At 35.9% G+C, this 288358-nt stretch overlaps 9 protein-coding genes and 1 long non-coding RNA gene across 20 annotated transcripts in view; 5 read left to right on the top strand and 5 right to left on the bottom strand.

Moving 5' to 3' along the window:
• Positions 1–58771, bottom strand: part of LOC112047553 (adenosine receptor A3) — a 73208-nt gene extending 14437 nt beyond the window's left edge. Inside the window, exon 1 of the mRNA XM_052881510.1 lies at positions 57832–58771. Coding sequence (XP_052737470.1) covers positions 57832–58261 — 430 coding nt within the window. The 5' untranslated portion in view covers positions 58262–58771. The remainder of the gene's footprint in view (positions 1–57831) is intronic.
• Positions 58772–59136: 365 nt separating this feature from the next.
• LOC112046973 (kelch domain-containing protein 10 homolog) lies at positions 59137–68025 on the bottom strand. Its single transcript, XM_024083852.2, has 3 exons — positions 67531–68025; positions 66576–66787; positions 59137–64736 (listed from the first exon to the last, which is right to left on the bottom strand). The coding sequence occupies exons 1-3, from the start codon at positions 67855–67857 to the stop codon at positions 64088–64090; spliced, it is 1188 nt and encodes a 395-aa protein (XP_023939620.2). The 5' UTR covers positions 67858–68025; the 3' UTR covers positions 59137–64087.
• Positions 68026–68993: 968 nt separating this feature from the next.
• On the bottom strand, positions 68994–82205 carry LOC112046980 (RING finger protein 10). The gene is made up of 11 exons (XM_024083864.2): positions 81828–82205; positions 79780–79957; positions 78882–79073; positions 78113–78203; positions 75178–75399; positions 74089–74247; positions 73027–73489; positions 72479–72615; positions 71728–71842; positions 70883–71163; positions 68994–70396 (listed from the first exon to the last, which is right to left on the bottom strand). Exons 1-11 carry the CDS (start codon positions 81916–81918, stop codon positions 70172–70174), a joined length of 2154 nt encoding a protein of 717 aa, XP_023939632.2. The 5' UTR covers positions 81919–82205; the 3' UTR covers positions 68994–70171.
• Positions 82206–82601: 396 nt separating this feature from the next.
• On the top strand, positions 82602–87405 carry LOC112046989 (zinc finger CW-type PWWP domain protein 1-like). The gene is made up of 5 exons (XM_024083891.2): positions 82602–82849; positions 82986–83038; positions 83943–84130; positions 85116–85312; positions 86360–87405. Exons 1-5 carry the CDS (start codon positions 82784–82786, stop codon positions 86705–86707), a joined length of 852 nt encoding a protein of 283 aa, XP_023939659.2. The 5' UTR covers positions 82602–82783; the 3' UTR covers positions 86708–87405.
• Positions 87406–88866: 1461 nt separating this feature from the next.
• Positions 88867–97143, top strand: LOC112047008 (elongation factor Tu). The gene is made up of 8 exons (XM_024083903.2): positions 88867–89085; positions 89964–90164; positions 91067–91233; positions 92567–92810; positions 93817–94008; positions 94975–95171; positions 95637–95806; positions 96880–97143. The coding sequence occupies exons 1-8, from the start codon at positions 89046–89048 to the stop codon at positions 97061–97063; spliced, it is 1395 nt and encodes a 464-aa protein (XP_023939671.2). The 5' UTR covers positions 88867–89045; the 3' UTR covers positions 97064–97143.
• A 2900-nt stretch (positions 97144–100043) lies between these two features.
• LOC112047046 (GTP-binding nuclear protein Ran) lies at positions 100044–102889 on the bottom strand. Of its 2 annotated transcripts, none has more exons than XM_024083959.2 (3): positions 102736–102889; positions 101914–102368; positions 100044–100978 (listed from the first exon to the last, which is right to left on the bottom strand). In XM_024083959.2, exons 2-3 carry the CDS (start codon positions 102337–102339, stop codon positions 100763–100765), a joined length of 642 nt encoding a protein of 213 aa, XP_023939727.1. In that variant the 5' UTR covers positions 102340–102368; positions 102736–102889; the 3' UTR covers positions 100044–100762. The 2 variants fall into 2 exon arrangements, with proteins under 2 accessions (XP_023939727.1, XP_052737473.1); XM_052881513.1 differs by lacking the exon at positions 102736–102889 and adding an exon at positions 102646–102667.
• A 271-nt stretch (positions 102890–103160) lies between these two features.
• Positions 103161–109523, top strand: LOC128198091 (uncharacterized). Its single transcript, XR_008250831.1, has 3 exons — positions 103161–103796; positions 105364–105503; positions 108713–109523. It is a non-coding gene; the product is annotated as an uncharacterized LOC128198091 (long non-coding RNA).
• Positions 109524–117316: 7793 nt separating this feature from the next.
• On the top strand, positions 117317–227084 carry LOC112047017 (syntaxin-1A). Of its 6 annotated transcripts, none has more exons than XM_024083933.2 (9): positions 117317–117514; positions 156044–156127; positions 176084–176183; positions 204752–204826; positions 205680–205936; positions 207457–207594; positions 208709–208819; positions 217184–217300; positions 221124–221261. In XM_024083933.2, the coding sequence occupies exons 1-8, from the start codon at positions 117482–117484 to the stop codon at positions 217259–217261; spliced, it is 876 nt and encodes a 291-aa protein (XP_023939701.1). In that variant the 5' UTR covers positions 117317–117481; the 3' UTR covers positions 217262–217300; positions 221124–221261. The 6 variants fall into 6 exon arrangements, with proteins under 6 accessions (XP_023939701.1, XP_023939684.1, XP_052737472.1 ...); XM_024083916.2 differs by lacking the exon at positions 217184–217300 and adding an exon at positions 217407–217502 and having other exon boundaries at positions 221124–221254; XM_052881512.1 differs by lacking the exon at positions 217184–217300 and having other exon boundaries at positions 221124–227084.
• A 1984-nt stretch (positions 227085–229068) lies between these two features.
• On the top strand, positions 229069–231534 carry LOC112047065 (DNA-directed RNA polymerase II subunit RPB11). Its single transcript, XM_024083982.2, has 4 exons — positions 229069–229256; positions 229329–229418; positions 230721–230895; positions 231405–231534. Exons 1-4 carry the CDS (start codon positions 229204–229206, stop codon positions 231438–231440), a joined length of 354 nt encoding a protein of 117 aa, XP_023939750.1. The 5' UTR covers positions 229069–229203; the 3' UTR covers positions 231441–231534.
• Positions 231535–231615: 81 nt separating this feature from the next.
• On the bottom strand, positions 231616–280676 carry LOC112047055 (CAP-Gly domain-containing linker protein 1). Of its 5 annotated transcripts, none has more exons than XM_052881504.1 (19): positions 280416–280675; positions 260970–261032; positions 260667–260741; positions 259427–259516; positions 258445–258597; positions 258094–258330; positions 257832–258021; positions 257536–257755; positions 254756–254809; positions 241109–241249; positions 240622–240753; positions 239775–239795; positions 238153–238324; positions 237248–237604; positions 234351–237169; positions 234125–234267; positions 233579–233719; positions 232655–232818; positions 231616–232037 (listed from the first exon to the last, which is right to left on the bottom strand). In XM_052881504.1, the coding sequence occupies exons 1-19, from the start codon at positions 280444–280446 to the stop codon at positions 231991–231993; spliced, it is 5250 nt and encodes a 1749-aa protein (XP_052737464.1). In that variant the 5' UTR covers positions 280447–280675; the 3' UTR covers positions 231616–231990. The 5 variants fall into 5 exon arrangements, with proteins under 5 accessions (XP_052737464.1, XP_052737467.1, XP_052737465.1 ...); XM_052881507.1 differs by lacking the exon at positions 280416–280675 and adding an exon at positions 261495–261640; XM_052881505.1 differs by lacking the exon at positions 260667–260741 and having other exon boundaries at positions 280416–280676.
• Positions 280677–288358: the final 7682 nt, after the last annotated feature.

Below are 288358 nucleotides of genomic sequence, written 5' to 3'. Positions count from 1 at the left end.
GATTGTAGAATTTTAGACGGTTGCTGTGTATCATTTCATAAAATTGGTTCTGTGTAGAGTGATTGTTCTTGAACGTCGTTTATTGTGGACGAGGTCATGGAAAATTTGACATTAGCTGGCTCCAGGAGTATTTTATCATTTGACATAAACGGGATTTTATAAGGGATTGTGTTTCGCGACATGTTTTGTGTACTATTTGTTGTAGATGCTTCCACTAGTAGCTCACTTAGTATAGATGGACTTACAGCATAGTGAATATCAGGGTTTTTTTTTGACATCTGCAAAAACATATTATAATGTATATGGGGCAATTGGAGCTACTAAGGGTAATCAGAGCCTAATAAGCTCTGATTACCCGACTACCACCATTTCGAAATAAAATAAAATAATTTATTGGATCTAGCTTGTAATTAAATTATACGCGCAGATATTCAAAATTAATATCATTAGCTATAAAATAAAATAGATTTGATTGTAACAAGTGCATAACTTCACACTTACCTGGCCGATGAAATTTCGTATTTTTTATAAGCGCGGAGCAAAAAATCGACAAGCGGCCGTGGTCACACAACGCGTGGCACTGGCGAGTCTATAACAGTAGAGAAACGCGAACGCAGCATGCCGAAGGTGCCCGAGTGACAACCGAGTGAATACGAGGCCTAGTTTTGTCTCTAGTCGCACCGCTCCAATTACCCTCTGGCTCTCATTACCCTCTGTTCCCCTACTATAGATTATAAGGGGACGAGAATATTGGTTATTAAGTTCATATAAATATAAGATATGGCAATAATATATTATTTTTCTTTACAATAACACCGATAAGCATTATATTTTTTTTATTCTTATGACTTGCTTAGGTACTTATTATTATCAGAAAGTAACAAAACACTAAAAGAATAATCAGAACTCCAAATAATTTAAACTTAAATGGCAGAAGTTTCGATAAACAAAAACTCGGAAATTATTTTTATTTCACATTCCTGAGTTTTTCAAGATTTATTTTTTTTGAGTCCATGAATAGGAAGTCCTCCTTGTATTATTGTGTCTTCTTCTATACCTTACAACTAGATGTAAGGTATAAGAAGAAGACTCCCTATTTATGCAGAGTGGTACCTAGACCACCTACCATTTATCCTGTAGAAATTATTTCTAAAGTATTAAACATATATATAATTCTATAATATGAGTTTGTTATTATAATCTCAAAAGATTTGTAAGAGGTTTTGTGATTCTTCAAGTTGTTGCGCCTGCTACATTCTCAATACAATTTCTTTGGTATTGATAGGTTGCTATTATTATTCATGCAGGCGTTTCATATAGAAACCGAAACTTTTTAACCGACGTCTAGCAAAAAGGAGGTTCAATGTACGGTTGTACATTTTCCTAGCACAAATTTAAGCCTAAAACACTTTCTTTTTCACCTGACCTCCACAGATATCTACCGACGTCGAACCGGGACACTAGTCCCGGTACTCGTTTGGCGTAGGTGTAGAGAGGGTGGTAACTAGCCACGGTAGTAACCAGTTGCCAGACTAGACTAGACTACAAAGAGCCATGATAACCCAGTGGATATCTGCCTTCGATTCGGAGGGTGTAGGTTCGAATCTAATCGAGGCATGCACTTTTTAGTTATGTGTTTTTTAAGAAATTAAAGAGAGAGAAACGTGATCTCAAACGACGAAGGAAAAACATCGTGGAGATTCCTTTTTCTTTACAAGTTAGCCCTTGACTACAATCTCACCTGATGGTAAGTGACGATGCAATCTAAGATGGAAGCGGGCTAACTTGTTAAGAGGAGGATGAAAATCCACACCCCTTTCGGTTTCTACACGACATTGTACTGGAACGCGAAATCGCTTGGCGGTACGTCTTTGTCGGTAGGGTGGTAACTAGCCACGGCCGAAGCCTCCCACCAGCCAGATCTGTAATAAGCAATGTAAGCATTGTATTTTTATCAGGTAAGCCATTTGCACCATCAATTATGAAGCTAAAATACAACCGTGGTAACCTACTTACATCACCTGTTGTATTTTGCTGTTCGTAAAATTTTGATAGATCCTAAATTACAAGACGGATTTTAACTACACTGTCCTTGTTTTATCGATATCTATTAATTTGTAGAATTGATTAGTATACCAGTGACTGTGCAAAAAACCACAGCCTAATTACTTCCAGGTTAGAAGTACTTGAACAAAGTACGCATTATAAGCGTTTGCGACAGCAATTTTATAGTCTCGAGGTCTGCGAGACAATTGAGTCAAAATTCGAGTACGCAATTAGGCAGCAATTAAACCGATAATCGAAAATAAATACTGTAACAATGTGTCGTAAATCGGAAGCCATAATCTCACCATCCGAGCAATCATTCACTGTAAAGGCAATTCATTCTGTATTACTTTTTTGTAGTTTCACAAAGGCATAACAATCAGTTACAATCATGACGTCGGACCAGCTGCACATTTAAAATGTTATTCATACTTCTATTCACTATACCGTGTGTTGTCGGTGTTCAAAATGAGGAAACTAACGTTCTCAAGCCGTATGTAGTCTTACCAGTGCCTTTGGAACTGCCGAATCGGAACGATCGCTCGGAGCAATGCTGGCTGAGGATCGAGGACATCGAACTGACTGAGACTGTCTCAGTGTACTGTCATATAGCCCGATCATTCCTTCATTACTACATCCACGAATACAACACTCGGAAGATGATGGAAGATAACGTTGATGTCAGTCTATGGAATGAGGAGCCAAGACCGATAGGAGATTATAACTTCCCTGCGGACGATTCATCAGTAAAGAAGAAGGATCACAGCAGTACTTTAATAGATTGGAAGCAGACTACGATAGAAGACCCGACTATGAGTAGACGGTTGTATGTCACCAAGAATGCTGACTGCAGACTCATCATGTACAGTCGGGAGGGAGTGAGTAATTACAAAGTGGAGTGTAGCAAAATATTGTATTTCATCAATGTGCGTTTGAACAGCTGTGCATTGTGCAAAGGTGACGTTAAAATATTCTTGATAGCGACGTTTATTCTACTCTTCAATAGGTTGTAGAAAGCCATATTTCTTTTTATTTAGTTCAGCGACATTTGCTGGTGATAATATTATAAATATGTACATATTATATTATACAGTAGTGAAGTGTTAGAGTTGTTAATCTAGTACTTAATATTTATTGATTTTACACTTTGTTATAGGTAGGTTTGTGTAAAAAATTAAATTAATATTTACGAGTACTTTCAATATATGATTCTACTAATAAATATTATCAATGTGAAAGTTTGTATGTTTGACTGTTAGTTATGTAAAAAGCCTGAAATACAAGCCATGAGGGTATACGATCCACGATTTACTCTGACCGTTCTTCACCTAAGTGGATTTTTAATTTTAACATATTAAGTATAGCGATGTAATGCCGGTTTTTAATACATACGATCTTAAATAGTCTAGGATCGATCATAGGAAAATACAAAGGTAATTTGAAAAATAACGAATTATCTTTGGTAATAAATCAAAAATTTATTGCAATGCTACTTACTTACCATAAAATTATCCGAAGAGGATTTTATTGGGTTTATACACCTTATGTGTCTTATTACTACAGAATAAGTAATAGTACAAGTTAGAGAACCTACTGTTACCTTATATTTTGTAACGGTGGAATCCATTTTTAAGGTAATAGTTTACTAGAGCCACCCGGTTTTAAGCCAGCACCGCCTAATGCTAACCACAAACGGTCAATTATTCTCTAACACCCATGACTATAATTGATCGTGTGTTGGTCACTGCGTTCATGAATTGTATAGTATGCCGCGTGGGTACTGCCGTTTGCTTTTCAGAAACGTGAGAATAGTTGACCGTCAATGGCGACCTTAATCTCATACGGTGACGAATTCTCATAGGACGCCACGAGACGAGGCGGTGCGGTAGGTACATGTGCCGGGTGGCTCTGATGAGCTATGACCTTTAAGCCTTTTCTTTTAAAACTTACCATAATTATTCTTTCGGACAATATATGCTTATTTACAGAAAATACTAGAAATTTAATATTAACTTATATTTTGTCCAGAATCATTTGTTTGTGTTTTGTGTCACATAATGCAAGCCATTGACGATAAATTATTCTCACGTTTCTGCAGCTGCACCCACGACTATAACTGATCGTGTATTGGTCACTGCGTGCATGACGGCTCGACTTATGAAACGTCTTGCGCTGCAGAAACGTGAGAATAATTGACCGTCAATGGCTGACTTAATTGAGTGATATAAAGTAATAATCAGTTCAATTCATTTACCACTATTACGAAAGCTAAAAGCAGTAACTGGTAATTAGACAGTAGTTAAAAATTCAAATTTACCTGTTGTAATATTATAATTATGGTTTTTTAGCTCAATTTTAAGCATATTCCATAATTATTGTAACCACTGTCTGTTAGATAACGTTCACGAATGACTTTCGCTACTTACTTTGGCGGTCTAATACAGGGTTTCTCAAACTTTCGGCTCCACGAACCCCTGGTAAAATTTTCAAGTGACAGCGTACCCCTTACTAACTAATGAACCCTTAGCTGAGCTGAGTGGAGACCCTTTTAGGATCACATCATGCAATTTATTGTTTTATGCATTTAATTTTTTGTTTTTTTTTTCTCTCTTTTCTTTGTATGATGTGTATTCTGAATAAACTTTTCTTTCTAAACCCCCCCAAATAGAAAAAATAAATTTGACTGTTGAACAAAATAAGGTTTTTATTTGAATAAATAGCACTTAAAATACTAAAACAAATGTCTTTGTAATATTAATTTAATGGTTGTGCTTGTTTCTTGTCGCAAATGGATTCAATGTTATTAGTAATTTTGGACGCTTTTAACCTTAATTCTGACTTGGTATCAGTTACGTTAATCTTGTCACGAACCCCCTGCCGTCAAAAAGCGAACCCTTAGGGGTTTGCGTACCCTACTTTGAGAAACCTTGGTCTAATACATTCAGTGTATGGAAGAGGGCGTTGAGTTGTCTCTACGATGAAATACGTCAAACTCTTGAATATTTACTCGTATTAAAGACACACCATAGGTAATACAAATTAGATGGTGTTACAACTGTAGTCAAAGTTTATTTTAATTAATACCTATTACCCAGCGGCCGATGGAGCGAGCTATGCTTGGAGTTTCTCTGCGTGATCGAATCAGAAATGAGGAGATCCGCAGACGAACCAAAGTCACTAACATAGCTCAGCGAGTCGCGAAGCTGAAGTGGCAATGGGCAGACCACATTGTTCGTAAAGCCGATGGACGTTGGGGTCCAAAGGTGCTGGAATGGCGACGCCGCACCGGAAAGCGCAGTGTTAGTCGACCCCCCACAAGGTGGACACAACCGAAGGCCGCTGTCCGCGTCCATGTCCAGTAGTGGACGTCCATCGGCTGATAATGATGATGATGATGAAATATTTGATTAGGTAGGTACATTTATATGTTTATTATCAAAATAAACAGTTTTAGTCATCGACATGAAGCGTGTAGCAACACATTTTTATATTTTATCAAGATATTGGTTACAAAACTGTAACACTTATTTTGTGTCTCCCAAAACATTTTAGTTTCGGACTTCGGTCTTTTCTTATAATAATATCAATATTGGTCTCAGTTCACGCTTATTATGTCTTACGTTACTCATTTGTATGAGAGACAGAGACACATATATGTACACAGACATAACACCTATATTTGAAACGTAACAATATCAAAATGTGCTTTAAAAAAGGTACTCGTAGCAAATTTTATTACAACCTTCTGTACCATTAAATAATTAGGTATATTTACTTTCGAATTTTAATCCTATATTATAAACTTTCTTCTAGTAAATATGATCCAGTGTATAATGAAAAAAATATATCAATGTGATCAGCGTGTGGGTTGTAAAACCTACCTACTTCATTTAAATTTAATTTTTAAATGAAGGTGCTCAATGATCCAAAGGGTAGGTACGCACAGAACACCCTTCCAGAATGGCCCTCAAAGCCGAGTTTCGTGTCTCAGTGGAAACGCTTATATAGAGTCGATCACTATAATTTTTTTTTTAATAATGAGCTTCACGGCTCTGGGTTCTAGCCCTTTTGAGCCCGCTCATCACTATCACCAAAAATATATCTATAGTCAAGTTCAGTGGTGGAGCCTCGAGGGCAGCGCCTTCGCGTGAATGATCTCATGAGGTCCAATATGTTTGAAATGTTCGAATCGTACATTTATTACAAAGACAGAAATGTTGCTAAAACATTTTTTCCTCGATAGCTACAATGACTAATTTCTCAAAAAAGAAATTAGTCATACTATTTAAATAATAGATAAATTACAATAATATATATATTATGTAATATAAACATAATTAATATATTATTCTTAATATAATTAATATATTATACTTTATTATTTTAATAATATTAATAAATTATTAAAATAAAAAAGTATTATTTTATTAATTATTGTCTAAGTAAGCTGTGAGTTTAAATATTATTTATATGTATATTATGTTTATATATTTTTTTAATTACTGTATTTATTCATTTAGTACTAGGATGTGTCCCCATAAAGGTAGTATATCTATATATATTTGTTTGAGTTCAAATTTGTTGCACCAATCCTCTTAAGTACTTAGCATTTCCTCTCACTAAAGATTGTCTAGGAGAGATTCCATCAATCCATTAAAAAAAAAACAAACGTCACGCGTCTCTTTGACAACCGCTTATACGAACTTTTTTCATAATTTGTTTTTCAAAATTTAACACTAACAACAATTACGTAAATTAATATAATAATATCTTATTTCTTTAGTTTTTGTGAGCAGTTTTCAAAATATTAAAAAAAAAATCTTGAATAATATTGAAAATTACTGATGTGACGGTTCGTACTGACTCGAGAATGTATTCGTTTTTGAATTTTGTATTTGTGACGGGTACGACACCGTCGTGTTCAGCTCCATCTATATATTATTGATTAATCTGTATTCTAAAACTATCGTTTCTTGAAAAGTACAGTAGCTATAATTATTTGATTTGCTGTAAACAGAATGTAGGAGCGAATGAATGGGAACTAATTCTATTGTTTTCACGGCCTTCATGTTTTTTCTTTTTATATTCTTTACAAGTTAGCCCTTGACTACAATCTCACCTGATGGTAAGCGATGATGCAGTCTAAGATGGAAGCGGGCTAACTTGTTAGGAGGTGGATGAAAATCCTCACCCCTTTCGGTTTCTACACGGCATCGTACCGGAACGCTAAATCGCTTGGCGGTACGTCTTTGCCGGTAGGGTGGTAACTAGCCACGGCCGAAGCCTCCCACCAGCCAGACCTGGACAAATTAAGAAAATCTTAATCTGCCCAGCCGGGGATCGAACCCAGGACCTCCGTCTTGTAAATCCACCGCGCATACCACTGCGCCACGGAGGCCGTCTTCATGTTACATGTAACATTTAACTGTAACTCTATCAATTAAAGTTTCAGTCTAAAGACTATACGTAAATGTATTACTTAGATTATGAGAGTTGGAGTCATATTTTTCTAATTTCCCGTTATAAGAAAACTATATAAACATAGAATATTCTGTTATTTTGTACCTATTCTATTTTATTAGTATTATACAGGATGCTCGGGAGTATTTCCCATGAGTCTTATAATGTTTACCAAAAAATAATTAAAAAAGTTCAAGGAACATGACAAAATTAATATTTTTGGGGTAAATAATATTTCTTTTGCAAATAGATCTTAAAATGTGTCCTTATAATTATGACGTAGCCAAGTATAACGTATTTTAAAATGCAAGGATAGATAAAGGCGTGTGTTACATGGATAGTCGGAATTATTTGAATTACTTTGTATGAAAACATAAAAAGTTTTATTTTTTGTTAGTAAAATATTAGTTATGCAGTTCGGCTCCTATAAGTGGACTCGTCAACACCTTGAAGTTATGGGAAATACTCCCGAGCACCCTGTATAGTGTGTTTTGTATTGTATGCTCTTTTCTACTAAATGCGATTTTATATTGCGTAATTATGCATTTGATTGATAATAGCTCTTTGTGACAGAGCTCGTTCAAGGCAATACAGACAAACGAGTCTTCAGTTTTCACACCTTTTCATATTTTTATTTTGCTTAGCATCGTGTGAGCCATGTGCTTGTTACTGAGGCTATTTGTATAAAAGTACGTTACTTTCGCCCTATAATTACAATTACCACCATTATATTATCGGACTCTAAAGGTGATTACAAATATAAGAAAACTAATGTCGAACAAAGGTTATGATTCACAACACTTGTCAGGACAACTTAATTAACAAATCACACTGTAACCAAAATAAGACCCTAGAATGGCAGAGAATGACCTTGAGTGGAGTCACGCACTTGTGAACGATGTATGTAGGGTTAAAGGATCCTTTGACTGATATCAAACACTCCCCCTTTCCACTCATGTCACTCTCCCCGACTATCCCAAGTAACCCATAAAGAATTACACAACAAGAGATGTGGACGGCTCGAACGCCACGAGCACACTGAAGCCAACACGAGATCGAGCGACGTCATATCCGTCACAGACTACTATTGCCGACACTAAACGGCGATAACAATTACCATTTCGAAAATATAATCTGTGTTTACTTAAATAATTTTATGTAATGATTATGAGCTTTAAACAAATATATAGATGTCTATGTAGGTATGTAAATTGTTATCCATATATTTTTTTAAAACAACTGATTTCAAAATCATAAACGTACCCACGAAACTAAAAAGCGAAAAATTTCAGTATAATATTTTCCACTTACTGATCAATTTAAAGACGAATCCTACTTCAAAGTGATCAGTGGGAAGAAAATAATGATGAAGGTAGGTTTATGTTTTTGAAGTCCGTTGTATTATTTTATTTTTTGTGTAAACAATAAGTGTAACAAATTAAATTCATATCTTATCTTCATACCTTATATGAACACACACGCACACATCACCATCTAATTACGAAGCTTTGAAAATCTGATTATGTATAGGTACTAAAGTTATGCGTGGTTTTTCGTTACAATAGCCTAATAATTAGTAAATAATCAATCACCCCCTGTTTTCGTACACTTAGGGTTGAGCTTTTTTTCAAATTAATATGGGACCAACATTGAAATAGATATATTCCTTTCTAAAAAAAAAATAGTTATCAAAATTGGACCAGTCAGTAAAAAGTTATGCGTATAAACATGCAAAAATATACGCGTCGAATTGATAGCCTTAATTTATGTTTTGTCGTCAGTTGAAAATATGCATATTTTTTTAAAGAATATTTGCCATATTTTTTATAATATGACCAATATTCCCATTTCCCTCCAACTAGTCGGGAAAGACTGTGCTAGGAGTGGGTACGACAATAGACCAACGGGGCGGGGATCGAACCACCACCCCTCTGTGATGAGTCCGACCGCTCTTACCGTTGAGCTATTGAGGCTATATAATTACTATGTTATTAAATTACAGATGAATAGGTAGAACCATATTCTTTCCTTTTCAAAAATTATAAAATATATTTTAGACGATCAAAGACCACAACTTGACAGTTTATGTACATGAACAATTGCATAATCAAATACATAAATTATTCTGATTCATTCTTTAAGGATAAAAATTAATTAAATCACTATGTTTTTTATAATTCGTTGTGACTTATTTTGACACTTTCATGAATATTTTACGCATATTTCATTAATATATTGCCCTAAATCCGGTCTCTGTAATAATTACAATAGTAAAAGCAAACGCTCGTGGCAGTTTAGTGGCCATGAAAGGTGCATGACATCGATATTAGTCATGTGATACAATATAATAAATATATTATACTAATACAAAAAGTTATTTTTGTAGTTTTAAGAATATAATCACTTAATGACAACAGAGATAACAAATATCACTTGTAATTGTTATACCTTTTGCCTTTGGATTTCATAGCTCTCAGCTGGCTTAAATCAATAGCGACCACACACTGTTTATAAAATAACAAGGGTTCAGGAAATAATATGCAAACAATGACAATGGCTTACATGTAAATATACGACATAAACTTTATAAATACGTTTATTTTTTTAAATAAACAGCTACTGCAGTTTTAGTGCAGTCCGTCTGTCGATTTTTCAGACTAATGAAGCAGTTTTTCAAACGATTTTGCATTTTGCATCGCAGGAAATTAAAAAAATGTGATCGTGAATGTCATATCAGGCGGTGTTGAACTGTCAATAACAAATAATTTGTGTAAAAGATCTCAATCTCTTATTTTTATATATTAAACTATCATTGATGTGAAGTTCTGTCTAATTCTAACGAATATTTGATTTCTAACTGCCAGAAGCGTTTGCCTTTACTATACATAATATAACGATGACTGTATTATATTTTACGAATGCTATGATAAATTAAAACTTATAAGATTTTGGTTACGCAAACAAGTACGATTTAACAAACTTAAGTAAACGTGATTTTGCATAAAATATGGTTGTCCCCATATGCAAATCCAAAAGGATAGCAAAGATAGGTTTTACATTTATTTAATACGAATAAGGAAATAAGCATGGAGTGGAAGTACTGGTAAAGGTAAACCTCTCTAACAATGAGCTCTTCAATTCAAAAATATTACCTATAAATTATTAAGTATACTCGTTCGTATTTATGTTTATTAGTAGATTGTTCAGAAGATTAGCACCAATGGCCACTTTCTATACAAAGAATAATTACGATCGTCCGATACGTACGATGCGGATATGTGGACGCCTATCATTATAAGGGTGACAATATTTGACTCAATAAAGAGTCTCTTCAAATGTTAATGGCCGAGAACGACGGCTATTAAACGGATTTTTAATTTTACGGTAAATTCGTGCAATCCGTACCTACGATGCGGATCAGTGGACGCACTTGTATGACTTATTATACAAAGGAAAGAATGTACTAGAAATGAATGTAAAAGAATGTAGATCCATTTGATGCGATGCGTCCGATACGTACGGTGCAGATATGTGGACGCCTACCATTAGGGTGATAATATTTGACTCTACAAGTATATGTATAAAGATCCTTATCAGATGTTAATGGCCGGGAACGACGACTTATGGCAGGTGTCCACATACCCCCATTTTTTTACTGGTTGTGGTTTATTATTTCAAGTAGGCTTAGTTTACAAGCACTTTCGAAACGACAGGTCTATCCATTTGTACTGACACCATCACTAGTTCGGAAGGCAAGATTTTATGTAAAAATGTAGCCCCTGCTACATTGTCCACCGGAACCAGCCTTTTGAAAGTGGTCTATGAGAATAAAGTTTGGGAACCTCTGTCTAAACCAGGACCTCGTGTTCTAAAGCCGCATAGACTAAACTATTGGACAAACGAGGCAGTTAATTGAAGTAATTACAGCCACAAAGTAATTACATAAAACTATTACAATTAACTAGCTAATTCACAAAGGTTCTATTAATTAATTGTCCCAGTACAAGTAACTTACGTAGCTATCACTTTGAAATTGTCTACATCTAATCGCCATAGGTAATTCTATGTATCGGTTTACTTGCGAAGGCTTCGTATAATTAATTAACTACCAACATTTGCTGTTTGTACCATAATCGTGTACAACATGGAAACGATTTTAAATTAAATTGAAACCGACGACAGTCATGAATTTATAGTCCAGCAAGTTCGTTGATGACACTCCCATGATATGCGGGCGACGGGGGAAAGACTGCGTGGGTGTGAAATCCTGCGTGCGGGGAAGTGAGGTGCATCAGTCGTGGGTTTTTCATTCATCGCTACACACTTAATACAATTACATGAGAATTTATATAACTATACATACTACAGGTAAGAGCCGTGATAGCCCCGTGGATCTATCACGTTCATCTGCCTCCGATTCCGGAGGGTGTGGGTTCGAATCCTGAAGGCTTGCACCTCTAACTTTTCAGTTGTGTGTATTTTAAGAATTTAAATATCATGTGTCTCAAACGGTGAAGGTAAAACATCGTAAGGAAACCTGCATACCAGAGAATTTTCTTAAGTCTCTGCGTGTGTGAAGTCTGCCAATCCGCATCGGGCCAGCGTGGTGGATGGTCTAACCCCTCTCATACAGAGAGGAGACTCGAGCTCAGCAGTGAGCCGAATATGGGTTGATAACGAAGATGTTTTGCTTAAAAATTACGTTGAACATAATAATTAAGGAAGACGATAATGAAATCTTTCCAACATAAGTACCATTGCATTCTTTCAATATACAGAAATCCCTAGATCATAACAATTTTTTGTATAAAAAGAAAATATTTTACAAAATAATGCGGTTCGTGGCGTGTGAGATTTTACGCCCTCTTCAAGTTTATATTCTTAACCCTGTTTCCACAAAAAAGCTCCTTCGTGATAATGATAATGCATATAACATGTTATCTACTGTTTCCATTTATAAGTATATATCTAGATACTTGTTACATATATGTCGGCGCGAGTAAGTCATTTGATCGGTCTATTCATGTCGTCATGATCCGAGATAGGGCAAAGTGTTCCGTGAGATACGTGGGGAGTAGTGGGGGACCGAGTCCGAGTGCTGGAGATATAGGAGGCCGCTCGGGCGGCTTAGTTCATTCTTGTCGTGGCGTTCGATCCGTCCACAACTTTGTTGGATAATAATCCTTTATGGGTTGTTATGGGATAGGAAGAGTTGAATGGAAAATTGTGTAAGCGATTGGTGAGGTTATGCGAAGTGAACCTAGTGCAAATGGTAGTGCCGATGACCAATGTAAGGACCAATGTAACCCGTAGTTATTTTAATGAGGATACGGCTTCTCCGTTGGATATATAAAATACAGCAATCTTATCAAACTGAACAACCTACATGGTTGTTTAGTTTGATAAGAAGATAATGGCAACAAAAAACCAATCTATATGTAACTAGTTAATGTTATTATTTACGCACCTACATTTATTTATCAACGTGTTTTTTTTCTTTTTTTTATGCAATATAGGCTTTTGCTTGACTACAATTAAGCCTGATGGTAAACATTAATGCAGTCTAAGTTGGAGCGCACTTACCTAGAAGATGCCTATAACGTGTTATGGTATATAACTATTTCTAGCCTATTAAAATAAACATCAAATCAACTGAAAAATGCTATCCACCTATTGTATATATCCACGAAGTGTTGTCAGTACATAATACACAGAATCTCAATTTTGTATATGTCAACTAACAAACGTTAAAGTTAGTGATTAAGCCTGCTGATCTTAAGTGATGATACAGTTTAGGATGGAAGCAGTCTTAATTAAGAAGAGGTCCTACCTACAAGTTTATTGCAGCATCGTACCGGAACGCTAAATCACTTGGCGGTACGTCTTTGCCGGTAGGGTGGTAACTAGCCACGGCCAAAACCTACCGTCCTGAGACTATTTATATAAAATCCTGACTGAACTGACTGACCGGGAATCTAATCTAGGACCTCTCTGGTAAGAACCACAGCACAACCAACAGCGGCAGAGAAGTCGACATTATTAAATTGTCAACAAACGAGCGTAACTTAATATCATTGATGATTAATCATAAGTATCTCCCACTACATACCTACTCGTTATTGTAATTCCGTTCCGTCGTTTATAGTATATTTCTCTATAGAAAAATATGTTTAACAAGGTCAAAAAGGTTAAGGCTCTGAAAGGCCATAATCTGAGAAAAGGGCATGGTGTTATCTTACATGCCCCTTTATTAAAGACTTTATTGGAGTCCTTATTATGTGGCAAACTTTCTCCGTACGTAAGTGTATTGAACGTACGTTAGATATATTTTGACTAAAATATAATAAGTTGATTTTGTTTATCGACATATTTAAATATATTTGTAAACTAGCAGACTGGTCGCATTTTATTTCGCGTAGTCCCCGTTCCTATATACTATCGATTCCGAAAGTGGTCCAGGTGGACCCCCAGGGGTATGCGGAAGACTTGACGGGGTTTCTACGTTGACGTGACATAAAAATGGGGGCTCATGAATCGTAAGAGATCCACGAACATTTATCTGGTTTCATACCAAATAGGAAGTTTTCTACATAAAATATTTGTGAATAATTAATTGATTGCTTCCTTGTGCTGCAAGTCAAATTAAAGGTGGCTGAAATAACTTTTTGCCTAGACAATTTTACTTTTTGTAATCCACTCACAGCATAATCAATTAATTAATTAACTAAGTAATCACTGATCAATTATCACTATTTTTTTTAAAACTGTTATGTCGGGGTCAGCTGCAACGAAATTTCCATATATATGTAAATCTAATCACTTTTATTGTCAACTTTTGGATAGAAATTTTGCAGGGGGACCACCGGAACCAGTTAAATTATAAAGTGATCTATGAGAAAAAAAAGTTTGGGAACATCTGTTATAGACTATGACATTTACAAATAACGTGGCTTTTTAATAGTAATGAAATTTTCTCGAAATCTCAAAATCGATTCAGTAGATCCAGAGATCACCTTACAATACCACAAACTATACCTCTTTATCTATTAGTACATACAGTGATTATTTTATACTAAAATCATTGAGCTTAGATAGATAATTTACCAACTCCGTATAATAAATGTCATCTGTGTCTAACCTAACATCTTGTCATCATATTACAGTCAGATATTTTTCGATCTCATTTATGACAAAGGACGACCCTCGAGGGAAGATAAGTAAGATAGATACCGTTAAATTACTTATACTTACATCACTATTCTTGGTTACAATATTCTACAGTAGCTTTTTATAATTTTCATAAAAAATAATATAAGAAAACTGAAATTATAAATTCATCATTATCCACCCATAGTCGCCTCTCAGAATGAGAGGGGTTAGGCCAATAGTCCACCACGCTGGCCCAATGCGGGTTGGCAGACTTCACACACGCAGAGAAATGCTTGCATAAAGCAAGCATTTTTGTTTCGTTTGTGTGAAATCATTTCCCTTCATTTGGGTCCCCCAACTAATGTTGATACTTATAATTATTTCAATATTTATAATTATTGATTATTTTTGATCTAAGACACGCTATGCCACTGGTATCTAGATAGTTTTTTCAATTCACAGCCAGGCAATCGTCAGAGCTAATAGGATTGTTCGCTTCTTTTCAGTTCAATCGTTCACGGAGTTTTCTCTCTGAGCTCCTACGTAAATAAGAATTTACAATACTGAAGCCGTTTATTTACGTCAAGCTAAGGCAGAAACTGTTCATATGTAAGCATATAAAAAAAACAAATGGGTTTACTTACTATCAGTATCCGATGATATGGGAATTTAGATACTCGTAGATAGAGGGAAATTACATTACACCTACGTGTCAGGTTATCGAATGCAAGGCCATCAGAAACTTTAAGTTATATTTCGAGTTTTTTTTTGTAGACTATCATCAACGGTCTCGAGCCGACAGCGTCCAGCGGCTTCTTGCAACCCGTTTAATGTCCTCGATCCATCTAGTGGGGGATTGACCAACATTGCTATTTCCGGTGCAGGGTCGCCATTCAAGCACCCTGGAAACCTATCGTCCATAGGCTTTTCAAACTATGTACCCTGCCAATTGCCACGACGATAGTTTTCCACAAAAAAGGACATAATTGTCGACCAATAGCGGCGGAATTGAAAACATTTTCAATTTCTTTTAGTGGTAATGTCTTTTTCTTTATCTATACTTATAATAAATCTGTAGAGAGGTCAATTCTGTACATTAAATATATTTCCAAAATAATTATCAGGGGGTGATTAGTGGTCCCAAATACAATCGATACTGATGCCAAAAATACAATCAGTAAAATTTTTGTCTGTCTGTCTGTCTGTCTGTCTGTCTGTCTGTCTGTCTGTATGTTCTTTATAGAAACAAAAACTACTCGACGGATTTTAACGAAACTTGGCACAATTATTCTTCATACTCCTGGGCAGGTTAAAGTATACTATTTATCACGCTATGACCAATAGGAGCAGAGCAGTGAAGGGAAATGTTGAGAAAACGGGAGACGTTACTAAATTTTTTAAGCTTCCGTTGCGTGGTATGTTCGTTGTAGAAACAAAAACTACCCGACGGATTTTAACAAAACTTAGTACAATTATTTTTCATACTTCTGGGCAGGTTATAGTATACTTTTCATCACGCTACGATTAATAGGAGCAGAGCAGTGAAGGGAAATGTTGAGAAAACGGGAGAAGTTACTCCATTTTTTAAGCTTCCGTCGCCATCGCGTGGTAGGGTAGGGGTAGGGTAGGGTTAGGGTAGGGGAAGAGTAGTGGTAGGGTAAGGATAGGGTAGGGGTAGGTTAGGAGTAGGGCAGGGGTATGATAGGGTTAACGTAGGGGTAGGGTAGGGGTAGGGGCAGTAGTAGGGTTTCACGCGGACGAAGTCGTGGGCGTCCGCTAGTCTATACTAATATTATAAAGATGAAGAGCTTGTTTGATTTTTTTGTTGAACGCGCTAATCTCAGGAACTACTGGTCCGATTTGAAAAATTCTTTCAGTGCTAGATAGCCCATTTATCAAGGAAGGCGTCAGCTAGTACGAGATATCTCGTATCGCACACAGACCTACTGACCTTCAGTTCAATGATAATATTCTTGACGTTCCCAATTCTGAAGTGATTTGAAGATTCCCTGACCTGATTCCTAATAAATAGATAGATACTATTTGTTTCTTTCTTGTATCCATTGATATTTTCATACGTCCTCATACTCCCAACTACACATTAAAAAAAATACTCCCAATGTTCTACATTTTCCGGTTAACAAATGTATTCATCTCAGTCTGTAGTTCGGTTTGACCAACGATTTTTTACAATTAGATATGTTACGTGCCTACAAAATCACCGCAAAAAGTGATCCGAATTTAGCTACTTCAATGAGCGCACACATGCAATATTTTATATTTCCTTACATTATATTACCTATTTATGTATATTTTAATCTTAACACTTCAAGAACACACAACTCGACATTGTAGACAATATTTAGATATTATTTCTTTAAATAACTTTTGTTGTTTACTATGCGATTAAATGAAATGAGGACAATTAGCCACCTTTGTTCGCCTCAGTTTCGACGTGCTAGTGATATATCATCATCGTCATCATATCAGCCGTCCACTGCAGGATATAGGCCTTTTGTAAGGACTTCCAAACATGACGATACTGAGCCACCTGCATCCAACGAATCCCTGCGACTCGCTTGATGTAGTCTGTCCACCTGGTGGGAGGTCGACCAACACTGCGCTTTCTAATGCAGGGTCGCCATTCCAGCACTTTAGGACCCCAACGTCCATCGGCTCTTCGAACTATGTGCCCCATTGCCACTTCAGCTTCGCAACTCGTTGAGCTATGTCGGTGACTTTAGTTCTTCTGCGGATCTCCACATTTCTGATTCGATCGCGCATAGATACTCCTAACATAGCTCGTGACATGTCTAATAGTATGAAATCTTTGGGTTTGACGACAAATAATGTCGAGCTCGTCCGCTAGAGCGTTTATACATCAACAACGTTTGATCTCAACGTGTTAGTTTTGTCATTCACAAATTATATTCAGAGAAATAAAAGCTGCAATAAATTTGTTCACGCTTCCGTTGTGTTTAGTTGGGATTTTTTGTGTGGAAATAGATTTATATGCGAACTTTAATGGTGACAGAAGTAAATAAATTAAATTTTATAAAACTGACGATACTTACTTACACTATAAAGTCGTGAAGAGCTGTGATAGCTTAGTGGATATGACCTCTACCTTCCATTCTGAAAACGTAGGTAAGTAGGTTCGAATCCAGTCAGCGACATGCTCATTGTATGCGACATTGTATGGGCGGTCAAACAAAATTACTAATATCTTTGTTATTTGTGCGTTTATGTTTATAAAAATGTCACATTTAATGTAACGAAGCTAAAACTGTATTAATTTTCATCTAATTACGATAAAAGATTTTTAATAAATTTGGAAATTTTATAATCTTATTTATTTTGCAAATATCTAGTCAATATTTGCTTTTAATGTATAAATTAGTTAACATTAACAACCTTATTTACCCGAATATATCATAAAAATCAATATATTCCAACCTAGTCATCATCCCTATAAATTTGGCAAGTAACAAGTACCTACAAGGAAAAATAAAAAAAAAACATTTGTAATAAAAAAACAGAGGGTCTGTACTTGAAATTGAAGCAACTATTGTAGATAATGGTACGGAACCTTTCGTGCGCGAGTCCGAGTCGCACTTCGATTTTTTTTTTAATATTGAACAGCGTTATCTAAGATAGTAGTTGATTTTACATAATATAACGAAACTCCCTACTGTCCTTGGCTTCAGCAAAGTAATAAAAGACCAGGCGGCGCTTTGGCGAACATACAAAAACTTATATCATAACTATTTACCTAACTTTATATACGATAGAAGTTTTTGTGATTCGGCTCCTGACCTACAATATCCCAATAACTGGGAAGTATGACTAAAGTGGGTTTTCATCCTCCTCCTGGCAAGTTAGCCTGCTTCCATCTTAGATTGCATCATCACTTACTATCAGGTGAGATTGTAATCAAGGGCTAACTTATGATTTTAAACTTATTTCGTGGTTGTTCATTATGAATGTTATTTAAACGGGTACATACCACGATAAAACGACGAGATTTTTATTGTCGATGGTATAGTTTGAAGATGGTTTCAAACTAGCCAGCGAGTGGAACCCGGTGGTAGAATTGTGCAAACCAAGAGGGCGCCGCGATACGCATAATAACAAAAGCGATGTCGTGAGTGTGGTTTGCCTAAACAGCCAAAAACGCAAGGTCGTTGAAAAAAGAAAAAGAATAAGAGGGAGGGTAGATCGATTTTGCCCCTAACAGCTGACTTCACTTCTCATCTCGCAACTTCAGTCCCGTCGTGACCACGATCTATGCAACTGGGTCGAAATATCGACAATAAAAATCTCGTCGTTTTATCGTGGTATGTACCCGTTTAAATAACATTCATAAGGGCTAACTTGTAAAGAATAAAAAAAAGGATTCGAACTCCTTGGGTTCCGTCACTAAGAACGCCTTCACGACGGGAGCAATTACACACTGTTACATCACACTAGTTAATAATGTACCATTAACGACCACCAATGACGAATTGATACACTTTCTCACTTGTATGGCTCGGTGATGGATGATCGCTAATTGATGGATGATAATCCATCTGTCCGTCGCACACATAACACACAGCATGATGTAAACAAATCCCTAGCAAGTGACTGATTGGGGAATGAGCACTATATTACGTAATATCGGTTGAATAACCATGATACTTGATAGACATTAGACACTCGCAAAAACCACTGCCACTTGATTATTTTTTACACACTTTATATTTGCTTCACTTGTAACTATGTATGTAAGAAAATCTTGGAATCCTAACTGGGCTCACTTCCCGGTTTTCGATTAGGAGGAATTTTTGCACACGGTCTGAGTTCAGATGATAATACATTTCGATTAGGATGAAATTTTGCACACGCTCTGAGTTCTGATACATGGCTAGGTAAGAAACATCATTACATACCAATTGGCGGCCTCTCTAATCACTTGTAACTATATAGGTAAGCAAATCTTAGAATCTTATTTTGACCCACTTGCCGGTTTTCGATTAGGATGAAATTTTGCACACGCTCTGAGTTCTGATACATGGCTAGGTAAGAAACATCATTACATACCAATTGGCGGCCTCTCTAATCACTTGTAACTATATAGGTAAGCAAATCTTAGAATCTTATTTTGACCCACTTCCCGGTTTTCGATTAGGATGAAATTTTGCACACGCTCTGAGTTCAACAATTCATAACAATTCATGACTAGCTAATAATCTTCATTACAAACCCAGTATGGCGGCCTCTCCAAAATTGTAACTAAGTATGTATATTAGAAAATCTTGAAATCTTAATTTGACCCACTTCCCGGTCTTCGTGTAGGATGAAATTTTGCACACGCTCTGAGTTCTGATCACTAGATAAGAAGCTTCATTACAAATCCAATATGGCAGCCTCCCCAAGATGGTGGACTGGCTGTTGCTGAAATCCACCCCCATGATGTATCAAATGAAAGGGTTTGCTGTCAGATATACGAAAAAAATTGTCACGTGACTTAAATCCAATATTTGTAATTTTCTGTGCGTGCTAAAGGCGTGCTTTTTAGTTTTTTAAACTATTTAAAGTTATTCATTTTATGACAATATAGCCCTTGACTGCGATCTCACCTGCTGGCCTTTTCACTAATTTAGTCTTTATTAACACCCTACAAAATTCTCAGTTGATGATAACCACTAAGAGCTGTCAGCAACTTGATGATTGCAAAAAGAAAATGCGCTAAAAACGTTAATTATCGACTCGTATCGTACACCTAGACATATAATCGACATTCTGATGTAAACAAACAACGTAATAATACGAAACAAAATGTAACATTTCTTGCTTAGAAATAGCATCTACGGTTGTTAAAGCTGCGACATAAAACATGAAGGTAACGGCGTAACAGGATCGTGACACAAGTACTAAGGCCGCAAGGACAGGGAAGAGAAATTCCCGACCAAGTTCATGTTACAGATAACAACTTTGAATTGACCTTTGAAATTCAAGGCATTCCACCAAAAACCATGGATTTGCATTTAATAGCTATCCTGAATAAGATAAAGAATAAGATGATAAGTTCTCTTATATATTTTCAGATTTAAACAATGATAATTTTTAAAGCTTCACTGTATTTGTTTTTGAAATCCCGACGCATGGAGTGGCGAGTAGATAGGTAGTGAGTAGGTAGGTAATTTGACGTGTGTAGCTAGGTCGATTTGACTTTTTATTAGAAACATGATTTTCCATATTTACCATATAATCCAACGTGTCGGTGGGATCTGAGATTCCTCTCTTTTTAAGAAGGAAATGCTTTCAAACACAACCGCTGCACTCATACTATCCAAGGCAGATAAGACAATTAAAAAAATCTATAGTGATTGGTTTTAAAGATATTTTTTTTTTTTACAATTTAGCCCTTGACTACAATCTTACCTGATGGTAAGTGATAATGCAGTCTAAGATGGAAGCGAGCTAACTTGTTAGGAGGAGGATGAAAATCCACACTCCTTTCGGTTTCTACACGACATCGTACCGGAACGCTAAATCGCTTGGCGGTACGTCTTTGTCGGTAGGGTGGTAACTAGCCATCGCCGAAGCCTCCCACCAGCCAGACCTGGACCGATTAGGAAAACCTCAATCAGCCCAGCCGGGGATCGAACCCAGGACCTCCGTCTTGTAAATCCACCGCGCATACCACTGCTGCACGGAGGCAATCATGTAAGTCAGTAAGTACATATTTAATTAGAGGTACTATAGCAATTAGTGTGGTCACATTTGAACGGATGATATCTAATTTAAAAGTTTCATATGACGTTAGCCTTTTACTCCTGGGAGAGCAGAAAATTTTATGAGTGAAAAATATCTTTAAGCAAGCAATAAATCAAAAGAGCACGATTCCTACAAATGAGGGTACGTCAACAGACTTCCTCTTACCATACTGGCTTTTATTTTAGACCCTTAGAAACGTGATTTCTTTTTAAAGTGGGTACTACCACAGAATACATAATAGTAAAAATGTACATCTTGTAACTGTAACTGCTTGTATTATTATGTATTCTGTGCTTTAGATACCTTCTACCGATTTTTTTAAGCACATCTTTCACTCTACCATAAAAAATTTACAGCCAATTTTCTAAATTTTTCCTGTATAATCTTTATCTCTTACAAAATCTCTTTTCCATTACTACTATCAGTTCAAGATCTCATTGAATATAAGTAGGTATAAGTAGAAAAAAGTATATAATTAATGAAAACGGTAAAACGGGTTTTTCTAGAATGTTTAATATATCCATATTGATTATACAATATACATACAGACATAGAGTATAGTAATACATGGGTATACATAATCATCATCATCATTAACAACCCACATATTCAGCTCACTGTTGAGCACGAGTCTCCTCTCAGAATGAGGGGGGTTAATAGTCTACCACTGGGTAATGTAGATTGTCAGAATTCACACACGTAGAGAATTAAGGTGTGCAGGTTTCTTCGAGATGTTGTTCCTTCACCATGTTAGAGACACATGATATTTCATTTCTTAAAATGCACATAACTGAAATGTTGAGGTGCATGCCCTGGTCCGGATTCAAACTAAGGTACGCCCTCCGGGTCGAAGGCAGAGGTAAGTACTTGGCAATAATAATAATAAAAACATTTATTCAGCCATAAAAACATAACATAAATAAGAAAAAAGAACATGAGAATTAATACTAACTTAATACTAAGGCTTCGGCTGAATGGAGCGCTGCCTCAGCTCTATGCTACAGCTAAGTAACTGTAGCGACTGTGTATTATATATATTATATCCACTGGGCTAGGTACCCACTACTATAATACCAACATCTTTGCATAACTATATCTACTCCTATCTCCTAAAATCTAAATAAACCAATTCTATTCAACTGTTTTGTATCTTCAAAAACTTCAAGAATTTAAATTTGTAAATGAATATTGCGGAGAAATTCAATCTGAAAGTTTAAATTAGATCGATAAAGTAGACAGGACACTCAGCCTGACTCGATTTAGCCGAAACTGTTAATTAATTGAGGGCATGTTTTGTCAATCGGAAAATAAACAGTAAATAGTTAACTTAATAATAAATAACTTTCAATTTCAGCGCAATTTTAAGGTAATGTCTTTCTTCTTAGTATGTAATATGCGTACATTGTGTTTTTTTTTTATAATTTAGCTACTTAGTTATTGATAATAAATTTTAGGATACAAAAAAATTTGACATTCGCCAGTATTATTAGTTAACGGTGTTTTATGAAGGTTTGCTTCGAAACTAAAAGTGCAGTGATTTTTCATATTACCTCATCGCGACGGACTCATGAAATCTCCCAAAACCACCATGTTTAAACTCTATGATCGCTTCCGTGCTTATTCTTATGTCTTAAATTGATCTGTATTAATAATGGGTTCGATTCCCGGCTGGGCCGATTGAGGTTTTCTTTATTGGTTGAGGTATGTCTGGTGGGAGGCTTCGGCCGTGGCTAGTTACCACCCTACCGCCAAGCGATTTAGAGTTCCGTTACGATTTCGTGTTGAAACCGTACAGGGTATGAATTTTCATCCTAAGTACTCCTAACAAGTTAGCCCGCTTCCATCTTAGATTGCATAATCACTTACCATCAGGTGAGATTTGTAGTCAAGGGCTAACTTGTAAACAATAAAATATAATAAAAAAATGCGTAGTTCCTGTTCCCGTGGGATAACAGGGATAATGTGGAATTCTAATTGTGAAATAATAATTATTCATTATTGGTCCAGTAGTCCCATAGTTTATTCTATGCAAACAATCAAATCTTACTTCTTTATAATACCTATTAGTATAGATAAATGTTTATACAAAAAAAAATATGTTTGCTAAAGCATCCATATTATTTACATTAAACCAGACAGTTATGCAGACGATGAACAAAAACAAACAACACATGGACGGAATTTAATTTCAAACTAGGCCAATTTGTATTAGATAATTGGCTACTGATTTATTTTCATAGTTTAACCTTGTAAAGCTTTGATTATATTTGTACTGCGTACAAAATACAAATATATAATAAGAGTATAAATCTATTAAGATATCTACGAGTATGCTCAAAATCATACACAAATCAACAAATCATACAGTCCTCAACCTATCACTCTAATATTTCATAATAAAGGCGAAAGTATGTGTGTGTGTAAGCAATTTGGCTGAAATTTGGAATGGAAATAGATTTTACTCTGAATTAACACATAGACTACTCTTCATCCAGGAAAAAGACATAGTTCCCGCGGGATTTGTAAAAAACTGAATTCCACATGGACGAAGTCGCTGGCGTCGTATTTTTTTTTAAATGAGTACTGATACATAATAATCTATAATACATTTATTAATGAAGGTACCTACTCACTTTCTTCTATAGAAGTAAGACTTTAGTCTACTTTACAATAAACTTTAGGAACAACCCATTCTCTACATTTCTCTACATAAAAAATACCATCTATACTAATATTATAAAGCTGGAGAGTTTGTTTGTTTGTTTGATTGAACGCGCTAATCTGAGGAACTACTGGTCCGATTTGAAATTTTTTTTAAGTGTTATATAGCCCAGTTATCGAGGAAGGCTATAGGCTATATATTATCCCCGTATTCCTACGGGAACGGAAACCACGCGGGTGAAACCGCGCGGCTTCAGCTAGTTCTTTATAAAACAGGAAAAATTCCTTCAAGTTCAAGTTGATTAGCTGTAGATCGGCACCTGACTAAAAGACCCTAATTGTTATTAACTAATTATAATATTTTTTGGGGCCTACTTTGTGTCACGAATTGCAAATAATATGTTAAATTTTGGTCTAAAATTAGTCGCAGACAGGAAGTTTTACATCAATAGTTACATTTCACAATCGCGACGCCTTGGCTACATTGAGTGGCTTTTAAAATGCTTCCAGCGAGTCGAATCGTGGCAACAATGTCGTAAACCGAAAATAAAACAAAGAGCAATACCATGTTCCGATCATAATAAGAGTATATTAGCTATTTGAAATACATTCAGAGGTTTTGGACTGCCTGCGTTAGCCAGACAAACCTCATTGTATGAAGACTGAAGATTGAAAGTCTGCCCATGCTTCAAAAACAGTAAGTACGGTAGTCAATGATATTATCATTGACGGTAGCCAATTGTGGAGTTTTGGTCGCCACGTAGCATGTGCTACGCTAGTGGTGGATCCACCAGAGCAGCTGGTCTTCCGTAGAGTCTTAAGAATTTGGATTTGATTGATCGATTGTTATTGTCTTTAGCTACAGGTTACCATGAAGCTAAGGGAAGACATGATTGCTAATGATATCCCGTAAAAAATATTTAAAAAAAAATCGGTTGTCTTAAAGTCGGTTTACTGACGATAGTTGAACGTGACAACGTCATAAGAAAATACTGATGGAATGGTTGCATTTTTCAAAAGAAAATGTTCGTTTTTTTAAACACAATACCTTTTTATTCTATTTCATATCTTTTCATTTTAGTTACTTTATTTCAATTACCTACTATAGTAGTATAGTATATAGTAGTATAGTATTTTAGTGTCTTTTCTGTATTGTGTGTGTGTGTGTCAAATAAACAAAGTTATGTATTTTTCTTTCTTTCTTTAAATGAGGTATGTCTAGCTATCGCAGGTTCTCGTTCTATTTACAGGTTACCCGCATAAAATATTAAAGTTTCTAACACAACACTGCATTAAAGTAGCAAAATAACAAAACCATTAACTTTAGCAGTTCTTTGACTTCTTTGTAACTGAGACTGTCCAGGGAATTACTTTTTACTGAGACCAATCAGATTTGTCGTGTTACCTCTTTCCCTCTGGGCACTCTGTGCCGAGGGCTTCGGTCAATGGAGCCTCCTATTTAATGTCAGATCACCAACCGATAAGCGATATTCATTAACGACATAGAGTAAACAAAATAGTCCTTTGTCAAAGTCATAAACCCATTACACTAATGTGCGGGGCCTCCAATGGCCTTGCATGATCACAGAATAAAGAATGATACAGAATGAGTTTATACAAGCAGCGCGATGTGGCCGGTAGAACCCATAAAATAAACACGCGTCTCCTTGGGACCCGCATATACAATCTTTTTTCATAATTTGAAGATTTAACACTAACAACAATTACGTAAATTGATATCATAATAGACAAATAATGATTATTTACCTGTGAAAAATACTCTTATGTTGTTTTTTAAAATATTTAAGAACCTAAGACGCTTTTTTTCTTAAATAATATTGAAAATTACTATAGCGACGCTCCGTGTCGTACTGACTGTAACTACTGATGTATTCGTCTTTGAATTTGTATTTGGAATGCTGCACCCTTGCCGTGTTCCGTGCTCTATCTGCCTATTATTCTTTAATCTGTGGTTCTTATATAATGTTTGATGGTGAATTAACAGCCGTACGAGGCTTTATGAGGCCTATGCCTAAAGTTGGAGGGCACAGGTCACCGTATTTTAGGCCGTAAATTTAGAAGCCATGATAGACAAGCGAGCGTAGACACCGTTATAGACAATAATATCGTTATTAACAATAAAACGATTTTAAACTGTCTATATATTATATACACAGTATAAAATCCATTAAGAAAGCCATTATTAACAACCCTTATTCGGCTCCTACCCACCTACCAACATTAGGTTTAATTTCAACTAAAACTTTTGTAACGCTAAGGAATAAGGATTAATAAATGGCTTTATTATTATTTATTATTATTATTATTATTATATATTCGGCTCACTGTTAAGCCCGAGTCTCCTCGCAGAATGAGGGGTTGGCTAATAGTCCCTGGTCCAATGCGGCTTGGCAGACTTTACACACGTAGAAAATTTTAAAAAATCACAAACATCCTCACAATGTTTTTTCTTAACCGTTTGACGTGATATTCATTTATTAAACGCAAAATTATGCTGTATATACTTAAAAACCCCAAATTCAAATAATATATATCTACATAAGTAGTAGAAATACGTATTAAGTAAGGATAAAAATAATGCTCTTATCAAAAAATTCATTTTGCACGTCATGTTTTGTGCACTGTCTAAATATTGAATCTTTTTACATTCGTAAGTTCGTTTACCTCTACCAAATCTGAATTTTTTTGAACTTATATGACTTTGTAAAGCAAATATACTGCAGCAACAGTTGTTGTGGCCTTTGAAAATACATTTGTTAAGTGTCTGACGTTAATTATGTTTCCGCCGTCGTTGTATGCGACCACTATACTAAAATATCTCCGCTATTTACGCATGTCAACTAATGTCGGGACGATTTCGGGATATTTATTTAAATCCCTCATCGCTTTTTTACGATGTAAAATTTTTGGTCTGCAGGCGTAATTTTAAATCTGGAACTATTTTATTACGGATGTATCGTCTATTAATAAAAAGTTTTTGCTTGGCTGATCGATCAAGGGCACAGAATACATAATCAAGGGATACAGAATACAGTAATCCTAGAGACAGCGCGTATTTTGAAAAAAAAAATCTCGCACTGGAGCATTGACACTTGGTAAGTTTTGCAATCTATTCTTTTTTTAATATTTTAATAAACATTGTTTAAAATTATTATTTAAAAAGACGTGATAGTCCTGTAGATATGACCTCTGAATTCGAGTGCATTTTAAGAAATTAAATAGGTATCACATGTCTTCAACGATGAAGGAAAAACATCGTGAGCAAACCTGCATACCTGAGAATTTTCTTAGTTCTCTGCGTGTGTGGAGTCTGCCAATCCGCATTGGACCAGCGTGGTGGACTAAGGCCTATCCTTTCTCATTCTGAGAGGAGACTCGTGCTCTTTTTCTGGAATTAGGTATATCGTATAATAGCACATATAGGCTACATTTTATAGCGCGATAACCCAATTTAAGTACCTATCTACACCAAACAACTGCGGGGTTGACAAATCAATAAAAGTCCATCAAAAGCTCAGCAATTAACATTCAGTTCACGCCTTCCATGGCTTCCAGGCTAATTGTTATTATTAAAAGCCTATGGTTAACAGGGGACAAGAAATCTTACTAACTTTGTTTTGTTGTTGCGTAAAACGCTAAAAGTTCAAAACATAAGATCGTAAACAACGAGAAAAACAATTTTGTCGGATACGTTTTACAGACAGACAGTTCAATTTATTCTTTTCATGTATAATTATGACATGTATTCAACATTTCAAAATTATACATGAAAAGATCTTATTATGGAATCGGCCTATTTAAAAAAATATAATATTACTAGCTGACGCCCGCGACTTTGTCCGCGTGAATCTCGATGTAAACTTTCAACTACCTCTACCCTACCCCTACCCTACCCCTACCCAACGTTGAAATTTTTTCTGAATTTTCTTTGCTATAAACCTCACAGAGCCCGAGACCTTTCCAACGAATGCAAAACCGTGGAAATCGGTGCGTGCGTTCTGGAGTTATAGCGTCAGGAAGGAAAACCAGACTTATTTTTATATAGTAGATGAGAGGAATATTTTATGCCTTTTATATCTGAAGTTGGAAAATGGATGATAAGAAACCTTTGGCGTCTACAGATCATTTAATGTCATTATCAATAATATTTATCAGTGAATGTTAACGCCTTACTTATTTCCACTAGCCCACATTGGAGTAACGTATTGGGTCTAAACTACATTCATCTATATTAATATTATAAAGCTGAAGAGTTTGTTTGTTTGCGTGAACGCGCTAATCTCAGGAACTACTGGTTCGATTTGAAAAATTCTTACAGTGTTAGATAGCCCATTTATCGACGAAGGCTATAGGTTATATATTATCCCCGTATTCCAACAGGAACGAGAACCACGCAGGTGAAACCGCGCGGCGTCAGCTAGTTTCCTATAAAGGATACTCTGCAGTGGAGTATTAATCACGTCAAAAGACGCTGAAATTATTATTAATCATTAAAAATATAGTGTAGATATATCTCGCATCCCACAAAATATCTTAAACATGCAATAAATAATGTCGAACATTATTATATCGCTGTAAATAATTTATAGGAATAGCGGCTTAAATATATTTTATTTCACTCTGTATCTATAAATTACAATAATTATAGGCTCACGGATAAGCGCCATAGCTATCGTGGGAGGTAAATACGAGTGTGCAAAGAATCATATTGTAATCTGCAAGGGATTTCAATGGACTATAAATTTTATCGCTCTATCCGGCGCCAAGTTTGTTGGCTTGGACTCATTAAAATAGTTGTAAAATTTAATTACTGAATGCGGTTTCTATTGTGCTTATTGAACCATGGATCATTTGGTTGAATACTCGACAGAGTTTCTTAAGGAGTTTAAGTCTAGACCACGCTTAGTTAACTAGCCGTCGGCCCGAAAAGTTCGCGTTCCCGTGAGATTACATGGATAAAATATAGCCTTTGACACTCACAAATAACGTGGCTTTCTATTAATAAAAGAATTTTCTAGGTCGGTTCTATAGATGCAGTAATAATTCCCATTCAATACTACAAACTATACCGCTTTATAATATTACTAGCGGACGCCCGCGACTTCGTTCGTCTGCGTGGAAATCAATGTAAACTATTAACTCCTATTTTACTACTTTAGGGGTAGAATTTAAAAAATGAACAAATGAACAAATGATTAAAACTGAACAAATGAACAAATTTTTAAAACTGTAACTCTAAAAATGAAGAATTCAACCGCTATTTTACTCCCTTTGTATTTTATTTTCGCAATAAAAAGTATCCTATAACCTTCTCCGTATTATAATCCTAAACCGTGCCAAGTTTCATTTGAATTCATTCAGTAGTTTTAGCGTAATGCCCGGTCAACAAAAAATACGGACAGACAGACATGACAAGAAATAAAAAAAAAATATTTTTGGCTTCAGTATTGATTGTATAATGCCCTCCAATGAAAATTTTCAAAATATCTTCAATGTACAGAATTTAACCTTTTACAGTTTTATAAGTATAGTATAGATAGATAGTATAGTATAGATTTTCCAACTAGCACTAGTACACGTTTGATGCCTACTTCAGGGAAAGTAAAAAGGTGCTCCAGCAATTTTGGGAAGCTGCGATAATTTACTCCTGTATGAAGGAAAGATTAATAGTTCTTGTCAACACCAATACATTGTTTTTGCTCGCCTGAAATAGCCCATCCCTCCGTTGAGCAAAAAATACGGCAGCGGCAGCCGTAACTCCTTTTTATCGCATTATCGACAAAGTTGTGCGAGATAAGTGAGCATTGCCACACAAGTGTGAAAGATGTACATTTTCGTCACACTGTATGTGCGTAAGCGCTAAACAATAGGTTGTAGGTAAACGTTATGTGTGTAAAATGATCTTTTAATCTTCAAGAGAGAGATTCTTCTTCACGGCATTCGTGGCGCAGTGGTATGCGCGGTGGATTTACAAGATGGAAGTCTTGGGTTCGATCGTCGGCTGGGCCGATTCAAGTTTTCTTAATTGGTCCTGTTCTGGCTGGTGGGAGGTTTCAGTTGTGACTAGTTACCACCCTACCGAGAAAGACGTACCGCCAAGCGATTTAGCGCTCCGGTACGATGTCGTGTAGAAACCGAAAGTAGTGTGGATTTCATCATCCTCCTATCAAGTTAGCTCGCTTCCATCTTAGACTGCATCATCACTTACCATCAGGTGAGACTGTAGTCAAGGGCTAACTTGTAAAAAATAAAAAAAAAAATGAAAAAAAAGATTACATGTGTATATATATATATATATGTGTATATATATATATATATATATATATATATATATATTCATTCATTCATATATATATTCATGATAAAATTAACCTTATTACATTGCTAGTATTTTATTTTTTTTTCCTATTATAAAGCCTCCATTGTAAATATTAACCAATTGCATTACCTATTTATTGTACCTACATATATTGGCACATTTCGATTTTATAGTACGGGTATTATTTTCTTACAAATATTTTTAAAAAAAATCTTTTCTCTTACTATTTTAATACACAATAAAACATAGAGATCTAACGTCATCGTCACGCAAAGTTGGCTTTAGCTACCTTTAAATAAAGTTAAAGGTAGGATTAAAAAAAATTAAAAGCAGTTTTTTGATAATTTTACAATGTTACTAAAAGAAAAGGATCTCTTTGATACGACTTCGCACACGTCTACTTACAGTACCCACTAAGGAGTCTATGGCACTTTCACAATCAGAAAAAATTAAAAAAATATGTCTACAATCCATGGTACGCCACTTTGTTACAAGTAGACGCACAAAAATGTTTATGCGCGTCCATTTTTGAGGTTTAGTGTGATCCATTTTTATTACACTAGAAAGCAAAAAGTCGAACTTTTAGTATATTTTTCAAATTCTTTGCAAAAATTTAATTTGAGGCTTCATCGCTCACTCAATTTCGTCATGACTATTATCGTCGCAAAAATGTTATTACTCCCTACAATACCACAAACTTTATCTCTTTATAGCATTAGTTTAAATATAGGTTAGTTGCTATCACAGGCAGAGTTGCTATACAGTTGGTACATCGCAGTAATATGTCAGTCAGCGATTACATAAAAGTCTCACCGAAGCACCTGTTCAATTAACAATTTTATATATTCCGACAGCCGCTTAAAAATTTCATAAAGTTGAATTTCTGCCAATTTACTAATCGCAGCTTTGTATTTTACTCCTTGCCATAAAGATTGTCCTTCTTTTCTTCTTTTAATTTAATCTACATTTTTGTGATATGCCTATAATTATTTCAGTATATAACTATGGAAGTAGAATGGTAACCAAATTATTCCTCTTCAAACTTCATTATTTAATGGTTAAGTTATTATAGTATAAGTATTCAAGTTAAAAGAAAATAAATAATTCAGAAATTGAGAATTATCTTTGATATTTCCGAAATGTCTAAAGTAAAAATTAAATAAGCAAAAATGGTATAAACTTATTACCAAAATAAGTGTTAAATTAGTAAAATAAATACTGAAAAAATATTAAAAAAAATAAAAACACTTGCATTTATTACCTTATTTTTTTTTTCAATAGCATTATTATTATTGGATTTGCAAGTGTCAAAGGAATGCAATACGGTTTTTATGATTTTTCTCGTGTTATTTTAAAAATCGAAATCAAAGTAAATTGTAATTAGTTACGTCTGGCTTTTCTTGCAGAGTTATGATAATAATTAAACAGAGTTTCTAATTAAGAATATCTAAGAGCGCACTGCTATATTTGAGCTCGTGTACCTACATTATCTAATGAAAATTGTCACTTGGCTAGTAGTTTCAGCTATTCGCTAATTCGATGTCTTTGTAGAAACTTCACTAGCTGGATGGTTAAAAGACGACTCAACACCGAGTTCATGGGTTCGATCCGCCGACTATTGTTGTGCCCTCTCCTAACAAAGTCTAACTAATTGGAAGATAAAGGGAATATTTGGCATCCATACTAATATTATAAATGCGAAACTAAGTTTGTCTGTGTGTCTATTTGATCTTTTCATGGTTAAACCGCTGAACTGATGAATTTCGCTATAGAGATTTTGAACTTAGAGCAGAAAATACTTTTTATCTGAAAAACAGAAATTCACGCAAACGGAGTTACTTGCATTCGCTAGTGTTTTAAATACGGCAAATACTTAGGTATGGTATTTATCAAAAATCTTTTGAAAAATAAGCTAAAGCAAAAATTGTTGTGAGATCCCGATCATTAATTACTTTTTTTTTACTTATAAAATTAACATCTCTGTAAAAGTTGTAAAAGCCTAGAGCAATGTCACAGAACAATACTTTCACATAATCCAAGGCAATTTGATCAGTGGTGTAACTATAAGGACCCATCGTAACCTTTCACTTTGGCTCACACTTTCCAGGGCAGGATCCAGGCAACTCGTATTAAACGATTTGCAATTGCATCCACATTTTTAATTCGCACAGCAAATGTTTGAAATTCCGTTCTTGAAATGTTTCCTGCCATGCCACCTACAATTTAAACACCTTCAAGGATTAATAGCCGCATCTTCAAAGCAAGCGCTCCCCGCATTACTTTTTCTTTACCACCAGGCGTAATTGTAGTCAAGCGCAAGCTTCTATTTAAAAAAAAATCGTGATAGCCCAGTAGATATGACCTCTGCCTCCGATTCCGGAGGGTGTGGGTTCGAATCCGGTTCGGGGCACCTCCAACTTTTCAGTTGTGTGCATTTTAAGAATTAAATATCACGTGTCTCAAACGGTGAAGGAAAACATCGTGAGGAAACCTGCATACTAGAGAATTTTCTTAATTCTCGGCGTGTGTGAAGTCTGCCAATCCGCATTGGGCCAGCGTGGTGGACTATTTGCCTAACCCTCTCATTATGAGAGGAGACTCGAGCTCAGCAGTGAGCCGAATATGGGTTGATAACGACGTTTTATTTTATCGAAATTTGTTAACTTGATCTTGACCCGGCTTGGGTGTTAGGTTTATTTTCGCTACGGAATTTCTTGAATCGGTCGCCGCGCTCAAACTAATATATAAAAAAATACAATGTGACGAATTGGGTCTGGGGCTCAAGTGGTACAGTTACGCCACTAGATAATATGACAGTTATTGTTGCTAAGAATTTTCTTTATAAAATCCCTTCAAGAACACCAAGCTCAGGTGTCATGAAATATTACGAGTAGTTACCTCAGCAGTGTCACAATGCCCTTCGTATTTCTTAATTAACAGTACCAATTAACATAACTGTAATTATCAAGTAAAACACAATGGCGGTTGCACTCAGACTGATTTATTAACATAAGTTGATGACATAAGTTTTGTGCTTACCCTCATAATATTTCATATACATTACACGCCCTCTCTCAGAGAAAATATTTAATATAAATCAAAAGGAGGGGTAATACAACTCAAAAAAAAAATATAATATTTGATATATATAGACACGTAGGTAAACCTACAATATAGAAGGTGACCAACGATATTAACTACTATAGACATGTCACGCGCCCACCAAAATTACGGCAGCAAGTGATCCGAATTTAGCTACTTTATTGAGCGCATGCACAATTTTGTGTTTACTTACATTATATATTTACGTATACACAGTTTTTACACTTCCTGAACACACAACTTGACATTGTAGACAATATTTAGGTTGTATTTGTATAAATAATTTTCGTTGTCAACTATGTGACTAAATGAAATTAAGACAATTAGCCGCCTCAGTTTCGAAGCGTCATTGACATGTCTAATTGTATAAAATCTTTGATGATGACAATATATGGGTATCTTATAAAACAAGAAACAATCCCGCTGGGCCAAGATATACTATACTATTTGTTATCAATTGTTTTGAGTCATTAACCTAAAATAATTTGGAGTTGTCGTGGACGTTTTCGTACATGGGCGGAGTCTGTGATCTTGTACCTACATACTCGTAGTTGGTGATTGGTGCTATTCGTACTGCTGCGCTTTTAATCTAACCTTTTTTATTGTTTTAACAACTTCACCTTCATAAATAAATAATGTTTTCCTTTAAAATACAGAAATTCACATGCCATCTTACCCACAGCTCTTACGGCCACCGTAGTGCACCGGCGCCTCCCTGCCCGCGGCGCACGAGTGCACGCGCACTGCAGGTCCGAGTCTAGCTGCAGCCACCACATTATTTGTTTACTTTGTACGATCCCTACGTGACCTTCATGAATATCTATGATGCGTTCACCCCATTGCCCAAGAAATCATCACACCACGATAATCCCAGACGATAGACCTTTCAGCTGGCCACCCACTAAATATAATATATAAATAAATTTTACTGAGGAGCACATCCTTCCTAGTTCTCCTCACTACGTCCTTGTGATTCAGAGGAACCTTGTCCTCTACATAATGCAAATGAGCCGCCTTTTCCCCGGTATCTGAAACTTTACCTTTCGAGATGACAGCTAGAAGCAGGCGGGACAATCCATCGGCGTTCTTGTCCGTCGATACAAACTGTATGTCGACGACTCTGCAGACGACTCGCATCCGTCTATAGAATGCCGTGTTTGGGACCAAAATTGTACGTTAGCGCTTTATGATCACTTCCTAGTGAACTTACGACCGAATGAGTACCTACTGGTGATGCCTCGCGACTCCGTAAACCTACTGCAGCCAAAGCTTCCTTATCAATTTGACTGTAACGGTGCTCATCGTCGTGGAGTGTGCACACGATGCGCTCGCTACCGTCCCGGTACAGCTATACCTGCAATGCTACCTGTCCGTACTCGCTGCTGTCTACAGCGAGCGCGAGCGGGAGGTCCACTTACCAGTTACTCCTTTATTTTATCAAAGGCTTTGTAGCATACATCCATCCACCGCCAACGTACGTCCTTCGCCAACAACGAATAAAGTGGGTGCAATATCATTCTAATATTCTCTAAAATTCGCGAATAATAGTTCATTAACTCCGAGTGCCGCCGGCAATTTCGACAAGTTTTGAAGCACAGGCAAGCTTACGATTGCCGCCACTTTATCCTTGTCGGTGTATAAACCCTGTCGGTTTATTCTGTATCCCAAATAGCATCGTCCTTCCTCTTTATAACATATCACATTTCTCCATTTTAATGCGTAAACCAGCTGCCTGTAATCTACGCAACACTTCTTTCCACTTTTTTTTTAATTTAAGGCGTAAACCAGCTGCCTGTAATCTACGCCATACTACTTTCAATTTTTTCAAATATACTTTCATATTAGATCTCGTTAGTCAAATATAATTTATCAAACTAACCACACTATCTATAACTATACCACACAATGTATCATTATCTAACTTGTATTGCTCAGCGCTGCGAATAATAATAATAATTGTTCGATACGCGGCGAAGAATCATGAAAATACTTTTGTTTATTTATTTCTTTGTAACCGTCGCTTATGCGTCTCGACTCATCTCACTTTATAATCAGTAATCGGTATCATACGCGTACCGTACCAACCTTTTCACTTTAGCACTGATATTATTCGTTTAATAAACGTTGTAATGTAAACTTGTAACTCGCGTTAGACCATATTCGCAACGCTGACATTTGAAAAGCTTTGCAAAATATCGGCTCAGTATCTTTTAATTGTAATTTAACCTCGCTTTAAAACGTACTAAACGTACCAATCCCGTCTTGAAAAACATCTGGAAACTCATTATTTTATGGTTAAGATGGTATTAACATCGTTAGTGGTCATGTTAGATATATTGACTGATTAGTGATTGATAGATTTTAATTACAATTTTCGCGACCAGAGACGACCAATCAATGGCGGCCCGTGCGTTGTGAATGATAAACAATGGTAAGACAGCGCTCTCGCTCTCACACGTTAGGTGTACATTGATGCGACCGAGAGGCACGATCGCATATCCCGAACACGAACGAAACTTCATGCCGTCTTTTACAATGGGCAAATGCAATAAATAATTATCCCAACACGACTTCGATACTGCCGATATTCTACTGTGCGTTTAAACTTCGAACTTAAAATACTTATTTTTTTTTTACTTTTAAATTTAGCTGATATGAACAGTCCATACGTTCCACCTGCAGCGCCTGCGTATTTAATTACAATAATCCGTCACTGGCATCGCTTTCTGTATCACTACTTTGAATTATGTAATTTTGTGATTTAAATTGACCTTTCTTTTCACTTTTTCCACTAGTACACTGCTGGGCCAGGTGCCCCCTTAAGTTACACGTATAACAAACATGAGATTTGAACTTGCACTGATGCGGCGCGTGGTTACTCCGTCCGCAGCGCCAGCAGCCCGGGCTCTGAGCCCGCTGAGGCCGCGCGCCGCGCGCGTACTCCGGCGCCGCCGCCACTCGGTGAACACCTTCCCCGCTATGAGTGAGTCCTGAGCTCCCTGAGCCCGGCGCTCCATCGACGGCGAGCCCGCGCGAAGCCGCCACCTCCGCGTGCTTCTCGGCCGCCTCCAGTGCGAGCGCCAGCTCCACCGCCTTCTTGTAGTGTAACGTAGGTTCCGCGAACAAACGCGAACGCATTTCTTCGCTTCGTAAACCAGACACGAATTGATCCCAGCCGGGCTAGCATGGGCAAGGGATAAAATTTTTATCCACCCATTATATCCACTGACTAAGGATATAAATCCACCCGTCATAGCATGGCCACAAGGGAAAGACAAATTAATCCCCGATTGACATTACGCGTGGAGATCTTTTCCTCGACTATGGCATATGGAGTGGATAAAATGATATACTTTGGGACTTTTGACATTTAAACGCGATAAATTTATCCCTGTGAAGTTGATGTGGGGATAAAACTTTACTTAAAAAAACAATTATGTCTCGCATGTTTTGGTCTTTAACAATTGCTTCGCAATATGGGGTGGGGTAGGGGTAGGGTAGGGGTAGGGTAGGGGTAGGGTAGGGTGGGGTAGGGGGGGAGGGGGGAGGGGGGAGGGGTGGGGTAGGTTAGGGGTAGGGTAGAGGTAGGGTAGGGGTGGGGTAGGGGTGGGGTAGGGTAGGGGTAGGGTAGGGGTGGGGTAGGAGTGGGGTAGTGGTGAGGTAGGGTAGGGGTAGGGTAAGGGTAGGGTAGGGCAGGGGTAGGGCAGGGGTAGGGCAGGGGTAGGGCAGGGGAAGGGTAGGGGTAGAGGTAAAGACGGGTAGAGTAGGGATAGAGAATAAGTGCACTTATGTCACAACGAAGCTTGACCGGGTCCGCTAGTATGATAGATACTATAGATACCTACTACAAACCACCGCAAAAAACAATCACCAAACAAAACAATGCCAACAGAAAACAGATAAATAATATGCACAAAATAACCAAATATTATCAAATTTACGTTTATTTCGGACTATTAATATACCTAATGCCAATTTATAAGATATATACAAATGGGTTGACAAGTCTTTCCCTCCGTTTATCCACCGGGGATATTATATCCACCGGCGTGCCCATGCGCGGTGAGTGGATAAAACGAGTGTGGGGGATAAACGTTTTATCCTCTCCCCGTGGATAAATTTCTCCCTTGCCCGTGCTAGCCCTGCTGATGTTCTCCTCGAGCGACGCACCAAAGTTACAATACGCCGCGAGGTGTTTAAGACTCTGTAGAAACGCCCCCACGTTTTCAGCTTCGGCCTGCCGCCGCTGTCTGAATATATGCCGCTCGGCGATTTCAGATCTCTTCGGTTCTAAATGCTCCCGGACTAGCGTCACTAACTCCTCGAAATCTTTGTCTTCCGGGTGCTCCGGCGAAGTCAGGTCGCACATAAGCTCGTAGGTGGCGCGGCCGACATGCGTGACCAACGTGGCCACACGTAACTCGCTATCGATCGCATTTAGTAGGATGAACTGTTCCACTAGCCTCACGTAGGAATCCCATTTCGCCCCACCGTGAATATCAAATTCGTGTAACTTCCCGTACGGCATAATCACGTTTTACTACGTAAAATTCCTACCGACTGCGCCACTTGTAATTATCAAGTAAAACACAATGGCGGTTGCACTCAGACTGATTTATTAACATAAGTTGATGACATAAGTTTTGTGCTTACCCTCATAATATTTCATATACATTACAATAACTTTGCAACAGAGACAGCAAGATGACAATTTATATCTACGGGCTACCTACGTTGATATTAAAATACAGCTACTAACTCGACCGTAGTGGTATTTTCTTTTTTATAATGGATACTCATTTTTAGTCGACTTCAAAAAAGGAGGAGTTTCTCAATTCGACGCGTATGTTTTTTTCTTAATGTCTCATAGTTCGTATAAACCTCATGACTTCGTCATTTATTAACCAGTCCAGATCGGTCCCATTTAATTTTCATGAAAATCGGTAATTTTGTGTTAAAATTAAAATAATAAAATTGCCCGTACTGTGGCGCTTTCGTTCACTATGCCAGGACACACTAAAAACAGAAAATAAAATCTTTTTGACAAAAAAATTCAACCGACTTCAAAGTCACAAAAATAAACTAAAAAGCGAAAAACAACATCGCATGTGCTACCTTTTGATCACTTTGATGGCGGTGCCAACACAGTGATGCATCAACTCAAATTATTTACTCGTAAATCATAGTTTTAGGATTTAAAGATAGTTCTTTCCCATGGTTCTTTCAGAAACGGCTTTAATTAATACGCCACTGGCTTGGCTTCAAAGTGAACAGAAGGTAGCTCATACGATATTATTTTTCGCTTTTTAGTTTATTAACCGACTTCAAAAAAAGGTGGAGGTTTTCAATGAGACGAGTATGTTTACGTCATAACTTCGTCATTTAATAACCAATTTTGAAAATTCTTGTTATGTTTGAAAGAGATTCTTCTATATGAGCATTTTTATGAAAATCGGTTTAATAGCTTTAAGACTGAAATACGTCTTTAATGTTGGTTCCATTTTATGTTAAAAAGATTAATTTTGTGATTTTGAAGTCGGTTGATTTTTTTTTGTCAAAAAGAAATTATTTAAATATACATATTTGTCCTTTTTTTAATTTTAACAATGTTTATAAAATACAAAATATAATACAAAACAGATTTTACAGTTGTTTATTTATATGTATTACCAATTGAAATGGTATAGAAATACTTAGTATGTAGTTTTGCAACGTTTCCTGTTAATAGCAAATGGCTTACACTAATAAATTAGTAAAACTATTAAGACAAAGCCTTACGAACATGATTGATGACTCTAAATTACTGAAGCCAACATATCTATTATAAGTCTGAAATTACCAATACTTTCCGAGTAGCTATGACGTACACGACTAGCCTCTTACATGAAACGATAATTGAAAAAAATTACTTACCTCGTAAGTACAATAACTGCACTATATTAATATATATTTATAGCTAAAATACAGGTGCAAATAATAGAAAAAATATGAATTTTTCATTTTTATTCGTACAAAATCTTTTACAGAAGCGTTTAACAATCAATACATTTTCGCGCACCGTTTTATCAGCCATATTTTATTTTTTATGAAGGTATATGATCATATATGTAACTACATACTTACTTACTTATATATTATGTAAATAGGTAGATATCTTTCACTATTATCATCATACGAGTGCTAGATTTTTATAGCCTAGAAACCACACGTTGCAAGCTATTACAATGTTATTGCACACACGTGTGTTTTCACACTGCTCTAGAAAAACTACTTACCTAGGTACGTATAAAACTATGTTCATGAATATTATCAGAAGAATAAAGTTTTCATTTTATAAGCAAAAGTTTTGTTTACGTTACTATTTAGCATCTACTAACAAAACTTCTTATTACTTCTATAATAACTTTTGTAAAATAATAGCACTCAAACGAATGTCTTTAGCTAAACAATGCAGTCACACAAAAACATATAATCCACAGATTGCTACATGGCAGATTAATACAATATAATACTCGATTACACAAAACACACTTACTACGTACAACACAAAAAAAAACACGACATTGGACGAATACTTCACATCACTCAAGGATTAGTAATTAGTGCAGTAATCACGAGGTATGATCAGCCCAGTGTTGATTGGCACTGCTTCCTTCTTAACCCTCCTCTTGCAACAACAGTGGCAAAACATGTAGATCGTGATCACCAAGGCCAACGTCGCAGGGAGCCAGACGTAAACAGGTATCCCAGACGGCTTCATTGTGTCCGAATACAACATTAAAAGCGTGCAAGGTACGGTGTATCTATGTTTGTTCATTGTGTCGTTATGCCACAACACGCAATCCTGGTCTCTAGTCACTTTTAACGACGACGAATCGTGCGGTAGAAACGGACGGATATCGATTTGGGGCGACGATATGTCCAAAGCGGCTGGATCGGGGAGGAAACTCTCAGGCGAACGTTCCACAAATGTCGAGAGTATAAAGCAAGGCACCTTGACTTCTTCGAAGTGTTTGCGATCCACTACTTGCATGCAGCACTTCTCGTCTGGCCGCATCGGGTAGTAATGCGAGTACTCCCAGTGGTCCGCTGAAGCTCTTCCCAGGTTGTACAGAGCGAGTCCTGTTAGCAGCTCACTGAATCTTCCACCGAATTCGCGATACTTGTACACGTAAGTAGGGGGCAGTCCATGGAACACTGGGTAAGGGACGAAGTTGGAGCAATGCCGGCAGAGGTAATAGATTCGCGACGGCGGATGGTAGGAGTAGTGAGCGTGACGAGCGCTGACATGGTGGTTGGTGGAGTTTAAATGTTTGTCGAACCTTCCTCTTGGGCCTCCGCTGATTTTTGCATCGGCGAATGCGAGTAACACGAAAATGGAAGCGATATAGGGAATGTTCATTGTGCTGCTAGGGCGCGTCCCGGCACGCTACTGCGGGCTTTCAGGACAAGGCGGCGCCGGGGTGCTGGCGCCAGCACGGCGCGCCAGTCCCGGGCAATGAATGGGAGGATAAACCGCATGAACTCGAATATTTGTATAATATAAACTCGTACGTGAAATTCTACGCTTTATTATCCACGAGTAAATACGTCATGCATCGTCATTTTTAATTTTAATTTTTTATTTGTAGAGAAAGAACGATTCCACTTAGTAGCGATCTACGTTCAAATAAATATTTAAATCTATAGTAATATATAAAACTGAAAAGTTTGTTTGTTTGTTTGGTTGAACGCGCTAATCTCAGAAACTACTGGTCCGATTTGAAGAATTCTTTCAGTGCTATATAGCCCATTTATCGAGGAAGGCTATAATTCTATTATCCCCGTATTCTTACGGAAAACGGAATCACGCGGGTGAAACCGCGCGGTGCCAGCTAGTAGTTAAATAAAACACACGGGCAAACGAGACAACTATTCTATTTGGCTGAGTCTAGAAAACACTTTTTTTCTTGTTAATAAAGTTTCTTGTTAAATTTCTGTGTGCTTGCAAATTAGGATTATGCATAGTCTACTTAAATTTTTCATACACCAAATCATTATGGTAGAAAGTATCAGGGTCTAATTATATTTAAGCTATCTTTGTAAACCTGCTTTCTGATGAATAAATAAATTATTATTACAATAAATCATTTATCTTTTTTGAATTGTATACCTATAAAGAACTAGAAAAATCTATCCATCCAGAGCCACTCAACTAAATCATGTTTTTCATAAACATACCGTAAAGCTGGAGGTTTGTGAAAATTCCACCTCCAATAATATACCCTCATAACTTATAACAACATTTTAAAGTGCGCTACTTTATTATCGCAGGAGATATTAAAACTTTAGAACATTGTTACTCACGACATAGCACATTTTATATGACGAACTTTTTTTACGATGTCAGGTTGATGACAGATAGTTTAAGGTGGAAACGGACTTACCACAAATATAAAAAAATGGATGTATAAAAACCACACTTTTATAGATATCTATGAGTAGTTTCGGACTACAACATTTTGCTGATAAATTTATTTTACATAACCAGTCAGATCAACCCTCGAATCTAACTAGAGATTTTGGATTCATGACTATGTTGGTACTGGTGGGTCATCGTTATCAACCCATATTCGGCTCACTGCTGAGCTCGAGTCTCCTTCCTGAATGAGAGGGGTTAGACCAATAAATAGTCCACCACGCTGGCCCAATGCGGATTGGCAGACTTCACACACGCAGAGAATTAAGAAAATTCTCTGGTATGCAGATTTCCTCACGATGTTTTCCTTCACTGTTTGAGGCACGTGATATTTAATTTCTTAAAAAGCACACAACTGAAAAGTGACTCTGAATCTTAGCGACCATATATCGGGACTATATGGTTTCTTAACCACACCGTGTGGAAATCTTTAGTATCCGAAATACAGTCCATTATTAGTACCTAGTAGTACAAAAAGGCATTGTGAAAAATTCGACAGGAAAATAAATAGAGTCACAAGTATTGCGGGTGGCGTTGTAACAATCTGAGTCATTCTCTAGATTGCGTTCGTAAATGGTTAATTCCGTTCCCGGCATTTAAAAGGGGATCCGACCCTGCATTCCAAACTTGGGCAGGTACATACAAGCCGGTATGAGTCACTTTGTATGTATATTCATTTATCTACCCATATTCGACTCACTGCTGAGCTCGAGTCTCCTCTCAGAATGAGAGGGGTTAGGCCAATAGTCCACCACGCTGGTTCGGTGCGGATTGGCAGACTTCACACACGCAGAGAATTAGGAAAATTTTCTGGTATGCAGGTTTCCTCACGATGTTTTTCCTTCACCGTTTGAGACACGTGATATTTAATTTCTTAAAAAGCACACAACTGAAAAGTTGGAGGTGCATGCCGCGGACCGGATTCGGACCCACACTCTCCAGAATCGGAGGCAGAGGTCATATCCACTGGGCTATCACGGCTCGTATGTATGTATATTCGTATGTATGTATATTAGTCCAGTAATATTAGGTTTTATCTGAGAAAATTTTTCTACTGAGCTGAATTTTTTTATACACCTTTATTACGGTGTTATGAAGAACATGTGAAAAATCGACATCGATGTCGTGCCGACTAAAAAAGTTACAAAGGTCAAAAGGTCACGAAAATTATATTTTGCAAATATTTCGCGACCTGTTGCTCGGAGGTCAATAGAAGTCATTATAAAAATTGTTCCTCATAAAATTGTCTACAAAAATATCTATTTTATTTTCATTTTTTATTTTATTCTTTACAAGTTAGCCCTTGACTACAATCTCATCTAATGGTAAGTGATTATGCAATCTAAGATGGAAGCGGGCTAACGTGTTAGGAGGAGGATGTAAATCCACATCCCTTTCGGTTTCTACACGACATCGTACCGGAACGCTAAATAGCTTGGCGGTACGTCTTTGTCGATAGCAACGGCCGAAGCCTCCCACCAGCTAGACCTGGACCAATTAAGAAAACCTCAATCGGTCCAGCCGGGGATCGAACCCAGGACCTCCGTCATAAAATCCACCGCGCATACCACTGCGCCACGGAGGCCGTCGTTTTCAGCTTTTCTGTAAAATTAACGGTTTTCGGATTAAAGCGCTGAGAATGCGACTAGAATGCACTCACATATGGTAGGTAAGCTCATTGTGGGTTTTTTATTAAATCCGGACAAAATTAGTTGTTACTGGAAGGTAGAAGTTCCTTGGTAGAAGGAGGTCGCAGCCCGATGCGTTGGTCGAACCAGGTCCGCCCCACACTCGAGTCAACTATCTACGATGCTCTCAAAACAGCCGAAAGCAGAAAAAGATGACAGGAACAAGATCAGAGATAGAGTTGGCCACAACCCTTCTATGACTCACGGAGGAGAGGACAGAAGAATCTCAGTAAATAAGCCAGTGGAGTGCACTTCATACATGCAGAAATCGATGACCTGCGTGGCGCAGTGTGACAAGAAGGTGTGGATTTTCATCCTCCTCCTAACAAGTTAACCCGCTTCCATCTTAGATTGCATCATCACTTACCATCAGTTGAGATTGTAGTCAAGGCTAAGTTGTACAGAATCAAAAAAAGAACGAAAAATGCACTGCCTACCCTGATGAATTGTATTGGAGAACTAATTTTTAATTTTGTACGTAAAGTGCCTACCCTTTAAGAACCTTGTGCACGCCACTGATTAGCAGCCTGGTGTTGGTTTCGAAATCCGGCGGTGTTGATTCACCCCTGTGCCTGAGGAAAACCGTCAGTCGATATAAATCATCATCATCATCAGGCGATGGACGTCAACTGCTGGCCTCTCGCATGGACTTCCAAACCAAACGGTCTCGGGCCGCCAGCATCCAGCGGCTCCCTGCAACCCGTTTGATGTTTTCGGGCCACCTAGTGGGGGGTCGAGCAACACTGCGCTTTCCGTTGCGGGGTCGCCATTCCAGCACCTTAAGACCCCAACGTCCATCGGCTCTTCGAACTATGTGGCCTGCCCATTGCCAGTTCAGCTTCGCGACTCGCTGAGCTATGTCAGTGACTTTGGTTCGTCTGCGAATCTCCTCATTTCTGATTTGATCACGCAGAGAAACTCCAAGCATAGATCGCTCCATCGCCAGCTGCGTGACGATATAAATAAATAGATATAAAGTTCAAATAAACAAAGTCAGTGAGCCGTAATTGTTTAGAACTAGTAGACCTACTGTTCAATGAAGTGACAATTAAGTAAATTGCTGTTACGACTAAATTCCACCAATCCTCTTAACAACCTCCATCGAATGGGTGCGGTGAAAGGTAATAAGGAAATAGGCGAACTATACAAGCAAGCTTATTAATGTAATGTGCTTACATACAAGCTAATAGTCTTGTATTTCAATTAAATATAAAACTATATCAGGTTTTTATCGAAAGTGTATAGGGAATAACTCAAATACCCTTATAGACTAGGCGTTTTTAGCCTGATTCTCCACTTTCTGATAAGTATTAGTACCACTTATCAGAAGGTAAAGTTAGGCGAGGAAGGAAGTAGAAAGTAAGCCTTTAGACTTACTTTTACGATCGTCGTTATAGACCCTCACTGCTGAGCTCGAGCCTCCTCTCAGAATGAGAGGGGTTAGGCCAATAGTCCACCAGGCTGGCCCAATGCGATTTGGCAGACTTCACACACGTAGAGAATTAAGAAAATTCTCAGGTATGCAGGTTTCCTCACAATGTTTTTCCTTCACTGTTTGAGACTCGTGATATTTAATTTCATAAAAAACACACAACTGAAAAGTGCATGTGCATGCCCCGGACCGGATTCGAACCCACCTCCTCCCAACCTCTCCCTCCGGAATCGGAGGCAGAGGTCATATCCACTGGGCTATCACGGCTCTCAACTCACAACTTTTACGATACCACCATAATAATATGTTCTATGAAACTAGTCCTTCTAGCTTTTCAAAAATCAATCAGTCAAGTAGTGTCCTTCAACCTACCTATCCAAAAAAGATTAATAGACATAGAAAAAACCAAAAACTTGTAAGTATTTGATTTGAAAATGGTAAATATAAAATATACTTAGGTCACAGAAAACATATGTACAAGCATAACTACCAGTTGATTGCAAAAATTATTTTGGTAAGTAAGCACCATCATAATATCGTCTTGAGGCGATATAGTAATATACTTTAAAGTAGAGAAAATCCAAAATCATACAGACGATGTTACGAACGTCTACTAGCTATTTTTATAAAGGCTGCATCTGTAAAAGTTCGTTAAAATCTAGCGATGAATGCATCGTGTGATAACCGATGGTTATATTTGGACAGCCTGTCATTTCACACTGCACGCCTACGCTGGAAAATGATACCTACTCGTTAGGGTATTGCGTTGTTGAAATATTGAGCGCGGTCAATGATTTTGTACTTGAATTTTTCAAATTGTGATAATTTTTAACTTATTTCGGTGTTGTTCTGCATAATTATTTATTTGATCAGGATATTATTTGTTGAGGACCTACCACGATAAACGTGACGAGTTCTTTTTCGTGCCCGGTCCATCGACCTTATTAACGGCCGCGGTTAAAATCGATGACGAAAAATCTCGTAGTATTATTGCGGCAATGAATGGCTACTTCAAAACTATAAGTTGGTACATATATACATATATATGTAAAGGAAAATAACAGTCACCCGCGAAATTACTTATTATTAAAAAAAACGTCAATTTTTTGCAAATGAAAAATCAATACAACCAATTTCTACTTTAGGTACTTGTGTCTTCTAAAACGGAACGAAATCGGACATGAAAATGCAATAGGTGCTTTAAGAAATTTGTCAATAGTGTTTTGTTTTAAATAAACATTGTACAAAAATTAAAAAAATCTAAATAACTAAGTGTCTTTTCTCTCTTGTATATTTTTAAGTAGATAAATTAGAGATGAAATATAGATAATGTTATTTACAAGCCAAGACATGTTAGCCACTACTGGAAATCAGTACTGTCGAAATAATTATAGTCCAATATTCAAACTTTATGGGACAACGGTAGCAATTTCCAATTATCGTATTCGTATATGAGACTTAACTAAGCAAACAGCGACCGAATATAGTTTTATTTGCCTCCGTCCTTTGTAAATATTACCACAATAACGAAATATAAGTGGCAGAACGTGACAATTTCATACCGAACGGGATTAATTGTATTTCTATGCGAAGAAATAATTAATAAACTGTTTACATACGTAATAATAATAATATGCTCCCGACAGACTTTCTTTTCGGCGGCGACGGCGTCCAATCTCATTTTGAGAATAACCATGTACGCAAGATATGATATATTATAGTGCACATGTGAGTGCGCAAGCACAGGTGCACTCTCTTTTCCCTCTCTCTCATAGTCCGATGGGACGGCAGACCGACACGACCGGTAAGAGATCAGGCGCAGGACCGACGGCTTTACGTGCTCTCCGAGACGAAGGAGGTGAAGGTACACCGCCGAATTCCAAACTCCAGGCTGCTATTAAGATTTCTTTTAAGAAAAATCCCAATAACGTACTTTTTTGTTGGCCCGAGATTTGAACCCTGGAACTGGAAGGACGAATGACCACTCCATACTTACTAACTGCCTCGTTGGTTTTTGTAAAGACAAACACCTTTTAAAACGTCAAATTATGGCATGATTTAATGGTAATATTTAAAGTCGAAAACTTAAAATGAAAGTTCGCCTTGGTCCGAGAAGAGCTCACAACAAATTTAGCCAAGGCTTATTTTACTTGTTTATCATAACATTTTACAAACTTATCTAGAACTAGATATACAATCGTATAGTCCAGTTCAACACCAAGCTAACGTTTATATGTATGTGTAATCTTAACACTATAATCATCACCCGTCTATCAAAAAAATATTTTAATTCTTGCGTAAGCCGTAATCCGTAGGCCGTAGGCCGTAGGCCGTAGCCCATAGGCTACGCTTAAGGCTCTCTCTGCATTGTCGACATTTATGCCGAATACGAAGTGTAGCTATCCTAAAGTTTTGCGCCAATTATTTAGTAACTACTTACCACTATAATACACATATATAATTCCCTTAAAAAACAAATTAAAGCCGTTTCTCACAAAAATGTTTTACATAACAGTATTTCAATTATCTTAGAGATAAGTTGGCTGCGCTTTTTTTTTTAATGATACTTTATTTTTTTCTAGATATACTAACTTTTATTAATTAGCACTTTTTAAACCTATGAATGTATAGGATCAACAATCAACATATAGTAAGATATAGTAAGAGTTTTTTTATTTCATAACTAACGAACCCGGTCAAGCTTCGATTTGACTTATGTACACTTCTTTCCTATTCCTATCCCTACTCTACACTACCCTAACCCTACCCTACTCCATCCCTACCCCTACTCTACCCCCACCTACTCTACCTTGGAATTCATTTTTCATTGTTTTCGGAGTTGAGACAAATCCAACGAATCAAAAACCATGAATGTCCAGCAGATCTCGAGTTATAAGTGTTAAAACAAACCCGTCTTTGTTTTATATTTATAGATTCTTTAGGAGACATGTCTGTCTAATTGAATATCAAACTTGACCGGATTTACTAAATGTTCTCTACGCAATAAAGATTTGCAGTAAAAATAAATTATTGTCTATACTTGACTGCTACGCCATGTCGAGTACGTATACATACGTAGAGCCTTTTTCACTCTCGCCAAATATTTCGGAAAGATTTCCTGGAATGTAATTTTGTTACAATGCGTAACAAAATTACATTCATACGGGACGATGTAGTATCTACTCATAGCCCAAGGATCGTTCGTGTACGCAGTCAGATACACACAATGGTCAGGAAATGGTTCATCTTGATATCTCGCAAGTCGCAGGAAGTTTGCTGTTGCGGAGGCGCGTATTGTCACAGCTAACGATACCTACAATATAATACATTTTTACTAACGTAGATAGATGGTAAGCAAATCATGGCAACAATATGTGTTAATGAGAGAAGGTTGAGAGCCGTGATAGCCCAGTGGATATGACCTCTGCCTCCGATTCCGGAGGGTGTGGGTTCGAATCCGGTCCGGGGCATGCACCTCCAACTTTTCAGTTGTGTGCATTTTAAGAAATTAAATATCACGTGTCTCAATCGGTGAAGGAAAACATCGTGAGAAAACCTGCATACCAGAGAATTATCTTAATTCTCTGCGTGTGTGAAGTCTGCCAATCCGCTTTGGGCCCGCGTGGTGGACTATTGGCCTAACCCCTCTCATTCTGAGAGGAGACTCGAGCTCATCAGTGAGCCGAATGTGGGTTGATGACGAGAGAAGGTTTGCGTAACGCTGACGTTTCTTAAGCGACTTCAAAAGGTTAAGGTTCTCAATTTGACGCATATCTATGTTTTTTTATCTTTGCCTCATAAATTCGTCATTTAATAAGCAATTTTGAAAATTATATTTTCTCTGAAAAAGTGTACTTCCAGATTGGTCCCATTAAATTTTCACGAAAATATAGGTTAAGTAATTTTATGTTAAAATCAAAATAAATAAATTAAGTGAATGAACCCAAGACCTCCGTTTTGTACATACCACTGGGCCACGGAGGCCGTCAATATGATGGAAAAGCAAGAATGCAAAAGCAGTTTTCCTTGTAAAACCCACTAGCCTAAGACGACCATTCACTCTTAAAATCTATGTGGCAAATTCATTAGGTACCTTGATGGAGCCCCAGAAAAGTGTATTTTTTATGCTAGATTACTTCAGAGCTCACGGCCTTAAGGACTTCGTCAAGCTTCGTCATAACGAAAAAAAAAGAGTCGTTGCATTTTTCGTCTGCTACTCTACAGTTACAGTACAGTACAGCCGTGATAGCCCAGTGGATATGACTTCTGCCTCCGATTGGAAGGTGTGGGTTCGACTCCGGTTGGGGGCATGAACCTCCAACTTTTCAGTTGTGTGCATTTTAATAAATTAAATATCACGTGTCTCAAACGGTGAAGGAAAATATCGTGAGGAAACCTGCAACTAGAGAATTTCTTAATTCTCTGCGAGTGTGAAGTCTGCCAATCCGCATTGGGCCAGCGTGGTGGACTATTGGCCTAACCCTAATTCTGAGAGGAAACTCGAGCTCAGCAGTGAGCCGTATATGGGTTGATTCCACTCTACAGTTACACCACTGACTACAGCTTATCAACATCTGCACGAAAACACTTTTGGATAAATAAATCCCTTGAACAACACGAAAAATAAATCAGAGATATATTTCAGGGGTTTATTAAAAGCGTCTTAAATAACGCCATATTATGTGTAGACACCTTGGTAGATACTACCACCACCACACTAGTGCGTTGCGTGGAAGAAAGTGATGATGGAAATAATACTTGTAACTTGTACCTTTATCTTATCTGTACGTAGCGTCTGTACGTACCTACTAACAGATATTTTACTCGTTTAAGCTGTTAAAAAAGTTGTAAATTATCAACAAGGGCTGAGATATGCAAATTACAGCCAACAAATAACCTTAGGTTAACCTAGACAAACAATGAATATGGATCTTAACTTTTACGAGTTAGAAAGGTAGTTAGAACTTAGAAGGGGAGTTCAAGGTTATGAAAACAATTAGTTTAACCAATTTACAAGGGGGAAAATTGCTATGAGCTCCACGTACAACGTTACTTTTAATGATAACCATTATTTTCTGTCTAATAATAGCGGGATTACCTACCACTTGGGAATGGTATAATGATAGGATGTAGGTAGGTACATAGAGTCAGGAAATCGTAAGTTATTAATTACTATCTATATACCACCTGATAGATTTAAGATCTACATCTTAACACGTTCCGTGTCTTAGAACAAAAGTTAAAAATTTATTCGTACGTCAATATTTCGTGATTTATCATTATCAACCCATATTCGTATATTATTAACCCCTCTCATTCTGAGTCTCCTCTCAGAATGAGAGGAGTTAGGCCAAATATTCCATCACGCTGGCCAAATGCATATTGGCAGACTATTTCGTGATTACTCGACAATAATCATTTATGAGTTTACATTTATGCTTATTTAAATTTAAATTTTTCGTAGCCTTGTTATTTAACCAGTAGGTACGTCCATGACAATTTGTCTACTAATATTCATACGAGTACGTTCAATGAAGTGAAAAACATCAAATTTACTTTTGGACTATGACTCCATGACTCTGGTTGGAGTCATAGTCCAAAAGTAAATTGCAAGCTGATGACCTTGGTACAAACGTGAATCCTTTTGGAGTCATTGGGCAGAGAACTTGTAAAACTGTTGTATCAAGTACTATATAGCAGGCGTCAACGGTTTTACCCGCAAAGTTTCGGTGCGCGTAGAAATACAGGGATAAAATATAGCCTATGTTACTCGGCGAAGATCCGAATTCTTGAAATCGATCGAGTACTTTTTTAAAATTAAATCAGATCAAACAAACAAAACTTACGACTATATATTATAGATATACCTAATTAAAACTAAACTTTACACTGCGAAAGCCTTTATTCAGTTTATTGGATGCCAGTATAGGTACAATATTTTTATTCCATTTCTCAGTTCCATTTCCACTTAAGTTTCGTTATCCTTGATCCTCTATTTTGTACGTTTTCTTATAATCATATTGTTTATTAATTTTGCTCTCAGACAGAGCAGTGTTCTTTAGAACCCAACAAATATCTTCAACTTTCTTTTAATTCTATGCCACGGTATCGTTCAGAGATGTTGACTCGATAATATCGAATTTCTTCAAAGCATTCACTTGGGTATTTGAGAATACTGAATTATTCAATAAAATATCTGTCTATTATTTACTGTACAACTTTACGGAGAAATATTGAATACTAGCGGACGCCCGCGACTTCGTCTGCGTGGAATTTAAATGTGTTAATCCAGGCTATAATATATCTCAATACCAAATTCCAGCTAATTTGGATCAGTAGACGAAGTGTGAAACAAACATTCATATCATCAAAATCATCAGTTTACGCAAATCTCGGGAAACCATGGGGTTATCAGGATAAAAAGTAGCCTATGTGTTAATCCAGAGTAAAATCTATTTCCATTCCAAATTTCAGCCAAATCGTTTCTGTAGTAACGGTGTTAAAGAGTAGCAAACATCCAAACATCCATACAAACTTTCGCGTTTATAATATTAGTAAGATCAACCACAGTAGTGTCTCGATCACGCTTACAGATTTAAAACCTAAATTACAAGGCACCTACCATTAATTATCTACCTATAACCCTCTCTCCCTCCTCATAGGGGAGTCGTGAGTATTCTATCGATTGTTATCGTGTTCGTCAGTTCAAATTAAAAAGCTCCGTAAAAATACCTTTTTGTGTAAGACACTTGTATATACCTACCTCGGCTCACTACTGAGCTCGAGTCTGTATTCAGAATGAAAGGAGTTAGGCCAAATAGTCCACCACGCGAGCCCAATGCGGATTGGCAGACTTCACACACGCAGAGAATTAAGAAAATTCTCTAGTATGCAGGTTTTCACACGATGTTTTTCCTTCACAGGTAGTTTCAACTTGTAGTAGAAAAATTACATCGAGTTTCACGCGGGCGAAGTCGCGGGCGTCCCTAGTAAATAATATAAATATGACAGTGACTTGACCTATGTAGGATGTTTCCGATTTTAGACTGCACGCTTAACCCGGGAAAAAACATTGCTTTTTTTTAATTTTGTCATTTTAAAAGTGAAACTCTACAGACAATTTTTATATGATTTTTTTCCGGGAAGCACCAGATGAAGTGACATTGTGGATTACATTTTACCAATTTTTGCTTTCACACGTAAGGGGCTTAGTCCGCGGGGCCCGTATCATACTAATATTATAAAGCTGAAGAGTTTGTTTGTTTGTTTGTTTGTTTGATTGAACGCGCTAATCTCAGGAACTACTGATCTGATTTGAAAAATTCTTTCAGTGTTAGATAGCCCTTTTATCAAGGAAGGCTATAGGCTATATATTATCCCCGTATTCCTACAGGAACGGGAACCACGCGGGTGTAACCGCGCGGCGTCAGCTAGTCATTGATACGGCGATAGATACGCCCCTGCTAAAGTCACATACCGCCAAGGATCACATAATTATGATGTCGTGTAGAAACCGAAAAGGAATGTGGATTTTCTTCCTACTCCTAACAAGTTAGCCCGCTTCCATCTTAGATTGCATCATCACTTACCATCAGGTGAAATTGTAGACAAGGGCTAACTTGTTAATAATAATAATAATACGCTATACACTGGACAAACAGGCAGTATCCTGTTACCTACTATTTGCTAAAAGAAACGTGATTCTTCCTTTAAATATAATCATGTTTATTTTGCTGACAAACTTTCTGTATAAGTTTTCGACATTCGAAGATAGCTTTTGATCGATGTTCCTAATTTAGGTGGCCTTAATGAAAAGAAAATTTAAATATACAGAAACTGAAAATATAGGTTTTTGCTTGGGAAAGAAAATCTAGACTTATAATAAAACTGTATCTAACAGTAGCCAAAAATATTTTTGTTCTTTTTTTGTCTGTCTGTCCTTATTTTTATTGACCGGGCATTACGTTGAAACTACTGAATGAATTCAAATGAAAATGGTTCGAATACGAAGGTGGTTAAAGGATACTATTTGTTGCGATTGCAAAATTAAATCAGAAGGAGGTGAAACAGGGGTAGTAAGGTACTACCAGTAAAATACTAAAAATACATATTTCAATTCAGATCAAGATATTTTAAAATTCTACCCCTAAAGGGTTAAAAAGGGGTTGAAGTTTTTTTAATATAAACCGTCCATGTTTTGAGTTATAGTTTTGTAAAATGATTAGTGCCCATGGTACGAAAAAGGTGATATTATAATTTTAGTCGCAAAAATTAAATCAAGTTAGAACAGAGTTTGTAAGTTTGTGTGGAAAGTCCTTCAAATTACATTAATTTGCACATGTATGTTCAGTTATGTACTAGCGGACGCCCTTGACTTCGTCCGCATGTAATTCCATTTTTAGTATTTCTTACAAAGTATTTGCTTCTTGCGCCTTTGAATCCCTCACAAGGATCAGGATTCTAACTTAGAATCACTGGCTACGCTCGCGCTACAATTATACAATCCTTCGCTTGCTCAGGATTCAAACTCAGCACTCGCAGCGAAAACGAACTTGTTGAACTCTTTATGAACAATAGTAGATTGTTATACAAGGGGCTAAAAAGACCCATTATATACGAGGTATTTTTAGGGCCCGAGACGAAGGCGAGGGCCGCCTAGATAGAAACCGAGTTTATAATGGGTTTAGCCCCACGTGTTACACTCTGCTTTTCACTACGATTGCGAGAAAATAAAATAGTTTAGTACAATATTCAATGATTTATTTTAATTGAAAATTAAATGTACAAAGTCTACAATTTTGGATATTAAGGGAGATGCTTTTACCCAGTAACATAATTTCCGACTACTGTGAAAATGAATAATAAGTAAATAAGATAAACGTGGGAGATAATAGTTTAAAAAACTCCTTTCGTAAGTGAATCCATTCGTTGTTGTTTTCTCCACTTTTTTCGGTAAGTACCTATTTAAGTAAATGCGTCTCGACTTTGATGGTAACAGATTGAAAATTTCATCCATCTCCAAATTAGGATCACCATTCTCACTAGATGAAGACAATAATAACAATTATTGTTGAAAAATATGTAAGTTACGGTCACAAATTGACAATGAATTTCTGAAAAAATAAAAAAATCAAGTGTGTATTATTCACGCCAATTGTTTTTTAAATTCGCGCTTTTTAATTTTATTTTTTTCACATGAGAAAGAGGCAAAGGTAATTACACCGTAAAGGATGTCCCATGACTTCAAATCTCGTTCTGTTCGCAACTCAATAAAAAAATAAACGCATTCCACAGACAAGAACACTGCATTTCATTCCAATTTAAAGTTTTTTATTTATTTTTCAAAACAATCAGTGCCTTACCTATAATGATTCTATTTTCGAATAAAACCTCCTCCGTTTTATAGTAGGTTAGTACTTAGCTAGTACTCGTAACAGACAAGAATTAAAAAAAACAAGATTACTTTAGCTCCTAGAGGCTAATATGCTTGTTTAGCCCCGCTGTGGATTGGTAATATGACAGTGTTTTTGAGCAAGAGTAGTGAAAATATTTTTTAATTGCCCAATGAGTAAATTTTAATAAAAAAATTAATCATAAACTATCCGGCAGTATTTTTACTAGGCAACCTACTTGCAATGTGTAAATGTGTCCATCATTTAGGTATTTCTTATCCCAAATACATAAATAACAGATGATGGTAAGTAAGTCTTTATTTATTATGCCGTACAAGCACGCCGTTTAAAAAAAATACTTTTCCAAAACGCAAAATCAAAACATTTGAAATCCACGATTCGTAATACGAGGTGTGATTTACGTGGGCTTTACAAACACTTCACGATTTCAATAAAGATATTTTCATATTAAAATAAACCAGCCAGCGATTTGAATATAATTACAATTTAAATATGTATGTTGGTGGGCTGAGTAGGTGCGTACTAGGGCTGTCAATATAACATATAATATAATATATTATTATGTCTTAAATATACATAAAAAACGCAAAGGTGACTGACTGACATAGTGATCTATCAACACACAGCCCAAACCACTGAACCAATTGGGCTAAAATTTGGAATGCAGGTAGATGTTACGACGTATGCATCCGCTAATAAAGGATCTTGATCAATTCCACCCCCAAGGGAATAAAATAAGGGATGAAAGTTTGTATAAAACTTTGTCAATTTGGCTGAAATTTGAAATAAAAATAGATTTTACTCTGGACTAACACACAGGCTTTTCATCCCGGATAAATTTATGGTTCCCGCGGGATTTGTGAAAAACTGAATTCCACGCGGACGAAGTCGTGACGCCCGCTAGTTATACATATACTCGTACCTACGTATGATATATTATAGAAATGTTAATATATTTCGGGTCTGGGTACCACATTTTCAACATCGAAATCTAAGAAACAATCACCTATTATTTTTATAGCTTAATTTGAATAAGACATCATCATCATCATCAACGCATATTCGGCACACTGCTGAGCTCGAGAATGAGAGGGGTTAGGCCAATAGTCCACCACGCTGGCCCAACGCGGATTGACAGACTTCACACACGCAGAGAATTAAGAAAATTCTCTGGTATGCAGGTTTCCTCACGATGTTTTTCCTTCACCGTTTGAGACATGATATTTAATTTCTTAAAATGCACACAACTTAAAAGTTGGAGGTGCATGCCCCGGACCGGATTCGAACCCACACCCTCCGGAATCGGAGGCAGAGGTCATATCCTCAGGGCTCTCACGGTTTTGAATAAGACAATATACTTATATTTCGCCGAAGAAATGTTGGCAACCCTACTACGTACCTACCACAAATCATCCTGAACGGTTATTATAGCGATCGTTCATCATATACAGAGTTGGTGTCTATTGTGCTCAAATAATGATAGCAATAAACGGTAAGTGCTACCTATAGGTAGGAGTTAGGTATCTATACCTACTTCCTATACCGTATCTATACCTCTTGGTATCAACTGGTGATAAAAGAACAACGTATTCTTAGGTAACTCTTAAAGAAATTGTCTAACTACAACTGTGTGTTTAATTATGGAGGTGTTTTTTTATATTCTGTACAAGTTAGCCCTTGATTACAATCTCACCTGATGGTAAGTGATGATGCAATCTAAGATGGAAGCGGAAAACTTGTTAGGAGGAGGATGAAAATCCACACCCCTTTCGGTTTCTACACGGCATCGTACCGGAACGCTAAATCTCTTGGCGGTACGTCTTTGTCGGTAGGGTGGTAATTAGCCACGGCCAAAGCCTCCCACCAGCCAAAGGTATAGGTTCCGGCAAGTAAGTAGCTTGGTAAACGCATGTTCCGTGGTTGTGCAGAAAATAATACAAGTCATAAAGCTATTTTTCAAATACCAATAATCTTCTATATTATAACTAGTTGACGCCGCGCGGATTCACCCGCGTGGTTTCCGTTCCCGTACAAATACGGAGATATATATATAGCCTATAGCCTTCCTCGATAAATAGGCTATCTAACAGTGAAATAATTTTTAAAATCGGACCAGTAGTTCCCGAGATTAGCGTATACAAACAAACAAACAAACTCTTCAACTTTGTAATATTAGTATAGATAAAAATCTATAGGTACTAATATTAAAAAGAGAAAAGATTTGATTTTTTGTTTGTTTGTTTGTATGTAATGAATAGGCTCCGAAACAACTGAACCGATTTGAAAGATTCTTTCACTGTTGGGAAGCAGAGTAATGGTTGCTGGTTGTTAGATTTTCTTGAAATTAAAATTGAATAAAATTTAGAGAAACAGGTAAGCAATGGCGTAGCTACCCTGGTGCAAGGCGATGCACTGCACCGGGGCCCTGAAGCTCATGGGGCCTTCAAATCCTTACCAGAAAATCGCGATCGAACTTAACTTGTAGAACTTGAGAGCTGATGATAAAGTACCTTAGCATTTTTATGTATTTGATCTTTAATATTTTTACTTGATAAAATCTAACCAGTTTAGATAGTGGGGCCCCATTTTTTTATTTGCACCAGGGCCCTTGGTTAGATACGCCACTGGAAATAACAAATAAGACTGGCAAGTGGCATCTTGACAGTCCCATCTTGACTGATAGTTACGCCTCTGGTTAACCGACAGTCCCTACAGGCTACAATTATACTAATTGAGACTGTAATGCGCGCGTGGCATTGACATTGTGTATATCAGCGTTAGCTTCTATGTTCATAAGTGTATACTTACTTGTACTTTTAGTGTACTTTTACGTATTTACGTGGAAAACACGATCGTGTTTGCGACACATAAAAAACTTTGTACAAATCTACTTGTTGACGTGAGTTGAAAAATTTACATTAAGTATTTCCCGTAGGTACTCCGCGAATCAAATCTGGAATAGTTACTTGAAAAAGTGGGAAAAGCCAATAGTTGAGAAGGCGGTAGCCCTTATTAAATATAGGTATAGGCAACGACATACATTTTATTGGGTATAGGTAGGTTTAGTAAGTACTTACCTAAATAATTTAAGTGTCAAGTCTCTTGGTTGATACTTACTGATGTGTTTTTATTGAAGCCCAGGAAACTGTTGAGTATCCATCGAGTGTTTTTCGACGGTCCAAATGCAAACAGACTTATTACACTCGTAAAAGGATACGGAACCGACGCATTATTCCAAATGCGATTCATAAAGTACGACATTAGTCAACGCATATCAATTGATACATTCGCAATGGCTTTATATAACTTGTAATACTTACGAATCGCTGTCTTCGTGCGCACGTTCCTCGAATAGCACATCGGATGGAGGATGGCCCAGTAGCGGTCTACGGAAACTGCCACCAAACAGAAGATGCTTATTGTACATAGCATCACCAGAAGCGACGTGGTGAACAAACAAGCGTAGAGGTTTCTCGGCAGTCCCACTGACGCCAATATCGCGAACGGTATACCCAGCATACCGACTAACAAATCCGCGATAGCCAACGACACTATGTAGTAATTAGTTCGCCGACGCAATCGCCTGTCGCGACGGAACACATGGATCACCATGGCATTTCCAATGACCGCCACCAATGCGACGAGCAGTTCCAGAGACGTGTAAGTTGCGTGCAACTCCGGTGTGGGAGACCGATGGGGCGCCGCACCTGTGGGATCTGTCCCCGTCTCCGTTACGTTTTCCTCACTCATATTGGAAACAATCTCCTAATAACTATACATGTTTGTACACCATTTTATTTCATTTAAACATCATCAAGTATTGCGTATAAATCACTGATTAATATGGTTATCGATTTCGTCGGAATGTGATGCATTATTAGGGCTACTTTGTAAGTTTAAAATCGCGTATTGCGTAGCTACTGCGATCGCGGATAGTCCGCCGTCCGCTAGAGCGACCCGTGTCCCGCTCGCGCGAAGTTTTTCCCACCACTGCGGGCGAATTGGCGCGAAACGTCGCCGACGGCTGGGACACGCGCCCTAGACCGACGCACACTTGTTGCGGTAACGTTTATCGTTTACCCTTGAGAACGAATGAAGAGATCGTCTCGCGGATGTGAATCGTTTACACCAAAAATTGATGTGCATTTAGATACGACACGTGGGTTGCCCAATAATGATAAGATGCCTAAATAGAGGACAACGAGCTCTTAAAACAATTTTTAATCATCAGTTTGTTTTTTTTTTTTTGATCAATGCCATTGCCAGATGTTAATTGGAACCAACGAGATAGGTTCTCTGGCTCTCCAATCCACGTGGTTTGCTCCGGGCTGCTACTTTTTACCTATTGTGCATTTGTTGATAAAGAGATGCTTTTTCAATTTCATCTTCGTACGTCGAGCAGTTTCGATATTTCGTCATGAGACCTTTCGCTTTTATGTTTTAAAGAAATATTATCAGCAAAAACCGACAAAGTTAACGTATTTAAAACTACGTCAACCAGATCTGACAAAATCTTCACACGTTTACCCCGAAACCAGAGACCGGAGTATCTCCATAATTATGTAGACTATACAACGTTCCGATGAGAAGGTGGAATGCGTAAATAAATGTTAATAAAATAATAATTAATTTTACACTGCAATCTATTGTTTAATGTAATAAGATTTGTAAATAAAAAATAATGTATAAAATTATATTACACAACAGTCAATAAATAACTAATTATTATGCATAAAAATTGTACAATAAACAAATTGTTGAAATAACATAAGTAAATTTGAACAATTATCGATATTTGATTAAAATATTTTTCCCAACTAGTTTGAATATTATGCATGTTTGTGTTAGTCGGATGAATTCTTTATGACGTCTCCGAAATAAGATGCGGGTGACCCTTCGCGGAGGCCATACAAAAATCAAGACACGTGAGACGATGTCCCGCCGCCCCTACTTTACCGAGGTCACCTAAAATCTTATATACAGTGCAACTTAACACACGATGTTCAGAAGCATCAAATGGATTGCATCCGACTATAAATGCACACACAAATATAAAATTTCATCAAGCACAATTACTTGTAATATTTAGAAATATATTTTTTTTATTTACACTGCTTCATGTATGTTTTTTTAGATTTTAGTATACTAGAATCAAAAAAAAAAATATTCCGGAAAGTTAGTTTGTTTGGATGTATCATGTAGTGGTAAGATGGCAACCTTTCGCTGGACCCCCTTCATGTTTGACCTTTAACTGTGGACGCGCGGTCTCGCAGACCTCACACCGTTTGCGATGTAAGTGTCTAACTCACAGAAAATTAAGACTGCAAATTGCCTTTAGTGTTTAATATCCTTAATTATGTAATGACTAATTAAAGATTCAATTACATGTTTATTTTTTTAGATTCATACCCTCTGAGTGTTACAATAAAAGTAATAGGTAACTTTTTAGTTATTCCATTTCCTAATGGCTTTCACCTTGAACTATAGCGGTCCATGAGACCGCGCGTCCACAAGATTCATACCCTCTGAGTGTTATAATAAAAGTAATAGGTAACTTTTTAGTTATTCCATTTCCTAATGGCTTTCACCTTGAACTATAGCGGTCCATGAGACCGCGCGTCCACAAGATTCATACCCTCTGAGTGTTATAATAAAAGTAATAGGTAACTTTTTAGTTATTTCATTTCCTAATGGCTTTCACCTTGAACATCCATTAATTACGGGTCACCCTGAATATATTTCTAACTCCGGATCTTAAGCCATATAACACCTTACCACTAAACCCAAAGTCAAACGGACTTCCAAAAGTAGACCAACTTATAATTTAATTTTACAGTGGAAACTTCTTTATTTTTCACAATTTTCTAAAATTTATTCAGAACACAATACTAACTCAGCCATATTTCGTCCGTAGGTATTTGTTTCAATTGGTTGAACAACTAAACAACATAGATTTATTGATAACAAATATATACTAAATAGCACACTTTCACATTTAATACAAGCTTTTATATAACTTGCTGTTAGTATGCATGTGTCAAATCTCAGAAGCTAAATGAGGAACACTCCCTGACGTGTACCAGTGGACTAGAATTTGGTACACGCGTATCTTCGTAGATTTTCGAGCTATAGCGCTATTTTGTATCGACCTCTATATGTATACGTCAGTTAAATACTATTCTATATTAATTATCGTCGCATGCGCTACAAAATATCAAATTCTTTTACACTTACGATAAAGATTTTACTGTCGGATGCACAAAAAAAAAATAATAAAAAAAAATCAGCCGACTTCAAAAACATAAAACATACTGACTAAACTAAAAAGCAAAAAATAATATCATTCTAAGTTCTATATATCATATTATGTACTAACTGATGATCAGTTTGAAGGCGGTGCTAGCCCGATGATGTATTTATTCAAGCCATGTAAGAATATCATAAAGATTTAGGTTTTTCAGCCAGTGTTCTTTCATGTAGTTCTTTCAGAAACGGCTTAAACCTGAGAACCTCCTAGTGTATATCCATTAACTATATTTTGACAGTCGTATGTTGATTTGTGTACCCCGCGGTGCTGCCGGATTTTAAATACCTTTAGTGGAAAAAGGCTCATTCGTCTTTATAAATTTTTGTCACAATACTACAGACAGAGATGAATTCCAAACTCCCGCTGTCAAGTTATAATAGCAAGTAGCAACGTTACAAAATAGCGCTACTGGTATTGGGTGGAGTCAGAAACTGGCCATACGAACTAAACTAAACGAAATAAGCCATAAGTTATAGGCTTATTGGTCTTGGCTAACACTCTGGCTACAAGTTCAGCATTTATATAAAAGCTTGTTTTTTCATTATTAATTTATATTTATATAATATATCAGCATGGATTGAAAAGTCTCAAAGTTAGACACTGCTTTGGTCACTACCATTTAAATTAATCAATATGTACTCATTTCATTAACATATTAAATACATTTTTTACACATAACTATCATTTTTTACTGGGAGCTCATATTATGTAGAAGCCATATAAGTACTCGTAACTTATATGGTAAAAATTGGAAATCAGTAGATCTATCGAAGAACACCAGATCCATTATCAAAAGTTGCCAAGTTAAGATAGTTTTGGACTATTGTCCGTCTTCGTAAAGGGGTAAATCTAACCTCCAATAAAAAGTTAATACTTTCTGATTTGACAACATAAAGCATCTGTTGGATAAAGAATGCTTAAAGATAAATATTATCTTCAAAACTTTCTATACTATATAAACCACAGAACTCAGTCCTCGCGGGTGGTAAAGTGCGAGGTTTTTTTAACCCCCGGCGCAACAAAAGGTGTGTTAAAGTTTGACCTGTCTGTCTTTGGCTCATAGCTGCCAAACGAAAACGTATTCAATTTAGTTTTTTTTTTCACATTAAAAGTGACTTATGTGCGAGTGTTCTTGCTTCTGATACATGTTTGATGAAAATCGGTTGAGCTTTTTAAAAGTTGTGTGTATAACCGAATGTCTGTGCAAATATACTCGTGTGGGGTCTCAAATGAAAGCGCACTGAACGAGAACATTGATAACTTGATCAAGAGTGTTCTTAGATAAGTTTGATGAGATAATTGGTTAAAAATAGAGATGGGCCGAGTACTCGGTTGATACTCGGTACTCGGCGTACTCGGCGGATTTTTTGATACTCGTACTCGGCCGAATAACTCGGTCGTTGAATGCCGAGTATACATTGTATTCGAAAAGCATTATTTAGGTACATATAATTAAATCAACAGTGTTAATCAAAAAGTATTTATTTGTCATTTAGGAAATCTTTGAAAATCTCAATTAAATTTGAATAAAATTAAAATAAAATATTTAAAAGAGCAACTGTTAAGTTTCCCGTCGTTCTTCTCAACAGGAGACTGCGCCTTCTGAGCTGGTGGTAGAGTCACTACAAATAGTCAAACTTGACGTTTCAAAAGTGCTTGTAAACTAAGCCTCCTTGAAAAAAACAATTTTGAATTGAATTGAATTGAATTAATACTTGTTCACGCGCGCGAAATGGGAATTTGATTGAACCGAGTTACTCGGCCGAGTACTCGGTTGAAAAAAAATTGAACCGAGTAAAACTCGGTACTCGTTATTCGGCAAAAGTGTTACTCGGCGCATCTCTAGTTAAAAAATTAGGACATGGAAATCCAATTGTTCATATTGAAATAAAAATAAACAATTTTCTTTGATCCGGCTCACATATTATGATGATAGAAAGAATGTCTGTCAAAAAATTCATTATTCTATTCGGGGGATTTTCAAAGTTTTTAATTTTATGTTATTTACTAAATGACAATTATTAGCCCTTGACTACAGTCTCGCCTGATGTTAAGTGACAACGCAGTGTAAGATGGAAGCGGGTTTACTTGGAAGAGATACAAGTCGTAACGTATCGTACGTCGTATGGATTTTTAAAAGGTAACCCGCGAAGAATCGGCCTGTATGGACTCTTCGCCGCTGCTATCTATAAATGTGAACGCTTTTCTATCTCTATATTATTTTATTATACAGAGAGAGATAGAGACGAATTCGAAACTCACACTATCGAATTATAAGAATTTCGTTATTGAATAGCGCTACTTTATGTCGCGAACGAAGACTTAGTTATGTAGTTAGTCTATGAAAAATGAGCAATAAAGTTTTGTTTTTCAATATAAATTGACTATATGTTGGCTAAGCAACAATATATTATCATGTACAAGAAATATTATAAAATGTTTAATAGTCATCCAAGAGCCTTTGACTTTTGTTAATTTATAAATGCTTGAAGTAAGTTTGTCAGCCCATGCTACAACCATAGTAGTAGGAACTATGGAAAGTTTGTTTAGACCATTCCAATATGCTGAGAAAATGAAACTTACAATGGGATTCATAGACGTTGTAGGGCCACCCCCAGGGGATCATTTCATATTTCGACACTCAGTGGCGGAATGGTCTACAACGTCTATGAATTCCACCTAATAGAATAGGAAATTGGTTACTTTTTAGAGTTAAGGAACTCTTAAAGTTTCGCCATGTCTCTGTCCGCGATTTAGCTCAAAGACTATTTCTACTAGATAGAAGTCGAAAAATAAAACCTTTAAAAATATATTTTACATGTAAATTGGGGATGATTTATTTTTTATTTAAATAGAGGTTAATTTTAATTATTGAAGTGTTTTATGCTATATTTTATGATTTTTTGAAGCTATTTATTATGTAGGAGACATACAAAGGTTCTGGAGACTTTGTAACCTGGTATCTCCTAACATCACCATGGCTTAGTTAGCCAACCATACTTGGTATAGTAGGAGCATGGGATGTCAAACTTTTATTTAATAATACCTACAGGCTTTCGGTTTAAAAGCCTTATTCTGATGTAGCAGCTTTTCTATAGCAACATTACTACTATTTAGTTTAAGTATTGTGAGGTTCAATCACCAAGATCCTGAGGTGACACTACCTCTTGAAACAGGAGGGGTCGAACCTCAACTTAAAACTTTATTCAGTAGATCTTTGTAAGCCCTCTCATCATAAAAAATTTATATAACTTGATAATGTGATTAATTCACTGTAGTCTTTCTACAAAATGCCTTGGTATACCAACATCTAATAGTGAAGATTTATCAACCTGATCCATATTTGGATGAAAACTTAACAAAGCCTCCCAACATATCTCGCTCAGCTTTGGTATACATAGCCACACTTTGTACATTACATTATTCCGTCTTGTCTCTTGGAGATTTGGTTCAATCCCGCCAAATACATACATACAACCATTGGAAGATACAGTAGAAGAATGAAAATATAGAGGTTGAGGGAGCACTGTCTTTTGCATTAAATGCCACCGCATATCAGAGAGATTCAATCTCCAGATATCGTCGAAAACGCCATGTCCGTCCGTACCACCAGCCACAAACACTTGAGCACCATTGGGTGTATCTATCTGCACTGCACTATGACACTTTCTAGGTAACGGTTGCACAGTATCTTTCATTGAATCATCTGCCTTTGGTGTTAATATAGTCCATGTTCTGGTTTCAAGGTCAAACATAGGTATTTCCATTAACTCAAACGCCCAGTCCCCTGTACCGCCTCCAATTATATACAGTTTATTTCCCACTCTAGCTACTTCATGTCGGTACCTACCCAGTGGCTCATCCTCTTGTCCAGTCCCAACAAAAATTGGCTCCCAAACCATTGTTCGTAGATCTAACCTGCAAATAATTGCATAAATATATACACTCTCAATACACAATAACTCAACTCATAAAAGTACTCTACTCTCTTAAAACTATAGTTACTACAATACTCATTTAAATTTCAGTAAATAAAGTCGAGTATTAGTATGTATATACATTTAGTTCGAAGAGCCGATGGAAGTTGGGGTCCCAAGGTGCTGGAATGGCGAACCAGCATTAGAGGGGGCAGTGTTGGTCGACTTCCCACCAGGTGTACTGTCAACATCGAGTGAGTCGCAGGGATTCGCTGGACGCAGGCGGCTCAGCATCGTGGTGTTTGGAAATCCCTACAAAAGGCCTATGTCCTGCAGTGGACATCCATAGGCTGATATGATGAGTACGCTTTAAATGATTTTCCTAGTAGTACCACTGTTGACATTAACATAATTCACTCGCATCATTTTCTTCATTCCGTTTATTTTTTCAATCAATGAAAAATTTCAGTATTTGTGCAACATAGTAGTCCGAACATACTCTGACCATTACAATGCAATACATAGTGTGAAGCAAGGTTGTTTCCCTTGTTTCCCTGTTTATTTGTATGCTTAAATCTTTTATTATTTTTACATGCGACTTACCTGTCTCGTCGAACGTCACTGTTGCAACATTTGCAGACGATGCTGCTTTCCTTTCTTGCAGTGATGATGCGATTATAGCAAGTAGCCAGCTTCAGAAACAGCTAGACGTAACTAATGATTGGCTTAAAAAGTGGCGAATTAAGCCTAGCGCGCCTAAATCGCAACATATTACCTTCACACTGAGATCAGGAGATTGTCCAGCAGTTAAACTAGATAAAGAACTATTACCACGACGAACATGCGTGAAGTATCTAGGATTTTACTTAGACCGACGCCTCACATGGAAGGATCATATTAAAAACAAGCGCGACGACCTTAACAATCGCTTTAGAAACTTGCTCTGGCTTCTAGGTAGGCAGTCTGCATTGTCACTCAACAATAAACTATTGGTGTATTGCGCAATTCTCAAACCTATCTGGCTATATGGAATTCAGATATGGGGTACCGCTAGCACATCCAACACACTAGCAATCCAAAGAGTCCAAAATAGAATATTTAGAACAATTGCTAATGCGCCCTGGTATACACGCAATACTGAAATACACCAATATTTGGAAATGCCAACAGTTCAGGACGAGATAAAGAAGTACAAAACGCAACATCGGGAACGCTTGCAGAAACATCCAAACCCACTGGCTTGTGGGCTACTGACTGCTGATAGAGTCAAAAGGTTAAAACGGGCAGATGTGCTCGACTCTATGCAGATTTGAGGACAGTGGTCCCCAGGTCTGCCAACGCCACTTTATGCCGACCACTAATCTGATTATAGTCTGTCGACTGATTGCAGATAAAACCAAGGAAAAAAAAAAAAAAAAAAACTTTTAAACTATGTAATAGATTTTAGCTAAGTAAACATTTATAGATAGTGATTCAATAAAGTTTAGTTATGTGTATTGTCATATTTCAGGATTTCCACCCAGCCTAACACATGTGTCTACTAGTTAAGTGTAAGTGAACCACATTTTTAGATTCAAAATCCAAGTAATTTTACCAATCTTTGTAGTTGTCAACACAAGGAGTTGTCAACATTGTTAAAATAATTGTAGTGTTATAGCTTGGCAACTTTGTTCACAACACTCACAATGTTGCACGTGGGGTGGAGGACGTGTAGCGATGAATGAGAACAGCTGCACGTCACTTCCCCGCACGCACGAATTCACACCGCATATTATGGGGGAGTGCTATCAACGAACTTGTCAGACTATAGTAAAAAAAAAAAAAAAATTTGTATACCAACCTATAAATATCACAGTTATATGCAAATCCATTTGTGCCTCCAACAGTATAGAAGGCACCATCATGGCACAGTATAGACTGGCCATACTGTCCTGGTGGCCTGGCGCCTGTGACCTCTAGCACCTGGAGTTTTGCATCATTTTCATGTGTCCGCCAAGTGATCACATCATTGCTACACTTATTACCAAATGGAGCACCTGTCCCACCATATATCTACAAGCAAAGAATAAATACATATAAAAAAATAATTTTGTGTCTGTCTGCAACAATTTTAGACTTTTAGATAGTATGTTACATGCCTACAAAATTACTGCAAAATGTGATCTGAATTTAGCTACTCCACTGAATGCACACATGCACAATTTTGTGTTTACTTACATTATATATTTATAAATATGTAGTTTTTACACTTCCTAAACATACAACTCTACATTGTAGATATTTATGTATTAATTGTTTTAAAAACTTTTGTTATTACCTATGGGACTAAATGAAATTAAACCTTTGTTAGCCTCAATTTCGACCCACTTAAAATAACATATCTAATAGTATGAAATCTTTGTATGTCTGTGATTTCAGAACAACTGTGTTTTCTCAAGTGCTTGTTTACACAATAATAAAACAAACAAACTTTTTTAGATTTTTTCTGTATGTATGTCTGTCAGTGTATTGCAAGAAATATATTATAGGCAATTTTTTTAATGTAGAAAAGTGAATTTCAAATGTATGCCTTACAAATTAGCAAGAATTAGCTGCATAGTGCTATTGATTGCTACAGGTTATATGAAAAGGAGGGGCCCATTAAGATAGAAGTCAGAAGGCTCAGCAGAGCAATAATGAGACCTGTGAGGCCTTTATCTGCAATGGACTACTGTAGAAACTAAAGAGTTGTACTTTTTTAATGTGTACTTTAACAGATTGAGAAAATAAAGGTTAATTATAATAGTATAACATACCATTAAATACCTTCCATTCATACACATAGCATTGGATGCCAGCTCTTCTGGCATATTCTCATCAACTCTGTGCTGGGTCCATTTCCTAGATGCTATACAAAAACTCCATAGTTCCTTGAAAAGTGGCATGGTAGGTGTCCAAGTTGGGTTATTTCTTTGTATGGCATTCATCGGTAAATAAGGGTTATAACCTCCAAAACAGTATATTCTAACATCGTCGCACGCTATCCTATGTCCACTTCTAGGCCGCGGTCTTGCATTTCCCCGATACTTAACTACAGTAATTTTAAATGGCTCGAACTTATAATCTCTACGCGATGAAGTCATAGCGTCAATGACTTCAATAATTAAAGAAGAATACTAGAAGTGCACCCGAACTTCGATAATATTATTGAATTTTAAAATATTAATATTGTCCAACTAAATAAATATAAATTTTGACATTTTATTTCTTTTTTTTTTAAGCTCGTTTTAACGGCTCTGACTTCTGAGTTCTAGCCAGCGTTGCCAATGCCTATTATCCTAATTCCCTACAGAGCTAGGCTAAATTACCCAAATGGAGAATAATTTCCATATTCCCTACAAATAATGCAGATTTTACTAGTATGTTTAAAGCTTTTGTCCTAATTGCTTTGGGCTTTTAACTTAACACTTATTAAGTCTCCATGCCAGTAAGTGGCGTGTCGACGATGTATCCAGTCCCAACTTAGAGAACATATTTTATAGAAACAATCCCCACATATTGGGAATGGTCCAAAATTTCAATTCGGTGACTAAAATTGACATTTGACATAAAAAACGATTTTTGGATTACCGTTATTTACGTAGTAAAAAAACGGCCAAGTGTGAGTCAGACTCGCGCACCGTGGGTTCCGTACAGTATTAGTATAATAATCTATGGTTCCGAACAAAACTGGGTGACTATTCCTTATCGATGTTTTGCACAACTTGCAAAAAAAAATACGCATAGAATAGAGAACCTCCTTTTTTTGAAGATTTACGAGTCGGTACAAGTACGTTTTGATTGTGTTGGCTTAGAACTTTGGTTTTTTTTACAGCTGTAAGTGGCAGTACACCTGAGTATTTGATATTAATTTCACCTCGATACCTCCACGTGTTTCTGAAGAAAAGGTTCTTTATAGACAGACAGACAGACGGACAACGAAATGATCCTTTAAGGGTTGGTATTTTTTTTCTTTCGGTTCTCTTTTGAAGTTTGGAAACCTAAAAATTGATTATACCTATGGTCGCTTCGATGCGGGACAAAATCGTTACAGACATTGATCGAGGAATGGCGCGAAGTGTACACTGTAGAGCTCACTCTACACTTGCGCTGTTAGGTTTAGCGTTTCCTGTTCCGTGGTGTACACATTGAATTGAACTTTGCAGAGGAAAAGCCGTTTTGGCTACTGCAAAATACATAAATTACCTATTTATAAAGCAAGTGAAAATAAAAGACCACATAATTCACATAGAAGTTTATTAATAACCCATTAAATAATTTTTGGGCGCAAACAAAACTACTATTATAATCAACCGTCTTTTCAACAAGCAAAATATTTTTAATATTTCGATACATTTATTTTTTACTTTTATAGACATAGTAGTTTCTACAGTTTTTTGTAGAGCAAAAAAATAACATTAAAAAAATAACTAAGAACCACAAGAACCATGATAAGCTATAACCTAAACACAGCAAAAATTACATTTACAATTTGAAATGTTGTTCGCTTTTTACCATATTGCAGTGAAATGAACAGTTAAAGTACAGAGGGCACTTTGTTCATATTTTTTTTAATAAAATATAATATATTATAGCATACATAACACAATCTCTGAATAAATAGAAAATCATTATACTTAAAAAACGCAGCATTAATAGTTTTACATCCGATGGGTAGACTCGTAGAGACAAAACAACATACATACCACCAGTCGGTTAAAAAGCATAAACAAACAATTACTATAGCTTGTCAACTTCGTTTATAACTCTCGATATTCCGCGCGGGACGGGGGGGCGTGTAGCGATGAATGAAAAACCCACGACTGATACACGTCACTTCCCACAAGCACGATTCACACCCGCGCAGTCTTCCCCCTGTCGCCCGCATATCATGGGAGTGTTATTAACGAACTTGCCAGACTAAAAGTAACGCCTACTTTGTTATCCACATACACTGCATTTTACATTATTCATGTACTAAGACAATCAGCTTTATTGGATTTGCTGATGTACTGTGTAACTTTTCGGACAGGTAAGTTGTTTCAATACACCATTTGACTGTCTAATATCACTTTACATTCCAACTTGTTGGCAGTAGTGCTAAGAATGTATTGCGTGTCCAACAGACACCAAGCTGCAGACAAATAAATTATTATCTTCAGCTTTAAAATAACTGTATCAAGTTGGCTTTCAACAAGTGGGAACAGTAAGTAAGTTTATACAAGACCAAGAGGAAACCATCAGGTCATAATGCAATATTTGACAAGTTAGCAACTATCAGAAAACACTTGATTGACAAAATAACAATTCTCGCACACGAAAATGCACCCATCATTATATATAACTTTATATAACACAATATAAATAAATCTTGATTATATTTGTCTGTGGATGGTAACAGTGAGTTTGTTGAATATTTTATGAGGCACGGTGCATCCCCGTTGCAAATAGGACTTTTTGTTTGGATTTTTTGTTCTTTTTGCCGGAGCCTTTGGCTGTGGGGCTGCTAGCTAATAATGCAGCCTCTATAGCGTCGCTCAATAGTGCAGCCCTCGGTTCTGAGCCCTCGTCCTCATCGGGTGGAGGTGGTGGCGGAGGCGCCGTTGATTTGCGCACACGCCACATGCCGCTTGCGCCCGCCATCTATAAATATTAATTGATTATGAAACACGGCTAAAACTCACGTGATATTAGGTCGGAGTATGCCCGACTAGTTTCGAAACCATACGGGGCCTTTAGTCATAAGCTGGTTGTTGCATCGCGGCACGATCCAAACGCGATGCATTTCCTTACGAGTATGTACAAGTTGTCCAACTAAATTGAAAATGTTTACAATTTAGTTGTTCGATAGTCGGCCGACTGAAAATTGTAAGCTAGCGGGTAGTTGTAGAAGAAGATTTATGTATGTTACCATAGAGTACGTAGACTCCGGTGCCCTGATTGCGCATATGCTGTTCAGCGAAGGCGAGTGGCAGAAATACGCAAAAATGCTCCGCAAAATAACGATAAGAAGGGAAGAAAGAGAACAGGAAGGGAAAAAGAAAGAATCTAGAGGCAGTTAGGCACGATGTAATGCCATGCAGTTCCGTGCTAACTCTGAAGATTTAAAAAAAAAAAGAAGAATGTTACCTTAGCAAAGGATAATCCAGTGGGCGAAATCACACTCGTCGATGGACTAGCAGGTTGCTGCGACGACGAACTCGAGCTAGTAGACGGTGTTAGCTCACACGCAGGTATGGACACTTCGGTGAGCGGGGGACTACCGTAAGTAGGTGGAGCGGGGGGAAACAGCAGTTGGGAGGAAAAGTCCGGTTTGGGGGGACCCTCCATAGCGCGGCGGTACGCTCGCTCGCGACGGCGCTCGTCGCGCTCCTGTTTGGCGCGCATGCGTGCGCGGCGCTCTAGTTCCGCTGTGAATTGATAAATATGCTTTTATTAAAACTAGTGGACACTCAGTGTAAACTTTAAACCCATATAACCTAATACATTTCTCCGTATTATGGTGACAGAGGGGACAGACAAAAAATTAAAAACATATATATTTATCCATATATATATTATACAGGGTGCTCGGGAGTATTTACCATAACTTCAAGGTCTTAACGAGACCACCTACAAGGACCAAACTGCATAACTAATATTTTTTTTAACTACAAAAACAAATAAAAATATGTTTTCATACAAAGTAATTTAAATATCCATGTAACACACGCCTTTAGGTAACAAAGAGACAATATTGCATTTTAAAATATAAATACGTCATTATTATAAGGATACATAATATAAGGGACACATTTTAAGACCTATTTACAAAAGAAATATTATTTACTCTGAAAATATTCATTTTAGAACATGTGTTCCTTCAACAGTTTGAATTAATTTTTGTTAAAGAATATAACCCTAGAGTTATTAACACTTAACATCACGTGAGATTGTAGTCAAGGGCTAACTTGTAGAGTATAAAAAAAACATACCCGCAAAGTTTCCAAGTGCTGCATCAGTTACAAATGGTGTCTTTAAATCAAGCTCCACAATGTCAAAGGAGCAGTGAAGGGGAAGGTGAGCAGTAAATGGCATGTGCTTTCTTGTCTGGAACAGAAAATAAATGCATAAATCAATACTTACAAATAAAATTGAAGTGGTTGTTAGTAATTTCAAAGTAACTGTTATATCAAGTGCTTTTTTATCCCAAAAATATGCTTATGCGTTATTGTATGCTGATTGTGGATCCACTTTTAGGAGGAGATAATAGAATAGGAGATAGATGCGTCTATACCATAGTGTGAGGTATCGTAATCGTTTTTTTTTCTACATTCATTAAAGGTGTAAAGTGCTAATTTAATCTTTTTTTTTATTCTTTTACAAGTTAGCCCTTGACTACAATCTCACCTTATGGTAAGTGATGATGCAATCTAAGATGGAATCGGGCTAACTTGTTAGGAGGACGAAGAAATCCACACCCCTTTCGTTTTCTACACGACGTCGTTCCGGAATGCTAAATCGCTTGGCGGTACGTCTTTGTCGGTAGGGTGGTAACTAGCCACGGTCAAAGCCTCCCACCAGCCAGACCTGGACCAATTAAGAAAACCGCAATTGGTCTTGTAAGTCCTCCGTCTTGTAAGTCCACTGCCCTTACCATTGCTCCATGGAGGCTATCAAAAATCTACGGAACCCTACACTGCGCGTGGTCCGACACACACTTGGACAGTTTTCCACAGCTATTACCTGCTCAGTAAGTGAGAATGTCTCGCGGTGCAGAACACGACCGCGGATGACCTCCGGAGCCGAAGCCAAAGCGCCCCACGAAGCGTTGAGGACGCGCACGTTCAGGCTGTTGAGGAAAACTTGCTGGCCGTCTTCAGCTGCAAAGAGGGTTATAGATTAAAAAAAAAAAAGAATATTTGCCGCATCTTTTAAATCTATACTAATACTAGCGGACGCCCGCAACTTCGTCCGCTTGAAACTCGATGTAAACTTTCAACCACCTCTACCTTAGGAGTATAAGCACAAAAAATTTCATCAAAATCGGTCAAGCCGTTTCGGAGGAGTATGACAACGAAAACTGTGACACGAGAATTTTATATATTTATATATTAGATTATAAAGCTGAAGAGTTTGTTTGTTTGATTGAATGCGCTAATCTAAGGAACTACAGGTATGATTTGAAAAATTCTTTCATCCTCCTCTCACAAAGGACATGTTCACCAGGAGGACCAGATTAAGGAGGTCTAAGTTCAGGCATTGCCTTCCTCCACTCTAAATTATATCAGTACCTTGGTAGAAGTAAAAGTATTTCGCCTGGTTCTGTTTGTCAATATCTGCATAAACAGCTTCTTCAGCTATCTCATCATCATCTTCAAGAGGAAACTCTTCGGGACGATTCAAATTGTCATTAATGTCATATTCAAACTCTTGCGCATTGGGATTCAAATGTGATTGTATTTCCAACGTTGTCATCTTATCTGCTACTTCCAAACAAGTGGCTCCCTCCTCTGTGACGTCAAACCAATCAAGTTTTACATCACTGGTGACATTTTGCTTTTCAAAAACTGTGGGTGCCTCATCAACTATGTCTGTATTCATATTAGTTGGTTCTTCATTTTGAATATTCATGTTGTTTTCTTTCACTTTTAGCATTTCCAATGCTTGTTCCAAATACACCAGTTCAGTGGTGTCAATCTCTGCCAATATTTGTGTTTCAATTTGTTTCCTGTCTCTCTCTAAGATGTCCATCACCTACAAAAATACAAAAACAAATTAAAACTTCAAAATTTATGCTATGCTAAAATTATCTTCCCAGCGAGAAAAGACGATGTTTTTGATTCCGCCGCTATTGGTTGACGTTTTTCTCTTTTTACAGGTGTAAAGCTGTCAACCAAGAAACAAATAAAACGTTTCATAATCGGTTCAGTAGAACCTGAGATTACTCCCTACATGGACTTGGTGGGGGTCTACGTTGACACAACATAAAAATGGGGTTCACAATTCGTAAGCAGGGGTCCACAAAAATTTATCAAGTTTCATACCAAATACCGTGTTTTGTAAATAAAATAATTTGTAAATTGATTGCTTTCTTGTGCTGTGAGTACTAGTAGCTATCAAAAGTTAAAATTGGCTGAAATAACTTTACTTTTTGTCGTCTACTCACTATTTTATCTTTTGAAAACTGTTACTTTGTGGTGGCCGCAACAATAGTTTCTTTATTTCGGTGAAAATAATTACATTTTTTGTAGAGTTTTGAATAGAAATATTGCAGAGGGTCCACCGGAACCAGTTAAAGTCTATGACAAAAAAAGTTTGGAAACCTCTGGATGAAAGGTTACTTTATAGCTGACCTGTTGCTTAGTAGCTGAGAACAGTTTAGCGAAAGGTGCCCCCTGCAGGTGGTCCAGGGGCAGGATGTGACTCTGCTCTGTGTCCGTCAGCTGCCCGCGAGGAGGCGCCACCTCCACTATGGTTGATCCGCGCAAACGTCGCACTAGCCGCATTGTCACCTATAGCAAAAACGTCCGTGTCGCATAGCTTTTTTTTTTGTTCTGTTTATCTCATGCAATCAGTCGGCAGACTATGAGCAAAGCTGTTGTAGAAAAATTTTTCAATAATAAAAAGAGTCGCATAGCTTAATAATAATAATTATCAGAAACATAGAAACATCATACAAACAGTATAAATATGCAATAGGCTCTTGATCAGAATTTTTTTTTTAAATTCTTTACAAGTTGTGATGATGCAGTCTAAGATGGAAGCGAGCTAACTTGTTAGGAGGAGGATGAAAATCCACACCCCTTTCGGTTTCTACACGGCATCGTACCGGAACGCTAAATCGCTTGGCGGTACGTCTTTGCCGGTAGGGTGGTAACTAGCCACGGACGAAGCCTCCCACCAGCCAGACCTAGACCAATTAAGAAAATCTCAATCTGCCCAGCTGGGGTTCGAACCCAGGACCGCCGTTTTGGAAATCCACCGCGCATCCTTCAAAGGCCGTTATAATATGTGCTCCAAGGTGGAATGTATTGAATGCTTGCGCAGTAGTCCTAAGATGCACAAAACGATTCATCTCAGTTCATTCGATTGGGTTTTTTTTTTAATTGGTCGAAGTCTGGCTGGCAGGCATCGACCGTCGCTAGTTACCACCCTACCGGCAAAAACACACCGCCAAGAGATTTAGCGTTCCAGTACGATGTCACGTATAAACCGAAAGTGATGTGGATTTTCATCTAGCTCCCAACAAGTTAGCCCGCTTCCTTCTTAGAATGCATCACCACTTACCATCAGGTGAGATTGTAGACAAAGGCTAACTTTTAAAAGAATAAAAAAAAAGCCACAAAAAAATCATACTTTTTTGAGATTGTGGTTTTTTATTATGCTTTTTTAAACCTGGGAGTAAATTTAATAATAATTTCCTCTTTTCAGATAATAATCACCTCATCAGGAGGCGATTCCCACTGCACCATTCGAGTAGGCTTCATATCGGCCACATGCAAGGACGTAGCACAAACTGGGCACGGAGGAGGTTGCTTCTCATGAGCCGCTGTGTAGTGCAGGATGCAGGCCCAGCAATACACGTGGCCGCACACACCCACGCGACCCGCTACCGGAGCACCCAGGCAGATGGGGCATTCCGAACGTCCCGTACTTCTCACCACCTGAAATATTAGTATCCCACTAATAAATAGAAGACGAAGATATATATGCCGGATCTCATACCATTATTAGGTATACAAATTAAAAATGAGGGTATAAATTGCTAATAGGTATCATCGATGGGCCTCAAAGCATTGCGGAATTATCATTGGTTTCGCACATTGAGTACGTCATGACTCGTAACACTGTGGCTAACGCGTAACAATGGCTGTATAACCGACAGTCCTCTGTGCAGAGCATGCATGGAGGAAGAGGAAACCCCGATACATATTATGCTTAGATGCAGAGGTGTATCTGAACAACGCGCAGCACACATTGGATCCCCAGCAACACTCCATGAGGCGTTCGGCGACCTGGGCGGCCTGCTAAGCTTCTGGAGCGAGCTCGGCTGGCTGGAGTAACTCCGGCGGGGACCAGCACCAAAGGGACCAACGTACAACGGCCAACCACAAATGGCCAAGTGCGGAAAAGGCCCAGGAAAGAAGGAGAAGAAGGAGAAGAAGAAGAAGAAGACTCGTAACACATTTCTCTTTATTAAGTTTGTGGCTTGTGCTTCTGCACTTCCAAAATGAACACAAAGGCATAATTATTAAAGGGATTAAAATTTAAAAAAAAAACAGTAAATATTTTTTTAAGTCCACTCACAGCATGCGCTACTAAGATAAGATGTGCGTGCAAGTATTTGGGTAATGACATAAAATTGTGCGTTCTTTAGTATGGAGGGGCCCATCTAGCGATTTATATTGATGGTAGGTATACAATTACTAGCAATTTATACCCTCTTTTTTAATTTGTTTGTTGATAAACTTTGCAAAGCGAGTTTGGCTTTAGTATAGTTTAGTTTAGTATAGGCTTTAGTATAGTATATACATGTTGAAATAGCCATATTTTCTGGAATTGCATAACAGACAGCCGTCCTGGTTTTGATCCTTGGCTGGCCTGATTGAGGTTTTCTTAATTGATCCAGGTCTGGCTAGTGGTGGTAGATTACACCATCACTTACCATTAGGTGAGATTGTAGTCAAAGGCTAACTTGTAAAATTTTTAAAGCAAAGCAATAGGTTTTTTGATAAATAATAAACTACTTGAATACTAAATAATATAACTTTAACCAAATAAATTTCATTAAAACAGTAAAGAAAGAGTGTGTCTACCACACTTATATTTGTTTAGATGTTACTTGTTGATCAAACAATATAAAATACAAGTAGAGTGTGTCATGTAAACAATATGCTAACAAGCTTTTATTCAATACAGATGAATAAAATTAGTTATTTTTGTTTATATTATTGAAGAACTTGAAGTACATGAACACAAAAACTCATAGAATTTTGGTACCTACTACCTACCCTTTACGTTATGCGGCGCGGTATTGTCAAAAGGCTTTCTATTTTGCCGACTTTTGTGCCACAGGTGTGTAGGTAATAATCTAGATTACGTACCATAATTGATAGTACAGTGTTGTCACTTTTTAAATTTTCCAAGTTTTGGGACAATTTATGTTTAAAATTAGAAACTTTATTATTACGATAAAAATGCTTAATTATTGAATAATATTTTTTTAAATATTTTTTCTGTTTATAATATTATAATGCTTACACGCACATTTTGGATCGGACGGTATTTTTAAAACACACTGTATTATTGACATTTAAGATAACAATTTCTTAAAATTAAAGTATTGATAAGACAATTATTTTTAACTTGTTTATCATTATTGGTTTCTACTTATAGTTGCACATGTAATACAAGAAACTTTTCATGGATATAAATCAGACATTTGCTAGTAATTCAGTGGATTCTAGATAATCCAACAAACAGCAGCTATTTTGCAGGGCAGTGTCAGACTTTCAAATTTTTTGGATTATAGATAACTTACTGTATTGAAGAATGTCAAGATTTTTTTGAATAAGACTACCTTGTATCTGACAAATTAGAGATCAAAATAATAAGATTTTATTTAAACTGAGCTATCAGAATCAGTGATGTAGTGTGCCTTTGTATCAAAATTAGTTCAGTGGCCTAACCAGACCTTGACCAGAGGCAAATTCCGAAAAATCTCTTTAGTTTTCGATTTACTAATTCTTTCACCTTAAAGTATGGCTGTAACTGTAAGTATGGGGGCCCCGTATCATTGATATGGCTGGTACGGCAGTAATGGTGTGTATAAGCTGCAAACAGTTTAATCATACGTCATCAACCCATATTCGGCTCACTGCTGAGCTCGAGTCTCCTCTCAGAATGAGAGGGGTTAGGCCAATAGTCCACCACGCTGGCCCAATGCGGATTGGCAGACTTCACACACGCAGAGAATTAAGATAATTCTCTGGTATGCAGGTTTCCTCATGATGTTTTCCTTCACCGATTGAGACACGTGATATTTAATTTATTAAAATGCACACAACTGAAAAGTTGGAGGTGCATGCCCCGACCGGATTCGAACCCACACCCTCCGGAATCAGAGGCAGAGGTCATATCCACTGGGCTATGGCTCAGTTCAATCATGCTTTATCTATATTACTGAAAATTTTGTGTAATCACATTCAACAGTGATTGGCATGACAGATTACTTAGAGTGTTTTAGACAGGGGCCTAAGTACTGTACAGAAGATTAAATGAATTACATGAAACCAAAACAATGTTTATTAATTTAGCTATAGATAAAGGTGAATATAAAACTACTTAAGTATCTAGTTACTATCAGGTAAAACTTACAATTTCCTCAATTTGCTCCCACTTTAGAGGCAAATCAGGATCCATCAAGTTCACCTTGTATTCTCCATCTTCCTTGACCACAAACTGACAGCTGGAATATAAAGTAAACCATACTTAATATTATAATTCTGTTGTCTGTTACCTTTTCAAAGCTAAACAGCTGAGCCAATTGATGAATTTTAGTATAAAGATATATTGGGTATTAGACCAGAACATGGCTACTTTTTATCTTGAAAAATCCATGGTTTCTGTTGGATTTATAAGATTATTTCATGAGAACAACAACAGTACGAGCTTAATCTCTGTAAAATTATGAAAGATGGTGAGATAGCAGACAAATTGGAAACACACTGTTGAGTTAATTCAAACATAATTTCTTATAAAATAGTACTACAAAAGTAGATGATATTGATCAAAACTAACTTCCCAAGTTTAGGTAACTACTGTACTGGTGTACTGGACTCATGTCTAAGACCATATAGATTAGCTGCATAGCCCACTGGCAGTGGGCTATGCAGTGTGTTTTTTTTTTCATGAATAGTGCCTACCCTGGTCAAAACCTTATGCACACCATTGCCTACTGGATAAGAGTTACAATGTTTAAACAACAACATAAAATATTCTACAAAATTTTTGCACTATATTGAAATGTTTTTTTTCCCTGTATATCAATCTGCAATCCAAATAGTCCAAAGAGTATAAACAAATGTGTTGCGAGTGCATATTTTGAATTTGGAATAAAGTTTTATTATCTTCCTAAGCAACTTACTAGGCGCGAAGGTAAAGATCATGTTCATGTCTGTAAGAGACCCTCTGCTGGCCTTGTCGCCGTGGCACAGGACCCCTCCAGTCTGGCCCCCCACGTGAGGGGTACATGAAGTTCAGCAAATGATTCAAGTTCTGCTTTTTGCTGCCAGGCATAAACACTGAGCCTATTTCAGGCTCTTCATCCTCTTCTATCCTGTAGGTTAAATGGCAAAATACATATGTCTATCTCTTAGATAGAAAATAGTCCTTGGACTTAGGAACAAAATATTTATTCATGACCATATAGTTCAAACAGTCTGTGGTATTCAGGGTGTGTTGAGCAAAGTTTTATTACATAGTGAACCATGGTGGGTTTCCTTCCATGACTTGAATTATTTTCAATTTATAAAAGTTGTTTATCTTACATATTATGTAGTTACAGTTTCTATGGGGATACACAGACTAAATTCAGCATTTGTTACTGAGTGAAGATGTAGTATTCTATTGGTAAAAGAATTTTCAAAATAGGGTTAGTAGATCAGATATTACTCCTACAAATTTACCCTTTATTATTAATTACAATCATGAATCAATAATGCAGCATCTATTAAGTTAAGTCTAATATCACATTTCAAATTGGGTGTGCTATTAGTAAAATCACACTAATGTTATAAAGGCAAAAGTTTGTGTATAAGTATGTTTTATGTGTGTGTAAGTGTATATGTTTGTTCCTCCTTTGCGCTGCGGCTACTGAAGCAATTTGGCAGAAATTTGGAATGAAAGTAGATTTTACTCTGGATTAACACATAGGCTACTATTCATCCCACTAAAATCCACAGTTCCTGCAGTAGTTGTGAAAAATTTAATTCCACACAGATGAAGTCACAGGCATCTGCTAGTTTTATATAAAATACACTTACCCGGTGTTCTGCGTTCCACCCACTGAGAAATTGGTGGTACCACGGGGCTGCGGGCGCTTATCCATTTGACCTCTGCCTCTCTGTGATGGGACATTCTTCCGTGATAGATCATTTTTTGATACATTAGCTGTTCCTTCACGTTTCTTACTATTTCGTGGCCAAGGTTTATAAGATGATTCTGGTAATAAAATAAAATATAAAATTATGATTAACCCAGTGTTCCTTGCTAGGCAAATATAAACAAACAGACGCAACCAAGTAAAAATTACCACATATTTATAGATGACTAGCGGACGCCCGCGACTTCGTCCGCGTAAATTTCTATGTCAACTTTACTACTACCCCTACCCTACCCCTACCCCTACCCTACCCAACCCTTACCTCTAACTTACCCCTACCCTACACCTACCTTACCTACACCCTACCCCCATACTCAGTCCTTCGAGAGTGGTGGTATGACCAAGGGAAATAGAGACTTCTATGCTAATAATAATATAAAGAGGTAAAGTTCGTGTGGTTGTAGGAATCTCTGGATCTACTGGACCGATTTGGAAAATTGTTTTACCAATAGAAAGCTACGTTATTTGCGAGTGTCATAGGCTATGTTTGATCCCCATATTCACACAGGAACGGGAACTACGTAAATGAAAGCGCCGGGCGTCATATAGCGGAATTTCTGCGTCTTTTAGAAATTTTGTATTATCTCCGAAACTATTTAAGTAATTAACATACTGTAAAAGGCAAATCTTATCTCCATAATATCCTTGTGATTATTAAATAATTTATTTTAATAAGGATTAAAGTTTAGTAGTATAAATAATGAAGTAAACCTAAGTATATAAAATTAATAATTTTTAAATCACAAAAGGTACTATATCTGCTAATATATAGAAGATAGATATATGGTGTCGTGGACTTTTTTGTAGAACTTTTAAAGATACATAAAGTCTCCATACATTAATTTCAATTTTACACAATAGTTAAGGCAGCGCATGCGAATAAGTCTGTTTTTAGAGGATTTTCAGTCCGACCTGTATGACAAAAACTGTGATAACTTGGCTAATATATATGATACCAATATAAAATAGCCTATAGCACTCCCCGATAATGTAGCATTCTACTGGTAAAAGAATTTTTAAAATCGGACCAGTAGTTCCGAAGATTACCCCATTTAAAAAATGTTACAAACTTACAAACTTTACCTCTTTATAATATTAGTATAGATGATTTCAATGAATACCGTAAATTACACTTAAAAATCACAACTTGAAAAAAATGTGTCAACTAAATTTTTATTAATTTATTTCACATTTCGGACAGAAATATGTATCATATATCACTATTGCATATTCTTTTGTCTATTTCACAAGACACTGTTATATGACTTTCATTTTTATGACCTTGTAACATACAATCTGCAAATGTTCAAGAGGAATCACAAAACTTTGTCCAAATCTTTTTAATTTGTTTTTCCTAGGCTAATTAGAGCTTCTAAATATTCTTTATTGGCTTTGACAATAACATACATACGTTTTGTTTTTTACTGATACCTACCACTTTCAGAAGTTCAATAAAAATATAAATTACTGAAGGCCATTAAAATACACCAAAAAATTACACAAAAGGCTACACAGTCAGAGTGTGTGGTGCTAACTGGCAGACACATGGGTAATCTTTATTGTTTCTATGCAGAAAGGTATTTAAAATAGGATTTCACAAGTCACAAGATTACATAGAAAAAAAGTGCAATTTCTTTTATTACCTCCGTGGTATTTTTTACTCGGTTGCAACAAACGCTGGGTTAAATACTTCTCCTGTATTTTAGTTTAATAGGTACAGTTAGATGTTGGTAGGTTACCAGTAGGTACTGTAAAATCTGCTGTTTATTTGACAGTTTCGTATGACTTTATGTTTTAGGTTAATGAAATTAATGTTTTACATAATTAGTTACACAATATTTATTTACGTATTAGAATAAAAGTTGGTCTCGTAGGTCGTAATACTAATGGAAAAGGAATGACTAATGATGTTGACCTTTTAGGACTCACCTGTGCCTTTTTTAGAGTCGATGGCAACGGGTCTCGACTGTTGTAAAGAGCGATTTATAGATTTCTTGTCCATTCTGGATTCTTCCAACATCCACAAAAACAAACGAGCGGGAAACTCCGCAAGGAGACGAGTAAATTACGTTCAGGGCCGACATTTTAAAAAGCCATGTTTTTAATACAAAACAAAGAAAAATTTAAACTTCTCAATAATTATTATAGCTAGCCTAACGGTAATAACACTGATAATAGCTTTAGACACAAAAAGGGAGTATAATATACTCCCTTTCGTCGCTCCCGACGATTATCACAAACGAAAACAAATTATTTTATTCGCCACCAATATGGCGACCAGCTTACCAGCCGGCAGCCGATATAAAACAAGATGCGCACTTCCGCTTTCGTCTAGCAAAATCTTTTAATTTTTTTTCGGAAGAGTCATTCAAGTATTTTAAAAATAAAGTGTTATAAAATATTTCTAGATAAAAACTAAAAATTTCTGCTTGTAATATTGTGACAATATATATTTTTTTATAATTAAAAGTACCATTTTGACTTTGATATGTAAAATCAAATACAAAGTATGAAGGTCATTTATATGCCACGATTGCCTTTATTATTTATTGAGTATTAATTAAAGTGAATAGGAAACCCTATAACTGTTATATTGAAAAAAAAACACTTCAATTATAGTACAAAGTTGATGTTACTTCAATAATGTATAATTTCATCTTGTATTGATTATAAATTAATTCATATGCCTTTGTTTTTAGGTGTCTATGGTCCTTACGCCTTAAAATACCTTATATATAGGCGGTAAATAGAACAATTCAAGTATTCAAATTACATTTGGCGGGACGCGGGAGAAAAAATATCAAATTAAATTAGAAACACGAAGTGCATTTAATTATCTACTGTCTAAAACGATACTAATTTGAGTTTTTGCCTACTTGATTAAAATGGATGAAGCTATTTTACCTGTTGAAAATGCTCACGAGCCCTTTGAAGAAGCTCATCAACCATCGGTAAATAATTATATTTTATCTAATGTATAGCATTAATAAAAACTGTAGGTTGTCGGTACAAATAAAATGTAACAATTTCTAAAAGAGGGTTTTTAGAAAACTAATTTGAGATATGACGTTTTGATTGTTGTTTTAGCTAGTCGACGCGATGCAGACCGAAAACATGGTTACATCAAGTCAAAGTTCCAGGTGGGTGGTACTAATTACAATTTTACACTTAGGTATTTACTTATATCACGGTGAAAATGAATTTCCAATCAAAACATTTTAGAGGTGTAAAAAGATATAAGTAGACTAGGTGACACCCGGGATTTCGTCCACGTGGATGTAGTTTTCTATCATCTTGCAAGCGGACATTTATACAGGTATACGTCCCTGCCAAATTTCATCTTTTATTTTTCGAAATTTTTTGGTTTTTGATATTTCCAGCAGTGGGGTAGCTTGCCTTGGAGGGGCCCCATATCAAAGTTAGTTGGGGGGGCTCAATAGACGAGCGGCAAATCCCGAAAATTTCTTATTTAAGTATGATTTACACTTAAGGGGCCCCTGTAGCCCGGGGGCCTCGTATTATTTATACGGCTGATACGGCGGTAGCTACGCTCCTGATTTCCAGTGATCTTTTTTTCATACTGAAACTACTGAGACGTGGTCCCCAGTCACCCAGAGATTCTTAGCACCCCCTGCTCAACTAACCCTTTGACTAACCGTAGTCAGGAGAAGTGGAGCCGCCGGGAACTAGGGGCCTTCTTTTTGGTGTGCCAAAAGTTTTTATGCCCCTTATTTTATGTTTTTATGCCCCCTATTTTATGTTTTTATCGCCACGCAAGCAACACGAAATACCACGGGCAGGTGAGGATGACTGTTAGAGTGCTAAGGTGGAAGCGTGCAAATTGCGGTACCAGGAAGGAAAGGAGGAGATAAGAAGAACCCTCCCCCATAAGGGGCGACCCTTTATTATAACATATTAGGGGTCTAGTGGTCGTTATTGAATTTATCACCCTAAGTCCGCCAACAATTAGAATAGCCTGATGATGATTATGATGATTAAGCCTTATTCTGTCCTTTTATGACGGTGTCAATTATCATTTTTCAGCAAATATAAGGACATCTTGAGTCAGCCGGCGGCTGGTGTCTCCCACCGGCAGCGACTGCTGTGGCTGCAGAAGCGACGCTCGCCGGGTCTATGGGCCCAGTGCGATGAGTGCAGCCGCTGGCGCTATTTGCCGCATGTGTTGGATCGACATGAGCTACCTGTGAAATGGTATTGCAGGATGAATCCGGGTAAGAACTTTGTCATATACTACACCGGCAACGACTGCTGTGGCTGCAGAAGCGACGCGCGCCGGGTCTATGGGCCCAGTGCGATGAGTGCAGCCGCTGGCGCTATTTGCCGCATGTGTTGGATCGACATGAGCTACCTGTGAAATGGTATTGCAGGATGAATCCGGGTAAGAACTTTGTCATATACTACACCGGCAACGACTGCTGTGGCTGCAGAAGCGACGCGCGCCGGGTACGTGGGCCTAGTGCATTGACTTTTTTTAATAAAAGGACCCACAACCATGCAGAAAATTTCACTTAAAAACTGACCAATTTTGCTTTGACAGTTTTAGAATTATTGATAAAGAAAATGATGCCTAAAGGCCTTTAAATATAGTCCAATATTCAATAAAATCTCAAATTCAGAGCAAATTCAACCTTAAGGATCGAGTTTAAGGTTGAATTTGTAAATGTGACTACTTCAATTTAGTGCCAAAAAGTTGTGTTTGGCACTCATTGAGTGGGGATGTTTTTTAGCCGCTGATTATGCATCCACTTTTTAATAGGAGATCGATGGCATTGTGAAAAAGATGCCGAACAATAGCGGCGGAATCGAAAATATCGTTCTCTCTTCGTCTATCGGATGAGAGAGATGAGATATTTCAATTTCGCCGCCATTACTCGATAATTATGACTGTATCTTTCTCATTACGAGATATTATGTCGTTAACGCACGGTACTCGTAGGTCGTTATTAATCATTCATCAACAACTGATCGTGGTCATCGATCGAAGAAGAAAAAGAACACCCAAAGCCTCAGACCAATTACCATTGGACCAGCCTCGCTAGACATCACCCCTCTGTCAAACGTATATGATCACGATCTAAATATCCATTTCATATTAGATACTTAAACTCCAAATTTTTAAGTCAGTTCCATTTTTATGTTAAAAGTTAAATTTACCCACAGCTTAAATCTAGTTAGCTATATTGTTTAAATCCACAGACTCGACCTTCGCGTCATGCTCCGCCCCTGAGTATCCCATACGAATGCGTGATGAAGAGGACCTCATTCACAGCGAGTACAATGCAGGGTCCCTGGTGATGGGGCGCGTTGAGGGCTGGCCCTGGTGGCCTGGCATGGTCGACGATTGTCCAGACACCGAACAGTATTACTGGTTGGACGGGTTCTCTGATATACCTGTAAGTTTGATTTTGGGGCCGGTTTCACCACCTTCTGATGAGTGTCGAATAGTCTAATAGTAGGTAAATTTTATCACCTTCTTACTTTCGTTCGTTCACTCTTGGCAGAGTGGTCGTGGTAGCAGCGATGAGCAAAGCTTACTATGCAATGTTTTTCCACTTTTGGCGATTGGCTACATTATGGGAACACTCCACCATGAATGATTGTGTTGCAGCCTTGACTAAATCCCTCCAGCGGGTTGGAGAACGGCCTCTGGATCTTTTGCCTTCGACTTGGCCCTGCACTATCAGCCGCTCAATTGAATCCTGATTTCTAGGATTGTGGCCAGAGAACTTTAAAATCCGTAATAGCACAGTCGACGAAAGTCTTTTTTTATCTTTAACTTTAATTCCTTGAGAATGGAAGCTATATAAGTTATTAGACCGGCTATAAACCGGCTTCAGAACATTCTTCATTCTAGATTAATATTAACTGACCCAGCATGCGTCTTTTTTATGATGGCTATATTTTAATTATTCTAACAATAAACCCTATTTCTAAAAGCGATATTTTAGAAATAGGGTTTATTGTTAGAAGGATCAAAATGTAGGTCTCTACTAAGTAGGCCCAGTAGATATGACCTCTATCTCTGATTCTGGAGGGCGTAGGTTCGAATCCAGTCCAGGGCATGCACTTCCATCTTTGCAGTTAAGTGCATTTTAAGAAATTAAATATCAAATGTCTGAAATGGTGAAGGAAAAACATCATGAGGAAACCTGCATACCTGAGCTGATTTTCTTAATTCTCTACGTGTGTGATGTCTGCCAATTCACATTGGGCCAGCGTGGTGGACTATTGGCTAAACCCCTCTCATTCTGAGAGAAGACTCGTGGCTCAGCAGTGAGCCGAATATTCCTATGATAATTCTACCCTACCCATATACTGCCACATAGCTACCCTGTATTACTGACGTTCCTACGGTTACTTACACTATCGCGCTTATCCAACGCCTACAGTCAAAATAAAACGATCATCATGAAATATTATCGTCACTTTCTTGTTTTCAGACGCATTATAACGTAGTCTTCTTCGACGCAGAAGACGTTACTAGAGCGTGGCTGGCGCCATCAGATATCAAGCCTTTTAAAGATAGGAAAAAAGTCAATATTGATTTTAAAAAAAATAACAGAGAACGTATTAAAGTGGCTTTAAAACAAGCAAAAGAGGCTGAAAAAATGACTCTGACTGAACGTTTAGCCAAGTTTAGTTTTGTGGGGAGATATAAAGGAGACATTAATTCTCCTAAAAAAGTAAATAAGAAGGAGATTGGAAAGTATAAGGAACTGTTCGAGAGAAAGTTTTCCGTCGCCATGCCGGACGATGAAATCTCCGACTCTGAATCAGTGCCAGAATAAGCTTACTTGATGCCCCAAGGAATCTTCCCCTGAGGGCCCCCTATTCTTAAGTGAACAACAAAAAGAATAATAAAATTGTTAAAGAATCCCGTCCCGTAGAATATGAACCTATCTAAAACAAATCAATTTAAAACGTCCGAATTTTGAAATTGCTTTAACTGTAAATAATTTTATTCTTATGCTATTGTTATTATTTATCAATAAAATACCATAACCTACTGGAATTTATTCTGAAACGTTGTTTTGAGCAATTTGCAAGTTTTCCAATTCACTTGATTTTTTTCTATATATTCCGCCCAGATTCGCACTTGGCCAGTTTTTAATTTGCTTTAGGTATTCGTTACTATTGTTTTGTTGCACAATTATTTTTCAGATAGGTACATTAAAATACGAAAATTACTTTTTTATTAATTATATTTTTTCTTTTTCACACACGCACACGCACTTATTACTAATGTGTTAATTGAGTTCCTTACGAGTATTTCTGGTAATAGGTAAATAAAAGTATGTTATGTTTTTTGATTTACTTTATGTATTCGTTACTATAGGTGTTGCTTGCAAATTTATTTATTAGATATAGATACATTATAATACGTGTTTATATTTTTCTTTTTTCTTTACACACACGCGTATGTGTTAATTTGGAGTTATATAAGTATTTCTGTTTGGTAATATTTAAATAAAACAGAATTCATCTATATTGCTGTTTTTGCTGTTTATTATTATCGTACTTGCTTGCTCGATGACCGCAGAGTTTCTCAACATGTACATACTAGGTCAAAAGTTCTCATCAATACAAATTAGTCAAGCCCAAACACAAGGCAATTCCTGTAAATCGTTGAGGAGTTTCCTTGGCTGTAGTTTTGGCTCCATCATCAGACAGATTCCAAGCTCTCCTTATATGGTAGTGCTTGAAAATATTTCAACACAGTGTGTTGAACACATTAGTCACCTATATAATTTTTTAAATTTCAAATTTCAAATTTCAAAATTTCAAAATTCATTTATTTCAAGTAGGCTCAGTTTACAAGCACTTTTGACACGTCAGTTTATAGTTTATAGTTTATAGTTCCTCTCGATTTCTCCAGAATTCCATCATCAGATCCTGACATGATGACTATGGGATTACATGGAGAAGTATACCCTATAAAACAAAAAAAAAAAATTTCAAATCGGTTCCGGCGTCTGCGAGTAATCGGTATACATACCTACATGAAAAGACAACCTCGAACAACTTGAGGACCTCCACCTTTTATAAGTTGGTTAAAAATGAACATGAGTAAGCCAAAGATTATATTGTGTAATGCTATAGGTAGCATTCCGATCTTGGTGACCGCGACAGGGTCGCACGACCCATTGCTTGGTATGAATTTTTATGGAGCACTAAACAAAAGTGGTCGCGCGACGCGGTCTCGGGCTTTGTTTAGTGCTCCATATAAATTCATACTAAGCAGTGGGTCGCGCGGTCGCCAAGAACGGAAGGCTACCTTTAGGTAACGGCTCTACAGTATTTTAGTCGAGTACAAACAATTTTTGGATTTACTGTCCAAAAATCCTTCGTACTCGACTAATATACTAAAGTAGTCCGAGCTAGGCTTTAGAACCAGCGTGAACCGAGAAGTGTAAATCACACTTTATTGTTTATGGTTTATTTAATTTTTTATCTATGATATAACCTCTAGCACAGGGTTCCCAACTTAGGGGTTTTCCCCCCAGATTTAGGAGGTAAATAAGTGAGATGGGATTTTTTTAGAGGTATGAAATTTTCAGGGGTATTTTCAAATATTTTTAAATTGATGATAATTTTAATATTTCTAGCTTGATCTAGCGACTTATAACGACATATAATACGTTATTCTACAACCACTCTGTGATAACTGGCGGTAATTTTCATCCAATAAAAAAAATTGTTAAATTTATTTAATGTCAACATGTATGATTTCAAAATACTGAATCTTTAAATGAAGACGTAGTATTTGATCTGTATTAAATATAGACTTATGAAACATATTACAGCTTATTATTTCTAAATCATTATGAATTTATATTTTTTAGGGGGACATCTCAATAAATATGGCGATTTTAGGGGTTTTTGACACAAACTTTAGGGATAAATATTTTCGAGAGTTGGTAACACTGCTCTAGCAAGTCTTTAGTCTATTTCTGGTCTATTGTCTATGGATTGAAATTTTATTGATAATTTTGTAATTTCGGTGTGGTAATTACTTTAACAATTTTGTAATTATTGTATCGAAGCAATTACATTTCAGTTGTATCGTAAGAATAATCAAAATCAATATTTAATTCATACCGGCACTAGCTGTGGTTGCTCGGTAAAATGGCGACTATATCATTTGCTAAAAGTTTGGTTAACCCAGGTATAATAAATTTATTTCATTTGCTTATTATTTACACCTATTGATCAATGGTCTTAATTAATTAATGACTTAAATAATAAACGTTAACCGTTTTTTTTATTCATTCTTATAAAATAAATTGACGACATTTGTATTTGAAATTTTCCTATGGATAACCTTTTTCTATTATGTAAAGAGTTAGCGTTCTAACAAGTTAACAACTAAGATTTGACTAAGATAATGGCACAATATTGCTACCTAATTAACAATTTTGAAAAAAAGACATTACCTCCACCTTTAATATGGACCCAATGTGCATCTCTCTGTGTATCAGAGACAGAGTGTATGAAGAAGGGATATGGGAGTCCTACCACATTCATAAAAGTACCAAAATCTAATAGGGCATTCCAGATCATTGCAGTGTAATAAACTAGACTAGAATGTAACAAACTTTAAGCTAACTTTATAAACAAGGTGAATAACTTGCAGCACATAAAAACATATCACAGCTCAGTTATAAGTGCACAGTTTTGTTTCAACTCAACGGCCTCCAAGGCTCAGTGGCATGCACTGTGGATTTAAAAGACAGAGGTCCTGGATTTAATTACAGGCTGAGCCGATTGAGGTTTTCTTAATTGGTCCAGGTCTGGCTGGATGCAGGCTTTGGCCGTAGCTAGTTACCACCCTACCGGCAGACATACTGCAAATCAATACAGCTTTCTGGTATGTTGTCATGTAGAAATTCAAAGAGTTGTGGATTTTTATCAAGTTAGCACACTTCCATCTTAGACTGCATCATCACTTACTATCAGGAGAGATTGTAGTCAACATGTAAAGATTAAAAAAAATATCATGAGAGTGGAGTAGTTAACCAACGTAATATTTTGTGTGTGTTACAGCTCTGAAGTTAGTACTAAAGCAAAGCCAGTGTTCTCACATCAGATGCACCAGTCTGCCAACACTGACACCATTAAGTATCATTTTGAGGCGGAATTATGCTGAAAAGCAGATCTTTGAGAGAAACAAACCACATTGCAATGTTGGCACCATTGGTCATGTTGATCATGGGAAAACAACTTTAACTGCTGCTATTACCAAAGGTAACTTTAGCTCCACCCTTAAAAGATACTTACTCGTAGTTAAGGTCTTGGCTTAATTACTTTTTTTTGGCCTAACAAAGTTACGAGCTTGTTTTTCAGTTAAGTAACAAGCTATGAAACATGAAACAGTATCCTACTAATATCCTACTTCAATCTAGATTGGGCCAGCGTGGACTATTGGCCTAAACCCTCTCATTCTGAGAGGAGACTCGAGCTTGGCAGTGAGCCAAATATGGGTTGATAATGATAATGATTATCCTACTAATATTATAAACGCGAAAGTTTATATGGGTGTTTGTTATTCTTTAACGCCGCAACTACTGAACCAATTGGCTGAAATTTGGAATGGAAATAGATTTTACTCTGGATTAACACATATAGTAAAAAAAATCCATGGTTGCCGAGGGATTTGTAAAAAATTAAATTACACGCGGGCGAAGTCGCAGGCGTCCGCTAGTTATATATATTTCTTGGCTTCTTTATTTGAAAAAAAGTAAAAACGTCTTGCATCCCAAAATCTGTTATTTTTTTTAAAACTATGGCATCAACTTTATAATAGTATCTCTAATCAGAAGATTATGTGGATTTGTTCAAAACACCACAAATTTCTAGTGTATCAAAAATTTTTTTTTTTTGAAATATCTCACTGTGGCTAACTTGCCTCAACAGAAGGGCTGTTTAATTTTTGGTGCATGCCAAGTAATATTTGTATTGGTAATAGGATAAGTTAGCTTAAGTTTCTTATTGTATTCTTAACAAAGAAATAAAAAAGAAACATAACAATGATTGGCTCACAAAAGGTGGCAGAAATGTCAAAAATTACAACACTAGTGTTACATTTTTTTTTAAATAGTGCCTCAGTTAAAGTTGTTATATGAATAACTTCAATCTCTTCCTTACAGTATTATCTGATCTCAACTTGGCCCAAAAGAAAGGTTATGCAGATATTGACAATGCACCAGAAGAGAAGGCCCGTGGTATCACAATCAATGTTGCTCATGTTGAATATCAGACAGACAAAAGGCATTATGGGCACACAGACTGCCCTGGACATGCAGATTACATCAAGGTAAAAATACACAACAAATATATTTCTAGAGGGGATATCTGATGGTGTAAAAGCGGTGATGCCCTGGACATGCAGATTACATCAAGGTAAAAATACACAACAAATATATGTGGTAAGATGGGGTAAAAGCGGTAATAAGTCATTCGTAGGAACTATTCTACCCAGTTCCTCCCATGCTGTAACGGTTTATTGGTGTCCTAACAGTTTTTCCACTTCAAACCGTGAACCTGACAATATCCCCTGTGATGAGGTTTGTCAGGTCTGCTCACTGTCACTTTACTTCACTTTCTTAGTCTTTATTTATAGTGAAACTTTAACAGGTCAAATTCTGTACATAGAAGATATTTAGAAAATCATTTTTTGTCTTGTCTGTCTGTCTGAGCATATTTTTGTTGACTGGGCATCATGCTGAAATTATTGAATGAATTCATATGAAACTTGTTTAATAATATGAATTGATACCAATTTTAATTTTTAAAATTAATGTGGTGTGATAGTCTTCACATCTAGCAGTCTTGATGACTTCAGCTTATTTATACCAACACTGATACCTCATCTTCCCCGCCTGACATGTTCTCCATGTCCACATTAAATAATTTATGATAAACAATAATTACAACACCAAACATTATTACACAAAATCACCAACGCGACTGGCAGCGTGACAGTATCTATGCTGCCAAACAAACAACTGAGCTCAAGTCATCTAATACAAACTTATTTATACCAAACTGATACCTCCCCTCCACAATAAATAAATAAATAGTAAATAAATAAATATACTTAAACAATACATACTACATATTTTTTTTTTTTTTTATTACTTACAAGTTAGCCCTTGACTACAATCTCACCTGATGGTAAGTGATGATGCAGTCTAAGGTGGAAGCGGACTAACTTGTTAGGAGGAGGATGAAAATCCACACCCCTTTCGGTTTCTACACGACATCGTACCGGAACGCTAAATCGCTTGGCGGTACGTCTTTGCCGGTAGGGTGGTAACTAGCCACGGCCGAAGCCTCCCACCAGCCAGACCTGGACAAATTAAGAAAATCTCAATCTGCCCAGCCGGGGATCGAACCCAGGACCTCCGTCTTGTAAATTCACCGCGCATACCACTGCGCCGCGGAGGCCGTCGCAACTACTACTATACTATACATACTACATATAAAAACTTATATAATTTATAAATACACACAGACACTGGAAAAACCCATGCTCATCACACAAATATTTTCCAGTTGTGGGAATCAAACCGAATCGAACAATAACATAAATGTTAATACCACCAGTAATCGAGGAACTTTTAACACTTGTATGCTTTATATTTTAGAACATGATCACAGGCACAGCACAGATGGACGGTGCAATTCTAGTAGTAGCAGCCACAGATGGTGTTATGCCACAGACGAGAGAACACTTGATTCTGGCCAAACAGATTGGTATTGAGCACATTGTTGTGTTCATCAACAAAGTTGATGCGGCCGACCAGGAGATGGTTGAGCTTGTGGAGATGGAGATACGAGAGTTGATGTCGGAAATGGGCTACGATGGTGATAAGATACCTGTTATCAAAGGTACTTGCTTATTAGTTATCTGATTGCTTTTGGATTTGCCCCAATCTGGGTCATACTATATTTTATGTTTTATTAACAGTGATGTCAATTCCCAATACATTGGATATATGTATTTAATACTAGCAGAACAATATCACCCGCATAGTTTCCATTCCTGTGGGAATATGGGGATGGGGTCGTTTCAGAGCCTATTCAATGTAAAGAAACATTTAAATCTTTCCTCTTTCTAATATTAGTATAGAAATGTTGTAAGGTAATTACAAAATTAATTTTTTCAACACGCATATATTAGCTTTCAAAATATTTTTCCGTGGTAGATAGAGTTCTGACGTTGTATGTTGCAATTTTTAAATTATTATTATTTTTATTTATTGGTGTTGGACTAATTGGAGGGTTTAACGTGAGCTTTAACGTGGGCAGACCACATAAGCGATGGTCAGATGACATAATCTCGATAGCAGGGAAAAACTGGATTAAAATAGCGCAGGAAAGAGATGAATGGAAGAAATTGGAGGAGGCCTATACCCTATCAAAGGGATTCCTATAATAATAAAAAAATTAAAATTAACACAATAATTAATGAACATTATTTAGTATTTCTAACATAGGTTAAGTAAAAACTAGAGAATATATTGTAATTAGGTTTAAGGTTTATGGGAAATAAAGAGGCTTTATTATTATTATTATTATTATTATATATTAGCTTTACTTGTAACTATGTATGTAAGACAAATCTTGGAATCTTAATTTTACTCACTTCCCAGTCTTCGATTAGAATGAAATTTTGTACACGCTCTGAGTTCTGACGACACGTCATTACAAATCCAATATGGCGGCTTCCTCAAGATGGCGGACTGGCTGTTTGAAATCCACCCCCATGATATGGATATCAAATGATAGTGTCACGTGACTTAAATCCAATATTTGTAATTTTTATTGCATGCTAAAAGCGTGTTTTTATAGATTCCTTATAAAAGAAATTTAACCACTTTATTTCTAATTACAGGTTCAGCATTGTGTGCGTTAGAAGGAAAGAGTCCAGAGATCGGCGCAGAGGCAATAAATAAGCTACTCGAGGAAGTGGACAACTTCATTCCAACCCCAGTGCGCGAGCTAGATAAGCCGTTCCTGTTGCCAGTGGAGTCAGTGCATTCGATTCCCGGACGTGGTACTGTGGTCACTGGCCGCTTATATCGAGGTATAATATGCAATTGTATTTATTTTTTGTAAAATAATTTTATTTTTGTAGAATTAAATATTATGTATTAATTCAACATTGAACCACAAGATATTCTAATTTCAAATGTACTCGTATGAAGACACTGTATAATCAATTGAAATATATATAACTTGGTAAGGTGACTGACTGACTGACAGACTGACTGACATAGTGACGTATCAACACACAGCCCAAACCACTGAACCTGTAAAATAGGGGGTAAAATTTTGTATAAAACTTTGTCAATATTACACCGATTGGGCTGAGACTTTGCATGCATAAAACTACTATGACGTAGGCATCCCCTAAGAAAGGATTTTAATAAATTCCACACTTATGGGGATAAAATAGGGGTAGAAAGTTTGTATGGAAAATCCTTCAGTTTTCAAGGTAAATGTAAAATGATTAAGGGACTATTTATTATACTTTAAAAAACTTGCAAAAATATAAACAGAAGGGTGTGAAATAGGGGTTGAAAGCATACATCGATTTCCACGCGGACAAAGTCGCGGACGTCCGCTAGTTATACATATAATGGTAGTTTTGAGTTTTGTTTTAAACTATTCATATTGGGAAAAAAATATTAGATTTGGTTGCACTAGTTTTACTAGTGCAACCAAATCTACAGTACAGTAAAAATTAAGGTGCAGTTAAAATCAATACATATAAATATCTGTCCATCAGCTTGTAAATATCTAAAGGAGGCAAGCTTTTTAAAAAAATGTTTTTCCTTTGTCGTTGTGGGCTATTCTGTGAAAGGGCTGAACCGATTTTAATGGGACTTTTACTGTAAGATAAGAGGTTATTGAGTGGCATTACCAGCTACTTATAAATTACTGAAAATTCCTGGTTTCCACAAGATCTGCAAAAAAAAATTATATCATGCTGACAAAGTTGTACTATTAAAAAAATAATAATGTAAACATATATTTTTAATAATTCTAGGTGTTTTGAAAAAGGGTACAGAATGTGAAATCGTTGGTCACGGCAAGGTCATGAAAACAACTGTGACCGGGGTGGAGATGTTCCACAAGACCTTGGAAGAGGCTCAAGCAGGTGACCAGTTGGGAGCCCTAGTTCGCTCCATCAAGAGAGAACAGATTAGACGAGGCATGGTCATGGCCAAACCTGGCACTGTGAAGGTTAGTTTAAGTGCTGTTTTTTTTTATTCTTTACAAGTTTACTACAATCTCATTTGATGGTAAGTGATGATGCAATCTAAGATGGAAGCAGGCTAACTTGTTAGGGGGAGGATGAAAATCCACACCACGGTTTCTTCATGACATTCATACCAGAATGCTAAAGAAAATTATACCTTAAGTCCAATATCCATTAAAATCCCAAATTCAGAGCAAATTCAACTTTAAGGATTGAGTTTAAGGTTGAATTTGCAAATGCTACTACTTGAATTGAGTGCCAAGAAGTTGTGTTTGACATTCATTGAGTGGGGACGTTTTTTTGTTGCTGATTGTGCAGTGCATCCACTTTTTAATAGGAGATCGATGGCTTTAGTATAATAGTATTACCTGACATTTCAAAAGTGTAAACTAAGCCTAATTTAAATAAACTTTTAAATAATTAAATTTTTGATTTTCATTTGTTTTAAGGCCCACGATAGCTTCGACGCGGCCGTGTATATCCTGAGCAAGGAGGAGGGCGGTCGCGCCAAGCCGTTCACCTCGTTCATCCAGCTGCAAATGTTCTCCATGACCTGGGACTGCGCCACGCAGGTCACCATCCCAGATAAGGAGATGGTCATGCCCGGTGAAGATTCCACGTTAGTATATATTTATTTAAATACTAGCGGACGCCCGCGACTTTGTTCGTATGAAACTCTACCTCATCCTACCCTACCTTACACCTAGCCTACCCCTACCGTACACTACCCTAGCCCTTCACTTACTCTACTCTACCCCTTCACTTACTCTACCGTACCCTGCTCCTACCCCTAAATATCCTATGTTCCTCCTAGTTCTACCTCTCCACTAATTTACAACTGAATAGGGCCAGCCATTCTTGAGTTATAAATAGTGTGACTAACACGACTTTCTTTTATATAATATGTTACCGTTAAATTGTAAAATGCATTAGTTTATAATCTCACTTGTGATATTATACTCTGCCGTCATATTGTGAACTGAAAATACTGATTAAAATTTAACGTGTGATTTTTCGGTCTATCTATCGGAAGTGAAACCGTTCAATTGCAATCTTAAAATGTCAACTGTCCGAACTTGCCCCTGATTGCTCGGCCTTACAGCAGTCCGTTCTGTGTCCATAGAGTTAGGAATGAAAAACATATGTCAGTCAAAATAAAAACTTCAAGAATTGTGACATCACATATTTTAATGTTCCTAACCTAACCTAACTTTAGATTTGACTAAATTATACATACTTATAATTAACAATAACATTTTACTAATGGAAGAACACTGTTTAAAATTATGTGTTTAAAAAAAATTAAGAAACCCACTGGCCACCACTCCAATTTTTTTTTATCGTTTTCTTTGATTTGTCCATTGTAATTTTTTACTATTTTTATTATGCCCGCTGTAAAATTTTTGTAACTCTAGATAAAATCCTGATTGATAATGAATAATATATAATTGATAAAATCGGATTCACTTCCGATAAATTATAATATACCGAAAAATCACACGTTAAATTGTAATCAGTATTTTCAGTTCACAATATGACGGCAGATTATAATATCACGAGTGAGATTATAAACTAACGTATTTTACAATCTAACGGTGACATATATATAGACTAGCGGACGCTCTCGACTTCGTCCGCGTGAAATGTCTGTTATTCCAAGATTGTATTTTATATTTTTTTCTTGTCTGTTAGTTTGCAGTTGAGACTCCTGAAACCTATGGTTTGCGAAACTGGACAGCGATTCACCCTTCGACTTGGAGACCTGACCCTGGGAACTGGTGTCATCACTAAAATCAACAAGGACCTCTCAGAAGACGAGAGATTGAAGCTTCTAGAAGGAAAGAAGGCAAGGGAGAAGGCTGCTGCCAAGAAGTAGACTGGCTTTTATTATTTAAGAATAGAATTGTAGCTAACTGTACGCATTTAATTATTAGAAAAATAAACTTTTAAAAATCATATTTTGTTTTATTCTGAACTATACTAATATTATAACGAGGAAAGGTTTGATTTTGTTAGTTATAATTCAATGCAAATATGCTCAAAAACTACTGAATCTTTTTTTTTTTTTTTTGTTCTGTTTATCTCATGCAATCAGTCGGCAGACTATGAGCAGAGCTGTTGTAGAAAAATTTGGCGATTAGAAGCAACATTCCCCAGCGGGAGTAGCTCCATGTAAGTGTCATATATGGCTTTTAATCAAGTATTTGCCGTCTTTTCAACCGCCGTATCGCCTGTGGTATTATTAATTGAACAGCCAGGTGGTTCGGATGGTTTCTGAGTCTAGCTTTGTAGTTGTTGTTACTAGATTTTATTTCTTCTTTCACTGTTGGCATTTGTAGATACTCGTGAATTTCTGGTATTTTCAGAAACCAAGGCGCGTTTGACACTTGCTTCAATACATAATTCTGAGCTCTTTGAATAATGGTAATGTTGGACTCGCATGCAGATCCCCACAGCTGGATTCCATACATCCATATTGGTTTAACTATTGTCTTATAGACAAGAAGCTTGTTTTCCAAGGACAGCCTGGAGTTCCGAGCGAGCATCCAATACAATCGTCTATATCGGTAGTAGATCTCATCCCTCTTGGTTTGAATGTGTTTTTTCCAAGTTAGCCTTCTATCCAGGTGCATGCCTAGGTATTTGACGTTGTCGCTTTGTGGGAGCTGATTGTTGCGTAGAAACACTGGAGGGCAGTTTCCTCTACGAAGTGTGAATGTCACATGAACCGATTTATTGGCGCTTGCTTTTATTTTCCATTTAGTCAGCCATTTTTCGATTTCATGTAAGCTACGTTGCAGGATTTCTGACGCTTTTTCAGGACATTTGTTACGAGCTAGCACAGCAGTGTCATCTGCAAAGGTTGCTACGATAACGTCATTACCTTGGGGTAGATCGCTTGTGAAAATCGTGTACAGTATTGGACCCAACACAGAGCCTTGCGGGACACCAGCTCTGATTGGATAGAACTTGGAGGTAAATTCATCTTCTTTTACTTGGAATATTCTATCGCTGAGATTCGACTCAATAAGTCCATAAAAAGTATGAGGTAACAGTGTTTTGATTTTGAATAACAGCCCTGTGTGCCATACCCTGTCGAAGGCTTGCTGTACATCTAGAAATGCGGAGGAGCAATATTCTTTATGTTCAAAAGTATCTCTAATAGTTCTGCATACTCTATGAATCTGCTCTACAGTACCGTGTTGCTGTCGAAAGCCAAACTGATGGTCTGGAATAACGCATCTTTCTCGGAGTTCCTTCATAAGTCTACGTATCAAAACCTTTTCGCAGACTTTCGATGTCACAGGTAATAAACTAATCGGTCGGTATGATGTTATTTCATGAACTGGTTTTCCAGGCTTTCCAATCATTACAATTTGTGAAACTTTCCACAGTGCTGGGAAATATCCTATTCTCATTATAGCATTACATAGAATGGTAAGGAACACTATGCCTTTTCTGGGTAATTCTGTCAGGACCTTTTTATCGATTAAGTCAAACCCTGGTGCCTTTTTATCTGCCATATGTTTAATTAGATTGGTGATTTCTTTTGGACTGGTAGGTTCCATAGGCAGATTTAACTGAAAAGGCTGACTTAATACCTCTGCTATTTCGGTGTCATTAGTGTTACAGTTAGATTCATGTGGTGTGAATATTTTCGAGAGGTGATTTCCGAAAGCATCTGCTTTCTGTTGCTGGCTTCGTGCCCATAAGTTTCCATCCAATTTGAGTGGTGGTTTGGGTTTAACAGGCTTGTTACAACTTCTGCAAGCCCTATACAGTGAGTAGTCAGTCGCACTTGTGGCTGACAGGGATTCCAAATAGGATTGCGTTGTGTCATCATTTACTACTGCTAGGATACTCTGAAAACTACTGAATCTAATTGAAAAATTTATTCATTGTTTGGAAGCTACACTATCCTAACGTCCTATAGGTATTTATCCCCGTATTCCTACGGGAAAGAGAACTACGTACCTATGTGAAACCGCGTGGAGACTGCTAGTTATTAAATAATTTTGCTCTTCGTGCAAGGTCTCAAAGTATAGTAATTAGAAAAAGGGGCCGCACTCATCCCAGAGGTCAGGGTTCGATTCCAGGGCGCTGGGCTATTGTCAACTGTCATACCCACTCAAATCAGTGTTTTTTCGAGTAGTTTGACGGAAATGGGAATATTGGTAGCATTCTCTGTATATAATACATATTGGTAGCAGTAAGCATACTCTGCTGACGTAGGTAACGTGGATATTCCATACTTCATAACGTAGGTAACGTGGATATTCCATACTTCGTAAGGCTAATAAAATTTGGCGCGCGATTTCAGTCTCAACTTTCATTAGCCAAACTATACCTATTATAGGTAGTTTATTTATATAATTTTTCATTGCTTTGGCTTCAAATTCCAGTTCAATTATTCAGAAAAAAAACCTGTTAAGTATATAATCCAAAAAATCCAGCTATTCTATTTAAAAGCTTATTCCTTGGTCTGTAAAACATCTCTGGAAGATAGAGGATGTTATACTATAGGGTATTTTTAATCACAAAAAAAATAAAGATTCCAGTTTGTCTTAACTGAATTTCAGTGTGGGTGTCCAGTATAAAATATTAACCATTTCTACTTGGCCTTAACAATACAGACCACTTTATACTTGGCCTGAATAATAAGAATAAAAAGAAAAGAATAGCTAAAGAACAAAGTTTTATATTTTCTTCAAGGCAATAAGAAATCAAGCTTTGGTTGCAATAGACATTTTATGGCTCCAACGCTGCCACATTTATAATTTATAATGACATTACTTGTAGAACTTAGTGAGTTCTATTTATTAGAAATAAATACTGATATAAAATAAAACAAAATGTTTGCATTTATCTTTATTCAAAAAGTATCACCACAATTTTTAGAGTGAAATATTGTCAGTCCTCAACATTTATTAAATAAATCAGATAAGTTACAATATTCAGTGGACAAACATTACTAAAAGTAAAAAAAAATGTTGTATTTTCAAGTGAATGTCACAAAAAAGCTATATGTATATTGATCACTTAAACACATTTTCTTATTTTTAATCTCAATGAAGTGACAATCAAAACAAAAGAAATGATTCTTGCAAATGTATTTTACAACTCCTGACAAAAATGATAATGTTATCTTATAAATAAACAAATGTATCAAATTATTAGCTAAATACAACAAATTGCTATTTGCACAATGACTCAATGTGGATGATTTTATAAAAACAATGATACAAGCCAATTGAAATCTAATGGAATGAAAATATATTGAAAAAATAATTTCAATGAAAATTTATAGCTTGCCACCTTTCTTTGATCACCTTTCCAAATAATACAATCACATGGTTGTGATGAATGCACTGGGAGTTTCGGTTGCCAAATATCCTTATTCTCAGAGAAACAATCTTCAATGTTGACAATAAGCAAAGTTCATTTTTTTATTTTTAATACTTTCGTGTATTTTATTTGTAAAACTGTGAATAAGGAAATGACAATTTTTTTTTGTATAGTATAAAAATCCCAGTGCAAACCCTGAAGACCTTTAATGCTATACATAATAGTATGTTTACAAGTCTTCATCTTCTTCGGGGAGAGCAGTGTCCTGGGCTTCTTTGAGATCCTTTTCAATTTGGTTCTGCCATTGTGGGTCCATGGTGACTTCGGGTGGTACAAGAGCGGGCATAGCAACAAACTCTAGGTTACCATCACCAATCAGTTTTCTCGCCAACCAGAGGAAGGGTTTTTCAAAGTTGTAATTTGATTTGGCTGAGATGTCGTAGTACTGAAAATTGAAAAACATTGTTCATTAAATAATACTGTGATCAACATTACATAACATTCTGCATAGTACCAGAAGTGTGTATTACATAATGTGTTGCATTTGACTAAGGGTTCATTTACACGAGCAGCAAGAGTATTTTTAATGTTACCATACTTAATTTTACAAACTGAAAATTTCATCTCAAAAAACAGAATTTTGCATGTACTGAGTTATCTACTAGTAAATTATATCTTATATTATTTATTATATCAGATAATGCTAACTCGGTGATCTTAATGTCAATGAGAATATCAACTTCTATTAACTAATTATATCAAATGACATTAACTTGAGCGATGTTATGCTTTGATTGTTATAAAGAGTAATCTCTGTAGATATTATATCTTACTAATATTATAAACGTAAAAGTTTGTATAGATGTCTGTTTGGATGTTTGTTACTCTTGAACGCTGCAACTACAGAACCGATTTGGCTGAAATTTGGAATGGATTTTACTCTGGACACGTGGGCTACTTTTTACCCTGAAAAAATCCATGGTTCCAAGGGGATTTGTGAAAAACTTGAATTCACACGGACGAAGTCGCGGGCGTCCGCTAGTTAAAACAATCAATAGTGAGCCATTGATTTAAATGCAAAGTCGCCTAAAAAGTACTGTTATTTATAGCATAATTTAACTTGTCAAATCCTAACAGCCCAGAGCCACGCTCATGTATTGTTTCAGCAAGGTCAAGGGTAGAAGAGTTATGGAGTCTTACTTGGTTTGTTTTACCTTAAAATGCAATTAATATGATAGGCTAGAAAGAGCCAGGTATTGAGGAATATCATAGATATTATTAGCTATCTTTTAAACTCATGTAATTTACTGAGATTCACGAAAACCCAGTTTGTAAATCCTAACTAATGGTGAGATTGTAATGATAATATTATTTAGTTACCTGAAGGTTCTTTTTCCTGTGAAAAACGATTGTTTTCGCTTTGACTTTCCTGTCCTTGATGTCGACTTTGTTACCACACAACACGATGGGGATGCCTTCACACACTCGCACCAGGTCTCTGTGCCAGTTGGGTACGTTCTTGTACGTGACGCGCGAGGTTACGTCAAACATGATGATAGCGCACTGGCCCTGGATGTAGTAGCCGTCTCGCAACCCTCCGAACTTCTCCTGGCCCGCTGTGTCCCACACGTTAAATCTGATCGGCCCGCGGTTGGTGTGGAACACTAAAGGATGCACTTCGACGCCGAGAGTCGCTACGTATCGTTTCTCGAACTCTCCAGTCAAATGCCGTTTGACGAATGTGGTTTTGCCAGTGCCGCCGTCGCCTACCAGCACGCATTTAAATGTGGGCATATCATCAGCCATTTTTTGAGTTTGTTTTTGTTTCTCCTTACCTGAAAACAAACGTTGAAACTTTTAAAATTTAATTTCTTTTGTCATGAAGTCATGACGCACCATTTGAGTACACAGCAAATTTCGTAGTTTTTCTAATAAACAATTTCACTATGTTTTAGGTTTGTGCGATGCGTATGTTTTAAATAATTAAACGTTTTCTATGATAACCTTCCACTGACTACTTGAATATTTGTTTTAAGTTTAGCCCGAATGGCGCTCAACTATCCTCACAGGAATTTAGCTCAGTGGTACGGAATTTTAACGGTTATTACTCACGATCTACACATATGTTGCATAAAATATAATGCTATTTAGAAAGTACGTAACGAATAGAATAAATTCACTGTATATAAAAACACAATTTACCAAGATTATTTAAGTAATTAGAGATTAAACTCTGTGCTCTGAAAAGTCGTTACGGCTCACAATGGCGTCACTTGACTAAACGGAAGAAATCCTTGACATCGACAGGCGCAGTGACTGCAGTAGTCATGCCAGCAACTAAATTTCCAGTTGAAATAATGTTTTCAGGGTAGATTTAACAAATGCTTATGACTATAAAGAATAAAATTAATTATGTTTACTTTAACTTACTTTTGTTTTACTGTATATTACTGTAGAATTAATCTGAAAAGAAATAAGTTTGAATACTATATCCGTTAAAACTGCTTTACCGACTGTGTAGTTCTGACGTCATATTTTTAAGCTCTGTCGCGCCATCTACAACTTCATTACATTTTGTCTTTACTGACTGACCAGGCCCGGTCAACTCTCGAACAAGGTTTGGTTATACCTACGGGGGCTAGACCTGTGGTGTCATCATCCATACGGTTCTACCGTCTGGTAGTTGTAGCAATATTATTATCGTTAGTAGCACACGCCTGACATAATATTTTGATAAATCTAATACATTTTTAGATTTAAATATGACTTTAATAACTGAATAAATACTTTTCTTCTACAAAAATATAGAGAGACACTCTCGTTGAATATTGTTTTAGTAACGTATGGGTAAGATTTTCTAAACGAAGTGTGGCAACCCCAATTACTTAATAAAAAATAAATATGTTATAAAATGAAAATGGCGTCATTTCACCAAATAAAACACGAATTCACGAATAATAAAATAAATGTTTGCCACGGCCTGTTAATATTTATGAAGACCTCTTCATGGATTGGATTTAAGCAACCTGCTGTGTAATATCCTCGCCATTCTTGATGTTGAGAAGATCTATAAGTCTTTTGCGTTTCATCTGAGTGTTGTGGTTTTTCATTATGTTAAAAATAAGACTTTGTTAGTTCAAGTGTCTCTATAACTATGAAGAAGAACAAAAGAAAATGCTTTGAGTGTGGTTCTTCGCCTGCCGATGATCCAGAGAAGACCCTACAGAGATTACAGAAATTTGATTCTACAAATTTAGTCTCCGGTATGTACCTACTTTAAGTTTTAGCTAATAATAAAATACTTTAATAATAGCTATTGATCAGATAATGATTACATTAGTTAGTTAATTAGGTTTCTTAGTAGTCTTCTCAAGATATGGGAATTATTAAAATCCTACTAATTCTTATGAAACTCGTGCTCAATTATACAACTATGCTGGGTTTACACATTATGGTGATGTTTGTAGATGCAATGCACCCCAAATAACTGTCTGACCTGCAGCTGTCTGAATGTTTACTTCTCTGGATCTACTGAACAGATTTTCTTTTGGTTATCACAGGTAGCTTAATCTGGGGCAACATAAGGTTAATTATGAAATGGTAATGAAAATAAACATCTGAGAAAAGCAAATTCCATGAACTAATTTGAAAGTATCTGTTACCAGTTCAATATTAAACCACAGGTATATGTACTAAAAGCAGGTAGAGTAAAATTTGAGTTTTTTTTTTTTGAATCTATAATAAGTAGTTTATAATTATGTAATGATGAACCAGAACAATTTGTTAATTTGAAACTACAATTACAAGTTTTTATAAATATGTTAGGCACTAGGCAGACTAATGAAGAGTATGTTAGTTTACTTTGTACAAAAATCTGTTCTTTGACATAATTATAGAATAAGATGATAAGTGATGATGCAATCTAAGATGGAAGCGAGATAACTAGTTAGGCAAAGGATGAAAATCCACACACATTTCTGTTTCTACATAATATCTCACCGGAACACTAAATCACTTGCCAGTAGGGTATTAACTAGCCAGCCAGACATAGACCAGAAAGAAAACTTCAATTGGCCCAGCCGGGGATAGAACCCAGGACTTTTGCGTAGTTAATCCACTGTGCTACGGAGGCCATTTCGGCAATATTTTTCTTGCCTTGATCTATAAAAGCTTTTGCCAATAATAAGATACATTTTTCATTGAAGGTTGTTTGAAAGAAATAGCTTTTAGCTATAAGACCTAAGCTTTGCACATTTTATTTTTTTTTTTCTTTTTGACAATGTAGCTTCTGTGAACAGTTGAGGAATTCCCTCATCTATGTTTCTGTTCTATCATCAGATTGCCTCCGGACATTTTAGTTATATTTCTCACCTGGTTCTTGTCAAGGTTTTGTAATAAATAATAATAACAAATGAACTAAGTAAAAATGGCTATGTGGTTAGTCTGTCTGCCGTAGAAGTAGCTGCGAGAGGATTGCCAACAAAATCTTTCTATAACTTGTTTAAAGACCTTGGCATCTTTAGGACTGCAGCAACTTCTATGTAGAAGAAAGAGAGAAAGAAGAATAAGTATCCAAAGCTGCTCTTAGTAGGATCTTACCAAATTTGGCTAAGCAGTGAGAAAAACACAAGTAGGGGAGTTTAATCAATTGTCAAGGAATTCCTTAACCCTACATCCTGTAGTCACAACTCCAGGACTCTGCTCGGAGTATTTCTCTCTACCAGGCAATGGACCTGGCACCTGCACGGAATGTTAAGATATTCATCTGTCTCTTCATGCGTAGTATGTTTATGTATTTTTAATTAAATTTACTCACTCTCTTAATTTCAGTAATGTCCAGATAATCAATGATTAGACTATTGGACTTTTAGAATAAATTTTACATTGAACTATGAATGGTTTGTCATCTACATTTTTAAAAAAGACGAGATGTTTTGCCTGTAAGAACAAGAGAGAGAGAGAATAAGAAGGTAAGTTAAACACCTACTGTAAAATGCACACTGCTCCAATGTGGGTTGATAGGCTTGGGGTAATAAAGTTAAATTATAAAAGGATCACTATCAGGTGTTAATGATAATGACTGGGATATATAGCATATCATACTCTCTGAGATATAAGGATATAACACCAGCAACAGCTCTCCAGTGATGCAGTAGATAGCATCATTGCTCTTTGCATCTACACGCCACAGCCAGTTGTGGCAATTGAACTCATCATATTATTTTGTGATGAGCATGGATGTCTATCAGTGTCTATGTGGTTGTGAGTGTACGCCCATGTTAAATAACAAGTAATGGCCAAAATATTAAGTAGATGTTGATCAATAATCTTCTCTATCTTCCAGTAAAAGTCCCATTAAAATGACCCTGCTGTTCCAGAGATTAGCTCAAACAAACAAACAGATGAACATTTTAAAGAAGTATGACTGTATGTCAGTATTGTATATAGGCACTTGAGAAAACACAGTTATTTTGAAATCACAGACATAAACTTAAATTTTATTTATATGTATTGGTGCTGTTCATAAATATAGCATCAGCTGAAACAAACTAGGCATAGTTAAGTTACATTTTATACAGGGTGCTCGGGACTATTTCTCATAAATTTAAGGTGTTGACAAGTCCACTTATAGGAGCTACCTTAGCTACTAGTTTATATTGAGGAGAACTTTCCACCTAGATGGGTTGTGACTGTATTAGGGGTCTGGTGATGAAGACGAAGGACAGTTAAGAGAACTCCTCAACGGTTCACAGTAGCTACCATGTGTTGATAAATTTGTATTTATGAGAACTTTCCACCTAGATGGGTTGTGACTGTATTAGGGGTCTGGTAATGAAGACGAAGGACGGTTAAGGGAACTCCTCGATTGTTCACAGTAGTAATTAGTTTGATTCTAAGTCAGAGGCAATCAAATACAATGTTTTATCACGACTCATAGCGACATACCTTTGGCGCTAGATCAATATCTAGGATGATTTCACTAAAAATGGAAAAATAAAAAATTTTAATTAAAGAAATTCAACCAACTTCAAAAACATAAAACATACTGGCTAAACTAAAAAACGAAAAATAATATTATACTAAGTTCATATCATATTATGTTCTAACTGATGATCAGTTTGAAGGCTGTGCTAAACCGGTGTTGTTTTAATTTAAGCTGTTACTGAAAGAACTACATGAAAGAACACTGTCTGAAAAACCTAAATATTTATGATATTCTTACATGGCTTGAATTAATACATCATTGGGCTAGCACCACCTTCAAACTGATCATCAGTAAGAACATAATATGATATATAGAACTTAGTATAATGTTATTTTTCGTTTTTTAGTTTAGTAAGTATGTTTTTGAAGTCGGTTGACTTGTTTTTATTAAAGTTTTTTAATACACATGTTCCTTAGACATTTTAAATTAATTTTCCTTTTAGAACTTTTAGCTACCCTAGAGTTATGGGAAATACTCCTGAGCACCCTGTAGATGCTACTTAATCCTACTAATCCTTCATTTATCAGTATCGGTTGCTGGGCTTGGAGTTTATAAAGAATATTAAGTATATATAATTTATTTATGAACATTCCTCATTCAGTTGAGCTTTTACTAACTACTTAATATTAACCAACTTTCTGCAGTTTGAGAATACGCGGATAAAATATAGCCTATGATACTCAGAAATAACGTGGCTTTCTAGTGGTAAAAGAATTTTCAAAATTGGTTCAGTAGATCCAGAGTTTACCTGCTAGAACACCACCAACTTTACCTCTTTATAATACATACTAGCGGACGCTCGCGACTTCGCGTAAAAATCGATGTCAACTTTCAACCCCTATTTCACATTCTATTTTGCAAGTTTTATAACTTATACCTTGTAACTAAAAAAATTAAGGACTTTCCGTACAAACTTTCTACCCCTACTTCACCCAATTCTGATTTTGTTTTCACGACAAAAAGTATCCTATTATCCTTCTACGTATTATGGTCTCAAATCGTCGTGATGCCCGGTCAAAAAAAAGGCAAACAGACAGACAAAAAATAGAAAATATGAGCGTGGTGCGATGACAAAGGAAAGTAGAAACTTCTATGCTAAAATTATAATCTTTGGATCTACTGGACCGATTTGAAAGATTGTTTTATCAATAGAAAGCTACGTTATTTGCGAGTGTCATAGGCTATGTTTGATTCCCATATTCACACAGGAGCGGGAACTACGTAATGGAAAGCGCGGGGCGTCATGTAGCGGACTTTCTGCGTCTTTGAGAAATTTTGTATTATCTCCAAAACTAATTAACATACTATAAAGGGCAAATCTTATCTCCATAATATCCTTGTGATTATTAAATAATTTATTTTGATAAGGATTTAAGTTAAGTAGCATAGATAATGACGCAAACCTAAGTATATAAAATTTATAATTTTAAAAACACAAAAGGTACTATATCTGCTAATATATAGAAGATAGATATATGGTGTCGCGGACTTTTTTTGTAGAACTTTTAAAGATACATAAAGCCTCCATACATTAATTTCAATTTTACACAATGGTTAAGGCAGCGCATGCGAATAAGTCTGCTTAAGAGGATTTTCGGTCCGACCTGTATGACAAAAACTGTGTTAACTCGGCGAATATATATCATGCTAATATAAAATATAGTCTATAGCACTCCCCGATAATGTAGCATTCTACTGGTGAAAGAATTTTTGAAATCGGACCAGTAGTTCCGAAAATTACCCCATTTAAAAAATGTGACTAACTTACAAACTTTACCTCTTTATAATATTAGTATAGATTAACAACCCATTTACGGCTCATTGTTGAGCACGAGTCACTTCTCAGGACGAGAGGGGTTAGGCCTTAGTCCTCCATGCTGGCCCAATGCGGATTGGCAGACTTCACACACCTAGACAATTAAGAAAATTCTCAGTTATGCAGGTTTCTTCACAATGTTATGCTTCACCATTTAAGACATTTAATTTAAAAATGGGTTGAATACATATCAGTATAGATTTTTATTGTGAGTTTCTTGAAAGAAGGAAATGCTCAATATTTCATAGACCAACCCAGGACTCAAACTCAGAATTTCATGATAGTTACACTGAACCAATAAAGCAGTTAGAGAGAGAGAGATAAATAAAAAGAGTTTATTATGTATTCAAATTAAAATATATACCTAATGCTTTCAGCAATCCTGCTTCTTCACATGAATTTTACCCGCATGACGACGGTTTTTAATATAAAAAATATTTACACAATGTCTCAAAAAGCAATCAAAGCTTTCAAAAATAAACAATGTTCGCAGAAGTTCAGTACCAACAAACTCACAAAAAATGAGTTCAAAATTTAGCATTACTTGCAAGCCAGACTAAGAAATTTCAAGAAGATAATTTAAAAGAAGACAATAGAATAAAATAATATTAACACACAATGCTTAGCAAATATAGCATTAACAGATGAAAACCAGGCAATAGGTATGTTAAAATAGGTTATGTTTCATAGAAGCTATTTTAATCCTACACATCCATCATTTATCATTGTCTCCATATAGTAGAGGAGGTATGGAGCTGAGACCCAACACACTGCTCCAATGCTGTTGGTGGGCTTAGGGTGATAATGTTCAATTAATTAATTACCACTATCTGATGCTAATGTTAATAATCGGGATTAAAGGTTTCCCAACTTCAGGATGAGAATTTAACTGATTTTTTTTACAATTTTCATAATCTATTCTTCACATTTTTCACTTAATAAAATTCTTTTAGTTTTTGTTTGTTTTTAACCTGGTGAAAATATGTGAAATTTTGCTATCGGCTTCCCAACTCCAAGATGAGAATTTGACTGAATTTTTTTTTACATTTTTAACCGATTTTAAAAAAAGAAGGAGGTTCTCAATTCGAGTCTATGTTTTTTTTTCATAATCTATTCTTCACATTTTTCACTTAATAAAATTCTTTTAGTTTTTATTTGTTTTTTAACTGGTGAAAATACATAAAATTTATTCTTTATGTTTAAATTTTCAGGTGTAGCAAAATAGAAGATGAAGGTCTAGCTGTGCCAGTCAGTGCTGAGCCATACAGTTGCTGCTGGCATGTTTGCAAAATATCACAAGGTAACCTACTTCGTCGTTATTATCAACCTATTTTAACAGCATTACAGGGCCAGGCCTTATAGAAAAGTGATTATGGAGCTGAGACCCACCACACTGCTCCAATGCTGTTGGTGGGCTTAGGGTGATAATGTTCAATTAATTAATAACCACTATCTGATGCTAATGATTATAATCGGGATTGAAGGCTTCCAAACTCCAAGATGAGAATTTAACTGAATTATTTTTAACCGACTTCTATGTTTTTATTTTAGTTTTCATTTGTTTTTTAACTGGTGAAAATACATAAAATTTATTCTTTATGTTTAATTTTTCAGGTGTAGCAAAATAGAAGATGAAGGTCTAGCTGTGCCAGTCAGTGCTGAGCCACACAGTTGCTGCTGGCATGTTTGCAAAATAGCACAAGGTAACCTGCTTCATCGTTATTATCAACCTATTTTAACGGCATTACAGGGCCAGGCCTTATAGAAAAGTGATTATGGAGCTGAGACCCACCACACTGCTCCAATGCTGTTGGAGGGCTTAGGGTGATAATGTTCAATTAATTAATAACCACTATCTGATGCTAATGATAATAATCGGGATTAAAGGTTTCCCAACTCCAAGATGAGAATTTAACTGAATTTTTTTTCACATTTTTAACCTACTTCAAAAAAAGAAGGAGGTTCTCAATTCGAGTCTATGTTTTTTTTTCATAATCTATTCTTCACATTTTTCACTTAATAAAATTATTTTAGTTTTCATTTGTTTTTAACTGGTGAAAATACATAAAATTTATTCTTTATGTTGAATTTTTCAGGTGTAGCAAAATAGAAGATGAAGGTCTAGCTGTGCCAGTCAGTGCTGAGCCACACAGTACAGTTGCTGCTGGCATGTTTGCAAAATAGCACAAGGTAACCTGCTTCATCGTTATTATCAACCTATTTTAACGGCATTACAGGGCCAGGCCTTATAGAAAAGTGATTATGGAGTTGAGACCCACCACACTGCTCCAATGCTGTTGGAGGGCTTAGGGTGATAATGTTCAATTAATTAATAACCACTATCTGATGCTAATAGGTTTGACGACTTCCAGCCTCCCGAACAAGCCGGTTTCCGAAAAGGCTTTAGTACCATAGACCACATCCATACGCTGCGGCAGGTTATACAGAAGACTCACGAGTATAACCAGCCACTTTGCTTAGCGTTTGTGGACTATGAGAAAGCCTTCGATTCGGTGGAAACCTGGGCTGTGCTAAGGTCATTGCAGAGATGCCGAATTGATTACAGGTATATCCAAGCGTTGAAGTGCTTGTACGAAAACGCCACTATGTCAGTCCGTATTCAGGATCAGACTACGAGGCCAATCCAGTTGCAGCGAGGAGTGCGTCAGGGAGATGTGATCTCTCCGAAGCTATTTACCGCCGCATTGGAAGACGTCTTTAAGCTTCTGGACTGGGGCGGACTTGGCATCAACATCAATGGCGAGTACATCACTCAACTGCGGTTCGCGGATGATGTAGTCATCATGGCACAGACTCTGGATGACCTTAGTACCATGCTCAATGACCTCAGCAGCGTTTCTCAACAGGTGGGCCTGAAAATGAACATGGGCAAACAAAAATAATAAGTAATGCTCATGTATCGCTCCACCCAGTTATAGTTGAGAACGCTGCACTCGAAATTGTAGACGAATACATATACCTAGGACATATGATCCAGTTAGGTAGGTCCAATTTCGAGAAAGAGGTGAACCGTCGAATCCAACTCGGCTGGGCTGCATTCGGGAAACTTCGCGACATCTTTTCGTCCGAAATTCCTCAGTGCCTGAAGACAAAAGTCTTCGAACAGTGCGTGTTGCCAGTGATGACCTATGGTTCCGAGACTTGGTCGCTAACTATGGGCCTCATAAGAAGGCTCAGAGTCACACAGCGGGCGATGGAACGAGCTATGTTAGGAGTATCTCTGCGTGATCGAATCAGAAATGAGGAGATCCGCAGAAGAACCAAAGTCACCGACATAGCTCAACGAGTTGCGAAGCTGAAGTGGCAATGGGCGGGGCACATAGTGCGAAGAGCCGATGGACGTTGGGGTCCCAAAGTGCTGGAATGGCGACCCCGCACTAGTAAGCGCAGTGTTGGCCGACCCCCTACCAGGTGGACTGACGACATCAAGCGAGTCGCAGGGATTCGCTGGATGCAGTTGGCTCAGTATCGTGATGTTTGGAAGTCCCTACAAAAGGCCTATGTCCTGCAGTGGACGTCCATCGGCTGATATGATGATGATGATGATGATCTGATGCTAATGATAATAATCGGGATTAAAGGCTTCCCAACTCCAAGATGAGAATTTAACTGAATTTTTTTCACATTTTTAACCTACTTCAAAAAAAGAAGGAGGTTCTCAATTCGAGTCTATGTTTTTTTTTCATAATCTATTCTTCACATTATTCACTTAATAAAATTATTTTAGTTTTCATTTGTTTTTAACTGGTGAAAATACATAAAATTTATTCTTTATGTTGAATTTTTCAGGTGTAGCAAAATAGAAGATGAAGGTCTAGCTGTGCCAGTCAGTGCTGAGCCACACAGTTGCTGCTGGCATGTTTGCAAAATAGCACAAGGTAACCTGCTTCATCGTTATTATCAGCCTATTTTAACGACACTACAGAGCCAGACCTTATAGAAAAGGGGTTAGGGAGCTTAGACCCACCACACTGCTACAATAAAGGTTGGTGAGCTAAGGGAGATAAAGTGAAATTCATTGTGGATCACTATCAGATGTTAATGATAATGACCTGGACGAGGCGCGGGAGTGTAATACAAACAACTTACCAACTCCAGGCTGAGAACTGTAAATTTCTTGGAAGAAAGAAAAACTCAGTATCTGATAGCCTGACCCAGGATTCGAAGCCACGACCTCGTTATCCAAAACCACATTGGCTAACCAATATTATAATACTAGCGGACGCCCGCGATTTCAACCGTGTGATGTTCAGTTTTTGAACATCCAGCGGGAACCATGTTTCTGGGATAAAAAGTGCCTAAATATTGCTCAATAACTTCCTCTATCTTCCAATGAAAGTCCAATTAAAATCGGTTCAGCCGTTCCAAAGATTATCCCAGAGAAACAGAAACACAGACAGACGAAAAATTTAAAAGACCTTGTTTGCATTTTAGTATTGTGTATATAATTATAATCACTTGAAAAAACTATTGATAAATTTCACTAAAATTAACTTTTATTCCTGAAAAAATCAAGGGAGATTTGTGAAAAACTGTATTTCACGCGGTCATTGTCCTACTCAACTAAATTATTTTAGTGTACAACATGATTTTTTTGAGACGAATATCTTACCAATTCATGGATTCACCATGTGGGTGTCCATCACGTGGCAGAGAGAAAAACGCTGAGCAGAGCTTGGACTTGTGATCAATGGACGTAAGGTTAAAGAATTCCTTGACAATTGATTAACACTCCCCTTCTCTGCTCGTGTTGTTCTCCCTGCGTAGTAAGGTCTGCCAAATTTGGTAACCCAAATCTGCACTTCTAGAGAGACCAAGGTCTCTAAGCAAATTATAGAGAGATTTTGCTGGTAATCCTCTCGCACCTCTCTACGGCGTACAGACTAACCATATAGCCATTTTAGTTAGTTCATTTGTTAGGTCATAACATTTATTCAGTTTTATACTGTGGTCCTTTGGAATGTTAGTCTCCCACGGGACAGTAAGCTCTACAAGTACTATGCTAAAGGAAAATGTCTGGTTTAGATCACGAAATAGCAACATCCTCTGGGATTATCCTCTTAACTGGTAACAATAATAATTATGTAAAATGTATACCTTATCAGCCGATAGACGTCCACTGCTGGACATAGGCCTCTTGCATGGATCTTGTTGTGTTGTACTATACATTGCAAGGTAATGCCCATAAATGACCACGCTGGGCAATGCGGGTTGGTCATTCGCAGGCCTAGACTTCTCGCACCGGTATCGCTGCTGCCTGACACCGGTCTGTGGTACTTGTGAAGTCTAGCTGAATCAGAATGGTTAAACCGCCATTAGTCGGTCGCCAGAGCCTCGTCGGTCAATCTGCATGGTGTACCACGTGCAGGTGATGTTGGCAGTTGGAGAGGCTGACTGGTACAAGCCTCCCCCTTACACCCCATAAATGTATACTTCTTATTTATTTTTGCAGGTGTAGTGCATGCAATAATAGTTATGTAAAATGTATAACTTCTGATTTATTTTTGCAGGTGCTGTAAAATGAAGATATATTGTTAAATATCATGAGATAGAAATAAAAGATGAAGATCTAGCTGTACCCGTCCCGAGCCACACTACTGCAGCCACGTTGCTGCTGGCATTTTTGCAAAATAGCACAAGGTAACTTGCTTTATTCATTCGGCTTAGGTTGATATTATTAGATTGATTAATGATCACTATCAGAAATGTTAATGATAATGACCGGGTTCGACGGCTTAACATGCTCTCTGAGGCACGGGGGTGTGACACCACCAACTTCCCAACTCCAAACTAAGAATTTGTTAGCAGAAGCAAAAACTCAGTATCTCTTAAAGACAGAACCAGGATCTCGTGATCATCAAAACACATGGGCTAGCTACTGAACCAACAAGGTAGTTTTGACCTGCTTAATAACAATGAACTACATGTTTCCTAGATACACTTACAGTTTTGTTTTTAAAAACTGAAATAAACACATTATAATTTCTCTTTAAGTTTGTGTGCAAGTTTGTGAAAAACTGAATTCCACATAGACGAAGTAGCGGGCGTCCGCTTGTAAATAATGTAACAAAATATCCATATTTCTATACTTTTCAAGGTTACAGCTGAGCTTCCTAAAATGATTTTTTGTAAATGGAGCAGAAAATAGACTAAAAATTTGTTTGATGTCCCTGAAGAGAAAAGGAATTCTTATTATATATAATTATGTAAATATTTATTTTCAGTGCATTTTAAAAAGTCATGTTAAATGAAATTTTCTATTACAGGTCACAACAATTGATGTAACAATTATAATCAATGGACCAGGCACCTGCACCATGATTCTTTGGAATACTAAAATTCGTCTCTTTATGTCTGTACTTCTCATAATGAAAAATGTCACATTTTTATGAAAGAAATAATGGAATCAAATAATAAATAAAACAAGCATATGCTGGAAGTCCTCAGAAACAGCTCCGACTTTGATGATTTTTTTTTTAAGTCTATTTAAAAAAAGAAAATTTTAATTAGTTTTTATGTTATTTAAAATCAGAAATGTTTTGGTGGACGAAATTATTTAAATTGTTAAAAAATATCTATGCTATTTATACATATTTTTTTTTAAATACAACCGACTTCAAAAATACAAACTTATACAGAAAACTAATAAACGAAAGAAAATATTATAATATTTTCTATCTATTGATCACTTTGAAGGCGGTGCCAATGGTCCAATTAATGGGCCGACAATTAGTTATCTAATGTTTTCCTAGCTATAGGGTTCAAATTGCTTTTTCATATCTTTAAAAGACTATCTTCGGAATGAACCCTTTATAATAAAAAAGTATTATCAAAATCGGACCACTCAATAAAAAGTTATACTTGGTTGTATACTAAAATTAATGGTTAAACAATCAATCATCCCCTGTTTTTGTAATGTAAAACCAAGCATAACTGTTAACATGAGTAGTCCGATTTTGATAATTCTTTTGATTGATCATTCTTGATTGTTTTAGTTTAAAACTAAGCATGTCTTCGAATTCCGATTTGAATAACTTTGTTTTAAATAGAAAGGGTATATTCCGACAATGGTCCCAAATCATTATAAATTTTAATTATTCCCATTAATTGTATTGTAAAAATATGCGTAACTTATTACGAAGTGGTCCGATTTCGTAAATTCTTTATAGATTGTAAAGGTATTTTGATTGTAAAGCTCCCATATAAATTTTAAAAAACAATTCCAATCCTAAATGTGCGATTGATTGTTTTCTCATTAATTTTAATATAAAACCAAGCATAACTTTTTATTGGGTGGTTCGATTTTGATTATTCTTTTTTTGATAGAAAGGGTATATTCCTAAAAGTCTCATAAAATGTTGGAAAACAATTTCAAACCTAATAGAAGAAAATAGAAGATGATTAATTGTTTTCCCATTTATTGTAATGTAACTATGCGTAACTTTTTACTGAGTGGACCGATTTTGAAAATTCTTTACTTTTTGTAAAGGGTTTATTTCGAAGTAGGTCCCATATAAATTTCGGAAAACAATTCGAATCCTTAAGGTGGAAAAAAACGGTACGATTGATTGCCTACCCATTAATTGTACAATTGGCACCGGCTTCAGTAATCAGTAGATAGAAAATATTATAATGTTTTCTTCAGCTTATTAGTTTACTGCATAACTTTGTGTTTTTGAAGTCGGTAGTGTTTGTTTTTTTAATAATTTATTATATAAATAGCATAATGTATGACGATTTATACTATTGTTAAATAGTATAAATCGTTCCATCATCACTCCAAAATTTTCTGATTTCTGATGATATGAAGAAACAAACTGAACAAAAATAATCATCAAAATCAGAGCTGTTTCTGAGGAGGTAGAGGGTAAATGCTCAAAATCATATAAACAAAGTAAAAAAACATGCGTTTTCATAATTTACTTAAATTAGTTTTTATTTGTGAATACATTATTACCTATACTATAAGTGTTAAACTCAGTTATTCAAATATTTGCACTATAATTTTGAGAATTTACTCCGATTTTTTAAAATTTGGCGGGTGATTTCAGTTTCTACTTTCATTAGCCAAATTCTAATAATTTTATTGTTTATGAAATTTATACTAATTAGAAAGAGGAAGAATTTGATTATTTGTTTGTTTGCATTGAATAGGCTCTGAAACTACTTTGCTGATTTAAAAAATTCTTACAGCATTATAATCATGGATTAGGCCATAATTGTTATCTCTGTATTCCCACGGGAACGAGAACTACGCTGGTGAAACTGCGTGACGTTTGCATAGTTTATCATATGTACAAATATCCCGACAATCTATATTTTTATGTATGAATTGGTTAAGTTATAATTGACTTGATTTTCCCAAATATATCAGTGAAGTCACCCAATTGATGCATAGATATATTTTTATTTTGGTTTTCATTTTACTTTAAAGATAAAATTTAGTTTTAGAAGCAAAATGAATATATTTAGATTACATTTTAGGTGCTGATGTTTACTTAGTTATTGTTTAAGTGCATAAGATTTTTTATTTGATAATAAAGACATTTCAACTTGAAACTGTTATTCTTTCTATTGTTTAATTTATTATATACAATTACTTGTTACTAAAATATTGTGCTATTATATTGTTTTTAATATTTTCACAGTTCAGCTTTTGGGGACGGAGTGGTTTTAAAATAAATATTTTTAAAAATCTGTTTAAATTAATTAATTAATCGACAGAGTTTATAAATATCTGTTTAAATTAATTAATTAATCGAAATGGTTTTTAAAAATATTTATTTTAAAGCTATTCCGTCTACAAAAGCTGAACAGTGAAAATTTAAAAACAATATATTAGCTTTGAATTTCCCGCGTTGGCAAATTGTTTCAATGGGGGCATTCCACAGATGGCGGTAATTTTAGTGCCACTTTTTTTGTATGAGGTTGGTATTCTTCTCCTGAGTAAATATGTTCCTTGTGACTGACGGATGGAAGTTTCGTTCGTTCGTTGTATCGATTTTTTGAGTGAAGTGAACTAGTGTTCGTGTCCTTTATTATAGTGACGTTTGTTAAAAAAATATCTGTGAATGGGATTGTGTAACGAGAAAAAACGGTATTTGGTGTGTGATTTTCTATAAAGGATGACGAAGGACAGGTTAGCGGCGCTCCAAGCGGTAAGCCTCCCCTTTACTCTTCATCTCTTAATATAACCAATGGTTTTCCGATGACCTCGAATTCACAAAGAGGTGGCTGTGTAACTAGGTATATCTTATGTCTATGTGTCTCTCTACTAGTGTATTCAGAGGCCCAGAGGCGTAAGAAGTAAGGTAGTTCATGAGATTTCATTTTCTGATCGCCCCACCCGCGACTTCTGCTAAATGGAAGTGGTCGCTCTGTCATGAAACTGAAGCGCGACGATTTGCTACAATCCGCAGTCTTAAAACCTCCTGCAATGTTTCAGTATAACTCCTCGCGAATGTGAGATCCTGGTACTTTGATTAGAACCATATACTGAGAAAGTCTTGATATTATTTTGAAATATTATCTAATCTGAAATAGATATTGATGTTCCACTTATTTCTTATTTCTTATTTTGCACATCAGAAGTAAATCCAATTAGAATTATCTTATCATTAGTCATCAGTTGTGTAGGTGTTAAGAGTGATTTCCATTTTAAGCATTCTTATTGGCTAGTAAGCAGTTATCTACAAAAACTATGTAAGAATTTATTTTCTTATGACATTGTCTTATAGTAGATTTAGACAAAATCTCTAACAGAGGTTATTTAACTTGATAAATATTATAAGTTTACTTCATGACTTAGATTATGTAAATCTTGTATATTTTATAAGGTATTGTTACCTCGTCATGCTTGGTCAATTAAAATTGTGATTTAGGTGCTACTTTATTGGTTCAGTATATAGAGACTCGGGTTTTAAATCAGATTACTTTCATTTTGAGCTTACTACTTTTATGCTATACCAGAATGTGTATTTCAAAATTTATAAAAATTTTGTAAATATAATAAATTAAAGTTAAAATTTAATTTGTGCCTTTTTTTACAAACACATTTTTTACTTAAAACTCATAATAAGGTTTATTTAGAAAGTAATATTATGATATTCCTATATGTATTACTGTCTTCTTCATTTTCTTCAGTCTTAAACATTAATTACCTCACTATTGTCCATTTCTGAGGTTTTCCAGACTCTCATTGTTAGTCTCTTGAATACAATATTATTTTGAATTGTACTATATTTGGTACAGTATCATGGTCTGAGATGAAACATCATGAATGTGGGAAACTTGATTATAAATTATTAAAAAGACAAAATATTATTACATAATTTTCTGCTATAATAAATTCACTGTATATGAATGAATAAATATGAGTATATGAATGTACTTAACATTCAATGGGAATGGAAACATCCTACTATTAAGTAAATGGAAACAATAATGTCATTGAGGGCCAACTATGGTGAAAAATGCTTATAAAGTGTTTCCTTAAAAAGTGCCTATTCAATTATTATGATGCTAAGTATAAACCAGTTGTATGGGTTTAACTTAACAGGCATTTACCGCTGCCTAGTTGAAATAAATAATAAACATAAAATGAGACTGGAATCCAATCATGGATTTACTCATTGTTGAATAAAAAAAAAGTATTAACAGTTTTTTGTTGTTTTGGACATTCTATTCTATTGAATGATTGTCATCCTAGTGTGAAAAGTTAATGATTGTAATTATTGCAGGATCTACGATAAAGTCTGCTTTGCTTTACTACAGCACATATAGATACTATGGATGTATTATAAAAATACCTGTATAAATTATATAAATGAGAGTAGTGACTAGTGACACCATTCTTGGTGATTCATGAATTCTTGCAGTTATTCTCTCTTATGCCTATTTTGGACTACTTTAGTATTTTAGTTGAGTACAAACAATTTTTGGATTTACCGCCCAAAAATAGTTCATACTCGACTAAAATACTAAAGTAGTCCAAACTAGGCATTAGATTCAACTGATGGACTTGATTGACAGTGTAACGACAGGTACTAAGGCTTAACACCCATGGACAAGGCGGTACATTGTTGTTGCCTATAAACAGGGCAACACTTTAGGCATGCACTAAAGTGTTGCCCTGTTTATAGGCGATGATTACCCATTTACCATCTGGCATTTGCTAGGTCTGTCTATAATTTAAAAAAAAATCCCTTCAAGTTCCCGCTAATTTTGAGTACAAAGCATTCCAAAAATCGATTGTGTGTGGGCCGTTTATGCACTTGGCCATGTGATTGGCCGTTGTACGTGGGTTGCCCCCATTTGCATTAGCGTTTTTTTTAACGGGCGTTCTAAAAAAGCGTTCAAATATAGTATGAAGTTAGAATGAATCTATTGCAACACGACTCGAAAAAAACTCGCGTCGCGTTTTTAAAATGCTGACGTGTGAACATAATATACTTCTACTATATTGGAACGCTTAACATCCGTTAAAAAAGCGCTCGTGCGAATGGGGGCTTATAGTGATATGACACCACACATGAGCGAACGTGCCTGCGTGTTTGTGATTACACACAAGCACGCATGGGTTAGTGTTTAGAAGAAGTTAAAAATCAACTAGTTAGTAATTATTGCTTGTAGGGTTAATCAATTCCCGCAGCGCGGTACGACACGATATTTCACGACAGTTAGGCTTTGCACGCCGGTTAGCTGGTTACTTATCAGCTGACGGTATCGCTATCCGGTGCCGCGGCCTTCGCAACCTGACTCACAAACATCCGTCATACTTGCATCATCGATCTCGCTTTTAATCACCGTTCGTTTAATTCAGTGATTCCCAAAGTGGTCTATATCGAACCTTAGGGGTCTATGTCAGCGAAAAAAAAATTGGGGGCCTATAAAATGAGTGTCCACGATAGTGGATCTCAACACATACTATCTTATAATATCAAAACATGTACATTATTTTAAAGGTACCAATGAAGACAAAAATTTATTATATATGTTTATAAAACTGTGTAAGTTGTAGGATACAGAAAATCAATATCAGGTAAATAGGGGGTCTACCCAACACGGTAAAACATGGCAAGGGGTCTACGACTCGAAAAAGTTTGGGGAACTCTGGTTTAACTATACAAATTACGGATCCGATTGAACGTAAATTGATTTCATTTTCTCATTCCACTTTGCTCGGAAATAGTCTTTTACAATAAAACTACAATCTACTCCTTGCCAACTATTTTAGACTATTACTTAGCTACTCCACTGAACGCACACATGCACAATTTTGTTTTTTTTTTTATTATTCTTTACAAGTTAGCCCTTGACTACAATCTGACCTGATGGTAAGTGATGAAGCAGTCTAAGATGAAAGCGGGCTAACTTGTTAGGAGGAGGAGGAAAATCCACACTCTTTTCGGTTTCTACACGGCATCGTAAATCGCTTGGCGGTACGTCTTTGCCGGTAGGGTGGTAACTAGCCACGGTCTAAGCCTCCCACCAGTCAGACCTGGACCAAATAAGAAAACCTCAATCGGCCCAGCCGGGAATCGAACCCAGGACCTCCGTCTTGTAAATCTATCGCGCATGCCACTACGCCACGGAGGCCGTCAGTAGTTTGCTTAGATTATATATTTATTTATATATAGTTTTAACACTTCCTAAACACAACTCGACATTGCAGACTATATACTCGTATAAGTGTTATTTGTGTAAATAACTTTCATTGTTTTCTTTGCGACTAAATGAAATGAGGACAATTAGCCAACTTTTTTTTTTACCCAATTTGTTCGCCTCAGTTTCGACGCGCTAGTAACATATCTAATAGTATAAAATCTTTGCTCCTTGATGTTAAAATATTAGTAGGTAATGTCCGTAAGCAATATAAATGTTTTGACGGCTCAAGTAAACTCAAAAGTTTGGAATAGTCGTATATTGCCGAAGTTTATTATAATTAGTGACTAATTGATTTATTTTGCTAAAATCCGACGAATCCAATTGACAACGTGACCCAGATTCGGCAGAAAATCCTCTCATAGAGCGCAGCATCCAACGTTGTAGAATCGTTATAGGTCAAAAATATATAATTCGCATCGGAACAGAGTAAATACAGTCTATTTAAAAATATTTCAACGCACATATATTATATAAGAAATCTCTCGCTACCAGCGGCGCTAACATGCGACCACCGAGATAATCTGGTGAAGAGAAATTGACACAATTAAACCAATGGGGATGCAGCAGGAAATACCGCTATCTCTTTATTTCCGTTGGTACGAAAGAGATAGGACTGGGACAACTCTGACGCCATTGGACGAAATTAAGTCTATATTTCTCTTCACTGGTTGCATGTTAGCTCCATATACCTTCGAAATAGTGTTAGATAACCTTGTGAAAAATAATAGTCAAAATTCAACCAATGGCGGCGCTTCAGGAAATACCGCTATCTCTTTATTTCCGTTGGTACGAAAGAGATAGGACTGGAACATTGGACGCCATTGGATGAATTTTTGTCTATATTATATACCGAATGGGGTATGGATTTTCATCCTTCTCCTAACAAATTAGCTCGCTTCCATCTTATATTGCATCATCACTTACCATCAACCCCGAGTAGCCAAATGGCACGTTGATTCTCTTTCTACGATCGCAAACGCTTCGAAAACTAGAAAAATGTATAGGAATGACAGATCTTGATCACGTGACCTGTCGATAGCAAATGTCATTCCTATACATTTTTCTAGTTATCGAAGCGTTTGCGATCGTAAAAATAGAATCGGCGTACCATTCGGTTATAGAGGTAGGTGAGATCTAAGTCAAGGGCTAACTTGTAGAGAATTGAAAAAAAAATCTCTTTACTGGACGCATATACCTACTGTTTTAAATGTAGCAGCTCGCATTTTATAGAGACAAGGACTTGTTTTTGTGTGCGCTTACTTTTCTTCCGGTGTTGACGTTAGCTTTGTTCTAGACAATACAAACTGTTGTAAGGCTGTTCCGGTACGAGCTATTTTCATGCCGTTACTAATTTCAAAAGCAATTGCATTGTAAAACTTCAGTTGCACTCTAAGGGACTGCTTCGCTACCTTTTAATAACTGTCAGATAGTTTAGACATGTCAATGTAGCAGACGCCCCGTGGTTTTACCCGCGTAATTCACGGGTATGCGATGATAAATATAACCTATGACACTCATAAATAAGGTGGCTTTCTATTGCGGACGGAATTTTTGTGATACTTGGTCAATTGATCTGGCGATTTTTTGACAAAGTACTTAGATGTGCTAGTAAATCTATGCATAATAGCCAGATTTAAGTGCAGATAACTGGGGAACAGTAAAAACAAAAAAGAAGAAGAAATACTATACAATACACAAAAATACAAAAAAAAAATAAAAATTTAAACTTAGCACGCACAGGCGGCCTTATTGCTATAAGCTATTTCTACTAGGCAACCCCTGACGGGAGGACTTGCAAAGATAGAGCGAGAACTATGATTTTAATAGTCACATAATAGCCATGTGTTACAGTTAACATTCATTATTTATGTCATTGTAGAGGGGAATTATCAGTGTTGGTATAAATAAGAGGGTATTTGACGACTTCAGCTCAGTTGTTTGTTAGGCAGCGTAGACACCGTTAGGCTGCCAGTCGTTCGTGCAATAATGTTTTGTGTTGTAATTATTGTTCATCATAAATTGTTTAGTGTGGGTATGGAGAACAAGGTGTTGTTAATGCATTATAAAAGGTACCCTTAATTCTAGAACCCTATTCTCAAGATCACAAGTCCTGGGACCTGCTCGAGATGTTTCCTCTACCACAAAATAATGGTACGATCACTGTCGCTATTACCCGTCACATTACGCGTCTTTTTTGCAAACTACTCATGAAGGTATTTCAAAATTGGACTGATGTCTTCAAAGTACGTAAAGAAAAGATTTATATTCGATTTTTGGATGAGAAATAACAACTCCTATTGTGTCCTGTATTAATACGTTGCCATGTTCATTTATCAACACCGTAATCATTTATCAAAATGCGCACTATACCGCCTACTCACATGTAGGCGGTATAGCGTTTTCCCCCATTGTAAAGCCTCGACGTCATGCACTTGACATCAGCTGATTCACGTCTTGCGTCGAGTCTATATTTAGATGTTGTCTTGTCTCGAGTACTCGGTAACTGCTTTTACCCGGTGTTTCCGCTTTCTGTAAATTTCCCATAGACAACCAATAAACATGATAGACTTTAATGTGTTTTAGACATTATTTAGTGTCATTTTTTTTATTAAAAAAATCCATTTGTTTTTTACTAATACCAACTGAATTGTCTCGTTGGTCCCATGGTATTTTTTTTATTTATTACATGTTAGCCCTTGACTACAATCTCACCTGATGGTAAGTGATGATGCAATCTAAGATGGAAGCGGGCTAACTTGTTAAAAGGAGGTTGAAAATCCACACCCTCTTCGATTTCTACGTGACATCGTACCGGAACGCTAAATCGCTTGGCGAAACGTCTTTGTCGGTAGAGTGGTAACTAGCCACGGCCGATGCCTCCCACCAGCCAAACCTGGATCAATTAAGAAAACCTCAATCGGCCCAGCCGGGGATCAAACCCAGGACCTCCGTCTTGTACCACCGCGCACACCACTGCACAAAGGAGGCCGTCAATTATGTTAACCTGTCGGTCATGAGATCTTGGGTTAGAGTCCTGAGTCAGGTTATGGAGATTTTGTAGCTTTCTTCTTCCTCAGAATCAGTCTTAAGTTACGATAAAGATCGGATAAACCAATTCGAAGATATGTTTCCATTACGATAGAGAGTGACTGACATAAAAGTCATGTAAATATTCATTGATTTTGTTTTATTACAATTTTTTGGATGTATTCCTAATGAAAACCAAAAAAATAAAAATTTGTAACTAGGTACTTCTATACCAATATTTTTGTATGTAACGAATGAACTGAAAACCAATGGACCGATTTGACAAATTCTTTCACCAATAGAAAGCTACATTATCAGGGAGTAACATGGGCCATGTTTCATCCCCGTATTCCCACGGGGATGGGGACTACGCGGGTGAAACCGCATGGTTCTGCTAGTAGCACTATAGATACCAACTCTAGGAAGTTAACTATCAGTTACTTGTTTTAAAGATATACAGAGATAAATTAACTTCTCTAACTCTTAAATCTGTTTAACTGTTTTATGCACGAAAGTGAGGAATTTAATTAGTTCGTCTTAATCTTGTGCTAAAGTTCCAGTTTATTGTTCAGATTTTGTTAGCAAAATGTTTGAGAATATTAATTTTATAAAGGTATTTTACTCATCTAGTTTGTATGCAACGAAATACCTACCTTATTGTATAAGTTTTCTAGTTGTGGTTTTTCCAAGAATTTGTTTATACGAATAATTATTTTATGATATCGATAGATAGAAAGAAGCCCTAAGTTTCCTTATGATATGGAAGAGCGCTTATAAATATAATAAAACTAGCGGACCCGCTCAAGCTTCGCTTTGACGTAAAGAGATGGGACTGAGAAAACATCCCCGCCATTGGACTATATTTTTTCTATATCTTTTCATTTGTTGGAATATCACGTCGGTCCCATGTTAAGCGTACAGTAGTGCTAACATACGACTCACGGGGTATTAGTGAAGAGAAAATATACAAACGACAGCCAACAAGCAGCGCAATCGGAAATATATCTTTTACTGCGTTGGGACATAAAGAGATGGGGCTAAGACAACTCCGACAATTAGTAGACTATTTCTCTACGTCTATTTATCTTCAAGAGATATTTCGTAGGTCGCATGCTAGGCCCATAGCAGTGCTACTCTCTAACATTGTATTATATAACTCTCAAATGAGAGTTTCGAATTCATCTATTTTTCTCATTATATAGTATCGTGTTAGAAAGAGAGAGAGATAGAGGTGAATTCGAAATTCTAGTTATAAAAACATCATTACAGAATAGCCCTACTGGTGGACATTTTCTTGGTCCGTCAATTATAACTATAAAAAAATCGCATTTCTCAATACAGTAGTACGTATAGCTAATTGCTGACCAAGAGGTATTATAGTAATTACAAGCAATTCAATCCACCTGTATTGTATTGTATTGTTTAGTAAGTCAAGGACGTTTTGGTTATTACCTCCACAGGCTGAGAAATACGCCGCCGAATGTAACTGTTACGTATTTACAAAGGATTTTTTTTTTATTTTTCAAATCTTCGTTTATTGTTATTATTATTATTACTACTGAGCTAGGAGCGTATAGTGTGTTTATTATATTAGTTTATTATACTTTGTTTACATTAAAAAATGGGCATCATACAAGCGTGCGGTGAGAATGAAAAATTCAACGTTTTTATGTAGGCATCCGCATGGATCGGACGCATTGCATCAAACGGATTTTAGTATACTTTGTATAGAACACAAGTGCGTCCACTGACACCCGCATTGTAGGGATCGCATTGAACGGATTTTATGTACTGTGAAATTAAAAATCCGTTTGATGCGATACGTCCGATACGTACGATGCGGATCTGTGGACGATTGGAGATTCCTGAGCAGATGTCGATGCTACCAAGATAGATCAGATAGTATTGGGTAATGTATGTGTAATGGTTTATTTTGTGTTGTCTAGTATTAGTTTAGAAGTTCCCAATTCCTATGGCCACCATCTCTCCTTCGTTAAAAATTCTTGAATCTCATTATATTTCGCATTTTTTTAATGATATATGAGCACATTTTTAAAACTGTGATTTAAAAAAATTAAGGTCTTTTCATACAAACTTTCAACCCCTATTTGACCCTTCTATATTTATTTTAGGGTCAAAAAGTACCCTATATTTTGCATACTCAAAAGCTCTATAGTATAGTATATTCGTTATTAGCTCTATGGTATATCAGTACAGAATGCAATTCTAATTTAGCTTGCAAGACCCGCACCTAACAATGCGAGTTAATTTAATACTAAAATGAAATAAAAGCTTGTAAAAAAGGTGATCACGAAAAAGCTTGCTTTAAATAATATTGTTTCATCGCTGGTTCTTCAACATGGATCGTACATTTGGCCGCCGGTGCCAACGCCGTCAATACCTGTAATCTACCGGGAATTTAAATTCATTAAATTGGGACGCGCTTTTGCCGATTGACTGAATTGCGTTTCGTGATTAATTTAATTTTTATTGGTTTTTTACTCGTATTTCCATGTCAAAGACTTTTATGATCAAATGAAATGATCATCAGCTTTACAGTCAGCAAATTGTAGTAAAAATTTAATTTAGATTGAGAAAAGCTATATTGTAGAGGCTCGTGATAAATAACATCTAAGGGTTAGTGGTAAATGTACTTACGAGTATATTAAAATAAAGCGAGTTAGTTACACTAAATGGACCAACTGTTATAGAACAACGTTTGATTTGTCTTGCCCCAAATTCAGGATAATCATCGGGAAATTCGAGAATTTTCCATACTATCAAAGCTCCGTGCAGGATGACGGGTCTGCTAATGACAATAATAAAAAGATAACGATACAAAGTGGACGAATCCAAAAATAAAAAAATCTGCCACGTATTTTAACTCTTCAAAGCGGTAGCAATCAAAACTCTTTGCAGCGACATTTTGGGGGTCCATGAAAAGAGCGATGCAATCGTGCTCATTCACGTTCACTCACGTGCACAAGCGTATCCGGGATTGCTGCATTGTGGGGAGCCTGCGATTATCACAAGAGTGGGTAGCATCTCCCGCCAACAAATTACCCAGATATCGCTTTGCAAACTTTGCACGATTAAACTTCTGTGCTAACTCTTCTGTGCTAATTGCTAACGCGATTTAGCGATTGAAGTTATCACGTTTTGTGAATCAGTAAATCTGTATTACCGTGCATTTCTTAAAATACGTGTCGCCTTAATTTTGCCGACAAAAAGCTGTGAAAACTAGAAATACGCTAAGTTTCATGTTTTTTACGTAAATTCTTAACAACAGGTTTTCAAATTTACTTATATTTCTTTTTTAACGGCTTGAACGTCTTTTATGTTTTATTTCACTTTTGATGCGAGGCTTAATAAAGTGGGTAGAATCTCCACCCACAAATTACCCAGATATCGCTTTGCAAAGTTTGCACGGTTAAATTTCTGTGCTAATTGCTAACGCGATTGAAGTTATCACATTTTGCGTCAATTGTGAGCCAATAAATCGATATCGCTGCGAATTTCATAAAATACGTATCTCCTTAATTTTGTCGAAGTTTAGGTTGGCTTTGCGAATATGCTAGGATCAAGGTTTTCGTCATAAACCTTCGCAGTTAAGTAAACTTATCAGTTTGAATGAAGCCTTTTCTTTTTTTCAATTTTTGATAGGCTTGTTCTTACCTGCAATCATTCCTGATGCGAGTAATGATGTAAAAAGCGCTCTGAGAGTTTGCTTGAAGGAATTTATAGTATCAGCAGATCATAGAGGAATTTTTCTTTATAAAACTTCGTTTATTCTCATGTTCTAACATTAATTACAACGACTGCGTTTCCATATTCGATGATTACTTTTCTAATGCGAAAAAATGTTACAGTTATTTCTGAATTACAGCTAAATCTTGCGCTAACAAATTCCATGATGTAACTAACTAAAGTTACGACTGTAAATTTATGACCGTCGTAGCCTAAATTTCACAGGCCATGTTGGTTTCGCATCGGAATTGCAGTATTTCCTTGGCTGTGAGTTGTTTGATCTCCTTTGGGCGTTGTACGACTATTCCCCGGTGGGGTAGTTACTACGTTTATGCATTAGGATGGGATTACGCAACTGTCGCTTCGGACTTGGACAAGATAGGCGTCCACATAATTATTATCCGGACGGATTATACGGATTTTTAATTTTACGGTAGAATTTAATGGTAGATTCGGCGTTTCTTACGATTCGGGTACATACAACTTACTTACATACATACAACATACTTTTCATACAAATAATACTACGATCCGTTTGATGCCATGTGTCCAATATTGCCTCAAAAACTACTAGCTAAGCTATCATTAATGATAGTTAATAATCGTTTATAATAATTTGGCTAGGGAACTTAGGAAATCTATTCACAATATATTTTTAACGTACTTAATTTGATACACTTTTCATCCAATAAACAGATGGGTGAAGGTCATTTCTAATACGAATCTTCTATTATAGTTAATTGAAAGTATGCTATAACCTGTTAAATGGAAACTCCAGTAACAAGCAGGTTATATCGTCATAACGATGGCTAGAAAACTAGCGCATTTAAACCCTACTGGCGCCGCCTGGCGGATCCAAGTAGACATTAGCGGCACACCCTTGTGCATTGTCCAAGTTACCCACAATATTTGTGTTAATGCTCCTGGCAGTTGGCCAACTCGAGCCTCCACTCGACGGGTTTCCCCGAGGTCATCTGCTTAGTTGCCAGTAGCCAAATAAACTCATTGATTTACCGGTATTTTATTAATAACCTGCTAGACCTTATTCGTTATACATAATTATTATGTAAATTGGCAAGATACCCGCAAACGCCTACATAAACCCACGTGTCAAGTAAGCAAAAGGAAAACTAATCAAAAATGTTAGGTATTAGAGCAATATCCACCCAGTTATAGTTGAGAACGTTACACTCGAAAGTGTAGGTAGACGAATAGATACATATACCTAGGACTTATGGTCCAGTTAGGTTAGGTTAGGTTCGCTCCAATTTCGAAAAAGAGGTGAACCGACGAATTCAACTCGGCTGGACAGCATTTGGGATATTTCGCGATATATTTTCGTCCTGAATTCTTCAGTGTCTGAAGACAAAAGTCTTCGAACAGTGCGTGTTGTCAGTAATAATCTATAGTTCCGAGACTTGGTCGCTAACTATGGGCCTCATAAGAAGGCTCAGAGTCACACTGCGGGATAAGCTATGTTCAGAGTGTCTGCATGATCGAATCAAAAATGAGGAGATCCGCGGAAGAACCAAATTCACCGACATAGCTCAGAATTGTTATTAGAGCAATATCTTTTTTAAAGCGTATTTACTGCTTCAATAAATATCGCAGCCTTGCCCCGCTTCTGTTACAATGTGGAATGTAAATTCCCTTTTATACCCCTTAAGGTCTGTTGTCTTTGAGCAAGTCCCTTTCGCGACCTTATCCATTATGAACAATGTGTAAAAGGTCTTCATAAAATATTCCTTTCCACACATTGTTTACACAGTCGTCACTATTATACGCAGCTATAAATTTGAGCACGCTAAGCCGTTTTTGGGAGACATTGGAGTGGCGCAATTTGTGAAACAGAATTATTCATGGCGTTCATTTTATACTACACGTATTGTATCAAAATTTAATTTCGTTACACATATTGTGGATAGCCGTGGGCTTTGTTTGGTGTTAATACTGAATGTTGTTTTGCATTGTGATTAGACTAGCCCACGCCCAGCGGTTTCAATCGCGTAGTTCTCGTTCCTGTGTATGGGAATAAAATGTGTCCTTCACCGTTTGAGACATGTGATATTTAATTTCTTAAAATGCACATAACTGAAAAGTTGAAGGTGCATGCCCCCGACCGGATTCGAACCCACATCCTCTGGAGGCAGAGGCATATCCACTGGGCTATCACGGCTCAGTAATTGTATTTAATGTAATGTAAAAGTGTATGTTACCCACAAAATTATTTTTAACTTTGTATGACATAACTGACTAACGCGTCAACCTTTGCATTTTTTGTTCCTTGTAAACACACATGAACATTCAACCTTAATAGTCTCATCAAATTTAAAACAAAAAGAATAATGTAATTAACAATTAGTTTCGAACTGTCTGGCTACAAGAATTCAAGAATTAAAAAAAAAAAATTATTTGACGAATTTTCATGAAAAGTTCATCAGTATATTCCCAATTTGCCCGACACTGATGTTATTATGAATCTTGGATTTATTCGAAGAAAACGTAGACACATGGCTCGGAAGTGTCATCGCGACGGCATCTGTTATTCGTCACAACGGAAATGTACTCAGCTTTCTGTGACTGTGTATTTTCTCTTTATATGCTCCTGCTTTGCTAACTTTCGTTCAATACACATCAAAGACTTCTACAGTCATTGTAATCTAACTATAGTCTGGCAAGTTCGTCGATAACACTCCAATGATATGCGGGCGACAGGGGGAAAGACAGCGCGGATGTGAAATCATGCGCGCGGAGAAGTGATGTGCATCAGTCGTGCTTTTCATTCATCGCTACACGCCCCCCGGGCCGCTCGCAACATCGGGAGTGTTACGAACGAAGTTGCCAAGCTGTACTCTTAATCTAATATTATAAACAAGCTGAGGCCTATCTATCATTATCATTATCCGGTAGGTAGCCACTTTGTCTATCAGCCATGATATTTGCGGGACAAAATATGTGATAATCAAGGGTAAAAGCCATCTGCACTTCAAATGTAAGTCTTTTCAGATTACACAGATTTGTATGTAATCAACTGAAGTAATAAGATCAGAATTTATAAAAAAACCTGGCATAAAACAGTGGAAATTTGCATGGTTAAAATTTATATGGCGCACAAATTATAATAAAAACTTCACAAGTAACAATTCATTTGCTCTGTCTGTTTTCTAGCGTACTTAGTCTCTGATAATATATTTTTATCAGATCCTCACTATTTATGTAAATAAAAATACGCCATTTTAAAAAGATAATTTTGACACCCATATACGTCGAATTGATAACCAACTCCAACTTATCTATACGTCTATACTTATATTATAAAGAGGTAAACTTTGAAAGGTTGTAGGGGGTTATCTCTGGATTACCTCGTTGAACCGATTTTGAAAGTTCTTTTAGCAGAAAGCCACGTTTTGTGAGTGATGTAGGCTATATTTTATCCTCGTATTCCTACGGGAACTATACGGATAAAAACCTGTGCTGTCCTGCTTGTTTTTAATAAAGGAAAAGTTTAAATTCCAACCTGTTTAATTAGCCTAATAGGTCTTAACTCTTTATCACACTATTATTATAAAGGCGAAAGTGTGATAGTGTGGAAGTATGTTTGTTCCTCTCTTACCATGTTGCTACTGAAGCGATTTGGCTGAATAGAAATAGATTTAACTCTGGATTAACACATAGGTTACTTTTCATCCCGGAAAATTCCGTAGTTCCCGCGGGATTTGTGAAAAACTGAATTCCACGCGGACGAAGTCGCTGGCGTTCTATTTTATTGATATAGAAAACATTTGAACTTGAATACTCGTAGCTATTATAATAATATATGTACAAAGTATCCAAACATTTCCTAATATAATCACGTTTAGGTATGTTCTAAATTCAAAAAATCGATATGAAACAAAATACTATTACAAGGAATTCCGGAACCCGCGTTCCATAGTATTCTAAATTCAAAATATTCGGTGTGAGGTCTATCACCCAGTCTGCAGAATAGTTACACATCTTTGCCGAACTGCTGGAACAAATAAAAAAAAAACTAACGTCTATTAACTTATTTCAAATTATTATTGTTATAAATTAATTATTATTAATTACAATAATTAAAACCGGGATTCAATTTTTTTTTATTATTTATTTATTTTTCACGTTAGTTTCAATTTTAAAATAAATGTTGTCTAATTCAAAATCAAATGCCATCAGTATAAGTCTGCAAACATTTTCATTTATGCTCTTGTAAAGTATATTTACTGATACTTAGTGTGCATGTAACAATGCCAACTTGTGTTGGGGCTTATCTCGTAAATTATCTCATCGGTTAGCGTTGTTGTTAGAACACGTGGGAACGTTTCGGCCTATTATCGTATCGTATACGTATACGTATATCTTAAGATGTACGCGTATTACTCCTACATCCATCTTTAACATAATCTTCTATGTAAACTAAATAGAGAGTCGTGATAGCCCAGTGGATATGACCTCTGCCTCCGATTCCGGCGGGTGTGGATTCGAATCCGGACCAGGACATGCACCTCCAACTTTTCAGTTGCGTGCATTTTAAGAAATTAAATATCACGTGTCTCAAACGGTGAAGGGAAACATCGTTAGGAAACCTGCATACCAGAGAATTTTCTTAATTCTCTGCGTGTGTGATGTCTGCCAATCCGCATCGGGCCAGCGTGGTGGACTAAGGCCTAACCCCTCTAAATTTGAGAGGAGACTCGAGCTCAGAAGTGAGCCAAATATGGGTTGATAACGAACGAAACTAAATAGAAGCTATTTAAGTCGGGCTACAGACCTTCAGTTTTAACTGTACTGTTCTATATAATCGAAGTTTCAATCTAAATCGTTAGAAAAACTGTTGTTTAATGTCCGTAAAACTGACGGACACTACACAAGTACGATTTACTTAACAGTTCAACTGTTTAGTTAAAACTGCACGTCTGTAGCACGGGTAGCACTTTATTGTAAACTGGCAGACACCACGCGGTTTCGTCCGTGTTGTTCCCGTTCCCTTGAAAATTCAGGAATAAAATTACTATAACACTCACAAATAAAGTGACTTTCTAGTAGTAGTAGTACAAACTCGTAGTATAATAAGCTCGGAATCTACTGAACTGATTTTGAAAATTCTTTTACAACTAGAAAGTTTAAGAAACAATTTTCATATGAGGCGCCTGGTATAACAATTGTAAGTGAAATTTGTTCCTATGTTATCAAAAAGTAAGAAAATGTCTGTCTGTTTGTCCAGATTTATCTCTGATAAAGAAATCTAAATGTGACTTTCACTGAAAGATAGAGGTGGTCATTGTGCGAGTGACATTTGATAAAAATCAGCTCTCTTGTACCCATACATAATGCCAGCCTCTGACGATCAAGTAAACTCACATGCCTGCAGCGCTAAGGGCTTGACAGCCGATAAAACTGATCGTGTGTTAGTCGCGATCCTCATAGATCGTCATTGTTCGTTATTTACTTGATCATCAGTGGCTATACGCTTATTTTGGGGCTAAGTAGTCATGTGGGTATTATTTAAGTATTTTAAGTATTCTGTATGAGGTGCTCTTTATTCCGAAAAATCTATGGTTCCCGTTTGTGAAAAACTGAATTACACGCACTTGAAGTCAGAGGCGTCTAGACCAGTAGTTGTAAATATATTTAGTTGTATTTTCCCAACTTGCATCACAGTTCTTTTGTCTAACGATAAATTCTTGCAAAAAAAAAAAAAAAGATCGGAAAATTTAATACCGCTCCCCACATTCCACGTGAATGTTTCAGCGCACCACCCAATAACATGTGTAGTTTACGGTTATTGGGGAATTGTAAAATATGTGCCGGATTTGAAGCGACTTCGACGCGGCCCTTGTCATTTGTCGCAGGTGATAAACAGGGCACTGGCCCACGAATGGCGCCCACCTTTGTTAACTTTATGTGACGCTATAAATTGTTCACTTGAGTTAAAACGAATATGAAAATCGTGCTAGGGTTCGTAGCGAGTGACTGTAGAATGACGTCATTGAGTTTTGTAGCTCTCGATGTGTGTGGTTGTGAGGCTACGTGTTGGTTTAGTTTAGTTGTGCTTTATAAAGCACACAGGTTGACAGTATTTATGCACGTAAGCCACTGGCATGTATTGAGCTATTGTAGCACGAGTGATTTTTGTGAAGTCGAAAGCCAAAAAACAGCATGAGTGCTACAATGGCTAATTACGTGCAGTGGCATACACTTTTTCTACGACCATAATAAAAGAAATAAAATGATTTACACAATTTGGTAAATAGTATATAGGTAATTGGCATTGGGCATGGCCTTCTCTGTTTTATATAGGCGTGGCCTAGATTTAGTCTTAGCGTGGCCTCCAAGATTTTGCATCTATAAGGAAGCCTGAATTTTAGCTAATGCAATGGAACTATTTAAAAATTAAAAAAAAAACATTGTAGCACGGTTTACCCGTGTGGTAATGAATTATACCAAAATACTTGTTGGAATGAATAGCTTTGTGATATGGTTTGAGGTTTTATATTGAGTAGATTACGAAATGGGAGTAGAAAAAACAATTTTAAGTTATTGTAAGTCCGTTATCAAAGAGTCGCCGGTTCATAATATATAGTCATTTTGAACGTTTTAATTCTTACAACAAACTGGTCAGGCCTGCCTTCTTATAAAAGTGGAAATTTGGAGCTTAGACCCACCACACTGCTCCGATGCAGACATAAGTACAAATACATACATACATACATATTTAGTACAGGGATTAGGACAAATAAGTAAGTAAATTATGGTCTTATGACTCGGTTGATAACGCGCTGGGTATATAAAAATTAGTCCTACATATAATTTCACAGGAACATATATCATCATACAACACAACAATTTATATTTAAAAAAATACAACAGGAATTTAAATAGCATGGCTTGTGTTTTTAAAAAAAAAGTAAACACAGCAAATTGAAACGAACGATTTTACGTAGCGAGTCAATGTTACGAGGAAAATAAATCGTTTTAGAACTGTTATACCGAGTAGTAATAAACTGGTGACAAATACTATTGACACAAGAATTGTAGGCAACTTTAGTAAGGCTGCTATTTTAACTGACAATGAAAATTAAACTACATTTTGTCCGTTTTCGTTGTCGGCATTGAGAGTTCTAAACTAGGCGTGAAGTTTAGTGTGGCTTTAGTAAACGCGGACATAGTTAGAAACAGTGTTCTATGTAAACTTGCTTTTAGAAATGTGTATAGAGGGTAATAGAGAGACCATCTGTCCAATTTAGTTTTAGCTAAGTAACGAGTAAATTTCAAAGAAATCAATGTATATGCACATATAAATCTGATTTAAAATCTAAATAAACAGTGTTGTTAATGTCTTCAATAAGAACGCTTAAGCGTTTAAGTGCATTCCCAAGTATTATGTTCACACGTCAGGGTTTTAAAAACACGACGATTTTTTTCGAGCTGTGTTGCATTTACAATTTTGGGCGTTGGAAATAGACCTTCATTTAACTTCATACTATATTTAAACGCTTTTTTAACGGACGTTAAAAAAACGCTCGTGCTATGGGGGCTTATAATAATAAATATTTATCAAATATCAAGAACTTTTCAAATTGAAGACAAAAGCTGAACTCTGTTTTCAAACTGTGTCCCTGTTACACATTATGCTGTTATATTATGAAGATAAAATTATCTAATTGTTTATGTTTTGCATAACACACCACATATGTACTCGTAATAAAATTAGGGTAAACAGTTGCTAAGTACCGTGTACTAAAATTTACATGATAAAATCGCAAGTATTATAATGATCATGAAATTAGCGAATGTGCGATCTTTCGTTATAGCACGAGACTCTGCTTAGCGGCCTGTTTCAGGAGCGTAACGCTAGCGGAGCGAGGTAGCGGAGCCGAGATACGGAAAAATATAAACCAATAGGATTGCAGAAAATCTCCGCTCTTCTTGAGTGGACAGGGACTTGCGGGCTAGTTTAAAAAATCATGTAAAACCGGTAAGCGGAGCGGGGAAACGGAGCGGGGTTAAATAAATTAAATTTAACATTTATTTATTTAACATAGTCTGCAACGCCGCTTCGCATTAATCCGTTTCTCCGCTACGCTCCCTCCCTCGCTCCGCTTTGGTGGACAAGCAGCCTTAAGGAGGGCGGGGTGAAATGAATTACGTAAGGGTTGCCGCAGCGTTCACTCTTATCCGCTGACTTCGATACAAATTGCTCACATTTTTAGCTGGTTTATAGCTCGCCTCTGGCAGTGATCGGAACACGTTGCCTTTAACCTTCCCGGTAGACCTCAAGATTTATCTTAAACTCCTACTCGGTTATTTGTGAATAAATTCAGATTTATGATTCCCATGGGTGGGTCCTTGTCCGATTTTGTCTTCGCAATAATATTCTATCCCACATACGTGGATGTATTCTATAAAATGTTTCGGAGCAGCGAACGGTCGTATCGCTTTATGTGGTGATATTGACATTGATATGTTAGCCTCTTTATTAGAATTATTGCGGAACTGGATGACGCACACTTGATAAAAAGTGGTTCCTATAAATTCTGACCATTTATAAAACGAGCTTGTAAATTAAGCATATTGATATTGTATACCGATTCAGTAGTTTACAGAAAATCACTATTAACACCTATAATTGTATTCTGTGCTCACTACTGGCTCACTTTAGGTGAAGAAGACTCTCGAGTAAAGGAACCGAATTTAAAAGTTAGCACTCTTCTTTCCGTACTGCTATAATTTGAGAAATATAGTATGAGGAACACGTTCAACAAACGACTCGGCAACAACAAATATAATAACATATTGCAAATAAAACAAAGTAAAAGCCGGATCCGAATATTATTTACAATGTTTGAGGTGTATTGTATTTTACACAATAGGTACCGCTGTCAAGTTACCTTGAAGAATACTCACAGAGATGGGGTTTAGGGGCTGTAAAAGCTCGCGTTAGCGCCCGAGTTGTCACTCGACGGCTTTACGATTTCATCCGAATTCGTGACAAGCGTGTTACGGGGGCTCTGTTTTTGCCTTAATTCCAGACGTCCTTGTTCATTATGAGGTGTTACAATTACATAAATTTAGGTTTTGTTAACACTTTTTAACTACGATGTATTTTTATATGATGTCCTTTTCGCTATGCTCAATGAAAATGAAATAACTCCGGACAATCTAATGTCGACGACAGAAAGCGAAATTGTAGTAATCCACAAACTATGGAATATATTTTTATTGCACTGTTCGAATCAGAAAATAAAACTGCTTCAAATGGTCTGAGTCACGTAACTCTACGATGAATAGTTATAAAATTAACATTTTAAAAAATAGGTTTTAACTTAAACGAATGCAGGATTCAAAAGTTTTCGTAAGTTACAAAAAACAGTAACAGTTTCATTGTGTCGATTACAACAAAAAATATTTTAGTTTACATCATAAGTAAGAGATACTAATCTTCTTGAACGAAGAATGTTTACAACGTAAAGTTGGGGAAGAGCCTTAGTTCAAGTATTGCTGCTTACAACGTTTTTGTTTTCCTCAAAAAATGCCTTTGAACCAGCTCCATACACTGTAGTGCAATTACAGCGGTTTAAAATTCTGTAAAAATAGTTCGAAATGTCGTAGTCAACAAAATTTTGGCAAATAATTGTTAGAATGAGATTTCAGTGTTAGAATGATATGTAGAAAAAAATAACAAGTGTAATATCCAAAAATAGTAAGTATAAGTTAACAAACATGCTAGTTATGATTTTTTTCGGAAAACGTTTTTTGGCTCTATTGAACACTTTCGTTTTTGTGGATGACTTATACAATTTCGCTTTCTGCCGTCGATGTGCATTCACTTTGTTCTGTGTGTGCACCTGTATCTCGGTCGTCATCTAAAGTCATCGAAAGCAATTGACATTTTTCCCAAAAGATTCCATAGAAGACGTAATAAGAACCCAACACTTCCTTTGCAACTTAAGCTTGTGCACTTTATTGTACTACGACACTTAAAATATTTTTTTCCTTCATGTACGCATTTGTTTTCAACACTATGTTTAGAAAAAAGTATAAAACATTTCTAACATCAACCCCGTGTGTTTCATCTTCGCCTACAGCTCTTTATCATTCAAAATGTTTATTTTGTAAATTACCTATCCTACTATAGCTTACTGAAGTTAATATATAACTTATAGAAGTTAATTATGCTCGTAGTATGTTCTGAGCAGTGTTAATATTTAAAATACTCTTTCATTTCAAGCGTAAAGTGTTTGAAACACGCAACTGAAATTGGTTGGCTTTTAAATATTCGTACGTTCCTACGAAGTGTTTAAAAAATTCTATAGTATTTTATAATGACCCGTTGGAAGTGTCCCTTCATTAATCCGATCATCCTTATAGCTATATCTTATATCTTCTTTACTAAACGCATTTTCAATATTGTAATTTGTTTCCGTAATTCCCGTAATTGTTATAATATTATAAACATTTGCCGAATGCTGTACTTAACGCTGTTCTAGCTTCTCTTTTTCTTCTGCTTTCTTAAAAAACCCATCATGCATATGCAATGCATAGATTTCTCGCGATGACAATTACTCAACTCAAGCAGTTGCCGCAAGTTATGACTTTCATTTTTCTCTGAGACACATAATATTGATTTGGCTTGTTCTGATAAGTGAGGTCATAAATCATGTCGCAAGGAATGCCTATCCAAAGTTGGCGGAAATTGGTTCCAACTTTGTTACCAACCAAACTCCCAATGTTGAATACAAGCAAATATTGGCTCATCTGAATATAAGATTTACACGAATCTAGAAGTCGTTCGTTGTGACTTTCCCATTTCTGTAAGATTAATAACATTGATTTGGCATGTTCTGATAAGTGGAGTCATAAATCATATCGCAAGAGGTGCGTGTCGCCTCATATATTTGGCTGAAACTTTACCATTAGTGCTACTAACGAAATTATACCATTTATTTATATAAAAGTGGTTTATCCGCGATCAAGTCAACGTATAAATTTTGACCTTACGTAAAATTAAAAAAACTTTTAGAGGAAAATCTTGTTTTGACGTAATAACCAAAAATACTTTCAAGAAGAATAGTATACTGCTTTTGATGATGAGCATACCTGCCGTATCTCCGAATGGAAACATACATACATACATACATACATAAATAACATATTATTATCGTAATAATGTCGACTTTATACACTATATCAGACCCCTTGCAGTTTTACCTGCGTAGTAATTACTCACTGATAATGAAGCTTTCCATTGGTGAAAGGATTTTCGAATCGGTCCAATAGTACCTAGACTAACTAGAATAGAACATGAAAATATATAATCAAACGTCGACCAAGTAATAACTGTAAAATACAAAGTATTTAACAATTCATTTTGTATTCTTGCAATATCGATTCTTTGGCAGAAATCGTAGCGCTGGCGGGCGTATTTAGACGTAGCAACCAGAAATATTACAAAATGCCTCTGGGCATTCTGGGAAATGAAAATGAATGGCGTAGCGTAGCATGAAGTCTTTTTTTTATTGACTTACCTGGAATTCATTTCTACGTTAATGAAAGAACCTTCAATATAACAGCATGTATTACAAAATAATAATGATTTTGTGGTATGCGAGCGTCCATTAAAATAGGTCACCAGCACCTGTATACGATCTGTATAACGCGTTCACTTTCAGAAAATGAAAGCCACCGATTGTTTTGACTTTTAATGGTTTTCGATATAAAATAAATATTTATATTGTATTACTTAATGAACAATGAAACATATTTTCGAATTTACCGCTTGGCGAAAAATATCATCTTTCGCCAAACGGTTTAGCATTCCGGAACGATGTCGTGTAAAAACCGAAAGAGTTGTGTGGATTTTCATCCTCCTCTTAATAAGCCCGCTTCCATCGTAGATTGCATCATCACTTCATGATTACAATCTCACCTGATGGTGAGATTGTAATCATGGGCTAGCTTGTAAAGAATAAAAAATATATAGTTCGCAGAGCTGGTCGTTCAGCATAAAAATAATATACTTGTCGAAATTCTGGTATATTAGAAGGTCCGCTGTAACACAGCCACAATTTATTTTGTATCTACGATAGACGTTAAATATGGAGGTTGCTTTTATATTGTTTCGTTTTACTGCTACATAAAAATGTTTATTAATTCTCTTTATAAGCAAACTTTTCATTTCCATCCGCTGTGCATAGGTAAACGAGTTCCGCCCTAAACCGTAGGTCAAACTTTTCTTCGTAAAGTTTACCAGGCTACGAGTCCCATATTATACATTAAAAATATGAGGTACACTGGATTCTACTTATTTCAAGTTCGTTTCGTATGCCCCTCGGGGACAGAGTTTTTATACTGGAAAAGAAAAATGTGGTGTAAGTTAGTAAATTATAATTCTTTTGTCGTCTTTAGTTCTTTACGTTTCCTTAATATTATATAATTTATTATACAATACCTTTTATTTAATACAGATTCTCAATAAAATCATAATCGTTATTAAGGTTCTTGATTTTTGTTCTCTAATTTTATGACTATGTTCGAAGTGTCTTGTCTAAGTCATGCGTTTACAATAAATTGTACCTAATTTGACTGTACTTACCGAAAAAAATATGATTATCTAGCGGACGCCTGCGACTTCCTCCGCGTGGGATTCAGTGTTTCACAAATCCCGCGGGAACCATGGATTTTTCCGGGATGAAAAGTAGTCGTATGTCTTAATACAGAATAAAATCTATTTCCTTTCCAAATTTTAGCGAAATCGTTTCAGTAGCTGCTGCATAAAGGAGAAACAAACAACACTAACACACATAATATACTTACAGACAAACTTTCGCATTTATATATTAGTGTGATGTGATGTGATAGTCTTCCCAAATTTCGGTTTAAGATATTTTCATGATGTTAGGTTAACAACAAATTAATTCTGTAGATGGAACAGTTGTTACATCGTGAATTTTATTTTTCTCCTAGTCGTATAATTGTGTGTCTAATTTAGAGACGAGCCTCGCAAGTGACCCAGTTCTACGTAATCCTATTAACGTATATAAACCGAAAGCCTGAGTGGCCAGACCTACCTCATTAAGTTTATCACGTCACATCACACTTCTCACAGATATTATAAATGGGAATGTTTGTTACTCCTTTACGCCGCACCTACAAAATCGATTTGCCTGAAATTTTAAATGGATATAGAGTTCATCTTGGATTAACATATAGGCTTCTTTTTGTTCTAAAAGAATGATGGCACCCGCGAGATTTGTGAAAAAAAGAATTTCACACTAACCTAGTTGCGGGCGTCCGATAGTTTACTGTAAGTTTATTTATTTGATTAAATATTTATATCACAAGAAGTACATAACAAAAGAAAAATGTATATAACACATGACATAGTGCATCAATAATGCAAGCACTGGCGTTTATGTTTTTTTTATATATTATATTATTAAATGTTAGACATTCTCCTATCAATAGACCTCAATAGACTTCAATAGACCAAATATAAAACATGCCTTCAGTCGGCAGACCGTTAGCTTTGTGTGAACCCTTCGCTAGAGACCTTTTAAAGTTTTCTTACAACAAAAAAATTATGTGTTTTTCAAAGGATTGCTGCAAAGCTAAGTTAAGACTGGTGACATAATTTCTCATATAATGCCGAGGAAAATTAAAAAGAAATACGTTTTAAACTTTTTGTCTGGACGGTTGAGAGTCTGGACCCTTGAAACCTGCTATCTTGCAAAACCACCATAGTTCAAACACCATAATTGGCTACCTTACTTACAAGCAGTGTCGTGCACTTCATAGATGCAAAAAATGCATGCCTACCCTGAGAATTCATCTCGAAACTGTATTGGAGAAGAATTTTTCTATTTTGTACGTACTGTGCCTACCTTAGTTATATAACTTGTGCGCGCCACTGCTTATGAGTACCTATGGCTTTCGAAATTTCAGCCTTCCTAAAATGAGGCACGTCTAGCTACAGCATGATGTTAAGTCCACTATAGTTTGCTCTATCCAATACTAGTTTTATTTTCTATCCCATTTGTTTCCTTTCTCCGATGCCTGTACCTTCTGAACTTTTCTATTGTAGCGTATATAAAAAGTAATAAAGGAACACAATTTTCTTTCCCGCTTTTGTAGGGCGCTAATTTTACAGATTGTGGAACTTTGATAGGACGCGACGTCAATGAAACACGAAAGTATTCCTGCCACAATAAAAGCATAAAAGATGCTGATTCATACTACGAGATAGGCATTTTTAACAACACGAACGTTGAATGACATCTTGCTTTTAGCCCCATTCTGGGGTCTAAGTTTGACCGTAGATCATTAATTTTTATTTTTGACTAGCGGACGCCTGAGACTTTTAACGCGTGGAGAAACCTGAACCACGACATTCTTTATTAACTGCTAGCTGACATTGCGTGGTTTCACCAGCATGGTTCCCGTTCATGTAGGAAAACGGGGATAAAATATAACCTATAGCACTCGGGGATAGTGATCGGGGACTATTCAATGAAAAACAAACAAACGAACGAACAAACAAGCAAACATACATACAATCAAATCTTTTCTTATAAACCTTCCTCTTGAATTACTATCTATAGTTTAAACCAAGATCTAAGCATATAAACGTGGAAAAACACGCGACTTTGTTTCACTATGTTTGACCAACTATTTGGGGTTTAAAAATAAATATATATTTATTTATTGTATGTAATTTACACATATTAAGTACTTATATAACTTTGGTTTTGTGTAGTTAGGTATGTAAATCGGAAATATTATTCGGTCCGAGAACAAGGTCTGCCCCAAGTGAATCAATACTTACTACGTGCGAATTGACATTGAGAATAGTTGATTACTGCATATCTCGTAATGAAGGCCCTGCGCCTATTGTACAATTCCATGAAATACTACAGATTTACTAGAAATATTAATTAGTAACTTAATTCCTTAACACATATTAATCAATAAGGCAGATGCAATGGTCGTAAGAAACTAGCGGACGCCCGCTACATCGTCCGCCATTAGACCTCCTTAATCCGGCCCTCTCGCAAAATCCTTTCTTAGCGGACCTCTACTATCTATAAACTACCTCACTGCCTTATTTCATCTTTGTCAGGCAAGCGGTTTTTGAGATTTTGTGATAAATGAAATTTCGCATTTATATATTAAAGATAAAGAATATTGATGAAACAAACCAATAAAACCTAATGTATATAATATTTTATTTAGCAACGTTCATTTTGTTGTTACTATACATCAAGTAGCTCAATCGCTAAGGAATCTTATATTTATTTAGAATTATACATATATTAATGTTTTCTAACCAAATGTTTAACCTAAATCTCTATACAAATTCGTGTAACTTTTAAAGCCTTTGTCTCAAGGCTTGTTGAATTAGGTTCGCACATTGTTTTCCCTCGAGCCCCAGTCAAAGGGTCATTGCGAATGCGAAGGTGAAGTTCTTCTCTGTAATGGCCCAACTTCACGGCATTATGGAGTTACGAAATAATGTTTTCCTTTTCTGTTCGCAACTCTAGCCAAATAGCTCATTAAAATTACGGAAAACTTAGTCGCCCACTAATTTATTGCAATTGTTGTACGATAAGATATTGTAACATTCGTTCAGCAAATGCTTATTTAAATTTAAATTTTGCTCTGTATGGTCAGAACAAACACTCCGTTAGGTTAAAGTTATGTGTGAACGTGACGTCATGAAACAGTTAAAATATAGACCATTATCATAGCGTTTTCGCTCGTATTGTCAAAAAAAAATTTAAAAATTGATATGTGTTCATGTCTCAAAAAAAATGACAATGTATCTTCAATCCAGTAGAACGCTAATGCTCCGATTCCGGAGGCTGTGGGTTCGAGTCCGGTCCGGGGCATGCACCTCCAACTTTTCAGTTGTGTGCATTTTAAGAAATTAAATATCACAAGTCTCAAACGGTGAATATGGGTTGATGACGAGAACGCTAATGAAAAATTAAAGACCCTTTTAAAAAAAAGTGTCAACTAGCCTATTAAAGCAGCTACACGCTACACTAATTAGTCAGATTATCATATACAGCAGCGCGCAATCCATCTCGTACATACACGAGTACGTACGCGGATTGCATTAAACCGTTTTGTGTACAGCTTCATTTGAGTAAATAAACGAATGTTGTTACAATTATTCTGATTATGTATAGTTAAGTTTGCGGCATTTAAAGCTGTTGATTACCGTTGATTCGCTGTATAGTAGTATTTAAACCTAAAATTTCAACAAAGTAACGTGAACTTAAAACAGTTTGCTTAAAAAGGTCACTTTGCTTTGAAATAAAATTGAGGTATTTAATATCAATCCATGTTTATGGACTGCTAGGCATCGCAGAGATCTGCACCGCTACGTCGTCGAAATTCCTCGGACTCGTACTAAAAACTTTTTTTTAAATTGTCTTAAATAGTTCATTATCGTTCTAGTAGACAAATTTATTTTTCATATTTTTTTGAGACGTTATTACCTACATGAAAATTGCAATACGAGCCAAAACGCCTGTCGGTTGGTTCAAAGGCGAAAAGGGAATAAAAAAAAAAGATTCCGACGAATTTACAACCTCCTCTTTTGTTTGAAGTCGGTTAAAATAATGTTTTTTTTTCTTGAAGAAACATTTTTTATTAGGCCAATTAATTAATCAGATCCTTATTAATTAATTGGCCTAATAAATGTTTGGATGTTTCGATGTATACTCTGTAACGCCGCTACTACTGAAGCGATTTAGCTGAAATTTGGAATGGAAATAGATTTTACTCTGGATTAACACATAGGCTATGGTTTCCCGAGATTTGCGAAAACTGATGATTTTGATGATATGAATGTATGTTACTCTTTAACGCCTCAACTACTGAACCAAATTAGCTGTAATTTGGTATTAAGATATATTATAGCCTGGATTAACACAGACTTTTTATCCCGAAAAAATCCATGGTTTCCGAGGGATTTGTGAAAAATTAAATTCCACGCGGACGAAGTCGTGGGCTAGTGTATTATATATCATCTCTATATACTTTTATACGGGGGTATACTTGGGTTCTCGGGGCCGACGTTGTATTGGCCGGTGGGCATTCCCTTTCATGGGCGGCTGAACTACTATTATTCCAACTTTCGTCATTCGATTCTTGGCCATTAGTCGCGGTGCTAATTAGGATGATGTTACTTCGTCCGCTATACGTTTCCGTTTTAGCGACGCCAGCTTTGCCGATATCTCTGCCGTTTTTCTCCCAATTAGGTACGTGATTGGAGATGTTAACTGTCCTTGGCAAACCTGGATAGGTATTATTTTGAGAACAATAGTTTTCTTACTAGGCGTCGTTAGTTTTCTTACTAGGTGTGTTAGTACTTAATTTTTATATTTCTTTAAGTTAGGTACCAATGTCCAATACTTAAAGAAATGTAAAAATGAAGTTGGAAAAATTACGTTACGTAGTTTACGTTTCAAAGGCCTCCGTGGCGCAGTGGTATACGCGGTGGATTTACAAGACGGAGGTCCTGGGTTCGATCCCCGATTGACGTTTTCTTAATTGGTTCAGGTCTGGCTGGTGGCAGGTTTCGGCCATGGCTAGTTACCACCCTACCGGCAAAAATGTACCACTAATCGATTTAGCGTTCCGGTATGATGTCGTGTAGTAAACTGTGGGGGGGGGGGGGGTGTGGATTTTCATCACTTAAAACTGAAATACCTCTTTATTACGTTTATACCTATCATAGTCTGGGTTTTTATATCGAAGTACAGGGTTTAGCTTCTTAAGGATATTATAGAAAGATCTCAGCTGCACATTGGAGTGCCAGCGAGCTCTTCACTGTGTATGAAATGTATCGTAAAACCATTCAGACAGCGGTTACGGATATTACGGCCGTAAGCTACAATGTTAGTGCCATAAGGGTGTTGGGATACTAGTTGACTCGTAGTTGCAGTAAAAATAAATTTATTGAATCAAATTTTTACTAATATTATAAAGAGATAAAGTTTGTCGGATTGTAATGTGATGTGTGGGTAATCAGTGTATCTACTAATCCGATTTTGAAAATTCTTTCACCGATGTAAAGTCATACACGTTTTTCTGTAACAATTCTAACCCGGAGTTGGTTGAGTTGGCTGTGTTTATTCCCCCGTGCCACGTCAAGCTGTCGGTCCCAGTCCTTATTAAATTTAATAGTGCTCGTTAAATAATTTAACATTATCACCCAAAGCCCGACAACCCGCATTGGGGCAGCGTGGTGGTTCTAAACTCCATATCCCTCTTATACAAGGAGGGCAGCCTGGCTTTGTATTTAGCCGTTAAATTGACTGATAACGTTGATAATGACTAGGTAGGGTAAAAGGCAGGTTTTCGATACCAGGAAAGTATAACTAGTGAATAGGTAATTTCCAGCAACACTTAGTACCTACATTTGAAAATAGTTAATCCGGATACAAGGGAGGAGGCCTGGTCTTGAGAATCTTTAAAAACAGACTAATAAAGTTTGATAATGACTAGGTATAGGTGGGTTAAGACGTGATAGCCCAGTGGATGACCTCTGCCTCCAACTCCGGAGGGTGTGGGTTCGAATCCGGTCCGGGGCATGCACCACCAACTTTTCAGTTGTGTGCATTTTAAGAAATTAAATATCACATATCTCAAACGGTGAAGGAAAACATCGTGAGGAAACCTGCACGCCAGAGAATTTCTTAATTCTCTGCGTGTGTGAAGTCTGCCAATCCGCATTGCGCCAGCGTGGTGGACAATTGGCCTGACCCCTCTCATTCTGAGAAGAGACTCGAGCTCAGCAGTGAGCCGTATATGGGATGATCACGAGGTGGGTTAAAATCTGATTCTCGATACCAGGAAGGTATAACTAGTGAAGTAGGTAATCTCCAACTACACTTTACTATAAGTACATTTCTGTGTACGCCCGAACGCTATATAGACTCCACGTGCTGACCGAGCTTGTAGATTGAAATACGTGTCAAGAATCGTAACGTCGGCCTTTGCCACCACGCCCTTTGCCCCGAAATAGAAAAAAAAAATAAGTAGGCATAAGCCCTAATTAACTATTGCCCGATTTCTGTGTAATTTCGTTGCGTGCGTGTTTGCGGTTGTTGATAAAATGTTTTTAGTTTGTGTGTGTGTGTGCTTTCGTGCGAACATTCTCGTAAAGTAAACTTGGTTAGGGGAATGCCACACGAGTCCTTATTTATGTGTACTCTGTTGTATAATGGTTCGTTAGGTGCCCGTTACAATATGGGTAATTGAGGGATTATTAAGTAGTAAGCAGGAAGTATTTGGAGATATTTTCTTAAACGGAGGTGCTGGGCTCGATCCCCGGCTGGGCAGATTCAGATTTTCTTAATTGGTCCAGGTCTGGCTGGTGGAAAGCTTCGGCCGTGGCTAGTTACCACCCTACCGGCAAAGACGTACAGCCAAGCGATTTAGCGTTCCGGTACGATGTCGTGTAGAAACCGAAAAAAGTGTGAATTTTCATCCTCCTTCTAACAAGTTAGCCCGCTTCCATTTTAGACTCATCACTTACCATCAGGTGAGATTGTAGACAAGGGCTAACTTGTAAAGAATAAAAAGAAAAAAAGACGTAATCGACACATTATTGGGTTAGAAACCAGACAATTGAGGCTTTGTATGTGTAGAATTTAGTATTTGTTTTCTAGACTAAAATTTTGACGTCTTGTGTAAATGAAACAAAGCTTACTCGTATCGGTGAAAAATTATAAATTTAGCAGAATAGTCGGAAACAATTCAATTACGAGTACCAGAAATATTCGTCTAGTCTATTTTAGAAATTAAACTATCGTATTCATATTAATTGATTATGAAATACGGCTAAAACTCACGTGATACAACGTCAGAGTATGCCTGTCTAGTTTCGAACCCATACGGGGTCCTTAGTCATGAGTTGGTTCTTGCAACGCGGCACAGTGCAAACTGACTGATCTCTAGTCTAGTAGAACGATGCTTGTTACACTGAAGATTTTCCATTAGATTTATAAATTATTTGAGACAAATTTGGTAAGCTATTTTTGCGCAATAGAATAAGAAACACTAAATTAGTAATACAGTGAACAAAACGGAAGTTAATAAGTTTGAAATATAATCCTCTGTTCATTTGAAACAAAAAAATACTGATTCTGTTGACATTTTCAGTAGACATGCTCAAATACACAACCCGAACTGAACTTTTTTATTTTTTTTCCCAAGTAGGTTAACAAAAAGGTCGAATATATTACGAACTTTAGTAACAACAGCAAATATTTGCTGCAGAGGAAGAAAATTTTCGCTTAACGTGAAAATTTTTCCCGGTTACGTGAAAATTTTTCCCTTACGGCGTACGGGCGGCGTATTTTGTCGTTGGCTTTCCCCGTATGTATGGATTTTTAATTAAGGCGTCGGATTATCCGTAGATTCGGTGGGTCTGTTGCGACATGGATTACGCGTACGTATATAATCCACGCTGTAATGCCTCCGGTTAAAAGCCTTAAAAGGTTCTATCAGCGGAAACCACAACGGGAGTGCATGTTTATATATGTAGCTTTTATTAAACAGTTTTTAAATAATGTCGATATTTTAATATTCAATAGAAGCAGACATTACTTGCGCAGTTTAAAATAGTAGAGTATAAAATTTGCAAAGAGATTTCTTTAAAATAAATTAAATCGGTACCCAAACGGAGAAATTGGTGAACTAAATGAAAATCACATAACATATGTATAGAAAAACATCGATCGTAGATCGTTAGATGGGTCTCAAAGCGTCGCGGAATTGTCATTGGTTTCGCACATTGAGTACGTCATCCCTCGTAACACATTTCTCTATAATCATGTTGTAACTTGTGTTTTTACATTTCCAAAATGAACACGAAGGCATAATTAAGGGGAAAAAAAACAGTAAATATTTTTTTAAGTCCACGTCCACTCACAGCATGCGCTTGTTACGTACTAAGATAAGACGTGCGTGCACGTCTTTGGGTAATGACACAAAATTGTGCGTTCTTTAGTATGGAGGCGCCCATCTAAAGATTTATATTGATGTAGAAAAATATTACATTAGGTAATACAACTGAACCTCAACCTTTTTGAAAGTCTCGTAATAATCTATACTATCATATTATAAAGCTGAACAGTTTGTTTGTTTGATTGAACACGCTAATCTCAGGAACTACTGGTCCGATTTGAAAAAAATCTTTCAGTGTTAGATAGCCCCTTTAACGAGGAAGGCTATATTTTATCCCCGTATTCCTACGGGTACGGGAACCAGTCGGGTGAAACCGCGCGGCGTCAGCTAGTTTAATGATATTTGTCATTGGTTCGGTAACTTTTATTTACATAATATACGAAAACATAAGATTGATTTCATATCAAAATAAAATATGCCGACACAAGTCAACATCCCCGCATTTGTTAGTTCGCAACTCATCTCCGACCATAAATTCCATCTCCCGTTTTATTGAAAGTCAGAACCATTTATTGGAATGGAAAGCTCGGAGCCAGCACTTTTATTCAGGAAAAATGAATGTGCCGGCCTTCCCGAGTTGAACCCGTTGATGGAAAACCGCTTTTTTGTAAATCATAATCCGTAAAGTAACGAAAAGTTCGTTATCGAGGCTTTGTAATTTAGTCCGCAACTTTTCTAAAGGTTTTAGATTTATTTAAAAATATTTTTCTAGTGTATTTTTCGACGGTAAAGAAACTCGACACTATCCTTCATTCTTAAAATCGGCAATTAGTATATACTTACAATGGAAATGGATAGAAACAAGATTAATCAAGCTACAGGGAACGCGTCACAATCATATCGATTTTGTTATCATAAAACAAACCGTTTCGTTAAAAATCGAGTAAAATAATTTTTGCGACTTTGATCTTCACATGTTATTAACCCATATTCGGCTCACTGCTGAGCTCGAGTTTCCTCTCAGAATGAGAGGGGTTAGGCCAATAGTCCACTATGCTGGCCTAATGCGGATTGGCAGACAGAGATCATATCCACTGGGCTATCACTGATATTTACATAACTTTCACAATTTCATTTCAATGTGGTGTAAAATGTTCTTGTACAAACATGCACATTTCAGCACAGGTAATATAAGGATGAGGAATCTATTTGACCGGACCATTGCACTGAGAAAAATCAGCTTCTTAAATGAGCTACTTACGTAAGGAGCTTGCACATTACTGTTTACTATAGGTACAGGATACGTACAATAGATGCCGTATACTTAGTAATGACGCAGTTCACTGTACCGTTTAGAAGCAACACCATGTTACATATGGAGATTGTACACAACATAGTGCCGGCTATATACGTAATAGTGTCTGGTTTGATACGTATTTTAAGTATGACGCACTAGGATTTTTTTCTCAGTGTGTTAGGTAATAATTAGTACGTAATTGAACGCACGCGGCGATATCACCCCGCAACACGTGCTGTCGCGTACCACCCCGTATCAATAAGGTCATAATATCGTTTTATATTCAGCTACTGAAGCGCTTTCATTCCCTGTGTACAATTGCCTTACAAAGTTCAGTATAAAAGGTCGACGAGTCTATTTGTTTTCGAGTTCGTTAACGCCAGGGTTGGTATTTTTTAGTGTTTTACGTCTGTTTTACTATAGTTTCAGATGTGGTATATTGCGACATTTGTTTGAGAAGCTTATTATAGTAGGGGAGCCCAGAGTGCTAAATTTGCAGTTACTAAAGCGTCATGGGATCGATTAGATTTGGTAGATTAGATGATAGAAAGAATAAATGGTTTTATACTTTTTTTGCTTCCAGCTGCGGGGAAAAAAACTACCGACTTTAAAGACAATTTTTATTACTTCCGCTTACTGAAATCATCAGAAAACATGAGAAATTATTCAGGAGATTAGTTCATACAAAATAAGTAAAAAATTAACCGCGCTCGTGACTCGATAAAAGAAATATAAGGGTTTTATTTTGTAATTTTAGAACCCTCCCATTCCATTACGTTACGCTGAAATCGTCGAAAGTTTCGAAATACACACCTTTTAGCTATCAACTCCCCTACCTTATCTTAATCCGACGTGCTGGTTGAGTATTTCTGAAGTTAGTAACTAAACGTACCCACCAATATTAAGGGCTCTTACTTGGTGGAGGTACGGAACAACGTGCAAGTTATACTCCCTTATGTTCATTTGCCGCGCTCGAGTAACTGCAAAAACGCCTCTTCGGCTCCCCTACTATTGTCTTAACTACGTATTAATAGATGTTCCTTGATATCGAACTTGTAGTTCAAACAACTAGAGTTCAAAACTAGTGGACCCAGTACAGAATGTACAAAATGTACAGAATTCGTATTATAAGTAAAGATTCTAGATAGCGCTGGCGTCCGTTATGCCACGTAACGTAACGTTTGGTATTACCAATGGTATACCTAAGTAAAATCTCAAATTGCGAATAAACGTATAGAATTCGACCAGTTTTATTATAAGTATAGAAGATTGTGGTTTTATTTGTAAGGTGGTGAACATTTTATTTATAAGGTGAGAAAAAAGTTTTGTCGTTAAATATAATGAAAAGAAGAAAGCAATGCCAGTTTTGTACTGGTACAGTTAAAGTATGGGTCGACTTCAAGTCTTTTTTAATCCCGCTTTGAACACGCTTCGTTAACTGTTCATTTAATTCTTTCAATGCCTTTGCATTCTCTCGACAGAAACTGTTCGTAGCCTTTCCTCATCTAATTAAAATAAAGAGTGTAGGAAGACTATGAATGAATAAGAATGAGCCTGTATTCTGTTACTAAGTAGTTATATTCTTAAGTAGAAAAATGCGTAGGCTTATAAATAATTATGCACATATTTAAATTTCAATTGTGATAGCCCAGTGGATATGACCTCTGCCTCCGATTCCAGAGGAAATAGTTTCGAATCCGGTCCGGGACATGCTTAGTGCATGTGTGCATTTAAAAAAATAATTATCACGTGTCTCTCCACGTATACATCGCATACCTGAGATTTTTTTTTATTCTCTACGTGTGTGAAGTCTGCCAATCCGCATTGTGCCAGCGTGGTGAACTATTGGCCCAACCCCTCTCATACCAAGAAAATATGAGTTGAAAATGATGATGATATTTAAATTTAATTAAATAGGTAATTGTTGCTTCCATATGATTTCAATAAAACCGGTTTGTTATTACGAGTATAAAGAAGTAAATATATACCAATTTGATTATCTTTTGAAACCGATACTGATTCCCATACGAATTTTCACAATATGTTTCCCTTTACAACTAGGTATACAATAACAAACTCATCAGGATTTATTCATACAGTTTACTATTTACTATTTTATTCTTGAGTAAGTTTTCATGTTTAACTAGATGATAGTTCTATAAACCTATATATTCAGCTTTCTTAATATATCTAAGAGTACGTACTCGTAGAATACGTTATAAAATACGTTAACCTTCGCAACTTCGCTACAAGTAAAATATTTTAGAACGTAGATAAAAACGAGAGATATAAAACCGAGATACAATCTATGTATCTCTGTTTAAACGCCAACAAGTAGAGACACTGATCAAATATTAATAGAAATCAATGAAACCTGGGTACGGGCGACTCGAGACGTACGCAATTGTTACGTCACCGTAGTTCCTTGGAAAATGGAAGTATAAATAAGTTGAGTAAATTAAGCCAGCGTGTCGGGCGGTCTCCCGGGGTTGGAATAATGGTTCAACGTATTATCGCTGTGCCAGACCAGCCTTGACCCACATTTAATCGCTGAGCGAAGCCTGCTTAGCATATACGCCATGCATATGCAAAGTGATTAAGATTATCTTGCTAATTTTTACCACACTGCCAAGAGTTATGATCTCTGAAGTTAATTTTATTATGCTTGTCTTTTCCATCGTATTAAACAAAGTATTCACAATTTTTTCTTCTTCAAGTGCTTCCATTACGTATCAGTCCAGTTAGGTAGGTCTAATTTCGAGAAAGAGGTGAATCGCTGAATCCAATTTGGCTGGGCATTTCGGGAAACTCCGTGACATCTTTGCGTACAAAATTCTTCAGTACCTGCAGATGAAAGTTTACGAAAAAACGTGTTGGGTCGTGTGTTGTGAAAAAGGTCATCACAGGAATGACCAACGGAAGTTGCTAACTATGGGCTAAGGTTAAAAGTCACTCAGCGGGCGATGGAGCTAGCTATGATACGTCGATCGTATCAGAAATGAGGAGATCCGCAGACGAACCAAAGTCACTAACATAGCTCAGCGAGTCGCGAAGCTGAAGTGGAAATCGGCAGGCCACATAGTTCGAAGAGCCGATGGACGTTGGGGTCCCAAGGGGCTGGAATGGCGAACGCACCGGAAAGCGCAGTGTTGGTCGACACCCCCACAAGGTGGACCGAGGTCATCAAGCGGGTTGCAAGCCGATAGATGCTGGTAGTTTGAGACCGTTGTGTTTGGAAGTCCATGCAAGAGGCCTATGTTCAGCAGTGGACTTCCATCGGCTGATAATGATCATCATCATCATATCAGCCGATGGACGTCCACTGCAGGACATAGGCCTTTTGTAGGGACTTCCAAACATCACGATACTGAGCCAACTGCATCCAGCGAATCCCTGCGACTCGCTTGATGTCGTCAGTCCACCTGGTGGGGGGTCGGCCAACACTGCGCTTACTAGTGCGGGGTCGCCATTCCAGCACTTTGGGACCCCAACGTCCATCGGCTCTTCGCACTATGTGCCCCGCCCATTGCCACTTCAGCTTCGCAACTTGTTGAGCTATGTCGGTGACTTTGGTTCTTCTGCGAATCTCCTCATTTCTGATTCGATCACGCAGAGATACTCCTAACATAGCTCGTTCCATCGCCCGCTGTGTGACTCTGAGCCTGATAATGATGTTGATAATGAACTTCTTATGGGAGAGTAAACCCCTTAATCAACCAACCGCTTAAATCTAACGTCAGCTGTAATGTAACGCGTTAATGACCTTTGCACGTTTGACACTTGCACTTGACAGAGCAAACTCCGGACTGGTTTTACGACCACAGACTATTTTAAAAGTTTCTATGTTGCTATTCTGTAAAAATGTCCTTCACACCATTCCGACAATAGAGGATTCTTAATTAAATTCAATAATTAATTAAAGCAATTAGTTTAAGTTATCACTTTCGTCGAGCGTGACGCACACGTTTTTTAAACTTCTCCGTGTCTCATGGCTAGGCGGGAAAAGTTCAGTCCACTCCCTTATGTGTCGTAGCTGTGACATATTCTTTGTACATACCTTTTCCCTGCGATTTGCGAGATGCCCATCGAGATGGTGCTTATAAGCATAATAAACAGTGCCTATTGTGTCGCAAAATAACTCACAATCTAATCTAGCTTTGATAAATGTGGACTGAATATGAAAGTCCTATGTTATATTACTGCATATTGTAAGATTATTATGTTATATGACTGCATATTGTACGATTATTATATCTATATTTAGCTCAGGCTTATAAGATTAAAATTCTTTGATTTTGGTTAAAATGTTGTATAACAATAACATACGCTGTAACAGACAAAAATGTGCAAACACCAAAAAAAGTCAATTTTAACAAGTCTTATCAGGATTGACAAAATGTGTGTGGTAGTTAAAATAATAGCAACCATATATAATCATGTGACCTCGTTTTATATTATAGCAATAAATTTTCGTATTCACAATGACTAATGAAACATGATAATTTCATTTTAACGCGTGTGCAGTTCAAATATTCACATCAAATCAGTATCCTAACTCAAATGAATGACAAATTAAACGTGCATGAATCAGTAAGAGCTATATCTGATTACAAATGATCCGAAGAGTTAATTTGCTTCAATTAAAGAGGAAAGCGAGCATTTAAGACAGAAATTATGCCATTAATTCTAAATGTCTTCGTCGGGTCCCATTTGTCATTCGGTTAGAGACAAATAAAATAAAATGTAGATTTTAAAATGTAATTAGCGTGGAATAATTTAGCTTTCCTTACATTTCATCCCGGTAACTAGGTACAGGGTGTTGGCAGGATTTGCGGCGAAAGGCGACGTCAGTGTGGTTGCTCAATTTAATAATAGCTAGGCTAAACTAAGTGGGTACAATTTGCTTTACGCCATCTGACGACGACACCAGCTGCTTACTTACAAGCTGGGAAAATTCTCTCTGTTTTCCCTATTCTTGTTTTTGCGTGTTTCAGTAACGTTCTAAATTTATGTTCAACCCTCTTTCGGTACGTAATTTTAATGAACTCCTTTATATGATTTGACGTGTATTAATTTTTTGGTAAGGTCGAAACCCTGATTGCCCTAAATGCCCTCGTCAGGTTTGTTACACACGTATAAACGTAAAAGCTTTATAAATATTAAAAAAAAGTGATGTACGACTTTAATAATTAGCAAGGGATTATTTGGTTTTCCCCTTCATTTCATCCCAGTATATCCGGGCTGTGGCAAGGCCTTTGTGGCTACGCCCGTATAAATTGAATAATGGCTAGCTCAACTAAGTGGATTCAATTTTGCTTTACGTGCCCCATCCGATGTCAACTCACGCTTACATATGAGCTACGTTCCCCCAGCTTTCATTTACCTCCCTTTGTGTGTGTTTTTTTCTTTTGGGTGTATTTTCTTTGCGTAGTACGTACGTACATCGGTTTATTTATGTAGAACCTTTTTGTTTTTAACGTAACGGAGTATCGTTTGGCGAATGAAGCTGTAATTTTTGAAATGGATACGGTTTATTTATTAGGTAGATCACTTCATTCAATCGTAATGTTACTTGACAAATCCATTGTCTGAGTTTCTTTTGTTTTAACGTACATACATTACAGACATGGGTTTCAGCCACAAATGTTGAATTTGAGAGAAGTTCGACTGAAACTTGACTGAGAATGTATTTTACTTTGAATCTTCCCTTATGATATAACTTTCTTTATCATATAACTGCCTTGTCGGTTCAACAGTTAGTCTATGTGGTATCGAATCACGAGATCCTGGGTCTGAATCCCGGGTCGGGATGAGATGATACCTACGCCGTCGTTCCCGGTAATTACCATTACCTACTCGTATCACCCAACAACCCGCGTTGAATCAGAGGATCTAAACTCCATCATATCCCTCCTATAAGGAGAGGCTTGGCCCTGAAGTGGTACCTTAAAATAGGCATAGGATAATGACGATATGATATATTAATACAAAAATAACTATCTTGTTGCAGGCACAAAGTGACGATGACGATGTCGGGCCTGACGATGTCAACGTCCCCGTTGAAGGCGGCTTCATGGACGAATTCTTCAGTGAGGTAAGTGTTCATACAAACTTATATACAGTAGCGACTCGATAAACGGACTAATTGTTTTAATAAGACATTCGGACTATCGAAAATCTGGATAAGTGAAAATTTCACTTCTGCACGAGATTGTTAGGCTTTACTCAGTCACGCTAGGCAAATCGGATACTCGGGAATCGGGATTGCCTAGCGATCTGTCGGGATCCGTGTAACTAAGGGCCTAGTAATCGAGTTTTTTTACAGTATCTACTACAAAAGTTACCACTTTTGAGCCGTACACATAACTAAGTCAACTTTTTTATTCTCATTTAAAGAGATTATAAATGACTAATGTTTAAACTTGGACAAGTAAACCGGTAGGTGTAAAGGCTAGCATTAAAAACATTTTATATCTATTTGAATTTTGAACAAAAAATAATTATGATAATATAGCAAATAAAATGATAGCCATATCTTGTATTATAGTTCTAAATGAACATAACCTAACTCCCACACCACTGTTAACCAAGATAATTAATCTATGTCTTAAAGCACTTGAATGATTTTGTGTAACTCTAATTGCGGCGTTTCAGCATTATTAACTGGATTATTAGGCATTTGGCCCCAACGCTACTGGAATATTGGATTTCTATCCGTCTGTTTATCAAAATAATTTCGCACAACGACAGCGTGGGAACTGTTCACTTCATTTGCATAGGTCGATACAGACATTTGAATATCTCCAACTCACGGGGTGTTATTGCGTGCACAATATGTAACAGACAGAAACAGAACAATATAAACAATAAACGGGCAGACAATTGAATTCTCGCTTTTTCTTTATTATTGTAATGGAAAGGAACGTCTTTTCTTTTGAACGAAGTAGAAACGATGAAGTATTTCATCAACTTGTATACATATACACCTCGAAGTTTTAAACAAAATCTTGAAGTCCTCATACCTCCCTCAGGATTCTGACTAGGAAGCTTATATTCTTTTATAAGCAAGTATTATACCTCCCTAACACCTGGTTGACGGCTTGATAGGGTACTTAGCGAACACCTTGTATAATATAAAAGTACTAGTGGACCCGGTCAAGCTTCGCTTTATGTGACTTATGTACCTTATGTAGGGTAGGGGTAGTATAGGATAGACCTATCCTACCCCTACCCTATCCCTACCCTGCCCCTGAATTTATTTGTTACAAAAAATGTGATACCGCTCGACTGATTTTGTACAAACTTCACATAAATCATCAACTACATAGTCTGCACAAAGCCTAAACATTTGGTTTTACGGGAACCCGTTCTTGAGTTATAAAATTACAACGAGAAGTGGCATTGATTTTTATAGATTATTATTAATATTTTATAGATTATAAAATAATATGCTATTTTAAAAGTTCATCTGACTGAATTTTGATCTTGTTGTCCGTTGTCTATAATTGAAATAATGACTAAAATAATGTTTTCATGTTTCTCATAAAAAAATATTATTTGAATTATATTGGGAAATATGTCCCACAAAATATAAATTTGCCGTAACTACTCAGTATTTTAGTTTCATATTGTGCTCCGTCGTCTTTAATTATAATCAAATTATTTTGATTGAATAGAGAAATGTAAACCGTATAATAAAAGTTTTGAATTACTCAATATCTTCGTTCTATATTGTTCCGTCCACTAGTATTTAATTTTCATCATGAATAAAACTAATGTTTTCATTTTACTCACAGAATATTTTAATTGATTGTGAATCCTAAAATGTAAGTTTGGGAACTCGAGCTCTCTTTGTAAGATAAATATTGTTTCTATGTTTATTACCCACAATAATATTACCCACAATAATATTACGCTGAATGAAAACAAGCCGAATAAACACTTTTAGTTATTTCAATATCAGTGAACCGTCATAGTCTATTAATGTAAAGGGTCAAACCGCGTCCTATTGAAATTTAATATACTCCCACTCCCACAACAATTTTCCCACTCGGGAAAATTGTGAAATCAACCATTTAAGTTTTCTAGCATTTAGTAGGTTGAAGTTTATTATAAAGACAATTATAGATATCAAAATGTTCTTACATAATGTATTTGCAAAGGGGAAGAAAATCCAATTTCCATATTAAATGATATTTCCGGTGGCGATACCCCACAAACTGGTTTGCGCAAGGAAGAATAATTTCCCGAAACAAACAATCTTATCAACAGACGTCTGTATAATTATTTATTGGAACATTTCAAGTTTAGAAATGCTGATTTTCTTATTTGAATATAATTCAGGTCGCAGAATATCATTTTCTTGTTAAGTGTGTGGCGGCATTCAGATTGTACGTCCATGTTATAATACTAGCGCTAGCGGACGTCCGCGACTTCGTCCGTTGTCAGACCTCCTTAATTCGGCCCTGTCGCAAAATCTGTTCTTAGATCTCCTAAATTCGGCCCTATCGCAAAATCCGTACTCGGATATCTACTAACTACGAGTACATATGCAGGTTGCTCGGGAGTATTTCCCATAACTCTTTTCGTGATTTTGGGATGAGCGACCTTTTGCTTTTATATATTTAGATTAAAATGCTTATTGTCCATACATTTAAACATGAAAGTAATATAATATGGCGCTGATAAACAAAGCATAGCAAGATTCTCTTTTATGTCGACTTATTCTAAAAAAAATCACTTAAAATTAAATGCTTACTTGCGACTTTGAATTAGGTCATTCTTGTCTTTCTCCCCTCTTACTTTGTCCGCGTATTATTTCTCGTCCACAAAACATCCGCAGATTTCACTCGATTCAGAGCTTGAAAACATTTGAACGTATTATGTAAAGCGCCCGCGTGTCTGTAGGCTGTATGCCATTAAAGCTTGAAATACTTTTTCTTCTTATAAAATAAAAACAGCGGCGTTACTTTATTTCCTTTTAAATAAGCTTTTGTGAAAACTTTCGACGAGTGTAGAGTGTCTCTGTCGACTAATTTAATCGTTAGAGCCTCGTCGGGTAGCGAAGCTTTATGAAATTATATGAGTACAACCTAGACTGAATGCCAGTCAGTGATGTTTGACCTTCATTGACATATACAGCAATACCGTCTCGTCCAAAACCTACGTTACGCAACCGTTTTATTGCCTTTATTAGGTCTATCCTTGCCAAATGGATGTGCTAGAATATATTTATTTGGCCATAAGTATCTATATACTTTTTGCGAACAGTATTTAAGTTAATTAATTATGTGTTTGAGCCGTTTATATTTGCTTAGTCACTATTCCATCTGGATATTTTTTTAGCTAGTTTCAATTTTCATGCTGTTTGGCGTTTCTTAGTCTTACGTTTTCTATCTACGTAAATAGATTAAGATAATTTGGTATCATCGTCTATTAAGTATAAGATTTTCTAATTAAAGTTATTGCTAGTCTGCTGTTCAGGTGAAAGCGGTATTATAGCCTGAATGCAAGGCAATAGTCGTTGACCTTGATGTTAATAGTCAGTGAAATTAGCAAAACACAGTTGTAAAGATCTTCGTCGAGGTTTATGGTTCCTATCTGCAGTGTCGAATCTATGTTATATAACTGTATTTGAACAACTTTTGTCAACATTTTCTCAGAACCTATTAGTGGAAATGTACCATTAAAAATATATTAAAGCTCTCTCCTCAGTGCTCTGAAAGTTAACAGTTATTTGTTACGCTTGGCTATAAAATTATTTGCTGTGAGTGCATATTGTGGAATATCGAGCAAGCGAAGGATTCTAATATTTAAACACGTGCGAGTAGTTCAGAAATAAAGTCCTAGCGATACTAACGAGGGATATAAGTAGTAATTTAGAAGATCACAACTCATTAAGTATAGCGAGAAATATGCAATCGGCAAATAACTGATGGTTTCAATATAATTTCCCATGATAAACTACAATATAAGCTCACCATAGCTTGAAAGCTACAAAGAAAGCCTTCTCGAAGTGGAACGTTAAAAACATTTTATTATATAGTACGAGATCTGGCTTAAGAAATATATTCCCTCATCTGTTATTTATTTAGGATAGAAACAAATGATAAAATATTCACACTGACAAATAGGATCTTAGACCAATAAGTTTAAAAACTTTATTAGATTACAAATACGTTGACATGATTATTATACGTTAACCAAGAATTGACCAACCTTGCTCGTCTACTTCAATTTTCTTATAATTATCATCATTTATCGAAGAAGATGATAAATGATATTTTATCATCTTCATGATGATTTTCATGATATCATTTATCATCTTCATGATGATAAATGATATTTTAATATTCAAAAAAGTTTAAGCTGCGTTTAATCATTATCCTAGAGATCGGAGATATCGCGTCAATTTTAGGAAAATGAAAAGCGTTACTTGAAATTTTTAACCCAGTACTGATTATCTGTTAGCTGTTACTGGCTTCGGAATTTATGCTTAAGATTTTGCCGACAAAATTTTTCGGTGCCAATTATTATTCGTTTGTTCAAAAGATTTTCTTGATATTGTCAAGTGTCAGGGGGGAGAGTCACAAGAGAAACGTAATCTTCAAAGCTACGTTGAATCACAGGGATGCTTCAGGAAATTCTACGACATTTCATAAAGCTCGTCAAATCAATACCTCTTTTTGACCTACATAATGTAGGGTATACAAATAGGGTACATGAAAATAGAAGAATGTTGAAATTGCAAGTGCAAGGACACAAAAAGAGAGGAAGGCCAAAGAAGAGATGGTTGGGGTGTGTGAAAGTGGATGTGTGTAAAGAGAGTGTATGATTAGTTGACGAGTAATAGAGGTGAATGGAGGTGATTGACTTATTTTGCCGAACCCATTTACTCGTAAGTGGGATAAGGTAAAGGAGAAGATGATGATGATGATGATGATGATGACGATACTATTAGAGTACATGTAATTGCAGTAATATAATGCAATACGAAATGTATTTATTCAGTTAAGTTCAGTTACAGTATATTGATGTCCGTAAAACTAGAAATATACTCGACGTATTTTTAGATGTTGCATTTCTGTACGAGAGCTTTTATTAAACTTTTTACATTGAAGTTACCACGCGAAAAGGAAATTGTTATAACTATCATTCTGAACCACAGCAAAACGTGGCCTGGTTTAGGTAGTCATAATGTTATTATGACTTTTTATATTACATATTACATTATCAAAGTCATTCAAAGTATTTGGTTTTGAGCATGTATTTTATATGATGTGAAAGATAAGTTACTGCAAAATAGTGAAACGTTCAAGTCAACGTCAATACTTGAACGTGGCACATGGGTTGTATTTGATACATGGGTTTGTCTTGTCCGTTGATTCTTTGTGTTGATTTTCATTGAAGATCATGAATGTAATCGTATAAGGATTGAAATTTTTAATAATGTAGTAAAATGTTCAATTTATTTTGGGGTTTTGTTTTTTACCCTCGACGTGAGTGGTGTTTGATGATTATATTTATCACGTGTCTGTTAGTTATCTGTGTGCCAGTGTGTCTGTCTGTGACGTCATACTGCTAACTTCTTGATGGAAAATCGTTAAGAAGCTAAGTAATTACGATGCGGTTTCTTTTTTGTTTCGAAACTGTGATCGAAATGGTTCTTAGCTATACGTTATATACGATGGCTTGAATATCTAATATACTGCATGACTATCTAAATTTCCAAATTTAACATGTGACCAAATCAATTAACCATTTAACAAATTATGAGCTTGAAATTATTTATTAAAAGTTAAACAATATATTAATAAACAAAAATAAAAAGCAAGGCTAGACAATTTGCGTCTACTTTCATTTTATTACGTCAACACAAAATTATCAGTCATTCAGTAGCTCAATATGTGATTAATGCACCATAAAATATTTTAAATTCAAATATGTATTGTATAGCTTATTTGCTTATTCAATGTGTGCCAAGTAGATCAACTGAAACACCGCACTGGATTTTCACAGCATATGCATGCGTCGTTCGCGCTGCGTTATCAGAACAATAACTGCAAACTATTGTTCGAAACTCACTCCGGTATGCTGTGTTTGTTTCGCAATTTGTTTTACCCTGTTTGCGAATTGCAATTGCAGACTGCAAATGCTGTGACACGTCTACATATTGAACCATTTGTTTAGTTTTCACTGTTGCTATATTTTAATTAAAATCCGAAAGGCTCAATACACTATGAATATTTTAGACCGTCGGTCGGGTCAGGTTGGGGTCAATTATTATGAATAACAGCGCTTGTTTAGGTAAATTATCGGGCACTCCCGAAATCAGTAATGAAAAACGCGTCGTACGTTTCTCTCGCAGCTTTGGTGCTATTTTAGTTCTTGCTACAATCAACCCTATCAACATATTCGTTTATAGCATTTCATATTATATTAAAAAATACTACTTTGTCACGGTATTCGTGGTTTTACTCCTATGAAACGGATGGAACTTTTTTAATGATTATCTTTTTTGTATATTTGGTAGGTATGAGAGTAAATCGTAAAGTATTTTTCACCCTTTATCGTAACACTTTTAAACCGACTTTAGTTAATAATGTTAGTAATTGATCAATTATCATATTGTGTATTATATTATGTTAGGTTTATTCTGTACTTAGTCAAAATATACGCTTGTTCACGTATGTGTGAGCGACGAGAGTAATTATACAGATCTGAGAGATTAGTATTCTAAATCTAACTGTGGTTTGTCCAATCTAGTCAAAGGGGATCTCTAATTCTGTTTCCAGTCTACAGCTTTGTCTCCAAATGTAAAAGCATTGTTCTCCAGTGTTTCAAAACCGATTACTGCAGAGTACTGCGCTCATGTTTATTTTCCTTCCTTTACTCCTTTTATTGCGAATATCAAAATTATGAAATACAAAAATAAACAAATATAAATATATACTGATAAAATTGCTGTTTTTTTCTATGTTGTTTCATATGTATTGTCGTATATGTAAAATGTATATTCATCGCAAACGACGCGACTCTGAGTTTCAACTTCAATGTTTTCTAGTAATTCTAGTATACGAGTACCTACCTCAGTAAATGTAATTAATATTATTTCAAATATTTAAATCTATGATATTGATTTGTACACATTATACCGGTATTAGCCATAGCCTTATCAGAGTCGATTTTATTTAATACCAACATTATATTTTTGTGTATTTTCCAATTTTTTATGATTCTACTTTGAACGCAGTGACTTCGATCGTTGAGGCTGAGTGAAATAATGAGGTCATCTGTGTCAATTGCAGGCGATAAGTTGATATCGGTTTTATATTTTTTGCTTTTCTGCTGAAAATCTCTTAGGCTAGGGTTGCCTGTTCAATTTTCATTTACTCATCGGTTTTTAAACATCACTCCACTCACTGATATCTTAACAAAAAAAAAAAAAAACTTCTTTCATGCTGCTGAGTATTATTAAATTAAAAATTTTGCTGAGTATAATTAATTCATGATTCGAATTAAAGCTTTGTAAAGGCAATAGTGCAAATGCAACTGTAGTAGAAAAGTTGCAAACGCAAGTTCTGTTCATTATGCTCAAATGCTTAATGAATTTCCACTCTTTTAGATTTCAAAGAAGAGGAGGCTTTGTATTTGGCCTGTATGTCCGCGTAATTTAAATGCATGTTTATCAGGAATAGTTTCAGATTACAATTAAGGTGGTTTAGGTATTATATTATGATTATGGTGGGCTATGAACGTGAAGAAAATACCTGGGATGTATGTTAGAATAGTGAAATAAATGTACAGAGAGGCAAGCACGAGCATACGGTCAGAAGCTGCTGTTTCTGGCAAGTTTCAAGTGGAAGTGGGCCGAGACGTGAAAAGTAGACTGAATGCGGGATGGATGAAATGGCGATAGGTGTACTATGTGACCCTCGAATGCCTTTTAGACTTAAGGGTAAAATATACAAAACATTGTAAAACCTGTCGTGCTGTATGGGTCAGAATTTTGGGCGGTAAAAGGGACGGATAGTAAAAGAATGCATGTGAACGAAATGTGTATGTTTAGATGCATGTGTGACAAGATTAGATAAAATAAGAAATGAGTATATGAGAAAGTCTGAAAGTGGCGCCAATGACAGAGGAATTTAGGAGTAGAAGGTTAGCTTGGTATGGACATGTAATGCGTAGGGAGGAAAGTCATATTACTAGAAATATGTTGAATGTGCAAGTGGAAGGACAGAAGATGAGAGAAAGACCAAAAAAGAGATGGCTGGAGTGTGTGAAACAGGACATGTGTGTAAAGGGAATGGATGTTGAGTTGACGAGTAATAGAGACGAAAGGAAAAGATTGACAATATTTTTCCGACCCCACTTAAGTGGGATAAGGGAAAAGAGATGATCATGATGAGTTATTATATATTATAACGAGCTATCACCTAAATTGCAAGCACTTACCGTATTAATTTGTATTTAATTAAATGAGTTTAACGACATACGAATTATTTTAATGTTCTAAGAACGATATTTTACATAAAGTGAAATACGTTTAATACATTGCCTACTTACGTAACAGTGTTGGATGCATATTGGTCCCGGTGCCATATGTACATACAGCTACGAACAAGGTACATGTACGTACGTATTGTGAACATACTCCACGAAGTTTAGTACCTAATCGATTGACATAGACAAATTGGCACTCGAAGGAAAGAACTGCGCATGATGCTTACTGGCTGATTAGTTAGCAAGCTCTGGGATTGGTTCTCGATGTACCTATTTGGAAACGGTAATTAGTTTAGAGTTAGACTAATGAACATTTAAGACACCGATTGCTTCTGCCATATATTCTTCTTTACAATCATACTGTTACTACGATTCAATACAATCATATCTGTTTCTGTTCTTCTTCCAGTTTTCGTTTCTCTTACCTTGGAGTTATGTGGCTTTTCAAATAAAGAGTTACTACTCGTACTTTCCTTTTACCTTTTCCTTTAATTCTAACACGTTCGATCTAGTTTGTATCTTCGATTACCATCAGGCGTGATTGCAACCAAGCACTGACTTACACACACACTCACACACATAAATAGTCAAAGAATACGTACTCGTAATTTTATGAGTCAAGAATAATGAATTAAATGTAAAAAATTCAACTGTATGAGGATGTAATATAAAAAAATCAAAGAATAGAGTCGTGTGACCCAGATGGTAGCCCTGTTATAAGTTCCCATAATAAATCACGGATGCTGGTCCAGGGGTTGGGTGGTAATTGGATAACGGACGGAACTGTCGGCAAAGCGGGTGAGAGAAATAGAATCTACAGGAAGAAATTTTTTTTAGTACAGATATTTTTATATTTTGTACATAAACAAAATTTAATAAACACGTATTTTTTCTTTTTTTTTTTAACTCAAAAATAACAAAGTTATCGTTAACTAAAGTTATTTACGTTTAAACAGAATTTAAGGGTCACCCTATCGCTGTACTAGGTAATAGACAACTACAAAATCAGCTGGTAGGTACTACGTTAGCGAGCGCCCGCGCCGAGGGCCCTTGACCTTTGTGCGTTTATTTTATTTTTGTTTGATACCTATTATTTTTTATAATAATTAAAGGTCATCACTTTTGAGCTGAGTACCGATATTCTCTTCATACTTTATTGGGCTTAGGACCATCAATAATGCCTGAAGTGCATGCGTAATAATAATGAACTACCTATGAACCTATGAACTTTCGATTGAAATAATGAAATACAAATGATGATTATTATTACGCAAACTTTTGCATTAAAGACGTATTTAAAAAATTGTAATCAGCTTATTTACATTAATCAATGATATCTACTTACTAAGTTTGTTTTTGTTAATTTTAAAATGTTAATCACTGTATTTTAACAATTGTTCGAAATGAAGTCCATTCCTTTCAAGGCACAACCGAACACGTTTTAATAAATTAGTTTATTTAAAACACTTGTTCCTCACATTAGGCACTGCGCGGTTCAGGATTCCTTGGGCTCGTAGCCTAGGAACACAATACAGTCGCATCATTTCGTAATATTCGCGATTTGAAAATCCCGACATAGTGGCTTGCACATGCGATTTATTAATTAGGTAACTTAAATGCGCACGCGACGGCAGATTGTCTGTCACTGGTCGCCCATCGGCAATTCGGTAGACGTCCTCAGGGATTTTTCGGTCCCCTCACCTCTGCCGCCCCCGTCAGCCGAAGCCGAAGCGATATGCCTACGGCCGGTATTTCTTTGTCGGCGTCTTGCAAAGTGCCGCCAGCAGTTGCGCAGTTTGTTTGGTAATGTGTCCATTATTTTGTTATTTCTGAGACATAAATTGAAAAAAAAATATTACATAAAATGTATCGAACTGTTTGTAGATTTATGTTCTATTAATGATACAGAACCACGAAAAAAAATATCCGCACTAAAGACCGAATCACCCTGTATACCGGCAATAATCGGTCAGCTCAATTATAGAGGGGGATGTCGTCTCGATTATCTTATATCTAAACTATATCTTAAATCTATATATATGAACAAAAGTAGTGTTAGTTACACTATTTATAACTCAAGACTAGCTGGACCGATTTTTATTTTTATTTTTTTTATTTTTATTTATTTTGGACAGAAAACATTTACATATTAGAGGTTAGTAAAGGCTTAAATTACCATGCAAAGGGGTTAATAAATATATAAACAACAACTCTATCCACGAATTACACAAATTAAGAATAGATTTGGCTGAAAATTGGTGGAGAGGTTGCTTAGAACCGCTGTAGAGTCCGCTGGTATAATTATAAAGTACTAGCAGAAGCTCGCGGTTTCACTCAAATAGTTTCCGTTCCCCCGATAAAACTTGACGGGATTAAATTTTACACTCCCAAAAAACATGGCTTTCTAGTGTTAAATAATTTTCAAAATCCATTTAGTAGATATATAAAGAAGTTACCCCTACAGTACCACAAACTACCTCTTTTTATTAATATTAGTATAGACAACTAGCCGACGATCCGCGGTTTTAACCGCGTAGTTCCCGTTCCCGTCAGAATACGGAAATAAAATATAGTCTGTGACACTAACAAAAACGTGCCTTTCTATAGTGGTAAAAGAATTTTCAAAGTCGGTTTTGTAAATTTTACCTCTTTATTTTAATAGTATAGATATCAGATCTGGATATATATTTAGTAATTACTTAATTTTACTTACTTGTGGATCTATACATACTTAATTTACTAGTTTTTATGAATGTATAAACGTCGCATAATTTGTCCACTTGGATTTCTGTGGCGGAGTTTTGGAATTACGTAATTATTGGCTTTCGCTTGCGGCATTGCGGACAAAGAGAGTTAAGCTAATTGTACAGTTAAAGCCTTTAGTTAAATATTGTTTACTCTGTTTTTGCAAATAAGTACTGTGTTAGAAATTATATGTAGTGTGTTTTGGGAAGTATGTAGAATGGTTTTGAAATTATGTCGATATCAATTATTTTACATTGAAAGAAGGTTTTTAGTCTAAGTTTTTTACATGTGGGATAGTGTTTCAAAGTTTAGTATTGATTTAGAGAATGAATAGGCTCAAAAACTACTGGACCGATTTTAAACATTCTTTCACCATTCGAAAGCTACATTATCCACTAGTAACATATGCTAAATTTTATTTTGGAAAAAATAGGGTTCCGTAAGATATTTGGGTTTTTCGGACACAAGGTGTAAAAAATCAACCAAAAAAGTAGGGTAGAGATAGGTAGGAGAAGGTAGGAGTAGGGTAGGGGTAGGATAGGGGTAGGGTATGGGTAGGGTAGGGGTAGGATAGGGGTAGTTGAAAGTTTACATCGAGTTTCACGCGGACGAAGTCGCGGGCGTCGGCTAGTAGATTAATACTTGAGAAGTTAATTGGACAGAATGTAATTAATTAATTACATTCCTGTCCAATTAACTTCAGTGACTTCTGTGGTAGATCTAGCTTGAGTGGTCAGCCCCGACATGTATAAAAATTACTTACTCTCGGGTATAAATAGTCTTAAAGTTATGTTGATATCAAGTTCACATTAAAAGACATTGTTAGGCCAAGTTTTTCACAATATTGTGGGTTGTGTTGATAAATTTTCTGGTTTTCATTTCACATCACTTGCTGGAGTAACTAAAAAGTTATTACTTTTGTTATTTCAAATCTCGAGCATTAATACAAAGTTGCCAAAAATGTAAAATTCTATTTTGACTGAAAGTTTGCTTGAACATTTTAAAATAGTCTAGTTTGTATAAAATTACTTACTCACGGGTATCATTATGTCATACCGGATTATATTTTGCGATAGATTACGAGCGTCGACTGAACCAACACTTTCACTGATTTCATTAAGCTGATTGACAAAATCAATTTGCGTGCAGTAACGCCAACAGTTTCAACTAAAATTAACAATCCCCTGACATAGTTGCCAGCATTCGACATACATCATATCCGCGCGTTTCATTTGCATGTTGGATACATTTACTGGTCCGTGTGTGTCGACAGTAATGCATTGCAGACGTGTTTAATAACGATTAGGTACACTTGATGACGTTTTCAGGAATACCGCTCTATAACTGTGGCGTGGTGCATCATTTTGAACGTGTTTGTTTTAATTGTAAAGAGCAAATAAATTTCATTGTAAACAATATTAGGAATAGACGGTTGGAATGTGTGAAAGAGGGTATGTGTGTAAATGGAGTCGATATGATAAGTTGACGAATGGATAAGGAAATAATAATGAAACAAATTGTAGCTTTTACAAAACAAAGACTTTATTATTATTATCAAAAGTCTCTATTATGATCAAATCATCAAATCAAATCAACGTTAAAAACGACGACATAAAAATATTTATAATTAAATACATGAAAATAAATGTAGGAAGTAAGGTACGTACGTAACGTACACATGCTCTAAAATAGCATGCTAAAGACGTGCTATTGAGTATGCTCCATACGAGCATGCTTATCATCAGTTTACATTTGCTAGCAATAAGCATGCTATTTTTCAAGTATGCTCCTAAATAAGAATGCTCAAAGCAAACATTCCAATTACACATGCTAATTTGTATCTATCGTACTCTGTCTATAGTAACGTGTTAGACAGGAAGAGATGAAGGTGAAGATAATACAGAATAGCAATGCTGATCGAGTAGCATACTCAATAAGCAAACCTTTTCAAACGCGCTAAAAGCACGCCTCCTTCCACCCGCGCAGCAAGTAGCATGCTCATAACTCGCAACGCTGTTGATTCTTGAGCAAGCTCGAAATAAGCATGCTCATTATTAGCAATGTTGCGATACACGTGCTAATAAGTAGCAACTTCTCAATAGTAGCAGGCTTTTGTGCTTGAAATGAGCATGTGTAACAGTAGCTTTAAAGCATAATCATTACATCAATTGAGAGAAATATAGGAAAAAATATTCAATGAGAATCCTTCAAAGAAGTCTTCAGAGCCTCTGAGTAAGTCTTGAATTCCAAAAATTACAAAAACGCGCATTAGTATGTACTTAATATATGCATATGGTTGTGTACATTAACAAAATTCTTGTATGACGCGGCAATATGAAGGCACGGCAATGGGACGCCCAGCCGGAGCTATGTCGAGAGACGCCGTCGAGACGCTCGGCTACGTAACTCAGCTATGACGCTACATGCGATATTGAATGTTTGCTATGCCCCCAGACTGGGCTATTATTAGTAAGTCCTATTTAAGCATTCTCCTCATGTATACCAAGAGTGGGCGGTGCTCGGCTTTCTACGCTTACGGGGGCGTATTGCAAACATCTATCACCATATCGTTTTCAAATCAAATAGAGATTTAATGGAGTAGACGAAATACGTTTTAACATTATTGCCGTACTTTATTGATTCGTTATGTAGGTACTTTTATGTCACATCACGCGTATAGTTTATCATGTTACAACAGATTGTTTATCGCTAAGTATGTATTTATTTAAATTACCTCCGTAGCCTTGCCAATTGTAGTATTTTATCACAGTTTACAATATACACTTGTACACTAACCATGGTTTTGCCATTGTCATCAGTTTGTTTATTAATTATTTTTTCTGTTGTAGTGGAAACCAATCGAAATTATTTCTTTGACAATCCTGTTATCAGTAATTTATCATTGGCATTGTCATATTTTTGTTTATTAATTATTTTTTCTATTGCAGTGGAAACCAATCGAAATTATTTCTTTGAAAAGTCTAGTTATCAGTAATTTAGTGCACCGGAAAGCTCCGCTACTCGACACGTAGTTTTCGTTAGTCGACTCTCAGCGGTCTCTGAGACCAAACAAGGGGACAAATTAGTATGACAATTACGATATTGATATCGTTTATATTGAAAATATAAAAAAATTAAATAGAGAAGTTTGTATAAAAACAAATGCCAAGTTGGTCCGGACTGAGTTATCGAGTGCCGGCGGCCGATAACTTATCTCGGTAATCTGATTAATTGCTGACTCACCAGTTACCAGTACGGCTCCATCGGTTTCGACCCTCGTATCGCCCCGATCACGGCCATGAACTTCAATAAAACTTGCTCGATTAAACCGCCATAGGAATTAGTAGATACGACGTCTGTTACTATCTACTGGTAAGAAAATCTATTGACTTTCTATAAGCTTTATACTACGTATAAAGTTTATTGATGGTACATAAGTTTAGTATTCAGTGACAGACAGACAATGTTTCTGACAGAGCTCGTTAGGGGAAATATTATTGCCATCTTTATTTCTGCCGTCAATCTGTATTGCTGTACTAGCTGACGCCGCGCGGTTTTACCCGCGTGGTTCCCGTGCCCGTAGGAATACGGAGATATTATATAACCTATAGCCTTCCTTGATAAATGGGCTATCTAACACTAAAATATTTTTTCAAACAAACAAACATACTCTTCAGCTTTATAATATTAGATTCAAATTCGAGCATGACATGGTTGTCAACGCAATTATGGTCTAAGATCCGATATTAGTAATATCTACCCTCATCTGTTATTTATTAGCGTTAAGCAATACATGATAGATACTATTCACAATGACAAATTGCAAATAGGTTGCCTAGTTTAATTGCGGCCAGACACATTTTACATACAAAATCTAGAAAGCCATGAACTAGATTTAGAAAGGGAACTTAATACAGTTAAATTAAGCCTAAAACAAGCTTTCATTTGATGACTAAATAACTGATGAGGGTATGTAAATGATGGGCAGCACTTTTTTGCATTACCTGCGTCCAAGTGTTGTTCTTTTTATGCTAGCCACAAACGGTCAATTATTCTCACGTTTCTGTAGCACCCACGACTAAGGGTAATCGTGTGTTGGTCACTGCGTACATGACTTGTATAGTATGCCGCGTAGGTACTGCGGTTTGCTTTTCAGAAACGTGAGAATAATTGACCGCCAATGGCGACCTTTAGGTGATTGTTTTCCACCTACTATTAGGTGAGTCATCCGCTTGATCTGTCAATTATTAGTATAAAAAAAAACAACGCAATGATGTCAACTATTTAAATATGTAAAAACGAGCATTGTAATTGTGAACTACTCGTACCATGAGATTCTCAAGTGGATCTTCTACATGGATTCTTATTAACTTGTATAACTATTATGTAATACTAACTATACAAAGTTACATTGTTTAACGATGGAAATTTATAGGACGCTCCATCGATCGTTTTACATAAAGCTCTTGCAGCCTTTCTGCTGAAGTTTTATAGCTTTTTTATATTTTGTAAGAACAGCCACAATAGTCTGTTAAGGAGGTATTTTCATTCATAAAATGAGAATACTTGGCCTGGCACAATAGTTTTAGTGAAAAGAATTTTCGGGAATTGGTACCTATATTATTTTTGTGGTAAAATACAAACGTATAAAAGATAAATTATTTTCTTCGGCATTAATACTGATTAAACTGAGAAATAATAAGTTTCATAGTTAGTGTGTCAAATAATCTTATCTGTGCATAATGTTTTTAATTAGGGAATGCACAATGCATACAACTTATACAATGTGGTAAATTCCTTCTGCAATTCAAGTTCGTTCCGTCACTTTGAATATAAGAAAGCTAAAAATGTATGAATTTTATTCCAATTATGTGCGTTTTAAGAAATTAAATATCACGGTGAAGGAAAAACATTGTGAGAAAACCTGCACACCTGAGAATTTTCTTAATTCTCTACGTGTGTGAACCTGAGAATTTTCTTAAGTCTCTCTCTCTAAGCTTATTAGTCCACCACGCTGGCCTAATGCGTAATAGCAAACTTCATACACGTAGAGAATATCTCAAAAAAATGGATATGTACCTATATTAAACCTTGTCATCATCCCTAAAGTAATGTAAAATACCACAGTGTACCTACGAGTATATATGTAGGCGTAGTTTTGTAGCTGGAATGTTGCCAGGGATCCTTTAAACGAATTAACTTTGATAGGCCTAAACTGTTCTGCTATCGTTTGTTGCCTGCGACCGTTACCCAACTTCATTCCTTCCTGTGAACACACAATGTTTTGTGTTTTTACAGTGGAATTTATAGACGTTGTAGGGAAAGCCGCTGAGTGTCGAATTTGACCTCTATTTGTTTGAGAATTTGACACTCAGTGGGTGAATGATCCCCTGGGGGTGCCCCTACTGCGTCTACGGATTCCACTTTTAGATATCCATATCACACAAACAAATAAAAACTGAAAAAAAAAACTGTACAGTCAAAACGTATAGATACGTTTTGACTGTACAGTTTTAATTAATTGCAATTTCAATAAAATCATTAGAAAAAACTACACACGGACGATTTAACTAAACAGTTACTGTGCAGTTATGTAGACAGCAAGTTACGTTACAGATAGTAAAATATATAATATTATATTAAGTTTATAGATCAAATATTACGAGTTACTAAACACTATCCTTAAAGTTTACAGTTTATAACACCCTTAGTGGGCATTGGATTTGAAGTTGGAAACTTGCCAGCTTTTGCTTTACCAAATTGCCGTTTTAAGTCCTTAACAGTTCTGTCGATAGGAGACCACAGATCTTAAAAATTGAAATTCCTTGTTATTACAATATTTATTTCCAGTAAATAATATTGTCTGAGATTCTGCTCCAGAAGCTAAGGCGATCCGTATTTCGAGTCACCAGACCTTTTACTTTTCTTTCTATCTTTATTGTAGCTTGGGGGCTAACTGAACCGTTTTGTCCAATTCTATTCAGTTGTGTAATCTGTTTTAGGATATTGGGCCCAATTTTTTCATGCATGACTATAATGCACAAACTTGTGTAGGTATGTGATATTTATGGCGAGTCAAAGTAGTAGGTAAGCGAAGAGTAAAATTTCCAAATTGAAGCACATTAAGAATAGATAAAGAAAGATATTTAAAATCTAGTAGTGACCTTGTTAAATTTTGCCGGGATATTCCGGGGGAGTTTTTGTTATCGGATGCACCGAGGTCTGATAGATGTCCCACCAACGCCCCGCCATCATCATGGTTTCTTACGTCTTTGATTTTGTCCGAATCGTCATGATTATCACATACTTTGAGCAATATCATGGTGAATAAATATTATGTTTCTGGGCCCAAGGATTACGAGTATAAGGCGAGCCAAATATTCCACGAAAATTAAGTCGCGAGCCAAATTAAATTTGCAACGTTCCGAGATGGAATATATTTCGTAACTGGGAAACGCCCGATAGTAAAAATATGATGTATATCCATGAACTAGCTGACACCGCTCGGTTTCACCCGCGTGGTTCCCGTTCCCGTAGGAATACGGGAATGATATGCCTATAGCCTACCTCGATAAATGGGCTATCTAACACTGAAAGCATTTTTCAAATCGGACCAGTAGTTGGTGAGATTAGCGCGTTCAAACAAACAAAATCTTCAGCTTTATAATATTAGTATAGACAGAATAAATCTAACTTATGCGGGCTACAAGTTTATAACCTGCAGTTGTAACTGTACAGTGAAAATGTTCAGTTAAAACGTCCGTATAGGCAAATTAATGTAATTCGTGAGCTGTACAAAGGTTTTTCTAATGAATTTAATTGAAATTTCGAACAGTTAAAACTGAAGGTCTGTAGCCCGCATTACGTAGCTAAACGCTGGATTAATAAGATCTGGGATTTTCCAATTCCATCGTATCTTGTTTACCTCAAAACTTATTACTCTCGATTTTCCAAGTTGTTAAATATATCCTGCGATACAAGGCTGGCTGCATCTTGTTGGCTCCACTCCAACAGTCAACATTTCTAAATTACGTTCGTCTAAGTCTGTAGATAAACAATCAAGCCGAGCCGGAAAGCCATACAGCCTTCGCATGGACGAGCTAAGAGAACATAATGTTGTGTTGGTGCATTGTATTGGACATAACAATGGAATTAGTGTCACTATCTCCATACAAAAATTGAACATTTTCAGAATTTCAAACTTTCCCAAGTAATTTTTATGACCGAACTTTTAGGTATCGTGTCGAATTATAAACTTTATATAAATATTTTTGCTAACTAGCTAACTATTAGGTAGTTAGCTAGTTAGCATATATATATGCAAAGGAAACATATTAAAAGTTTAAATTTAACTTGAAGAGGCGGTAAATAATAAATAATGCACACACAGAACTGTAATACTCATAAATAAACGTAGATCCTCGCCCAAACATTTATATAATAAATATATCCAATAATGGATGTTGGCGTATTCATATTATGTCCCTGTGGATATTTAATCGAACGTGTAAGTACCTATATGGAATTGCGTTTTGTTGATTTGTACAAGTTTTATAGGGCTTTTGCTATTTCATAATAAAAACCAAAATCAAAATTCATTTAGGTATTTTAAATAGGCTTAGGTTACAAGCACTTTTGAAACGTCAAAATTGACTGTTTATGACTCTACCACCGGTTCGGAAGGCAGGTTCTGCTGCCTGCTGCAAGAAACTCAACAGTTGCTCTTACATTTACATTTGCAAAGTGTTTATTCAGAGAGTCAATCAATCATCAATAAATCAAAATTATTATTATTAAAACTTGTACAAATCAACAAAGCTCTTAGATCCATAAATATAAGCGTAGCAAAGTCCAGAGTAAAAGCTAGTACAATAATGAAATTTTCATCCAGCGACAGTTCTATTTTAATAGGGTTCTGTTTGCGTGTACTGAAAAGACCGTAAAACTCTTGAACATTTTAGTGTCTAGTTAACAAAAGAGTTGGGAGGAGGTCAAGTTGGGTGGTGATGCCTTTTCTTACAAAGGCTTAAGCGCCGGAAACAATTACTGTGATGTAACTTTTGTGTCTCCTTTTCTTTTAGTTTCTTTTTTTTTTCAAGACAGTAGGTCAATATATGGACTAAGTAACTGCGAGTGTACGATAAACTTATCTTCACAGTGTTGTCAATTTTATGTTGTCTTGAGTAAACTAAACATGCGATTTACTTTTTGCGACGAAAAGTCCGAGTACCTTCAATCCAGCAAAAGAAGTACTATTTCTATCTAAAAACAGTCATTATCTATACTTATAGAAAAGAACTATTAGATGCGAATGAAGCAGGCAAAACCCATTATGATATATCAATAAATACAACAATAATTTTAAAAATACGTGTGGCATTCGGTTTCTGCCTCGGTAAAGCTATTGCATTTTTTATCAACTTATGCAATTATAATTATTTATGCAGTATTTTTTTTTCTTTTATTGAATAAACGAGAAATATAAAAATAAAGTCACTTAAATATAACAACAAAAAGACTAAATCAATAAAAAAAACGAACGTTGAGATGGAATCGAACTCTGGTTAAATAAGTTTTGCCCCTTAGTTTCACACCACTTGTCCAGATGAGTCGATATGATGACGTCGAAATGTGTGAACTTGATGCACGGCTTGGATGTTAGGTTTATTTTCGTTACGGATTTTCTTGATTCGCTCGCTGGGCTCAAAGCCCCCAATAAAAGCTAAAAATAACATACTTTTAAACATTATTTAAATAGAGGAATTGTTAAAAAGTGCTTATGATATCTTTCTTTTTGCAGGTGGAAGAGATACGAGAAATGATAGATAAGATTCAGGCTAACGTCGAAGAAGTGAAAAAGAAGCACAGTGCCATCCTATCAGCGCCACAATCAGATGAAAGTAAGTACCACAACACGCCACACAAACGAATAGACGGAGAGCCAGCGACAGCTAGACCTTCGTCATTTTTTAAAAGGTGAAAGTTTGTCAGCCCATGCTCCTACTGTAGATGAGTACCGTAACCAACTGGAGTTTCGACCGTAGTGGCTTTGGGAGATAACAAGTTTCATGGATCCAGACCCTCAACCACCTAAATATAAAGTACTAGCGGACGCCCGCGACTTCGTCCGCGTAAAAATTGATGTAAACTTCTCTACCTTTACCTTACCCTGCTCGTAAACCTACCCAACCCTACCCTACCCTACCCTACCCCTACCTTACTCCTACCCTACCGCTAATGCTTACCCTTCCTTCCCCCCACCTTACCCTACCCTAACCCTACCCGTAACCTATCCATACCCTATCCTACCCTACCCCTAATCTACCCCTACCCTACCCTTACCTTACTCCGACCCTACCGCTAACCCTAACCCTTCCCTACCCCTACCTTATCCCTACCCTAACCCTACCCTACCCGTACCCTACCCCTATCCTACTCCTCCCCTACCCTATACGTTCCATATCCTTCCCCTACCTCTACCTTGCCCCTACCCTACACTACCCCTAAATTATCCGTACCCTACCCTACCCTACCCTACACTTTCCCTAAATTACCCCTACCCTACCTCTATCCTACCCCTTCCCTACCTCTATCCTATCCCTACCCTCAGCAAAATTGGTCCAGCCTTTTGTGCGTGGTGCAATGACCAAAAGACTATAATTTCCCAAGCGACTTTTATGCTAATACTATAAAGAGGTAAAGTTTGTGTGGTTGTCGGGGGTAATCTCTGGATCTACTGGACCGATTTGGAAAATTCTTTTACCAATAGAAAGCTACATTATTTGCGAGTGTCATAGGCTATGTTTGGTCCTCATATTCATACAGGAACGGGAACCACGTAATCGAAACCGCGGGGCGTCATATAGCGGCATTTCTGCGACTTTCAGAAATTTTGTATTATCTCCAAAACTATATAACTAATTAACATACTGTAAAGGGCAAATCTTATCTCTATAATATCCTTGTGATTATTAAATCATTTATTTTGATAAGGATTTAAGTTTAGTTGTGTAAATAATGACGTAAACCTTAGTTTAAAATTTAAATAATTTATTAAAGTACTAAAGGTACTATATCTGCTAAAATATAAAAGATAGATATATGGTGTCGCGGACTTTTTTGTAGAACTTTTAAAGGTTCAAAAAGCCTCCATACATTTATTTCAGTTATACGCAATGGTTGAGGCAGCGCATGCGAAAAAGTAAGTTTTTCGGTCTGACCTGTAAGAGAAAACCCGCGATATCTCAGTAGTTATATATGATAGAAATATAAAATATAGCCTATAGCACTCCCCGATAACGTAGCATTCTACTGGTGAAAGAATTTTTAAAATCGGTCCAGTAGTTCCGAAGATTACCCCATTTCAAAAAATTGTAACAAACTTACAAACTTTACCTCTTTATAATATTAGTATAGATAATTTTACCAATGGATATCCCCATTCGACCGACACTTAGCTTTATGGCATTCCTTCGCTAGAGATCCTTAAAGTTTCAAATTAAATAGTGTTTTTCGAAGGGTTGCCAAGAAGCTAAGTAACCGGCGACTGGGGATATAATTTCTCATATTACGCCGAGGAAAACATAAAAACATTACACTTTATACTTAGACGGTTGAGGGTCTGGGTCCTTAAAACCTGCTACCTCCTAAAAGCTACCACGGTCTAAACTCTTGCTATAATTGGTTACTGTACCTACTTATGGTAGAAGTATGAGCTGACAAACTTTAAGCTTTTATAAAATGACGAAGTTCTGAAGTTCACGGGCTCTTAGACTAGAATAAATCAAACGCGAATACAAATTGTAACCAAAACGAGAGACTTCAATCATACCAGAAGAAAAATATAAAGCAGCAAACAAAAATAGCAACATGCGAAATGTTCATTCTCCTATTTGAATTCTTATTACGTTAAAAGGGCAATTTATCAGGATAAATCGTGCCCTTTAAAGATCTCCCGTATTACGGTATATATTAAAGGTTATTGTGTAGGCGACTGTTGAAGTTGAAGTGTATCTAAAAATAATACCTAATGATTTGTTACCCTTCAGTGAACGTCATTGAAGAAGGTTGTAGCAAAGTTGCAGCGTGGGATGGGGAAATTTGTTGGCTTAAGTGCTTATTCCTGAATTACATTAGTGTTCCGAGTATTTCGGGAAATACCCAGAATTGTTAGAATGAATCATCACCGGGCTCGGTGAATAAATACAAGTACTTCTATGTATAGAAAGAGACACAAACACTAATAGGTTGATTTGTATTGTCTCTGACTGTAACCTAACTTTATGACTGTCAGCTAAAGGATCAGTTTTTCGAGTACTATTATCTATTTTTATAGCCTACCATGCTTTTGAATATTTTTTTAAAGAATTTTTGCCATTTCTTGAAATATGACCAATATTACTGTTCCCCTCATACTAGTCGGAAAAGACTGTGTTTAGGAGTGGGTACGACAAATTTTCAACGGGCGGGGATCGAACCACCACCCCTCGGTGATGAGTCCGGGCCCTTTGCCGTGGAGCTATTATGGCTCTATTAAAATATTGTCGGAGACAAGTTGATATCAGAAGTGGATTTAAAGAGCAAAACATAATCCAAACTTTTTAATATATTAATATAAATTTGAAAGTGTGGGGTGGAACTACTTCCCCGAAATGGGGGGTGGAAGTTTGTATGAAGCATTTGTAGGGTAGGGTAGGTAGGGAAGAAGCGTACTAAAGTTAAAGCGAACCTTGACTGAGTCCGCTAGTTATTGAATGAAAACCTATTAGGTCTATCAATTCCCACCAAGAATGTTACCAATAAACCCTTAAGTGGCAGAGAATAAGCTTAAACGGTATACGGGTTAAGGATAACCTTTAAAAGTATTTACCACTCCCCTTCTCCCCGCAAAGCCAAACCTTGACAGATCCCACCAGAACAGCCCTGGGACACCCGTTTTAATATAGAACTAAGCCATGTTATATAGCCGAGAACATTTTCTCCAACTACGTTTTCCCAACAATATAAACATCAATTTGTCAGCCTTATTAGCAACTTCAATGTTGCGAGGATTAGCTTTGATTCATTATGCCAAAAAATACCGCCAGTGAATAAAATTCGAACGGCTTTTATAGTATGACAAATGATGTTGTCACAACATAGAGTCAAGCTCCTTAGGTTACTTAGCGAGGGACAAAATTACGTGCGAATGGAGATTCTTTATCACCGTGATACAGCTTTCCTATAATTAAACTGTTGCTATAATGTATTTTAGGCTGAATTTACCGAAAAGTTTTTTATTATTGACCACCCACGGTTTCACCCGTATAGCTCTCATTTTCATAGGAATACGGGAATCGAATATAGCCTATTATTGTCGCTGATAAAGTAGCTTTCCATTGGAGAAAGAATTTTTTAAATCGGTCCAGTAGTTTCGGAGCTTATTCGTGACAAATAAACAATCAAATCCTAATTGTTGTGTAAGCTTAGATTTTACATATTAAACCAAAAGGCGAACTTTTTTGTTGTGTGAAGAGAATATTTATAGAAAATTTATTTCCTCCAATAATAATTTTAGTTTAATCTATAATGAGAAAATTAATATACCTTGCAACTAAGTGGAAAGGTATCGTGATATTGACGTCGCGTCGCGCCGATGAAATTGATTAGAAGTTGGAAAGTAAAGCCTCTGCCTGGGCCTCGGAGGATATTAGCTTATACCCACATCCGGCTCTGAGTCCGTGGGTTCGCTTGCAATAAAATATGGAATGTTTTATGTGGAATCGGATATTAGGATTTGCTTGTGGCGTTTTTCAAATTGATGTATTTTTATTTGTTAGTCGGTGGCTGTATTACGTTTTTGAACGCGAATATCTCTTTTTAAACATATTAGGTTAGAAACGACATTTAAAACTGCGATTGAGGCTTTAGCTCCTCTCTAAAGCCTCAATAGCTCTGTGGTAATTGCTAAGTGATTCATTGAATTTCAACATTGAAATTAATGTTAATTGAAATCTAGAATTAGGTTTTGTTGAATGTTGATAAGTTATTATAGAAAGTGGTTTTTGTATTCTCACTTCATTTTCTTAATTAATTAAAGCTTTAGTTCTTACTCATCTTTCATTGTTCATTATCACCGATTTACATGATACATAATATTTTATGAGCATAGTCTGTGTTCAAATTACTGTCAAATTAGTTGTCTCGTGGAGTGTCGATGATTACAACTTGACCCGACTCAAATTATCTCTGATTCGTTATACAGGGTGCTCGGTAGTATTTCACATAACTTCAACTTTCACTAACTTTAATTAACAGGACCACTTATAGGAACAGAACTGCATGTCTAAATTTTATTAACTACAAAAACAAACATGTTTTCATAAATAGTAATTCAAATAACACCGACTATTGATGTAACAAAGCGACGTTTCATTTTAAAATATAAATACGTCGTTACGATAAGGATGCGATGCGTATAGGGGACACGTTTTAAGATTGATTTACAAAAGAAATATTTTTTACTTCGAAAATATTCATTTTAGAACACACGTTCCTTGAACATTTTAATTTTTTTTTAAGAATATAACCCTAGAGTTATAGGAAATACTCCCGAGCACCCTGTATATCAATTTTCACGACGCCGTGGTTCTTCACGCCTCCAATGTAGACCTTCATCGACGCTTATATTGAGTTTAGATAGCTATATAATCCACAAATTACTGTAGTTTACATGTAAACGCTTTTATGTGGATGTACGAGTCGTGTTTTTGTTCGTTTTTTTTCTGGTAGGCTTCGGACGAGCTAGTTACCTATAGTACCGTCAAGTGATTTAGCGTTCCGGTAACATGCCGCGTAGAAACTGCCCGAGGCATGGGTAGAATAACTTGAAGAGGTTTTACTAAACCTCTTCCAAGTTAGCCCGCTTCTATGTAACAGTAACCTCTATTTGTTTGAGAAATACCTCCTGAGGTGCCCCTACAATGTCTATGAATTCCGCTGTTAGCCTGCATCGTCACATAAAACATCAGGTGAGATCGCGGTCAAGTCTTTAAATAGAACTTGACATTAAATAAAAAAAAGAATAAAAAGTATGTTAGTAAAATATAAGCAATTTTTTATGAATTTTCCACGAATTCCCGTAGGTCGCTTTTTCGAGTGTGTTTGCAGTGTGAATATTATAGTATGAAATATTGTCGAAGGTTGGAAGAGGTATTTTTGTATGCTCTCACGTTTATTTAGGTAAAACTAAAAGTCGTGTAAATCTTTTTCAACCGAGAGCTGGTCGACATTTTAAGGTCAATATTTGAGGCAAGTTGAAACTTTTTCCTGAACCTCTCGTATACTACCCTAACCCAGAAATAACGACCTGGAGACGTTGATGCGCTAGTGCCCTGTCTCTAGTATAAAATGTCGATGCTTAATAGCCCTCTAATAATATTTTTTAAAATATTTTCGATGGACATAGTTGGACCTATTACAGTTTTGTTATGACCCTAATGTATACTTATTGTATACATTAGGGTCAGTCCAGGTTGCAATAACATGTCTAACAATTTCAATTTGATGAAATTAACTGGCCGCAACAATATAATTATTCGAGATATACCTAGCTATCGTTCTATATCTACATAACTTCACCTAAACCTATATTGTTGTACTTGGAATATTAACAAGTAATCAATCAATTTCATTGGTTATGAATTAATAATTATATGAAATCAATTTGAATATATTGAATCTTATAATATGGTTTATCAAATATTATCTATACGTATACATCTATACTAATATTATAAAGCTAAAGAGTTTGTTTGTTTGATTGATTAAACGCGCTAATCTCAGGAACTACTTGTACGATTTGAAAAATCCTTTCAGTGTTAGATAGCCCATTTATCGAGGAAGGCTATAGTCTATATTTTATCCCCGTATTCCTACGGGAACGGGAACCACGCGGGTGAAACCGCGCGGCGTCTACTAGTATAATATAATTTTCTAAACGTCTGAAACTCTACCCAAGAAGCAAGCTTCGATGGCTTCAAAACTAGGACGCATCCAAGAAAACTCAAAAGGAAAGCTATTGTATGAGCGAGTACGATAACCGGCTGGATATTTATGAGATCAATAAATTCAATAGGAAAAGACTCGACTCTAGAGGTATAAAAGGTATCAACAAGTGAGTCAAGGATTCTAGAAATGGAATTCATCTTGAATCAAAGTAGCATATATCTTGTGTCCGATATGACTAGGTTATAATCTACAGCTCGTATGGATTAACTTGACACCTGGCTCGAATGATGTTTGTACTGTGTATGTATGGTTGTTTGGTAGCCAGGTGTCAAGTTATTGCGCACGGGTTATGAGGAGTTTGCTTGTAAGATTAGTGGCATGTATTTTCGATTGTTAATTTTAAATGAAGAATTAATAAGGTGTTATGTTAATTGTTATCATAAAATAGCAAAGCTTGTTAACGGAGCATTAGAGATGCTTAATAAGTCTATGATGGATTGACTTTAGATTCTTCCATATTCTTTTATTCTTATTCCAGAATGTTTGGCATACCATCTTATATATATAACCAATAAAGGAAGAGAGAAAACTACTTGTCGTAAAAATTTTGTTAGGAGTGGATACGACAGTTGTACATCGGGCGGGGATTGAACATAATATGTCTTGTTATGTTGTGTTTGGACTTAGCCGTATGGACTGGGAAAAGAATTTTCAAAATTGGTTAATAAATGACGGCCTCCGTGACGCAGTGGTATGTGCGGTGGATTTACAAAACGGAGGTCCTGGGTTCGATCCCCGGCTGGGCATATTGAGATTTTCTTAATTAGTCCAGGTCTGGCTGGTGGGAGGCTTCGGCCGTGGCTAGTTACCACCCTACTGGCAAAGACGTACCGCCAAGCGATTTACGGTTCCGGTACGATGCCGTGTAGAAACCGAAAGGGGTGTGGATTTTCATCCTCCTCCAAACAAGTTAGCCCGCTTCCATCTTAGACTGCATCATCACTTACCATCAGGTGAGATTGTAGTCAAGGGCTAACTTGTAAACAATAAAAAAAAAATTACGAAGTTATGAGGTAACAAACATTTAAAAAAAAAAACATACTCGTCGAATTGAGAATCACCTCCTTTTTTTTAAGGTCGGTTAAAAATCGTAGAATTTATTTCATATAGTTAGTATACATTACTTACTCGTGTATTAAAATTTCATTCCGTAGTTGGACTCGCGTGGCATAATTACGAAGAGAGGGCTCGCTCGCATGACGTGGACGACCTGAATTTTGAAAAGAAAACACTCTTTTATAAATTAATCCGTGTTACAATGCTTTAATGGTAAAAATGCTCGAGTTGAAGATTCCACTCCAGTTTTAATTATAATGGTTTTATGCTTTACCCACCTTTTCTGTTATTTTAAATTCTCTGTTGCGTTGTCTACCGGGCGGAGCTATGATATCAAAATGATATCAAATGAGACAATGAGAACTCTTTACCTTCTATGTTTTATTATTATATAATAATCATCATCATTATCATCATCATCATCATCATCATCATCATCATCATCATCATCATCATCATCATCATCATCATCATTAACTGTTTCGTTTTTAAACACGAGTCTCGTCTCGAATGAGAGGGGTTCTATTAATTATCGGTGAAGGAAAACATCGTGAGGAAACCTGCATACCAGAGAATTATCTTAATTCTCTGCGTGTGTGAAGTCTGCCAATCCGCATTGGGCCAGCGTGGTGGACTATTGGCCTAACCCCTCTCATTCTGAGAGGAGACTCGAGCTCAGCAGTGAGCCGAATATGGGTTGATGACAGGCTAAAAGACCACCACGCTGGTCTATTGCGGATTGGCATACTTAACACACGTAGAAAATTAATAAAATTCTCAGGTTTCCTCACGATTTTTCTTTTTACCGTTAGAGACACTTTTTTAATTTGTTTAAGTACACTTACCTGAAAAGTTGTAATAGCATGCCCCGGACTGGATTCGAATCTACTCTCTCCGATTCCAAGGTAGAGGTCATATCCACTGGACGCTATGTTCTATGTAAGTCAGTCTTTGCGTCCAGGAACAATTTATTTATAGCCATAGGACGTGAACGTTTTGGTATTTAGTTATTATGGGGTAGCAGAACCAATTTGTTCTGCACAATTTAAAGTCGAACATTTATGGTACATCGAAGTCAAATCAATTAGAAAACACAGTAGAAAGTTTTCTGAAGCAAATGAAATAGCGTTTCTTTTTGGATGAACGTGCCAAAGACGCGATAAGGAGTTATAAAGGAAATTAAATGTATACAAAGTTGAGTAAAATTAGGGTCCAATCAAGATAACTTAATAGATTGACGTAATCTTTGTATAATAAGTACCTTAACCTTAAAGCGGGCCGTAAAATCTCATAAAGAGTAATTGATTTCTATAAAATACGTACATTAATTTTCAAAGCTAAAAACTTGGAGTGAATGAGGTCTGTAGAGATATTAGGACTTTTTTCTACTAGAAATTTCTCAAAGACAGTCCAGAGTTGGGAAATCGCCAGAGGTACACTGGAGGTCCAGGAGTGTCTTGGAGGTCCATCGTTCCCGGTCACATTGATAGAGATAATCACAGAATCAATCATCTTAATCCTGCTTGCCGTTTAGTGTGTTGGGCTCCAAAAAACTCCTTATAATGGTAGGCGTCCAGATATCCATCAAACGCATCATTATACTTTGTATAAAGTCACACAAGTGCTTTCACTGTTCCGCACGAATCCACCGTAAACTTGAAAATCCGTTCGATGCGGATATGTGGACGCCTACCATTAGAAAGTGGGTCTGTAGACTGAAATGAACCAATACAATTAGGCTAATGTAAATGGCGATGATGTCAATAAATATTAGGATAAAATACGAAAATGTAAATAGATATTGAAAATTTCAGCAACTTTCATTGACCATGAAAAATTAGAAACGAACAACCTACATTTATGTTTTAAAGTTTACTTTCCGAATATTGACTGAGCTTGATTGATGCAAACTTTGTTTTGTGGCAATGCTATGCAGCGCTCAAAGCTCAAGGACGGAGTTAGCAGTAAAAGCCGATGAAAATTGTTTAATTGTTCAGGGTATTTTTGTTTACACGTGGAGAAGTAGAGATTTTTGTGAGATATTGGTTGATTGGATGTTTGATGTTGAAGTGAATCTGGTAGCCTGTAAAATTTGCAATACACTTTAATTAAATTCTATATTGCAACAGAAGCGTAGGATATTATAGGCGTATTTTTGGACATGTTCATGTTATGAGCATTAGTCTATGTTAAGTTATAGTCTTCATGTGTACTGTCAAACGTCAAATGTTAATGTCATTGTCAATGTTTATGTGACAGCTTGTGTCGTGTCAATTACTCATCTTACTGAACCTGATTATATTAAAGTCAATAAGTAAATGCCGTTTTATTAAGGTTATAATTATATCTTCCAATATCCCAACATAGTGTCAGAAGTGGGATACGAACTCACGCTCTCAAATTATGATTATATTTTTCGGCGCCCTATAAGAATTTTCTGCTATATTAAATAATTGACTAACTATACTATTACTCGCTAGAAACAGATGAATCCAAGCAACAACGTCATTCAAATCTGACAGAAACTCTCTACGCACGTTTTACTCCGAAACCGGAGTACTCTCAGATGTTGACTCTACAACGTCCAGTTGCGATGTCATTCACTATTCACTAATCATAATGAACTTTTTTGAACTAACGTCTGTTTCTATGCAATACTTGTCTGCTCCAATTAATTCAACGATTTCACTAGGCAAAGTACCACAGCCTGATACCGTAGACACATTATGGCTAACGTTTAATTGAGAGACCGCGACCTCTACACCTGCATTGCTTATTAGACTGTCACATACAGTAGGTACGTATAGTTGTAGACTTCTACGTGGTGTGTACCCATGTACACACCACGTACAAGTCTGAGTCACCACTTGAAATCTTCATATACATAAATGCCACATCACACTAATATTATAAAAGCGAAAGTTTGTGTGTAAGTGTGTATGTTTGTTCCTCCTTTACGCTGCGGCTTCTGAGGTTATTTGGCTGAAATTTGGAATGGAAATAGATTTTACTCTATATTAACACATGGGATTTTTGTACTTTCATCCTGGAAAAGTCTATGGTTCCCGGATTTGTGAAAAATTGGATTCACAGACGAAGTCGCGGGCGTTCGCTAGCATAGTATAAATGCGAAAAGTCATTCTTAATGAAATCTCGAAACCAGCTTGACGTACAAAGATGAAATTTAGGAGGGAGGTAGTTTATAGTTAGTAGGTATCCGCTAAGAACGGATTTTGAGACAGGGTCGGATTACGGGGGTCGAAGGTCTGACGAAGTCGCGGGCGTTTGCTAGTTAAATTATAAAATGTAGCTAGAGAACTACATTTTACTTAACTTGAAGACAAATTGTAGTAGGTACGAATCAAGTACGAATATGATTATTTCTCAAAACTGATTCAAATTGTCTGGTTTACATATATTCAAATGGTCAGCATACGCCCCGCGGATTCATCCGCCTAGTTTCCGTCTTGGTGGGAATACGGGGATAAAATATAGCGAGGAATAGCCTATGACACTCACATAACGTGAGATCCAGATACAACCCTTACAACCCTTACAACCTCATAATCTGTATTTCTTTATAAAATTAGTATAGACAACAACCGAAGCCGATTGTTAACCATATTGATTCCCAAAGTGGTCCATATGGACCCCTTAGGGTCCACTGGACACTCGACAGGGATGTAGGTTGGCGTGACAAAAATTCGGACATGCTGCAAAGAGTCCACCAGAACCATCTGGACTTCGAAAACTGTCTATGAGAAAACAATGTTTGGGAACCTTTGTTTGGTTTTCTGAAGCGGGAGTGTATCATCACGAACAACTTCCAACTCCAAACTTAAGCTAATCTAAGAATTTTGAAAGTGTTGAGCTCAATATTTCATAGCTCGCTCCTCGGCCCAGAGACCCACTAGACCGACAACACAGTTCTCTAGTTTGACAAAATCATGTCTTCAAAAAGTGGTGTTAAAGTTTGAGTTGGTCTATTAATCCTCTATTATCGCAAGAACTCAATTAGCGTTAGCTTTCTACGCACTACACTGGGTAATGAGCGTTGTTTAGCGAACATTTTCTCTTGAAAAGTTTTCCGTCATTTCTCTTAAGTTTTCCGTCAGATGAGTACCGTAATACAAGACTAATGACGAGGTTAGTTTTAACTCGGAGTAATCTAAATTGACGTAATTTTATTCAAATACGAATCTATACTACTATTATGAAGCTGAAGTGTTTGTTTGTTTGTTTGATGAATCGCAGAAAGTACTGGTCCGATTTGAAAATTTCTTTTAGTGATACATAGCCCATTTATCAAGGAAGGCTATAGGATATATACTATCCCCGTATGCCTACGGGAACGGGAACCACGCGGGTGAAACCGCGCGGCTTCAGCTAGTATAATATATTTTTAACCTTTTCATTTTTAGGGTTCCGTAGTCAACAACTTTGCAATTTACTAAATGGTGTAAATTCAATAAAAGCTTGGTATATCACGGTTAGGTAGTGATATATACGCTCTTTAGACTCACAAATTAAATAACATGGCAGTGGTTATACTATTATACGCTATTTATACAAACATATTGAATTAATAACAGCAATAGTTACGTAACAGAATGTGTATTGTATACAGAATGAAATGCCATAGAATGAGTCTTAATTTTAATTAACGTTACTTTTATATCGGAAAATCGAGTTTATTTTATAATATTTATATTTGGTAGGTATAACAAGAGGTAAAGCACTTTTCACATATTTACCCCCAATATTTAATTGGCATTTTTGTATAAAAGGAATTTATATGGTAGAACAACTTAGGGATGATGACAGTTTTTTAATTTGTATATTACCATTCGTTTCATGTAGGATGGTACTGGTGACAGTTTGATTCACTCTTTAAAGTTTGCCGCGATTTAATAATACGTATTATAAACGTCATACAGGCGACTGTCACCGTACCCATGCTATCTGAAAAATACTTTAATTAGGAATATGCTAATAATAAAGCAATTTTGTAAAAGTTACAGAATATCTGCGATTATTTGTGCGTATGTGTTCATAGTTCATTTACTGAAAAATGTCACGTTTAATGTAAGGAAGCTAAAAATGTATGAATTTTCATCTAATTAGAATAAAAGATTTTAAGTAGATTTTGAAATTTTTTAATATTATTTACGTTCCAAACATCCAGAAAATCTTTGTCTTTAGTTTACTACTGACCCTATTTACCAGAATGTCTCATAAAAATCAATATATTCAAACCCAGTCATCATCCCCATTATGAAATGAATGCGAACAAATTCATCGGCTTTGAAAGTATCAGTAAGTGGGCTTAGTTTCTAACTGGATTAGCGTCTCTCATGTGTACGTAATAGACTTGTGCAAATACTAGTACTAAAACGCTTAATAATAACAAGTAATCTAATAAGTCGGACAACACTTGCGGTTGGAAGATAATTTGCTGTAGTTTGTTATTCAGAATCCACTTGCTCCTTGGAATCCTTAGGGTTTAAATGGACTGCGTTAAATAGTTTCAGAATGTACCTACAGAATATGGTATTGTACATGAAAATTAAGGGTATTATCTATATATATGCATATAAAAATTAATCCTTAAATCCCTTGGTCACGCCATCACGCGTGAACGGCTGGACTGATTTTACATTTTTTTTTTAAATTTGTACTGACAATAACAAATTTAAAAAAAAAATGTCTCTCTAGTCTAGTTCTTATGACAAAAAACTTAAAAAGTTGAAGGCAGTAGGGGTAGGGTAGGGGTAGGGATGCGGTAGGGTAGGGGTAGTTGAAAGTTTACATCGACAGCTGTTCATATTGTTTCCTTAGAACTTATTCTTCGAGTAATATACTGCAAGAAACACGGAGTTTCTGAAACAAAAAGCAAACAATCAGAGTGGAATACGTGACTATATCTCAAAGGCAATCCCGCTATCATGATATTATTATCTGTAGATGTCGTCGATTTCGTCCAATAACAAAATAATATCCACGCTTTGTAGGTAAGTTGACGGACAGACCGTCTGATTTCTTGTTATTTGTTGGGATTTAACCAATGGGGATATCCGTTGTTGTTTATTTATTTAAAACAATACACATTGTTGACAAATAATAATATATAAATGATAAATTCTGGCATTGTCAACATTTATTTACTCCAATTTCCTAGAACCGACATGCAGCGTCAAACAGTAATAATTTATGTTTTCGGATATAAATTATTATTGGACGCCGAAATAAAGATGTTTGAGAATTTTTTTTTCATCTCTGTCCTGATATTTTTCATTTTATTTTTTCCCATTATAATACAAAAAAACTGTTGATTCTTGAGCACGCTCGAAATTAGCATGCTCATTATAAGCAATGTTGCCATACACATGCTAATAAGTAGCAACTGCTCAATAGTAGCATACTTTCGTGCTTAAGATGAGCATGTGTAACGGTAGCTTTACGGTGTTTATTATTATCTTTTAAAAAATAGATTTTTAATGGGTTTAAGCTCTATAACCCCTCCTAAAAGGAGGATGGCCTATCCTTGTGGTAGGTCAATATAGAGTGATAATGATGATGATGATTTAATGATTGTTTTTATGGCTTCTGAACAGAACGCTTATGATGCTGCTTTACGGCTTATTTTTAAAATGGGTTAAGTATTTTCGAAGCGGCCTTTTTTATTGTTGTGGCCTGAAACATCTGGTTTAGTGCGGAATAGAATTAATTATTCAGTATTGTAAAGTGGTTTTGTTAGAGCTACGAGCTTTTGCATCACATTGGAAAAGAACCGTAGCAAATATTGCCACATTTATGATTGAAGAAATTACGTGGTATTAATTTAATAGTCAATTACTTAGGCCGCTGTTTTCTTGTTAAATATAAGGCTTTTTTATTCGTTATCTACCCATATCCGGCTCGCTGCGGAGCTCGAGTCTCCTCTCAGAATGAGAGGGGTTGGGCCAATAGTCCACCACGCTGGCCCAATGCGAATTGGCAAACTTCACACACGCAGAGAATTAAGAAAATTCTCTGGTATGCAGGTTTTCTCACGATGTTTTCCTTCACCGTTTGAAAAACGTGATGTTTAATTTCATAAAATGCACATAACCGAAAAGTTGGAGGTGCATGCCCCGGACCGGATTCAAACCTATGTCCTCCGAATCGAAGGCAGAGGTCGTATCCACTAGGCTATTACGATATAATGGTACGATTTTTATTAAAAAAATGTAAATATTTTACTGAGTCAAAGCCATTTGTATTTCCTGTTATTAGTTATTTAAAGAAGTTCAAGAGTTTCATCACATTACATACAGTCGATTACACTTTAGTGTCTAGATAAAATCTAAAGGAATCTGTAAAAGAAATTAATCACGTTTTGTGAGAAATTTGTATCTATCTAACTTTCTCGAGCGCCCTACAAAGGCTTTGTTATCTCGCCGATTTCTTGGGCAAGTTTTTCATCTGGCGAGCTGTATCGTGCGAGATCTGGGCGGGCGAAGTTTTATCTCGAGATTTCCTCGTGTGCCTCACTCGCACATCCTCGGACGGTCGAAATATAAATTGTGTTTCTTATCGTTTGATTTAACTTTATTCGTGCATCCTTGAACCGTTGGGGGTGTGGTTCGTTCAATGACGTGCAAGTAAAAGATTTTTGTTATTTTATTGGTAAGCCCATACAAATTTAATGATTTGACGAATGCAGCAAATTACAGCAAACGATGACGTCTTTTTGCTGTAATTATTATGGAGCGTTTTTGAGAGATCCACGGCAGAACTAAAACTATTAGAATACTCTATACGTATATCTATACTAATATTATCAAGAGGTAAAGCTTGTGGTATTGTAGGGGATAATCTCTGGATCTACTGAAATAATCTAATATCTAATCTATATTATAAACACGAAAGTTTGTATGTTTGGATGTTTATTACTCTTTAATGCCGTAACTACTGAACCGATTTGGCTGAAAGTCGAAATGGAAATAGATTTTACTCTGGATTAACACATAGGCTCTTGTTTGTCCCGAAAAAATCCATGGTTTCCCGAGATTTGCAAAAAACTGATGATTTTGAATGGTATGAATGTTTGTTGCTCTTTCACGCCGCGACTAAGGAATCGAATTAACTGAAATTTGAAATAGACATAGATTATAGCTTTGATTAACAAATAGACTTTTTATCCCGAATAAATTCATAGTACCCGCGGGATTTGTGAAAAACTGAATTCCACGCGGACGAAGTCGCGGTCGTCGGCTAGTAAGCTATATTTATCCACGTAATCTCACGGGAACAGGAACTACGCGGGCGTAACCGCGGGGCGTCAGCTAGTACTCTTTTCCATTAAATGATGATACTCTAGTACGTAACACAGAACTATACATATCTGAGTCTGTTCAAAAGAGCTTAAACCCAACATGACTGAAGCGCATTTTGAAATTGGGTTTTATGAACGCCGACCTAGATTTTGGGCTGCGACGTTGTCGACAACACGTCTAGTATATCCTCGATGTATTGCTGCTCGCGGAACACAATTTAGTTGCAGCATTAATCATGTCACGTTTCGGCATTTCATCTGTCGTGTGCGTACAGAGTAATGGTAAACTTGATGCATAAATTACTATCGCTCTACGTACATTTCAATTTATTTAATCGGTTTAACTATATATGTATGGTAATTAAATCTATGGGTTCAACAATTTTAAGTCAATGGATTCAATAATTATTTTAAATGCTGTTGGTCAGTGTCATTGTCAATATTACCTTCATATATTGCTGCTCTTTTAGATTGACAGGGCAGCATTATATCATGTGCTACAGAGTAATAGTAGGTATGGTACATAAAGACTTGATGAACTGCACTCATGCTTACTGAACATTTCAATTTATTTAATCGGTTTAAGTACAGATGTAATTAAATGTATGGGTTCAATAATTTTAAATGCTATGGTCAGCGTCATTGGCAACGTTATCTTCATATATTGCTGCTCTTTTAGATTTACAGCGTAGCATACATGTGGGTACAGAGTAATAGTAGGAATGGTAGATATAGACTTGATGAACTGCACTCAAACTTACTGAACATTTCAATTTATTTAATCGGTTTAAGTACAGATTTAATTAAATGTATGGGTTCAACAATTTTAAATTATATTGGTTAGTGTCATTGGCAACATTACCCTCATATATTGCGGCTCCTTAAGCTCGACTGGGCAGCATTACATCATGTGCTACAGAGTTATAGTAGGTATGATACATAGAGTTGATGAACTGCACTCATGCTTACTGAACTTTTCAATTTATGATGTAATTGAAGTCGTGATAGCCCAGTGGATATAACCTCTGCCGCCGATTCCGGCGGTGTGGGTTCGAATCCGGTCCGGGGCATGCACCTCCAATTTTTCAGTTGTGTGCATTTTAAGAAATAAAATATCATGTATCTTAAACGGTGAAAGAAAAACATCCTAAAGAAACCTGCATACCAGAGAATTTTCATAATTTTCTACGTGTTTAAAATGCCAATCCGCATTGGGCCAGCTTAGTGGATTATTGGCCTAACCCTTCACATTCTGAGACGAAACTCTAGCTCAGCAGTGAGCCGAATATGGCCGAATATATTGATAACTATGATAATATGTTCTACAATGAAAAATTCTAATTGTGTAATTATGAAACTAGTTGTATGTCTGTGGTAAAGCTCTCATATATTGCTGCTCTGTCGACCTCTACAGAGGCAGCGTAAATCGTGTCAGTTTCATTTGTCATGTGCAGTGTTAAGAATTGTTTGGAAACGAATTCTAGTTGACGATATTTTGATTAATGTACATATTAATATGTCTTAGAATATAGTTAATGTTAAGTTGGAATTACATTACTTAGTTAAGTTTAAGTTTATATCCAAATGTATCCGTAATTCATTAAGTATATTAAGTATAATATGTATGTGATTATATTGCCTCATAGAATAAGAATTGTCTCGATTTAGATAATTAGGTATAAGAGCAATTATTGTATATAATAAATCTAATTATAATATTGTCTCAGTCTAATGTGTTTACTGTACTATTCTAACAATATTGCTCTCTCACTCTATATTGTAATGCTTTCTCCTTTGTACATGTAATTCTGTCTCTTTTGTACTGATCATTATAACTACAATAAAGATAAGAGAATGCGAGCGCTTCTAATCCCATATAATTCCGAACCCCAATAATAATTCACACACTTCACTCTCGAAGCTTGAAGCGATCGCACCTCTACATTTAATCAAGATATACGTGTTTTATTTACGCGTCAATCCCTGTGGTTTGGACTCTCCAAAATCCTCCACAGTGCATGGTCCTTCGTACCGGATTCACCGAGCCGGCAAACATCATTGAAGATAAGCTCAGGCAAGAGAGCGTCTCCGTGGAAGAACTGAAGAGGAATCGACCGATCGCTGCAGAACAGGGTTCTGCGGGCTTGGAAGATCGTTCAGTTGGGCCACGGAACTGAAGTGACGTCATCGAAGTCTGCCTAGTCAGAAGAAAAGGCATCGACCCTTCGCTGCGGGTGCATTGAGGCGAAGCTCAGTAGTAGCTGCCGAAGACCGCGAGGCTTGTGGGGAAGATCGTTTCATCGAGCTACAGACCAACTGAAGATCTACGACGCATCCACGAAAAGGAATCCACCTTCGCTGCGGGTGCATTGAGGCGAAGCTCAGTAGTAGCTGCCAAAGACCGCGAGGCTGTGGGGAAGATCGTTTCGTCGCGCTGTAGAAGACCTTCAAAGGAGTCACACCTTCAACAAAACGAAGAGGAATCCACCTTCGCTGCGGGTGCATTGAGGCGAAGCTCCGAGTAGCTGCTGAAGACCGCGAGGCTGTTGGGAAGATCGCTTCGTCGCGTTGGAGAAGGCTTCAAGGGAGTCACCTTCAACAAACCGAAGAGGAATCCACCTTCGCTGCGGGTGCATTGAGGCGAAGCTCGGAGTAGCTGCTGAAGACCGCGAGGCTGTTGGGAAGATCGCTTCGTCGCGTTGGAGAAGACTCTAAGCGGTTTACCGCGCCTCATCTGTTCACCACCTAACGGTGTCAAACGGTGAACAGTGAGTTAACGCCTAACGGCGGGAGCAGTATACCAGACGATACTGCCAGCTTGCCTTAACCGGCAGCTGTAACAGTCTGATCGCGCCGATACGGTTCACGTGAGATAGGGGTCCTCCTAGTAGGCACAGCCGAGGGTGTCGGGCGTTCCTCCCGATACCTGAGCACTCTAACCCTCACGTGTTACCCTCTGTCGGGCGATTCCCACCTCACCTTACCCATTACTCCATCCCTGGGAGAGTGTGTCTTTCGAGACCCTCAAACAGGACTGCTAGGGCAGTTAGGGTATTAGGGATGATAGGTTTATTAGGGTATTTATGTATTTTATTTTAAGGTATTTATTTATTTTATGAAGGGTTTTAAAACGGTATATTTATTAGGGTATTTATTTATTTTATTTTTCGAGTATTTATTTATTGTATTTAGGGTATTAGGGTTAGTAGGGTTTATAAGGTTTTAGGGATAGTAGGATTGGTACTGTCAATAAAACCTCGACCACAGAGAGAGCAAGATTAGCTTAAAAATAGACTAATTTATAAAACCACGACTTACGCACGACAATGGACGGATTAGTAATCGCAGAAATGAGAAATCTATTAAACCTCTTGCAAAAAGTAGAACGAGCTTCACATGAAGACCCTTGCATAAATAACAATCGAACACAAGCTATAGATGATGAACCACGCATGGATAAACGGACGCGAGATTATACAAGAAAAAGAGCTATTTTAAAAGCAAATATAGAAATTAAACAAGCACAGTTAGAACGGGCCAATGCAGAAGTTGAATTAGCAAAATTAAAAATAGAACTCTCACAACTCACAGAAAACAGTAGCTTTAGTAAAGAAATAGAAATAGTTAATAACGTTGCAGATAACTCAGATATGCCACTACCGGTTACAAATAAAAATAAAAACATCGACTTTATAAATAGTTTAGGAAAATTAGACGCCACACAAAACAATTACAGTAATTCGAAGTCAAGCTGCGATATCGACTATAAAGATGAAATTAGAACAATTTCGACCAATTATATTACAGAAGATAAAATCAAACGACATAAATGTGTAGAAGTACTCATAACAAAACAAAAGACTACCAGTACAATAACTTGGCCGCACAAGCACGAAAATAAACTATGTGGCAAATTCGGCAAAAATCCAAATACGAAACCAGATGTATTTGTATCATCAATAAATAAACTACAAATAGCCAAACATTATTTTAAAACAAAACCAGTAGGTCTCTATATAGCAAATGCAATGGCGATAGCTAAGTTGAAGAAATCACCTACAGGAATATTTTACATGAACTGTAATCAAACGTGTAGCATTTATCCTTTGAAAGTAAACTTAGTTAAAATACTAAATAGTAACAGTTTAATTAAAGCAGAAAATTTCGACCTGTCCATAAAATCAATCACAGTAAAAAGCATCAAAGACTGCTCACATTTGAAGTCTAAAAGAACGCAAATAACATATGACGCAGTGCGATCTTTGCAAATTACACAACAGCATACTAACAATTTAAGAACTAATGTCTCGAATAATCATCAATTATTAAAATACTTAAAATTAAAACTGAGTTGCGTTGCAGATAAAACTAGGCCGACAATATTAGAGTACAAATTAAATGAAACTACAGAAACACGAGAACCGGCTAACGAAACAATAAATCTCACCGTAAAACAATCACGTGCATGTAATAAAATAATTATACTTAATTTATTGCAACCACCTGTAAAAAATAGAGTAATAAGTTTAAACTTACGCCGTAATATCATAAAACAGGAACCGCTTTGTTTAATAGAATCATTTAAAAAACCTACAATATCGATAAATAGTCAAGTAATAAGTTGGAGAACCAAAATAACAAAAGAATCTAACGAAGAAATCATAAACGGTATATTGCAACCACCTGCACATAATAAAATAATACTTCCAAAGCTACGCCGCGATAACAATATAATGCAACAACTTATCTACTATTGTTTAAAAGTAAAAGAAGGTACAATAAAATATGTTGCCGAATTACTCGACCCAGTTTTATTATTATCAGCCACAAATAAGAAAACAATGGCAATACAAGAAAGTGATAACCACCTGTGCATGAAGATAACAATACCGCCGCAAAACATGAACAAACTTGGGCAACATTACAGTGGACAGATTATAAAACTAATTTTACATAAACTTCCGTATTCGGCTATTCACTTCAAGGGATCGACTTTCGAACTGAGAAATAAAATAATATGGAGGTTAAAATTAATAGCTCTTAGCACTGGATTTAGAAGTACACAGATATATCCAGATGAACTTGAAAAATCTTATAACCTTTACAACAGTAAACATTTCGTTATTCAACAAAAATCATTAAAAATAGAAGATAAACTATTCAGAAGAGTGACACTTAATCAGTTTTACAACGAAAATATAATCAAGATGAAAGATGAAACTTTATACAAATCAAATAGGATGGGATGGTTAAACAATTTGAAACATAATTTATTGACTATACCGAAATTTATAGAAAGATGCAAAATAAATTATGAATCGTCTCTATATACTCAATTCCGAGACGAGGGGGAGGTCCAGGTTAATATAAACTCTACTAAATTTATACATGCATCTTGGAAAACCAGACTGAAGTAGTTTAGAAAATTTAGTCTTGGTGATAACGTGTACATCAAGGCTTCCTTATCATTAAGCATTCTGCACAAGAAGCCATGAATATGTTTTATAAGCTAGTAGAACTATAATATTGTCAAAATAAGAACTCTTAAGCTGTACAAATATCGCAATCGAACAATAGCCATGTGAAAGCATGCAAAGAAGAGGAATCAATAATCATCTTACTGCTTGTTAATATCAATATTCAAACCGTTAGCAAGTATATACAAAATCACAAGCTAATAAAGAAAATCTTTTCTTTGTATTAGTTCAGTTTAAATTAGATTTAATAATTTACTCGTCAGGAAATTTAAAAATTGTAAAGTTCAAATTAATGGTTTAAGAATATCGACTCGAAAATCGTAATATATTTCAACGTAACATAGCAATGTAGAAGCCTACTTTACTAACTCTAGACTAAAATAATTTACTTTAACTTTAATTTACAAACTACAGCTTGACAATGAGCGTGATATCAGCATCAGCTTCTTATTATTGTCAATTAATTCCGAGGTGAACTTCGCGCCTTTGATGGCATAAACAATTGTAATATAAGAATATAAGTTGTTTAATAAGTAAATTAGTATTTATTTTAAATAAAAAACGAAGTTTTAATAAAAATCCCAGATTCAGAAAACGAAACAAACTGTTACTAGTTAAAACACTTAGTTGTAGTTAAATTGATTTGATTTAGTATCAAGACCTACTCTTAGATAGCGCCTGTATCGTCAACCCCTACATTTGGTGCTGCAGATTAAATCTTAACAGATCTTATCTTCGCACGAGGGGGAGACTGTTAAGAATTGTTTGGAAACGAATTCTAGTTGACGATATTTTGATTAATGTACATATTAATATGTCTTAGAATATAGTTAATGTTAAGTTGGAATTACATTACTTAGTTAAGTTTAAGTTTATATCCAAATGTATCCGTAATTCATTAAGTATATTAAGTATAATATGTATGTGATTATATTGCCTCATAGAATAAGAATTGTCTCGATTTAGATAATTAGGTATAAGAGCAATTATTGTATATAATAAATCTAATTATAATATTGTCTCAGTCTAATGTGTTTACTGTACTATTCTAACAATATTGCTCTCTCACTCTATATTGTAATGCTTTCTCCTTTGTACATGTAATTCTGTCTCTTTTGTACTGATCATTATAACTACAATAAAGATAAGAGAATGCGAGCGCTTCTAATCCCATATAATTCCGAACCCCAATAATAATTCACACACTTCACTCTCGAAGCTTGAAGCGATCGCACCTCTACATTTAATCAAGATATACGTGTTTTATTTACGCGTCAATCCCTGTGGTTTGGACTCTCCAAAATCCTCCACATGCAGAGTAGGCTGGTAGTGGTAGCATATAAATTAGTTTTAGAGTTCAGTTATGTATTATAATGTTAGAAAATATTCTTTTTCCGTGTTATATTACAGAAAAGATGTTTTCTAGGAACAAAACCGAACCTCCTCTCTAGTCTTATTATGTCACTAGCCGACGCCGCGCGGTTTCACCCGCGTGGTTCCCGTTCCCGCAGGAATACGGGGATAATATATAGCCTATAACCTTCCTCGGTAAATGGGCTATCAAACACTGAACGAATTTTGCAAATCGGACCAGTATATACTGAGATTAGCGCGTTCAAACAAACAAACTCTTCAGCTTTATAATATGTATTAGTATAGATAGTAGGTATCTACTACAGCCTTGGCTGAATAATTATGTATTTAAATAACAAAAACCCCATCCAAATTGGATCATTAGTTTTTGAGAAAATCGCGTACTTGCATGCAATAGGTACGTACATACACGTTGGGTTTGAATTTAGCACATTTTTTGAAGTTGGTCAAAAAAGCTTTTTCTATCTTCTTGCTTAAGTATATATAAAAAGTTTTACAAAGAAAACGAGTGCAAAGTTTGTTTGATTCTTAAATATTCGGTTAGTACCACAGATGTTTGTTCGCGGCAAGAATACATTTACCGCTGCGCCGTGCCAAACTCGTCGTTTTAGCGTTTCAGTGAGGAAAAGTCTACTATTTTTATACCTTTTAAGAATTCTAAGGAAAAATAGAATTCTTGAGGAATTTTTACTTGAGGAAACACGTTCGACATTTTGGCCTCCGTGGCGCAGTGATATGCGCGGTGGATGTACAAGACGGAGGTCCTGGGTTCGAACCCCGGTTGGGCCGATTTAGGTCTGGCTGGTGGGAGGCTTCGGCGGTGGCTAGTTACCACCATACCGGTAAAGAAGTACCGTCAAACGCTAAATCGTTTCGGTACGATGTCGTGTCGAAACCGAAAGGTGTGTGGATTTTATCCTCCTCCTAATAAGTTAGCCCGCTTCCATCTAGATTGCAACATCACTTACCATCAGGTAAGATTGTAGTCAAGGGCTAACTTGTAAAGAATAAAAAAATCTAGTAGCTACAGGCCTTCAGTTTTAACTGCGTAGTTTTAACTGTATAATTTTATCAAATCGAAATTTCAACCAAAATCATTTAGGCTTAGAGAATGGTTCCGCCCATCTCTTCTGCTTCTGCCTTCGGACCCCATCAGGCGATGCTTCTGCGGTAGGTAGCCCAAACCCCCGGTGACGCCGCTGAGGTGCCATTAAGGCTACGCACACGACCAGATAATAAACGCTAAACAGTTCGACTGTTCAGTTAAAACTGCCAGGTCTGTACCACGGGTGAATATTTGCGCATACTGTGTGCCTAGTGGGAGTTTTCAATATTTTCGTACTGTTACTATCACGTTGACGTTTACGCAAATTTATATGGAATTGAAACAGTTGTGCAGTAGTGCCACTAGATGGCGCTGTTTCAATTCCATAGAAATTCGCGTTTACGTTACGTGACAGTAACAGTATCAAACTGCCACTAGGCCCTCTGATCGCAATCGATGCGAAGTACTGCCAGATATAAATGTCGATAATATTGCTTTATGCGGTTGTTTTATTATGCAGTATCGCATAATAACCGTAGCGTGTAGATATCGAACTGATGAGCTGTCCAGGGCCTGTAGTCATGTGGCACGTCGATTGTATTTCTACAATTGCGAACGCTTCAAAAATTTTAAATACGGGAATGACATTCGTTATCGACAAGTCACGTGATCAAGTAATAGATCGGATCCGTTATTTTTTAGTTTTCGAAGCTTTGTTTGTACAAAGAAAATTGACGTGTCACATGGTTATAGGTCTTGTCTAGTTTGGACGCTATTTATTTTATTTTAATTATTTATTTATTTGTAATCACAGCGTACAGTTTTTGTGAGACATGCCACTTGGCTTCATACGGTAGTTAATTATATTATAAAAAGTTGAGAAGTTTTATGTTGTTATTTATAACAACGATTTATTCTTGCTCTAAACAGTGGCGGTTATCATTATTTCCATCTGTTTCTTGACATACGACAGTGAATATTGTTCTCATCCCAATGTTGTGCTTATAATATCACGAATACTATTTGCAGTGGAATATTGGGAATCCTAATGGCATTTCTTTACTTTATGTTCCAGTGATATTATTATAGTGATATCAATTGCTCAACGGCAAGAGTCGGACTCATCACCGAGGGGTGGTGGTTCGATCCCCGCCCCGTTGGTCGATTGTCGTACCCACTCCTAGCATAGTCTTTTCCGACTAGTTGGAGGGGAATGGGAATATTGGTCATATTAAAAAAGATATGTCAAATATTCTTTTTAAAAAAATTATAAGAACTGTTGTTGGTTTATTGGTCATCCCAATGACATTTTATACTATATAAAAATGTTACGTGCCTACAAAATCACCGCAAAAAGTGAGCCGAATTTAGCTACTCCACTGAGCGCACACATCCACAAATTTCAATAAATTTATGGATATACAGTTTTTAAAGTTCCTTAACACACAACTCGACATTGTATATATGTATATTTAGGTACTTATTATTTGTTTAAATAACTTTCGTTGTTTTCTATGCGACTGAATGAAATGCGGTCAATTAGCTACTTTTCATCGCCTTAATTTTAATGCGCTAGTGACATTTCTATTATAAAATCTTTGTAACCTAACCTAACCTAACCTAAACTAAGGTCAGCCTATGTGGTTTCGCATCACGAGGTTTGAAATACTGTGCTTTTCTTTCATGTAAGAAATTTTAAGTATAAATTCTCATCGCGGCGTGAAGAAGTTGGTAGTGTTATAACTCCATACCTCGGAAAGCACGTTATGCTCAGTGGCAGTGCACTTCATAGATGCAAAAGTGCATTGCCTATCTTAAGAACTCATTTCAAACCTGTATTTAGAGAAGAAATTTACCATTTTACCATTTTGTACAATTTGTATGTACATAAAAATTTAAATTCTGCATTAAAATTGCAAAATTAAAATTCTGCATAGGTACCTACGTTTTTAGTTTTGAAGTCGGTAGTATTTTTTAATTATTTATTATATAAATAGCATAGATATTTTTAAAACAATGTAAATAATTTCGTCCCCGTACCGAAATATTTCTGATTTTTTTACACTGACACTTTAAAAAAAACATTAAAATTGGTGCTGTTTCTGAGGACTTCCAGCATATGCTTGTTTTATGTATTCTTTTACTCCACTATATACGTTTGAAATGAGTTCTGACATCATGACATGATGACAATGATCTTAATCATTGTCATCAGCTGTCAGTCCCGGTCATTATCACTGACATCTGATAGCTATCGTAATCTGGGGGCACGGTAGTGGCCCAAAAGTCGTAGAGTTTAACATTATCATTCTGAGCCCGCTGTAGTGTGGTGAGCGTAAGCTCCATGTACCCTTCTCCTATAAGAAGGGAGGCTTAGCCATGTAGGGGTCGTTAAAATGGGCTGATAGTGATGACATTATGAGAGAAAATATATATTCATTATTCCTGCTCTCTAGTTCCGATGTTACACACGTACTGTGCGAAATATTTGTGCAAAATGACTCCGACATTTGGCGTAGACGCTACTAACGTCCCTTTGGGAAATATGTGATATTGTTTACACATACCTCTTTTGTCACAAATGTCTTTGTCTGACCTATTTTAGATTTTTATAAATATCCTAAAAGCTGAATCCATTTGGCTGGGCTGCTTTCGTAAAACCCCGCGACATCTTTGTGTCCAAAATTCCTCAGTGCTTGAAGAAAAAAGTTCGAAAAGTGCGCGTTGCCAGTGATGGCAACGCGCAAGACCTCGCGCGATGACCTACGAATCCGAGACCGGAGTGAAAGCATTGTACAAAAAAAAATACTTTGATTATTAAGATGTTAAAGTCCTCAATAAGATATGATTCGTATAATAAATATAATTAAAAGTATACCTAGCCCAGTGGATATGACCTCTGCCTCCGATTCTGGAGGGTGTGGGTTCGAATTCGGTCCGGGCCATGCACCTCCACTTTTCAGTTGTGTGCATTTTCAGAAATTAAATATCACGTGTCTCAAACAGTGAAGGAAAAACATCGTGAGAAAACCTGCATACCAGAGAATTTTCTTAATCCTCTGCGCGTGTGAAGTCTGCCAATCCGCAATGAGCCAGCGTGGTGGAATATTGGCCTAACCCCTCTTATTCTGAGAGGAGACTCGAGCTCAGCAATGAGCCGAATATGGGTTGATAATGATATGTAGGTATTATGAATAACTTAAATATTTTGTTTTCCATCAAGTGCATTAAATGGAATCCAAACATCGCCAGGGACCGTTTATGTAACATTAGTTCCCAACTTTCTTGCATTTTCGTGCTAAATTTGCCTGAGCGTGATTATTAGTGCAAACTGCATTTGGCATTCTACCAGTTTGATTTATTGAGTTTAACAAATTGAACTTTTTGCACATAAGTGTACACAGTATGTACATGTCACACACCTATCTGAGAATAAAGAAAAACACGTACACAATAGATAGCCTAAGATATCAGAAATAATAATGTATTATCTAGATACATCTATTTAATCTTATTTATCTAAACAACATACTTGTAATCATGAAGGCAAAGACAAAGACGTGCCGCCTAGTGGTTTAGTGTTCCGGTACGATGTGGTGTAGAAACAGAATGGCGGATTTTCATCCTACTAACAAGTTAGATTGCATCATCACTTACCATCAGGAGATTGTAGAAAGAAATAGTATGCCTATAGCCCGTTTTCTCATAGTTTTCGTTGATGTTATGTAACTTACAGCCAACACAAACAAAAATTAAAGAAAAATATAAAGCTATTCATCAAAAGAAAAGCTTAAATTTTAATTCCTGAAAGAAAGTGAATGTACGTAAAAAGCCGCATTCAGACTTAATCGAATGAACTGACCGTGTTTTTTTAAATAGGGCTTAGCTTTTTAATATCGCTAACGACCTTATACAGTAGGTATACGAGAGACGACCCTCACCGTGATTACGCTACCTGCGTGGGGCTCCTGTTTTAATTAACATTTCAAACCCGGGTATCAACTCAATTAGCTTCATATCAAATGTATCATTATAAATACATGTCGACCTGCTCGACTTGGTCTTCTATAGGTAATGTTAGCCCTCTACTGCATTGCTTTATTATTCTCAGGGCCGTTCCTAGGAGTAATGCAGCCTGTGTGGATCCTGTTTTGATTAACATTTCAAACCCGGGTATTAACTCAATTAGCTTTATATGAAATGTGTCATTATGAATACATTTTGACCTGCTCCACTTGGTCTTCTATAGGTAATGTCAGCCCTCTGCTGCATTGCTTTATTATTCTCAGGGCCGTTCCTAGGAGTAATGCAGCCTGTGTGGATCCTGTTTTGATTAACATTTCAAACCCGGGTATTAACTCAATTAGCTTCATATCAAATGTATCATTATAAATACATGTCGACCTGCTCGACTTGGTCTTCTATAGGTAATGTTAGCCCTCTGCTGCATTGCTTTATTATCCTCAGGGCCGTTCCTAGGAGTAATGCAGCCTGTGTGGATCCTGTTTTGATTAACATTTCAAACCCGGGTATTAACTCAATTAGCTTTATATGAAATGTGTCATTATGAATACATTTTGACCTGCTCCACTTGGTCTTCTATAGGTAATGTTAGCCGTCTGCTGCATTGCTTTACTATTCTCAGGGCTATTCCTAGGAGCGCAGCCTGCGTGGATCATGTTTTGATTAACATTTCAAACCCGGTCATCAACTCAATTAGCTTCATATCAAATGTATCATTGTAAATACATGTTGACCTGTCCGACTTTTTTCATTATTATAGCCCTCAGCTACCATGACATTTTTGTGTTTTACTATTCTCACTACCTTTCCTAGGAGTACAGCCGGTGTGGACCCTGTTTTAATTAACATTTCAAACCCGGGTGTCAACTTTACATTACATTTTCATTAGCTTCGTATCAAATGTATCACTATAAATACGTGTTGACCTGTCCGACTTTTTATAGGTATTTAGCCCTCCGCTACCATGTCATTGTTTTACTTTACTATTCTCAGGACCTTTCCTAGGAGTGCAGACTGCGTGGACCCTGTTTTAACATCTCAAACCCGGGTGTTAACTTCGTTAGCTTCATGTCAAATATATCATTATAAATACACGTTTACTAATTGTTATCTATTATTTATTTCCAGAAACAAAGCACGAATTAGAAGATCTCATGGCTGACATTAAGAAAACCGCCAACAAAGTAAGAGGAAAGTTAAAACGTAAGTAGATCAAGTTTCTACGTTACTATGATTTTCCAACCAAACAGATATTTGTGTTATGTGGATGCGTAATTCAAAACTACACTACCGATACAGTTGCCGAATTTTATTCAAATTGCTAAAGATTTTTCCCGTAATTGCTACAGATTGAAGCAATAATAATTGTTCCATAACTTTTCCTTGTAAGCACACCGTAAAAACAATATCAAAAATAAAACAATTTCTCCTGAATCACAGAATCAAAGTGACGAGATTCGGCACGGATTAATATATTTTGAATACCTATCTTATAAAACAACAATACATAAATTAGGATGAAAAAGTTATGAAATGACATGCGTTTTCTACCCTCATTTATAATTTGTTTGTTAGTAAACAGTACTCGTCGAATATGGCTTTAGTATAGTTATTAACTGATTGTGTATAAAGTACTTACACAACCTAGTATTACAAGTTCCTCGATAACATGTGATATTAACATTCATTATTTATGTTATTGTGGAGGGAAGGTCAGTGTTGGTATAAATAAGAGGGTGTTTGATGACTTGAGCTCAGTTGTTTGTTAGGCAGCGTTGACACCGTCACGCTGCCAGTCGCGTTAGTGATTTTGTGTTGTAATTATTGTTGATCATAAATTGTTTAGTGTGGGTATGGAGAACATGTCGGGCAGAGAAGGTAAGGGTCCTTTAAACCTACTCCCAAGGTTACAAGTCCTGGAACCTGCTCGAGGTACGCTACCCGTCACGTCATACTGGAGATTCATTGATCTTTAATATACCGTTAAGAGCTTGTTATTCACTGGGTCATATTTGCTTTGGTGATACAATAAAATCACCAAACGTATATTCCACAGACATAGAGCAGAACATCGAACAGGAGGAGCACTCAAACAAATCGTCAGCCGATCTCAGGATAAGAAAAACCCAGCACTCTACCCTCTCGCGCAAGTTCGTTGAGGTGATGACCGAGTACAACCGCACGCAGACGGACTACCGAGATCGATGCAAGAACAGGATACTGCGACAGCTCGAGATCACCGGCCGCGCTACCACCGACGATGAGCTGGAGGCTATGCTGGAGCAGGATAATCCTGCTGTATTCACGCAGGGGGTTAGTGTGCTTGCTCCTTTACTTTTTATAATAATTGACAGTAGGTATAAAGGTATACAAGTAAATCACCTATTAGTTGGTTGCCACCGCCTAAGACAGAGAACCGCTTCGTAGGACATGCTAGGAACACGTCCTGCTGTATGAGGCATAGATGATCTTATGTGCCTGTAGTAATATACAGGATGCTCGGGAGTATTTCCCATAACTTCAAGGTGTTGACTAGTCTACTTATAGGAGTCGAACTGCATAACTAAAATTTTTTAAACTGTAAAATAATAACTTTTTTGTTTTCATACAAAGTAATTCAAATAATTCCGACTATCCATGTAACACACGCCTTTATCTATCCTTGCATTTAATATACGGGGACACATTTTAAGATCTATTTACAAATGACATTTTTTACATTTATACCCCAAAATATTAATTTTAGAACACATGTTCCTTGAAAATTTTTAATTATTTTTCGGTAAAGAATTTAACACCAGAGTTATGGGAAATCCATCGTACCTTTCACACTAGATCAAAGTAATGCTGCTTGGTCCCAATTTTGAAAGAAAAGAGGCTTGAAAAAATTATCTACCTATTAAAAGATCATTTAGGAAATAAGGTTTTCTATTTATTTCATTTATAATATGTAAAAGCAATTTAAAAAAGGAATACATTATTGAGATTAATTCTCAGTCTATATATAACCATTATTATCAGTCTTTTTTTAACGGCCGTGGCCGGTAGAAAATGAAGTGTACTATGCTAACTCTTCATTTTCTATAGGTATTTGACGTAATAATCTGTACGTTTAGCGAAAAAATTAACACGTCGCAGATAAGCCTGCATAATGTTCTTGACATTGCTTATTTGTAATATTCTGTTAATTCAAGGTTGTTGCCAAGACGAATATTGTTGAAATTGTATCAAATATGAAAATTAAGTATTCCACATTCTGCTATATAAAAATGTGCGTAAGATATCCATGACTAACTTTCGTAACCATTATTTGTTTTGATTCAATTTCAGCGAAACATAGGTTTTATTTGTTTTAGCGCTTTTGAACAAACCGTTTTATACAGGGTGCTCAGCCCAGGCAGGCAGTGCTTAAATTTTTCCGACTCTCCCAATAATAATAATTATTATCGGTATCAATTTCCACAAAATCCTAACAAATCATATACAAAAACCTTCCTAATTAAACCTATGTATTGCTGAAAACCGCATGAAATTCCGTTCACTAGTCTTTGTTTATCACGTGATTGTTGTCAGTGTCTTGAGTTAACTGCAGAGGATATGTTTTACAATACGTAAATATATCACACTAGCCAACAATTTCAATCCGCCATTAGACCTCTTTAATCCGGTCCTATCTCAAAATCCGTTTTTAGTGGATACCTACGAACTATAAACTACCTCCCTGCTAAATTTCAGCTTTGTACATCAAGTGGTTTTTAAGATTTCGTGATGAATAACCTTTTGCATTTATACACATATTAATATTACCTCATGTGACATGTAAACGTTTACAGATAATAATGGAGACGCAGCAGGCGAAGCAAACGCTGGCGGACATAGAGGCGCGACACGCCGACATCATCAAACTGGAGACGTCCATCCGCGAGCTGCACGACATGTTCATGGACATGGCGATGCTCGTCGAGAGTCAGGTCAAACCACACTCTCTTACATTTCTTTCTCTAGTTAATACTACTACACTGATAACCTTAGGAGGTCTTTGTAGATATCTTCTAGGGCGTCGCCAAGGATGCAAGGGAGGTGCAGGTAGAGAGTATAAGAGGTTAGAAATATAGTCAAATGTAAAGCAACCTATTGGTTGACAAAGTTATTGATTTAAGATTGTCTCAACAATATTATTTTTGCAAATAATAAAAGTCACTTTGGAGATATAGATGTTAATTTAGCACTACTCTAACTCTTTGTTAGAGTAGTATAGACGTGAAAAATGGGCGTCTGCTTCAGAAACATAACCAAAAATGCCGACAAGTTCTCCAGCTGTAGCATCAACCTGCCCTCCCTAGGCAACGCTTTTGGATATCTTTAACAGATAAAAAGCAACATCAATCGAGTAGATAGCAATATCGAGACTTTAGACTTAGAGCCCATGCAGATAGTGTGAGTTAAGCCGTTTTGTATAACACAAGCACGATTGGGCATAGCTACATAGCAGGCGGCCACACTGCGTTGCCTACACGTTGCTATAAAGTTACTGACATTACATAAAACGCCGAACTCGAATTTTTCGTCATTTTAGTCGTTGTCCATGATTTTAATTAGGATAGTTCTTTCTTTCCTTGATGTAACTATCGCAGATACACTTGCCTAGAACTGTTGAAATCATCTATTAAAAAACCTATGTTCTGCAATTGACTTGACATCCATCGGTTATTCTATGCTTTGACTATTAGCATAGATACATTTAATGACCTTGAAGTAACTATAAGAAATGTGAATAATTGAAAACACCTATTAAAAAACCTATGTCCAGCAATTAATCGGTTAAGACTTCGATGATTGTACGAGTGTATAACTTAGAAATTTCTCCACTTCTGTATTATCTAAACAAGCTCCCTATAAGATACAGGGTGAGATGATCGACCACATAAGCACAAGAACACACTAAGCCGTGAATTATTTAAAAAACACCTATTAGAAAACCTATGTCCAGCAACTAATCGGATAAGACTTCAATGATTGTACGAGTATATAATTTAGCACTTTTCCCACTTGTGTATTATCTAAACAAGCTCCCTATGGATACAGGGTGAGATGATCGACCGCATTGAGTATCATGTAGAGCACGCTGTGGACTATGTCCAAACTGCGACACAAGACACAAAGAAGGCCCTAAAGTATCAGAGCAAAGCTCGACGGGTGAGTTTTGATTACATGTGCCGGTTCATACGTTTCTAATATGTTTTTGTTTTGTTTTTCCTCGTCCTCAACCCCTCACCAATCCCAACCCCCACATCCCTTATCCTTCCTTTTTTTTCTTTGTGAACGGTTCAAATTTCAACCATGCATTTTGTTTTGCGTCGGCGATCCGGTGATTGGTTCACACTTTTACTTTTTGTGTTTATTTTTTTCGTTTTATTGTTGTCATACTGCATCCACAAATTGGCTTTCACTGTTGTGTCTAACTGTTCATGTAACTCGGACTAACCAATCGATGGAAGTGGGCTTCTTAATCTATAATCTCATTATTTGACTATGTGTATCACTAATTTGACTTTCATTTTTGATGTGTGCGTTATTTGCCTTCTGTATATGGGTGCTATATTTTATGTAACTACTAACCTTCCTATCAATATTTTCTATTAAAATATTTATTGTATTTATCATTAACAACTATTACAATTGTAACAAATCAATCGAACGCTGTCGCCTAAACTAAAAAATCTGTATGTAATTAAGGTAACCTTATGTAATATTGTAAAGACACTAGTGTATTTTTATTTACTTAATACTTTTTGCGTATCTCTTTAATTTTTTTCATTTCTAACTCTTTAACATTTCCGAATTAGTACTTCGGTCGGTTCCTGTAACACATTTACTGGGTATACACCTTAAGAACCAATCGACCGCACGCAATGTACGGTCGTGCGTCCCGTTTCCTCCCAGCGCCACTGACCTTAGCGCGAGCAGGGCGAACTGATTGATCGCATCGAGCACCAAGTGACCTCGGCTAAAGACTACGTTGAAACTGGCGAGAGCGAGCTCGTCTCGGCTTACCATTGGGCTACTAAAGCGCGAAAGGTAATGGAACAGATTCGATGCCTTTCATCCTCTATGCGAGAAGTGCGAGACTTGGACATATTCGATGGCGTAAAAGTAAACTTTAATTTACATGGAGCTGCGCCATCTAGTTATAACAAAAGAAAACACATTCCGTGAGTAGATGGCGCTGTTTCTTTCTAACTATGACACTAATGTTATAAAGGCGAAAGTTTGTGTGTGTTAGCCCTCATCCGTTAAAAAAGCGTACAAATATAGTATGAAGTTAAATGAAGGTCCATTTCCAACGCCCAAAATTGAAAATGCAACAGCTCGAAAAAAAAAACGTCGTGTTTTAAAAACGCTGTCGTGTGAACATATTCTTGGGAATGCATTTCTTGTATTTGAACACTTTTTTAACGTCCGTTAAAAAAGTTCTCTTGCGAATGAGGGCTAACTGTATAAGTATGTTTGTTCCTCCTTTACACTGCAGCTAGTGAAGGGATTTGGCTGAAATTTGGAATGGAAATAGATTTTAATCTGAATTAACAAATGTTACTTTTTTCATCCCGGAAAAATCCAAGGTTCCCTCGGGATTTGTGAAATACTGAATTCCAAGTCGCGGGCGACCGCTTGTTCTATATAAATTCGTGTTTACTTTTACGCTATCGAATATGTACGAACTTGTACTCGATACAGTGTACTCTAAAATGGAGCTTTATCTCAAACACTGCGGCCTTCGTTACCAATCTGGCACTGGGAATTAACAAGATAAACTGATTACCATTATTAAATTATGCTATTAATATTTTATTAATTAAATTCCTTTTTATCTTCTATTTTTAGTTTTATGACTAAATGTCTACTTTTTGCATGATTAATTATAATTATTTATTTTCATTATACTACCGCTCTAAATACATATTAATTCACACAAATATATATTTATTTATTCTAAAAACCTGCTTATGTTTTCTGCATGTTTATTAAAGCGCAGTCCGTTGTTCTAAGATTTAATCAATAATAATTAATACATATTGCTAACAGTACGTAAGCAGTTTATTTTTTCAATATAAAAGATCATATTCTAAATTTTGTTCTAATGCATCAAAAAACTTACATATTTACGTATAAGAGCAAAATAACTTACATTACATACCCTAAACATATTTTGTGGTAATAAGAATAACAAATATAGATATTATTTGGAGATATTAAAATATAAAGTACTTCAAAGACAATATCCATTTTGATAGAAACCTGTGAAAGTACTTCAAAGACAATATCCATTTTGATAGAAACTTGCTATCAAAATATTGTATTTCTGATAAAATTATTCTGTCGAAGTGTCTATTATAATATCGTCAAAACGAGATTCACTTTTTAACAGCTTTTACTTTTAATTAATGAATTTATTTTTAAATAAAGTAGCTATAATCATAATCCGAATTTGTGTGCAGTTATTACGTTAGTGTCTGACACCATTTACTTTTTGTAAGAAAAAAATGATATCTGAAAAAATAATTCACGGAAGTCTAGGTAAGTTGTTTTATTCACCAAGTTATGTGGGAGGCAATCTAGAAATAATATATCTTCGATATTGAGAAAATAATAGCTGCATGGTTTTATCGTTCAATCTATAGAATGCATATTTTGGACGAGGCGTTTTTGTATCGTGTGGTTATTGTTTTGCACAAGCTTACGCGCTTTGGTTGTTTTGTTATTCGTGGGTGTTATTTGTACTTGTATGCATGTACCTAACGAAATTCATAGCAGAATGTACCGCGGGCGGTCCGAGGCAATAACTCCTGTTATGTGTTAGTGTTAGTATATTGTATGGAGAATAGGAGTAAAGAAAAATATCTGAAAAAGTGATGAAGTTGCTATGCCAAACTTGTCCAAACCGACTCGGTTGATTTGAACCTTCGGTGGAACTTAGTTAGCGAATAACCCAGTTTGTATTGCGATCACTGTCTGAACACATAGGTATTTAATCTCGGACCGCTCTCGGTGTAATAATAGTTTTTCATAGATTAAATTGTATGTGTTATTTAATAGTTTTCATGATATTATCATATTAAACATTGCAACCTATGCATTATAATCTAACGTATACATAGTGTATATTTATAAAGAGTGTAGCTATTTATTACTAGGTACGATATTTTTTTTATTATTGCTAATATTAGATTAGATATAAAAAAATAGGATGCATCAATATGTTAATAAACATACCGACAGACACAATATTTTTATTTAATCGCCTTGTTGTAAGATATATGACGACAAAACATAAAACTCTAAATAACTTAGTCAATAAAAGACCAAAAGATATACATATATCTAATTTAATGTTTTGAAAATAAAACTGATGTTTAATCAAAGAAATTAGAAGATATGAAAAATATACCTACAACCATATCCTAAAAATGAGTCACGGTAATTAGTAATTTAGCAACAATTTCATTATCAATTAGAATTTTATCTACCGATGAATCACTACTTATTATAGAAGGTCCCTCATTAACATCAACAGTATCATTTGAAGTGGCCATAAAATATTTGTAGATTGCAAGTGATTATTGAGTAATATAGAGCATTATACTATCACGGCTACATTAAATCAAAACCCAGTAAGCGACACATTAGATTGCTAAGAAATTTTGAGCTGTAAAAGTTAGTCAGGTTGCCAGATCAATTTGGTCACAGAATCTTTAGAAATGACCTAAAATACGGTATAATATAACTATAATAAAGCTATTTTTATTAAACTGTTACTGTATAAGTTTTTTAAATACATACATTAAAACTTAGTACATATGTCCTAATAATATTTTGGTAAATGCATTTGAGCGAAGACGCTTTACTTCGGCCTCGTATATTACATAGTATTACTATATTGAATAATATTAATATATTGAATAATCTTGATCTAGTTGATAGACATAGTTTTTCATAACTGGATCAGTTTGTCGCTTACAAGGTTTTGTTTTTCAACAGCCAAACTATTTAGATCATTAGTAAGTTCGTATAGGCGATAACTTATTTATATTATACAATTTATTTTAAATATATATATTTATTTTATATATTCATCACAGCTATTTTATTTTGTTTTTGTTTTTCTCTATCATTACAGAAAAAAATCTTCCTCATAATATGCCTGTCAGTTACGCTGGTTATATTAATAATAGTGCTCGCTGTCGTGCTGAAGTGAGACGCGGGAGAGACAAGTGACGTCATCGGGCCTCATTTACGATATATGGTGCAAAAAACATGATATTTGTAACAAACTGATACACACTACTTATCACTAGTTATAAGATTTGAGTATATAACACGTGGATACAGTGATTATGTGTTGAACGCCTGCCGGCTTTTTGTATTTGCACAAAACGCGCGGCGTTTTGAGCGCTTTGTAATATATAAAAAAAAATTGTCTTAAATATTCGGCTGTGCTGTAATAGTTTCTTTGTTTCGTTATAATACATTTATATTATTCTCCATTCAGATCATAGAAATGTATCAGTCAATGATTCAGATATCTTTGACTAAAAGCCGGGTATTTTTTTATATTATTTCTACAGGATTTTATAGCCACCGCGGTTTAAACTGTCAATGATATCGATATCATGAGCTTCAATAGCTCAACGATAAAAGTGGTCGGGTTCATCACTGAGGGATGGTGGTTCGATCCCCGCTCCGTTGGACTATTGTATTACCCACTCCTAGTACAGTCTTTCCCGACGACTTGCACTGAATGGGGATATTGGTCATATTTAAAAGATATGGTAAATATTCATTTAAAATAAAACTCCATAATCGCCAACCTTACTTACCGTATGGTAGACGCATTGGCTTACAAACTCAGCTTTCCTTAGATATCACAGGCTCTCAAGTTTATCTTAGTTGTAGATAAACAAAATACACATTGATTTGTATGTTTTTTACCATTCCTCTGTCGTCCGTCCGTATAAATAAATATTCAATTCAGGTTTCTTTTTCTATAAAAATAAACAGAAATGCATTTAATAAGTTTTGATTTTATACTGACTGTGTCTATGACTGTGTCTATAAGTTAATTTTTATAAAGAATAATAACTAACGTCTATAGATAAATGCCTTATAAAATTCTCTAATTTTTCTTTTTGCTTTTCAATGAAGCTAAAACATATTATATACAATCCAACGGATAGAACTTCTCGTTTTTGACCTTAAATGCCTTAGAAATATAATAAAAAAAGTTAAGGATTTTTTTTGACTCGTACCTATTGACAGCACAGCCGCCTAATTAATTTGTATAATGGTAAATAAATTCTACTAGCTTTAGTAGATACAAGACAATATGTGAAAAGTGCAATAAATGTATTGTACTTTAGTTTTAGGCACTATTTAATTTAAATTGTATAAAATGTAATGTAAATATTGTGTACCTGGTTCCACCAGTTAATCGTGTATACTGGTCTTTACAATTTTTGTATATACCTACCTTCTTATATCGATAGGGGCCACAAATGTTATCACTGTTATACCTAAATTAAATAATATAAAACATAGTGATATTCTTATAAAAATCAATAACTATATAATTGAATTTACTTAGTTTTCTAATTATCAAATTTTTTATTATTTTTTGTAGGAATTTATTAAACAAAACGCACATGCGAACCTATCACAAAATTAAATACTAGTTTGGAAATAATTTCCGTTTAATAAATATTAAATTTATTTAATGATCAAGTATTGGTCTTAGTACCTACCCATATATTTCTTATTACATACATCAACTGTTATATAAGATGTACATATACCTAATGATGTTTGAGCTTTGCCATAAGATTAATTTAACATAGTGGATATCCCTTTTCAATAATAAAAGAGTTATGTTAATTTACTTGTTATTATTCGTTATATCAATATAATAAAATATTACAAAAAAAAAATATCTTATTGTTATCAATTTATCACAAATCACAAAGTAGCTTGTAAGCATTTTTTTTTCTAATCGTTTACTCCCACTGGCAAAATGGCGTAGGTGTATTAAAAAAACCAGTATTTCGTGCATAGATGTAAGTTACTATTTCTGTTAACTATATAGTTTTATTGATGTTACGCTAAAGTAAGGGCCGGCACATATCTGGCAAGGTACATTGGCGAAAATTACTCAATCTATGCAATAAACTAGTTAACATACTTAGCATTGAAATAAAGTCCTTTGTTCTAAAGGCAAAAAACACAACAAATATTCACCAAGAGAAAAAAGCATAAAATATTAATGTTATTATTTCAACAGCCACATTAATTAGTTTAACGGCTAGTTGACACTTCTTAATGGTCTGAAATAGTTCATTATCGTTTTACTAGATTGAAAGAATTTGTTTTCATATTTTTTTGAGACGTGATTACATGAAAATTTTTGTTTTTAAATATGTTTTGACATACAATCAAAACGCCTGTCGAGACTATTTCATGACGTCACTATAACAAATCCCTTACAAACGGAGCGTTTGACATAAATATTAGTTAACAGTTTAGTTTGACGTTTCGTATATCAAATATCTTTGAGACGTCACAAAATGGACGATAGCGTTTTAACATTTGAAATTTTTTTTAAAAATACATGCTTTTTAAATTAAGTTTTATAAGAAAATTGATATTTTGGCATAGTTAACAGTTTAGTTTGACGTTTCGTATATCAAATATCTTTGAGACGTCACAAAATGGACGATAGCGTTTTAACGTTTGGAATTTTTTTTAAAAATACATGCTTTTTAAATTAAGTTTTATAAAAAAATTGATATTTTGGACCCTTGTTCTATGTACTATGCGAAATTAATATTGTTTATATTAAAATTGATATGAGTCAACTACCCTATTTCAGTTTTCCAGCAACAAAACGCTGCGTCTTGCCAGATATGCACCGGCCTTGAGAATTTTTGCCAACTGCCATACGCCCATAAGTTTTGCTGCCATGCAATATTTTACCTGCAGATTGGTTCACGTTTCGCTAGATAAAATATACATTCATTGACTTACTGTTTGAATATTTAAATGGCTGCCACTATAACATGACAGATCTGTTGAGTTTGTACTTACGTTTAACTTTATATAATGATATCTATGTAAAGGTTGTTAGTCATTGATGGGAGCATTCGCTTGTATTCTACGATAATATAATTATAATCGTTATAACAGAAAAAAATAATATAAAAAAAAGCTTCAAATGTTACTTAGCCGCTTTGGCCCGCGATCTTTTTGAGGAAGGATTGATAAAAAATATGTTTTTTTTTTAAGTAGCTTACTAAGCCAATAATTTAACTAGATCCTTATTTATATACTTTTAATCGGGGGTGCACCGAGAATTACTGGGCCGACGTTTGTATTGGCCGGTGGGCATTCCTCCTTTAAATATAGAGAAAGCAATTCATTCTAATTCATAATTAATGATACACTTTGAATGTCAACAGTTCAATCACTTATTACAACAAAAACAGATGTATCAGTAAGTTGAAGTAATTTAGTATTGTAATGTCATTTTCCTTAAAGAATATTGCAGTTTAAATGAAGCGATTGCTACCGTTGAGTGACCACCTTAAGACAATTAAATTAGTAGTATTAGCCATTAGGTACAGTGCTCGCCATGGATCTTTGTGTTTGTGAAGTTAGTACAAATGACTGCGCAATGAATCAATAACGGTACAAACGTCGCGGGCGGGGAGTGATTGCTTCTGTACGAATGCGCATACTCATTTCGCAGCTAACTTCACAAACATAAAGATCCGTGGCGAGCACTGTACTGTTCTATACCGTTTCTCGTAACGAATGTATTAAAATTATTCGGAAGGAGGATTTCTTGCTGTATATTAGTGCATTTAATAACATTAGTTAGCATTTCTTAAGCATATCTACTATAATATTGTACTCGTTTTAATGAAGGAAGCGCACAGTTTATTTAATATTAATTATAGTTACTCTTCGTAATTTATTTGATTACTTACTATTAATATAATCTGTGATTGAATTTGAGTGCAACTTTGGGGCAAGTTGATGAACGTTACGTGTAACCCTAGCTTCAACACTTATTTATATTAATCAAAAGACTGCGAAACGTTAACCTTATATAATATCATTATAATTTATGAATACTTAATTAGATTTTCTATTTTGCAAAATACTTTACGTATAGTTTGTTTTCAACGTCCCTTTTGCAAAGGGCCATACAAAGTTGTTTATATTTTTTGTTTGTTTTCAGAATTATTACTACTCGAGATGTAAATACGATTTTGAAGCTGAAAGAATTACATTTATTTATTTTATTTCGAAAAATTTTCATTTTCTTTTATCACCACCCGACCAATTACCGTTTAAGTAGAAAGGCAAATGACGCACCCACCGTCCACACTCCCGAAGTCCGCCGTTAATTTATTTTTTTCGTTTGTATTCATAAAAACTGTGAAAGTCCACGCCACGTGTCGTGGACACATATAAACGGTACTGTTGCATGCCCGCCACTCGGCACTACAGAAGAAGATCATGATCCTACTGTGCCTGCTCATACTCGGCCTCATGGTGGTCGGCTACGTGTCCAGTTACTTCATGTAGAGGGAGCTCACGCGCTCGCCGCCCGCCGAACGCTCAAAGGTAAACGCCCACCCAGCGAGCGACGCACTCCGGCTCCGGCCCCGAGTCCGTCCGCTCGCCGATACATACTAGACACTAATGTTTGTTGTGTTTGTCCATTGTGCAGAAGAAGATTATGATTATGCTGTGCCTGCTCGTGTTGGGCCTCATCGCCACCGGCTACGTGTATAACACATTCTTCTAAACGGTTCCGAGGGGGCAGGTTTGACGCGCCATATCTCTGCGTTTCAATAGACAGCATCCATAGTTAGAAAACTTTGTATAGTCATCGAATAGATTACGTAATCCGCCATCGTAGGTAACGACATTATCGTTAATACGCCTCCGCAGACACTATTGGGTACAAAAACGTAGATTTGGATGACTCTATTATTATTGGTGTACCAAATTTGCATGTCAATGATGTAACATCATGTCGATTGTGGCATCTTGTTTCCATTACAGTACGATCATCGGGAATATACATTGTAGATATTTTATTCACAACATGCCAATGAGTACATACAAAATTTGCATGCAGAACTCCATTTGGAAGTAAGCTTTTCTGCTATTCATAATAAAGTTGCGTTAGTTAATATTCAATAATATTTTTGTAAACTGTATATAAAATAATAGAAAACGTTTTGATGTTTCAATTCATCGATAAAGTCATGATTGCCTCATTGTAGTTTTTGATATTCGAAAGATGAAGATTCAGTATTTCGGTGTTTTATTCCATTTATAGATGATATTTTACCATTTATTTATTGTGAATCAATTGGTACGTAGGTGGTACAAAAATGTGTTAGATACTCGTACGTGCTTCAATCAGGCATAGGAGGGGTATGTTATTTCGCTAGAACCGTGACACTTCGAAAAGACAATTTTTGTTCTCATTGTTTTCAATAAAACGAACAATAAGTTTGATACAAATAGTTGTTGATCTAAGGTTTTTGTATATTGTATAAATTATTGCCGGTCCTTTGGCCCACCTGGTTAGGTGGCACAAGCAGCCTTCACCAGAATTTATTTACCTCATGGAACATTATCTATACACTAAGGTGCTCTGCCTTAACAATCCGAGACATACCATAGACGTTAAGTCTCCTTTAGCCATACACTTGAAACTTAAAACCCAAGTCCCTCCATCTCCGTTCTACCACAAAATAACAAAAAACTTATGGCATTCAAACGAGAATTCATTTCGCCAAGGTGTGGTGATTCTAGTCTCCATAACCCTTGTCTTGTAAAAGAAGAAGCTTCGTCCTTTAAAATAAAACACGAGACGTTTCTAATCAACCAGCTAAGCTGTTGTGGAATGTCCTTTTGATGTCAGTGTTTCCTGCCACGTATCTTTAAGGCAAAATCGAATATGCTCTCCTCTATCAGACATGATTGTAGTCGAGCGCAATCCTATTTACCATAAAGAGAATTTGAAAACGCAACACAATTACGGTGCTTAGCGACAGAATTCTAATTATGACTAAGAACAACTTGAAACTTGAGCGTATTCTAACTTAGATACATTGGAAAGAACAACTTGAAACATGAGCGTGTTCTAGCACGTATTTTATTTAAACTTACATTAAGTACTAACTTACATTGGATTGGATCATCTGGTTTGGTTAGGTTTGTTTTCGATTAATTCAGTGTTACATTGGTTCACGATTGGCACATAATGAATTGTAATGTTTAAGTGAGATTTATAAGTTGATTGTATATTGCTGCAAGATCCGCAAGCAAGCATTGAATATACGAATATTTGCTAATGTATTCGAACAGGATCGGACGTACGTACCTACCATATAAATATCATACGCTCTACAGATGTAAACAAAAGGATGTAGGAAGGTACAGTGCCTACAGTGGAACCATATAAACAAATTAATTAAGTAGCTACCTACGTTGATAATGTTCTACAATTCTAGATTCAACTATCACACAGGTGATCCCTCCCATTCTGCATCTGAGCAAAGTGTTCCAAGCTTGATTGTGACTTATTATTCTACACTATAGTGGTTCATTTCATTGTTTCCACTGTACAAAACCTCCTTCTTCTTCCTAACGTTGGCCCACTATGTGGGGTCCGCTTTCCGGCATAATCTCGCCCACCTTGCCCGATCGTGGGCACAAAACTACTATAAAAAACCTAGACCCCAAAATGAATGCTTTTTCGAAGTCTATTAAAATACTCGTACTTTGTGATCGGTGCCTGCGTCTTGTAGCAATATGCGAACAACTTGTTTTTTATCTTACCTACATGTAATTTTTATAATTATTTATTTTATAACTTTTCTTATAAATATTTAAGTATACCTAAGTATTCACATAACATACCACGCATATATTTTACAACTCTACACTGCACCAGCTAAATATTATTATTATAAAAAAAATTAATATATTGTAGGCATGACTGCTGCATGAATCATATTACGTTTACTATAAAACAGGTAATATTAAACTTAAACATTTAATTAGGTACAAAAATAAAGTAAAATGTACCTTACACAAGTTGAGTTAAAATGTCACATCTAAAACATACTCTACAAAGTTTTGATCGATATTAAATTATAAATTTAATTTATTACAAATATTAATAGTCGTGAATAAATTACTAACCAAGTTACGATTTATTCACGACGCTCTTCTTTTTCTTTGTCTTTTGAAGTTTTCTTACTCACGCTTACAAATGCTTAATGAAAAGTCAAAAACAAGGGTGCGAGAGAAAATCCGTATATTGGTCCTTTGAAGCAGCATTTAAAAAATATAATATCACACATAAAATAGTGAACATGCTAGACACCTATTTAAGTAAATAGCATTTAGAAAACATAAAACACTAGACAATAAGTAGTAGTTTGGATAAAGATATATGACTAATATAAGAATCCTGTAGTAACAAGGTGGTAGAAATAAATTGCATTGCAATATCCACATCACCAGCTGTCGAAAATCCCACTAATATAATAAACGCGAAAGTTGATATGGGCGTTTGTTACTCATTCATGCAAAAACTACTAAATAGATTTAGCTGACGTTTAGAATGAAGTCTCTTTTTATCCCGGAAAAAAAACACTGTTCTCGTGGGATTTGTCAAAATTTTTCACGCGTACAAACTAAATGCGATCTCTAGTATTAAACATTGCAGTATCCAACGAACAAGCTCCGTCTCAAATCCCACTAATATTATAAACAAAAGTTGGGATGGGTTTTGTTACTCTTTCATGCAAAAACTACTAAATAGATTTAGCTGACATTTAGAATGGAGGTAAATTATATCCTGAATTGACTTGTAGGTGTACTTTGTATCCCGGAAAAAGTCACTGTTCCCGTGGGATTTGTAAAAATTAAATTTCACGCGTACGAACTAAAGACGATCTCTTGTATTTAATAATCTCTAAGTTCTATAATATAAATCAGCAGCGCTAACGCTATGTTTTTATATGTATATTTTAAACTCGTCTCTGTCCCTCTCTATCAAATTAAAAAGAGAGAAACTTATCTATAGAAAATTCTCCAATATTGTGATTTCAAGTTTACGAAACGTAATATTTCATACTTAATTATTATATTTCATACTAGATAATAATCTATTAATAGTTGTCTAATTACAACTTACCATGCAAAGCATTCTATCCAAAATAATTTAATTAATGATAATGGAACTCACGCCAATAATTTTAATCCATTTAAAAATTATAAGCGTTCGCACTTAACTTTAAAAAAAAATATCACCTCAAAAAGAGCCTCGTGATTCACATAGAACGTTTAGCATGGCTATGTGAATAATTTGCTAGTGCTAGTGTTTTGCTGTGCTTAATTTTTTTTTTAATTTTCGCAGGACAGTGAAGCAAAGAATCAATTTTTGCGAATGACTCGTGCCTGCATCCCGTCTGGCAAACTACATCTTTCCGCCGAGTACAACAGTAAACTGAGACCTTATTATTTGTCGTTTGAGATTTTTATTAATATTATACTATTATTATATTATTATCTGATTGTATTCCGTCATCCCGTCGGGACAATGTTTAGCTGTTATATGAATTGTTGAATTTGGTCACTCACTAAATAATAATAATCATTGGACCGTTATGTATTCCGTAAACGATTGTTCTAACAGAGTGTAGTTAGTTACCAATTATCATATTGATTCGTTGATTTTAAAAATGCTTAACTTTTGCAACTTTTTATGGATTCTGAGATTTTTTTGTATAAATAATATCAAAATAGAGTGAGTGAGATCTAGAATACGAATAAGGAAACTGCGATACGTACTAAAATAATTGTCGGCATTTGAAATTTTCTTAAAAGTATTACCAGTGCCATACCGTGGATTAATCTAATCTAGATGTGGTCAGGACGGGAATTTGACTTTTTGATTGATTTTTTAACTGAAAATAGTTGCAAAAATTAAGTATTTTTTTCATAAATATATTATGTAGTACGTACCGAATATATTTACGTAGATCATGCATACAGTGTAAACATTAAAATGTATAATTTGCCACTACAGGCGCCTAGTTCACTTGCCTACAGTGGGACATTACGAATTGCCTGTGGAATTAGACGTAACAAATAAGTATTAACGTTAAGTACAATGTTGGCTACAATGAAGATCGAAAGCTTAGGTACACATCGAGGTCAGCCATGGTATGTCGGCCCATACCTGTGATAAATCCTTTAAAATACACATTAACAATATTTCATTGTATAATTAAAATAATATCATTAATATAATAAATAAATTACTTCCAAATCAGTATTTTGGTGATCGTGTGGTGGCGCGATTCGTAGGTGGCGCCACAGTCGTAGTGTTGCGACTTTTGTGAGGAAGTGATGGGAAGTGTGAAGTGAAGTGAAGTGAAGTTGTAGAAGAGATGACAAGGCAACGCGCGCGGTGCAGTGAGGTAGAGTAGGCGGCGTGATGACGTCAGCGGTAGATAGGAAGGGCACGCGAGTTGAGACCAGCGACTATAAACGAGTAGGTAACTAAAAAAAAAATTAATCCATAATTTTCTTGGCCTTAACAAAAAATACGCCGCATATTCATATTTTTTATGAAATCATCATCACAACTTATTCTGTAAAAAGAAGTTTTGAAACGAACGACATTGGAATATTAATCGACAATGTAATTTTGTTTGGCTTATTGGTATAGTAAATTACTACCTTTTGTCCATATATTTCCACAGACTTTAAATCTACGCGGGACCTATTTATTTATTTATTTGTCTATAACTCATTCCCAAATTGTGCCTGTTGCTCTCTTACCATAAAATCAGTACAGCTGCTGGTCTCGACTGTAACTGAATTAAATAAATAAAAAGAAAAAGATAGCTCTGTTGTAATAAAGGCACTTCCACATATACGCGCGCACGAACGATGCAGTCCGCGTGCAAATAGTTCAACAGTCAAGAGATTGATTATGTACGTTATTGTGAACGATTTGGGCGCAAATAGTGTGATGGGTTGACCGCCTATGTATGTATATACGCCTTTATAACCGATCGAGGCGTATATTTAGCACAGTTCGTGCGCCTGACTACCTCATCATAACGGAATGTGTTGTAGTAAAAAAAATGCTATGTATAATAGATGCATATGTTAGTTGTGTTGTAAAGATGAATTGAAATGAAATGAAATGAAAATTTAGATGAAGATGGATGAAGTATGAGCTGCGTCGATCGTCGCCGCTAAACATAAGCATATCGCTCCGCGTGCCATCGCCCTAGCAATAATATTATCGAATACAATTTGTAAAATTGTTTTTAACTTTCGAATGTGTGATAGTAGATGCAGTTGTTGTTTAGTTAATTTTAACATAAAATAATAATTATAAATTAATTGTTATCGTGAGAGTAACATTTATTACATTAAGATTTCAAATATATAGTGGAAGACAAGTCAGTTTCGGCGCTTAAACGATCAAATTTTCAGGCGAACGGATCGTACAGACGTTTTTATTTTTAACATTTAAGATGCTCTTCATTGTACAGTAAGACATAATGTAGCAGTTTTAGCTAGGGTACATTTTTTAATAAATTAACGTTACCGAGTCTCCAGCAACACGCGGATAGAAATCGAGCGATTTCCTTCGTAACAGAGCGCGTGGTAGAGAGGAAACGTTCGTCATTTTAAGCACCAAATTATTGAACTTATTAGCATTTCCTAATATAATAATAATAATGTTTTGCGTGCATATAAATATATTATAAATATTGATAGTGAGATTCCTGGGGCATGTTGTTAAAATTTGAACGTTTATTCGAAGGGCTGATGTGGTAGATGTAACGGCACTAAGGAACCCGGTGCCCCGTCTCCGCCGGAATCAACTCTCGACTAAAGCGGTATAAGTATAAGAAAATTAAGCAATGTTAATTTTAACATTAATAGCATAATTAGATTTTTATCCTTAAGAGTAGGATTTCATCTAGTTGCCTTCGTATTAGTAGAGAAATTAGGTGATACCTTTTTCTCATTAGCTTTATTATAGAGTGGGGAGGTCAGTGGCCAGTGCACGTCTCTATTCGCCAGTCAATTGTCGCTTGCCCCGGCGTTCGCGCCGCACATCCCTCTGTCGTGTGCGTGTTCATACGTCGCATCGGCTAGCTAGATGCATCATCTCATCGTCTTTAGACTAAGTATAATAACGGCCTCGAAGCGAGGCTGTGTACCTGACACCAATCTTACATTAATGATAGTGGTTCGCATCGTGCGAGTGCGCACGTCGTGCGCTCGGCCCGTGGCCGCCGAGCGCACTTTCGCACAAGTTGTGACGGGGAGAGAGCTCCCGCGGGCGCAGCCCAGCTGGCCCGGCGATGGTGATCAAATGTATAATAATTTAAGAGTAGGCGTAATACAATCTCTAGTCAGCTTTCATTGATCTCTATTATTCCAATAATCTTAACGTAATTGCAGTTATATTCTTCTGTTACTTAGTGTATATCGTAACGTAAGGAAAGTTCTCGTGTTCAACAGGGCGGCGGGAGTCGCTCGCTAGTTGCTTCCCCCGTCATGCGGTAGTTCGGTACCGTTTCAGTACACTTAGTGAAAGATTGCATATCTCGCACATGTTGCGGTAAAATGGACTTAAAGTACCGTGGTTTTAAAGTTTTGTAGCTGGCCGGTGAATTGGTGATACAACTAAACAATATTTGGGTGTATTACCTGCATTGTACAAGATTATCGTAGATCGGTAGCATTAATTAACCTCGATCATTATTATAGAATACAAAGTGTTAAGTTACTATAGACGAGTGCGAGATCTGCAATCTCTAAGGATATAGTATATTTGTCATGTACCTATTTGCTGCTATATCATTGCGGCTCCCGCGCGCCAACGATTCGATTCGTGCATTCTAATCAATCTTAATATCGTATTGCATAGATATTTTCGTAATCAATAGTATGCATATAGTTATTGGATTGCTAATTTTGTATACCTAAGTACACAATTAGTATAGTTTATATACTTATGTGTCAATTCTTATAGCGTTTTATTACCTTACATTATACATTTAACTGAAAATAGCTAGTAAGTGTTAAAAAGTAATTCGATTAACAGTGTTGTTTATCTGAGCTTTCTTTACTGATTGTGTTTGATTTAATAAATATAGGTATATTTTGATAAAGTATGCTTCATTTGAAATTACTGTTGCAGGCAAATAACTTGGACAATGGTTTGCGCTGTAAACAATTTTTAAATAAAAGCTTTCTGGAATATACAATAAGCGCATAAATATATACATATGTGTTCCAGTTATTTGCCCGGGATCATACATAAAGTAAGCTATCGTTGTATTGTGTAACAATGGAATAATATGATATTCATAAATAAACAGTCATTAATATTTACCTAATTCAAATTGGTAGCCCTATTGAAAGACTCGAAACCGCATCTCTTCTAAAATATTTTTGCTTTGTGAATTTAATGGACAACGAACACATTAATGAAATATTTGTTAAGCATTATAATTCATAATAATAAAGTCACTTGTAATTATGATATTGTTCATGGTTGTTCACGTTCGACACATACTAATCAGATTTTGAAGACTTTATTCATAATTCAAATGTAAAACTTTACTCACACCTACGTGATATTGCTAGGCAATGTTACACTTATCTATTATTGCATATCCGCCGTCAAAATGTAGAATAGATAGATAACCACTATATGCGCGGCTGTGTTCTTGTTAAATAGATGATTTATTTTGCGCTTATGGACCCGTGCTCCATGTCGCGTAGATGTGGGTGTTGCTTTACAATTCTTCATTATATGCTTACTCATAGCAAAAGTTTCGAGAATGATATTTTCCGAAAAGCGAGTAAAGATTTTTCCTCTACTTGGGTTAGGTGGAACCTCGCGATTTTTAAACCCTATTTGACTAACAGTAGAGTCGCTAGACTTCAATTCGTAGTTAAATCTTTACAAAATATATTCAAATATATTATGGTGAGCTTTATTATTTTTAAACTATTGTTGTTGCTTGGCATTATATGATATTATGTCGAACATTGAAAGTATAAAAACTAGGTATATTCATTATGGTCAGACGCAAATTTTTCAACTATTCATCGGATCATCTTTTGTCAAATTCAATAAGTACCAACCCAAAACGATTTCTTGTTAATTAGGGGAGCGTGAAATGTACCATAATAGGTACATGTCATAAAAAGGCGCTTTTCCATCTAATCGATTTGCCTCTATCGGAAACTATTTTTTGTTTAGAGAAAACTGATTATATACCTATGTATCTATAAAAAATTTTCGTAGGAGTGCGAAATTAATCAAGCATTTACATTAATATTGAAGCCTCAATAGCTCAACGGTAAGAGCGGTTGGACTCATCACCGAGGGGTGGTGGTTCGATCCCCGCCCCGTTGGTCTATTGTCGTACCCACTCCTAGCACAGTCTTTGTCGACTAGTTGGAGGGGAATGGAAATATTGCTCTTATTATCAAAGATATGGCAAATATTATTAAAAAAAAATATATAGACGCGAGTTGATTTGCTTGTCTATTTCAGTGCTACCGTTGATGCACTAAAGCTTGTAAATAAGAGTCGTGGATCTTAATAAAGCCAATTCTCCCACCCCGTCAACCCATTAGCGTAGTGGATAGATAGGGTTGTCTGCGAAAAATCAGTCCTGGATTCCGGACATCATCATAATTATATCCTAGACTCATTTATTTTTAGGCAATCCATTGGCAATATATTTATTGACGTATTTAGTTTAATTTAAAATACTTTTCATCCAGTAAACAGATGAGTAAAGTGCGTTCTAATTCGGACTTAGGCTATAGAGAAATCTTAACAACATAAAGATGATCTCAGCATGACAATGTCCAATCGAGAATGAAGTTGAGAGGTTGGGAAGCACCTTAAATAAGTTGATCCGATGGATGTGTTAGCAAAATTTAACAAAGTATATTTCCAGTGTTGATTGTCGAGTGCAATTCTGGAAAGTTTGCGTTTGGCCTAGATGATGTTATTTTAACCTACCTACATGTTTAGTTTAGTCAAAATTGTTAAAATAGTTTAGTATTGTTTTAGTTCTTGTGTTTGTATATTTATATTGTGTAAAAAAATATATAATACAATATTTCTCTTTATGAATTTCTTGTAATCTTGTAAAGGAATATAATTACAGTTAAAAATGTATTACGAATTATTACCAGTGAGGTTCTGAACACACGTTGTAAAATTGAAGTTAGATTGGTTTTATAGTCATTCTGTATGTAGGTTATCAATCTGAAATTTTCTCATAATTATAAAATAAACGGTGTTTTCTGCTGTGAACTGATTTTTATTGTGCTACACACATATAACATACAAAGATTTTTTAAAATCAAAACCTTCTTTTCTCGTTCTTTTTATTTTTTTTAATAGGGTATGTATTAACATTGTCCTTTCATACTGAGTAAATTCAGTCAGGGGTATTCTGATGAGATATGTTACCTAAACTTTAGGTACAGGATAATTATTGATGCATAAGTAATCCATATTTTAAATCTTTGGTGTAACTGCTAAATGCATTGTATCTATACATATAGTTCGTCCAACCATAGAAAATAAATGTACATATCCAACTCAATTAAACACTGAAGAACAATATGCAGATAGTAATAAGATTATTCTGGCATATCGTTTAAATCTGGTATGTTTTGAGGACACTGTTTTATTTACAATTGCAATTAGCTTTAATTTAAAAATACAAAAAAAAAGAACTTATATATATTTACAAAGTCGTATTATTACTAATCTTTTTTATAACGTCGGTTAATAAAATACATTATTTATAATTGTTAAGGTTCTATAATTATAATTATTGTTGAACACCAAGAGCTTCATGTAAACTAGAATCCAGATCCGCGAAATCAGTTATTAAAAAAAAAAGGAGATTAATAGATTATGCATGTGTTGGTTGCGGAAATAAATTTACATTTGCATCTTATTAAAAAAGTAAGTAAAGTGTTTTATTCTTTGACACCTATATATGTTTTATTCTTAATGAACCTCAATTTAAAAAAAATATAGAATCAAAATCTCCATTCAAAATTGCCGCTGACTTTAATTCAAAAAACTTCGTATGCGGAAATTATGTCGCTGCTATGTCCAACGCTTCTTGCATGTTGATTAAGTTCTTCTCCTTGGAGTATATACTCTTTGGCCTAGTCTATGCTCTATTTCTGACATTGACACAAAGAGTATAATAAGTATATGGGAAAAGAGAGCCCTCTTGAAGATTTTCGGTGGCTTAAATTGAAGCGCCAACTGCGGTTTGGAGTAAACTTATAGGTACTACTAAAAAAGCGGCAATTTTATTTAAATGGAGATTTTTAATCGAGGTTTAATAAAACACAAAAAATATTAAAAAAACGAATTGAGAAAAACAAATAAAAAAAACAAAAAAAAATATATATAAATCCGATCCCCACCCGGGCCCGAACCCATGACTATTTTTTAATTTTACGTACCTTTATTATTATACTTCGTTCGACCACGTACACCACTGGACCAGATGACATTTCATGGCCCCGTTGAAATTAATATACGCTTACTTTCTATACCTAATAACTTACAATCGCAACCACCACAATTTAATTCATGATCATACTGTACAAACTGTTTATGTGATATTCACAGGAAATCGGACCAAACTGAGGAGTCAAAACATTTTTATTTAAAAAAATAATTGCAGAATAAATATAGAAAAGTATATGAAGTCGTAACCAATTTGCAGACATTATTTGTTGTCAAACGCATTAAGGAGTGGAAAATGGCTTGGAAGAAAAACGCCACTGCTCCATGTTTTGCCTCCCCATGAATATCACATACTATAAATATTTTGTTTCCGGACATAATATAAAGTTTATTACTTCATATCATCTTAGCCATTTAGTTAAATTGTTGCCATTTGTTACTTAAAAACTAACCAAACACTATGTTAACTTATGCATCACATATTTTATTAAATGAAGAAGTTTGATTTGCAAAACAATTTAAATATATATTTCATGTAGTGGTCTATGAGATTATTACAGAGTTATTATTTTTTTCATTATCGTTAAAATTATTAAATATTACGAAATGTTAGCAAATATTGATACTGGGCACACTAAGATTAGCGATGGAATTGCTGCCATCTGTTGAGATATTTTTACCAACTTAGTCGAAAAGTTGTTTCACTACTAGATCTAGATGGCCTGTAAGTCAACAAATTGCTTAGAATGTATGGAACTGTCCCCCCCCTGCATTGACACTTTACTACTGTGTTTGTGATAGATTGATAAATTGTTTGATGTTTCTGATTTGTGTTTTTGAGGTTTGCATTTGGACTTGAAGAATAAATATTTTTAAAACTAGTAATTTCAAAGTAAATTATCTTAGAAATTAGTATTAACTAAACACCACCACAATGAACGCACCGCCAACATTCGAATCATTTCTGCTATACGACGGAGAAAAGAAGTAAGTTTCCAAAGATTGGAGCGCAATTTGATTTAAGGTAAACAAGTCGGTGTTTTAACTATGTTTTTTCAGGGTTCAAAAAGAAGAAGATACAAAAGTAACTAATGCGGCCATATTCACTGTAAACAAGGAAGACCATACACTGGGAAATATGATCCGACAGTAAGTGTACACTTATTTGTGTATAACCTCTAATATAAGTAATCCAGCAAAACTGAACGATAAGGGTGAATTTACATTCCTAAACCTCAACTTTAGAATTCAGTGAATTTTGCGGCTCTGCCATGTATCGCTTAAAACGCCGCATACTAAATAGCTAAGAGACTGACTGGCTCAGCCAGAACACAGAGATAGTTAAATTTGTATGAACATTCAAACAAAATTACAAATGTCTTTGTCATTGTTGTGTGTATGTTTAACTTTACTAACATTATAAAGACAAAAGATTTGATTGTTTGTTTGTATGTATTGAATAGACTTCAAAATTTCTGAACCGATTTGAAAAATTCTTTCACTGTTGGGAAGCTACACTATCCCCTAGTGCTATATTATATTTTCAGAAAATTAGGGATTCTTCCTAAAACTCCAATAACGTAACCCAAGGTTTAAAAAATTATTTAAATTATTGTTTACATTGTGTGCACTGCAAAAACTGTTGATGTTAGAATAAGAAATTGTAGTACAACTTTGCAGAACACATCATTTTTTACAAAAAAGTGTCACAACAGCATATGACTAAATAATGTTGTCACAGAAATGCCACAGCTAGAAGACGACCTCCGTGGCGCAATGGTATGCCCCACGGAGTGGACTTACAAAACGGAGGTCCTGGGTTTGATCCCCAGCTGGGCCGATTGAGATTTTCTTAATTGGTCAAGGTCTGGCTGGTGGGAGGCTTCGGCCGTGGCTAGTTACCACCCTACCGACAAAGACGTACCGCCAAGCAATTTAGCGTTCCAGTACGATGTTGTGTAGAAACCGAAAAGGTGTGCAGTTTTTCATCCTCCTTCTAACAAGTTAGGCCGTATGTATTATTTAGTTAATATTGACCTTATTTACCTGTATGTCTCATAAAAATCGATATATTGAAACCTTGTTATTATGCAACTATAAAGTTTCAATTAATGTAGCTAAGAAATACTTATTGAAAATTTTCAGTAAAAATCCTCCACCTGAAGTAGGGACGTTGGTGCTGTTGAATGCCTCAGAGAACACATAAAACCGCCATCATGGTCATTATGATTACCACCTGAAATAGTTTAGCATTATCATCATAAGCTTAGTGAAGCGGCATGGTGGGTTGAATCACCATATCCCCTCTTATATGGGAGGGAGGCCATTAAAATAGTCTGATATTGAGTCGATATATACTCAGAGGCACAATTATCCGCCCTCTTTAATATGATGCGAATATATTAAAGTGTGCGTCTGAATATATTATGATAATCTTTTTTTATCTTTCAGCCAACTTCTCAAGGATCCCAAGGTGCTATTTGCAGGTTACAAAGTACCTCACCCACTAGAACATAAGTTTGTGTTGCGCATACAGACTACATCAGACTACACTCCACAGGAAGCATTTATGAATGCCATCACTGACCTTACATCAGAATTGTCTCTCTTTGAGGAGAGATTTAAGGTAATTGTATTTTTTCAAAGCTATCATAGCTTCTTTATTAGCAGTAGTGCACAACATAGATGCAAAAATGCTCTGCCTGGCCTGAGAACTTATTGATATCTTATATATACTGTATTGCAGTAGGAATTTTCCATTTTGTACCTCAATATTCTATACTTCTTTTGCAACTTCAGAGCAGACTAGAAGTTTCATTAGCTATATTATATAATTATAATATGCAAGCTATATATTTGTATGTAACTCAATAGTTGCATTTTAATAAACAGCTTTATCTTTATTTATGTTAACATAGTAGATTGATTTTTTATATGTTAAATAAATGTTGTATATCCAGTCAACACACCCACACTTCTCCAAGATAAAGGTTTTTACAGAGGTCCGCTATTTTCTTTGGAGATAGGGATTAATACAGAATAATGGGAAATATGTATATATACAAATGTTTATACACATAGTTCTTATATACTTTCTTGTTTATAATATTCATAGTTTTGTTTGTCTTTTTTTAGGAAGCAATCAAAGAGAAAAAGGATGGCTTAGATTGAAGAGTAACTTGGACTGAGTATTATTTGATGAAAGACCATTTAAATTATTGTAAGTTAGCTAAAATAAGTATAAGAAATACATTTTTAAAATTTATTCAGTTTTATTATTTAAAAGCCTACTTCATACAGTCATAAGCATATTGGCATGTTTTAGTGATCAAATAAAACAAAAAAATATAATTTAAAATCAATTTATTGTTTTACAAATTCGTCATAATTTTGGTGTTTATTTGTTTACATAGTAAGTTTTGTGATTACATTTAAACCATGATTGTGAAGAAAATTGTTTGATTTTTGCGTAAAACATCTCTCAATATGCAGCATTATATCCAGATAACGCACATGAGAGATAATAAAATCAACCTTTACCTTAAAACATGCAAATAAAGTTAAGTATGTTAAAAAGTCATTTTCCTTATTTACAAATATTTCCCTATTTTTATTTCATATTAAAACAATATAGATACCATTTCTATGGTAAACAATAAATAACAGAGAAAACTAGTAACATCAACAACGGTAACATTACAACTAAAGTAATAAATAGTTATTAAAAGGTTTCTTCTTCATCACAGTTTTCTGTAGAGTGTCCGAACACTGCAAAAAAGTGTACAATCATAAATTAATTATGATGATAAAACACATATTATACATAATACATTAATGTGTTAGTATATACTATTGTGTTGGAAATTGTTGACCAGAGATTTTCTACTAATAAATATGTCACGTGCTTACAAAATCACCGCAAAAAGTGATCCGAATTCAGCTACTCCATTGATACTCCAACATATTTAATATTTATGTGTGTATAGTTTTTACACTTTTTGAACACACAACTCTACATAGGTATTATTTGTTTAAATAACTTTCGTTGTTTACGATGTGACTAAATGAAACTAAGACAATTAGCTATTTTTGTCCACCTCAGTTTCGACGCGCTAGTGACATAGGTATAAATCTTTGACCATGACCCCAAAACTTTAGTAAATAGTCGACACTATCGTGCGTGCATGCCGGTATTACATCGATTATAAGGACGTTATCACGTCAAGAGCAGTCAGACTCATCACCGAAGGCTAGTGGTTCGATCCCCGCCCCATTGGCCTATTGTCGTACCCACTCTTAATACAGTCTTTCCTGACTAGTTGGAGGGGAATGGGAATATTGGTTATATTTAGAGGATATGGCAAATATTTTAAAAAAAAGGGTACCTTCACAAATCTCACAGTAAGGGCGGGGCGGCGGCGGCGCCTTCCTCGCGGGCTGGTCGGGCTCCACGGACTGGCGCGGGCAGTCCTCCGTGTCGTGCGCGTCGAACACGTCGCAGATGTCGCAGAACAGCCGCGGCGCCACTGCGCGCGCCTTGCGCCCGTTACTGGAATTGTATTCAACAAATGTTTTTTTTTTAAGAGCAATTGTTGAGTTTCTTGCCGGTTTCTTCTCAGCAGGATCTGCCTTCCGAACCGGTGGTAGAATCTTTACAAATAGTCAACTGACGTATCAAAAGTGCTTGTATACTGAGCCTACTTGAAATAAATGAATTTTTGATTTTGATTAATCTAGTTTGATAGGCTAGTTGACACTTTTATTAAAAAAGCTCTTAAAAATTAGAATTTTCGTTTATGTTTAAATAGCTTATAGGCTGCGATCGTAGATCGTTAGATGGGCCTCAAAGCGTCGCGGAATTGTCATTGGTTCCGCACATTGAGTACGTCATCATTCGTAACACATTTCTCTTTATTCGTGTTATGGCTTGTTTTTATTATTACACTTCCAAAATGAACACGAAGGCATAATTAAAAAAAAAACAGTAAATATTTTTTTAAGTCCACGTCCACTCATAGCATGCGCTTGTTACGTACTAAGTTAAGATATGCGTGCACGTCTTTTTTTTTTTATTCTTTACAAGTTAATCTCATAAGCAAGTCTTTGGGTAATGACATAAAATTGTGCATTCTTTAGTATGCAGGGGCCCATCTAACGATTTATATCGATGCTTATAGGCTTATCCAGTGCGCCTAGCGGCAGTTTTCATACTGTGACGATCGCGTAACCGTAAACGCGATCGTCACAGTATGAAAACATTGAAAACTGCCACTAGGCAGTAGGCACACAGGACTGCTATAGGTACTCACAAGAGCGGAGGCTCGACGGGCACGGTGGCGCCCTCTAGCGCCTGCACGCGCGCCATCAGCTGCTCGTTCTTGCGCTGCATGTCCACTATCACAGAGTTTAGGAAGCTCACTTGACCGTCTATCATTTCTTTGTCTTCGATCCTAAATAAAAACATTTTATTAGTTCAATCGATAATTATCATTAACAAAGTTACATATTGAGATATCATGACGTTAACAATGGGTTACAATATTTCTATCTCCATTTTCTATTACCCCTTCCCGCGTCACTATTCCTCCTTCTTTTTTCGTATGCAAAAAGGCAAAGGCATTACACCGTACAGCCATAGAATACTTAATTTATTAATATTAAATACTCGGCCATACTGCCGGATGTATCAATATTGTTCTTATAAATTCCTTTTTGTATAACAATATATTATTTCATTTATGTTCAGAAACAAGAAAAATTACATTTTAGACGATATTTACCTAAACCTTACACGATAAATAAAAGTTATTTTTAAATTTACATAACAACAAGGCACGAATTCAGTGATATCTTACTTTTGTGATCCATTATCGCCTTGTCCAAGTAGACCCATGGCGTTATTGTCATTTTTGTCACGCAATTCCGGGCCTTTCTTTGCCATTTCTTTCTGCAAAATCAGTTTTTCCCTTTCCGCTATCTCCACTTTCGCTTTATGATTCTGGAAATAATGATGAATTTATAATAGTATTATTAGCTAATAAACTATTCCATAAAGTATGAAGTAATATTAAATATAAATACCTTGAGATCTCCTTGCAATTTCGTTATTAAATCATCTTTACTTTTCATGTCTTTAATGTTATTTTCTACGTCTGTTCTTAATTTCATAATAATCTTTTCACTGTTAGATAATGCTTCCGCGCTACTTTTTCTAGTGGCTTGTAATTCTAGAGTCAGTTTTTCTAATCTATCGTCTTTACTACTTTCAGTACTTTGTTGTATAGCTAATAATTCTAATTTTTGAGTTAATTCTAGTACATCTTGTTCAGCTTTACATAGTTTATCTTGGAGTTTGTTTTGGCTGTTAGTTTCTAAAGCAATTTTCTCTTTAGAATCTATTAACTGCTTTTCATAATTGTTAATTTTATTTTTCAGTTCGTGTCTTATAATTTTGCTTTCCTTTTTGTATTCATCGAACTGCGATTGTAGTTGTTTATTTAAATCTTCGTAGTTTAATTTTTGGGCCTCATTTATATTATTTAATTGTTTTATATCGTTTTCCGATTTGGATATACAATGTTGTAACTCAATCACTTTTTCTTTAGAAAGTGCTAGCTCCTCGAGATCGTTTTCTTGATTTTTTAGATTATTCTGTAATGTTTTCAATGTAGCGTTGAGAGATTCGATTTCGCTGGAATATTTTGCTTTTAAATCGGTATTCTCAGTTTCTAACAGTTTCATAGATTCCACCATTTTCCTCGTTTGCAAAATTGCGTCCTCGTTTAATGTACTCAATGCCAGCTGTTTTTCTTCTAGTAAAATATTATGACTTTTTATTTCGTCTTGAAGTTTTGTAATATCTCCTTCTAATAGCAAAGTTTTATTTGACTCTATAATATTCTTTTCATTCAAAGATTTAATAACATTATTTTTTTCGCTTATGACGTTATTTAAAGTAGTGATGTTTTCAAGGCTTTCTTTCAACTTCAAACTATTATCATCAAGTTGATTTTTGAGGTTCATAATTTCGTTTATGGTTTCATTACATTTGACCTCCAACAATGTTTTGTCATTAATCAATGTTGCCCTTTCAGTTTTAATTAATTCTAGCTGTCCTAACTGCTCTTTCATTACAGATTCTCCTGTAGAAGAATTATTTAAAAGAGCTTCGTATTGCTGTCTAAGTGACGTAGTTTCCAGATGGGATTGAGTTACCTGTTCTTCTAATTTGTTTTTCATTTCAGTTGATTTGTTAAGCTCTTCAGTTACTTGAGACAACTGGCGATCTTTTTCAGTTATAATTTCTCCATTAGATTTAATATCTATTGCTAGCATTTCAAGTTTAAGCGTCAAATCTTTAATGCAATTTTGTTTTTCTTCCAATAATTGTTTCAACCTACATTCTTCATCTTTTTGATTTTTTTCACTAAGAGTGAAAGCGTCAAGCTGAACTTTTAACTGGTTTAATTCTTTTTCATAAAAGCTTTTCTGATTATTTAACTGTGAGGTCATATCATCTAAAACTTTTTGCAATGAATCTTCGTGTTTTCTAGCTTCTTCAAGTTTGTTATTTAAATCATTTTGAGCTTCCGTTAATTGGTCCACTTTTTCCATCAGTTTGACTTCAGACGAAGCGCCATCAGCTTTTAATAAGGATATCTCATCTTTGTATCGTTCAATATCTATTTCAAGTTTTTTTCGAATTGTATCGTGTTCGTTATTAAGTTCATTCTCTTTGACTTTTAAACTCTCGATTTCATTTTTCAATATAGAGTTCTCATCTAATAATTTATCGGATTGAGTTTCGTATTCTTTCAAGCGGTTATCGGTTTCGTTGACGTGATTTTCCAGTTCTTTAATCTTATTTTCCGATATATTTAGTTTAGCTATATTTTGATCTATTGACTCTATAAGTTGACTTCTTTCTGTTGAAAAATCTTCTTGTAATTTAATTATCTTTTGTTTAAATTCTTGTTCTATTCTTCCACAATTGTTTGTTGCTTCTCTATATTTATCTTTTAACCCTTGTAACTCATTTTCTGTATCCTTTAGATGTTTTGAAAGTTTATTAAATTGTTCATTAGAATCAGTAGTTTGTCCAGTTAGATTCAGATATTCTTGTTCTACGTTCTCTTTAGATTTCTGTATTTCATCACACTTTTCTAATGCGCTATTTAGTTGACGTTTCAGTTCGCCAATTTCTAATTCCATTTTCGCAAGTTTATCTTTAAGTTCGTTATTAGCTTCTGTAGCTTCAGTAAGAGATTGCTTTAGTTTTTTATTCTCTTCTTTTAAAGCGTTCAGCTCATCAGCATTTATCGTAAATTGTGTATTCAAAGTATCCAATTCTATTTTACTTTGATCTAATGCTTGCTTGTGAGTTTCGATTTCTTTTATTAACTGTTCTATTTTACAGTTACGATCCTCGATTTCCTTTTTATGTTCTTCTGCAATTTTGCTGTGTTTAATATTAAAATTAGCAGTTGTTTGTTCAAATTCATCTTTTAATTTTATTATTTCCTTATCTCTTTCATGTACAGTTTGTTTAAATTCATGGATAAGTTTTTCGTTTTTGCTAGAAGAACTATTAGTTTCATTGAGCAATTTTTCGTAATCTTTTGTTTTGGCACTAAGATTTTGTTGCAAATTGAGGATCTCCAATTTATTTTTCTCGTCTTGTTGTGAAGCTTCGTTTAAAAAGCTTTCATATTCGTTAACCTTATTAGATAATTCGTCTTTTATACGAGTAATTTCCTCTTGTAAGGACTTGCATGTTGACTCTTGTTTTCTTTTGGAATCTTCTAGCTGCTCTATGTCTAATACTTTAGCACTTAGTTCCATTTTTAATTTTGTTATTTCTTTATTAAGATTAACTTCATGTTCTTTACTCGTACCCGTAACTGGAAATAAAATATTCTAATTACTATAAGAAAACAAGAAATTCATGGCGAGATTATACGTTAAATGTTTTACTTTACCTTTATTTAACTCTAACGTTTTATCATCAACAGCTGCCTGGAGTGATATTAATTTACTATTAAGATCTATAATTATTTGGCTATTTTCCTTATTCAACCTTTCAACATTTTGTTTCTCAGTCTCTAATTTCGATTCGGCCAACTGCAACTTAGCAGTGAGCACCGATAGCTGCGTTTCAAATTCAGTCTGAGCGATAGCTATTTTAGTTCTAGCTTCATTAAGTGCCTTTTCTGATTCTGTTTTTACTTTAGTTAACTCTTCTGACATGCTCTTACCAAGTGAATCTTTTTCGCTTTCTTTTTCTTTAAGAAGAGCGTAAGCTTCGTCGAGCAACTTCTGCAGTTCCGATGACAATGCTGTAAACAGATTTTTATTTTTTAATCGATCTGAAGAAGAAACAAAACAATTTATTGCACAGAAGACAACATATTACAAACAAAAAACAGCATTAGATTGTTTATTTAATACAATTGAGCAAAAACAGCCTTATTGAAACTTTTAATATGACAATTATGTCAGTCTAACGATGAAACGTGTATCAACAACCGTCGTGTCCCTGCTTGCTCTGTGGAACCAGACATCTGTGGACAATCCGCTGAATGTTACGGCGTTGAATATCGTGCATCTTGCCGTTGTAAAATTGGAATTATTTTTTTAAAGGCTACTTTACCCACGAAAAAAGTACCTATTCGCGGAATAGCATAATTCTTAAATATATGCGAAATCATGGATAGTATCGCTGTACCAAACATTGATCTAGATGAGATAGAATATAATAGGTAGAATAGTCTGGAATAGCACACAGCCTAGGGCCTACTATTTATCTCGATATACCTGAAAGGGATCTTTTCTGGTGTAACCTATGGGCACAGCTTATTCAGTATACTCAGCAAGTGGAACTCACTCTGTGCAGCAGCCAGTTCCTCCTTGTGTTGTTCAGCCAACGCGTTCACCTCAGCATTGCGCTGATCTTCAAGCGCTCGCAGCGTCGCCGCGGTGGTTTCCGCTCTAGCTGCTTGAAGCGCTACTTCCGCTTCTAGATCACGAATTTGCTTTTCGCGCGCTTCTTTTTCTTGCTAAGAAGTTTCAACATAAATAGAATGGATAATTTCAAAGGTAACTTTCTATAAATTAATATGGTCTATTTATTTATTATAATTACTTTTTGTTTGATGAAACTTTCATAAGAATCTAAACTATTATGTTTCACGATCGATCGCAATAACTAAAGTTAGTTTAACTTTATTATGTTAAAAATATTTAATTAATAGACAATAAAAGGATTCATATGAATTTTACGAAAACAACTGAGTCCAAACATAGAGTAAAACAAAAACTAATTTTCAAGAATAGATCTTTTTAAATACTTTTCCAACGATAGAACAACCAAAAACTCCAGGTCATAAAACAGTGACCTCATTTAAGGGCTGCAAGGCAATGCCTAAACATTACCTACTATAAATATTGGATAGAAGCAGGCGTTACTTTGCGGAAGTTCATCATGATTATATAATGATTTATTTATTTTGCTATCATCCGCGAAAAGTCGACGAACCCATGCGACAACGTCACCCAGGTCCGACAAAATACTCTCTACGTACGTTTCACCCCGAAACAACTTTACTTTACTTTGCAATTGCACGTTGTAGAGTCAACATCTCCTGAGGATGCTCCGGTTTCGGGGTGAAACGTACGTAGAGAGTATTTTGTCGGACCTGGGTGACGTTGTCGCATGGGTTCGTCGACTTTTCGCGGATGATAGCAAAATAAATAAATCATTATATAATTACCTACTATATTATTTACATAATTATAGAATTCGTTAGTAAGTAGTCGGATAGAAATAGCCTCTTCGGAACTTTCCTAGACCGATCGATTAGTACATGAAAGGTCACGGAGTGGAAAAGAAGCGATTTAGAGAGAGGCAGGATACATACATAGTATTCCTAAGTCACGAATATTTGTAATTTTTTTTTTATTCTTTAAGTTAGCCCTTGACTACAATCTCACCTGATGGTAAGTGATGATGCAGTCTAAGATGGAAGCGGGCTAACTTGTTTGGAGGAGGATGAAAATCCATCCCTTTCGGTTTCTACACGGCATCGTACCGGAACGCTAAATCGCTTGGCGGTACGTCTTTGCCGGTAGGGTGGTAACTAGCCATGGCCGAAGCCTCCCACCAGCCAGACCTGGACCAATTAAGAAAATCTCAATTTACCCAGCCGGAGATCGAACCCAGGACCTCCGTTTTGTAAATCCACCGCGCATACCACTGCGCCACGGAGGTCGTCAAAGCATTGCAAAGAAGCAGAATAGACAGTAAAACAAAGTTATAGTTTGACATGTTCGGTTATGAATCGCGAGTCACGACCTCGAGTAGAGTCCTTGGATAGATTAGTCAACCTCTATGTTTGTAAAGATTGGCTATTTTCCCTGTATTTTTTCATGTTGGCCACAAAAATATTTTACAAAATTTAGTTGATCAAGACGAGATCGAAATTTGATCGGAAAATTCTAGGTACATACCTCCATAGCTTCTTTGTATTTCTGAAAAAAAAAAACAATCCATTATTAGTAACTACAAGTAGTAATTTGATCACTAACTATTGACCTCATAAGAAGGTTTAGAGTCATTCAGCGGGCGATGGAGTGAATTCTGCTCTATCTTATGCTTGATTCTGCTTGATCGAATTAGAAATGAGGAGATTCGCAGAAGAACTAGTAACAGACAGCTCAACGAGATTGCTGAAATAGCAATGGGCGGAACAATTAGTTCAAAGAGCCGACGGACGTTGGGGTTCCCAGGTGCATGAATGGCGATACCGTACCAACAAGCGAAGTATTAGTCGACCCCCACTAGGTAGAACGACATCATAAAGTGTATTGTTAAGGTTATAGTTAGCCGCTGGATGCTGGCAGCAGAAGACCGTGGTGTTTGGAAGACCTTGCAAGAGGTACAGTACGTCCATCGGCTGATGTAGATGAGGATGATGATGATGATGATGATGATGATGATGATGATGATGATGATGATGATGATGATGATGATGATGATGATGATGATGATGATGATGATGATGATGATGATAATAATGATTATCATACATTAATAACGAGGGATGAAATTGCGAGCGATCCGATATCTAATAGTAACTTATATTTGTTTTCATTTAATATTGAAGAGGAATAATTTGATTGTTAGGTTTTGTTTAAGGTAATAAATTAGGCTCTGATACTACTGGGCCGATTTGAAAAATTCTTTCACATTATCCCTGATGAACATAGGCTATATTTAATACCTGTATTCCCAAAGGAACGAAAACTACGCTGATGAAACCGCGTCTGCTAGTTAGTACTAAAGTCAGGGACTTACATTGTAATCTTCCTTATTAATATTCTCTTCTTCGTTCCTGAACATGAGATCTTCAACCTTCTGTCGCTCGTCTTCCAGCATCTTGTTGAGTTTGTCCAGTTCGGCTTTCAGTTTCGCATTTTCGTTATTTGTCTGTAAACAATAACATTATTTCAGTCATAAATATTTTCCTGATTTCAGAATCATTGTAATTTCAGTTTATGTATCCTTTTTAACTACAATTATTCTAAAATATCTTCGGAAGAAACCGCTTGTATCTTTAGGATAGAACTTCACTTCATGTACGTTTGTTCTATGTCCAATTATATATAGAAGTTAGAGATCAATGACTAGTAACAATAAAAATTACCTGGGTAGCTTCTTTCTTTAGCTGTTCGCCTTCGTCAACTCCGTACCATCTAACTCCCTCTCGCGCGTCAACCAGTCCAAATGTTGCTGTTTCTCACGCAGCATTTTATGTTTCAATCACAAACTATGTTCAAATTACCTGTGTAGCTTCTTTCTTGATTTGTGCAAGCGCGCTTTCTGTTCGATCAACTTGTAAAGTCGCCTTCGTCAACTCCGTCCGGTCTAGCTCCCTCTCCCGCATCAACCTCTCCAAATGTTGCTGTTTCTCACGCAGCATTTCCTGTTTCAATTACAATAATATTATGTTGAATGCACCAATTACATGACACATAGTTGTCTATTTCTATGGTGTTCGACTTATAAATTTTAATCATGTTCCAATCATTATAAATCAACGTCTTGTTATTTTCCTACATGAATTATTGTTATAAAATTATAGTCTTTACTTAACCCATTAATTTCTACGATCGTCGATAAGTACAGATGATTAAATATTATAGGTACTATACATTATTTTTAACATTACTAATAAAAATTACAAAGTCCTTAATTTTATGTTTACTTCATTTGGATTACACAGCTTCACTTTTGACTTCCAATCTTCACAGCTTGATCAGTCTTGTCTCCGGTACTTAACATTTATTTTTTGACACTTTTTTAACTTTAAACATGCTTATAAAATGTAAACTTTTACAAAAAAACTATTAATATACCAGTCCTCTTGATGAGGGCTCAAGCAACTGGTGGTCAGGGTTGCAAGGTGAGGAATCTCCTCGCAATACGCACCGTCTAAAGAAATACACATCATCTGGGAGTGACTGTTGTAGAATAATTAAACACACTACTTACACTAAACCCAAAAAACAACAGCATTGTGGTGAGCCCAAGTTCCCAATCTGTAAGGAGTGAGTTTTAGCCCTGTTGAGTTTTATCATCGCAAATCGAAGCATCTTCCCGTCTTCCAGTATAGGTATTCTATCATAGTCAGATAAAAAAATAAATAACTGGGTTATGTAATAGATACCTATTCCACTCTGCTTGTAGTATACATAATCTATAGGTACTTATATAAAAATATATCAGCACAAACAGTAGAAATTGTTATACGTTGCATATCTATCCGAGAGTTCTTTTAATACTTTCATTCCAAATTTCCCTCGGGATAGGAAAATTTTCAATTCCATTTCCTCGCGATTGAAATAAAAATACAAATGACCTATATGTTCGAATATTTTTTTGTTTCATTTCTTGTTGGTCAGGAAAACGGAGAAAATTCCCTACGGACGTTTGCCGATACGTACGACACGTATTACGGGATAAAACTCCCCCTAACTCCATAGTCAGTACAAAACCGCTTAGCATATCTTCATGCTTTTAGATTTTCCTTTTATCTATCGCTTTTTCTCTTTACCTCTCTTCTTATTAGTGATTCTGACATATGGGCGTACGTTTGGCACTCTTATTCGCACGAAAGTATCCTAACAGACATTAGAACATTGTCATAGGTACGTAGTCAATTGCAAAGAACAGCTTAGAAGTCTTTGTTTATCTTGGACATACCTTACCTAAGATCTTTGCCCTAAGTAAATTTCTATTGTATGTTAGACAATATAGTACGTAGATATGAATTTACTATACTGTATGTAATTGTTAAGTACATACAAACATACACTGTTAGGCAGTCACATAAAGGTTGCCCCTTAATAATACTCTGTTGTGCATCAGAGCTCGACCAATAACAAGATAGCCAATTAGTCAATTTAGAGCCGTTTCTATCTTGTTACATAACTAATACAATTTACTAAGAAATATCACTGTTGTCTAGGCTTAGGTCACCTACGTACCTACGGTTTATAAACCGAGTAGTCATCTGAGTTTTGTCACACGGTATCTACGGATCATTGTCACCTTTTGTCAGGGTTTTTTAACGGCTTACTATAGGACCAGGGTCTGTAGCCACGTGACACGTCGATTCTACTTCTACAAACGTTAACGCTTCGATACTAGAAAAATGTATGGGAACGTCAGATTAGATTGTTAACTTGATCACGTGACTGATCGATAGCGAATGTAATTGCCATACATATTTTAATTTTCATAGCGTTTGCAATTTTAGAAAAAGACTCGACGTGCTTCATTGCTACAACCCTAGGTTTCCCTCCTTACAGGAAAGGAGATATGGAACTTAGACCCATCACGCTGCTTCAATGAGGTTTGTTTAACGATCACTATTAGAGTAAATGGTAATGAGAACGACCGATGGCTTAACATGCTCTCCTCGGCAAGGGGATGTAACACCACCAACAACCTAATTCCAGGTTGAATTTTTTTAAAAAGAAATGCTTAGTATTTCAAAACTAGACCCAGGATTTAAACCCAGGACCTCGTGATTCGAACATGGTTTCAATTTTCAAAAGCTTTCCCATCCGATCTAAGTAAGTAGAAACGCAACGATTTTCTACTTATAGATATGTTCCGTGCCAATAAAATCACGGCAAAAAATGATCCGTTTTAAGCTACTCCACTGAGCACACACATGTATAATTTCTTAAAAATATCGTAAATAATTTCGTAAATTAAATGTTTATTTAGTTTTTACACTTCCTGAACAAACAACTCGACATTGTAGACAATATTCAGGTATTATTTGTTTTTAAGCTTTCGTTGTATGCAATGCGACTAAATGAAATTAAGACAGACACTTTTGTCCGCCTTAGTTTCGACGCACTATTGACATGTCTAGTAGTATAAAATCTTTGATCCTAAGTGTAAAGGCATCCCTTTTAACAAAGCATTACCTCTCATGCACACTCGCTAGAAACATCTACCTTTGCCTCACGCTTCGTCGAGTGCATAGCTGGCCTCAAGTGCCTGTAATTTCTCACCCTTCAACCCATAATAGCAATGCAGCTTTGAGGCAGCGAAAAGTACCACTTCTTGAAAGTCATGTGGAATGTTTTTACCCGACTCCATGAAGGGTTAAGTTTTTCGCGCGTTTTTTATTTTATTTATAGTAGGTAATAAGTAGTAACAAAATATCTGTCTGAATTTTCATCTTAACTTTTCAGACAAAGCGTGTTTTGAATTTGAAAATAATGTGTAAACATGTCATAACATATTGTCTTCAAAAGGACCATCTTTTGAATATCAATAGCGTTTAGATTTGAATCGTGGTTTTGAATAAATTATAGCTATCTACATATTGGACTAGTGATCTAATTCCATTCACATATATTTATGTTTCTACATAGGTAAGTAACACCACACCAATAGGGTATATCCTCAGACCAATTATAGAAGGACCTGTATCACACTCATAGTCACAAACAAAATTGTCTGTCATTTTCTGAAGAAAATGAGCTTAGATTTGGTTTATATCTTATACTAAACCAGAAGTTTTTGCCCGTTCTTTACACAATTTAATTACACAAAAAGGTATTTTTACGGAGCTCTTTAACCGATGAACACGATAACAACTATTTAACATCGATACAATAGAGACAGTTTCTATAATCGCATTAGATCTTTGATCATATACATTGACAGAAAAGTAACGTCTAGCGAGGCAGGTCCTATACAATAATTGGTCTGAGGGTATATCTAATACTTTAAGTTACACTTAATATGCTATATTAAAAATCCGTTACATAAACCAGATGTTGAGTACCTAGTCTTATTTGCACTCTATCGTAAGATTTGATAATTATGTTCAAAACACCATAAATCCTTCAGTATTGTGTGGTATGGAACCCGCTTTCATTTTACGGAACCGCTTAGGAACTTCTTTAGTTATCTACCTAGTTAGATGAATATCGTAACAATCCATTTGAATACCCATTTTAATATAGGACTTGCTGCAGTTTTAGAGAGGCCAAAATCTTTAAGCAAGTTACAGAGAGATTTTGGTAGTAATCCTCTCGCACCTACTTCTACGGCGTACAGACTAACCACATAGCCATTATTAGTTAGTTCATTTGTTAGATCACAATATTTATTCACTTTTATACTGTGGTCCTTCGGAATGTTAGTCACACACGGCACAGTAAGCTCTACAAGTAGGTACTATTGGCTTTGTTTGTTTGGACAAAAGGAAAATGTCTTGTCTAGAAATAGTGAATTAGTGACATCCGCTGGGATTTTATAACGTTCAATGGTAATTAATAAAAAAAAAAACATTTAAAAAACATTTACTTAGTCGAGGGTACTACAACATTGATGAGTTCCTTAATGATAAAGATGCTTGGAGGCCGTTGGATCAGCTTCCACCTTCACACAGGAAGTAAAACTATAAATAATGTAAACAGTAATTGTTATCAATTGTAAATTATAATACTGCATGACTTTTTCAAAAGAGCAACTGTTGAGTTTCTTGCCGGTATCTTCTCAGCAGAACCTGCCTTCCGAACCGGTGGTAGAATCTTTACAAATAGTCAACTGACGTGTCAAAAGTGCTTGTAAACTGAGCCTACTTGAAATAAATGATTTTTGATTTTGAGTTTGAAAAAATCTTTGGTATCTTTGCACCTATGTACTTTGGAAACTTTATGACAGGTTGTATTCGAGTTTATGAATATGGTAATTATCAATTAGGCAGGTGAAAAACTCCGCGTAGGCAGTCAGATATTACCTAAACACTAATATGGAAACAAACGTGATCGTACGTATCTATTACAGAAGTTATGCTAGCGCATTATCACCCGCCTACTTGTCGTGTCTGTATTAGCCACTAATTTTCTACGTAATGTCTATGTTTATGCCACTTCTATTATGATCGATATTACGTAACACTTGCCATAAGTACTAATATCTACAGCATAAATAGAAATAGGGTTTATGGTCCAGAGAAATAAGACTTTAAAAGTTACAATAATTCCCATGGAGCTAAAAATTGGTATGAATGTTTAGAATAATACAGTATTGCCAATTCCGTGATACAGCAGTAGAAAGAATTAAGAAAAATAATTTTATTATATTAACGTTAATGAATCGATACTAGATGTGGATAATTACGATATCAGTGATGAGACATATGATGTATCACTTTTAGAACATATTATTTGTATCCAGCCTGAAGATGCAGAAAAAAAGATACTTAATCCTAATTCTATATTTCTATCATATGATTATCACCAATGATGTTAGAAAAAAAAGTGCTCTTTTTTCTTCTAACATCATTGATTATCACTAAAAAATGCGAATTTAATTACTAAACTAAATTTCTTACGGCAATACATTATTTTTATCACCATTTTATTAAATTAGATCATAGTTATGAACTATCTACAAAAGGGGTCGATAGTAGAATGTAACTTTTGCTTTTTATCATCTTTAGTATATTAGCTTTAGTTCTGTAATTCTCATAAATTAAAGTGACGTCACAAGCCCTAATTTTGAAACTTCCCTACGTAGCTGCTTTCTTTATCTATATTCGATAAATTATACTTACAAATAGACCGTATCTTACGATAAGTAAATTATTTTAATCTAACCGCTGATTCACCTTAAATAGGTAACCGAGTTTGATGTAACACTTTTAACATTTTTGCTGCGGTGCTGACTTTTCTGTACTTTCCTCTGTTGCGGTACGAGGTTCATTGACCTCGTAACTCTCGAACACGCTAGACATGAGAGGTCAATTGACCTCGTACCGCAGCGAACGTGTTAACACTGTTGCAACTGGTGACATCACCGACAAATTCGCAGCAAGAAAGCTTTGTATGTAGGTTGGAAATTAAAATTAATGAGTATTAAAAATTTATAGGTGTGGTAATACATAATACGAAGGCAATGACCAAAATAGGACAAAAACGGTATGTTAGAAATTACTTTGACATCTAATACATATGTTTTAGGTTCGCATTATTGATGGCTACCCTACCCAACGATTAATTATGTTATTATTTATTGTAGTATGTATTTACCTTAGATTTTTATATTTATTATTTTACAGAATAAAAAAAATAGCAACACTAACATTGTATTATTAACATGTACTATTTATACATGTGAAAAGTAAGTCTTTCTACCTGTCTCGTACCTTTTCACGCCTAAAGAATTTAGATGAACATGATCTAAGAGCAGAACATAGGCTATTTTTGTCGCGAAAATGCGTTGAAAGTTGGGATGAAAGTCTTTTATTTTTCATGTTATACGATTATAAAAGTATGTAGGTATTATTAGAAAAATAATAAATATCCCATTAATGTGGTTGAAGAATTTTCATTATAGAACTCCCTCAAGGGATTTAAAATTTCCAATAGTGGTTTTCTTGTTTGTGGGCATTTCGACATCGATTTTAGACATGAAGAGGTTTTACTGTATTTTTTTTTATTCTTTACAAGTTAGCCTTTGATTACAATCTCACCTGATGGGAAGTGATGATGCAATCTAAGATGGAAGCAGACTAACTTGTTAGGAGAAGGATTAAAATCCACACCCCCTTTCAGTTTCTACACGACATCGTACCGGAACGCTAAATCGCTTTGCGGTACGTCTTTGTCGGCAGGGTGGTAACTAGCGATGGCCGAAGTAAAACCTCAATCGGCCCAGCCGGGAATCGAACCCAGGACCTCTGTCTTGTAAATCCACCGCGCACACCACTGCGCCACAGAGGCCGTCAAAATAATGTACAATACACCTAGAATACAGTAGAACCTAGAAAAAATAGGGATAGAATAAACTGGCTGGTTTTATGAGGAAGAAAAAACAAGGTCAAAGGAAGATAATTTAAAAAAAAGTTGTTCCAGAAAACTGTATTCACGCACGAAATTGCCGCTGCGCTGCGGCAAAGGCAAAGAAAATCTTTACAGCGACGCGACAAGGAGTTCCCTACATAGATAGTACCAACAACGCCTCTTAGAATAACTGAGCCCCGAGCTAAAAGGACTCATTCCTTTTAGCTCGGGGCTCAGTGAGTGACTCAAAGAATTAAATTTTGATTACTAAGTGCTTTTACTCATACCTACTAACTCACCCTAAAACAAAATCTTCCTCATAAAGAGGTAATAAGGTAATCCAAAATACGGCAAAATATATAAGTATACCTACTTATATTTTTGTTAAACCAGCCATAAATCGTACTGTGATTATAATTATTATAAGTCAATTTGAATTTGATGATTAACCACATTATTGAAACCGAAAAGTTATGAAAAAATATACGTAAATGTAAATTTCTCAACAACCCGAGAAGACCCGAGAATTCTCGAGACCCGAGAAATTGAAAAGCTCGAGAAATCATGAACCCTAATAAGTACCTATAGTTCTATACTCCTGATAAATGAAAAAAAGGACGAAGCACCAGCTGAGGCCATTCAAATTAAAATAAAGGCAAATTAAAGTGAAATTTTTTCCGAGTCTTGCACGATATCTTTCTTCCCTGAAGCGAGAAAACTACTTATATACTTAAATAATATAATCTCAATCTAACTCAACACTAATTTATCACCATTATTATGAGTTTTTTTGAAAAAGACTGAAGCTTTCTTCTTCAGTCTGCTCATACTCGTCAACTCGTCAACAAATGGAACGAGGATCCTAAACATTGATACGCGTTCAATGCTCAGTAGTTACCGAAGACTATGTCTATAATTTTGATGTAAGTATACTAATAATAATATCAAACCATATTCGGCTCACTGATGAGCACGAGACTCCTCTCAGAATGAGAGGGGTGAGGCCAATAGTCCAATGCGGATTGGTATACTTCACACACGTAAAGAAAGTTTTTCCTTCACCGTTCGAGACACATAGGTATACGTATACGGTATAGTGCTATAATTTAATCCATTCAGCCGTTTTTACTTGACTCAAACATCTAAACTTATGAGTAGTAGTACCTATTTACTTATTTAAAAAAAAAAGAATATTTATTTAATTATCTCTTTAAATATGACCAATATTCCTATTCTCCTCCAGTTAGTCGGGAAAGACTGTTTTAGGAGTGGGTACGACAATAGACCTACGGGGCGGGGATCGAACCACCACCCCTCGGGGATGAGTCCAATCGCTCTTACCGTTAAGCTATTGAGGCTACAAACTATTTACAAACTTTGCAAAGGTACTACTCGTACTAATTTCGTCAGATAGGTTTATAACTTTATGAAGATCGAGTCGAATTCTCCCCTTGCACCTTTGTGATTCAATGAACATAGAGCAAACGCAATACTGAATTTCAGGCTCAAGTTGGGCGGATGCCAAATTCAACAGAGGGAGTGAACCGTCTGGGATGTATATAACGTTTAGAGATATATTCGATCGATGTGAGGGGTTGAACACCCCTTCAAAACGGAACCGAAGTGAACATTAAAATTCGACTGCTCTTAAAACCCCGATAATTTCCGCTCTTCAAAAATTCTACGTAGTACTTATTAAGTTAAAATTAGGAAGTAGTACTTAAAGACCTAGATTTTTACAGAATTCTTATCGATTGTCATGAAATTTTGTCAGCTTTACAGAAAAATATGCTAACATGGTAGGTAGATGCGTGATAGCCCAGTGGATATGACCTCTGCCTCCGATTCTGGAGTGTGGGTTCGAATCCGGTCCGGGGTATGCACCTCCAACTTTTCAGTTGTGTGCATTTTAAGAAATTAAATACCACGTGTCACAAACGGCGAAGGAAAAACATCGTGAGGACACCTGCATACCAGAGATTTTTACCAGCGTGACTATTGGTTAGACCAATAGTCACGCTGCCCCTCTCATTCTTAGAGAAGACTCGAGTCAGCAGTGATCCGAATATGGGTTGATAATGATGATGATGAACCTTTCGTTAATAAAAGAGCAGACCTAGCCTTCGTATATGTTGTACCAGACTGTAATCGAGCCGTTTGTTAAATTTCATTTTGAATTGTTCAGAAGTTATCTATACTAACCTTTGTCTAAGTATGCTAATACTATAGAGCTAAAGTTTGTGGTGTTATATTCTTTGAATCTACTGAACCGATTTTGAAAATCGTTTTACCACTACAATACATACACAGACACTTAATTTGTAAGTACGCCCTATGGTACTTATATGTATATATATAGGCTATATTTTATCCCCGTAGTTTTACGGGAACGGGTACTACGCGAGTAAAACTGCGGGCGTGTGTTAGTATATATTTTAGTATACAAAAAAAAATATTAACTAGGTCATTACAGATATACATCGTACATGCGTACCATAGTTTAAGTACCTACGTATTCCTAACGATTGTCATGTAAATGCGGTAGGTAGGATTAGTGACGAGTTTATCTAAGAGCAAAATCTTTCAAGAACGAACAGCCAATTATTTCCTTTATGTTTTTCTTTCATGCTACTAGGAACTTGTTAAGGAAAAACGTTATAACAAACAAAAATACGTCTTTTAGTTCTCGATGTTATCCTAATTTCTTGTTCAAGGTAGGTAGGTAACTATTTAGAAAATCTTAAATTTTTTTTTACTTACGGGTAAGTATTTATTGTTATTATACTTTTATTATCACTATAATTATTATAAAAAAAGACTGTAAGTAATAACAATAGTATTACCGATACAACAGGAATTGCTTTTTTTTATAAATATAACTTGAAAAACATAAACCCTGGTTTTATTATTTAATTTATTTTTAATTTTTGTGATAAATATGTTCGGCTCCGAAGTCTGATTAAGGTGGGTATAATGCCTATTTATTCCTTACCTTCAGACCAATTAATAAAGGACCTGCCTCGCTAGACGTTACTTATCTGTCAAAGTATATGATCAACGATCTAATGTGACTATAAAAACTGTCTTTACAGAATCGATGTTTCATAGTTGTAATCGTGTACGTCTGTTATAGAGCTCCATAAAAAAACCTTTTATTATAGTTGAATGGTGTAAAAAACGGGCAAACACTTCTAGCTTAGTATAAGATAATTATATACCAAATCTAAGCTTGTTTTTCTTCAGAAAATTAAAGACAATTTTGTTTGTGAATATGGGTCCTTCTATAATTGGTCTGAGACCTTACCTAAATTAATCGAAATCAGTTCAGTGTTACTTGTCCAAGCCGTGTAAAGAACACAGATACAGACTTTCTTTCGCATTTCTAATATTAAAATGGATAATCTTAATCATATAAACCAAACCAACCAGCATCAAGGGTCTATCCACACTGACCATAAGAGTCAGGGCGTTCCGGGATTACCAAAAACGTGAGCTACTAGTGAATTGATGACGTCCAGGTAGCAGTTTCTAATAATGTCAGGGATAACGACAATAATTTTCATTTCGTGCTTTTAAATAGTATTACTTTAATCAGTTACAAATATGTGCATGGATGTAATTAATTGAGATATTTTATTTATAAATATTTTAAGCACAAAACATTTTCATACTGTTAGTTAATTAAATAGTAGTATCTACAAGTCACATCGCGTTTGTTTTTGTTTTATTTCATCGCATGTATTTAATCATTGCAGTTATTTCAATAATATTCTCTGAGTCAGCGAAGAATACTTATCTGCGCCAATTATCTATTGCATTGATTGATTGGCGAAGTAATTTATTGAAATAAATTCTACAAACCATGATATGATCATGACAACTTAAACAAATAATATTGTTTGATTTATTTTAGAAAAGCCACAAAAATTACATTTAAAACCAAAAAATAAAACAAAACACATTTAAATGTGTTCTATCAGGAAAAGCTACGGCACCAAAATATTGTGCTGATTAATTGAATTGAAAAAACTTAATGTCCTATGAAAATTATTTTTCGCGTCTCTGACAAAATACTCAATAACAACATTTGGCCCCAACTCTGATGTTAGGATAATTACGAGCAAGAAACGGATGTTTACATCCAAGGGGGTAAAGAAAGAAAGAAGGTAAAGATTATGCTATTATAGAGGCTTATATTATAAAATAGTGGTGGTATGCAACGTATTTTCCCGCGACCCTGACAACCATCGTGCCCTGACTCTGCTATGACAGAATAGACGTAAAAAGCGTCTTTTAATACTTACATACATCATAAACATGCGACCAAGCAAGTATACAGCTATTAGTATAATAAAACAACAATGTTAAGTTTAGGAAATATTTATTATTTACACTATAATAATAAAAGGAGAAAAGAAAGAAGGCAATGAGACACATTACGTCCGTTACACTTTATTAAAACGTGTATTCATTCAGTTAAACATCATTCCCACAAAGTTATCAACTACAAAATATCACTAAAACTATGTTACACTAAATATAATAATAATATAGATTAGATAATAATAATTATTAAGTAAGTAGTCATAAAATAAAACAAATTAGAAAATATAAACTATTCTAACATACAGTAGTACTCATATGTGAGTAGTCCTTATATGATAATGAATATTTTAAAACACTTACAGGCACTGGTAAGAATTGTTATTAAAATTAACAATAAATAAATAATTAATGATTAAAATCGAATCCAAAATAAATGGAATGTAATATGTTTAATTATTGGCAACAATTATTACGAAACCAAAGAATATCACAGTATTGCATTGCATTGCGAAGCATTTTCGTCGTAACTTTGAAAATTTGATCACAATTCGTCGCTAAGTTAAAATTGAAATATTGGAACATGATTAAAGAAGCTTACATATTTTGTACTATAATGTGCGGTAATTGACAAAATGTCTAAGTTATTTATTATAAACTAATAAGGCATCTGTAAAAAAGTCTGGATTATGATTATATGTTATTTTTTACCTTGTAAGTATAAAACATCAATCATTAATGTAAAACAAATTATTATATTATGAGAAAATAATGTCGTTGTACGTTTCCATTGTTTACATAATATTATGTAGACGTCTACAGGTTTTCTATTAAATTTATTCGTTTGTTTCGGTAATTCTCAGATAACGATCAATAATTTTCTGGCAATTAATGCCAGAATATTATTAATATATTTTACTTTATACGAAGTAAGCAATTGATACATTTTTACCAGAATGCGGCACCTCTGGCAACAAAATAAACTTAATAGCACTTCGTATCAAAGTGGTTTATTCCGTTTTTATATTAATTTTCATATAGAAAACCTGTTGTTTCGCCTACTCAATGGATAATTATGCTGGCTTATCATCACAAAACTTCGATTCTGAAATTGTGCTGCAGATGCAGTACAAACAATTTATATAATACCACTATTGTAGTGCGGTGGCCACACTATGATGCGTTCAACTTTTAAAAATGCTGACTATTCTTTAACATAAATCAGCCAATTATTACTGCATATATACTGTTTTCCTTTTAACATTTAGCGTTCCGGTACGATGTGGTAGTAACCGAAAGGGGTGTGGATTTTCATGCTCCTCCTAAAAAGTTAGCTCGCTTCCATCTTAGATTGCATCATCACTTACCAACAGGTGAAATTGTAGTCAAGGTCTAATTTGGTAAAGAATTAAAAAAAAACGAACAAGAATTATTAAAAGGAAGGCTTTAAATTATTAATGTAAAACTTTAAATGCGGCGTTCTGTAAATATAGTGTTTAGTACTGTTAGATAAAATAAAATATTAGAAATTTCGTAAAGTACTATCTTATAAATCCTAATTCACACTATACTAATATGACAATTCTAAAAGCAAACATACTTTTACCAATGTCAGTCGTATAATTAAGCTAGAAACAAAGACATATTACAGGGCATGGTCACATAAAAGGTTTTACAGTTTAACTATAATGATAATAAATAAACGCGGCAAAAGTTAGCTGCACAATTCTGAAGTTAAGGCTATCGTAAAATTATTCAACGATTTTATGGGGAACTTAATACCTATCTGTTATTGAACAATTGGCTGAAATGTTAAAGAATGTTCTTTAGACTGTCACAAACGTTACTTCGAAGTCTTACAGTATTTCTGAGTCAATATAGGCTCTATCATTTTCTACCAAGGGGATGTCAAAGGCCAAAACATACCTAGCAACGTATTTGTGAATATCAATCAATTTTTAACATTGCTAACGTTGACATACAGTTCAAAATTAATTAACGCGATAGTTTAGTTATCGCCGACGAAGATAGCAAAAGTGTTAATTAATTTATATTAACACCAGCAACAATTCTGATAGTATTAAGTGCTGTATTGTTTGATAGTGAGAAATATGCTTCAGATATACGGTGGCTTTGACAGTCAATACTCAATACAATACATTATAAAGTTAGTTTTGGCAATCGACTCGAAGACATCTGTATGCTTAAGATGAGCACCACGATATGATATCTCCAGGCGAGACAAATATCGATCAATAACTCAGACCAGTTACCAGAAGACTTGCCTCGCTAGACGTTACCCCTCTGTCAAAAGTATGTATATGATCATGATCTAACGTTTTTATGCAAAGTGGGTCTATAGAATGAATGTTTCAGTGTGTGTATTATGATTTAATTTTATAGTTGTGTGTAGTGTCTTTTACACTACAGGATATATTTATTGGTTTATTGGTGTTAAATATGTTCAATGTGTGATGTTCGATACAAGTCTAAATGTTTGTTTGGTCCAAGTTGGTCTGAGACCAATAATGGTAAAGTCGGAAATATCGCTCTCTCTTTTGATGCGTTGGGAGAAAAGAGGACCAATAACAGAGGTCAACTCCTCTGATATTGGTCGGCATTTGTTTTCTTTTCACAAGATATATCGTTGACGCATGTTAGGGTTTCTGGAACCTATAATACTCGTTCGAAAACACTGTAAGACTTAAGAGTATTGTTTGCAAACTGCTGTTATTGAGGTTAATTTGACGATCGTGTGATTACCGCGCAGCAATAGTAGCGTACTGTACCTGCAACGCGCTCTTCGCCGACACCGGGGTGGAGGACGCGCGTGGACCGGCCCGCTGTCGCGCGATGTGCCGTAACGTACGTACCGTGACGTGACGTGACGTGACGTTAGTGATCGTGCACATGCGCGCAAAACATGAAAACAACACACGTTAGCGCACTCAGTTCTAACCGCACAAACACGCGGGATGTACAACTTTTGATAAGTAAAAATATTTTAAAAGCTTTTGCGTGTATGGGTGTCAAACTGTGTGTTTGTTTGTGGTATCGTCACTAATGGACTTTTTGGGCGCAGTTTTCATTTTTTAATAAGATATAGACGGGTTTTATTATGTCTAAAAACTATCAGATTAACCAATTGCAGAATAAGAATACAACAGGATTTTGAAAAAGAGAAGTCGTCGTTCTAACTGCCTCATGAATATTTTTTTATATCGGTGAGAGAGGTAGTCGAATCTGGAAAGACAAAGGCTGCTATGGATGCGTCACCTGCACTGGAAATCTTTTATAACGACACAACTCATATATCGCGGCTAAATACAGGAGTAATATAGACAAAATGCTTCATTACTTCTGCGATCCTGGTACTTTAAAGCTGGAGCGTTACAATTACTGCGAGTTACTGAAGCAGCGTAAAAGAACTACTTTCCGCTCAGTTTCAATGTACAGTTATTAGGAGTAAACGTAGGTATAATTCATCTACACCTGTGTTATTAGAAACCTTTAGGAAAAAATGTAAAACATTCTCGTAAAATCGTGGCGTATTTCATGGAAACATGGTTGAAGTTTGTAAGCTCATAAAATATTTTTGCTCATCAAAAGTTCGACACTGAATGTGTTCACGCAAATCCAACATAGGTTAGCAACAAAAAAATCTACATGAAATTAGTACACTGTGCTTTTTTTGAAAGAAGCAAAATCAATAAAATTCAATAAACAAAAATATTAAATTAAATCTATACTAATATAATAAAGCTGAAGAGTTTGTTTGTTTGTTTGTTTGTTTGTTTGATTGAACGCGCTAATCTCTGGTACTACTGGTCCGATTTAAAAAATTCTTTCAGTGTTAGATAGCCCATTTATCAAGGAAGGCTATAGGCTATATATTATCCATGTATTCCTACAGGAACGGGAACCACGCCGGTGAAACCGCGCGGCGCCAGCTAGTATTTAATAAAATCGGTAAAATATATTCTGTTCTTAGCTAATTATGGCGACGCGAATGGGGGTAATATATTTATCAGAGTATATGTCATATTGTAATTTATATATATTGAAAACTGTTATAAGTATGTCAATCAGTTTGTTTTTCTACATCTAGTAAAAGTGTACATATGATATCATGATAATATAAGATAAGAATAATTATTTTCAATGGTAGGTTTTCCAAAATCTTGGATTTCAATTATGTATTTATTATTGTGCTGTAATTGAGAATTAAATTCCAAATATCAGCACATCTACCCTAATGATTAATATTTAAGTATAGGAATCATACTGATCAATAAATTAATGTTTCGATAAAATATTCTCAAATATATTATACCTACTCGTAAGTATAAGCAAAATAAAACTTGTTAAAAACAACGCTACAGCAATAATACTTTTATAAGACCCTTATAGGTAAGCCTCTTATACGTAATATCACAGTTAAATTATAATAAATATATGAGTTTTCAGTCTCATAAAATGTATATCGAACTAAATGCCATGAAGCACCTTTAAAAAGCATCATAATTATAATAATAAATTAATGAGGAACTACAATGAAATTAATATATAAAATTATAGAAAATCAATCATGATCAATCTAATTAAATAAATAATAAAATTAAGAATAATTGTCAATGATAAATAAAAATAATTTAACACAAGGGCCAAACCAAGGTGTGCCAGCTACAGACCAAACAAAATTAATTACTGAACCATGCAAACGAAAAGCTACTTCTACCCACCATTACTCTTGCGTGTAGCCATCGCTGGAGACTCGTTTGCCTCGAAAAAAGGTATTAGAGTTCGTAAACGATACGAACCTAGGTATAACACAGAAGCTGTATTTAAAATATGATGGCACCATGAATCAAATCGAGGAAATGTGTTTTTACGTATACTCGTCCCTGGAGTTTAAATACCATACAGATTTTTTGCAACAATACATATGTTTGTAGGTACATTATTGCAAATACAAATAGAGATTAGGTACCACAGCCGATTATAAACAATGATAAAGTAGGTAGCGACAGGAACATTATGCTCAAATGTACACTACATATGGATATGTGAACTGGAAAGGCGACACGCAAGAGAAATGGTAGCTCTTTCCGAAGCCTGAGAAGTGATTGCGCGACGGCGGCATCTCCACGAACAGGTCCGTAGCCGGGCCCCGGCTGGCCCTCGTCACGGCTCCCGGCCGCCCGCCCCACCGCACCACCTCGCCGCCGCGCGACCCCACCGAAGCAGCGCTGCTGGTGCTGGAAACGCTGCGCCGCGATCGCTCTGACCGCGTCTCGAAACTCAGCACGCTCTCCGAACAGCGCCACGACTTGGGCAGCGAAGCGTTCGTTCCGCGCGGAACGAGCGCATCGCTTTTAGAGTTGCGGAACACTAGGTCGTAGTACACCCGAGGCTGCGGCAGAGCGATGAGGGCGCAGCGGTCCATCTCCACGTGTTTCACCAGCAGCGTCTTGTCCAGCAAGCTGGGCGCGCTGCGGTGCGGCCGTACGAGCGGGCGCGGCGAGCGGGGGGAGGGCGGCTCCGCGGAGCGCGCACGGGGCTAGCCTACCTGAGCACCCAGCGACGTCACCCCGAGTCTCACCCCCGGTCGGGAAGACGCGATCGAAGTTCCGAGCGATGTCAGCGATTCGCGCGAGTTGGAACGGCGCACCGGCGTCGCCCGCCCGTTGCTGTGGATAGCGCACGCCCCGGGCTTGCGGTTCGAAGGCGAACGCGACACCTTCGAAATTGGCGCGAACAGACCGAAACGAGGAGCGCACTCAAAGTATCTGCAAGAGATTCGCATGTCAAAATACTTAGCAGCTGATGTAAAATCTTTTGTGGATGAACGTTGATTTAATTTACCTCTTTCCATCGACGGATCCATCGTTTTTCCCCAGAGGGTCATCCAATTCTACACCTCCCCAGACGCCAGTCGCGAATTCGGTAACACCCACATACCGAAGTGTACCAGCCTTGCTGCCCCTGCTGCTAGATACTATTACTCGATCGCCGAGGCGAAGGTCTCCATTTGTGGTGGTCGATATGGAAGCATCTACAAAAGTAAACGTTTTAAATTCCCCTTCGGGTGAGACAATACAATTTGACTTGACTAAGTTTAACTTACTCATCTTACTGCTGACAATGCTTCGAACACTGCCATTCGGTGAAAGCGTTCGCCTGGGTCTCGCTGACCCTGAAGGTGGTCGTTCGAACACGCTTCCGGCGTCCGAGACAGGTGATGCATCATGCGGTGCGTGGCTTGCTATTGGTTCTCTAGTTAATCTAGTGAGGCGAGAAAACACGCCTCGTTTTTCGGGACATTGGAAATAACGGAAACCAGCCACAGAGCCGTCATTTTTACCTGCAATAGTCCAAAATCTTTAGATAACAAAGCTAATTAATTTCAAATTCATTAATGATACAATTTAGTTTCATAGATGTAATTAAAGTGAAGTTGTAATACTAAGTAGCATACCTATAGGATCATCAAGAACAATGCCGGCCCAGTCGCCCGGAGCGAACTGTGTTTCACCGATGTAAGCGATCTGACCGGCTTTGGTGCCACCCACCCATACTCGCTCGCCGATTATAAAACTGTCCGTGTCCTCAGTTAGCACGACACTGTGATCTGGAATTCCAGTATTGCAAAAGATTAGACGTAACTCCAAGTAATTATGTAAATACACCAGATCTTACGATATGCCCCAACAGGAGAAAATATTCAAAAGAAAGTAGCTTTCTTTACAAGGACTGAAGTTTATAGTCAGTTGAATATGGATACCCCTCACATTCTCCATTCTTCACGCATATTTACGATGCACACATGACTTGAATATTATTGCTAATGTAAGTGCAGCAGCCATTGCGGAACTATTTGCATTCCGTTATTTGCATATAGCTACGATCTAGCCCAACTTGTAAAGTATGCACCTGTGAACTTTCGCCGAGAAGTAACAGAAGTAACAAACTGCATTTGACATTTGAGGTGTAGGAAACTATCTAATATGACACAAATGACATAACTGTACTGCATCACCAAGCACATACTCATACATAATATGCTTTACAAAGTAGCTGTACATTTGAAACATAACATTAAAACCCAAAGTGTATATATATGCGATAATAGTGCAAAAACGATAGTGAAAATGAACACATTAAATGATCAAACAAATTGCTCCATAACAATTACCAAAAAATATCCAGACATTAATTACATCATGCAGTGCAAATTTGATAACGATTTGTTGAATATTAATCAGACTAATTGAAGCAATTGTGTAAAAAGGAAAGACTAAAATTGCTTCTTTAAAAATAATTACCTAAGTAATTTAACAACAAATTTGAACTCCTGACATATAAACCTAATTTAATTTGTTTTTAAATGTTAAATTTAATGAAATTTTCAATCTGGAAATGGAGATTTGTTATGGAACAGTTTGTGGTGTTTCACTTACCCGAGCAACGCCTCAAGCCGGCTTCGCTGAGTCGTCGCGGGTATTTCTCCCAAAGCGAGTCCATGGATGTGACACTGGATCGGCTGCTGGCTGTGACGCACACAAGTGACACACACGTGCATTAGGCACTACTACCAGCACTACCATGCGCGTACATTCAACGCGTTTAAAGTCACACCACTTCACCACAATCTCATTCGGCATTTCAATCGGATCGCAAGCAACACACTTTTCAGTATTCTTCACCACAATCTCATTCGGCACTTCAATCTGATCGCTTATTGGATCGCAAGCAACGCATTTTTCAGTATTGGCAATGAAATCTGATGTTGTTAGACGCATTTCCTTGGAAAAGTTCGTTTCGTGCGAAACGACTTTAACTAGCGATCAGAATTATGTACATTCACGTTATAACATTGAACAATAAATAATAATGACCTTGACAGTTCTTGTAAACTTTATTGTCATACAGAATTGAGATAATGGAAAGTGGTGATGTTGTCGAGGAGGAAACAGCGATTAATTAGAAGATATTAATTTTTATTTTAGATATATTTTAGAATTTTCCTTAAAGTCAATAGGATAAATATGCTTTCGTTAAGTTGATGAGTATTGGTATCGATAATACTTTGATTAATTTAAAAAATAGGCTACCTCAAAGACAAAGAAGAACCTTAACGGCAATTACAAGGAAGATAAATTCGTACTTATTGTATTCTTCACACAATAGAGTTAATTAAAAGCAAAAGTTTTGTTGCGCCGGAATTCCGTAGGAGGACTTACTGTTATGGCATATATAAAATTTAATTTTTAACTTAAAATATATTATAAATTAATTTTTAATTTAGTTTATTTAATATATTATTATTAGATAATTTTCCGCGTGCCCTTTAATTGATTATTCGTAAATTTATATTTTATAGTTATTGATCTCATGCAGGAAACTCTACTGTATAATGTTTACCTAGCTACTTAGAATATTTATTAATATTATATATAGTTTTATACATTGGATAATTTATTCGTGCTGTGCTGATAATAGTTGTGGTAGTTGCGTTTTTTGTACTTGCTGTTCTTTCCCTTCACCTTCTATTAGATTACAAAGCGATATTCCTCCACCTGGTGTATGTGTTTGCTATTGTAATGATACGTGTGTGAATTATGTAGCTTACTAACCTAAATCTACTGCATTACAGTGATCATCACTACAAAATTAGTATTACTGAATAGGACAACTTACTAGATGCCTTGCGATGTGAACGTGGCCTGTCTGGCAAACTGCTGCTAACTTCGTCTTCTTCGGCTTCGATTAAATCTGTCCCACAGTCGACGTGCAAAAGCATGATAATAATGAAAATGCAATTCGAAAATACTATGTACATAACGATACGCAATGGAGTGACGTAAAAATGTTTTATGCGCTCGAACGTAAAGAAATAACAAAGCATACAACCATGCTTGGCATGTTTTCATGCAATGTTAATAATAATCTATAAAATCATACTATTTCTCAAAATGTCGTTACAAATGGTATGAAACTCACCTGATAAATATTTTCTAGACGAATCTTCACTCAATTTTCGCGCTGTGTCCGATGTACTGCCGTCTACGAGAACAAAAACAAATACACATAAAGCAAACAAAACAAAATTCATGCAAAACATAAAACAGTAATAATGTGTATAAATCTATTTCAACAAAAACACGTTATAGAAGGCGTAACAAAATGAGTGGGACTCAAGCAAATACTGAATGTTTAAAAATGTTCAAATATTATAAAGACGAATAGAAAATTTCCATTGTAAAAAATAGAGTAAAGCATCCATAAAGATAAATAGCATTTTGGTATTTTAGCACTTGTCAACAACAAATACATTTTTTACAAGACACAAATTAAGTCAAGATGTTTGATAAAATTGGTTATAATTATGAATTAGCTAGATTATAGTTAATGTATAGATATTAATGATAAGATAGATGAATTTTGGATTAAGTAGTCTTAAATTTTGACGTTGGAGATTTTGCTATAAATATAGCCGGTGGAATTTGAAAAGACAATGAGACTTACAAAGTTTAAGATAAATACAGTGGAAAATAGTAAACGATGGTGACGGTCCAGCCGGCTAGTCGAGACGTGTGTCCGGCACTGATCGCCCGAAGCCTGATTAATCATCTGCGACAACTGCGCAACGGGCTGGCCTTGTCAGAACGCGTGGGTTCGATAATCATAATTCTTATGTAAAGCTTTGAGAATCATCATATTCCCTATTCGCCTACACGTTTACTTCAGATATGCGGAAGAAAGGAACAACAGAAATTAGTAGTCCTAGGACCTGTTTCACCGCCTAAGTGTCGTATAGCTTATTCACAACTTTTGTCTTTGTCACTAGACATAAAGTAAGAAAGTCACTAAACTTCGTTTAGACTATTCTACACTTGTCAGAAGGCTGGAAAAAGTCTTGAGTCTCAGATTATCATGTGATGTTACATGTCCATTATTAGCATACTCATTGTGTTAATCTTATTTTTCTAAAAGCCTTTCCTTTCAGTATTATGCCGTCAATAGTAGATTATTATTTAACTTAGCATTATTTACTTCTGTACGTTTTCTTTACTTCAGTAATGTCGTTGCATAATAGTCGTTTTAAAAAAGTTCTAGTCAATTCTTAATAGTTGTACAGACAAGATATCTATAAATTACACGTATAGGTTAATGATGACGTAAATCCGCTACAATAGGATGTTTTTCCTCGAAGTTCAAGGTTGAATTATTATTATTTTTATCATACTACGTGAATTGTTCTTGTCACAATTCATTCTACATAATACACAGATGGTAGAAAATGAAAAATACCCATTATAAAAACCATGAAGTACACGCGGTACAATCTAATTGCATATGTATGATGGACATGCAAATTAATTCTTTCTTAGATTTTCTTAGAACCTATCTCAAAAATATTATACGAGTACATTTTACACGAAAAAAAATTTTTACCAATACGTCGTCATCTTTATAAAATATTACTTTTACAAGTTACAAATAGGAGTTCGTAAATTTTAACACAATTTAAGTAGCTTTGTAAGCAACGGGTCGATTATAATACTGCCAAGTTACTAGTTAAAAGCCTTTCAATTAAGACGTGTTTTTGTTATATTAGCTGCAAAATTTACATATTTCGGCTTTAAAGAATGGGATCATTATCATAACAAGATTTCTCTTGAAATTCTTTTGATTATTATGGAAAATAAGACATATGTCAAAAAATATGCGTCACATACATACAACTAAGTTATAATAATGTAGTTGTCATATTTTTAAGAATAATAACAATCTGTCGTTTGCATACCTAGAGAATAAGTTATCGGAGACTATCGGAAAATGCCTTGAAAGTTGAATAAACAGCGAGCAAAGCGACTTTGAGTAAAGGTTAAAAAATTAATTTCTTGACCAGAAAATATTACCAAAGTATTCTTAGTCCTATTACTAACCACGACATGAGGTGTTAATAAATTAAAAATATCTGTATTCTGCTATATCGAATATTGTCAAATGAAGATAATGTAAAATCCCAGTCTGGTTTTCATTTGTCTATATTATTAACGAAAACGCAAAAGCTGTCTACTCTTAACTCCGTGTGCTTGACAACGGCCAATGGTCAGATTTCAAACACGATTTGCATGACATTGATCAAGTTCACAAGTAACGCAATGACATACGCTACTAATTTAACGATTGTGAACAAAAAGAAGATTAAGTACAAAAAATAAACGAGTGCTTGGTAAAAAATTTGTACGTGTAATTTAGGCAACAAAATTTCCATCAATTCTTTGTGTTCTTGTAAGTAAATCTTTAACACACCAAATTCACGATGAAAATAGATAGATAAAGATATTCAACTTTAAAACTAAATTCAGAAGCTACATTTGTATTAAAGTTTTATTTTCAAATTCTATCAAATTCATACAGTGAAGAAAAACACGTAACAAGCACTAATACGACTACGAGGGTCACCAGTATTTTAGTATCAATTTAGGCTGTTGATGTATCACATGCCGCTTTCCCGCCGTACAAATGGTAATTTATCAATTAAGGACAATTACGCGGTTCGTGTCATCCGTGTAGGCTTGTCGGCAATTGATGCAGTTTACCTAGCAGCTGCACGGCTAATGGGATTCTCAATGGTGATTATCATTCTCAGCTATTGAGAGAAATCAGCATTCAATTCAATTTTGCTCATTCAAAAATGATTATAATTAGTATCCATCAACATGCAAGAATTATTATCGGAGAAGTTTTACGTACTTACATACAAATTGATCATTTAGTTGCTTGTCCTACTGACTGTGATAAAAATACATCTGACCGAGTTGGCGGCCGCACACTACCGCGATCCTATCAAAGGTAACTCAATACACCGCTATTTATTTATTCCGTAGGCAATAGGAAATCGATAACATCGAAGCTATTCGTAATTTAGAAATAGCACTAAGGTATTGTGAGAAATTGTTCACCCGTAACGTATCATGAAATATTAATTCAATCGTATGCAGGTATAAATTGTTGGTTTACTCGAAGTCCTTAAGTTGCATGAATCACGAATTTGGTGACTATGTTGTACTCCCATTTTCAGGTAAACAATAATATGCTATAATTCGTACCCTGACAGATGATAATAAACAACCATAAACCCATATACGTAAGATACGAATAAAACTCAAAATGGATATTCGAGAATAAAGTAACAACTGGAGAGTGATGAATGCTCATCAAAAATAACGAAATCTGCAATCAACACAACAAACCTAATAAAAATAAATTAGCAGAACAATGAACAAGAGAAGACCAATTCTATTAATAAACATATTTAATAGAAGCTGCAACTATTCACATTACATCAACATTATAACTGATATAATAATAACAATATTCATTAAAGGAACTATATCAACGATAAATGCAAAATTACTGGACATTATTATTGAGGTTAACAGTATCGACATAATTGCAGCGTTTGAATAATTCATTTCATAATCCACTGCGCCCTAAGGGTCCAGTATGGAGTGCACACCGATTGTCAATCAGAACACGATCGCTCCCGCTACGATAATAGAACCTAATGAGCCGCGATAACGCCTGACTGGCGTACTAATTAGGGGCTTCCACTCACGATGAGTGCCACCAATTAATTCATAATAAATCTCAAATGATCATACACACTCATAGTACTTGTAGTAATGATTTAATGTATTATGATAATATTTCGCTTTCGATTCAGAGCATTTTACACTTTCAAAATGCTTACTAAAATGTTTTTATGACTCGGATGCTCCAATGTCTAATTTATATTATACAATTTATATTAATATAGTAAATCCAAATCGGTTCAGTAGATGGTGTTATGGTTCGTATTAATACGTTGCTTTTTGGTCTTGTTTTCGGAGAGAGTAGAGTAGAGATTATAATTATATCAATGCAAGAAGCAAAATCTCACTCACTAAAAATTCGAATCATCTAAATCGTTAACTATATCACAAAATACATGAAAATAATACGAGAAACACTCAGTCATATTATATCGACGATAAAATCAAATTTAATTAAGTAAATTAATTCGGGATCAGAAAATATCAAACAATAAAGTTTTATTGCAGCACGTAATATAAGGGAAAGTAGAAAAACAAGGAAAACGGAATTGGAAGCTAAGGAGAGATCAGTAGCCGTAATGAAATTCTTCGCCCGACTGATTAAGGGTATCGGATCGCATATTAGAAATTGTTTGTCGTTGCAAACGAACCCATCTCATACAGGAATACCAGATATTCCGAATCTGAACACGAATGAAATATGTGCCTCAACTCATCCTTGCCAAATGGATTTACATGATATATTTAAAAATATACAGCAAATTTTGGTGTATTTTGGCAAATCGTGTTTGATACATGATTCATAATCATGAATGAAAAATTAAAATTAAGCAAGACCTTTGTTTTCTTACCACTTTGTTTTGGTATAATTTGTCTACTTTCTTGTACCTAGTTGCATTGTGTAAAGGCAAGCTTATTATAGACGCGTTGGTGACTGGTGTGTAAAACTGAAGATGTATTCAAACAAACACACACGCGCGCTTGGTCTGCCATCTGAACACTTCATCAAAACCCAAACAGACTTCTCGTAATAAATTGTCATGGACAACTGATAAAAGTTCTGTTCGAAAGTGCTCGAAACAGGAATAAACAGAAACTTATTATACTTGATATCAAAGTAATGTCCGAGTAATATACGAAGAATGTGCTCCTTGAACCACAACAATATATGGAATACGGCTAAGTCTTAGAACTATAACAGTCACGAAGTGGGAGATAAGCGTAAAGTCGTCTTTGTTCCATTCTCACGCCTGCGAGTTACAGTTTAGATTATTATCATAGGCAATGATAAATGCATCTAACTTTAAGTCGGACTAGAATGGAACCTTGACTTACTGCAGTCAAAACAAATATTTTGCCAAGAAATATACGCAATAAGATCAGGATAAAGGAGAACTTGATTTAACTTTCATTACAAAATCGGTGTTTGGTGTTCCTTTGCTTTCACCGATGAATCAATTCTTTCATATTGTATTACTGATACATACCAATGAATACAAGGCAATAAAGGATGTTAATAAATATTATTACCATCCTCTAAAAGCCAGGGCATTCAGACATTTTAGTATAAACATTGATAAATATTGAGGCCGAATTAAGCAACACCTTAAGATTTTCCTTGCATCATGATTTAAAAATGTTATTAAGGTTTTCACAGTATTACCTCAGTTCACGGTGTCTCTTTTGTTTACAAACGGAGATAAACACAAGTGACTCAGCCCTTACTTCATACTCGACGGGATAAACGAGTATATTGCTAAAATAGGAATGGTGCCGGTATCTGTGAACCAACTGTGTATATAGATCATATAAAGACATGATGACATAACGCGGCTACATAACTCGTGACTACATTTACTATACCTAGATATTATGTACAAAACTGCAATGTAGGTTCTAAATACCATTGCGTTGTATAATCTTTTTAATCTACAGACCAGAATATGGAAGTACAGGTAAAGCAATAATGAAGGCAAGAAAAATACTAATATCATAAAGTGAGTAGTGGTTATATAGTATAATATATTATCTGATTGTGATCTAGCTTATAAGAAGCCTTGCCATCCAAAGGCATAATAGGGGCCAGCATGTTGATTGTTGGTAACCTCATCTATGACTAAGCAATTGTCGTATACTGCATGTTACTGAAAATACATATTTTCTTTTAATCTAATGAATCTTGAAAAGAATCTTGGAATCCAATATTTTTTTTTACATTATATAGGCTAGCGCATGGCAGCAATCATGCTTGATAGTAAGCGATGATGCAGCCTATGGTGGAACGCGCTTGCCTAGAAGATGCCTATTCACTCTTGACTTGAATATGCCCATGTTGTAGGTGGTAGGGAAAACGGAAGCTGGAAGGGCATTCCATAATTTCGCAGTGCGGATCAGGAACGAAGAACCGAAACGCTTCGTACGTGTCCAGGGAACATCAACTACGTATGGATGCAGACCTCTGCGATGCCTGGCAGTTCTATGGTAAAAAGGTGACGAGGGAACTAGATCGATAAGTTCCTGAGCGCACTCTCCGAAATAAATCCTGTAGAACACCGACAGAATGACATTGAATGTCTGAAAAACTAATGTGTAAAATTCATATTTAAATGTATAATATGACAACAAAAATATGGAGAATACTCAACAGTCACCTTGAACTTGTAAACATTCTACGACTTGAAGCGACAGTGACGTAAGTGTTTGTTTAGTCAATAAAGTAATACAGGTAAATTTAGCACTTCAATACAAACGCCTCCATACAATATTGAATAAATAGTTCCAAGTATATCCTCAGAGTACAAACGTTTATATATTGCAATTCAATAAAGTAATGACATTAATATTTGTACCAAGGGCTACATTGACCCAGTGATCGCGTATAGTGATATAATAATTATGCTCATTATCAACAAATTCAACATACATACAAGCAAAGTAGCTTAGATTTCTTAATTCAATGCTTTTGATGATGATGTGTATCAGCAATAAAATACGTATTGCATTGTCTTAATATTATATTCACCCCAATTCACTTTTCAAGAGAATGTGATATGAATTATGCATTTAATGTTGTGATGCTAAGGTTACCTTAAACAAATATATTACCGTATGTAAGATTTCCAATAATAAATGACTAAGCTAATAAATAAATAATATTTTGAAATGACGTGGGAGAAGTCATTGAACTTTAATGACGATACGGTAATCTAAAAAGGCAATTTCTAAGCGACAACAATATTTAGATCATAAAGATAGAGAATGGCTAAAACGGAATGTCACCACTAACAGTTCGTATAGAGACAAATATAAACGAAGGCGCTTATAATGTTCTATTAACACCTTCGCAAAGTACAGCTTGTGGTTAGAGTAGAGGTACAATTTCCAGGAAAAATACTGTAGGAGTACATATTCTAATGATTGATTTCCTTATCAGTAAGTATCTTCATCAGATCATAGACAAATAAAAATAATGATGTGCATTTTAAATTAATTAACCAATTGAAATGAAAATCTAGTTAGCTGTTAGAAATAACGACTTTTCAAATTAAAATAAATGTAAAGCATCTCAATGAATAATATAATGATAAGCCAAAACAAGCAAATTTAAACAAACTTACACTCAACACGAGCTACTTTGAGCTCTAGGCTTGTTAAGTTGTTCTTGTAACGTATTATGCGATCCAGATGGAACATATTATGTTGCTTCTGAATACGAACAGTGCAAAGACTAGATCACTATTATAGTAAGCAGACGATCTGACTGTGCATCTACTGATAAGTCAATTTCCTGCTCGAATCCCTAGAGTGTAGACCTAGATAGATCCGATCGCATGGCTGAAAGAGTTATAAATCAAATGTAACTGTTATTTGATAGGTAATCTTCGATAACTCGATTGAACATTGCTTATCCGATAAAGTAGTTGTAAACAGTACCTACCTACGGAAAATCAGATAGTATCTCTTTTGTGAAATTCTGACTTTCTAAAAGGGGAATGTTAAACTAGTATCGGTATATCTAAATTATTAAATATACTATTATATCTACTAATAGCTATATGTTATAAAAATCCAATTCTATGTAAGAGCCAATAAAACCAGCAAATCTGATGCGGGTGTGTTGAACAGTTTATATGGGTAAGCAAATCCAGCTTAGATAGTACGAAAAGAAGAACTTTATATACTTTCTAAAAAAACAATTGTTTAACAGGCTTATCTGAAATGATAGTGGATTTTTTTTAACTCTATGATAGTGGAATTTTTGTAAAGTCTTTAATGAAAGTTTCTTTCATCTAAAATTACATGAGTTTATTTGTAATCTATACTAATATTATATAGATTATAGAGGAAACATTTGATTGTTTATTTTTTTGTTTGCATTGAATAGGTTCTAAAACTACTAAACTGATTTGAAATTTAATAGTTTCCGAACCTAGTTGATTTGAATTTTGAAAAAATATTTCACTCTTGGGAAGCTACACTATTCCCGAGTGAAATAGGCACTATCCCCATATTCCTACGGGAACGGAAACCACGCCAGCGTCTGCTCATTTATGATACAAATACGAGTACGTCGATAAACACTTTATTGTATACCGGAATATGTTTTTTATTTTGGAAAAGGAATTTCAGGATCCAACAAGAATTTCCACGCTATTAACCCAAAGGTGCGAAAGGTACCTGGGTATGTAAATTTAATTACTCATAGACACAGTCGTCGTGTCTTACATTCGTAATAGTTACTATGCAATACCATGACATAGATCTTTCAATGTTCTCGATTGCTTACCGCTATTTGAGGATTAAAATTTTTGTCTTATACGTTTTCAACAGTGGGGCTTTCTGAAGCGTACGTCTTCTACTAGTTTATGAACGAGTAAAGTTGATTTTCTTATTAGCTCTATGATATTTTGTAATATGATTTTTTCTTCATAATCTAAATATGTTACAAAACACGTTTTCAAATTGTTTTCAAATATTTAATTAGATACATATTATAGGTTATAGGGTAATTCATCAATGTAACAAAATTACTAGTAAAAAAATACATTTGTTTTGTCTCTCGACGAAAACCTGACAAATCCGTGAAGCAAAGTTACAAAAACAAAATATTTTTAACATTCGTGTCACACCTAAAGATGCACTGATACCCGGACATGAAGCATGTCCGGGTATCAGTGCATCTTTAGGTGGTGTGTAGGGCATGATATTGACTTGACAAATTTCAATTAGGGTAAAAATTCAATATTAAACATAATGAACTACTACAAAGTTATATCTGATTAAATATCAAATGAAGTGAGCATAGAAACTACAGATCAAAGCTCATAAATACGACAGTTTAATAACATGCAGATTTAAGTAGATTAATACGAAATGGATAAGGTGATTATTAATTATACAGTTGTAGTACGCACGACTGATGAACGCGGAAACTAAACGCAGTGGATGGGCGGGTCACAGGGAATATTCAATAAACCCAGTCTAGACACAACGGCGACGACGCGGCCCGTTATATAAATAGCATAATACCGTATAGTGTTGGATAGACTCTCAAACAGACTTGAAGCGACATATTTGGATTTATTCCAAAAAATACAACTCAAAAAGGTCTACCTTAAGCCAACATTTAAACGACTCACTTTAAACTTGAAATCAGTCTAACTATATGAACAGCGGTTATTTAAAATTGAAGTGTGATTTATTTTCGTTAAAGAGTAGAGAATTTTAATACTAGCAACTTTACCTACTGTAATTCAAATGTAACATAAAAAGGTATGACGAAGATTGTAAAACATTAAAATTAATATATTATCCTCCTGATACATAACAATAATATCCCAAAGGATTGTGCGAACAATATTCAGATTCGAGATATTTAAATGTCTAGCATTGTGCTACTCCGCGGTGAATAGATTTTACTGAGGCCTTGAATAATTTACAACGTAGCCTATTTTAGAGTAACATCTACTTTGTTGTCTGTTACAAGAATTATGATATACTTATATTAGAATTTCATTAAGAAGCTGAGCTCGCCGATTTGCAGTTCTCGTAAACTAAACTACATCAATTAATCAGGCAAATGTTTTTACAAATAAAAACGTAATTACACACATGTAATGCATATAAACGACGAGAATAGGATGGGAAAATCTCCTCGCTGCTGTTTGACCATTTAAGATTACAACTTGCAATCAAGAGGAACAAGTTTCTTAACGACTCCACATGGCGCCGAGCGCAAAAAAGTTGAAATTATACACGTGGCATATATAATCAATAGTAATGTTGAGTAATTGGAGAGCCATGAGTAAAGGACATTATGGCAATAAGTGCGATATTACGAGTATGTTTATTACGAGACATTTGCAGTGTCTCAGGACTGCGAATACTCAATATTTACCTAAAAACTAAAAATATTGATGAAGTATCTTCTGCAAAGTTATTGCCTTAGTGGCAGCATTTACTTCTGGGTAGCTACTTCGTTAAGTTATGGCTTAACGGAGTGGAGTAACAATGTGATTGTGAGTATTCAAAAGTTTCAGGATTGCTTAGTGAATCAACTATACCAAAATTTATACTGAAATTGATGACATACAAAGTAGGTATTAACAAGTCTGTAATAGTCATTAGTGAATAGTCACGACAGAGATAAGCAACAAACACAATACCGATAAGTATTGATTGTTATCTACCAATATTAGTCACTCTTTATTTAATGTTTTGTATTTGTGATTTCTAAAGCTTGTACAACAAGTGACGGGATAAGAAAGCTAATCTCACCTTCCATCTTTAATGGTCGTTTAATAGTGATGCTTGGTCATGGTCAAACAAACAAATTTAAAGGCGTGTGCTTATTTTATACCTACACTATTACATCTTATATTGATCCACTATTCAGTTGAACCTATTCAGTTTTTTCTATGAGGCTTAGAAAACCAGCAAACCCACTTACTTACAATTCAGTGATTTTCCTCTTCTTTTAATTCAAAAAATCGCTGACATTCTATTAATAATATGTGTAATGAAACGCCACTTGCTAGTTCAATACTGATTATTTATTGTCATACCCTCACATACATTAATGTTTAATATTTTATGTTAACAATACACTACATCTTTCCCCTTTTCAATAAAAGACAAACATTTATTCATTTACAACAATTACAATATCATATTAATTATTTTCCTTCCTTCTTATAATGTTTACTAAAAAAGGAATCATAATACATCTAAACATTATTAAATCAATACTTATTATAATCATAATCCAGGATTAGGAATATAAGTATAGGTACAGTGATAAAAAAAAAAAAAATACAATATTTATATTTTTACCCCATACAACAATACAATTTCATTTCAATAATTCTTTACATGCATATAATATAATAATTCAGATTACAATTTTCTATAATTCTCTTTTACATTCCTTCACATTTTTAATTTTTTAATTTTTTTTTTTTTTTTTTTTTTATATTTTTCAGACCGACATTCTAGTATTTACTACAAATAAACCATGCAACTAAACATAAAATACCTACATGAAGCGTAAATTCAACTGAAATAAATACCTATTCAGGCTGTATTTTTATTTTGCGCATTCAACCGAGCCTGTCTCCTTGTACGAGTTAACGGACGCGTATGTATTGAACCATCTTTCGAGTCCCCGGAGTGTTCCGCAGACCTAGTATCCACATCATGAGTTTGAATATTTGTCGGAGCCGTTTCAGATTTAACCGCCCCGGTACCGCTTGTACTCGCTCCAGTTTTATCGCCCTCAGCGAATCTCCCGTCTGTCGCCCGCTCGTACTGTTCTTGGCCCTCTTTTATATTTTGCCTACACACTAAATGACGCCGATTACGTCGATATCTACGTCTGACTTGATCCTCTACGATATACGACCTGGGTTCCGCGGCCTGCTGAACAATTTTTGCGCTCTTTCGGTTCTTACCGTCTATGATCACCACTTTATCGTCAACACGCAGAGGTCGAAGATGTTTCGCGGCACGACTATCATAATAAATTTTTTGTTTATGTTGTTGGTCCAACACGGCATCGTGATTCTTTTTGCGATCGACAATATCATTAAACAATTTATGATGTGTTGGCAGCCGCGTATTTAACCTCCTACCCATAAGGATCTGCGCTGGGGAGTCTATGTTTTCCCGCGGTGCAGTCCTAAGGTTTAACAATCCTATGTAATAATCTTTTCCCGAATCGAAACTTTTCTTTATTAAATTTTTTACCGTGCGGACGCTGCGCTCACTTTTACCATTACTCTGGGCATACAAAGGTGAAGACGTCACGTGTTTAATATCCCATGTACTAAGAAAAGTTCGAAATTCCTTCGAGCAGTAAACTGTTGCATTATCTGTGATCAATTCATTGGGAATTCCGTATCTAGCAAATTGCTCCTTCATAGCCCTTATCACCGAATTACTATTTACCGACGTCAATTCATTAACTTCAACGAAGTTCGAAAAATAGTCTACTAGGATAAGGAAATTCTTTTTCCTATACTCAAATATATCTGAGCCTACCTTGAGCCACGGCACGTCGGGAATGGCGTGCGGCAACATCGGCTCCCGGCGCGGCGCGGGCGCGTACCGCTCGCACGTGTCGCACGCGCGCACGGCGTGCTCGATGTCGCGGGACATGCCTACCCAGAACATCACCTGGCGCGCGCGCCGCTTGCAGCGGTCGATGCCTAGGTGACCCTCGTGAATCCTTTCTAACATCTCGCGCCGTAGTGCTGCCGGTATATATAATAAATAGTCCTTAATTATCAATCCATCTACATACTGTAGACTTTCACGATACGACCAAAATATCCTAAGATTAACTTTCACTTCGTATTTATTTTTAGGCCAACCGTTTACTATATATTTCACTAAGTCTCGACATTCGTCATCATTAGCTACGTTTTCTTTAACTAAACTCAATTTTTTATCACTAAACTGCAAATTACTAATCATAAAACAAGTTTGTGCTTCAATGTTTTCATTTAACTTTTCGTACATGCATTCCGGTAACGGGGCCCTAGATAAAGTATCTGCAATATACATATATTTTCCAGGAGTATATACGACCTTAAAATCATACCTCTGCAGTCTAAGCATCATACGCTGTAATCTAGCCGGAACGGAAGATAACGATTTTTTAACTATCGATTCTAGCGGTTTATGGTCACTCTGTATGGTCACGTCGCGTCGCCCTAAAATATATTGATGAAACCGTTCACACGCAAACACAATTGCTAACATTTCTTTTTCTATTTGTGCGTACCGACGCTGCGTGTCAGTGAGCGTGAGGGACGCGAACTCGACCGGGCGCCCCGACTGCAGTAACACCGCGCCGAGGGCCTCCGCGCTGGCGTCCACCGAAAGTACAACCGGGAGCTCCGTACTATACAATGCGAGCACCGGCGCTGTTGCAATTTTTGTTTTTAATAACTTCACCGCCTCCGAATGCACCGAGTCCCACACCCATTCAGCATTTTTTTTAAGTAAACTTCTAAGCGAAGCCACCGCCTGTGAATAATTAGGTACAAATTTTGAAAGGTAATTAATCATACCTAAAAACCGCTCTAATGATTTTCTATCACTGGGCTCGGGCATTTCCAGAATAGCTTTAACTTTGTTAACATCCGGTCTCATGCCCCGTTCATCGAAAATATGTCCTAAATACGTTATCTCATTGACCCCAAATTTACATTTGTCTTTATTAAATCTCATTCCTATTTCGCGCGCCCTTTCTAATAATCGATTCAATCGTAGATCATGTTCCTCCCGAGTCTTACCCCAGACCACGATGTCGTCTATGAATGAGTCGACTCCCTCCAGATCTTCCAGGTGCTGACGCACTCTCGCGTGGAATATTTCTGGTGCACAGCTTATGCCGTAGGGTAGTCGCAAGAACTGGTACCTGCCGTGAGGGGTGCTGAACGTGCACAGGTCCGCGCTAGCGTCGTCCAGCTGGAGCATCCAGAAGCCGCAGCGCGCGTCGAGCACGCTGAAGCAGCTCGCCCCGCGCAGTCTCGCCGCGAGGTCGGTCACCGTGGGTAACGTGAAGTGCGCACGCCGGATCGCGCGATTTAACTGCCGCGGGTCTAAACACACGCGTATATCCCCATTTTTCTTCGCTGTTATTACTATAGCGTTTACCCATTCTGTTGGATGCTGTACCTTGCGAATTACACCCAGCTGTTCCATGCGCTGCAACTCACTGTGGAGTTTCTCTCGGAGACCTAGTGGTATTTTCCGCGACGGACATATACTGGGTTGCACCGTTTTATCTATAACTATCCTATGTATACCAGGCAATTTCCCGATACCAGAAAATAAATCTGAATAACTTTTGTCTATATCTAAGTTATCTATTCTTTGTATTAAGCCCAGTTTTACACAAGCACTCAATCCTAATATATTTTGACATTGCATGTTACATACAACAAACTTCAAATTATAAAACACTTCCTTATATTTAACAGATAGGTTACATTGTCCTATTATCGGCACAATGTTGCCGGTATAAGAGTGCACTCGCCCAGTGTAAGGGCTCAATTTTTTGTAACTAAGACCTAGATTCAAATAATCTAATTTAGACAATATATTCAACATCGAACCGGTATCTAACTTAAACTTTAACTTCTTCCCATTACCAAACTCCAATAAATCTGTCCATTCCTTCGACCTTTTCCTATCACTTTCACAGTTACCTATCACATTCACAAAGATTAATTCATCATCAGACCCTTCCGATTCAATACCCTCACTTAGGTTGTGCACCCTCTTCCCTGGCATTCTACATACCCTTGAAAAATGACCCCTGCCCCTGCAGGTGTAACAGGTCGCGTGAGCCGCTGGACACCATTGCACTTCACAGAACTCACTACCACAACGCTGACACGCGCGGGCCCCTTGGCGCGCGGCCCCGCGCTCGCGGTCACGAGGTCCAGGGGCGGCGCCGCGCCACCAGCCGCGCGCGCGCCTCGCCGCCGGCACTCCGCCGCGGTCCCGACTCCGGCCGGTCTGGCCGCGCCCGGCCACTCCGTCCACACGAACGCTCGAACTCGCCTCTTCTATTTGCTTACTCTCATGCCTCGATATCTCATCGGCCTCACAGATTTGCATAGTCTTCGTGAGATTTAGATCCTCAGTCCTCAGTAGACGATCCCGAACGACATTGTTAGAAATGCCACATACTATGCGATCTTTGATTAAGTCGTCTGTGAGATGCTCAAACTTGCAATCTTGACTGAGCAATCTGAGCGCGGTAACATATTTTCCTATCGGCTCACCCTCGCATTGATTTCTCGTAAAAAATTTAAACCGTAACATTGTAACATTAGTTTTCTTTGTTCCAAAATGAGTATCAAATTTACTTTTAAGACATTTCACATCCTCTGCACTTTCCTCTTTACCATACGTGAAGGTTGAAAATATCTCATAGCCCTCTGGCCCGATGAGATTCACTAACAAGCTGGCTTGTACATCTAGTGGTTCCTTAATCGTCCCCGATGCTTTTAAAAAGATCTCGAATTGCTTCCACCATTTTGTCCACGCGTCCGCTCGCGCGGCTGGACTGCCATCGATGTTTAACTCAGCCGGTGGGCGAGCGTGCTCCATTTTAACGTTATACAAACTTGCATTAACGTAAATCTTCACTTATTTCAATAATTCACTGCCTCAAACTTCTAAAAACTAATTAAATAACTCGCACCGCTGCCACCATGTAATGAAACGCCACTTGCTAGTTCAATACTGATTATTTATTGTCATACCCTCACATACATTAATGTTTAATATTTTATGTTAACAATACACTACAATATGACAATTATATTTCAGTTATTACTCCGTAAATCGTGTAGACGTCCTTTCCAAGTTTTCTGCAAATTCAGCTTTAGGTATGTTAGTTATTATCAAATGAAAATTTAAGTTTGGTAACTAAATTCACTTGTAAAATGATACACCGATTGACGCTTGATCACTGAGACATATTTAGTTTGGTCCGATACGCTCGAAGAGAATCGATGTCGCTAGATTGAATGAAATTGAAACCATGATTCAAGGCAGTTCTTACTTCTTTGCGAATTATTGTTCTACGGGATATAAATTACAGAGTATATGTATAAAAATAAATGTAATTATATTGTTTAAGTTAAGTAACCTTTTTACGATCACCTGTCTATATTTTATTTGATTCAATGGCTTTATATACATCATCAGCATCTACTTTAGATCTCCCGCGTTATGTTACATACATAATGATTTGTTTGATGATACTAAATGACAAGTTTACATCAAGCAAATAAGTCACGTAGATCGTGCAGGTTACACCTGCTCTCCGCAGTTTCGCCACGGTTGACCGACAACAATGCCATGATCGCGTAATCGAGCAATTTCGACGCCAACAGCGCATCTCCTTTAAGGTTTGAGGATACAGACTTAAGAGTAAAACACAGGAAGTCATCTGTTCGGATGAGAATTCTTATTCAAGTCACAGAACGGAAAACTCACAACAACCTTTATGTCACTCTAAACTCTTCCACGAAGGTTATGTTGGACATAAACCTAAACTGCAAAAAATATTAATTATTTTTATGGTGCTTACGAAATGATCGTCGTAAGTTAAGTGGGAGTCTCTCCCACATTAAGGGCTAGGCTATGGCTGCCCACGACCACATTGGTTATTGATTGTTAATTGTTTTAATTAAAATTAACGAAGTTTAATTTAGATTCTAGTTATAGTAGTCTAGTAGAGATGTTATACTTTATATCAAAGCTAAGGCCAAATTTATTTCTTCCAAGTGCTCTATAAATTTCATTTCATTTTCAACTCATAGAAATTCAATAACACAAACTTAGCATAAAAAAATAATACAAGAAAAGTCCTTGAAAAGAATTCGACTGTTATTGTCAAGGACGGCCTACCCTTTGTGAACTTGGCCTCAAAAGAGTCGTTTGATTTCTATCACGGTAGTTTATATTAACAAACTTTCCATTGTATTAACCTATGTGGCTTATCGCTGTGTACAACCCGTTAAATATTCTAACTCAACAAACTATGCTGTGATGGTTTTTCCAAAACTAATAATGGATACCTTAGCGTGACATCTAATTGGCTTCAAAGCTATCATGCGACATGGAAAAAATAACTGGAATAACGGATATCGTGCAAAAGTTGTAACACAATATTGGTGATACTGATAAGATAATCACTATAATCCGTTGTTAGTACTTCGTGAATGTTTTTGGATAAACAAAATTGCAATTGTTAATAATTAAATAGGTACATTATATATACTTCTATTGTCAATGTTGTTGCATCAAAATGTCGAAGATGTTGATCTACGACTGTTTTTGTTTTGGCCAAATGTCGGTCTGTTGGTAGGAATGTTTAACCAACAAAAGAAATAAGCCTCAATGATAGATATGGAAGGGCATCAGCTACTTTTAACTAACCAGAAATTTTTAAAACAATTAGTAATTGACAGGAGCATTGACATAGTCATTTACAAACCAGTGAATTGTTGTCACTAATTTATCAAAAGTCATTGTTCTTCATCTCTTTATGTCTGACAAGGTTGAGATGCAGTTACACTTACGGTACGGCATGACAACAATCTTCTAAACAAGGTTAAGTGGCTCGAATACCACAATAGTAAAAACAACCAAGCCCGTTAAGTATTATAAATGTACTAGGGTATGTAAGGGTCACGGCGATCTTCTTACAATGGTGAATGATTGAAAGACAGATAAAGCAGGTAATTAACTACGACAATTACTTTGACATGGTAAATATATCCATATTAAAATTGTAAATGCGTTTGTCGGTTACCTTTTCACAGATAAAAAGTAAAGCAATGCACTGAATTTTTAGATGCATATTGGTATTGTGAAAATGGGACCTTAGAGAAAAACAAAGGTTACTTTTTATACCGCAAAAGTCCAATGGTTCCTGCGAGATTTGTGTAAAAGGACCCATTTTCTGAAGTTCGCTGAAGTAAAGTAAAGAACAGTGTTTATAGACGCTCTCGAACACATTTATAATACTGCAAGTTAAAAGCGAGAGGGTATAAAGAGGTTTATTTAATGAAAATGGGGTCCAAGGCGAAGTTCAAGGAGAGAGAGTCGCAGGGGAGGCTTGCCAGCAACCCTCAAAACTGTACCATTTCACGCTATAAATAAGTGAAATGTACGCCGCACGTTCATTAACATAGCTAACGCAGAGAATTATTTATGTTTTAGCATAATATTGATTTTTTGATGCGGGCTTTGCGTTGAGTTTGCTTGAAAACGTTTATGAATAGATAAAGTCTAAAATATAGATATTAAATTATATAGGAATTACTCTTATAATTTCGACATTGTTAACCTAACCAATGTTCATCATAAAATATATACCTACCTATATATAAGAACGAATCAGAAGGAACCAAATTGCTTTTATAATTGAAAACATTGTGAGAGTTCTGTCGAATCAGGCTTTTTATATAGATTTTGTAACGTAATAGCCTTAAGCTAAATATAATGAGATTACGTTTCTTGTAACAGTGACAAAAAAGGGATTCCTACATTGTTGTTAATTCGTTATAGAGTATGACCACCGCTACCTTGTCGGCGAATATACTTTTGAAATTAAATGAAATTTATAAAAAAAACACATTTGAATTTAAAAGTATTTACTGCAATTCAAATTATTAATGAAGATACAAGACAAAGAAAATCCAAATAAGGGAGGATAATAGGCACTAAACAAGAAGTATCAGTGGCTACTTAAGATGCTGGAATAGGCCTTACGCCAGAAGATGCAGCGATGACAGATTCCTTACATCCCACACGATTAAATAAATCTTATACGTCAAAATTACCTGTCGCAAAGACACAAAGCGACTTAGAAAATATTTCAATAGTAACAGTAAGTGTATATTGAAATTTAAAACAAAAATAGTCAGTATTGTATATTACAATACATTACATCAAGTAAGATGTCAGTCACGATTTAACGTATGCAAATATATTTGTCGTGAAAACCATAAAATGAGCATTTATTGTAACAAAAGTTTCCACGTCATAGACTACGCCTTTTAATTTATTTTCAACAAGAACACTAAAAACAAATACTGTGGTATGGTAATAGTGAAAAAATTTATTTTTAAATTTTTACTGAGTTTCTCATAGTCATAAATAGTTCCAACTTTAATTAATATCGAATTGATCATTACACCTGTATCCTCAATTACAATAACATTACTTGTACGAAATATTTATAAAGTGAATCACTTGAGCACCATTGCAACATAATTATACCAAGTAAACTACTTGACTATGCTGATATGCTCCTATTTTACAATAGTTAACACTGGAAGTTAACACTGAACCTGTTAATTGACTAACACATAAAGAACTTAGACACTCGTAGATATTAGAGTAGCATTGTTAAGCACAGTCTGATTTTAAAGAATTTATTTTGGCCAAACAGATCAAAATTTTTTAGATTGATAGATGTACTTTTTTTTTCAGAGACATTATTTTAAAGATCGATAGTAAGAAGATGATTTTCAAATAATTATTTTTATATGATAATAATTATAAATTCATTAAAACTATTTTGGCGTTAAAATTAGATGAGAAATCAGGAAGCTTTGTTTATTTCAGAGAAAGATAAATGAAATTTAACACAAATAAGATCGCAAGACCGCGTACCTTGGCAGGTCTAATATTTTTTAAATCTGAAACTTTATATTGCGAGCGAAATCATAATAAATAATAATAAACATTAACAAACATCACTATTAAGTAAACAAGCATTACTTGCCAAAAACATCTGATAACTCACCGGAGAAGCTAATTTTCGTTTCGACCGGCATCTTGGTCCAATGGATTACTTCGTATAATATATGAATGTATATAGCTAATAGTGTCCTATTTTTCGGTCCTTTTTTTCTTGCTTGCTTAATGTTACAAGGGTTTGTTTATAAGTCCGTGGATTCTGTCAAGCGACTGTCGATACGCGTGTGTCCCCCGCCTGCCGAGTGTAAACTGGCAGTCGGCCTTTAGGTAAGGTACGTGCGCGCGTTCGACTCGGTTCTCTGATATGGCTCTACTGTAAGGTTTTCAGCAAATCGTTTTTGCAAATTTAGAAAAAAGACGATATTAGTAGCCTTTTCTCGAAATTTTTTTTTACCTTAAGTACGCGTAATATTTTAAATTTCATTAATTTACATGAGAAATCTGGTATTCTGCAAAGACGTATATTGTAAGACCTTTAATGTTGAATTCTAATTCAACATAAAAGGCCCTACAGTTTAAATACTCTTTAAAAATTCATTCAAAGTCAAACAACAACAAATGCACTTGAATAAATAACCATTTCGTTGAAATGTTTAATAACAATTTGCGTCACTTTCTTTGAAGTCGTACGATCCTACGAAGTCTACTTACGGATACTACTAAGTAAAACTTAACCACAAATCAATATGTAGGTAAAATTGAATTGTGACTATATATAAAACTGATGATTTAACGTTGAACACTGCATGCCAATGATAAGGAAATATTATTATAGGTCAAAGATAGCATTCCGATTCATAAACGATATTACATTTTGCTTACAAAATTTCATTAAAGTTGTTAATTTTACATGGCATTTGTACGAAGTAGGTAAAATAATCTTACTAGAATGGTAGAAATCTATTCTCGTAAGTCTGATATCTGCATCTAGTACTACAGAATTACTAAATTAAAGAAAATTTTAAAACGGGAACTATTATGTAATTTGCTCAATTTTGTTTTTTTTTTCATACGTTTCTTAACGACTTCCAAGTACATCATGAAACTTCTAGTGGCAAGCCTTCTTCTGGGTCTGCTACCAAATCAAAAACCTAATGCAGTAGATTTATTGTTTGATTGCGTTTAAGAAAGTGTTATTTTAAAGGGTCTAACATGCAGAACCTTTAAAATAGCACTTTCTCAAAAAAAGCAATTATCCATTAATATGAACTATCTCCCTTTTAATAGAAGTAATAACATCATTCAGTAAATATCATCTATTTATTCAATTTATATTATGGACATTATTAGGTTCTTTAATTGATTTTGGTAACCTTTGCTAACCTCACACAAATTCCATTGTAGTATCAACATCAAAAACAAAAACACGAACTTAGGCACGCCACATTAAGCTTATATCGCGTGACGCAGCATTATAAAATTTGTTCTGGAGTATTTTGAAATTATTGAACTTTACACCGTGGCTAATATGTTAGAAAGCTAGCTAGCTAGCTAGTTGGTTAGAGAATTTTTTAGTACAAATGATAATAGTAGATCCCATCACTCATCTAGTGCCACAATAACTTTTGATAAAGATGGTATATTAATCATTTTCATCATGATTTTTCAAGCTTTCACTTTTGTTAAAAGTTTTTATTGATCTAACAAACTTAATTACGTCCATAAAACAGAGAGATAATGAACAATCATTATTATGCAATAAACTTAAATAAGTTCAAAATTGCATTCACTTGAGCGCCTACGTTGCTCGATGAGAGGTTAGGAAATTAATGATGTATTGTTTTTATACTGTTACGAAGTTTTGCTTTCGAAATTTTATAGATATTGTTACGTGCAAGATTGAGTGGCCATAACAATCAAGATTGTTTACAGCTGCAATGCCTTATATTTCTACATTTTTGGATTGCCAATTTTTTTGTAAAATATTATATTTTGATTACTTACTTTGATACTTTGACTAAGAAAATTTTCAAGTCTCAAATCTAGTTGATAAAATATGTTAGCCTTGTTAATTCAGGATCACTATCATGTCAGCCAATTATTCTATTAAATAAACTGAATAAGTTTAAATTAAGGGAACATTAATAGGGTTCTTTATTCTATGTCAAAACTTGGAGGCACTTATGACCCCTACGTATTTGCTTACGGTCTTTTTCAATGTGTCTTAAAATTAGGATAGTTACTTAAATTTTAAGTAACTTTCCTAATAATACTCGTAAGCTACATTATGGTTACTGAAATGTAACTGCATTTTCTCACGTTGTTGACTTTAGAAAAGTGCTTTAAGGAACTGAGTCACCTTTTTTATGTGTCAAGACTTAGACACTTTCCAAGTGCTTGGGTATTACAAAACATTTCCTGCGTAAGCTTTTTAACATTTTCTTTAGGAACATCGACTGCGTTACTTAGAAAGGCAATATAGATACTTCATTTGATAATTATTTACATTTTGAGTTCCAAATATATAAATTAAAATTATATTCACACATTTATTAAAAAAACATGTTGTATCATTGAAAAGACACATAACTCTACGAAAACACCGGCGAATGAATCTAAAAATACCTCTGCTGAAGAGTACTAATATTATATTATCTCTAGCATCATTATTATTGACATAACCCGGAGCAGTGACCGACGGATCGGAATTCAAACAATCCTTGAGATTGCAACGGAAGGCACGTACACGTACCAGTTTAAACTCTACGAGCGAGGATTAATTTATGTCTCGAAGGAAACGTCGATTTCATAAAACTTATTGCGGTCAAGTAGGCGTAATATACCACTGTGTTCATTTATAAGTAAAAATATTCACTAATGGCATTCCCGTAACTGTTATGCTAAGTACTTATACACTAGAGATACGTTTATGTAACAGTCCATTTACATTCTACTGCTGGTTGAAGGGTTCCCGTATAGAATTGCGTAAAGGAATTCGGTATTCCCGTTTGTAATGATTTCATCATTACAGTTTTAATAACCTACATTACTCTTTGTATTATTAGAAACGCAGCCTCTGCGATACAGAGTTCTATGCTAATTTTTGTTATGAGATCCGAAGTTCATTGCTATTGATTTTAGGGCGTGTCTACAAGTAAGAGTTTTGGTTGAGTAATATATAATTAATATTTGAGTATCACGAGATATAGTTACGAGCATTTACGTAGCGTTGTAAAAATGTTGGAGAAATTTAGATTATAATTATGATTTATGATTATACTATCAGATTACTTGTAGTAGATTCACGGATAAGAGCATTATCTACAAGTATGTTCTGTGGTTTTAATTATGTTGTTTTTTAGCCTCTATAGAAGACTTGATTGTCTATATGTGACTGTTTCATCCGTATTGAGGTATAATATTGATTGTTAACTGTTTTGTGACGAAGGTTTTAATATTTTAAATTTTATTATCTTAATTTGATTAATTTTACTGGACCTCCGCCAAAATTTTTTCGAGTGCGTCTAATTTCTCAGTGTTCACGTAATTGCGTCACGTTACTTGTCTTGTCGATCAAAACAGAAAAAAACGGCTGTTATTAGTTAGGTACAACTAAATATAAGTATCTGATATTTACTTGGGTGTTACAAATTATTACATTAAAGTTTTAAAAGTCTATTGAACTTAAGAATTATTGAACTTATTTTCTTTTAACCAAATGCCTTGTTGGGTTAGTGTTAGCGGTCAGTATTGTTTACTAATACTGCATTGGATTCACGATCAACAAAACCTGCCGTTCCAAATATAGAAGACCAGTTTTTAAAGCGTGAATGCACCAAAGGTATGCACTTTTTGGAAAAGTTCTCTTTCATTTCAAATGTTTATGTCATTACAAAAGTTCTTAAAAAAAAGAAATTGCTTAGTATCTTTTATTCTTGAGAATCACGTAGGCAAGGAAGGTAACTTAAGGTACTTTTAACAATCCGTTTCTCTCCTTAAATAAAACAAGTAGTACAAAATTTCTCCAACCGCAATTAATGTAAGCCATTTTAGAATGTGCAAATTATAAACATTTTATTGTTCGGTCGCATGTTACGACATCGCACGATTGTTCGAAAACAATCGCGTCATTTGCTTGTTTGACAAGCAAAGCGCGAAAATTAAGGGTATCATGTGACCGTGTGATCAAAATTCAAAGTTGGCGTTTGTTTTGACTGCGAAGCACTGAGGTATAACTGGAACTATAACGCCGCTTGGGACTGGAGGCACGTAGTATTCTGTTGTTTAGAACTTAAACTCTACTTTTGGTACCACTGCTACGGTAAACATTATTGCTTGCAAAAGCCGCCTGCAACTGAATCAGCTTCGACGAAATGAATCATGCATCCTTTAAAGGAACGTATTGTTTTCTTTGCTGCACCAATAATAAGAAGTATATTACGTAAGATATTTTTGAAATGAAAATTTCGTTTGGTTTAAATTCTTTTGTCACAATCGTTACTTTTACGTACGTTTCTTCATATGGCAGTGAAATACATGTAATAAAATGTTACAAATTTATTATATAATTTTCGCACGGTAACATGTGAGAAGCCAAATTATAATATGAAATGTCTGCCATGAATTTAAACAGCGACATTTACTGAATTGTATACATTAATTTCAAGTCACGTAAGATACAACAATTTATAAAAGGATAAAGTGATTCAATAAATGGCGCTATTCTATAAATATTTAAGTTCTTCCAACAAAATCTATGGTGCTCATTGCGTGGACTAAAATGTATTTATGTACATGAATAATGTCTCTACCACTGGAAATGATATCATTAGAATAACACAAACATAAAAAGAAACAGACATAACCTTGAATTGGTATTCGCGACGCAAAAATTCGCTTTGTGGTTTACCTCTTTTAGGAGTTTTCCATTGAAACGCACTCTTATCGGGTAAATTTAAATACAGCGTTCAAAATTATTCGGATAACAAGTGTTATTTCAATTTAAGTCTTGCAAAATTGTACGCTTTTGTCTTTTGTTAAATATTTAAAATGAAATTTTTAGAGACTCCTACACTAAACTTTTTTAAAACTTTGATTCTTGTTTACTTCATTATTGCAATTATGGCAAGACAAGACATATGTATCGTTTCCGAAACTATCGTTTTCTTTGGTCGATATAATTTATATCAGTACGATTTCAGGGTTTACAAAAAATAGTATTCGTCTTACTGAGATGACAATATTTTATTGATATAGAGACTTACTAGTCAATAAAAATCTTATTACACGAGGAAGTCTCATATTTTGCGACTTTATGAAGAGGACAATAGTATTATCTCTTTTATCTATTGCATGATATGTGGAAAAGAGAACACAGTTTATCGATGGTTTCGTAACTTGCAATTACTACATTCCGGGGATTGACTTGGCAATCTATACGATCAAGATGATAGTAATCATGAGTCATCGATATTACAACACTTTTTTTATTTTTATAAGACACTAGAGATTGTACATCTTACTTTTTTTGATCTATCTGAATAAACCTTTTTGGTTATGTGCACAAAAAATGTAATTGCCAGTGCCAGTTTAGAAGTCAGGATTTGAAGACCTTGATCCTGACTTCTAAACTTGTAGATTTACTACACAGAGAGTAACAAGAAGTATTAAAACTGATAGAAATAAATGAATTTTTGTTCAATTAAATTTAATTAATAAGAGGCGTTGTGATGACGTTGGAGAAGATTACATAATTATTATAAATTGCAACATATATAGTAATTTTATTTATTTCAGATTCGGCCCAATTCATGATATTTGTCTACTAAGGTCATGATATCAAATCGTGGTAGAAACGTTCCCGTGTGATTAAGCTGCTGGGATTCCCGTCACTATTTATGATGCAACAATGCGAAGCACGCATGATGAATACGGTATTACATTTTTTTGTAAATTTACAATCACTTTGAATGTATGTAGACTAAAATAGTCTTATACTAAATAGTACCAGGCGTTACATTCAGGCTGATCCGGCTGCTTTAATCGCTCAAGTTAGTAAAGTGAGAGCCAGCATTAGCCAGATACACTTCATTTTTTGAAGGCTGAGTTTCTAAGTCCATTGATCCTACTATAAGTTAGTACGGTGGCTTGGTCTGTAGTGCTTTTGCAAGATAGCAAGTTTCAAGGGTCCAGATTTTCAACCATTCAAGGCTAGAGCGTATTTCTTTTTAAATATTTTCTTTGGTATAATTTGAGATCTCATTTCCCCAGAGCGTGTTGCTAGTGATGACTTATAGATCTAAGACCTGGTCGCTAACTGTGGCCCTCATAAAAAGGCTCAAAGTCACTCAACGGGAAATGGCGGGGTATGCTTCTCTACGTAATCGAATTAGTAATGAGGAGATCCGTAGAAGAACCAAAGTCATTGACGTAGCTCAGCGAGTCGCGAAGCTGGGCAGGGCACATAGTTCGAAGAGCCGATGGTCGTTGGGGTCCCAATGTGCTGGAATACCGACCCCGCAACGAAAGTGTTGGTCGACCTACCACTAGGTGGACTGAGGACATCAAGCGGGTTGCAGGGAGCCGCTGGATGCTGCCGGCTCGAGACTGTTTTGTTTAGAAGTCCATGCAAGAGGCCTATGTCCAGCAGTGGACGTCTATCGGCTATTGATGATGATAATGATTTCCCTAGTCACCAGTCACTTAGCAAAAACACAGTTAAAGCTCAAGCTTTATAAGTCATATGAGACTTGATACTTGACACCCCTTGAGATCCCGTCGAAAATATCAAATGATAGTGTTTTATACTTGAACAATTGAAACCTTTGAAAGATTCTTTACCTTTGTGATAGGAGTATTATTGGCTGACACCACAGAACATAAAAACGCTAAAACTAACGCTTATTTTTTAATTCCGTGGCTGACACATTTTCAACTTACGCAAAGAGGTGTGTCTGGGTATTGCAAGCTCTCGTTCTGTAAGTCACGACCAACAAATGTCACGGTCTTATTCAAACAGAAATCAAGCACTTATCATGAGATAAAGCATTCTGTAATAATAATAATCAGTCCTGGCGCAAAACACTATTTATCACAAAAAACAACGTGGAAGATAAATAAGGAAATTAAGTATGTACTAGAATTAGATATGTATGCAGTGTGTCTTATTTTAGCGTTGTTTGAATTAAAAAAATCGAAAACGGTTATTATTTTTTTTTAAAAGAGTATTTGCTATATTTTAAAATACGACCATATGCCATATTTTATATTCCTGTTTCCCTCTAACTATTCGGAAAAGGCTGTGTAAGGAGTCGGTAAAGCAATAATACAGCGGATCGAACCACCACCTCTCGGTGATGAGTCCGGCGTCTTTAGTGTGGAAATATTGAGGCTTAATATACCAGGGATCAGGACAAATTTTATTGGTAACATAGTACTTAAATTAAATTTACAAGCAACTGTATATGCTACTTCAATAAGCTGCTTAACGGCAGCAATTTTGCTATTGATACACAAACAAATAAATTCAATAGATTCAAAATTAGGTGTGTTTAGTTTAATACCGATGTTTGGTTCCATACAAGCAAATAGAAGGTCGCATTCGTTTGCAGGATTAGTTCACGTCTGTGGTATTATTCTGAAATCGAATGTCACGATCTAAACAAATCTAGTGCCGTTGGGAATAGACATTCCATTACAAAAGAACGGCAATGCTATCCGGTCACGACGCTGAAGTGAACCGTTTCAATTAATTTGTCGTACGGAACGACCTTAAGAAATTCACTAAATGGCTCGTTAACTTTTATTGCTTTCCTTGTCAAATTAACGATTTCATGCCGTTTGGGTATATCGAATGACGAATATTAAAGAGAGAACATGGTGTATAAACTTTCAAACATTCTAGAATATATGCAAGAAGAAACTACCCAGTTAACTGTATCTTCGAATGAAGCGACTTATATAATAACTAGCGGACGCCCGCGACTTCGTCCGCGTAAATTTCGATGTCAACTTTACTACTACCCCTACCCTACCCTACCCTACCCTTAC

This window comes from Bicyclus anynana, chromosome 5, assembly GCF_947172395.1.
Source record: "Bicyclus anynana chromosome 5, ilBicAnyn1.1, whole genome shotgun sequence".
NCBI lineage: Eukaryota > Metazoa > Arthropoda > Insecta > Lepidoptera > Nymphalidae > Bicyclus > Bicyclus anynana.
The sequence above is the reverse complement of the archived record's forward strand: the minus strand, read 5'-3'. Positions and strand labels throughout refer to the sequence as shown.

Excerpts from the sequence above, each read along its gene's own strand:
- LOC112046980 (XM_024083864.2), bottom strand. The coding sequence starts at position 81,918 with ATGTTGGAAGAATCCAGAATGGACAAGAAATCTATAAATCGCTCTTTA. Across the intron at positions 78,204-78,881 it reads GATCTTTACCTTCGCGCCTA|CTGTCAGTTTGTGGTCAAGG; the intron begins GTAAGTTGCTTA and ends TTTATATTCCAG. Across the intron at positions 75,400-78,112 it reads GGGAGCAAATTGAGGAAATT|GTGGTGAGAAGTACGGGACG; the intron begins GTAAGTTTTACC and ends CTAATATTTCAG.
- LOC112047008 (XM_024083903.2), top strand. The coding sequence starts at position 89,046 with ATGGCGACTATATCATTTGCTAAAAGTTTGGTTAACCCAG. Across the intron at positions 90,165-91,066 it reads AACTGCTGCTATTACCAAAG|TATTATCTGATCTCAACTTG; the intron begins GTAACTTTAGCT and ends TCTTCCTTACAG. Across the intron at positions 94,009-94,974 it reads CACTGGCCGCTTATATCGAG|GTGTTTTGAAAAAGGGTACA; the intron begins GTATAATATGCA and ends TAATAATTCTAG.
- LOC112047046 (XM_024083959.2), bottom strand. The coding sequence starts at position 102,339 with ATGGCTGATGATATGCCCACATTTAAATGCGTGCTGGTAGGCGACGGC. Across the intron at positions 100,979-101,913 it reads ACAGGAAAAAGAACCTTCAG|TACTACGACATCTCAGCCAA; the intron begins GTAACTAAATAA and ends TTCAATTTTCAG.
- LOC112046989 (XM_024083891.2), top strand. The coding sequence starts at position 82,784 with ATGGATGAAGCTATTTTACCTGTTGAAAATGCTCACGAGCCCTTTGAA. Across the intron at positions 83,039-83,942 it reads ACATCAAGTCAAAGTTCCAG|CAAATATAAGGACATCTTGA; the intron begins GTGGGTGGTACT and ends ATCATTTTTCAG. Across the intron at positions 85,313-86,359 it reads ACGGGTTCTCTGATATACCT|ACGCATTATAACGTAGTCTT; the intron begins GTAAGTTTGATT and ends TCTTGTTTTCAG.
- LOC112046973 (XM_024083852.2), bottom strand. The coding sequence starts at position 67,857 with ATGACTTCATCGCGTAGAGATTATAAGTTCGAGCCATTTAAAATTACT. Across the intron at positions 66,788-67,530 it reads TGAATGGAAGGTATTTAATG|ATATATGGTGGGACAGGTGC; the intron begins GTATGTTATACT and ends CTTTGCTTGTAG. Across the intron at positions 64,737-66,575 it reads TATAACTGTGATATTTATAG|GTTAGATCTACGAACAATGG; the intron begins GTTGGTATACAA and ends AATTATTTGCAG.
- LOC112047065 (XM_024083982.2), top strand. The coding sequence starts at position 229,204 with ATGAACGCACCGCCAACATTCGAATCATTTCTGCTATACGACGGAGAA. Across the intron at positions 229,419-230,720 it reads CTGGGAAATATGATCCGACA|CCAACTTCTCAAGGATCCCA; the intron begins GTAAGTGTACAC and ends TTTATCTTTCAG. Across the intron at positions 230,896-231,404 it reads TCTTTGAGGAGAGATTTAAG|GAAGCAATCAAAGAGAAAAA; the intron begins GTAATTGTATTT and ends GTCTTTTTTTAG.
- LOC112047055 (XM_052881504.1), bottom strand. The coding sequence starts at position 280,446 with ATGCCGGTCGAAACGAAAATTAGCTTCTCCG. Across the intron at positions 259,517-260,666 it reads TTCACATCGCAAGGCATCTA|CCAGCAGCCGATCCAGTGTC; the intron begins GTAAGTTGTCCT and ends TGTGCGTCACAG. Across the intron at positions 240,754-241,108 it reads TCAAGAAAGAAGCTACACAG|ACAAATAACGAAAATGCGAA; the intron begins GTAATTTGAACA and ends TATTGTTTACAG.
- LOC112047017 (XM_052881512.1), top strand. The coding sequence starts at position 117,482 with ATGACGAAGGACAGGTTAGCGGCGCTCCAAGCG. Across the intron at positions 117,515-156,043 it reads GGTTAGCGGCGCTCCAAGCG|GCACAAAGTGACGATGACGA; the intron begins GTAAGCCTCCCC and ends ATCTTGTTGCAG. Across the intron at positions 208,820-221,123 it reads ATCAGAGCAAAGCTCGACGG|GACAGTGAAGCAAAGAATCA; the intron begins GTGAGTTTTGAT and ends TAATTTTCGCAG.